The 264,495-nt window shown below is 41.6% G+C and overlaps 4 protein-coding genes and 2 pseudogenes across 9 annotated transcripts; 2 read left to right on the plus strand and 4 right to left on the minus strand.

The window, feature by feature from the left end:
• Window positions 1-19,161: 19,161 nt before the first annotated feature.
• On the minus strand, window positions 19,162-22,527 carry LOC133090183 (UDP-N-acetylglucosamine--peptide N-acetylglucosaminyltransferase 110 kDa subunit-like). The gene has a single exon (XM_061188494.1). The coding sequence runs from the start codon at window positions 22,367-22,369 to the stop codon at window positions 19,229-19,231; it is 3,141 nt and encodes a 1,046-aa protein (XP_061044477.1). The 5' UTR covers window positions 22,370-22,527; the 3' UTR covers window positions 19,162-19,228.
• A 40,101-nt stretch (window positions 22,528-62,628) lies between these two features.
• On the minus strand, window positions 62,629-66,623 carry LOC133090611 (thimet oligopeptidase-like). The gene is given in 12 exon segments (XM_061189003.1): window positions 62,629-62,784; window positions 62,998-63,134; window positions 63,762-63,890; window positions 63,996-64,146; window positions 64,495-64,785; window positions 64,974-65,244; window positions 65,324-65,355; window positions 65,357-65,469; window positions 65,472-65,648; window positions 65,651-65,692; window positions 65,893-66,055; window positions 66,297-66,623. Coding segments are annotated over 12 exon segments (1,989 nt in total).
• Window positions 66,624-66,672: 49 nt separating this feature from the next.
• LOC133090612 (serine/arginine-rich splicing factor 3-like) lies at window positions 66,673-70,673 on the plus strand (annotated as a pseudogene).
• A 6,749-nt stretch (window positions 70,674-77,422) lies between these two features.
• On the plus strand, window positions 77,423-156,519 carry LOC133091089 (transmembrane protein 41B-like). Of its 4 annotated transcripts, none has more exons than XR_009700855.1 (4): window positions 77,423-77,724; window positions 89,667-89,839; window positions 155,904-156,155; window positions 156,411-156,519. XR_009700855.1 is itself a non-coding variant. In XM_061189954.1 (4 exons), the coding sequence occupies exons 2-4, from the start codon at window positions 89,752-89,754 to the stop codon at window positions 140,711-140,713; spliced, it is 243 nt and encodes an 80-aa protein (XP_061045937.1). In that variant the 5' UTR covers window positions 77,423-77,724; window positions 89,667-89,751; the 3' UTR covers window positions 140,714-140,823. The 4 variants fall into 4 exon arrangements, 1 of the variants encoding a protein (XP_061045937.1); XM_061189954.1 differs by lacking the exons at window positions 155,904-156,155; window positions 156,411-156,519 and adding exons at window positions 138,701-138,848; window positions 140,707-140,823; XR_009700857.1 differs by lacking the exons at window positions 155,904-156,155; window positions 156,411-156,519 and adding an exon at window positions 91,864-91,902.
• On the minus strand, window positions 104,895-107,125 carry LOC133090184 (protein numb homolog; annotated as a pseudogene).
• LOC133091088 (centrosomal protein of 78 kDa-like) lies at window positions 155,530-189,533 on the minus strand. Of its 3 annotated transcripts, XM_061189951.1 has the most exons (7): window positions 189,298-189,533; window positions 171,331-171,457; window positions 170,096-170,140; window positions 168,547-168,677; window positions 158,002-158,116; window positions 157,008-157,179; window positions 155,530-156,093 (listed from the first exon to the last, which is right to left on the minus strand). In XM_061189951.1, the coding sequence occupies exons 3-7, from the start codon at window positions 170,113-170,115 to the stop codon at window positions 155,530-155,532; spliced, it is 1,002 nt and encodes a 333-aa protein (XP_061045934.1). In that variant the 5' UTR covers window positions 170,116-170,140; window positions 171,331-171,457; window positions 189,298-189,533. The 3 variants fall into 3 exon arrangements, with proteins under 3 accessions (XP_061045934.1, XP_061045935.1, XP_061045936.1); XM_061189952.1 differs by lacking the exons at window positions 171,331-171,457; window positions 189,298-189,533 and adding an exon at window positions 171,081-171,099; XM_061189953.1 differs by lacking the exons at window positions 168,547-168,677; window positions 170,096-170,140; window positions 171,331-171,457; window positions 189,298-189,533 and adding an exon at window positions 163,584-163,731.
• Window positions 189,534-264,495: the final 74,962 nt, after the last annotated feature.

Raw genomic sequence — 264,495 nt, forward strand, 5'->3', positions numbered from 1 at the left:
CCAAACCAGCTCTACAACAAATGCTAAAGGAACTTCTCTAAGTGGGAAACACAAGAGAAGAAGAGGACCTACAAAAACAAACCCAAAACAATTAAGAAAATGGTCATAGGAACATACATATCGATAATTACCTTAAACGTGAATGGATTAAATGCTCCAACCAAAAGACACAGGCTTGCTGAATGGATACAAAAACAAGACCCATATATATGCTGTCTACAAGAGACCCACTTCAGACCTAGGGACACATATAGACTGAAAGTGAGGGGATGGAAAAAGATATTCCATGCAAATGGAAATCAAAAGAAAGCTGGAGTAGCTATACTCATATCAGATAAAATAGACTTTTAAATAAAGAATGTTACAAGAGACAAGGAAGGACACTACATAATGATCAAGGGATCAATCCAAGAAGAAGATATAACAATTATAAATATATATGCACCCAACATAGGAGCACCTCAATACATAAGGCAACTGCTAACAGCTAAAAATGAGGAAATCGACAGCAACACAATAATAGTGGGGGACTTTAACACCTCACTTACACCAATGGACAGATCATCCAAAATGAAAATAAATAAGGAAACAGAAGCTTTAAATGACACAATAGACCAGATAGATTTAATTGATATTTATAGGACATTCCATCCAAAAACAGCAGATTACACTTTCTTCTCAACTGCACACGGAACATTCTCCAGGATAGACCACATCTTGGGTCACAAATCAAGCCTCAGTAAATTTAAGAAAATTGAAATCATATCAAGCATCTTTTCTGACCACAACCCTATGAGATTAGAAATGAATTACAGGGAAAAGAACGTAAAAAACACAAACACATGGAGGCTAAACAATACGTTACTAAATAACCAAGACATCACTGAAGAAATCAAAGAGGAAATCAAAAAATACCTACAGACAAATGACAATGAAAACACGATGCCCCAAAACCTATGGGATGCTGCAAAAGCAGTTCTAAGAGGGAAGTTTATAGCTATACAAGCCTACCTCAAGAAACAAGAAAAATCTCAAATAAACAATCTAACCTTACACCTAAAGGAACTAGAGAAAGAAGAACAAACAAAACCCAAAGGTAGCAGAAGGAAAGAAATCATAAAGATCAGAGCAGAAATAAATGAAAAAGAAATGAAGGAAACAAGAGCAAAGATCAATAAAACTAAAAGCTGGTTCTTTGAGAAGATAAACAAAATTGATAAGCCATTAGCCAGACTCATCAAGAAAAAGAGGGAGAGGACTCAAATCAGTAAAAGTAGAAATGAAAAAGAAGTTACAACAGACACCACAGAAATACAAAGCATCCTAAGAGACTACTACAGGCAACTCTATGGCAATAAAATGGACAACCTGGAAGAAATGGACAAATTCTTAGAAAAGGTATAACCTTCCAAGACTGAACCAGGAAGAAACAGAAAATATGAACAGACCAATCACAAGTAATGAAATTGAAACTGCGATTAAAAATCTTCCAACAAACCAAAGCCCAGAACCAGATGGCTTCACAGGCGAATTCGATCAAACATTTAGAGAAGAGTTAACACCTATCCCTCTCAAACTCTTCCAAAATATAGCAGAGGGAGGAACACTCCCAAACTCATTCTATGAGGCCACCATCACCCTGATACCAAAGATAAAGATTTATCCCTCAGATAAAGATTTAACAAAAAAAGAAAACTACAGGACAATATCACTGATGAACATAGATGCAAAAATCCTCAACAAAATACTAGCAAACAGAATCCAACAGCACATTAAAAGGATTGTACACCATGATCAAGTGGGGTTTATCCCAGGAATGCAAGGATTCTTCAATATACGCAAATCAATCCGTGTGATACACCATATTAACAAATTGAAGGATAAAAACCATATGATCACCTCAATAGATGCAGAGAAAGCTTTCGACAAAATTCAACACCCATTTATGATAAAAACTCTCCAGAAAGTAGGCATAGAGGGAACCTACCTCAACAGAATAAAAGCCATATATGACAAACCCACAGCCAACATCGTTCTCAATGGTGAAAAACTGAAACCATTTCCTCTAAGATCAGGAACAAGGCAAGCTCGCCCACTCTCACTACTATTATTCAACATAGTTTTGGAGGTTTTAGCCACAGCAATCAGAGAGGAAAAAGAAACAAAAGGAATCCAAATCGGAAAAGAAGTAAAGCTGTCACTGTTTGCAGATAACATGATACTATACACAGAGAAGCCTAAAGATGCTACCAGAAAACTACTAGAGCTAATCAATGAATTTGGTAAAGTAGAAGGATTCAAAATTAAGGTACAGAAATCTCTTGCATTCATATACACTAATGATGAAAAATCTGAAAGAGAAATTAAGGAAACACTCCCATTTACCACTGTAACAAAAAGAATAAAATACCTAGGAATAAACCTACCTAAGGAGACCAAAGACCTGTATGCAGAAAACTACAAGACACTGAAGAAAGAAATTAAGGATGATACAAACAGATGGAGAGATATACCATATTCTTGGATTGGAAGAATCAACATTGTGAAGATGACTATACTACCCAAAGCAATCTACAGATTCAATGCAATCCCTATCAAACTACCAGTGGCATTTTTCCCAGAACTAGAACAAAAAGTTTCACAATTTGTATTGAGACACAAAAGACCCCAAATAGCCAAAGCAATCTTGAGAAAAAAAAAAAAAAACGGAGCTGGCGGAATCAGTGCCCTGACTTCAGACTCTACTACAAAGCTCCAATTAAGACAATAAGTAATTAAGACAATATGGTACTGGCACAGAAATAGAAATATAGATCAATGTAAAAGGATAGCAACCCCAGAGATAAACCCATGCACATATGGTCACCTTATCTTTGATAAAGGAGGCAAGCATATACAATAGAGAAAAGACAGCCTCTTCAATAAGTGGTGCTGGGAAAACTGGACAGCTACATGTAAAAGTATGAAATTAGAACACTCCCTAACACCATACACAAAAATAAACTCAAAATGGATTAAAGACCTAAAATGTAAGGCCAGACACTCTAAAACTCTTAGAGGAAAACATAGGCAGAACAATCAATGAAATAAATCACAGCAAGATCCTTTTGACCCACCTCCTAGAGAAATGGAAATAAAAACAAAAATAAACAAATGGGACCTAATGAAACTTCAAAGCTCTTGCACAGCAAAGGAAACCATAAACAAGACAAAAAGACAACCCTCAGAATGGGAGAAAATATTTGCCAATGAACCAACTGACAAAAGATTAATCTCCAAAATATACAAGCAAGTCATGCAGCTCAATATCAAAAAAACAAACAACCCAATCCAAAATATGGGCAGAAGACCTAAATAGACATTTCTCCAAGAAGATATACAGATTGTCAATAAACACATGAAAGGATGCTCAACATCACTAATCATCAGAGAAATGCAAATCAAAACTGCAATGAGGTATCACCTCACACCAGCCAGAATGGCCATTATCAAATTTTACTTAATTTTTAACTACTACAAAACTATATATTTTTTTAAAAAGGCTTATTCAAGTGTGTCCCATACAAATGTTACTACAGTAGAGGCCAACAACATGCTTACTGGCCTCGCCAGGTTAACTCTCTTGGTACAGCCCTCAGAACAAATGAAGCTCCCTCTTGTTACTTAGAAATGGAATGGTATCCTTAGATCACAAGGCAACTTGTTTAAAAACTATTTTTTACCAATTCCAACAGTTTATCATTGTAATCAAGAAAAATCTTGATAATATGCAAGAAGTAAGAAATCACAGAAATAAATTGGTTGCTGAAGCTCACGTAAGATAATTGTCATTAATCCCCTAATTTTAATTTTTGGCATTCATCAAAACAGGCTTGTTTTTTCATTGAATTTGAATAAATCTGATAAATCTGAACTAATACAATGTTTACTAAAAATATTCTTCCTATCTGTTTTATATATTTGTGATTCTTCATAAGATTCCTTCTGAAAAGAGGGTTCTACTCCTAAAAAAAGTCTTTTAAAAAACTGAAGGTAAAGTGTTATACTCCTTCTTTTTCTACTGACTTTTGTTTCTGAGATTGTTAAGCAAGTCTTCAATTTATTGGACTCATTTAAGATTCTAAAACCATCTTTTCTCTCTTCTCACACACATCCATATTTTTCTCCCTGCTCCCCACTTCTCCCTCTGAGCTTGGTGTTTGTGTAAGACAATAACAGGAACAATCTGATTTGGCAGGATAATAATCAACCAAAATGTGTCTCTTCTGTTTTTCATTTTGCTTGATTACAACATCAAAATGCTAGAATGGGTGAACTATTTTGAAGTCTGGGCTTTGAAAACACCTGTTTAGTGATGTGGATGTGTGAATTTTCCTATTGAACAATAATAGCAGCTTACTCTGTCACTTTCACACTTTGATTACAAAAACAGTGGTCTGGACATATCCTGGCAAAATATATTTGGAGGTTATGGTAGCAGTTGAAATTCTCATGGAAGAATAAAAATGTACATTAGGACAATTTACACTTATTTTATTTGTTATACAATCTTATATAAGCAACGATCAACTCCTCTGTCCTAAGTAACTTTTTAATGTGTTAGGTGAACTTCATCAGCAGCTTCTTGATTGGGTCTCAAGCACTAATCAGGCCCCTCACAAGTACATTGGATGCTTAGACATCTTGCCTCCATCATGAAGAGTAAGTAGGATCATAATGACTAATCACATTAGCATGATTTAAAAATGCAGAGCGTGAATAGCTTTTTTCCCCAAGATTTGTAGTAAAAACATACGCACAATAAGACTGCAATAATTCATTACACCATTGGCTTGTTTATATTATAACATATTTATGTGCCCAGAAGAATGAAACCAGAAAACCACCATTAACAAGCAGAGGAAAGAGATTGTTTTTTTAACTGAATTCAGGATGAACATATAAAAAAAAATATTTCAAAGAAGGGAAACTGCTATCTTGTTATGTCCGCTAAGACATTACAAAACCCAGTCTCACTAAAGGTCTTTTTAGTAACCTATATTTTATACTTCCCACTAAGAACCACTTTCTGCCCATAAAGCCAAACAGTGAGTTCCAGGTGAAGTCACTGCAAATCACAGAAGCATGTCACTAAGGGAACATTCATTCCCGTGAATTTTCATGGGAAAATTCCCATGTTTCCCATGAAAGCAAAAACCCTTACCTTCGGGGGAAGATATTCCATTTACAAATAGCATATTGCCACCCAAATGGATGTAAATTCACTGACTCCCTCTCAGGACTTGGGGTGTCTGCTTTAGGGCTGAATTGGTCTGCTAAATATTAGCTAGGTACTGAGCAAGGTGCCTTAGATGCAACTATGAAAAACGACAAACGGTTCTTGCCATCTACAAGTTTACCATCTAGTGAGGAAAGCACTAGATACTAATTATAGAATCAAGAGTTCTGTCCTGGAGGGTGTAATGACAGTGTTGATACCTGGAAGGTAAGCAGGAGTTCAGGGGAAAGGACATAATGATGCGAAGTATTCCAGGCAAAGTATTCCATTACAAGGAATGTTTAAGGAACTGAGAATAGTTTGTGATCAAATGATTATTGAATATTTGTTGAGTGCATACAGCTGAACTATAGATTACAAGGGAGAAAGTGGTGAAAAACAAAGCTAAAAGGGATTCGGGGGGCCAGATTTATCAATTTAAACATTCAGGGACCAGGGGCCTATCAGTGCAAAAGATAGACATGGTATCTGCCCTCAGGGAGCTAATAGTTTAGTAGGAGAAAAAGATTTTTAAAAATCAACACTAATGTCAAATTGTGATCAATACAATGAAGAAAACAAATGGGTGTGAGGAGAGAGTAACAGGAAGAATCTACTTAAGATGGGCTCAGAGGAGACATCTCTGAGGAGGTGAGATTTGAAGGATGAAAAAGGGTCAGATCATGAAGGGCCTGGTGAACCTTATTAGTGAGTTGTGGGTTTTGTGGTTTTTTTTGAATTTTGGTTTTTTTTTATACAGCAGGTTCTTATTAGTTATCTATTTTATACCTATTAGTGTATATATGTCAATCCCAGCCTCCCAATTCATCCGACCACCCCCTCCCCCTTTCCCCCCTGTGTGTCCATACGTTTGTTCTCTATCTCTGTGTCTATTTTTGCCTTGCAAACTGGTTCATCTGTACCATTTTTCTAGGTTCCACATATATGCGTTAATTTACGATCTTTGCTTTTCTCTTTCTGACATACTTCACTCTGTATGACAGTCTCTAGGTCCATCCACGTCTCTACAAATGACCCAGTTTCATTCCTTTCTATGGCTGAGTAATATCCATTGTATATATGTACCACATCTTCTTTATCCGTTAGTCTGTCGATGGGCATTTAGGTTGCTTCCATGACCCGGCTGTTGTAAATAGTGCTGCAATGAACATTGGGGTGCATGTGTCTTTTTGAATTATGGTTTTCTCTGGGTATATGCCCAGTAGTGGGATTGCTGGGCCATATGGTAATTCTATTTTTAGTTGTTTAAGGAACCTCCATACTGTTCTCCATAGTGGCTGTACCAATTTACATTCCCACCAACAGTGCAAGAGGGTTCCCTTTTCTCCACACCGTCTCCAGCATTTGTTGTTTGTAGATTTTCTGATGATGCCCTTTCTGACTGGTGTGACGTGATAGCTCATTGGAGTTTTGATTTGCATTTCTCTAATAACTAGTGATGTTGAACAGCTTTTCACGTGCCTCTTGGCCATCTGCATGTCTTCTTTGGAGAGATGTCTATTTAGGTCTGGGAGTTGGGGTTTTATCTTGACAGTTATCCATGTTTAAAGGTTTTAAGTAGAGGAGAGATGCAATCAACTTGTATTTTACACAAATCATTCTGGCTGCTATGCAGAGTCTGGAGATGAACAAGGCAGAAGGAAGAGGTAGGGAGATCAGCTGGATGGCTTTTCCAGTGAACTGGGTGAGAAAGAATTTCCTAGTGCCAGAATATTTTAGTAACAGTGCTATTAGGTAGAGGTAATATTAAAATATTTAACAATCAGTTTGGCATGAGCATTAACTCATCAGGATGGATGGTAGCTTCAGCACTGAGCAGGGTCTGCAGACGTCTCTCTGCTGGGCCAGGCTGGATAGACAGGTGGAACCCAGAGGTGAGGCCAACACAACTGGGGCTTAGACTAGCAGCTCTTTGCAACCAGTATGGAAGTATTTCAATATTTCAGCAACAGACGCAACTGTAGTAGTCTGGGAATTTGGTATAGAGAGCCAGGGAAAGATTCAGGAGATGGTTAGGAAAGAGAAGGCTTACATTTGGGTAATGCGTGAGATGAGCAAAAGGGAGGGGTTAGTGATTAGGCTCTGGGTTCTGCTTGGGCAACCAGGTAAACTCATTTATTTATTCAATCATATTTATTCAGCACTTTATGTTTAAGACACCTGAGAGATTTGAAATGTCAAGAGGGCCATTGGATATGTGAGGCAGGAACGCAGGAAAGATGTGGGCTGCAGAAACAAATGTGGGAGTTTTCAGTACATCATTTGAAGCTAAAGAGTGGATGAGGTCCCCAAAGGAGAGACAATAGAACCCAGGATGGAGGCCTGAGCAACTCTGCCATTTAGAGTTTGTCAAGAGGAAAAGGAGCCTTTGATGGCAGAAAGAGTGGCTACTATTGTACAAGGAAAACGAATCCTGTGAGGTTTCAGAAGCTAAGAGCGGAGAGTGTTTCCAGGAGGAGGGAGTGGCCGGCTGTGTTCTAAGCTGTGGAGAGAGTGAGTAAGAAAGAGAGGACTGGAGACTCTCAGGGATTTAGCAGCACAGAGATTGTTGGTGACCTTGATAAGAGCAATTTCAGTGGGCGGTGAGCACAGAGGTCAGACTGTCTAGCACTGGAGGTGAATGAGAGGTGGGGAGGTCGAGATGGTGTGTACAAGACAACTTCTTGCAGTGATGTGGGACTTGGATTTTTTTTTTTTTAAAGGGAAGAGGCTTAAGCAAGTTTAATTGCTAGTAGGAGAAGCAGTAAGGTATTTTAACAGATTCCAGGGGTCAGCAAACTAGGGCTACTGCCCGTTTTTATAAATAAAATTGTATTGGAACCCAGCCACTCCCATTCATTTATGTATTATCTATGACTGTTTTTATGCTGTAACAGCTTACTTACTTTAGTAGTTGTGAAAGACACCCTATGACACAAAACCAAAAATATCTACTCTCTGACCCCCTTACAGAAAAAGTTTGTCAGCCCCTGGGTTAAACTAAAGTATTACATGCCCTTTTAATTTCCACAGAAATGCAAATAAATACATACCATATATAAATGCATACATAATGACATACACTAACAATTTCCCAAGTCAAAAGTGCTACGGAAATTCTCCTTCATTAGTTTACCAATTTATCAATTAAAAAAAAAGACAAAAAGACGTAGCTACTGCTCTTCTGCACATACTACATATCTGTTGTTGACAATATAAATAAACACATTTTATTCACTACAGCACACCTAGTACCTGGCGCTGAGCCTGACATGTGATAGGTGCCCAATAAACACTGGTTGAAGCAAAGAAGAGAAGGAACCAGGTGCTGTACTAGGGAATTGCCTGGGGCAAGGGGTAGGGGAGCTTTTTAGATTTGGGTAAATATCAGAGGATTCCCTGTGTAAATGAACTTAGAACCATCCCAGTGAGGTTTGTGGGGGCTGGAATAGATCACATTCCTCTAGAATTAATCTGGAAAGTGAGGGGGAAATGGCTTGGGGGGATCTGGCTAAAGCTGAAGAGTATCCTTGATGTGAAAACAAAATCACAAAGTGGCAGTTTGTAGTTTGGCAGCAGGAAAGGGCAGTCTGCACAGTTCTTTATTTGTTGTGATGAAACAGAAAGTAGAGATGAGCTGAATTTATGTACAGTTCAAGCCAACTTATTCCTCAGGAGCATGTGTTGCTCTGTTAAAAAGTAGGTTAAAGTAACAAGTCAAAAAATGAAAATTTCCAAAAACATTTTGTTTAACTGAAAACAAGCATATATAAATTGACCAATCTTTTGACATAGGAGCAAGCCTTTTGAGCACAGGGCATCACTCTTGAATAAAGAACATCCATGACATTAACTGAGATTTAAAGTATGGGTGTCTTTAAAGGAGAATGAAAACTTATAGATAAAGGGGAAGCGATCTGAGTGCAGAATTCTTCTAGAGTTTTTCCCACAATCTTTTGCAGCTATATCGCTCACACTTTATGAAGCTTTTGACTTGTTCACTAGAAACAACTCTTTTCTTTGTCTTCATATTTCATCTATTTATGTAATATTTAATGATATCACATCATTAAAATAACAAAATGCAAGTGTCATAAACAGACGTAGGAAACAACTGCTTCACAGGGAGGATACAATTCATATCAGAAGGTAACCTACTAACCTTGTTCTGTGGTGGGAACGCTGGGGTACAAAGGGAATAGGCGGTGATTCTGGTGACTCCAGGAAAGGGAGGCAAGTTAAGAGTGTTTCTCAGGACTTCCCTGGTGGCGCAGTTGTTAAGAATCCGCCTACCAATGCAGGGGACACGGGTTTGAGCCCTAGTCTGGGAAGATCCCACATCCCACATGCCGCAGAGCAACTAAGCCCATGTGCCACAACTACTGAGCCCATGTGCCACAACTACTGAAGCCCGCATGGCTAAAGCCTGGGCTCCACAGCAAGAGAAGCCACCACAATGAGAAGCCCATGCACCACAACGAAGAGTAGCCCCCGCTCTCCACAGCAAGAGAAAGCTCACGCGTAGCAACGAAGACCCCACGCAGCCAAAAATAAATAATAAATAAATAAATTTATTTAAAAAAAAAAAGACTGTTTCTCTGTGAGTGTGGTACAAGCACGTTACAGGGCCCCAGCTGGTGCTCCTTGAGTCACTGACAAGCTGCCAGCATGGCTGGGTCCCCTGAATATTGACTTGGGGCAGCTGTCCCAAGTCATCACACTCTAGGGACTGTGCAGTATTGTGCCCCGGAAAGCATGCATTAAACACTTGCTTTAGCTTCTTCTGGAATCTAGTATGTGGAATAATAGATGACTCCTCTTAACAATGCAACTACCAGAGAATTACAACTGATGAGAGACCAGCCTTATATATCCCATAGCAGATTTAGCTTTGCAAGGCACATTTAACGTTCTCAAACTGCTGAATCTAGAGAGAGACAGTAAAATCTCTGTAAGCATATTCTGGCAGCAAGTCACTGGGTAACTAACAAAGAACACCCAAAATAGCAGGCAAAGATGACTGAACAATATAAAAGTCGAGAATCAAAGCAGTGGTTAATATATTACCATGAACTGAGACTGGGGAGCCCATGTTTTGCAGCAAAGGCCCAGCCAGCTTTCTAATTTATTTTATGCTAAAATTGGGTTGATAAAAAATGACCCTATTCTCTGCTGTCAATACTTTGGAAAAATTTTCCAATAGTTTGGAAATGAGGGAAATAAGATTTCCCTGTGAGAGTTAACTGTAAAACCAAGAATGTCATTGATTACATATAGATATGCAGTCTCTCAAGAGATCGAGTATTTCCAACATGAAACCTGTTCATATTGTTCTATATCAAGGCCTTAATTAATGGTAGAACTTGAAGGGGCCTAAAAGGTTCAAATGTTAGGACTCAGAAAGGTTACATGATATGTTCAAGGTCCTAAGGTCAATTATGAGTTAATCCAGCCTATGACCTAGGTCTCCCAGGTCCTAGTCTAATGTTTTTCTCATTATAACACCCACCTTCTGGTTGGAATTTTCTGATTAGCTGGGGTCACTGTATCCTTAGAGATACGGTTACTATAGCTGAGGAACAAATTACCCTACAAATCAATGAGGTAAAACAACTGTTTATAATGCTTATTGGGTCTGTGGGTCACAATTCAGACAGGGGCTGTGGAGATGACTTGGGGCTAAGATCCCCTGAAGACCCACTCACTCACTCACTCACATGTCTGCTGACTGATGGTGGCTATCGCTGGGACCTCAACACCTACAAGTAGCCTCTTTATGTAGCCTGAGCTTCCTCACAACATGGTGACTGGCTTCCAAGAGTGGGCATCACAAGACAGTCAGGCAGAGGCTATATTGCCATTTATGACCCAGCTGGGAAGTCATGCAACATGACATCCACCCCATCCTCTTTTTGTTGGGGCAGTCATAAAGTTCTACCCCAGTTCAAGGGGAAGGGAATAGACTTCACCTCTTGACGGGAAGTGGCAAGGTCCTGGAACAGCGTGTGGGGTCAGAAATATTGCTGTGGCCACTTATGGAAATTACAATCCGCTACAACTAGAATTAAATGCCTTCTGTACAAGAAAAAATTAGAGGGAGAAAAGAGGCAGCAGAAGAACAACTAACAAATCACACCTGAAGTCTGAGTATGCCTGCTCCCATTTCTCTCCCTCTGGGGAACTTTGCAATCTGTGCTTACTGCAAATTGAATGGGAATAAAGCATGTTAACTCAACATGATTGAAGCTTTTATTTCATTTAACTGTCTAGTTTGGTGTGTTGGAAAGTATGTTTCCAGCTTTTATGCTAGGGATAAGATGTATCCTTCACAATGAGGAAAAGGGGAAAAACTATTTTAATTGAAGAACTTATTTTTTAAAATAGATCATGTACTAGACTATAAAGAAAACATCAACAAATCTCCTAAAGCACAAAGTGCACAGACATTCTCTGACCACAGAACAATAAAACTATAAATTAGGAACATTTAAACAAAAATTTCCCACCCACTTGGAAATTCAAAAATACCCTTCTGTATATCTCTTGGGCATAAAAGGGGAAATATGATTGCAATCATAGAATATTTAGAAAATAAAAATAATGAAAACACTACAAATCAAAGCTCATGGGATACGGCTAAAGCTATATTTTAAGAGGCACATAAATCAGTAACGAATGAATAATGACAATGCCAGCAGCAGCAGCAATGGCTAACACTTTCTATTCTAGGAGCTTTATATGTATGGATTCATTTAATCCTCACAGCAACCTACAGGTAGATGCTATTATTTTCATTCTCATTTTACAGAGGAACAAATTGCGACACAGAAGGGATGAGTGATTTGAGCGAGATCATGCAACTAGCCCCTGTCATTCCAGGCACTGGGGTTACACAGTGACCTAGAAGGCAAAGTCCACGCTCTCTTACATCTGTGAGCTCCTCATTACTGCTGGGCAGGTGTGGGAGTGCCAGCTGCTCACGAGGCCTTCACGGATGCCTTCCTGGATGGGAGGGGCAGAAGTGCCTCGTTACCGCCGGGTGGTGGCAAAAGCCCTGAAGCTCCCCTAGGCCTTCTCTGGCAGTACCCCATCTGGGATGGGGAGAGAGGCCTTGTTACTGCCAGTGGGGGTGGAAGTCCAGGCTCCCCGTGTGGTCTCCACTGGTACTGTGGAGAGGGGAGGGAGGAGAGTGTGTATCATTCATGCCTGGTGGGGATGAAAATCCCAGCTCCCTATGTATCCTTCTCTGCCGCCACCTTGGCAGGTGTGTTGGGGTGCCTTGGTACCGCCTAGCGGAAGGCTGAAGTCTAGTCTCCCCTCTAGGACTTGGCTGGCATGGGTGGGAGTGGGGCCACAGTTTGGTTTTTTTTTTTTTTTTCTGTGGTTTTTGGCTGGAGTAGAGTTGCTTAGATAATTCTAAAAGTTTTCTGTTTCACTAGGCTGACCTATTCCTGGTTCTCTGGCTAAGCAGAGCAGGCTTTGGTTGAAGGTTTTTTTTTTTTTTTGTCTGTGCCTGTTGGTGTTTGCAGGTTGCTAGCTTCTTCAGCTCCAAGTCTGGGATATATGAGGTAAACAAACAAACAAGGTAGGAACTAACCATGTGTCATTCCTCAGGTCTCAAAGTCCCTAGCTGATCTGCCTTCCTCTCTCTACCTTTCAGCCTTCTTATGTTTCTTTTATATGTAATGTCCAAGGGTTTTAGTTTCACTTAGCTGGAGGAATATGGGAAAGTACATCAACTTCATCTTCCCAGAAGAAGTTGTCTCTTATGTTAAGAAAAAAAAAATCTGACAGGATGTGTTCATTCTCAGAGCAGGAGGAGAGTCAGAATGACAGAGAACCACTGATAGTGAGGGGTGGAGGGGAGAAAAAGGGGGTGGGATCCTGTGCACAAGTGGAAAGGATGGCCCTAGATGTGAACATAGATAGTTCATCTGAAGTCACAAGAGGAAAAGATGAGCAACTATTAAAAATGCAGGGAGTTTGGTGGTGAGTGGATGAGGATGTCTCCATGGAATAAGGGAAGCCATCAACTGAGAAAGGGGGCCGGGGTCAGGGAAGGCTGGGGATTTGCAGAGAGAAGCTGCTTTGAAAGGTGGTGGAGAGAACTGACTAGAGAAATACAGAAGGATTTCTCTACAGCCTGAAGCCACATAAATTTAGAAGGAAACCAGTTAGCCTAGTTGCTTGTTTTCCTCCAGAACTAGGTACAGAGTAGGCAGATAAATGTGGGTTTAATCAATAACTGTGCCAGATCAGATGAGAGAAGGAGGAAAAAAAAAAAAAAAAGACATGGAGGGTGTGTATAAAGGAGTGATTATGATGATGAAACACAAAGTCAGTACCATAGCATGGCACAACTACAGAAGGCACTATTTTTATTGTATTTTGCAACACAGAGACCCAGTGTAGACTCTAATATGGAAGAGGAAGAACCTGAGTAAATGGACAGTGAATATTTGGGGGTGATTGAATTGGGAGTCCTAATAGGGCTGGAGAATTGTTAAGGTGGGACTGGTAAATTAGAGGCACCCAAAGATAGGAGATGATGGCCATGGAGACGATATTTGAAATTGAGATTTAGGAGGTGAAATAGATATTGGAAATGAAAGATCTAGGATATGAGAAGGTGTAGCTGGAGTGAGGTGGGGGGTGCTTAGCAAACTGCATGCCCTTAACAAACTTCCCATTGAGAATAACTAAAAACAATGAATAAAATATAGAAATATGTATATTTTTAAATGCATCAGTGACCTGCTAATAAAGTAAGGCCAAAAGGAATTCAAAGCAAGGCCCAAGTGCGATGACCCAGGCACTGATAATGGCCTTTGCACTGAGGACTTTTGACAAATCAGGGGATCTTGAGATCCAGTGTTCACAGCCTTGTGAAATATGGATGATAGTTGACAAAGCCTAGGTCCAGCCCAAAGAGGGCAGCATAAAAGACAATCCTACATAAAGCTCGAAAGGGTATACTAGAAATAAAAGTGCCCCCATTGCAGACAACAAGGACATTTGCTTATGTTAAAATTTGGCGCTGGTAAAGGAGAAGAAAAATCTTTCCTGAAAGTTTCTAAGTACAAGCTAGCCCTCATGTGTGAGTTTTGTTGCCAGAGTTGCACTACCTGGGTGGTCTGGAAAAACTTCAAGCTGAGAATGTAGTTTAAAGTGGCCCTCCTTCAGTAGTACCCATGAGCATCTGGCAGAAACACATGCAAATCCTTTTTAAATGAACTCCCTTCTATCTAGGCTTCAAATAATTCCCATAGAAATATGAATTCACAATTAAAAAAGAAAAGCATCATGAGCGAGACCCAACAAAATAACAAGCAACTCACATCACCCACAAAAAGTCAATCAGGTGTTGGAAATATCAGATAGTATAAAATTTATATACAATTTATAATGATTAGAGAGCAGAAACTAGGGAGTCATCTGCAGGAGATAAGATTTTTACATAGAAAATACAAAAGTATCTATACATAAAAATAGAATTAAGATTTTTTTCAGTAAAATTGTTACTTATAAGGTCAATATTTTAAAAATGCATTTCTATATACCAGCAACAAAAAATTAGAACGTGTAATAAAAAGACAGATGCCATTTACAGTAGTATCAAAAATATTAATTACCTAGGAAGAGATTTAACAAAATATGAGTAAGACCTGTATACAGAAAATCATAAAATGACTGAGAGAAATCAAAGGAAATTTAAATAAATGGAAAGAGATACTATGTTTATGGGTAGGAAGATTCAATATTATAAAGTTGTCATTGCTTTTCAAATTGATCCATAGATTTCTTTTATTACATTTAAAATCCCAACAAAGTATTTATTTTGACTGGTGGGCATTGAGGAATGGATAGTGGAACTTGGCAAGTTGATTCTCAAGTGTATCAGAACGGACACTGAAAATCAGTTGAGAAAGTATGAGCTTTAAATAACTGATGCTGAGACAACTGGTTATTCATGTAGAAAAAAATGTATCTGAACCCCTACCTCACACCACATGCCAAAAATCAATTCTAGGTGTCTAAAAGACTCAAAATTAGGTAGAGTTTTTAAACTTTTTGAAAGTAATAAAAGAAAATGCCCTTTTCAATTAAAGGATGAGAAGAATCTCTGAAGCGAGACAGAAGAGCACAGAGAGTAAAGTAAATTACTATTAAAGTCAACTACATTAAAATGAAGAACTTCTGTTCATCAAGATATACCATAACAGAAGTGAAAAGATGAGCCACACACTGGGAGAGGGTATTTGCTATACCCATATGACAAAGGGTTAGTATCCAGACCATATAAAAACTATAAGCCATTCAGAAAACTACAACCTAATTTATTTTAAATGGGAAAAAGATTTGACTGGGCATATCACTGAAGAGAGAACACAAATGGTAAAATAACATATGAAAATATGTTCAACTTCATTTGTAATCAGGGAAATGCAAATTAAAACCACAGTGGCATATTATTTCAATCTCATCAGCTTGACAAAAATTTTTAAATGTGGAATACCAAGAATTAGAGATGTGGAACCACTGAATTCTTATACAGTGTTTGTGGGAGAGTAAATTTATTTCAACCATTTTGGAAGATAATTTGCATTATCTATTAGGTTGAAGGTATGCATGCCTTTTGACTCAGCAATTCTACTCTCTGATGTTTGGCCTAGAGAAACTCTTGTACACATGTAGTGGGAGGTAGGTACAAGATGTTCATCGTAGCATATTTGTAAGAGCAAAAACTAGAAATAACCAAGATATTCACCAACAGTAGAATGGAGTAAAATTCTGGTGTATTCATATAATTGAATACTATACAGAAATAAACATGAATAAACTGTAGTTATTTGCAACAACATGGATGCATCTCAGGAACATGTTATTAAGTGGAAAAAGTATGTCCCAGAAAGACCCATATGGTAAATTCCAATTATATGAAGTTCAAAAGCATGCAATAATCATATATACATGCATATATATGTATATATACATACACACACACACACACACACACATATATATATATATAGAATGATTAGGAAGGATGGGATTGGAGAGGGACACATAGGGGCTTAAATGTTCTATGTCTTAAATGGGACAGTAGATGCACAAGTGATCATGTCATTGTTACTTTTTTTATCCTTAAACATTTATTTTATAAATTTCTTTTGTATATATCCGATACTTAATAAAATGTCAAGGCTCTTTGGAATTGAGGAGGTAAAAAGAGCTTTATCACAGAATGATTTCATGCTGGAAAGTTAGAAACAACAACAAAGGTCCCCAGTAAAGGTCTGGTTAAATAAATTAAGGTACATCTGTATAACAGAATAGCATCCAGCAATGAAGTGCATACACTGACATGAGATGTTCCTTGTATAGTAGATGAAAGAAGTTACAGAACAGTATGATATGTCATTTACATAAGAAATATAAAAATACACATACATAAGAATATAAAAAGCGTTTAGTGAGTACACCAAAAAGTTAACTGTATTGGAATCTGGGTGTTGACTATTAGAATTATATTTAGGGTTTTTTTTCTTGATTTCTTCTCATTTTTTTCTACCAGAAACATATATTACTATTATACCAAAAAAAGTCAGAGAAAGAGTAGCAAAGAATATCTAAGAAACATCAGAAAGAAGAATGTAAATATAAAATATTTGGAAACGACCTTCACAAAATATATTAACATATTATTTGAAGAAAATGGTTACACTTTTATTAGAGTTAAAAATGAGATTTGAAGATAAATGGATTTATCTATCTATCAAGTTTCTGGCTAAAAGGCAATATAATAAAGATTTAACTTCTTCCCAATTTAATTTACAGGATTAAAATAATCCCAAACAAAATCACAATGAAGTTTTTTTGTGTTTTGTTTTTTGTTTTTAAGGGCAAATCATTCATTTATTGTTTAAAGATTGCAAGACAACATCTGAATTTCTGTAGCACAATGTAAATGTTTTACTTTTTTGATAAAGCAGAGTATAATAGAAAAAACAATTAGTCTCCAGTAATATCTATATCTCTATTCAGAATTAAGTCTTCCACAGACATGTTACCTAGAAACAAAAGCCTGTTACAACAAGCAAAGCTTCAACCAGAGCGGCTACTTTTCGGGCCAGGGAAAGGTTCATCCCTATAGGAGGATGCTGTGCTATGTAAAATGGCTGCAAGGTCACAGCCTTGAGGGCGTTGGAAGTCTATTATCCTATTCCACATTAAGTAGTTTGGTGAACTTCAAACGTCCGTTCATCTGCAACCAAGCTGGCAACCTTTAACTGATTATTCCAAGCAGGTAAAAAATAAATTAAAAGAAATCCCTACACTGATGTTCCTTGATTTACACTGTTAAATCGTTCATTAACATGTAATTCTGGCTAAGAATTACATGAGACTCCTTGCTCAGATTTCGGTTAACAGTACAAATCTTTCAGAAATTCAAGTTCTTATTAATCAATAATTTGTCAGCTAGGATACATTCAGGCATCAGCTGCAACTACAGAATAGGTGCACTGCCTGAGCGCTTTGGAAAGACAGAAGCTAGAACACTACTAGCAGACAAAATATCTGTTCCTAGACAGCATATGTGCAGTACAGCAAGACAAAAACATATATTCATATGTTGGCTTGTTTAAGCCTCAAGCCCTCAATCCTTTGTTGAAATACAATAATTTCATTCCTATGGTTTTCAATACCAAAAACTCAACCTCCAGGAGGGCTAAAGTCTAATTTATACTCCAAGTAACAGTGCAGTTCGCTTCTACTGAGGCTGAATCCATAAACACTTCAAGACCACGTCCAGAAGACAAGTTATTGTATATAACACCCTAGAAGGTCTGAAACATAATAATCATATACATAGCTGGTCCTCCAGAGCTTTTTACCTATAACATGTTTTTTGATGAAAGTTATTTAATGTACTGGAGATAACTGTGACTTACTGATCAAATATTTGAATACTTGTACTTACCTGGGATTTCATTTCTGCTGAAAGAAAAAGGAAGAACAGGACTCACTTTTAAAAAAAAAAACAAACTTTAGAAGTGAAAGTAAAAATCTTATCACACACTATCACTTTTGGAAGCAGCATAGAGGGGCAGTCAACGGTAAAACACTGGTGAAGTAGGTCAAAACTCTAGGCCAAAAATCCATTATTATTATCATCAGTGACAGTACCACAACTGTGCCCTTCATAATTAATAATCACTTCTAAGAATCTTCATTTGGCACCAGATGATGTGTTTAAGAGAAACACTCTGGGAGGTTTTGAATCAGACTTGGTTTTTTGTTAGCCAAGTTACAGGAAAATTTTTCAAGTCGGGGGAAGGGAAGAAGGAAACGGACCAGAAAAAGAATTTAAGCCATAAACCAACAAAGCACTGATAGTTCCAAACATGTCAGACACTAAAATGACTGATATAGGCTCAAGTGGTTTATAAAACCTATAAAAAGACTACACCAGCAAAGTCCCCATTTATCTGTAGAGTTCAGAAACTAAAACAAGGAATATTTTAGCTTAAAACCTTATCTCAAGAGAATCATATACACATCACATGAATAAAAATACCTGAAACCAAACATTTTTAATAGCTCCAATACCCAAAATGTAAAGAAAAAAATTAATTCAGAAGACTGGGCAATCTCTATCTCCCCTCCACACTAACCACCCATCCCATGGAAGACCAAGGGAGATCAGACCTTCCAGACTTAGGCAACACCTGGCTGCTGCAGAATTCTGTGGAGACTCCTTGTGGAACAGCAGTCTCCCATCTCTTGTGTCTCTCCCTGTCATGATCATGCAGGAAGCAAGTCTGGCTGTGCTAGCTGTTATCACTGTCTGTCACCCATCTGCAACATGATATTGCACAGGTAAGTACAAAGTAACGTATCTAGTTCCCTTTCCCCCAGACGGTTGAGGCTCAAGTACAGGGGTAATTCTCCTGTGCACACAGTCATTATTTAGGCCGACTCAGTGACTTCAACAGGCTTCATCATGTGATCAGGTTTGTTGCCAGCTGCATAATGCTCCCACATCTGTAGATAGAGCCGCTCTAGTTCCATTGTGTATTGTTTGGTGTTGAACAGAGGGCTAGCTATTCTCTGCTTCCAGACGTTGCCACGAATTCTCTTCAGGTATTCTAGATCAGTTCCCAGTTTCACAGCTATGTCTTCATACTCTTGTCTATTTTTAGCAATAAGCTCAAGACAGCCTAAACAAGTGAGCTGGGAAGCTGCAACTCGGGAAGCAAGAGTCTCTCCTGGCATAGTCACCATGGGTGTCCCCGACCAAAGGACATCCATCCCTGTGGTGTGTCCATTACAGAGTGGAGTGTCCAGGCAGACATCAGCCAGCTGGCCTCTCCGAACATGTTCCTCTTTAGGAGCAACAGGTGAAAAAATGATACGGTTCTGGGGAAGGCCCATATTTTGCACGTACTGTTGAATATTAGGTTCTCCTACTGCTGGGAAACGCAACAGCCACAGTACGCTATTGGGAACACGCTTCAGAATATTTGCCCACATCTGCAAAGTAGATGGGTCAATTTTATATAACTGATTAAAGTTACAGTACACAATGGCATCTTCCGGTAACCCGTACTGAGAACGTGTGGTTACAATAATGGTACGGGGAACCTCCTCTCCAGTGGCAGCCTTATTGTTGATCTGGGTAGTTGCCAGTCCATTGCTAATACTGAATCCATTAATTGTTATCTGAATTTGTCCTCTGTTAATCATTTCAATAACTGCTTCTGCAATCGTATTCATAGGAATGACAGGCATATTAAGAGCTATATTACTGCTGTCTGTGTTGTCTCCTCCATCAGGACATTTCATCTTGACAATTTTCACATCTGGTAGACTATCAAGAAATGCTTTGAGGTCGATGCCATTCAGCACAATTCGATTGTCATAAATGTGCCCATTGGACTTAAAATCGATGACTGCTTTTTTCTTCAGGTGAGGGAACATATTAGCATGATCACCAATAAAGAAAGTATGGGGCATATAAGCCAGTTTCTCAGAATACTGCTCAGCAACTTCAGCAGGTGACGTTTCCCGATCAGTGATGATATAATCCATGAAAAGCGCGCCACTAGTCCCAGGGTACCCCAGCCACATTGCCTGAATAGGAGCTGGCCTGAGAGCAAAGAGTTCATTTCGAGCACCCCTGGTATAACCATTCATATTTACAAGGATGTGTATACCATCTTGATGGATGCGATCAGCTGCTTTTCCATCGCATGGAATCTGAGACAGATCAACGAAATGATTGGCTTCTGCCATCACCTTCGCTCGGAAGTTTGTGCCATCATCTGGGCTCAGGGCATAACAGAATACCTCAAATTTATCAGGATTGTGCATGCCTGGAATAGACTGCATAAGATGAGAAGTAGGATGGTTCCCAAAGTCAGAACTCACGTATCCTACACGCAGTCGACCATCACTGAGCTTCAGGTCTTTTGGATGTTCATACGGTGGTTTATGAAGGACATTTATGTTATCCAGGCAGAGGTCCCCATGCCTCTCGGCAATAGCCTTCCTGAAGCCATGAGAAAGAGGATATAACATACTATGATGAGGCTGCACAGAAGGCAACCTATTCTTCTCTAACTGGTCAGCCACAATGCTGACCAACTTCTTCATTCGCTCATCATAGTCTGTCCAATCACAGACAATCTGCAGGCAATGAGCCAGATTACAGTAAGCGTCAGGAAAATCAGGTTTAAGCTTCAGAGCAGTGCGATAAGAAGCAATTGCTTCTGGAATATTCCCTGAATCCTTGTGAATGGAAGCCAGATTGCTGTGGGCATCCGCAAATGCAGGGTTAATCTGAATGGCACGAGTGTAACACTGCAAGGCTCCCTGAACATCCTGCATCTCCTTTAGAGTGTTTCCCATATTATAGTAGGCCTCAGCAAAGGTAGGACTGATTCGAATAGCCTCCTTATAATGCATCAGAGCTTCCTGCAGTTTTCCCTGCTGCTGCAATACACTTGCTAAATTTGAATGGGCAGCAGCAAACTCTGGGAAGACTTCTAATGCTTTACGATACAAGCGAACTGCCTCTTCAATGTTTCCCTGTTCTCGTTTGATATTGGCTAGGTTATTCAGAGAGTCTGCATGGGTGGGACACAGCCAGAGAGCTGTATTATAACAATCTTCTGCTTCGGCAACACTGCCCTTCTCTTTGAGAGCGTTGGCTAGGTTGCAGTAAGCGGCCGGGAAATGTGGTTGCAATTCAATAGCTCGCCTGTAGGTGTCTATTGCCAGCTCTATCAGGCCTTGCTCGCAGTATACACAAGCCAGGTTGCCATGTACCACTGCATGATTTGGACTCAACCTTAGGGCACAAAGGTAAGCTGCCACAGCTCGTTCAAAAATCCGTGCCTCTTTCAAGACATTTCCTAAATTGATATAAGCATCCAGAAAATTGGGGTCAAGGGTGACAGCCTTTTCAAAGTGATGAATTGCAAGCCAAATCTCCCCTTGTGCATTGAAAACACAGCCAAGATTACTCCAAGCTACTGCCAAGTTCGGTTGCGTCTCAATTGCTTTCAAATAACATGCCTTGGCTTCTTCCAAGCGACCCAGGGCTTTGAGCAGGTTCCCCAGGTCACTGCAAACACAGTACAGATCAGGATTGTACTGAAGAGCAGAGACGTAAGCTTGTACTGCCCCTTCCATGTCGCCGGCTGCTACCAAAGCGGCTGCCAGGTTAATATAACCATCGATGAAATCTGGTTTGAGACGCAATGCATGCCGGTAATGCTCGATTGCTTCCTGCAACTGCCCGCTTGCCTTGTACACATTCCCCAAATTCGAATAGGCTTCTGCCAGAAGAGGGTTCTTTTTAATCGCCAGAGTACTAAAGTGGGCAGATCCGTCCAGCCTTCGACACCGGAAGTGTATAGATGAAAGTAATAAAAGTACACCAGTATTGTCTGGCTCTTGTCTCCAGAGCTGCATGCAGTGTTTCTCAGCTGCCTCAAAATCTCCCGCCTGATAGTCTCGATGTGTCAACTCTGCTAACCCTTGGAAGGAAAGCATACGTTTCGTTGGTTCTGTGCTGTCGGCCACGTTGCCCACGGAAGACGCCATCTGGAGCTTCTGGAGGGAGTGCGAAAAGAGGGTAATTGAGTCCCGCTGCCACCACTACTGGCAAGAATGTTTCTAGAGGTAGCAAATACAAGGGCAGCAGCCGTACTACTGCTTTGGCAGGCTTAAGCGGCGGCAACAGTTACGTACACTGAACCTTAGGAACTCTGGTTGGCCATCTATCTCTCACGGTCTTGAGAAAATCACAATGAAGTTTTTTTTTAATTGATAAAATGGTTCTAAAGTTTATCTGGAGATGCAAGAGGGAAGAGATGTGGGGACATATGTATATGTATAACTGATTCACTTTGTTATAAAGCAGAAACTAACACACCATAGTAAAGCAATTATACTCTAATAAAGATGTTAAAAAAAATCTAAAGTTTATCTGGAAGAATAAATGGGGCTATTGATAATAGAATTCCGAAAATTAAAATTAAGAGGTTAGACTTGTTCTAATGGATCAATTTTAAAATGAATGATAAAGCGACCACCATTGAACCACTATGATACAGTCAAATAGAAAGCTCTTAAACATCTAGTAGAAAGTGCTCAAACATCTCTTTATATTTTTAGAAACAGTGAATGTTGGAGGAAATAATGGTAATAGAGAAAGTATAAAATAAATAATGTTGGAATAATGGTTAAGGAAGGGTAGTTAATTTTTTACCTTAAAATACGTTCTAAAACAAATTTGACTATTTACCTAAAATAAATTATAGATAAGTTAATGTAAAGAAATTTAAATCATTATTCAGAGGGAGCGCAGAAAATATGTAACAGATTCACGATGGTATAAGTCACTAAATCCAATGACTTTGCAGGACCAACTGATAATCTTGACTACCAACACTCTTTTTCTTCCCTTTGCTTCCTTTGACTTCTATGACACACACTGCCCTGATTTTTCACCTCACTTTGGTTGCTACTTCTCCAATTCCTTTGCAAGATTATCCTCCTTGAAAGCCATTACATGTTTGAGTTCCTCAGGGCCCATTCCTTCTCTACACTGTCTCCCAAGATATTCACATTTATACCCACGGCTCCAATTACCACCTCTACTCAGGTGACTCAAATTTAACTCTCCCCCAGGCAGTTCTTACCTATCAGTATAAGTCAGAATCCCTGAAAGAGAAAGGTGGCACACTCAAATGTACCGTAATTAAGGAGACTGTAGTCAAGAGATCATTTGCGAAGGGTTTGGGGAAAACAACAGAGGACAGTAGTCCAGCATCTCAGGGAGCTTTTACTGCCTAGGCTTAAAGGAGGAGGTTAGGGACTTCCCTGGTGGCTCAGAGGTTAAGAATCCACCTGCCAGTGCAGGGGTTCAAGCCCTGCTCCGGAAAGATCCCACATGCCACGGAGCAACTGAGCCTGTGTGCCACAACTACTCAGCCTGCACTCTAGAGCCCGTGAGCCACAACTACTGAGCCCGCGTGCCGCAACTACTGAAGCCCGCGTGCCGCAACTACTGAAGACCGGGCACCTAGAGCCCGTGCTCTGCAACAAGAGAAGCCACCAAAATGAGAAGCCCACTCACTGCAACGAAGAGTAGCCCCCACTTGCCGCGACTAGAGAAAGCCCGGGCACAGCGAAGATCCAACGCAGCCAAAAATTAATAAATTAATTTTTTAAAAAAAGGAGGAGGTGGAAATGATTACTGGATTAGAGAGAGAAAAAAAGAGGAAGAGGTGGGAGGAAGAAGAGCAGGAGGAGCAGGAGGCAGAGGAGGAGGGTTTGAAGGAGGCAGGGTGGAAAGAGGAGGAGGTGGGGAAGAGGAAGAGATGATGCAGGATGTATATCGTATAGAGTAAATACTCAGCCTTCACGCTTCTTCCTTCGTGTACCTCCTATGGGCTGAACGCAACTAGAAGGCAGAGCACACGGGAGCAGGTGCTGGGGATACATGGAATCTTGACATCCCACACACGTCAATGTCTCCGGGCAGGGATCAGCGTAGAGATGGGTGGAGAGTGGCTCTAGACGGGGAGGCAGAAGATATCTACCTAACAGACACCTCCTGCTTGGCTTCTTCTCTAGGACATCCCAGGGATATTTAAAACTCAGCAGGTCCAAGATTAAACTCATGAACTGCCCACTCCACAACCTCTCAAGAACAAAACTAATGAAAAACAAACTGGTCCTCTTTCAGTGTTTTCTGTGTCATCAAATGGTATCAAGGTCAGGTCTGTCTTCCCATAACTGTGCAGGAATGGATTGGAGTGGGGCAAGAGTAGGTGCAAATAGATCATTGAGGATGCTATTCCCCTAGTCCAGACAGAAATGATGATAGAATGGGCTGAGGAAGTGTTGGTAATGACGAACAGAAGTGGATGGATTGAAGTGGATAGATTGAAGAGATATTTAGAAAGCAAAATTGTTAGGACTTGTTATTAGATTGGATGTTTGGAGGTAAAAGTAATGTGGTTTCAAAGATGACAGCTTCAGTGATTTCCCATAGATCTTAGGAAGGAGACACAACTCCTTAACATGGACTTACTGGCCCTGCGTGGTCAGCATCCCCCACTTCCCACCCTTCAACCTTCCACCTTCACTTATACCAGGCCCCTCTGAGGATGTGGACCATGTTCTACATTCTTTCAGTCCTTCCTGTTTCCTATGCTTGCCCCTGAGCAGGACCTTTGCACCTGCTCTTTCCACTGCCTGTAATGCTCCTAGCCAACTACCTAAGTCCTCTTTATCATTCTTAGCTCAGTCACCACTTCCCCAGGAAAGCTTCCCCTGACTTCCCTAATTAGACCTAACCCTCCTATGAAAGCGCTCCTATACTGGGTCCTTCCCTCTGTAGCCTCTATCCTTTAGTAGCTTACACACACTTGTGTGGCTTTTCAGTGAACGTCTAACATATTCTCAATCCCCCACCAGGATATGAACTCCACGAGGACAGGGGCTGTGTCTTTCTTGTCTCACAATAAATAGTCTTATTGCCTCTCGTAGTGCTTGGCACCTTGTAGTACACACACACACACACACACGCACACACGCACACACACACACTCTTTAATGAATGAATGAATAAAAGTAAAAGCAATGGAATATATCATGCAGAAACACACTGATGGATTTAATAGACTTAAATTATAATCTTCTCTATATTAAACAAGAGTAAGGAGTAAATGATAAGTGATAAACTTAGAGATATATTCATAATATAAGGACAAGAAGACTATGTCTCAGTAGAGTTCTTGCCACATCAACAATACAAATAATACCCAACAGGAATCGACAAAAACAAAACAAACCAAAAAAACCCCCTAGAACAGAAAGTGTTATGACAACTTTTCACTGTAAAAATTGAAACTCCAAATAAAACTGGCCTAAACAATAAGGAAACCCACTGTATCACGTAACCAGAAGGACAGGATGGCTTCCCTCAGGATCATGAGACGGTACCCAACGATCACCGGGGACAGCATGCTTTCTTGTGCACATTCATCAGAGGAGAAATGCAGTCTTTTTGCTAGCAATACAATACAAATCCTGGGCTTCCCTAGTGGTGCAGTGGTTAAGAATCTGCCCGCCATTGCAGGGGACACGGGTTCAAGCCCTGGTCTGGGAAGATCCCACATGCCGCGGAGCAACTAGGCCTGTACGCCACAACTACTGAGCCTGTGCTCTAGAGCCCGCGAGCCACAACTCCTGAAGCCCATGCGCCTAGAGCCCTGTGCTCCGCAACAAGAGAAGCCACCCCAATGAGAAGCCCGTGCACCACAACGAAGAGTAGCCCCCGCTCACCACAGCTAGAGAAAGCCCGTGTGCAGCAACGAAGACCCAACGCAGCCAAAAATAAAATAAATAAAAATAAATAAATTTATCAAAAAAAAATAATAATACAAGTTCTTCTCTTTAGCTTCACTGAGTCACTTTAGGACCAAGCTGGATCAATTCTGCTGTCAGAGGATGCCATGTTCTGATTTTGAACCACTCACTAGCAAGAGAGATTGGATTACCATGTTTGGTTTGTGTTAATCAAGACCCATTCCTGGCACTAGGGTCAATTCTAGAAACCACACTATTGTTGAGGAATCAAATACAAGGTCTACTAATATTGGCCACAATCATGGGGGGAAATGGTCAGCCTTAGGAGTGAGGCAGATGCAAGAAAACAAACATGGCAGTGAGGTAGCATTGTTCAACTTGCAATTTTAAAGTTTGTTTGCATTTTAAAAAACTATTCATTGAGAATGGATTATAAATTGATTTAATCTTTCTGGAGGGCAATTTGGCAAAATACGAAAAAACCTTGGAAACATTTATGACAAATTTTGGAAAGTATACATGTGTGTAGAAATAAGGAGGAAACACAAAAATGTTCTTGTGGTTGTTACTGGCTGGCAATTTTATGGGTGACTTTTTCTTTTAAATGTTTTCCAAATATTCTTTAGCCTAATTTTGTTTATTTAAACACAAAGGACACGAAGGAACCTCTTATTTCAGAATGTGGACCACTTTCAGTCAGGAATATCCTCTGGAAGTTTAAGCAGTAGGCAAAGTAGTTGCAGGGTTTCATTGCTCCCTTAAGGTAATGAAGAGAAAATAGCAAACGATGTGAATCGAAGATTCTGAGTTATGGAATTCTCTGCTTCTAAAGTTCTAGTTTGGCCCAATTGGTCTGTAATCCAGGGGAAAAAAAGAAACAAGGCATAAAACACTGCAGAAAGATATGTAGTTACAACGGAACATTTAGCATAAAGCTTGTTCTTCTAAAATTCAACCTCTAACTCAACTCCATAGGCTCTTGGCTATAGGCCTTAGTGAGTAAACAGTTGAAGCTACATGACCAGACTTAGCTTGATCTACTGTCACTGTTGTTGAGGAGAATAGGTTGGACAGTTTTAAAAACTTGAGCATAGGAAAATATCTGAACTCACTTTTAAGTTAAGAGTCTGAACGTCCGGGATAAAGGAACGTGTGTTAGCGAACTGGGATTTCCAACAGATCTTTAACCGTGAGGATCAGTGACGCTGTTCTTTCTCCAGGTTTAATTTGATAATTTCCCCCATTCTTCTCAGACCACTCTTTGGGTTCTCTTTCTGCCTTTATAGTCACCCTTCTGAGTAACCTTGGGCAAGTCATTTAACCTCTGCTGTAGCCTTTCTGAAAGAGCCTTCCATCGTGGATTTCCCTCTGTCTAATCATCTCTAAAGCTTCCTTGGAGTGAAAGATCAGGAAAATCTATGAATTTAGGATAGCCCTTAGGCTAATGAGGGAGTACTGCATTTTTACACAGTCCTCCTTTTAAGGGCTTAAAAACAGATCTTTCACCTAGATAAGAAGGGAATATGCCAGCATCAGATTCTACGCCATCAGTCTCCCAGCAGTTACAGCAAGCCAACAGCTCAGCCTGTGCCTAAATTGGCCATGAATAGACAAGTAAGGACAGCAGAGAGGCAGGAAGTGGGGTTCGGTTGATTTCCATCTATTAGCAGCAGCTTAAACTGGTACGCTGGGCAGCTCTGTCTCCCATCGGCTACAGCTGCTGAGAGCAGCAGGCTGAGGGCTGACCTCTATCTGTCGGGTGTAAGTCAAACCCTGAATTTGTTTGCAGCAAACTTCAGTGCTCCAGAACGCCAAGTTTAACTTACGCCCAACCACATACAATATTTTTATCAGGAACCGTGATATTCTCCACCTGCGAGGAACTTACATCTGTGGGTTTCCCCCCTCCTAGATTTTTTTTGCTTTCTTTCTCACTGCCTCTCCCTCCTGTCACCCTGTGACCAATTTTGTCCCCCTGCATCTGTGTTATCTTCTGGCTGGGAGGGGTTGTGATGGTCACAGCTGTGCTCCTTCTAGCAATCATGGTCACACCGGCCCTTCTCTGCCTGCCCCAGTTTCCATCTGACCAAGTTGTGCCCATCCCTTGCACTTGCAGTTGTTACCCAGGTTGGCACTGCCTCATGACCACATGTGCCCTTCTGGGCCAGCGTGAGTTTCAGAATGTGTCAGTTGCTAATACAACTGCAGCTGTAGACAGACAGAAATATGTTCAAAACGTGAGTTCTAAACTTCCTACACAGTAACTGTTTCTTAATAGTTTTTGAAGACCAAATAATCTTTTTTGTTTTTTTTTAAGATAGTGTTTAAGTATTCGGACGTTTATTTTCCTAGATTAGAGAATAAACTACTTGAACTTTCATGTAGGCAGCTAACCATCCAAATGTGGCAAAGCTCCCTTCCTTTGTCTTGGGTCTCAATCAGTACATGGATGTTGTTTTGTCTCAATCAGTATGTGTATGTATTTATTTACACTGACATCACAATGTGAAACTTAACCTACTCAGTTCTGCCGTCACACTAAAGCATCGGCACACTTAGGCTTCTATCTATAATGCAGAAACTGCTCTCCATGACCTATTATCATCTCTTCACTGGGGCCCTGTAGTAGCAGAAAAGAAGCCCAGATGATGGAAAATTATTCTAGTAACTCAGGTCCCCATGCCCACAAGCCACATTGCAGTAATTTGAGATGGAAAAGACGTATTAAGTCATCCCACTGATTCTCTGAGGGCATGTGGTGGTTTTTTCCCTCTCCAATATGCTGATCTACGTTTTAGTGCCTTTCCCAAATGCAAATGGCACAAGTGACGGGGCCTCCATCCCTCCTGGGGGACAGGGCAGCACAGTCTATAATAGATCTCTCCATTAGGGCATGAGACTTGCTCAGCCGCCTGAATTATCTTTGTTTTGACTTTCATTTCCATCACTCCTCCTGCCGTCCCCTTGGACCACACGAAATAATTTCTCCCCGTCCCCGCTATTTACACCCTTCAAGTCCTTGCGGCTGATGAGCCAGTCCCTGCTAGTTAGAGCCAGTGGTCATGCTGGGAGACCTGTCTCTTTCATCTTCCCTCTGAAGGCAGTCCCTTCAGGCTGGTAAATCAGATTTGTTGCTCTTTGATGAACGCTCATCAGTTTCTCAATAATTTGCCTCATTTCTTTGTCACTCAGGCTGCTCAGGAAAATCCCCTTTGTTTGTCTCCGTTGTTGCAAAATAAGATGATGGTGGTAGAATCTCTGCTTACAGCAAACAGAGCACATCTCTTCAGCCACCAGGCATCCTCCTGCCCCCAGGACACTGGCGTCACCTAGTCCGTTATCTTTAACTCTTACTTGGGGTGTGGAGCTACTGTGTTAACAGGACTTCGGTGTGTTTGTAGAGACAGGAAGAGTTGATCTGTATTTCACCTGACCAGCTTTCCTTGTTGTATATTTAGTTAATGCCCATTAGCTGTTTAAATCGTAGTTTGCTGCCCATCTCAATTCCCCGTTGGAAAAGCTTCCTTGAACTCCCTCAAGAGAATGCTAACCTCCTTTCCATTAATACTCCCACGTTTCCTGATATTAAAGTGGATGACATCAGTCACCATATCAGACATCTTTGCCAAACGGGGAATTCTGTTGCTATGAGAGGGGCAGGATGGCCCCTTTACCTTGAATGAGCTGAATGTCACCACAAACCAGGAAATTTGGGGAGTGGCTTTTGCAGTGCCAGCATCAACAGTGTTCAACCTGTCCCTTCTCTAACTCCCCAGGTAATGGCTCCCCTGCGTGCTAAAGCACCCCATTTAATAAGGTCTTTCCTAATGTGCTCAATGCTCATATTTATGCAATAATAATAACTAACATAGTGCTTTACAAACTGTTTTCATGTAATTACATCATCCTACTTAATAGTCACAGCCATCCTGTGAGAAAGGAACTATCTTCTTTATTTTACCAGGGAGGAAACTGAGGCTTAGGGATGTTCCATTGCCCAATTTCACAAATATTCAGTTAATTATCCTTTCCATTCCCTTTTTGTTCTCCTTCTGAAATCATTGGAAAAAATGCTCCATGAACAATATGTGAAGAGGCGCTATCTGTATACAGGTTCCTAAAGTCACTGGGATGCTGGCCATTGCATAATATTTTTCTGTACTCTTAGTTGGCAAAAATAGAGTGAATAGACATCATCCACAGTTCAGTATGAGTCCTATGGTTTATCAGTAGGATAACTCAGTTGTTATTCGATGACAGAAAGAGTATATTAAAATTTATAAGACATAGCCTGCTATCTCTTTCTAAACAATAATGTAATGTTATTAGGCATGAGCTAAAAGTGAGCTTATCTCCTCCAATACCAGTTCAGACCCTGAGGGTATCTGTTTTTCCTGCAAAGCTGATAAAATTATATACACCTAAGATAAAAGAAGAAAGAACTATATATGTCAATACATGTTAATAACATGATTTGAAGCAACAAAGGACCTGAATAATACTGACTTTTTTGAGTAATTTAAAAAGCAGAAATATAATTTTCTACCAAATACATGGTCAAGGAAGCACAACATCCTAATATTGTGCTAACAGCTAAGCAAAAGATGATGTTTATTGCATCACTTATTTTCACGGAGTGCTTAGCAATATTTTTAATTTGGCACAAATGTGATTACAGTAGGAGAAAGACCTGTACTGAAGGGTTTTTATGCTTTAAGGGATTGAGGCAACATCCAAATAAAGGTCTCATCAGAGCCAGCATTTTGAACAAAACCCAGATCAAGAAATGTATGCTGTAGGCTTCCCTGGTGGCGCAGTGGTTGAGAATCCGCCTGCCAATGCAGGGGACACGGGTTCGAGCCCTGGTCTGGGTAGATCCCACATGCCGCGGAGCAACTGGGCCCGTGAGCCACAACTACTGAGCCTGCGCGTCTGGAGCCTGTGCTCCACAACAAGAGAGGCCGCGATAGTGAGAGGCCCGCGCACCGCGATGAAGAGTGGCCCCCGCTTGCCACAACTAGAGAAAGCCCTCGCACAGCAACGAAGACCCAACACAGCCATAAATTAAAAAAAAAAAAAAAAAGAAATGTATGCTGTTAAGTGAACTGCTCCTTGCTGTGTCCTGGCCAGAGAAAGCAAAGTGCGTGTGTACACGTAAACTATCAACGCACAGAAACACACAGAAGTCTCCGTCTCTATCAAGATGGAAGGCAGAATTCTTTTTTCTCCATCTCTGTGAAGACAGAAGGCAGAATTATTCCTTCTGCATCAGCTTGTGGGCCCTCACTGTCTCATGTGTAACTAACTTTAAACTGTACTTAGTGGCTGGACTGGATGGTGCCTGTAACTTTCTTGCAACAAATTATTAAGCAAACGCAACCTTGAAGATGCACCCTTGAAGATTCCAGCTGTATTTCATTTTTAAACAGTAAGTTGTTGGTTTTAATAGTCAATAATACTGACTTCTTTGTTCCTTTAACCTAAGATCTCTGAAGCCCTTATGCAAGAACTGATGCTGTTTTGAGCTGATCTAAAAAGGGTGAAAAAATGCTGTAATTAAAAGTTTTTAAAAACACATTTACTTTATATGACTCTCATGAGATTTGAATCTCTTAAAAGTAAAAGACACCTTCTACAGCCAAACCTTGGATAGATACCTAGAAAATACATTACACCTACTACCTACATTACACCTACCTACCTACTATTCCACTATTAGTCTATATGAACCTTTTCCGTGGATTCCAGTGTACCAGTGATTGACAACACAATGCAAAGGGACTGACATTGACTAGACCCAGCTTTGGGAGCTTAGGGAAAGAGGCAGGAGTTTGAGGCCAGACCTAAATCACTGATGTCAACATTAGGCTCATTTTCTTTCCCAACTACCTCCCCCTGACCATGCATGTCATCTCTGCTCCCAAGAACAGATTTTCTCAGGACCATTTTTTTTTTTTTTTTTTTTTAGGAATTTTCCAGCTTACTCTTAAGATAACTCTCAAATACTAAAACATCTATGAAGTCCCTAGATGGGAGTTTTGATTTTTAAACTGTATTGAATATTGTATTTCATCAAATCTAAGACACTATCTATTGTTAAGTTGTATCATTATTTTAAAGTGATACTAAGAAAAAAGATGCTGCCAATTAAACTATCATATACCATTAATTTCAAATTTGATCCAATTTCAGAGATGTTAAAATGTGAAAGAGTATCTTACAAATGAACTTTGGCATTTATTTAAACCTACACATTGCATAAAGAATATTCAGTCACATACCATGAACAGATTTTTAGCGCCTACTACATATTAGGTTATGTACAGAGAAGTTAAAATTAGAATAGATATCTTTGACATTTAACTTGTTTATTTTTTTGGATTGAAATCAAAGCAAAATGTTCATATTTTAATGTTTATGTTTCTATAGAGAATACTCATTTTCTAGACCGAACTTTATGGTCTCAGAGTGGAAGCAGAGGCCATCCATGTGGTCTTGAGTCTCTTTATCTCTTTGTAATGTATCCTCAGAGACAACAGAATTTTAAGTTAGACCCCTTTTTACTTCAAGAAGCATGTCTGGGTTCTTTCATCTTCAAGATTTCAGTTAGTCACTTAGTTTTTTTAAAATTCATCAGGCTTGGAAAATGCAGATTTATTCCCATCTGTGTTTATCATATCTTCTGCTTGGCCAGTTTAATCACCAGATTTTATAGTTAAAGACAGTGAAACTTAGGCCACTTAACCGCTTTGCCCCTCAGCATTCAGGTGGGTTCTTTCTTGTCTACGGAAGTCTGTCCAACACAAAGTACAGTCTCGTTCAAGGCTCTTTTAATCTTACAGATCCAAATATGTTCTTTCAGTTGCCTAAGATATCTATTCTCTTCTACACCTTCTAAAATCAAAGTCCATATTTCCATCTTCTTTTAAATTGTTCTGCCCCATATTGGCAGCTGCTTTCTAGTATCCAAATCTAGAACCATGTAGTTTCCCCTTGGGGAGAGAAAGAAGCAGTCCCTATTAATGCACAAAAGTAATTTGCTACCCAGAATATAAATGTAGAGCCACTAGCCAGCCAAATATGAATTCGTGCTGAGTGGGAGACAGTGAGGGAACTGTCTTACAACTTTGTATCAGTTCCCAGCCTTTCCTCTTTGAGTTTTACCTTGTCTGCTCCTTTTCTTGCTTTAAAATGATTATCTTTCAAGCACAAGAGAGAAATAGAAATAGAAATATTAAAAATATTTAAAACGTGAAATTTTGATGACGTTTTAAAAAAAAGCATATTCAAGGAAATATAGAAACCTGTGATCTTTGGTGGAATTAGTTTACCTAGCTGTGTACTGAAAGGTAATGGTCTTTTGAGCCCCCTCTCTCACACTATCCTGCCCCCTGGGGCCACAGATAAACCTGTTAGCTAGAAAACAAGCTGGTTGAGGCTGAGCAAAGATTTATGTATATCAACCAGGGCAAACTTTTTTCTGAAAAGGTGGGAAAAGCCTCAATAGCTATGAGGAAGGTGGATTCCAGAAGGCATGAATTAGCAATGGTCCTGAAGGGAATCCTGCAAGGGAATTCGGAGAAGATGGTCAGAGAATGAGGGCCGAGCTAGGAAGGGGCAGGATTGATATGTGAGCCATAGTCCTACATTGCGCTTTGGAAATGGCTGCATTTGGCAAAAGACATCCTTATTCTTCAACGAACAGAAACATTTGCCTCCAAGTCATCTGGATTTTTTGCTCCCCTAAATAAATACTTCTGGATTCAATCAGAGTGGGAGACAAACAAATTTAGTTGTTTAGAATCCCACTCATATTTCTGAGCCGTTTTCTTATCAATTGTCATTGTAGTATCTTTCACTTAGTAAGTAACTGAGGTTCTAATTCTTGGTCTTGAAATGTGATACCAGACCCAAGCCATATTCTTTGAAATCATTGGGTTAATGTGTCTTCATCTAGAAATGTGACTCCTCCTAAAACGATTTCCCTTAAAAACTGTGGGACATTTAACCATTCCAATTTTATCTAACAAAGATGATTAAAACACATTTAAGCAAGTGTGTGTGTGTCTGCTACAGACTGAATGTTTGCGTCTTGGCAAAATTCACATGTTGAAATCCTAACCCCCAATGTGATAGTATTAGGGGGTAGGACCTTTGGGAGGTAATTAGGTCATGAGGGTGAAGCTCTCAAGAATGGCCATAGTGCCCTTGTAAAAGGGACCCCAATGAGACTTCTGGGCCCTTTCACACTGTGAGGAAACAGTGAGAAGACGGCTCTCTACAAACCAGGAAGCAGGGCCTCACCAAGACACCAAATCTGCCGGCACCTTGATCTTGGACTTCCCTGCCTCCAGAACTGTGAGAAATAAATGTTTGTTTTTTTAAGCCACCCAGTCTATGGTATTTTTGTTACAGCAGCCTGAACTAAGATAGTTTCCAAATGGACGATGATATTTTCAAAAAAGAATTTTAGATGTCTTTTTGTTTGTATTATATAATAAAGGACGTATCTAAATTCAAAGCTGTTTTTAATCACAAATAAAAATTGTAAATGCAGATTCAAATAACAGTGTAGTTATAAAGTGCTAATATTTTCTTTATATTTCAGTCATTTTTGGTAATATAAACATAAGCGGAATGATTAAGGAAAAATGAAATTATCTCATGGTTTCATTTCCTGTTTTCATTACTCATTAAAACTTTGATAAGTGTGGTGATTGAAATGTACTACGCAATTACAATGTGCCAGAGGTTCCTTTGGACACAACCTACATTAATTGTAAGTTTATTTTTAAATGAAGTATGTGTGCCAGCTGACAGATATGAACTTCTTAGATCAACAACCGTCTTCCTCTGTAGAATTCTTCTGTTCTTCAACTTCTCAGTAGAACACAATAACCAAGATAGCCAGCATTTATTGAGTGCTTACTATGTGCCAGGCACTGTGTTAGGAGCTTTAAAAGTATTATTTTATTGAACTCTTTTGAGAACTCTGTGAGCTAGGTGTGATTATTATCTCTATTTTACACACACGGTACCATATGCTTAGCTGTGTGTTTTCTGTGTGCCTTCTGAGTAGAGGATTTTAAGCAGGGAACTAAACTCTGGTAGTCCTATATAATAATTTTAGCATAATAAGAAATTACTTGAAGGGCCAATTTTATTTTCAGTAATGGGTACACAGACAGTTTGCTGCCACCAATGGGCTTGATGCTATTTAATAAATTTCCCTTATCCTATACATAATTGCGTTCATAATATATTGTTATTTTATTTCTAAGTTTTAAAACGTTTGCAGAAAATTGTGTTTGCGGGTGTGTGTGCACAGGCACATGTGTGGTGTGTAAAGCATTCTTTCTAGTAATATGTGTAAGACCTATTTTTTTCTACATTTAGAAAAATGTAGAGAAGCCCAGATATGAAAATAAAAGCCATTGGTTATGCCAGTGCCCACAGGAACCACTGTTAATATTTTGGTATATATTCTCCCAGTTGCTTTTATCCATGCATATGTAAAGATATATTTAAATTCAATTGTAAACATACTTTATAGCTCGGTTTGGTTTTTCTGATTTTTTAAAATTCTTTTGATAATAGTATATCAAAACATTTTCTTATAATCATTAAAATTTCCTCTACATAATTCTAACATAGAATTCCATTGTATGGTTATACCCTAATTATTGGACCAATTCCTTATTGTTGGACATGTAAGTAGGTGGAAAAACTTTAAATATAAATTCCTAAAGTCTTACTCATGTTATAGGTTTTAGATCTTTAATGATTAAAAAATTATAATAATGTGCTCAATAAAAGCCTTGGACTAAATCTCTATTGATCTGAATTTTAATCTACAATTACAGGGCTAAAGGCAACCTCAGAGGAATTTAGTCCATTTTCCTATTTCTAGATAGGAATATATCACTGTCCCAGATATATCTTTCTAGAAACTATCTTGAATTTAATGAGGGAAGAAGATCCATAACCTTACCCACTGTAGTATTACAGAGACTTGGTGTCAGGAGTACAGGCTTTGAAGGTACATAGACCCTAGGACCAAATACCAGATAAAGGCCTCTGATCTTTGAGTTTATTACTCTCTCTTATTCTCAGTTTCTATGAGGATTCCACTGCAGGGTTTCTGGAAGATTCCATGAGATGATGTACATAGAGTGCCCTGCCCAGTGTAGATGTTGAACACATGCTAGTTCTTTTTACTTATCCTGTCTTTCTCAAATCTGTAAGATTTCCTTGCATTCTTTCTACAATTAAAAAAAGAAAATGCACATACCATATTTATGGCACTAAGTAAACCTGAAGATCACTATTAAGTCCTCTGAACTAGTTTGACTTTTTCTAGAGTCCACTTTCATAATTCTTTAAACATTCAGACCCTCCTAAATTGTGGGACACCAAATTACACAGGATATATTACCATTGGTCTCGCCAGTGATACAGATGGTGGGAAATTCCACCATACTTTATATATTATCTCACAGCCACTATAGAAAGAACTTGCTGAATTCTTTAGAGATTATGATGTTATTAACTCAGGTTCCATTTATAGGCCAGCATGACAAGGACAACTGCTTTCCTGTGTTGCATTTATTTCTTGCTACTGATTCTTCCTCTTGCTTAGAAGCAGTTCCTTCATTGTTTCAAGTTAGTTTCATTAATTTGGATCCGTTTTCCAATGTCAGACTCTTTGCTTTTAATCATATGGTCTTGTCATCTGCATGTGTACTTTATTCTTAAGTTACTGATTACATTTAGAGGCAAATGAGTTAATATGCACCCTCACAGATCAACAAGAAACCATTACACATCTATGCAGTAGTGACATAGAAATAAAGGCTACCTCTTTTGTAAGCAGTTTTTTCTTAATGTGAGTCCAGTAGCACTGAAACTTTCTTCAGCCTTACATATTTGAGTAGATTTTAGTATGTCATCTGTGTGGATTATGAGTTTGTAGGCTTTGGCTCTGAAAGCTGTAATTACCAATGTTTGAAAGACATCTGTGAGGGTGAGGATATGGAGAAGATAAGCCAAAAGCAAGATATATAATTATCACACCCTGTCTTCCTATTGGGAACTCTGGATGTTTTAAGCAATTAGGACCTTTTAGACAGGTCCTTCTCCTATCAGGGTGCAACATCAGGTTGCTCTGAATGTAAGTAATCAATCTTTCAGGCAGGAAGTGTCCTCTCTCACATACACTATCAGCTCATAGGTCCTTCAATGACTAGGGGTGGAAAAGATCCATACTTCTCTATTACTGAGTGAACATATCCCTGACTCTCCTGCTACAAAGGCAATTTTTATAGAGGGAAAAACACTGGGCCTGGAGTCAGGAGAGCTGATTCCCAGCTCTGACTCTCTCATGTGCTGTGACCCTGGCCAAGGCTTCAAGCCTCAATTTTCCCATCTCTAAAATGGAAATAGTATAACTACCTCACAGAATTATTACAAGCAAAAAGGTCATATTTATGAAAGTGCTTTAAAAATACTGTGAAATTTCTATACAATTCAGGATATAGAAAATAAAAAATCATGTAGAGTTGCACCATTTCTTTGGAATGTTAAACATTTGTTTCTGTTTTCATCTATGGTTAAATACTGAACATATATGCTTTCAATATTTATGAATGCATTGAATGCATAGCTCCGCTATGAGTAGCTATGACTTGGAAATATTGGGAGAAATGACAAGATTCCTTGTTATTGATAATTAACAAAGGAACCATTTCTTTCAAAGGTAAGGGTAGCTTAAACCTGACTCACAGTACTTCGCTCTGCCTGATTTTCTTTAAGGAAAACTGCTTAAAAGTTTTCTAAGAATAAGTGAGGTGAGATTGGCCCTTGAGTAAGGAGAGTGGGCAGCTAAAGCCTAAAGCTTCTTTCTCAATAACAAGTTTAAGTGCCTTGTTTATTTCCATGTGATTAAATGACACTTGTATAAATACCTTACTGAGTAATGGTGCTGTGGCAAAACTGAAGTTTATTTAAGACACTGCTCCACCCAAGGTGAGCAATTAAAGCAGGTATGTAAACTAAGTCACCTTTGGCTTCTCTACTCAACCCGATGAGTAAGTAGTACTAGAAAGGAAAAATGGTGTGGGGTATATGGCATGGCTGGAGGTGGGAAGAAATAGGAAGGCAGAAGAAGCCTCCCTGAAAGAAGGAAGGAAGTGTGAAGGGTGGTAGGGAAACTATAACAATTGAAAATTGATTCCGACTATTGATATCAGTCTATCAAGTTAATGCAAATTAAGGTGGCATGAGATTTCTTTAAAAAAAAAAAAAAAAGCCTTTTCCCCATACAGTGTAATCATAACCACCTTATTTTAAATGTAGCCAAGAAGGGCTGTGTTTGCTCATGTGATAGGGTTTCCATACTTCCCACAGCTGGGGAAGTATCAGTGAATATTGATTTAGCACTAATTTATACCTGATGGCCAGGACCAACTAGAACAGAGGAAAACTGGTACAAATTAGTGAGGCCCTGTGGTCCCAGTAAGTGGTCTGGGGCCCAACTGTTGTATATCAATACAAATAACTCTTTCTGGGAAGGAATGGAAAAAATATTTTAAATAGATCTGAATCTGCTCTCAGAAGCTCTAGTGCTATTGGACTAAAGATCTCCTCTAAGAATGTTAGGAATGGGTAAGATCAAGTTACATTCTTAGATTTTTATTATGTTTAGCTTATTAATTTGGGAGGTAAGCAAACTAGAAGCAGAACAGGCTTTAAAACATCTGCCTTTGTTATTATATTATGAATAATAACTGTTAGCTGGTCCATTCCATTTACCTTTTCCTCAATGAAATTCTCTATAAAGAAATATCCATAAACTAGTCTTACATTTTAAATATCGCTGCAGATTATTTGGAACCATAGAATTAGATACCAATCCACTGAAAACTGTTTTCTTTGGGTAATTCCCACGAACTGACGTCAGTTATCAACATCTCTTTGTATTTGGCTAAACACTGAGAAAATATGTGGGGCCTGCAATTAAATTTAGTGAACTTTTATTCATTTCTAATCCACTGTTTCCCAAATTTGCCAAATCATAAACATCACCTGGGGAACTTGTTAAAAATTATACAATCCTACCCCTCCTGCTCCCAGACCTGCTGAATTAGACTCTCTAGGGAATGAGGCTGAAATCTGTATTTTTAGAAGGGCCCCAGGAATGCCTGATGAGATATATGTTTAGAAAACAATTCTATGTCCTTGTCGTATTCCTCATGATGTCAGCGCTCTTCAAACCCTAATATTCCCTTCTGACTACCCCTCTCCTCAGTGACTGCAGGCTTTTTTTCTGTTCCACCCCACCTAAGAAAGAAGGCACATTCCCACCAACCACTGTGGCCCTCAGCAGCAGTGAGTCTCTGCGGCAGTTGCAGTGGACAGCATCTACCATCTTGGGTAGGGAGGTAATGGAGTAAAGGGATGGAGGTGTGGTCTGGAAAAGTCTTTCCAGAGATGCCCCTTGACAACCAGTTGTAGATGACATTGCTACCTCCTCAAATGGCCATGCTCAACTTCCTTTGATCTACATAAATTTTTTCTTTACCTTCACTCTCTTAACGTCCCTTCTTCCTGTAAATGGAGGGGGAAACATTGTCCCGTTTTGTCAAACTTGTGCTCTTGATCAAATCCTCTACTGCCTCATGGAAACTAAATCTATTAATCGTCCTCATTCCAACTTCATTTTTTTCTCTTTTGGCTTCTATTGGCATATCAGTAGACGTTTCTTCCCTATTCTTTTTAAACTAAAGCAACGTATACTTTCTTGGACTCTGATGAACCCCAAGATCCCATTTTACTTCATGCCTTATGTTTACTGTCAAATTTCTCAAAAAGAGAATTCTACATTACTTGCATTCATCTTCTCACCCTTCTCATCAACCCAACTGTACCCTGGCTTCCACAGAGCCACATTTTATGGACACTATTGGTGTGAAGATTTCCAGTGATGAGATCCAATGACTTCGCTTAGCCCTTAAACTTCTTCCCCATCTAACAGCTTTTGACATTGCTGATCACCACATCCTTTTAAAAACTTTATCAATTAGTCATCATTTAACTATAAGAACAGAAACCTATTCAAATGATTGAAACAGCAAGGGGGAGGGTAATATAAGACCAAAGAAACTCTCTCACAGAAAGTATAATAGGGTTACACAAGGATTAGCATCAGGAACTAGGAAGCTATCAGTAACCAATAAAGTTTTAACAAATAATTCTCGGGCACCTGCTATATTCCAGGCACTCCTAGGTGTTCAGTGACCAAGTAGTAAACAGAAGAGACAAGGTCCCTGCCTTGAGAGACTTTATAATCTAGTGGGGAAGGCTTACATAAACAGGTAAACAAATGTGTATTTACACCGTAGAATGAGCACTACAGATGAAACAAACTGACCTAATGATACATTATTATAGGTTATTAATGATAGGCAAGGACTCAGAAAGGATACTCTGAAGATAAGGCATTTAAACTGAGATCTGAAGAATGGGAGGGAGCCACTCAGGGCAACTGAGGATTGGGGCTGTGGAAGGAGTGTTTTAGGCTGAGGATACACCTGTGTGCAGGCCCTGCAGTGGTGTTTTGGGGGAAGTGAAAGGAGGCCACTGTGGCTGGAACTTAAAGGGTGAGAGGGAGAATAGAGGGAGGTAAGGTTGGAGAAGGAGGCAGAAGCCAGAGCAGGCCAGGCCTTTTAAGTATTTAAAGGAATTTGGATCTCATGGCAAACTAATTGGAAAACACTGAACTGAGTTAAGCAGGAAACAACAGGGTCCAATGTATTTCCAGGTTTACCCTGACAGATGAGCAGAAAATAGATGAAAGGAGGCAAGAGTAGAAGGTAGAAGACCAGTTGGCAGCTATAGCAATAGCTCAGGTAAGAGATGATGGCAGTTTGGTTTAATGTAGTAGCAGAGGAGATGGAGGGAAGTGGATGGACTACACATCTATTCACGAGGAGCAAATAAGAGGACCAGCTGATAGGTTAGGGTTGGGGAGGGAAGGAGAGGGAAAAATCAAGAATATTGCCTGGGTTGTCTTGTTTACAATAACTGGGTGAATGGTGATAACATTTACTGAAGTGGGAAAAAGTAAAGACAGAATTTCTTTTTAATAGTGAGGGGAGGAAAGCAGGTTTATAGAAATTGAGAGTTTAGTTCTATTTCAGATACATTAATTTCAGATATTCACGGAGACTTGACATGTCATACAGACAAATGAATATCTGAATACAGATTTTGGAGGAAATGTCTAGGCTAAAGAGATTAATTTGGGAATTTGTTACCATTTTTAGTATTTAAAGCTATGGGAATGACTGAGATTACCAAGAAGGTGAGTTCACAGAGAAGAAAGCAGAGAATAGAGCCCAGTTTTTAGAGGGCATTAGAGGAGGAAAAACCCCTGAAGGTCACTGAACAGCAGTGGTTAGAGAATTAGGAGACAGACCAGCCAATAGAAGAGATTTGGTTTTCAAGAAGTTGAGCCTGACCAACTGTGTTGAAAACTGCTAAAAGTTGGAGTAGGATGAGGTCCAAGGAACATCCATGGGGTCCAGCAATATGGAGGCTGTTGACAACATGGATTAGCAGTTTTCATTGGCATGGTGGGGGTGGAAGTCAGATTCGAGTAGATTGAATAGGAAATCAGAGTTAACCTGTAGACATCTCTCTCAAGAAGATTTGCTGTGACGGGATCAGAGAATTAGTATTACAGATGGAAAGGGATAGCATAAGAATCTTTGTTTTTTTCTAAATGTTAGGATGGAGCCTGTTTATACATATTGGGGATAATCAAGAATTTGATGATGAACAAGAGGAAGGGAATAACCGAAGAAATGAAACCCCTAAGAAGAGGGGAAGGAATTTAAATCATAAGTAGAGGAATGGCTTTTGATAGGAGAGGAGATTTGTAGATTTGATGGTAGGAATATACTGGGGTCGCATCAGGGTAGGCAGGTGTGGGGATGGTTTTAGAAGATTGAAGAAAAGGGATAAGACAGAAAATAGTCGTCATGGGAAAATAAACATACTCTCAGTTTCTCTCTCTCTCTCTCTCAGGTCATCTGTTCTCATTTTGATTTTCTGCAAGTCACTTCATTCGTTTCTTTCAGAAGGCAGGTTTCCTCCACTTTTCTGTTTCTGTGACAGAAGATAGCCACCCCATGCACAGGTTTCTGTGATCACCCAGTTCATGCCCTTAATAGAATAACATTGTATTTCTTAATTCCAAATTCCCAGGGGAGAAAACCTGATTGGTGCAGCTTTGGTCAGTTATCGAACTCAGGTCAAACCAACCATGGTCAGAAGAACAAGGTCAAATTGTACAAACATAGCTGTCAGGCCCAAACCCTCTGTGTGTTGGCAGAGGATTAGTTCTTAGAGAAGGGGACGTGAGCTCCCAGATAGCCCACAGACATCTACCAAACATCCTCTGAGACACCACATTCTTTAATTAAGAAGTTCTTCCCTTCTGCCTTCTGTCCTAGCTTTGTTTTCTTTGGATTATTTGTTTATTTGCTTACTTTTCCTCCTCCACTAATGTATAATTTCTCAAAATTTTGTCCTTGATCCTCTTTTTCTTTATTTCTATATTTTTCTCCCTCGCCAACTTCATTTGTGCCCGTGGCTTCAACTATCATATGTACATGGATAACCCCCCAAACCATACCTATGCTCTTCTCAACTATCATTTAAAAACTGCTCTTAAAAACTCCAAACGATTTTTTTTCTCTTTTTTCCCCTTGTATCAAAATCAGATGATGAATGTTAACTCAACTAGCTACGGTAAACATTTCATAATATAGGTAAGTCAAGTCTTTACGCTGTACACCTTAAACTTATACAGTGCCATATGTCAATTATATCTCAATAAAACAAAGGAAAAAAATGTCTCCACTTGAATATCCTCTGGTTCTCTTATTTATAGATGAGCTCATTATCTTCTCCCAAACCTACTCCTTCTCTTGGCTCCCTATTCCTGTTACAGCCACCACTATCCTCTTAGGCATCCAAGCCTGAAGCTTCAGAGTTGTCTGACCTCCTACTTTCAAGGTCCATCAGCTAAGAAGGAGTATCACCTGCATCTTTTCCTCCCCTCCATGTCCCCTATCATTCTCCTAACTCTCATTACCTAAACTCCCATGGACTATTCTCAAAGTCTACTAAATCATCTTCCAGTTTACAGTCTCCATCCAGGTTGTAAACTATTCTTGCATTAATATTCAAAAAGCCCAGCTCCATTCATGTTCTCCCCACCCGCTCAAGAATCTTCAACAGCTCCTCCGTACATACTCGATAAAGGGCAAGCCTTGCCTGGCAACCTCCATAACATGTCATCAACAGACCAAGACTTATCTTCCATTTACCATCAGTCGAGGCAGACTGCTCGATCATCTCCTAACACATCCTGTATATCCCTAGTGACAAGATTTCCTCTTACTCTTCTTTCCTGAAGCCTTTCCTCAAAAGTGATCTTTCCCTCTCATTACTTCCATTGGCTTTATTTGCATCTCTCTTATGGAAGACCTGTGTTTAGACATGGTTTCTACCTTTATCTGTAGAAATTACCTTTTTACCTCTGAGAGACTACAATTTACCAAAGTGTGAAAACAAGGATCCCTTACAGAGTATACAAGAGCGTCGCACTTTGAAGGCATTTAATAAGTGACTTGATGAGGAGTTACTAAGGCCTGATGCTAGTATTATTGCTATTAAATCCTCATGTAGGCCTATTAAATATATTAATATGAACCTTTTCAATAGGATGCTTGGTAGGACACTGGAAACCTTTTCAATAGGATGCTTGGTAGGACACTGTGCTATAAAAAGTTTAAAATAATTTTAATAACTTCTCTAGTCAAGCGCTGCTGATGAGTTGATTGCACCTTAACAATAGTCACTCAACACACTTATGTGGTAAAAAGTAAAATTCAGTCACAGAGGAGGAAATTAATCGACACATTTCAATCACTCTAAACTCTCACTTAAAAAAAATAGTATTATGATAATCAAGCACAGTCTCTTCATAGGACCACTACTGCTCTCATGTACTGTTGACACCACGTTTGGAACTAAAACAAATGAAATGTCACAGCAAAGAGAGAATATTTGCAGTTTTCTGGTCCCCAAATCTTTATTTAGCCTCTGAATGTGTTGGCTTTGTACAATATAGTCTTTTAGTTAAATGATACAACTCTACTTATGTATCAGCTTAGGGGATGTGCCCCTGGCATCATAGTTGGCAATAGGAATTGCTGTGGAGATGAAAGCTGAAAAATTGGTGGTCCTCATCACTATTTTCTATCCAGGTGGGAATAATTGCATACTTACTCTTTTGATATTTATCAGTTAAAAAACAAGATACCCCCTCTCTCTCTTGCTTCTTCTGAACTTCTTTTAAAAACAAAGCATAAGGACTTCCCTGGTGGCACAGTGGATAAGAATCTGCCTGTCAATGCAGGGGACACGGGTTCGATTCCTGGTCCGGAAGATCCCACGTGCCGCTGAGCAACTAAGCCCGTGCAACACAACTACTGAGCCTGCGCTCTAGAGCCTGTGTGCCACAACTACTGAGCCCACGCGCCGCAACTACTGAAGCCCACACGCCTAGAGCCTGTGCTCCTCAACAAGAGAAGCCACCACAAGGAGAAGCCCGTGCACCGCAATGAGGAATAGACCCTGCTCGCCACAGCTAGAGAAAGCCCGTGCGCAGCAACGAAGACCCAGCGCAGCCAAAAATAAATAAAGTTAAATCTTTTTTTAAAAAAAAAGCATAGGGAAAAGCTCCTTGACATTAGTTTTATCAAGGATTTTATGGTTATGACACCCAAAGCATCACAACAAAAGCAAAAATCAACAAGTGAAACTACATCAAACCAAAAAGCCTTCTGCACAGCAAAAGAAACAATCAACAAAAACGAAAAGACAACCCACAGAATGGGAGAAATATTTGCAAACAACATATTTGATAAGGGGTTCATATCCAAAATATATAAGCAACTCATGCAATAGCAAAAAACCCAAACAATCCAATTAAAAATGGGCAAAGGATCTGAGTAGACATTTTTTCCAAAGAAGATATTCGAACGGTCAACAGGTATATGAAAAGGTGCTCAACATCACTAATCATCAGAGAAATACAAATTAAAACCGAAATGAGATACCACCTCACACTTGTTAGAATGGCTATTATCAAAAAGTTAAGCAATAATAAGTACTGGTGAGGATACAGAGACATGGGAACCCTTGTGCACTGTTGATGGGATTGTAAACTGGTGCAGCCACTATGTAGAACATTACGGAGGTTCCTCAAAAACTTAAAAATAGAACTACCATATGATCCAGCAATCCCACTTCTGGGTATATATCTGAAGGAAATGAAATCAATATCTCAAAGAGATATGTGCATTCCCATGTTCATTGCAGCACTATTTACAGCAGCCAAGATATGAAAATAACCCAAGTGTCCACTGATGGATGAATGGAAAAAAATTGTGGTATATATACACAATGGAATATTATTCAGCCATAAAAAGAATGAAATCCTGCCATTTGTGATGACATGGATGAACCTTGAGGGCATTATGATACGTGAAGTAAGTCAGATGGAGAAAGACAAATACTATATGATCTCACTTACATGTGGAATCGAAAAAAATCCAAACTCATATAAACAGAGAATAGGGGCAGGGGCTGGGGAGTGGGGGAAATGGGTGAGGGTGGTCAATGGTACAAACTTCAAGTTATAAGACGAATAAGTTCCGGGGACGTAATGTACAGCATGGTGACTATAGTTAACAATACTATATTGTATATTTAAAAGCTACTAAGAGAATAGATTTTAAAAGTTCTCATCATAAAAAAGGTTTATAACTATGTGAGGTGATGGATGTGTTAAGTAACCTTATCGTGTTAATCATTTTGCACTAAATACCCATATCAAATCAGTACATTACACACCTTAAACTTACACAATCTTTTATGTCAATTATATCTCAGTAAAGCTGGGTGGGGGGAAAGAAACAAAGTAAAATATTTATTATTTACATGAAATGTTCCTTTCTACTTAATTAAATATATAGATTTTTCCGTTTCCTTACACAGGCCTCTTGAGAATTGCTCCTAACAGAGAGATAGAACTAACTACATATCAGCAGATGTCACTCTCTAAGTGATCCTCCTCAACTGTCCTTCTCTGTCAGTTTCAGTTGGTTATTTTTTTTTCCTGCAAATTTCAACTGCCTTTTCTCCATTACCAATTTCAGTTTCCATTTGCAACATCTGATGAGCCTCCAAGAGCCACTAGGACTAGTATTTTTTTTTTAAACATCTTTATTGGAGTATAATTGCTTTACAACGGTGTGTTAGTTTCTGCTTTATAACAAAGTGAATCAGTTATACATATACATATGTTCCCATATCTCTTCCCTCTTGCGTCACCCTCCCTCCCACCCTCCCTATCCCACCCCTCTTAGGACTAGTATTTTTCACTTTGCCTGTATAAGGATCATAATACAAGATATGCTTTCCTTTTGAATGCTGGCCCCAGTGCGAATATCTGTGTAGTTTACAAAAGCCACATGGAACATTTTTCTACTCTGTGGCTATGTCTTTGCAACAGTGATATACTTCTTATTATCAATTTTTTTTTTCTTATGAAAGGCACAGTTTAGTTCATGGGACAAGCACTGGTTAAAATTTGCTACTCTTTTCAACAACGTTGAGCAAATATTGTCTACCAGGTACCAAGCACTATTGTGGAGATTCAGCAGTAATAAAATAGATAAAAAGTCTTGCCTTCATGGCTCTTACATTCTACACGGACAGAACAAAAAATAATTAAAATATACAACAGGTGGGTGGTGATGTGTGCTCTGGGGAAAAAAAAAGTAAGAGAGTAGGGAACATCTAGGGGGTGCTTGCAATTTTAAAAAAGAGTTTTCAGAAAAGCTTTCATTGTGAAGGTGATGACATCTGAGTGAAGACCTGGAGGAAATGAGGGAGCAAGCCACGTGGGTAACGGGGGTAGGAACTGCTCAGGCAGAGGGAACACCTGGTGCAAAGGTGCACGTAGCCTGTCACAAGCAGTAAGGAGTTTTACTGTAAGCATCTGCCAGGGACAAAAATTCAGGCAAGGCTCTTTTTGTTGCTGCTATAAAGAATCCACCTACAAGAGAGTTTAATCAGCTTAAGATGAACATCAGTGCAGATCTGTTTAGTGTTCTCTCTCAACCGTGACCTCATTTCTGATACTGACAGCCTGGACTGCCTCTTAGATTTGGTTGGGGCTTGGATGCATCCCCTGGCAAACCTGGATGAAACTAGAAGAGGGAGGTTTTGGTAGCTCTGTAGGCCCGTTAGTTATCTCATTCTCTCTTCACATGGGGCTACATATTAATCAGATGTAGCCAATGATTCCAAGTTTTAATGGAACCTAAAGTATAGTCCATTACCATATATGAACCAAGAAGTAAGTGTAATAGTTCTACTTCAGATTAGCTAACGGTGGAATCTTGTTCCACAAACAGCCAAGACACGGGTTACTGAGAACAAAGGTATTTCCCATGCTACCAAATTGCGCTTTCAGTGTTGTCTTCTTCTAGGTAGGTCAACATAGTAAAGAGGTCATTACCAACATTAACATATATAGAATTTCCAGGGATTGTTACACTTATATTCAACAAATAGAGATAATCTGCACGGGACCTAACCATCCCATAGCTAGCACAGTCGGGTAACAATGCTCTTCTCGCCCAGCAATCCACACTTCCTTCTAAGGGGGGTCCCAATTTACTGAGGGGTATGTTTTCCTAAAGCTTCTTTTCATACCCTTGGAGCCCACTCCCAAACTCACTAAGAATAAAATACTGTTAAGAACTCAACAAATGGACATTTGAAAGCCGATACTGGGTTTAGTTGATTTTAGCCCACCTTTGATTTGTTTGGAGACTGAATTCCTTACACATAAAGATCAGTATTTATTTCATGAGAACAAAGGTTTAAGAGGCAACCAAGATATATTTAGTAAAGAGAAGGTGATTGAACCTCCAAATAGGTCATGGTGACTTATCAGCAACTGCAAATAGTATTTTAAGATCATACTAGTTCTCTGTGTGTGTCATTTAGATTTGTTTTGGTTGTCTGATTTAAGTTGGCGTTGGCAGTTTTGAACAAACACAGAAAGACTTTAACATATGGCTAGGTAGGTTGTTTTAGATCCAAATCAGGTATTGATCATTAGGACTGTGGCTTGGTATAAATTTAGAATTACTGTAATCTAAAGTGTTGGGGTCGTTACATACTTATATTTAGGAGTGGCCAGAGATAACATTTCTATTATGAAACCATGCTGTAATCAAATCGACAACTTGGAAATTTACCAGCATTTTTAAAAACTTCACATATTTTAATCCGTCAATTTTTGTTCTTGATATTCTGAAAAAGTCATCAGAAAGAAGCCATTTATCATTCTTTTTCCCCATGAAGGAAAGCAATTTCCTAATGAATGAGGAAATCTTTCATTTTAGATGGAAAAAATAATACAATAGGTCAATTATACTAAATTTAAAAGAGTAAAGTTTTTACTACATTTATATTTAATATATGTTATTCTGGAAAGCAATACATGTGAACACAATGGGGATAATAGTAGTATCGTACCTTGTGGATTATAGGAGGATTGAAGGAATTAACACATAAAACATTCTTAGAACAGTGGCTGACACATGAAATGCTCAGTTAATGTTAGCTGTTGTTCTACTATGTGATAAAGTGAGGAACTGTCACTAGTATTCATGGGTGCAATTCTTGCATTTTACAGAAAAAGTGGTTTCATCCACTTTTTACAGAACCTAGTATGCTTTCTGTTCTGAGGGCACAATGAGCTGAGAGGGATGGCTCCTCTAAGTGAAACTGACCCCTGCATTTAGTGCCTGAAATCAGAGGAAGCTTGTCAGTGTGGGCAGACACCAAGAGTAGACCAATCTGGTCTCCCACTTCTTTTTTATCTCATGGAAACGAATGGAGGGTATCTGATGTGGACCCTTCAATCAATTGTTCCTGCTTAATGTTTAAAACCTTGGTTTACTGTGGGGTAAACTTCGGTTCCTGACAGTCATCCAAAATCTTAGCTTCTCTTCAGTTCCACTGCAGAATAAAAACTAAATTTACCCCAGTGGATTGTTAAATCAAGTCTGGTATTATTTCTCCCAAGAGGCCATCTGCTTCTGGGAAAAGACAACAGGGTGTGCCCTCCATTACACTTCCATTTAACTGACGGTGCAATGATGTACAATTCCTTGTTGACCCCTGCAATTCAGAGTTATTGTCTTGGAACATAAGATTTGATGATCTCTTTTCACTCCATAGGATAACTGTAAAAGTATCCACCCAGTGTTCAATCCAACCCCCAGACATTGCTTCTGATGGCCTTAAATTCTTTTGATTAGTCTACTCACCACAAAAACTCAGATTACTAAAATTAGTGGCGAAGGGATGGATTCTTCTCAAACATCCCACCACCAGAACAGGTGTACTTGCAAAGTCAAGTTTGCCCGACGTATCCTCTGTCTCAAGTGGTACAAACGGCCCTGGAGGGTGGAGCCCTCACAACCTGCTTCCCTGGGCGTGCGCCTCTGTGGGTGTCGGGGTACGCGCAGGACACACACGGACCCACTCTCCCAGGGCAGCCCAATCACGGTCCCCCTCTCACCTCAAAGCCTGTCAACTCTCACGCCCCTCTATGAGCGCACAGCCCCTTTCTCCCTCTTCGCTCCTTCGTATCCCGCCTCCAAAGTAGGACGCCCACTTTCGTTGGCAGGTGCTCCTCTCACTCCTACCCTGAAGCCAATCACTCGCGTGCTGGTGGAGAATGACGGAGACAATGGGAATTCTCGTTGCGGCAGCTGCCGGCCCCGAGCGCCGGGAGGCGGTGCAGGGGGCGGGGTACGGGTTGGGGGGTTAGGTGCCTTATGGAGTGAGGAGCGGGCAGAGGAGGCGGCGGCGGCGGCGTTTGCGGTGGCGCGGCTCCGCGTTCAGCCAGGCACCTCGAGGCCCTTTCCCCCTACCAGGTCCCCAGAAGCAGGAATCCCGGCCCTCCCTGCAGCTGCCGGGCTCTCCTGCGCGTGCAGCCCCGCGAATCTGCGTGATCCCGGCGGCTGCCCCTTTCCCCTGTCAGCGCGATGCCCGGGGCGGCGGCGGCGGCTCCGGGCTCCTCGCGGCCCCGGCCGTAACCGCCACACCGAGCCCCGTCGGGCGGTTGGGGCCGTTGGACGTTTGTTTTCGCAGCCTTCCCCTCCCCCCCTCGCTGAGGCGGCGGGGGTGCGCGCTGCGAAGGGGGAGCCGAGAGACTCCTCCCCCTCCACGATAGCCCCGCCCCTCCCCCTTACACACTCGCACGCACTAGCGCGCCGGCCCGCACACGCTCGCGCGCCTCCCGCTCCGCGCCTCGGTGTTGGCCGGCATCGTCCAGGGCCCGCGGAGCCACCATGTCCACTGCCTCCTCCTCTTCCAGGTCCTCTCAGACTCCTCATCCCCCGCCGCAGAGGATGCGGCGCAGCGCCGCGGGTTCCCCGCCCGCCACCCCCGCCGCCGGGAGCGGGAACGGTGCGGGCGGCGGCGGCGGCGGCGTGAGCTGCGCCCCGGTTGCGGGAGCCGGCCGGCTGCTGCAGCCCATCCGCGCCACGGTGCCCTACCAGCTCCTGCGGGGCAGCCAACACAGTCCCACGCGCCCGCCCGCCGCCGCCGCCGCCGCCGCCGCCTCGCTGGGCAGCCTCCCGGGGCCCGGCGCGGCCCGCGGCCCCAGCCCGCCCAGCCCGCCGCCGCCGCCGACCGCGGCCCCGACCGAGCAGGCGCCGCGGGCCAAGGGCCGCCCGAGACGGTCCCCAGAGAGCCACCGGAGGAGCAACTCACCTGAGCGACGGAGCCCCGGCTCGCCCGTGTGCAGAGGTAGCAAGCCCAACCCTTCCGTCCTCCCGGGCTGCGTCTCCCCGACGGTGCCCTCCGTGGAAACTTCAGCCTCTCCGGGCTTCTCTTTGCTAGTGCATTATCGAAGGTGTGAAAGTGGCTTTGGGAACCTCACCCCCCTGCGGTCGCTGCGGGGCTTGGATGAGCGAACTGCGGAGCAACTTTTATTTGACCCTCCTGCCGCCCCTCAGCTTTTATCTTCCATCACTCGCCTGTATCGAAAGGTTTTTCAGTTTAAGAGCTGATTAGCTCACTCATGTGTTTGCTGTTTGTAGTGGGGGAAGGAGGAGCTGGGCGAAACACTTAAAAAAAACACGCACACAAACTCTCCGGCAGCAGATAAGGTGGTGGTTGTAATCTCTACAGCCTCTTTGCGCTTTCCTACAAAGTTCCTATAACGTGTCTGTGCCTACCGGGATAATTTTTTTTTTCTTTTTTGGGGGTGGGGAGGTGGAGGCACCAATTATGATGTAAGAATATCCTGTTGGGTGTGTAGAGGGGACAGTTTTGGATGTGCAATTGAAGTGTATAGTGTTTGGTTTGGCTTTTTTTGGGGGGGCTCCCTCTTTTCTCTACTTTATATAGTCATATGCATCAGGGCGGTACTGCACTGGAAACAGTTTATGCCCAACTCAAGACTTTCATGGTAAATTTCTAAGGACCTATTTGTGGAGTGTGCTCACTTTTTCCCTTCTATTTTTAAGTACACTTAACAGTTCAGTTGAGCTGTTAAAGGATCTCAAGTTTCGTTTTTCTGAGGTGTCAAAGGTAATGGTGAGCTGGTGGATGCTGTCGGCTTCCCTTAATGTTTTGTGTTTTGGTGTGGTTTGGTTTATGTTTAGGGACACGGTGAATGATCTAGTTTAGTCCTGGGGGAGAAAAGGAAGTTTAGCCAAAACAGGGATGTAAAGCTCATAAAGGAGGGAGGAGTAGCTCATGTTATTAGGTACCACGCTAGGGCTACAGATGCTGCTGCTGCATTGTGGAGAGAACGGATCATACCGAGGGGAAAAATCTCTGCTTGGAAGGGAATCACTGTGGAGCCTGTGCAATGTTTATGTGGTATGTGTAATTTTTTTAACGGAGTTTTCTTTTTTTTTTAATTTTAATTTTAATTTTTTTATTTTTACAAGAGATAAATAGACTGACACCAAGCATTGTACATGGATGACCACAACAAAAGCAACAATGATTGCAATTACCAAACACGAAACACACTCATACTATGTCATAATATTGACATTCAGTCCGGTAATCCTCCACTGTAACAGCTCCTTTACTTTGCAGTGAAAATTGATTTGTATATTCTTTGCCTCTGAGTCCTTGTGGTATTTTTTTTTTTAATTCAAACAGAAAGTCACAAAAATTATACTTATCCTCATCAGTTCACTCAGTCCCATGTAATTAATTTTTTTATCTTGATCTTTTGTTAGCACTTTTATGAGTTCATCAGTTTTTCATTAGAGTTCTGAAAATGCTTATTCATTCAGTTCAGCAGTACAGTCAGTTACCAGAAACCTGTACTTGTCAGAGTCTTTTGCATGAATTCCTTGAAGGTGAAACCCTTTTATAGGAACATATTTGCAAAAGCATCAGAGTACACCCAGAACTGTCTGTAAATGACAAAAGACTTAAAAATGACCACGGTTAAAGATTTGATGAAAGTTCATAATAATGCAATTGACAAGGAAATTTAGTTATTTCTGAGATATACATTTTAAACTAATAACTAGAATTATGACTTATTACACCAAAACACATAAGATTTTTAGAAATTTCATGTAATGTCTGAAACATTTATATTAACATATTTCCATACAAATAACCCAATGAAAGTTTAGTATTAGTTGTTTTGTTTGTTTCTTTTTTTATACTGCAGGTTCTTATTAGTCATCAGTTTTATACACATCAGTGTATACATGTCAATCCCAATCGCCCAATTCAGCACACCACCATCCCCAGCCCACCGCAGTTTTCCCCCCCTTGGTGTCCATATGTCCTCTACATCTGTGTCTCAACTTCTGCCCTGCAAACCGGCTCATCTGTACCATTTTTCTAGGTTCCACATACATGCGTTAATATACAATATTTGTTTTTCTCTTTCTGACTAACTTCACTCTGTATGACAGTCTTTAGGTCCATCCACGTCTCAACAAATGACTCAATTTCGTTCCTTTTTATGGCTGAGTAATATTCCATTGTATATATGTACCACAACTTCTTTATCCATTAGTCTGTCGATGGGCATTTAGGTTGCTTCCATGACCTGGCTATTGTAAATAGTGCTGCAATGAACATTGGGGTGCATGTGTCTTTTTGAATTATGGTTTTCTCTGGGTATATGCCCAGTAGTGGGATTGCTGGATCATATGGTAATTCTATTTTTAGTTTTTTAAGGAACCTCCATACTGTTCTCCATAGTGGCTGTATCAATTTACATTCCCACCAACAGTGCAAGAGGGTTCCCTTTTCTCCACACCCTCTCCAGCATTTGTTGTTTGTAGATTTTCTGATGATGCCCATTCTAACTGGTGTGAGGTGATACCTCATTGTAGTTTTGATTTGCATTTCTCTAATAATTAGTGATGTTGAGCATCTTTTCATGTGCTTCTTGGCCATCTGTATGTCTTCTTTGGAGAAATGTCGATTTAGGTCTTCTGCCGATTTTTGGATTGGGTTGTTTGTTTCTTTAATATTGAGCTGAATGAGCTGTTTATATATTTTGGAGATTAATCTTTTGTCCGTTGATTCGTTTGCAAATATTTTCTCCCATTCTGAGGGTTGTCTTTTCGTCTTGTTTATGGTTTCCTTTGCTGTGCAAAAGCTTTGAAGTTTCATTAGGTCCCATTTGTTTATTTTTGTTTTTATTTCCATTACTCTAGGAGGTGGATCAAAAAAGATCTTGCTGTGATTGATGTCAAAGAGTGTTCTTCCTATGTTTTCCTCTAAGAGTTTTATAGTATCTGGTATTACATTTAGGTCTCGAATCCATTTTGAGTTTATTTTTGTGTATGGTGTTAGGGAGTGTTCTACTTTCATTCTTTTACATGTAGCTGTCCAGTTTTCCCAGCACCACTTATTGAAGAGACTGTCTTTTCTCCATTGTATATCTTTGCCTCCTTTGTCATAGATTAGTTGACTGTAGGTGCGTGGGTTTATCTCTGGGCTTTCTATCTTGTTCCATTGATCTATGTTTCTGTTTTTGTGCCAGTACCATATTGTCTTGATTACTGTAGCTTTGTAGTATAGTCTGAAGTCAGGGAGTCTGATTCCTCCAGCTCCGTTTTTTTCCCTCAAGACTGCTTTGGCTCTTTGGGGTCTTTTGTGTCTCCATACAAATTTTAAGATGATTTGTTCTAGTTCTGTATAAAATGCCATTGGTAATTTGATAGGGATTGCATTGAATCTGTATATTGCATTGGGTAGTATAGTCATTTTCACAATATTAATTCTTCCAATCCAAGAACATGGTATATCTCTCCATCTGTTGGTATCATCTTTAATTTCTTTCATCAGTGTCGTATAGTTTTCTGCATACAGGTCTTTTGTCTCCCTAGGTAGGTTTATTCCTAGGTATTTTATTCTTTTTGTTACAATGGTAAATGGGAGTGTTTCCATAATTTCTCTTTCAGATTTTTCATCATTGGTGTATAGGAATGCAAGAGATTTCTGTGCATTAATTTTGTATCCTGCTACTTTACCAAATTCATTGATTAGCTCTAGTAGTTTTCTGGTGGCATTTTGAGGATTCTCTATGTATACTATCATGTCATCTGCAAACAGTGACAGTTTTACTTCTTCTTTTCCAATTTGTATTCCTTTTATTTCTTTTTCTTCTCTGATTGCCGTGGCTAGGACTTCCAAAACTATGTTGAATAATAGTGGTGAGAGTGGACATCCTTGTCTCGTTCCTGATCTTAGAGGAAATGCTTCCAGTTTTTCACCATTGAGAATTATGTTTGCTGTGGGTTTGTCGTATATGGCCTTTATTATGTTGAGGAGAGTTCCCTCTGTGCCCACTTTCTGGAGAGTTTTTATCATAAATGGGTGTTGAATTTTGTCGAAAGCTTTTTCTGCATCTATTGAGATGATCATATGGTTTTTCTCCTTCAATTTGTTAATATGGTGTATCCCATTGATTGATTTGCATATATTGAAGAATCCTTGCATCCCTGAGATAAATCCCACTTGATCGTGGTGTATGATCCTTTTAATGTGTTGTTGGATTCTGTTTGCTAGTATTTTGTTGAGGATTTTTGCATCTATATTCATCAGTGATATTGGTCTGTAATTTTCTTTTTTTGTAGTATCTTTGTCTGGTTTTGGTATCAGGGTGATGGTGGCCTCATAGAATGAGTTTGGGAGTGTTCCTTCCTCTGCAATTTTTTGGAAGAGTTTGAGAAGGATGGGTGTTAGCTCTTCTCTAAATGTTTGATAGAATTCACCTGTGAAGCCATCTGGTCCTGGACTTTTGTTTGTGGGAAGATGTTTAATCACAGTTTCAATTTCATTCCTTGTGATTGGTGTGTTCATATTTTCTGTTTCTTCCTGGTTCAGTCTTGGAAGGTTATACCTTTCTAAGAATTTGTCCATTTCTTCCAGGTTGTCCATTTTATTGGCATAGAGTTGCTTGTAGTAGTCTCTTAGGATGTTTTGTATTTGTGCGGTGTCTGTTGTAACTTCTCCTTTTTCATTTCTAATTTTATTGATTTGAGTCCTCTCCCTCTTTTTCTTGATGAGTCAGGCTAATGGCTTATCAATTTTGTTTATCTTCTCAAAGAACCAGCTTTTAGTTTTATTGATCTTTGCTATTGTTTTCTTTGTTTCTATTTCATTTATTTCCGCTCTGATCTTTATGATTTCTTTCCTTCTGCTAACTTTGGGTTTTGTTTGTTCTTCTTTCTCTAGTTCCTTTAGGTGTAAGGTTAGATTGTTTCCTTGAGATTTTTCTTGTTTCTTTAGGTAGGCTTGTATAACTATAAACTTCCCTCTTAGAACTGCTTTTGCTGCATCCCATAGGTTTTGGATCGTCGTGTGTTCATTGTCATTTGTCTCTAGGTATTTTTTGATTTCCTCTTTGATTTCTTCAGTGATCTCTTGGTTATTTAGTAACGTATTGTTTAGCCTCCATGTGTTTGTGTTTTTTACGTTTTTTTCCCTGTAATTGATTTCTAATCTCATAGCGTTGTGGTCAGAAAAGATGCTTGATATGATTTCAATTTTCTTAAATTTACTGAGGCTTGATTTGTGACCCACGATGTGATCTATCCTGGAGAATGTTCCGTGTGCACTTGAGAAGAAAGTGTAATCTGCTGTTTTTGGATGGAATGTCCTATAAATATCAATTAAATCTATCTGGTCTATTGTGTCATTTAAAGCTTCTGTTTCCTTATTTATTTTCATTTTGGATGATCTGTCCATTGGTGTAAGTGAGGTGTTAAAGTCCCCCACTATTTTTGTGTTACTGTCGATTTCCTCTTTTACAGCTGTTAGCAGTTGCCTTATGTATTGAGGTGCTCCTATGTTGGGTGCATATATATTTATAATTGTTATATCTTCTTCTTGGATTGATCCCTTGATCATTATGTAGTGTCCTTCCTTGTCTCTTGTAACCTTCTTTATTTAAAAGTCTATTTTATCTGATATGAGTATAGCTACTCCAGCTTTCTTTTGATTTCCGTTTGCATGGAATATCTTTTTCCATCCCCTCACTTTCAGTCTGTATGTGTCCCTAGGTCTGAAGTGGATCTCTTGTAGACAGCATATATATGGGTCTTGTCTTTGTATCCATTCAGCAAGCCTGTGTCTTTTGGTTGGAGCACTTAATCCATTCACGTTTAAGGTAATTATCGCTATGTATGTTCCTATGACCATTTTCTTAATTGTTTTGGGTTTGTTTTTGTAGGTCCTTTTCTTCTCTTGTGTTTCCCACTTAGAGAAGTTCCTTTAGCATTTGTTGTAGAGCTGGTTTGGTGGTGCTGAATTCTCTTAGCTTTTGCTTGTCTGTAAAGCTTTTGATTTCTCCATCAAATCTAAATGAGATCCTTGCCGGGTAGAGTAATCTTGGTTGTAGGTTCTTCCCTTTCATCACTTGAAGTATATCATGCCACTCCCTTCTGGCTTGTAGAGTTTCTGCTGACAAATCAGCTGTTAACCTTATGGGAGTTCCCTTGTATGTTATTTGTCGTTTTTCCCTTGCTGCTTTCATTAATTTTTCTTTGTCTTTAATTTTTGCCAATTTGATTACTGTGTGTCTAGGCGTGTTTCTCCTTGGGTTTATCCTGTATGGGACTCGCTGCGCTTCCTGGACTTGGGTGGCTATTTCCTTTCCCATGTTAGGGAAGTTTTCGACTATAATCTCTTCAAATATTTTCTCAGGTCCTTTCTCTCTCTCTTCTCCTTCTGGGACCCCTATAATGCGAATGTTGTTGTGTTTAATGTTGTCCCAGAGGTCTCTTAGGCTGTCTTCATTTCTTTTCATTCTTTTTTCTTTAGTCTGTTCCACAGCAGTGAATTCCACCATTCTGTCTTCCAGGTCACTTATCCATTCTTCTGCCTCAGTTATTCTGCTATTGATTCCTTCTAGTGTAGTTTTCATTTCAGTTATTGTATTGTTCATCTCTGTTTGTTTGTTCTTTAATTCTTCTAGGTCTTTGTTAAACATTTCTTGCATCTTCTTGATCTTTGCCTCCATTCTTATTCCGAGGTCCTGGATCATCTTCACTATCATTATTCTGAATTCTTTTTCTGGAAGGTTGCCTATCTCCACTTCATTTAGTTGTTTTTCTGGGGTTTTATCTTGTTCCTTCATCTGGTATGTAGCCCTCTGCCTTTTCATCTTGTCTGTCTTTCTGTGAATGTGGTTTTTGTTCCACAGGCTGCAGGATTATAGTTTTTCTTGCTTCTGCTGTCTGCCCTCTCGTGGATGAGGCTATCTAAGAGGCTTGATGGGAGGCTCTGGTGGTGGGTAGAGCTGACTGTTGCTGTGGTGGTCAGAGCTCAGTAAAACTTTAATCCACTTGACTGTTGATGGGTGGGGCTGGGTTCCCTCCCTGTTGGTTGTTTTGCCTGAGGCAACCCAACACTGGAGCCTAGCTGGGCTCTTCGGTGGGGCTAATGACAGACTCTGGGAGGGCTCATGCCAAGGAGTACTTCCCAGAACTTCTGCTGCCAATGTCCTTGTCCCCACGGTGAAACAGAGCCACCCCCCGCCTCTGCCAGAGACCTTCCAACACTAGCAGGTAAGTCTGGTTCAGTCTCCCCCGGGGTCACTGCTCCTTCCCCTGGGTCCCGATGCACGCACTATTCCGTGTGCGCCCTCCAAGAGTGGGGTCTCTGTTTCCCCCAGTCCTGTCGAAGTCCTGCAATCAATTCCCACTAGGCTTCAAAGTCTGATTCTCTATGAATTCCTCCTCCCATTGCCGGACCCCCAGGTTGGGAAGCCTGACGTGGGGCTCAGAACCTTCACTCCAGTGGGCGGACTTCTGTGGTATCAGTGTTCGCCAGTCTGTGAGTCACCCACCCACCAGTTATAGAATTTGATTTTACTCTGATTGCGCCCCTCCTACTGTCTCATTGTGGCTTCTCCTTTGTCTTTCTATGAGAGGGTGTTAGAACACATCCCTGGACCCAGGGCAGTATGAAGTGTATTATGGTTAGACCCGAGGACTCAGCAGGCCCGTAACTTTGGTCTGTTCTCTCCTGTCTACCTTCCTACATCTCCAGCTGTCAAGATTTGACAGTCGAACCAGCAGATGTGATGTGTTCAAAGCATTTGCTTCTGATGTCAGATAAGCTCCTTTCCCACATCTAATTTCTCTGTAAAAGCAGAATTGTCATGTTATTATGTGTATTGTAATAATGCTGCTTAGACTTTTTAGGTTAGAAAACTGGTGGCTTGCCAAAGACCTCCAATATAGAAAATGTCAGTCTCTAGCACTGTCCCATGTGACTTGAGGGGCAAACCTAGATACTACCAGATGGTCACACGCTATCTATTTCATTCCTGCCACAGGATTAGCTGTGTAAGTCGGGAAGTCTGTAGGTTTACAGGTGGGTAGTAAATGCCCTGTTACCTGCTAAAGATGAGTATCTGTGGTTTGCTCTAAGGCAGGGTTTCTCAACCAAGGCATTGACTTTTGGGGCCAGATAAACCTTTGCTGTGGTGTGTGAGTCCTGTGCATCGTAGAGTGTTTAGCAAGGTCCCGACCTCTACTCACTAGGTGCCCGTAACATTCCCTCTCTCTCCTCCCAGTTGTGACAAGCAAAAACACCTTCAGACTTTCCCAGATGTCCCCTGGGAGGCACAATTGCACTCAGTGAGAAGCAATGGACTCAAGGCTACCAATATCTTTGAGGTAGACTTGACGTCCTGTTGTAAAAGACATACTCATTCTCCTATTTTTATTTTGGAAATTAGATGCCACTGTTCATGATCCTTATTCAGATGTCTGTAATTAAGTTTAGTCAGACTACCCACTCACAGGTGGGACACTGAGACAGAGGGAAACAGCTTGTCCAAGTCACATGGCCACATCCCTTGCCTCCTAAGAAAACGTGTCACAAGTGAAAGCAAGCTGGCTCTTGTAATATTGACAAGTCTTTTTTTTTAAACAAATGTGCCAGTTTTAGAGTTGTTCTTTGCCCTCTAACCTTTTGGAGGGCTTACATAGCCTTCAAACTTCTAAAGAAACGAACTGGGGCACTCTTTCCCAAGCAGGAAGCAGTTTCACTGGCAGTGTGTGAGAGGCCTTGGGGACTTGGAGGATGAACACTTGTCGAAACAGGGTTTATCCCGATATGCTAGAGTAAGGCTCAGTGCACCACACCGGTGTTATCAGGTGGTGTTGGTCAAATAAGTAGTACTACAGAGAGAATCTTACTTTAGTCAATTTAAAGTTTTGAGATCTCACTATGTTTTTTAAAACAGGTATTAAATACATGCATTTGGTAAAACAGTACAAAAGGCTGTTTGGTACATAGCAGCCAAAGAACAACAATGTGGCTATTCCGTGCTGAGCTATGCTGTGAGCATTATCAAATAGATACTGGATTCTGAGGCCTTTGTTCAGGAACAAAAAAGAATATAAAATATCTCATTACCACAACTAAGGAGCTGGCCCGTGGCAACTAAGACGCGGCACAATTAACTGACTAACTAACTGACTATTTTTTAAAATCTCATTAATAGGTATTTAATATGATTTTTAAATTTTTATTTATTTATTTTATTTATTTATTTTTGGCTGCGTTGGGTCTTCCTTGCTGCGTGCGTGCTTTCTCCAGTTGTGGTGAGCGGGGGCTACTCTTCGTGGCGGTGCGTGGGCTTCTCATTGCGGTGGCTTCTCTTGTTGCGGAGCACGGGCTCTAGGCGCGCGGGCTTCAGTAGTTGGGGCACGAGGACTCAGTAGTTGTGGCTTTTGGGCTCTAGAGCGCAGGCTCAGTAGTTGTGGCGCACGGGCTTCATTGCTCCGCGGCGTGTGGGAACTTCCCGGACCAGGGCTTGAACCCTTGTCCCCTGCATTGGCAGGCGGATTCTTAACCACTGTGCCACCAGGGAAGCCCAGGCTCCAACCTTTTTAAAAATGTGTTCCTTCCACCTTCATGGAGCAGGCGTAGGGGACGGGGAGGAGTGAGAACTCGATTGGCAGAGGTCCGGTCGCAACCCCGAAGGGGACAGGGGAGGATCTAAGAGGTGGCACTGGGCCACAGTCGACCCCCAGTGACAGCTAACAGCTGCACTGCTGCCCCTTCCTGCCCCAGGACCTGAGCTCAGGTCCCAGGACGGCTGGAGAAACGCACTGTTTTTGGTGAGATGCTCTTACTTACTGTGTGGAGCTGCTCCGGCTGCCCCGGCGACAACACCCCTGCAGGGCCCTGTGCCCGTCCCCCCTGCCCCCTGCCCAGGGCTCGGAGAACAGCAGTCTCTGTGGGGCAACCTGCTTCCAAGTCCTTCAGTGACCACGGAGGACTGGGAATGGGCTGGGCTGCCGGGGAGCCTGGGCATCCAACACCTGAGCTCAGCCCTGGGGGCTCACGTGAGGGCAGGGGCTGGGGGGTGCGGGCGGTGAGCGGAGGGGCCTCCAGCCGGCGTCAGCCTGGGCCCTGGACCCAGGGAAAGGCCTCACCCTCTCAGTCCTGACCTGCCGCTCGGGAACCCTGTGGCCCACCAGCCCGAGGCCTGTGGCGCCCGCCACGGACTGCCTGGCACACGGCTGGGGTGCCAACGCCACACCTGGATTTTGCACGGGGACCATCTGGGGGCTCGGTGCACGGGAAGACGAGCAGCCCCCAGGCCCCGACACGCCCCTTCCATATCCATCGAGAGGTGCCTGATGGAAGGCCGGCTGTGCTCCTTTTCAAGCCCCAGGGAATTCACACGGACAGCCCTCCCAGCCACGGGGTGCCTGCCCACCGGCTCTGGGCCTGCGACCAGCCCAGAACACAGAAGGCACAGAAGTGGGTGCAGGGAGCTGAGCCGGGTCTGCAGAAGGGCAGACATCACAGCCTGGTCCACAAGCGACTGGCCTAGGGCGGGTGAGAACGGGCGGGCAGGCTGAGGGGAGGACAGAGCGTGGCACGGCCTGCCCGCCTGGGCCACGGGGAGAAGGTCGGGGCACCGCCCGCGCCCTCGTTCCGCTGCCTGGCGTCCTTTGTGGGGGCGAAGGGCCGGAGGCAGGGCTCCCGAGGAGCTCAAAGGTCAGGGAAGGACACACGGGACGGTCCAGAGCCACCCTACCGCTCCAGTGGTGCAGCACCCTCTCTGAATTCCTACTGCCACCAAAACACATCCCTAAGGCCTTTGGGAAGAATCGCTAGGACCCAGGAAGGCGGCCCCTTGCTGTGGTCCAGACTTCAGCAGCTGCCGATGACCAGAGGGAGCCAGCCGGCCGGCCGTGAGCAGGAGGACAGGACACGGGGACAGGGACAGCCACAGCCGGGCTTCCCGCAGCTGTGCCCACCACCAGAACCAGCTCCAGCCAATCACAGCCCCCGAGATGCCAAGCAGTGACGGGCGAGAGGCCGGCCGGAAACTGACACCCCCTCACTGGAGAGCCTGCCCGGCCGGGGTGCGGGGCACCATCCCCGTCTGAACTCACCCCACAGCTCAGCCGTCTCCCAGTGACCCAGACGCGTCACCACGGCCCCAGGACTGATCCCCGACCAAGGTCAGAACTCCCCCCAGTGTGACGGCCCCCATGCCACTCCTGTGGTGGAAGGGACAGCAGGCAGAGACCAGGAGTAGAGTCTTTTTATTAATGGCTGCATTTTCAAAGAACCATTTTGTTACCAGGAAAGCTCCCCAGGAAGGGATTGCATTAGTGCAACAAGGGGGAGCCTTGATGCCAGGCTCTCCAGACACTTCCAGGTGGAGACTTTTGGCCTAGGCCAGCCGCCGGGGACTCAGGGGCTGGGAGGACACGCGGCCCCTCCCCCACCCCGACGGGGCGCTAAGGCACCCGGCCAGCCTGGGTGGGCAAAACCCCGTGCCGTCAGTAGGCCGGCGGCTTGCAGCCCTCAACCTGCAGCCCTTTGCTCAGGAGGAAGGCGTCCTGCGTGGGGTCGCAACCCAGGAAGAGCTTCACCATGCCCTTGGCATCCTCGGAGCCCCCTGGCCTCAGAATGCAGCTTCTGTAGTCCATGGCAACCTGACGAGAGGGGGCGGGGCTGCAGGAGGGTAGAGCACCCCCTTCACTGAGGGTGTGGGTGTGGCCACCTCTGCTGTGACTCAACAAAGGGCAGAGGAGCAGGGGGTCCAGGGCAGGGCCCTCAGAGCCTGGCAGGCCCAGGCGGGCGGCACAAGCATCTAGGCCCAGGCCAAGGACCTCCGTGGTGGTCTGCACGGCAGGCTGGCCTCTCACCTTGCCACTCAGGACGCCCTCCTGCTTGAAACGTGTGTGGAACGTGTCCGCAGAGTACACCTCGCTGCACAGGTAGCCATAGGACTGGGCGTCGTAGCTTCCTGCCAGGTGGCCGAAGGTCGCAGGCAGGTGGGTCCCTGGGACACACGTGGAGAGGCTCCTGCCCGGCCCCCTGGCCGCTCCGTGCCCCTTCCCCAGAGCGGGGGCCTCAAAGCAGCCCTGTCTGAGTCCCCTGCCACTAGAGGGAGTATTGGCCCAACACTTCTAGAAAATGGGGACCTTGCGGGCAACTCAGTGGAGGGACACAAATCAATCTTTGCCGACTTTCTGCTGAAGCTCACGAGGGTTCACCCCTGAGCCTCTTACAAGGACAGCTGCCTGAGGCTCCGAGGGATGAGTAAGGGCTCGCCCTCCAGCACGGGGAGAGCGCGGGTGAAAGCGCTCACGAGGGAGTGAACTGCGTCTCCGCACCGACACGCACGGGCAAACCTGTCGATGCGTTCCGTCCGGGTTCTGAAGCCCTCTCCTGCCTCTTCCAGGCTCTCCAGAAAGCACGTGCAGATACGCCCACCCCACCCTCAGACTCCGCGGGCCACAGCTAGAGGGACCAGCCCAGGAACCCAGGCAAGAAGAGGCCAGAGGTCAGCGGGCCTCGGCCAGAGCCCGTCAGTCGGTCCCCCTTCACACACCACCAGAGGATCCTCTTGACCTGGGCAGTAGCCGCCAACCGACCGCTAAGGTGAGCCCAGCGTGCGCTTGGCTACCTGGCGTGGCTGGGACCCCGAGGATCTCCTGGCAGAGGCGGGCATTCTCCTGGGCCGGGTCCGAGGGCGTCTGCGTGTGCAGGGCCTGGTCCACCTTGGCCAGGACGATCTGGCACAGGTTGAAGAGGCCTGGAGGGCGGGAGGAAGGAGACGGGGGGCTTGCACTGTGTCCAGGCCGCGCTTTCCAGCCGGGCGGTCTGGGAGCCCCTTTCCTTTCCCTCGGCCTGGCCGCACCGGGGTTGGCCAGCCGGGACTTCATGAGCTTGTCCAGCAGCTCCTGGGGGACGGCGCTGCTCGTGCCCCACCGAGACTGGCAGCAGCGCCAGGGCTTCACAGGGCGCGGCGCTCCCGGCCCCAGAGCCTTCCCTCTGGTTCTCATCACCGGCTGTCACCAGAGTCGCAGGCAACGTGCCTTTCTTTTCGTTTGTCTCTTTTCCGGCCCTCAGCCACGCAAAGGTGTGAAGCCCTGACACTCGCTGCCACGTGGATGCACCCTGAGAACACGATGCTCAGCGAGAGAAGTCAGACACAGAAGGACACACAGGGTGTGACCCCACGGAGGGGAAACGTCCAGAACAGGTAGATCCACAGAGTCAGAGTGGGTTCCTGGTTGTCAGGGGCAGGGGAGGGGAGGGAATGATAACTAAGGGCGTGAGGGACATTTCTGGGGTGAGGGAAATGTTCGAAAACAGGGCAGTAGTGACAGCTGCACAGCTCAGTAAAGTGTCCCCACGCGCTCCGGTGCAGCCTGTGAGAGCATCGCTCTCAGGACGAAGGGCTGACCGCAGGAAGACTGAACGAGCACTGAGTCCTGGGCCCAGACGTTGAGCTGGGGACCCCCCCGTGGGGAAGTCACTGGGACTTGCTGAGCCTCCACCGAGACTGACAGCAGCCCCAGGGCCTCACAGGGCGCGGCGCTCCAGGCCCTCTCAGAGCCTACCCTCCGGTTCTCATCACCGGCTGTCACCAGAGTCGCAGGCAACGTGCCTTTCTTGTCGTTTGTCTTTTTAAAGGCAACTCTTGACTACATGTATTTAACATGCAGGGAACCAGGCCTGACTCCTTGATCTGCGGCTTCCAGCCTCCAGAGTCTCGAGGACATCCACTTCCGTTGTTTACGCGCCCAGTGCGTGGGGTTTGATGATGGAAACTGACACCGAGGGCATCACCACGTGCGGGGTGACATCAGCGGAAGAATCCCGTGGTGAGGGCCTGCCTGAGGACCACGGGAGAGCCCGGGCCCTCCCCGCCCCCTGCCTGTAGCCCCGCGCCCGCACCCACCTGGGAGCGGAGCTGGTGCATCGCTTGGCCGAACTCATGGAAGTAGGTCTCCAGCTCATCATGCTGCAACAGGGATGGCGGGTTGGGCGTAGGCTTGGTGAAGTTGGCCACCATGGCCGCGATGGCAATCTGGCGCCTCCCATCCTGCTGCAGGCAGCCCGGCTGCAGGCCAAAGCAGGCCATGTGCCCGGACTTCCCTTCCCTGGGGAGGGACGCGGGTGAGGTCCCGCTTCCACAGAGGAGCCCCGGCCCACGGCCGACAGGTTCCCCCACGCATACACCGAGGGTAGAGGTCCAGGTAGAACTTGCCGATGGATGACCTTGCCCGCGGCTGCGTCCCGGACCGTGTAGAGCCTCACGTCTTCGTGACACACGTTGGCGCCCTTCTCCAGGTCGAAGGTCAGCCCCAGCAGCTCCTGGGAGATGCCAGCCGCCCGCGCGTGACCACCTGCATGGGGAGGGACTCATTGAGCAGGTACTGGTCCACGTGGTAGCGCGTCTCCTCCCCCTGGTTCATGTAGTAGCGCAGGTCCTAGACGTTGATGGGCCCGTCAAAGTGCAGGCCCCGCCTCTGGCACTCGGCCTTCTTTAGCTCCAGGATCACGGCCGCTCCTGCTCCCCGAGGGGCTTCAGCTTCTGGGCCAGCTCATCTGCGGGCGGAGGGGAGAGGCTCAGCTATGTCCCTGTGGCAGCCTCCCAGCCGCCACCCACCCCACGCCCCTTGAGGCAGAATGAAGGGTTGGGGAAGGCGACCCCCAAGGGCTGACACAGTGGGGTCTCAGGCAGCACCACGTCCAGTCAAGGTCCGCCTGACCCCTGTCCCCACTGGGACTCGGGGAGGCGGGGTTACCTAGGAAAGTGGCCACCACCTGGCTGGTCTTGGCCATGTTCATCTCCAGCACGGAGTCGGCACGCGTGCTGAACCCCAGCAGGTGAGACTTCTGAGCCTGCAGCCTTACCAGCTCCCCGAGGATCGCGCAGTTCTCCTGGAACCCAGAGACCGGGCCAGGTCTCTGCGGGCGGGCAGGGCTCTCAGGCCACTGGCGGGCACAGCCAATCCCCCTCCCTCCTCCTCCTGGCCCGGACTTCTAGACACTTTGGTGCTGTCCTAACACGTGGTCTTTATGAACACAGGTCCTTTTGGAACCAGAAACGGCGTGAACCGTGATGAGCTCTAAGGCCAAGGGCAGGAAGAAATGTGACCAGGCTCTCCAGGAGCCACCCAGGGGCCTCCCCGGGCTCAACAATACAAACTGGGCTGCCGTGCAGACAGCAGCTCATCCCCGCGGCGCCCGAACACCCAGCCCCTGGACGGCGCGACGCCTGTTGCTGCAGGTGGCCCGGGGCTGGCTGGTGAGGCCCGGCCCCAGGCGTACGCCACCTTCTCTGGGGCCACCTCTCCGGCTCTGCGGTGGGGTTCTCCTGGGAGCCCCCAGTCACCACAGGACCAACGCGGCCTGTCTGCAGCCCAAGAAGGTGGGGACACAGGACTGTCCCCCGTGCCCCCCACATCACCCGCGAGGCCGAGCAAGCACCAGTGGTGTCTGCGGGGAAGATGAAGGGCTCATGCACAGCCCCCATCTACTGAAGATGCTGAACGGGAGAAGCACAGACTGCAGCCACACGCGGTATGGACCAAACGCAAGTGTCCTTGCAAGAACCGATGTCTGAATGTCAAGGCCGTACCCGGGCCACAGTGAGAAGGCCCAGACTCCACGCAAGGCACAGAGAGGGGATGGGGGGAACATCTGCGAATCTGAGCTCATCGGGCATCACCCCAGAAGGAGAGGGAGAGGGAGAGGGAGAGAGCCAGAAGGAGATACGGAGGGAGAGGGAGAGAGAGGGAGGTACAGACGTCTCTCCCTTCCCTGGGGGTTCTCTAGTGCAGCCAAGGCTGAAAACCACTGCATTTCGGGAGATGGGTCCTCGTGGAAAAGTTAAATAGTAGCTCATGGCATTATCGACACATATTAAAAAGGCCCCAAATCTTGGGGAGTCAGGGAGGGGAGCTGGCGGCTGCCTCGTAAACGAGGAGAGATTGGGCGTCAGAGGAGGTGCCTGTGCAGCCCGCAGCCGCCGCCCAGGGCCCCGCAGACTTCATCTCCCAGCTGTGGTCCCGGGCTGGAAGGCAGCGGGGAGGTCAAGCCGTCCAAGCATCAACGTTGACTTCAGGGCTGATCTAAAAGGCGCCTGGTGTTTGTTGAAGCAGAAAAAAGAGACAGAGGGAGAGGAGAGGGAGGGAGCGAAGGAGAGGGGGAGTCGGAGAAGGGGGTAGGGAGAGGGAGAAAGAGAGAGGGTGCCTGCTTCCCTCTCTGTCTCCCTCCCTCCCTCTCCGTGTCCCTCTCTCCCACCTCTCCCTCTCCCTCTGTCTCTCCCTCTCTGGGAGGGAGAGAGGGAGAGGGAGAGGGAGGGAGAGGGAGAAGGAGGGAAAGTGATGGAGGGAGGGAGAGGGAGAGAGGAAGAGACCTCTCTCTCTCTCCCTCTCTCCCCCCCTCCTTCTCCCTTTCCCTCTCCCTCTCCCTCTCCCTCTCTCCCTCTCCCCCTCTCCCTTGTCTCTGCCTCTCCCTCCGTCTCTCCGTCTCTGGGAGGGAGTGAGGGAGATGGAGAGCCGGAGGGAGGGAGGGGAGGGAGAGGGAGGAGAGGGAGGGAGAGAGAGGGATAGAGGGAGGGAGGGAGAGACGTCTCTCCCTCCCTCCCTCTATCCCTCTCTCTCCCTCCCTCTCCTCCCTCTCCCTCCCTCCCTCTCCTCCCTCTTCTCCCTCTCCCTCCAACTCTCCCTCTCCCTCCTTCTCTCCATCTCCCTCACTCCCTCCCAGAGACGGAGAGACGGAGGGAGAGGCAGAGACAAGGGAGAGAGAGAGGGAGAGGGAGAGAGAGGGGGGAGAGAGGGAGAGAGGGAGAGAGAGAGAGTTCTCTTCCTCCCTCCCTCTCCCTCTCTCCTCCTTCTCTCCCTCTCTCCTTCCCTCTCCCTCTCCCTCTCTCCTCCCTCTCTCCCTCTTCCCTCTCCCTCTCTCCCCCTCTCCTCCTTCTCTCCCTCTCTCCCTCTTCCCTCTCTCTCTCTCCCCCTCCCTCTCCCTCTCCCTCTCCCTCTCCCTCTCCCTCTCCCTCTCCCTCTCCCTCTCCCTCTCCCTCTCTCTCTCTCCCTCTCCCTCTCCTCCCTCCCTCTCCCTCTCCCTTTCCCTCCATGTCTCCCTCTCCCTCCATCTCTCCCTCTCCCTCTCCCTCTCCCTCTCCCTCTCTCCCCTCTCCCTCGTCTCTGCCTCTCCCTCCATCTCTCCCTTTCTGGGAGGGAGTGAGGGAGAGGGAGAGACGGAGAGAGAGGAGAGACAGAGGGAGGGAGAGGGAGAGGGAGGGAGGGAGAGGGAGAGAGGAAGGGAAAGGGCGAGGGAGGGAAAGGGAGGGAGGGCGAGACGTCTCTCCCTCTCCCTCTCCCTCCACCTCCCTCTCTCCCTCTCCCTCCCTTCCTCTTCCTCTCCTAGAGGGAGGGAGGGAGAGGGAGAGACAGAGGGAGAGGAGAGGGAGGGAGCGAAGGAGAGGGGGAGTCGGAGAAGGAGGTAGGAGAGGGAGAAGGAGAGAGGGTGCCTGCTTCCCTCTCTGTCTCCCTCCCTCCCTCCCTCTCCGTGTCCCTCTCTCCCCCCTCTCCCTCTCCCTCTGTCTCTCCCTCTCTGGGAGGGAGAGAGGGAGAGGGAGAAGGAGGGAGAGGGAGAAGGAGGGAAAGTGATGGAGGGAAGGAGAGGGTGAGGGGGAGAGGGAGAGAGGGTGAGGGAGAGAGGGAGAGAAGAAGGAGAGAGGGAGAGGGAGAGAGGAAGAGACATCTCTCTCCCTCTCTCCCCCTCCCTTGTCTCTGCCTCTCTCTCCGTCTCTCCCTCTCTGGGAGGGAGTGAGGGAGATGGAGAGACGGAGGGAGAGGGAGAGTTAGAGGGAGAGGGAGAGGGAGGAGAGGGAAGGAGGGAGAGGGAGGAGAGGGAAGGAGGGAGAGGGAGAGAGGGAGGGAGAGAGGGAGAGAGGGAGGGAGGGAGAGACGTCTTTGTCTTTCCTTCCCTCCCTCTATCCCTCTCTCCCTCTCCCCCTCCCTCTTCTGCTCCCTCTCCCTCTCCCTCCACCTCCTTCCCTCTCTGGAGAGGGAAGGAGGTGGAGGGAGAGGGAGAGGGAGAGGGAGGGAGAGAGGGAGAGGGAAAGAGGTAGAGGCAAAGAGGTAGAGGCAGAGCGGAACACGGAAACAAGGACAGGGAAACAGGCACAGGGAGAGAGGCAGGGACAGAGGGAGAGGAGAGGGAAGAGGGAGAGGGAAGAGGGAGAGGAAAGAGGGAGAGGAAAGACGCAGAGGGAGAGAGGGAGAGGGAAGAGGGAGAGGGAAGAGGGAGAGGAAAGAGAGAGAGGGAGAGGGAAGAGGGAGAGAGGGAGAGGAAAGAGAGAGGGAGGGAGAGAGGGAGAGACAGATGGAGAGAGAGGGAGAGGGAAAGAGGTAGAGGGAGAGCGGAACAGGGAAAGAGGGACAGGGAGAGAGGGAGGGAGAGAGGGAGGAGAAAAGAGAGAAAGAACACACCATCTACATTTCTGTCAAATGACACCGGGGATCCTTACACAACCAGGAGAAAATAGCACAGGGAGGCTCTTTCTCAGCTGGAACTGGAACTGCAGACGGGTCCAAACACCACCAGGCTGGCCACACTTGTCCAGCCGCCGCTCCAGCCCCGTCAGCCGTGAGTCCGGTCACCAGGGCTCTGAGTGTCTGCTCCAGGGAGCTGGGGTTCACCCTCTCACCCGGGAGGCCGGGCCAAGACAGCAGGGCCCCGGGCTGGACACATAGGGGGAAAAGCATCCCCACAGGACAGCTTGTGCGAGCAGATTCAGCTGCCAGATTCTAGAGGCCCGGGACCACCCTGTGGCCCGTGAAACCCAGGAGCCACGAGGGTCTTGCATCGTGATTCCTGTCCGTTGGACTGTAAAGTTTATGTAGGGAATCTTGGAAACAGTGGTAACAAGGCTGAATTGGAACGAGCTTTAGGCTATTATGGACCACTCTGAAGTGTGTGGGTTGCTAAAAACCCTCCCAGCTTCGCTCTTGTTGAATGTGAAGATCCCCGAGATGCAGCCGATGCTGTCCGAGAACTAGATGGGAGAACACTATGTGGCTGCCGAGTAAGAGTGGACCTGTCGAATGGGGAAAAGAGAAGTCGAAATCGTGACCGCCTCCTTCTTGGGGTCGTCGCCCTCGAGATGATTATCGGAGGAGGAGTCCTCCACCTCCCACACATCTCCAAGATGGAGAGCCTTCTCCGTCAGCCAGAGCAGGTCCCTTTCTAGATATAGGAGAAGAGAGAGATCACTGTCCCAGGAGAGAAATCACAAGCCGTCCCGATCTTTCTCTAGGTCTCCTAGCCGATCTAGGTCAAATAAATGAAAGGAAATAGAAGACCACTTTGCAAGAGGAGTGGTGTACAGGCAATAACTTCATTTGGCAGGAGTATGTACAGAAAATTCAAGTTTTGTTTGAGACTTCCGAAGCTTGGTGCCCTTTTTAAATGTTTTAGTTGTTCACATTTGTTTGTCTCTTGGGACGGTGACACATAAAGGTGTCAATCTCTCTGGTTTGAAATGGGTCATATGAGGCATGTAATATGAAGAATTGTTACCTTACAATGTTCCCTTAAGCAAAATTGAATTTGCTTTGAATTTTTGGTCTTGCCTAGACTGATAATAAAACTCTAACTCCTGCCCACCTAAAGTGTGATGTTTACTATTATGGAAACAACACTGGCAAACATTGAAAAGACTTTCTGTAGCTGGGATATGGTATGCAGCTGTAGTTAAGCAAGCAGTCTTTAAAAGGTGCTGTGAACACAAGCCAGCAGGTAAAAATGAAAGCCGCACCCTTACCCTAGATTAGAGGCTTAAAAATTCCACTAGTCTTCACACTGGACAAGAGGTTGTCCAGGGAGTTTAGAATCTAAGAAGTTTCAAGGAAGTTAGTTTACCTTTGAGTTAGGTCATAAGTCCCCTCTGTGATTGCTGTACATGAATACATACCTCTTTGTAATATTTTTTGGAAATTTGAGATTATCAAGATACCAATGTCCTGCCAGATTAAGAGTATATTGTAGAGCTGAACTTTGAGTTACTGTGCAATTTTTTTTTTCATGCTGTCATTTGTAATATGTTTTGTGAGAATCCTTGGGATTAAAGTTTTGGTTGCAAAAGAAAAAAAGAAAAGAAAAGAATCCGCCTGCCAATGCAGGGGACACAGGTTCAAGCCCTGGTCCGGGAAGATCCCAGGTGCCGCAGATCAACTAAGCCCGTGGGCCACAACTACTGAGCCTGCGCTCTAGATCCTGGGAGCCAGAACTACTGAGCCCCCGTGCCACAACTACAGAAGCCTGCACGCAACGAAGACCCAATGCAGCAAAAAAAAAAAAAGACGATACTGACCAGGTGATCAAGGGTAAAATCGTTTGTCATAAGTCCCGTTGATGGTGTGTATCCTTGATGTGACCTGAGAATGGCATTTTTATCTCTGTCTGGATCTTCCACCCCAAACCCCACAACTCCAGACCAACCATAAGAAAAACATCAGAAAACAAACAGACAAACAAATTGAGGGACAAAATACCTGACCAGTCCTCCTCAAAACTTTCAAGGTATCAAAACCCAGGGACGTCTGAGAAATGTCACAGCCCAGAGGAGACTGGGACAGAAAAAGGATGTTAGGGGAAAACTAGGGAAATTGTAATCAAGTGTGGACTTTAGTTAATAACAATGTCTCCATCTTGGTTCCTTAGTTGGATAAACATGTCGTACTAACGTACTAACGTGTTGGAAATAGGGGTACTGGGTCAGGGTCCACGGCACTCTGTACACTCTGTACAGATCTTTGCAACTTTTTTGTAACTCTAAGCTATTCTAAAATTAAGCGAGTACTGAACAGAGATAAGAATGTTATTTCCCTGATTTGAACATGCCTGAGTTTCTTTTCATGGTCACATTTTTGCTATCTGGATGTGTCTTGGAATCAGTAGCAAAGGAGAGTTGCCAGCCCCTGGGAAGATGTGGGTGGTTTGCAGGTGGCTTGCTCTGGAGCTGAAGACCACGGTGGGAAGTCTGCAGCCTCGGGCTGCACTTAGAACCATGGGAGGGGATGGGCCAGCTCAGTTAGGGATGGAACCTATAAATAAAACTTTTTTCTTTCCATTATGGCTTATCACAGGATATTGAATATAGTTCCCTGTGCTAGACAGTAGGACGTTGTAGTTTATCCATCCTATATTTAATAGTTTGCATCTGCTAACCCCAAACTCCCAATCCAACCCTCCCTCACTCTTTCTCCCCCTTGGCAACCACAAGTCTGTTCTCTATGTCTGCGAGTCTGTTTTTGTTTCGTAGACGAGTTCTTTTGTGTCGTATTTTAGATTTCATATATAAGTGAGATCATATGATATTTGTCTTTCTCTTCTGACTTTCTTCACTTAGTATGATAATCTCTAGGTCCATCCACGTTGCTGCAAATAGCATTATTTCATTCTTTTTATGGCTGAATAATATTCCATTGTATATATGTACCACATCTTCTTTATCCATTCATCCATCAGTGGACATTTAGGTAGCTTCCATGTCTTGGCTATTGTAAATAGTGCTGCAATGAACATTGGGGTGCATGTATCTTTTCTTTCTTTCTTTCTTCTTCCTTTCTTTCTTCCTTTCTTCCTTTCTCTCTCTCTCTCTTTCTCTCTCTCTCTTTCTCTCTTTCTTTTTTCTTTCTTTCTTCTTTTATCGTCACACGGCATGTGAGATCTTAGTTCCCTGACCAGAGATGGAACCCATGCCCCCTGCACTGGAAGCACAGAGTCTTAACCACTGGACCACCAGGGAAATCCCAGGGGTGTATGTATAGTTTTGAATTAGAGTTTTCTCCGGATCTATGCCCAGGAGTGGAATTGTGGGACCCTATGGCAGCTGTATCTGTTCCTGCACGTCTCACATCAACCACCTGCACTCCAATCCTTGCTCTCAACGTCATCTTCGGGGAACCCAACCTGCGACAGGGACCTTGACAAGAAGAAATGGCTCAGGGAAAAGCTACCTGCACAGGGAGGAGATAGAGGCCATCGCCCCTGGGGTGCGGCGGGGAGAGTGGGCACAGAGATTTGTCATTTCACCCCCGATACTCATCTCAGCCCTCCTGGCTGCCCCACTCTAGGTCACCTCGGGATACAGAGGTGACCCGGTTAGAGTCCCTGCCTGTGCAGGAAGCTGGGGGCACCAGCGGGTCTGAATCATATTAGTGCAGGGCCTCCCCCGCGGCACTGGGGTTATTCGGGGCGGGTCATCCTCTGCTGAGGGCCCCTCCTGGGCACTGTGTGGGGTTTAGCAGCATCCCTGGCCGCACCCATTTGATTCCAGGGGCCCCTCCCCCCCAGTTGTGACAACCACAGATTTTCCCCACACATCACGGAAGAACTGGGTGAGGCGGGGGGCAGGATGGCCCTGGGCGAGGACAGCTGTGTTGAAGCAACCAGCCTGGCCCAGGGCAAGGTCTGCCCCAATCCCGTCAGCGCCTGCATTTAGAACTGCCCCTTTCCTCTCCCACCTCCCCTGCCCTGCAGTGGTCTCCGAGACATCATCCCCATGTAATAAATCACACCTTCTCAGTTTACTGTTTGCTGCCCTCGTTAGAACGTGAGCTCTTTGAGGACAGGGATGCTGTTATGTCCCCAGCACCTAGAAGAGTGTCTGCTGTGTAGTAGATGCTTCATAAATACTTGCTGAATAAAGGAGTTGAATAAAGGGATGAGTGGATGAATGAATGAAGGTTACAATGGAAGGAGGGGGGAGATTCCCTTTCTAGCTCTCGGGGGTTGGGAGATCAAGTGAAAGATCCGTCCTAAATAGGCTGACCAGCCTTCTGGGGTTCCCCGGGACTGAGGGTTTCCCCAGAGTTCCAGCGCTCAAACCTGAGCGGTCCTGGGCAAACTGGGGGCGGGTGTTGGTCACCCTATCTAAACACAGTAACAATTCCAGCTGCAATAGCAATGGCCAATGACCTCTACGGTCTTATTGACCATGCACAGTTCTTTACCTGGCGGGGAAGGGTGGGCCGGGATTGGAATTCTGGTGATCCAGGGCGGGTGAGGGTACACCCCAGGCTTGTGTAGGGGAGTCCAGGAAGGTTCTGGAGGAAGTGACAGTGACACAGGAGGGAGGGAGGAGTCTAAGGAAGAACGTCCCACATGACAACGTGTGCCAATGGCCCTGGGCCCAAGGTCACACCTGACCAGGGCTTGCTTTTTTTTTTTTCTAATTTACTTTTTCCCACATGGATATGCAATTGTCCTAATGCCATTTATTGAAAACTCCTTTATTTCCCCCACTTTCTGTCATATCAAGTTCTCATATATCTGTTTCCGGACCTTTATTCTATACCATAGAGCTATACGTCCCATCCTTGCACCACTAGGGCTGTTTCATCACTATAACTTTATTTTTTATTCATTTATTTTTTTTGGCCGTGCCGTGCGTCATGTGGGATCTTATTTCCCTGACCAGGGATCGAACCCGCGCCCCCTGCAGTGGAAGCTCGGCGTCTTAATCACTGGACCTCCAGGGAAGTCCCCAGGGCTTGCTTTGACATCCGTCGAATGGTGGCAGGTGGGTACGGGGAGCAGCTGTCTGTGAGCCATCCTGTGTAGAAATGCAGGGTGGAGGGGAGGACAGATGGAACGGGAGGGGAAGAAGCGGAGGAGGGAGGGAGGGAGGGAGGGCGGGTGAGAGACAGACAGAGAGTTTCCGGAGACAATAGCTCTGGCCATGTCCTAGGGCATGAAAGCTGAAAATAGCTCCTAGTGCCGGGAGCCTTGGAGCCGGAGCCTGGGAGCCAGGGTGACTGGCTCTCCTCCCTGGTGTGTGTGTGTGGGGGGGGGTGGCTCTGGGCTTCTCAGGCTGGGAGTGGGGTGCACAGAGCAGGGACGGAGCAGGGACCCTTCTCTCTGGGACCTCGTGGGCCATCCTCAGCTCACAAAGCTGAGCCACTCCTGGCCCTACGAGTGGGGGGCTTCTCCCTGTCCCCTGGATCACACCCCCTCACACACAACTTCCCCGTGTATGTTCCCAGCAACCAAGAGAATCTGTTTTTAAAAGATTTGGGGGAGGGGGGTAAACATACAAACAAGAGCAGGATGGATACTTTTTCAGAATGTGAATGGCTCTGTGTAAGCCCACCCCCAGGGTAACCACAGTCCTGACCTCTAACACCCTTGACGAGTCAGCCTTGGTCTGGGCTTGCGGACCCACGGAAGCTTCCTCATCCCCTCCTTCAGATCCCGTCTCTCCCTCGGCGTCTTTGTGAGAAGCACCTGGGGAAGTGGGACTGCTAGGCTGTACTGCTGCTAGAACTCCACCTGGGCTCCACCAGGCTCCAGCCCCCCGCCCTGTGCACCTCTCTGACCCTGAGGCACCTCAACTGGTAGGAGCCGCATCACCTTCCCTCCTGGGACTTGTGACACTTAAGGCAGACACCGAAAGGACAAGCCTTTGGCTCCCTGGCTGGCAAAGAGCAGGTACTCAATTGTCATAAGTGTCCGTATCAGTGAGGGTTCTCCAGACAAACAGAATCCATAGGGTGTGTGTGTGTATATACACACACACGTACATATGTACACGCATACAAAAATATACAGCTGTGTATATATGCAGTATGCATACACACATATACACATATAGTATATACAATACACACATACATATATACACACATATAAAATGCATAGTTTGTATATATACAGTATGTATACACACATATACACATAATATATACAATACACACAGACATATACACTATACATACACACATATAAAATGCATAGTTTGTATATATACAGTATGTACACATACGTATAACACATGCAATAGACACACCTAGGTACATATATATCATACATATATACACACATACAAAGATATTTAGGTGTGTTTATAGACAGTATACATACATACACATATAATATATGCAATACATACACGTACATACATATAGACACACATATACACCTACATATAAAAGCATATAGCATAAAAATAGATATGTACTGTATATATAAATTCATCGTATATATACATACATATATCATATATATAAGATATAGACACATACATATATACAATGTATACACACACATACACACCTATATGTAAATATGCGCATGTACATACACATATAAATACATATGCAAGTGTGTCTATAATAGTATATACATATATACATATAGTACCTAGAAACATATACACATACAGGTATACAACATATATACACACCTATATATAAATATACACTGTATACATACATACATACAGTGTACATATACTGTATATATACACACCCATATATCCATATATGGGTGTGTGTATATATACAGCATGTTCACATTTATAATATGTATACTATATATATACACATACATACATGTATACAATATATACACACAAATATATAGGCTTGTATGTATACTGTATATAGTACTTACACATATACTACAAACGCACGCACATATAAACATATGTGTATACATGTATATAATATGTATACACACATATACAAATTAATAGGCTTGTATATGTTCAGTATTTTTACATATATAGTTTTGTTTTAAGGAGTTGACGCATGTGACCGTGAGGCAGGCAAGTCAGGGCAGGACTCTGGGCTGGAGACACAGGGAAGAGCTGATGTCCCAAGGCCATTGGAGGAACAGTTCCCTCTTTCTACGGAACCTCATTTTTCTCTCGAGTCCTTCAACTCATGGACGAGGCCCACCCACGCCGCGGCATTGACAATCTCCTTTAGGCAAAGTGGACCAATTTCAGTGTTCATCTCTTCTGAAAAATACCTTCCTGGCCACATCTGGAATAATGTTTGTGGTTGCCGGGGCCCCACGCAGTGCGCACATGAGATTAACCATCCCCGTGGCGATGATGACACTTTATTTTCTCCCTTGACCATTGTCACTACTATTCCAATTAAAATGGCAGCGCCATGAGGGCAGGGCATTTCCTTTTTTGCCAGTACTGAGCGTCCAGGGTCTGGTGCCTAGCATAGGCTAAATACACGGCATTTTTGTGAACAGAAGCCGGGATTCCGGCTGTCATATTTAATGAGGAATTATAGTCTTATTATTGGGGCGGGGTGTGTCACGGTACGTCAAGGGCGGGAGTCGAACCCGCCACCCCAGGCCCCGAGGGGTCTCCCCGGGTCCCCACTTCGGGCCGGTGGGGGTGGCCGGAGGCAGCCGAAGACGTGCGTGCGTGCGTGAGAGCGGGCGAGTCCACGGGGCGGGCGGCGCTCGCGCCGTGAGTGAGTGGTTCAGCCCGGCCCCGGGTCACTGTGCACGCCTCACGCCGGCCCGAGTTGGCGGCAGCGCTGGAGGCCCCGGGCCGGTGACCACAAAGAGGGAGCCGGGGCCGGACGGGAGCGCGGCGGCGGCGGCGGCTGAGGCCCAGGCCAGGCCCCCTCCCCTCAGCCTCCCTCCCGCCCGCCCGCCTGCCCCGCCCCCGCCGACGGCGCCCCGCCCCTCCCCCAACCGCCAGACTAGCCTGGTGCGGGGACCGCGCGCGAAGACATGGGGGAGAAGTTGGAGCTGAGGCTGGAGTCGCCCGTGGGGGCCGAGCCCGCCGTCTACCCGTGGCCGTTGCCAGTTTCGTGAGTGCCGCCCGTCCCCTCTTCCTGGACCCCCGCCCCTCTTCCCCCACGGCGCGCGCTGAGCCCACTGAGAAACGGAGCGACTCGAGTCGCCAGACCCTCTTTGGAGCCCCCCTTCCCGCCCCGCCGTGGTTCTCCGCGGCCGTTTCCAGCCCCCGCGCGCAGGGTGGGCAGAGGGGAGCCGGGGCCGGCCGGGGGCGCAGACTCGGCCGCGGGGACCCCGCGCTTCCGAGGGGCGCCCGAGCCGGGCTGCCGTTGGCTCTGTAGGGCTGGGGACCCGGGTCCCCCCGGGCCTGGACTGCCGGCGGGCTTGCCCTTCCGTACTTTATGATCTGACACGTCGGGTTTCTTTTTCCTGACCCGCTTTACCAGACTTTACCTGACCAGCTTTACCAGCGTCCCCTGATAATGTGTTAGATATTCAAGTTTTAGGGCCCGGTCCCAGCCCTATGGAATCAGCAACTCTGGTGGGGCTCAGTGATCTCTGTTATAACAGGCTCTCCAGATGATTTTTTTTTTAATTTCTTTTTTTTAATTTTTATTTTTTATTTATTTATTTATTTATTTATTTATGGCTGTGTTGGGTCTTCGTTTCTGTGCGAGGGCTTTCTCTAGTTGCGGCAAGTGGGGGCCACTCTTCATCGCGGTGCGCGGGCCTCTCACTCTCGCGGCCTCTCTTGTTGCGGAGCACAGGCTCCAGCTGCGCAGGCTCAGCAATTGTGGCTCACGGGCCCAGTTGCTCCGCGGCATGTGGGATCGTCCCAGACCAGGGCTCGAACCCGTGTCCCCTGCATTGGCAGGCAGATTCTCAACCACCAGGGAAGCCCTCCAGATGATTTTTATTCACCTTAAAGTTTGAAAATATCTGCATTGTCAGCTGGCCAAAGCGTCCACCAGCAGGTGAAGGGGAGTGGCGCCTGGAAAAGATAGGGACTGGCCAAGGCAAGTACAGCAGCATTTGCCGTGGTAGTAATGGAGAATGCCTTTTCTCCACTGGTTGGCACAGACTAGTATCTGGGAGCAGTGTCAGGGTTATTTAGGATGCTTTACATTTCAATGTAGAGTGACCGCTGTCCTGGTTTGCCAGGGACTTCCCCTGTGTGAGCACTTAAAATCGCATCCTGGCAAACCCCTTAGCCCTGGGTTTGAAAAACTTAGGGAATAACATGAAATTTAGGGGAAACATGATCTAGGTTTTGGGCAAGTCACAAGTGCTAATTAAAGCTAAGCAAGTATGGACAACATCTAGCCTTCTTTACCCCTTTGCGGGGAGGTAAATCTGATTGGGTGAAAGGACTTATTGTTAAGAGATCTTTGTAGAAACATCCCTTTCTGCTTAGTCCGCTGGTTCTCAGTTCTGGCTAGACATTGGCATCGTCTGAGGAGATTTAAAATGATTTTATTGGTCTAGGATGACCAGCCGTCGGTGTGAGGGTTTTTAAAAAGTGCTTCAGATGATTCTAATGTGCAGCCAAATTTAGGTGCCACTGCTTAAGCTTTTGAACCGCTGCTACATATTTTCACCTCATCTTCCTATGAGAATATCCAACTGTAGTTGAGGTTTGTTTTTTTTTCTTTTTCTTTTTTTCACTGTCTTATTATAAGATTTACTGTCTTAAATAAGATTGAATGTACAGAAAATCCTGCTAGTCCATCTGGTGTAGCTGGATACCCAGAATAATATCGTTAAGATATGTACCATTTAAGTATTGTGACTGGCCTTTTTAAAATTAACATATGCATTAAATTAGTATTGATAGTATAGATCTCTTTCGAAGTTGTCATGTTGGGGAGCTATACCTCTAATCTGCTGCCATTGCTAAATATCTGGACACCTCTTATTAGGAATTGCTTTTAAAAATCTTTAGGGATTAAAACCAAGATTGCTGTATTATTTGTACTGGGACCACAAAGACCTCACAAAGTTCCCCCGCTGTACCTTCTACCCCCATCTCTAACCCTTGGCAACTTCTAATCTGTTCTCCATCTCCACAGTTTTGTTATTTTAAGAATAATATGTAAACATAACCATGAATTACTTAATCTTCGGAGATTGGCTTTTTAAAATTTTTCCCTTGGCATCATTCCCTTGAAGTTCATTTCAATTTTTGCATATGTTAATAATTTGTTCCTTTTTGTTGCTCGGTAGTATTCTGTCATAAGATTTTATCACAATTTGTTTCAACATTCACCCATTGAAAGACATTTGGGTAGTTGCCAGTTTTTGGCTATTATAAATAAAACTGCTATGAACATTTATGTGTAAGTTTCTGTGGGAACTTCATTAAGTTTTTGTTTCTTTTGGATAAATGCTCAAGAGTACAATTACTGCATTGTAGGGTGAATCTACTTTTAGGATTAAAAGAGACTGTCAAGCTGTTTCTCAGAGTGGCTAAACCATTTTATTTTCCCACCAGTGATGTGATATAATTTTTCTACGTACTCGCCAGCTTTTGATGTTGTCACTATACTTTAATTTTAGTTATTCTCTGATATCTCATTATGGTCTTAATTTGCATTTCCCTAATGGCTAAAGATGTTGAACATCTTTTCATGTGCTTCTTTGCCATGTGTATATTCTCTTCCATGAAATGTCTGTTCCTGTCTTCTGCCTATTTTCTAGTTGGATTTTTTTAAGTTGTTTGGAGGGTTCTTTGTATATTATAGATACAAGTCATTTGTCTCATATGGGATTTTCAAATATGTTTTCCCACTGTGTAATTTGAGTTTTCATCCACTTAAAAGGATCTTCTATGAAGCATTTTTAACTCATTTTGATGAGATCCAATTTATCAGTTTTTGCTTTTATTGATCATACTTTCGGTGTCAAGTCTAAGAATTATTCACCTAGTTCTAGATGCCAAAGATTTTCTCCAATTTTTTTTTTCTAAAAATGTCCTGCTTTTACATTTAAGATTATGATCCACTTTGATTTAATTTTTGTGTAAGGTGTGTAAGGTTTAGGTTAAGGTTCGTTTTTTGTTTGTTTGTTTTTGTCGAGGGATGTCCAACTGTTTCAGTACCATTTTTTGAAAAGTCTATTCTTGCTTGATAGCTTTTGCACTGCTGTCAAAAACAAGTTAAATGTATTTATGTCAGTCTATTTCTGGGTTCTCTGTTCCATTCCATTGATCTATGTATCTACCCTCCATCATTACTGCAAAATCTTGAAATTGGGTAGATTAATTCCTCCCATTTTAATCTTCCTTTACAAATTGTTTTAGCTATTCTTCAGCCTCTTCTTACCATATAAATCTTAGAAGAAGCTTGTCTATATCCACAAAAACCTTGAGGGCATTTTAAGAGTAATTGTGTTAAGCCTCTTAACTTGGGGAGAATTGACATGTTTATTATGTTGTGTTTTCTAATCCATGAACAAGGTATGTCTCCCTATTTGTTTGGGACTTTTAAAATTTTCTTCATCAGCATTTTGTAATTTTCAGTATAGAGGTCCTATAAATGTCTTATTGGGCTTATATTTAAGTATTTATTTAGGTCAGTTGTAAATGGCATCACATATTTTTATTTAAGCTTCTACACATTTGTTATATATAATTTGATAAAATTGTGTTGATGTTGTACTCTAAACCATTTACAAACTAATATTATTTCTCAAGCTTTTTGTGGATTCCTTGGTATTTTCTCCATTTAGATTATCATCTCATCTTCAGATGTAGACAGTTTTACTTTTCCTTATTCAATATAATAGGATATATTACTATTCAACATTCAGTAGGATATATTCCTTCCTATTCAACATAGTAGGAATAGTCCTTTTATCTTTTAAATAAACTTTTTAAAAACTTAACTTTTAAATTTATGTATTTATTTATTTTTGCTTTATTTTCTTACTAGAACCTCCAGTAATATATTTAATAAAAGTGGTGAGAGCAGATATCGGTGCCTTGTTTCTGATCTTACAGAGAAAGCATTCAGTCTTTCACAGTTAAATATAATGTCGGTATAGGTTGTTTGTAGATCATCTTTATGAGTTTCAGTATGTTCCTTTTCTATTCCTAGTTTGCTTGGAGTTTTCTTTCTTCTTTTTTTAAAATCATGAATGGGATTGGATTTTGTGAAATGCTTTCTCTGCATTAATGGATAGGATCACATGACTTTTCCCCCTTAATCTATTGGATATGGTGGATTACATTGTTTGATTTTCAAGTATTTAACCAACTTTGCATAACTGGAATAAATACCACTTGGTCATGGTATATTATTCTTTTTATATATTTCTGGATTTAATTTGCTAATATTTGGCTGAGGATTTTTACAGCCAATTTCATAAAAAATATTGGTCTGTAGTTTTCTTCTTTCTATACTATCCCTGTCTGGTTTTGGTATCAAGGTAATACTGGCTTCATAAAATTAATCAGGAACTGTTCCCTCTACTTCTGTTTCTTATCAAGTCATGTAAAATTTGTGTTAATTCTTTAAGTCTTGGGTAAAAGTGAAACATCTAAGCCTGAGTATTTCTTTTGGGAGTTTTTAAATGAAAAATCAGTGTTTCTAGTGGTTACAGGAAAATTGAGATTATCTATTTCATCTTGGCTGAGTTTTGGTAGTTTTGGGTGTAAAAGCTTTGGTCCATTTCATCTACATTTTTGAGTTTATAGTGTAGACTTGTTCATAATAACTTGTCCCTTATTAACCTGCAGGATATGTCATGGTATCCCTGGTTGCATTTCTGATATCTGTGATTTGTGCCATCTCTCTTTTTATCTTTATCAGTCTTGCTACATCTTTATTGATTAGATTGTTTATTTCAAAGAACCAGCCTTTTGTTTCATTGATTTTTCCCCCCTATTTTCCTGTTTTCAGTTTCATGGATTTTTGTTTCATCTTTATTATTTCCTTCTTTCTGCTTGTTTAGTGTTTTTTCCTCTTCCGTTTTTACTATTATAATATAGAAAATTAGATTATTGCTTTGAAATATTTTCTTTCCCAATTTAGTGCTATAAACTTCCCTTTCAGCATTGCTTTCACTTCATTCCACAAACTTTGATCTGTTATATCTCCATTTTCTTTTATTCTATGCATTTAAAATTTTTTCCTTGACTTTTTACCCATGAGTTATTTGGAATTGTGATGTTTAGTTTTCATGTGATTGAAGATTTTCCTGTTGTCTTTCTGTTATTGATTTCTAGTCTGATTCCATTATGGCTAGAGAACATACTCTCTCTGATTTTAATTCGTTTAAATCTGCTAATGTTTTTTTATCACCCAGTATATGGTATATGAGTGAATGTTCCATGGACACTTGAATATGTATTCTGCTTTTATTGAGTGTGTTCTTTAAATGTCAGTTATATCCTGTTGATTGATGATGTTTTCAGTTCTTCCATATCCTTGCTGATTTTTCTCTCTGGTTGTTCTATAAATTGCTGTGTTGAAGTCTCAAATAATAATTGTGGATTTAAAATTTTCTCCTTTTACCTTTTTCAGTGTTGACTTCATGTGTTTTGAAGTTCTGTTGTTTGGTGCACACACATTTAGTATCACTAGGTCATCTAGGTGGATTATTCCTGTTATCTTTATGTAATGACCCTCTTTGCCCCTAATAATTTCCTTTGCTCTGAAATCTACTTTATCTGATATTAATATAGCCATTCCTGCTTTTTCTGATTAATGTTCATATGATATATCTTTTTCATCCTTTTACTTTGAACTACCTATATCATGATGTTTAAAGTAAGCTTCTTATAGACAGTATATAGTTGGATCATGCTTGTGATTTTTTCATCTACTCTTCCAATCTCTGTCTTTGACTTGGTTATTTAGATCATTTACAGTTAATGTAATTATTGCTATGTTAAAGATTAGGTCTACCATTTTAGTTTTTGTTTAGTCTTTTACCTTAGTTTCTCAATCCTGTGTTTCTCTTATTTTGCCTTCTTGTGGGTTACTTAAACATTTTTTAATAAGTCCATTTTAATCTAATTTACTTATAATCATTTGTGTATACTGTTTGTATAGTTTTCTTAGTGGTTGCTTTTGGCATTACACTATACATATGTAACTTATCATAGCCTACTGGAATCAGTGTTTTATTACTTCAAGTGAAGTTTCAAAATTTTACTTCCATTTAGGTCTCTTAATATTCCCCAGTTTTAAAGTATGATTTTCTGTAGTATTTCCTTTATATACATTGAGAACCACATCAGATGGTGTCATAATTTTTGCTTTGACCATCATATAGAATTTAAGAAACTCATGAGGCCAATGATAGTCTCTTATATTTACCCCATTTGTTTTCACCCATTCCATTGTTCCCCTTCTCTTTCTGAAGTTCCCAGTCTTCTGTTATTGTTTTTTTATGTTTTCATAACAGTAGGTGGTATCTGGGCTTTCCAGTGCCATTGGATATGAGTTTCAGGAAACACTGAGCCTGGCTCACTTGATGCTACTGAGTTGGAGGGTTTGTATATGTTGGGCCTGTTGGCACAGCAGATGCTAGCAGATTAGACTAATGTTGATGGGACTAGTGCCACAGGAGGATGCATTCCCATTCAGGCTATGCTGCTGCTACAGTAGATCCAATCCCCCTCTACCCCGAGTGTGGGGCAGTGACCTGCTGCTGTCACTGCTTCTTTATTAGGCTGCTTTTGCCTCAGGTGTGTGGTGGGATCCCTTGGAAGCTGCTGCTGCTGTCAATCACAAGGTTAAATTAATTTTAGAAATACTTCAATATAAATATATAGCCTGGCTTTTGTAGGACCCCTGTATTTGTTTTTTATTGCTTTCATACGAATTACCACAAATTTAGGGACTCAAAACAATGTAAATTTATTACCTTACAAGTCTGACATTGGTCTCAATTGAGTAAAGTAAAAGTGTTGGCAGGATCGACAGATAAATGGATAAAGATGTGGCACATATATACAATGGAATATTACTCAGCCATAAAAAGAAATGAAATTGAGTAATTTGTAGTGAGGTGGATTGACCTAGGGACTGTCATACAGAGTGAAGTAAGTCAGAAAGAGAAAAACAAATACCGTATGCTAACACATATATATGGAATCTAAAAAAAAAGAAAAAATGGTTATGAAGAACATAGGGGCAGGACAGGAATAAAGACTCAGCCATAGAGAATGGACTTGAGGACACAGGGAGGGGGAAGGGTAATCTGGGATGAAGTGAGAGAGTGGCATGGACATATATACACTACCAAATGTAAAATAGATAGCTAGTGGGAAGCAGCCACAAAGCACAGGGAGATCAGCTCTGTGCTTTGTGTCCGCCTAGAGGGGTGGGATAGGGAAGGGAGGGTGGTAGGGAGATGCAAGAGGGAGGAGATATGGGGATATATGCATATGTATAGCTGATTCACTTTGTTATGAAGCAGAAACTAACACACCATTGTAAAGCAATTATACTCCAATAAAGATGGTTAAAAAAAAAAAAAAAGTGTTGGCAGAGCTACATTCTTTTCTGGAGGCTCTTAGGGGTGTTTCTGTTCCCTGGACTTTATCAGCTTCCAGCGGTCACTTGTAGTCCTTGACTCAGAGTCCCCTTTCTCCACCTACAAAACCCAAAACGTTGCATCTCTCTGATTCTGCTTCTATTAGGACATCTCTCTCTTTCTCTTTCTACAGTTGGGAATGGTTTTCTGCTTATACGGACTCATGCAATTAGATTTGTTCCATGAGGTAATCCAGGATAATCTTTCTCTCTCAAGGTCTATAACTTCAGTCATATCTGCAAAGTCCTCTTTACCATGTAAGGTAACATATTAATAGGTTCTAGGGATTAGGGTGAGGGCATTTTTAGGAGCCATTATGCTGCCTACCACACCCTTAACAAGTGACCTTGAGAAAATTACTGAGATTTTTAAAGCCTTACTTTCCTCAAACAAAATGGAAAGAAAGATATCTAGTTAATATCATGAAAGTGAAACAGTATATATGAAATCAACTAATTCAAAAAGTAAGATTTCTTCTTTTTCTTTATGATTTACATGATTCTCAGAGTTCAGGTACTTGAAGAGTTACTTTTTTTTAAACAGAACTAAGGCATTTCAGGGTTCAGGTGCTGTAAGATTGTCTGAATTATCTGAGTAACAATTAGCTAAGCACAGGTGTAAAGCATTTGATTTACTCCCTGGTGTTCTTTATCTTCTCATCCCACTAAATCCATATCCCTTGTCTAGCTCCAGCCAGTAGAGTCAGAGCTTGTTTTACTGTTTAACTAAAGTTCAATTTAAATTCTCTCTACATCTCCAGATTCTCAGCCCTGGTTGCATATTACAATCACCTGGGAAGATTTCAAAAACTACTGATGCCATATTTCCACCTATCATGGATATTTGAGGAGGGACCTGGAATGAAATGCTCTAGCTTATGGTTTGTGGAGCCAAATCATAGTCTACACTGAGCCAAATCATTTGCGATATCACCTCTAAAAAGGAGTTTATCTGTGGTGACTAATGCTCTTCCTTTGTCAGTATGCTTGATTTGTCCCTCTTTGGGGGAAAAAAAGAGGGGGAAAAAAACCCCAGCAGTTTGGCTCCCTGAATTACAACCTGATGCTGTGGAATTAGTGTTGGCTCAGAGCGCACATCTTCGAATACCCATTCTCTCTCCTGCTCCCTTGCATGAACTTATATCCTTGGGCAGTTTTTCATCCACCACCCTCTTTTGCTTCTAATCTTAGCAAGTAAAGTCTCCCCTTAATGAAACAGCATTTCATGAGACTTGCTGGGAGCATAGGTCTGTTCCAGACCTATCATATGTTAGCTAAAGCAGATATAAGTGATGTGTTTTTGGCATTCATCCTTGTGGGTTGGAGAGAGAAGACAGAGTTTTATCCTTTTAGGTGTCATCTGACTGGGCAAATGGGCTCTTTCCCTCTGCTGCCTACCATGTAAAAAACTGAGAGTGTTACCTCTAGAAGGTATCTTCTAGGTATCAAAATAGTTCAGATAAGTCAAATTTCTCAGTAAAAGATGACAAAACTATGGCTTAGGTGGTTAATTTTACATGTCAATTTGTCTGGGCCACCATGCCCAGTTACTTGGTCAAATATTATTCTGGATATTTCTGTGATGGTGTTTTTGTGTTTTTTTAAATTTTGATTTTTATTTATTTACTTATTTATGTTTTTGGCTGCGTTGGGTCTTTGTTGCTGCACGTGGGCTTTCTCTATTTGCAGCAAGCGAGGGCTACTCTTTGTTGCGGTGCGCAGGCTTTTCATTGCAGTGGCTTCTCTTGTTGCGGAGCATGGGCTCTAGGTGCACGGGCTCAGTAGCTGTGGTGCACGGCCTTAGTTGCTCCACGGCATGTGGGATCTTCCCAGACCAGGGCTCGAACCCATGTCCCCTGTATTAACAGGCAGACTCTCAACCACTGCGCTACCAGGGAAGCCCAGGTTACTTTTGAACTGCAATCCCCACACTTGTAAAATGACATTAAAAACCACTCTTTCTGTGGGTTCTTAGAATTAATTAAGCAGGTTATGTGTGTAAAGTATCCTGGCACTTGAATGAGTTGTCAGAACCAAGGGCTGCTGGAGACGATGCTTATGCCCTAGGTAATCTCCCCTTCTACTGGGCGGCAAGTAAACACAAGCACAGTAGTCAGTGCTCTGGAAGAAGTGAGTTCTGGTGCTGCAGAGCACAGAATCTTTTTTTTGTAAATTTAATTTTTATTTTATATTGGAGTATACTTGATTTACAATATTGTGTTAGTTTTAGGTGTACAGCAAAGTTATTTAGTTATACATATATCCATTCTTTTTCAGATTCTTTTCCCGTGCAGGTTATTGCAGGATATGGAGTAGAGTTCCCTGTGCTATGCATTAGGTCCTTGTTGATTACCTATTTTATATATAGTCGTGTGTATATGTTAATCCCAAACTCCTAATTTATCCCTCCCCCCCCCTTCCCCTTTGCAGAGCACAGAATCTTGGAAGGGAGAGTTCAGGCTTCTTGGAGGAGGTGCCATCCTTTCTAAGGATATGTAGAAGCTCCTGGGGTGGCAGGAGGGAACAGTGTGTGTCAAAGTTTGAGAAATGTAAGAAAATGTGGCAAAACTAAGGTACACGAGTGGAACTCAGGTTTTGGGAAAGAAATGAGAGTTGATACTGGGAACCTACTGGGGCCAAACAGAAAAGGGCCTTCTTTGTCCCGTCAGAGGTTTGGATGTTTATCCTGAAGGCTGTGGGAAACGCTAAACAACAGTGAGATGGACTTCTGGTTTAGAGACTCACTCGGACCTCCATGTGGAAAGCACTTGATTGGGTGCAGGGTGAATTGTAATCTAAGGGTCCCACTTAAGTTGTAAAAGGTTGGACTGGATTTCGGAGATCCGAGAGGGAATGGGTGGGGCCTGGTGACCAGTTAGAAAAGGGAGGGCAGCAAGCGTGGGTGACAGTTTACAGCTGCATCTTTTTGTGAGATACAGAGCACAGTAGGAAGGGATTGGGGCTGGGGAGAGGATCTTACTTCATCTTCAGTGCTTTCGAGGGACCTGGTAGACAGGTCTGGGCCCAAGGTACAGATCTGGGCTTTTTGGGAGGACAGGTGTTTGAAGGCACGGGAGAGAGACTTAGGTTACCCACAAGAAGATCCAAAGAATCATAGGTCTGAGAGCTTTTTAAGTGGGTATATTGAGGATGCTTATAAGCTGAAAGAAAGTAGCCAGCAGAGGAAGGGTGTGAAGATCTAGGAGAGGAAATGATTGTTCATTTGTTTTCAAAAAGCTGACTACTTATTGTGTGCCTGGCCCTTTTCTAGGATCTGGGGTTCACACCATGTGTTATCTCTTCTGCAAGGACAGTTCAACTCATCCCCTGGTGAAGAGAAGTCAGATTATTCTTTGCATCCCATTCAGGTGTAGGAACTGTTCTGTCCCTCTGAAGGGACTTTACTTAACCAGAGTAATAAGTTAGAAATCAAAAGAAATTAGAGTTGGAAGGGACCTTAAAGGCCACTGTACTTAATGTTGCCTAATATTTTACCTTGATTGTAAGAAAAATTTATTGCAGAGCCCATTCTCTTCAGAGTTCCTTCACTGAACTTTCTTTATGTTTTTCATCCAGTGGGTCTAGCTTGTAGATTTTGGCCTCCTCCTAAATTTGCTTCTTCATCCACATTACATTTTGCCCGGACTATGGCAGAAGCTCCTGGGTGGTTTCGCGGCCCCTGGACTCAGTTCCTCTAAGTTCATCTGCCTACTCGGGTTGAGTGATCTTCTAACATGAAAAGATACACCTAAAATAATGCTGCTAATGACTTGCCCACACAGAGTTAGTGCATACTAGCCGCCCAGCGTGTGCTCTGCCCAGAGGCCTGTAGTCTGAACTGTGCTCGGCCAAGCCTCCTGGGGCTCTTTGGCCCTGAGGAAGGGGAGCTTTTTGTGATCACTCCCTTTATCTAATCGGTCCTTCAGCAGCGGGGCGCCTTTTTCTAACCAGCGGAGGCACCCTTACTTAGCCAGTGGTAGCCCCAGTCCTCATCACCTGTGGGATACAAGCCATGCTGTCTCCCAGGCTTGCTTCCGCCAACATCTCTATTTTTTGTCCCTTCTCACACTTGGACCCCTGGCCTTTAGTCATCCCCACCTGCAGTATTTACAGTGCCCAGCAGGTGTCAGGCTTGAGTGTCTTTGCACAGGTGCTCCCTGTGCAGTTACTGCACCTCCTACTCCACCTCTGCAGAGCCTCATCTTTCTCGATTGTACTTCAGGGTTATCATGAAGCCGTCACTTAGATATAACTTTTTGCCTCCATAGGAACCTCTGTGCATAAAGGTTATGGTTCTTTATCTCATGTGATTGAAATTTTGAGTTTATACATGTCCCTCCTTAATGAGGCTTTAAGGGCAGGAGTCGTTTCTAATCCTTAGCACAGAGCAGATGCTTTTTTTTCTTTTTAGATGCTTTTTAATGATGATAAAATGTACGGTTTAAATCACTCATTTTACAATAATTTTGCTTTAGGTTGTGACAGAAATAAAGTTTCCAGAAGTTGTGTTCCTGCAAAAAGAAATAAAGATGTGACCTTCCAGTTGTGTAAAGCTCATGAATGCTGTGTAAGTGCGTCGGGTGCAGTAAGGAACCTGGAGCTAAATGGGCTAGTTCTGAGAGAGAGAGACTTAACTACGTTAACAAAGGTAAGCCTTCATTGTGTCCTGCCAACATTTGATAGTTGCTTTTGGGGCAAACTAAACAGGTAAAATTTTAAACTGTTCCTCCCCATTAAAGGGATTGAATAAATAGGCCACTTTGGTGCACCGGTGTCTTGCGAATTGTCCAATTGGAGATGGAGGTTTAGAAAGTGAGTTTCAGTCTCATTTAAGTCTCTTCCCATCAGACTGGTCTCGTGATTTCCTACACACCATGTTACTTCCTGTCTACCTTTTCTTGGTGTTGTTCATGCCTGGATTGTCTCCTGTACCTGCTCAAACCTTGGTCCATTCTCATTTGTACCATGGAAGTTTGTCATGCTGGATGCTGTCAGAACTAATTTTACTTAAGTTTGTGTTAAGCCGCAAAGCACACATTTTGTATATTTTCTGTTTTTTGTGTTTGTTTATATTTTTATGGTTTCTCTTCAAGAAATATTATGAGAAGGGAAATAGGAAGATGTAAAGAGCAAAAAAGTCATCATTCTCTTTAAATTGTTAGAACATGTATCTGCAATCATAATTATAATGCACTGTGGTATGTGTTAAAATAGGAAATATATGTAATGTCCCGTAGGAGCAGCAAAGTCAGTGGTGTTAGTGGGGGTGTGTCATGGAAGTAATCACAAAGCAGGTGACTGTTGGTTGGGGTCCTGAAACATTAGTGTGTGTTCCCTGTGTCCAGTAGTGGTCTGGAGGGGTCAGGAAGCCTGCCTTTCAATTTGAGGGAACAGAGGCTTTGAGGTCCTCTCTTTTATTGCTCCAGTATACTGCATAGCAGCTAATAAAATACTGGGTTTATAGTTGACATTTAAATCGCTGATTGATCATCAAGATTGGGATGTATCATTGGAGATGAAAATAGGAAGAGTCTTATGCTTTTTAGGTTTTTCTTTTTTTTCCTATGTCTCAGAAGGCTCTTTGACGGGAGACTTTTTATTCTCCCATACAATTCCATGAATACTTTTACCCTGGCACTTATTTTAATGGCATTCTCAATTTATAAATGTCTTTGAAACACATATTGTAAACTATTTGAGGGTAATGACCATGGCCATTGGTGGCACATCTTAAATGTGCATCGTGTTAATTTTTGAGTGTCATGTGGTCTACCATCAGTGCTTCCCTCTTTCACCCAGTTTTCTTCCTCATTTCCTTCTCCAAATTTGTCTCATTTTTCTACTTTCCCTTTTGCTTCTCTGTTCTTGCTTTCTCTTTCCCATTGCATCTGTCATTCTTCTTCTCCTTCTCCTTCTGACTTCATTATGGCCAACCGAAGCCTTTTCTAGTATGTTCTCTATCTTCCTTGCCTCTTTATTGCCATCCACAAACTCTTACAGAATATTCTTGGTTGACTCCCTTACTTCCTAGCATACCCATGTACTTCATGATCACTTTAGAACATTGAAAAGGGTTGGAATTTTTAAAAATAAGTAATTATAATCAGTCTTCTTTCACCTCTAGTATAAGACTCTTCTTCCTCAATCTGACCATTCTCAAATCTAGAAGTACTCCAGCTCATTGGTCCTCCTTACCCCCATGTTTAGGCCAAAGAACTTGTGAAACCTTAGCCCTGTTTAATACTTGAATTTATCAAAACATAAGAGAGCTAATTCTGCCTAAGGGCACCAAAGAAGAATAAAGATGCCACAGATAAACGTTTAGTCCAGATTTATAATGGACTCTAAGTGCCTGGTTGAGTGCTAACCATTAACTCACTTGAACAACAGGGAGCTCATGACAGAAACTAACATGTTAGTTGTATAGACACTTCACCATTCCTCAATGTAGCTGATAAACTGCATCCAGTTAGCTTAAATAACATGAATGATGAATTTCCCTGTGTATATAAATTGGGAGTTTGTAAAGTTATCTTTTTCCCTTTGTACAACTACTGACTACCACCTCGCTTGGTCACGGCAATAGAAAATGATGACTAAGAAACACATTGTCGGGGGGGAGGGGCAAGATGGCGGAAGAGTAAGACGCGGAGATCACCTTCCTCCCCACAGATACATGAGAAATACATCTACACGTGGAACTGCTCCTACAGAACACCCACTGAACGCTGGCAGAAGACGTCAGACCTCCCAAAAGGCAAGAAAATCCCCACGTACTTGGGTAGGGCAAAAGAAAAAAGAAATAACAGAGACAAAAGAATAGGGACGGGACCTGCACCAGTGGGAGGGAGCTGTGAAGGAGGAAAGGTTTCCACACACCAGGAAGCCCCTTCGTGGGCAGAGACTGCGGGTAGCAGAGGGGGGAAGCTTCGGAGCCACGGAGGAGAGCGCAGCCACATTGGTGCGGAGGGCAAAGCGGAGATTCCCGCACAGAGGAGCGGTGCCGACCAGCACTCACCAGCCCGAGAGGCTTGTCTGCTCAGCCGCCGGGGCGGGCGGGGCCTGGGAGCTGGGGCTCGGGCTTCGGTGCTAGCCGGGAGGGAGTCCGGGAAAAAGACTGCAGCTGCCAAAGAGGCAAGAGAATTTTTCTTGCCTCTTTGTTTCGCGGCGCGCAAGGAGAGGGGATTCAGAGCGCCGCCTAAACGAGCTCCAGAGACGGGCGTGAGCCGCGGCTATCAGCGCGGATCCCACAGCAACAGGGACGCAGAGGGAAAAACGGAGAGATTCCCGCACAGAGGCTCGGCGCCGAGCAGCACTCACCAGCCCGAGAGGCTTGTCTGCTCACCCGCCGGGGCGGGCGGGGGCTGGGAGCTGAGGCGCGGGCTTCGGTCGGATCCCAGGGAGAGGACTGGGGTTGGCTGCGTGAACACAGCCTGAAGGGTCTAGCGCACCACAACTAGCCGGGAGGGTGCACGAGAAAAAGTCTGCAGCTGCCGAAGAGGCAGGAGACTTTTTCTTGCCTCTTTGTTTCGCGGCGTGCAAGGAGAGGGGATTCAGAGCGCCACTTAAACGAACTCCAGAGACGGGCGCGAGCCGCGGCTATCAGCGCGGACCCCAGAGACGGGCATGAGACGCTAAGGCTGCTGCTGCCGCCACCAAAAAGCCTGTCTGCGAGCACAGGTCACTCTCCACACCGCCCCTCCCGGGAGCCGGTGCAGCCCGCCACGGCCAGGCTCCCGTAATCCGGGGACAACTTCCCCGGGAGAGCGCACGGCGCGCCTCAGGCTGCTGCAACGTCACGCCGGCTTCTGCCGCCGCAGGCTCGCCCCGCCTCCTCCGTACCGCTCCCTCCCCCCGGCCTGACTGAGCCAGAGCCCCCGAATCAGCTGCTCCTTTAACCCCGTTCTGTCTGGGCGGGGAACAGACGCCCTCAGGGGACCTACATGCAGAGGCGGGTCCAAATCCAAAGCTGAACCCCGGGAGCTGTACGAACAAAGAAGAGAAAGGGAAATCTCTCCCAGCAGCCTCAGAAGCAGCGGATTAAAGCTCCACAAACAACTTGATGTGCCTGCATCTGTTGAATACCTGAATAGACAACGAATCATCCCAAATTTAGGAGATGGACTTTGGGAGCAGGATATATTAACTTTTCCCCTTTTCCTTTTTTTTGTGAGTGTAGATGTGTATGCTTCTGGGTGAGATTTTGTCTGTATAGCTTTGCTCTCACCGTTAGTCCTAGGGTTAGGTCCGTCCGTTTTTTTTTTTTTTTTTTTTTTTTTTTGGCTTAAAAAAATTTTTTTTTCCCTAATAAATGTTTTCTTAATAATTTTTTCCTTATTTTCTATTTTTAAAAAAATTTTTAATAAGTTTTTTCATATTCTTTATTTTAAAAAATTAAAAAATTTTTTTTCTTAATAAATTTTTTCTAAATAATTTTTTTCTTATTTTTAGTATAAAAAATTAATAAATCTATTTTTAAAAATTAAAAATTTTTTTTTCTTAATAAATTTACTCTTAATAATTTTTTCTCTTATTTTTTATTATAATTGCTTTATTTTATTTTATTTTATCCTCTTTTTTTTTTCTTCTTTCCATTTTTTCTCCCTTTTATTCTGAGCCGTGTGGATGAAAGGCTCTTGGTGCTCCAGCCAGGCATCAGGGCTGTGCCTCTGAGGTGGGAGAGCCAACTTCAGGACACTGGTCCACAAGAGACCTCCCAGCTCCACGTAATACCAAACGGCGAAAATCTCTCACAGATCTCCATCTCAACATCAAGACCCAGCTTCACTCAACGACCAGCAAGCTACAGTGCTGGACACCCTATGCCAAACAACTAGCAAGAGAGGAACACAGCCCCATCCATTAACAGAGAGGCTGCCTAAAATCATAATAAGGCCACAGACACCCCAAAACACACCACCAGACGTGGACGAACCCACCAGAAAGACAACATCCAGCCTCATCCACCAGAACACAGGCACTAGTTCCCTCCACCAGGAAACCTACACAACCCACTGAACCAACCTTAGCCACTGGGGACAGATACCAAAAACAACGGGAACTACGAACCTGCAGCCTGTGAAAAGGAGACCCCAAACACAGTAAGATAAGCAAAATGAGAAGACAGAAAAACACACAGCAGATGAAGGAGCAGGGTCAAAACACACCAGACCTAACAAATGAAGAGGAAATAGGTAGTCTACCTGAAAAAGAATTCAGAATAATGATAGTAAGGATGATCCAAAGTCTTGGAAATAGAATAGACAAAATGCAAGAAACATTTAACAAGGACGTAGAAGAACTAAAGAGGAACCAAGAAACGATGACAAGCACAATAAATGAAATTAAAAATACTCTAGATGGGATCAATAGCAGAATAACTGAGGCAGAAGAACGGATAAGTGACCTGGAAGATAAAATGGTGGAAATAACTACTGCAGACCAGAATAAAGAAAAAAGAATGAAAAGAACTGAGGACAGTCTCAGAGACCTCTGGGACAACATTAAACGCACCAACATTCGAATTATAGGGGTCCCAGAAGAAGAAGAGAAAAAGAAAGGGACTGAGAAAATATTTGAAGAGATTATAGTTGAAAACTTCCCTAATATGGGAAAGGAAATAGTTAATCAAGTCCTGGAAGCACAGAGAGTCCCATACAGGATAAATCCAAGGAGAAACACACCAAGACACATATTAATCAAACTATCAAAAATTAAATATAAAGAAAACATATTAAAAGCAGCAAGGGAAAAACAACAGATAACACACAAGGGCATCCCCATAAGGTTAACAGCTGATCTTTCAGCAGAAACGCTGCAAGCCAGAAGGGAGTGGCAGGATATACTTAAAGTGATGAAGGAGAAAAACCTACAACCAAGATTACTCTACCCAGCAAGGATCTCATTCAGATTTGATGGAGAAATTAAAACCTTTACAGACAAGCAAAAGCTGAGAGAGTTCAGCACCACCAAACCAGCTTTACAACAAATGCTAAAGGAACTTCTCTAGGCAAGAAACACAAGAGAAGGAAAACACCTACAATAACAAACCCAAAACATTTAATAAAATGGGAATAGGAACATACATATCAATAATTACCTTAAATGTAAATGGATTAAATGCTCCCACCAAAAGACACAGACTGGCTGAATGGATACAAAAACAAGACCCATATATATGCTGTCTACAAGAGACCCACTTCAGACCTAGAGACACATACAGACTGAAAGTGAGGGGATCGAAAAAGATATTCCATGCAAATGGAAATCACAAGAAAGCTGGAGTAGCAATTCTCATATCAGACAAAATAGACTTTAAAATAAAGACAATTACAAGAGACAAAGACGGACACTATATAATGATCAAGGGATCGATCCAAGAGGAAGGTATAACAATTGTAAATATTTATGCACCCAACATAGGAGCACCTCAATACATAAGGCAAATACTAACAGCCATAAAAGGGGAAATCGACAGTAACACAATCATAGTAGGGGACTTTAACACCCCACTTTCACCAATGGACAGATCATCCAAAATGAAAATAAATAAGGAAACACAAGCTTTAAATGATACATTAAACAAGATGGACTTAATTGATATTTATAGGACATTCCACCCAAAAACAACAGAATACACATTTTTCTCAAGTGCTCATGGAACATTCTCCAGGATAGATCATATCTTGGGTCACAAATCAAGCCTTGGTAAATTTAAAAAAATTGAAATCGTATCAAGTATCTTTTCCGACCACAACGCTATGAGACTAGATATCAATTACAGGAAAAGATCTGTAAAAAATACAAACACATGGAGGCTACACAATACACTACTTAATAACGAAGTGATCACTGAAGAAATCAAAGGGGAAATCAAAAAATACCTAGAAACAAATGACAATGGAGACACGACGATCCAAAACCTATGGGATGCAGCAAAAGCAGTTCTAAGAGGGAAGTTTATAGCAATACAAGCCTACATCAAGAAACAGGAAACATCTCGAATAAACAACCTAACCTTGCACCTAAAGCAATTAGAGAAAGAAGAACAAAAAAACCCCAAAGCTAGCAGAAGGAAAGAAAACATAAAGATCAGATCAGAAATAAATGAAAAAGAAATGAAGGAAACAATAGCAAAAATCAATGAAACTAAAAGCTGGTTCTTTGAGAAGATAAACAAAATTGATAAACCATTAGCCAGACTCATCAAGAGAAAAAAGGAGAAGACTCAAATTAATAGAATTAGAAATGAAAAAGGAGAAGTAACCACTGACACTGCAGAAATACAAACGATCATAAGAGATTACTACAAGCAACTCTATGCTAATAAAATGGACAACCTGGAAGAAATGGACAGATTCTTAGAAATGCACAACCTGCCGAGACTGAACCAGGAAGAAATAGAAAATATGAACAGACCAATCACAAGCACTGAAATTGAAACTGTGATTAAAAATCTTCCAACACACAAAAGCCCAGGACCAGATGGCTTCACAGGCGAATTCTATCAAACATTTAGAGAAGAGCTAACACCTATCCTTCTCAAACTCTTCCAAAATATTGCAGAGGGAGGAACACTCCCCAACTCATTCTACGAGGCCACCATCACCCTGATACCAAAACCAGGCAAAGATGTCACAAAGAAAGAAAACTACAGGCCAATATCACTGATGAACATAGATGCAAAAATCCTCAACAAAATACTAGCAAACAGAATCCAACAGCACATTAAAAGGATCATACACCATGATCAAGTGGGGTTTATTCCAGGAATGCAAGGATTCTTCAATATACGCAAATCAATCAACGTGATACATCATATTAACAAATTGAAGGAGAAAACCCATATGATCATCTCAATAGATGCAGAGAAAGCTTTCGACAAAATTCAACACCCATTTATGATAAAAGTCCTGCAGAAAGCAGGCATAGAGGGAACTTTCCTCAACATAATAAAGGCCGTATATGACAAACCCACAGCCAACATTGTCCTCAATGGTGAAAAACTGAAACCATTTCCACTAAGATCAGGAACAAGACAAGGTTGCCCACTCTCACCACTATTATTCAACATAGTTTTGGAAGTGTTAGCCACAGCAATCAGAGATGAAAAAGAAATAAAAGGAATCCAAATCGGAAAAGAAGAAGTAAAGCTGTCACTGTTTGCAGATGACATGATACTATACATAGAGAATCCAAAAGATGCTACCAGAAAACTACTAGAGCTAATCAATGAATTTGGTAAAGTAGCAGGATACAAAATTAATGCACAGAAATCTCTTGCATTCCTGTATACTAATGATGAAAAATCTGAAAGTGAAATTAAGAAAACACTCCCGTTTACCATTGCAACAAAAAGAATAAAATACCTAGGAATAAACCTACCTAAGGAGACAAAAGACCTGTATGCAGAAAATTATAGGACACTGATGAAAGAAATTAAAGATGATACAAATAGATGGAGAGATATACCATGTTCTTGGATTGGAAGAATAAACATTGTGAAAATGACTCTGCTACCCAAAGCAATCTACAGATTCAATGCAATCCCTATCAAACTACCACTGGCATTTTTCACAGAACTAGAACAAAAAATTTCACAATTTGTATGGAAACACAAAAGACCCCGAATAGCCAAAGCAATCTTGAGAACGAAAAATGGAGCTGGAGGAATCAGGCTCCCTGACTTCAGACTATATTACAAAGCTACAGTAATCAAGACAGTTTGGTACTGGCACAAAAACAGAAATATAGATCAATGGAACAGGATAGAAAGCCCAGAGATAAGCCCACGCACATATGGTCACCTTATCTTTGATAAAGGAGGCAAGCATATACAGTGGAGAAAAGACAGCCTCTTCAATAAGTGGTGCTGGGAAAATTGGACAGGTACATGTAAAAGTATGAAATTAGAACACTCCCTAACACCATACACAAAAATAAACTCAAAATGGATTAAAGACCTAAGTGTAAGGCCAGACACTATCAAACTCTTAGAGGAAAACATAGGCAGAACACTGTATGACATAAGTCACAGCAAGATCCTTTTTGACCCAGGTCCTAGAGAAATGGAAATAAAAACACAAATAAACAAATGGGACCTAATGAAACTTAAAAGCTTTTGCACAGCAAAGGCAACCATAAACAAGACCAAAAGACAACCCTCAGAATGGGAGAAAATATTTGCAAATGAAGCAACTGACAAAGGATTAATCTCCAAGATTTACAAGCAGCTCATGCAGCTCAATAACAAAAAAACAAACAACCCAATCCAAAAATGGGCAGAAGACCTAAATAGACATTTCTCCAAAGAAGAGATACAGATTGCCAACAGACACATGAAAGAATGCTCAACATCATTAATCATTAGAGAAATGCAAATCAAAACTACAATGAGGTATCATCTCACACCGGTCAGAATGGCCATCATCAAAAAATCTAGAAACAATAAATGCTGGAGAGGGTGTGGAGAAAAGGGAACACTCTTGCACTGTTGGTGGGAATGTAAATTGATACAGCCACTATGGAGAACAGTATGGAGGTTCCTTAAAAAACTAAAAATAGAACTACCATATGACCCAGCAATCCCACTACTGGGCATATACCCTGAGAAAACCATAATTCAGAAAGAGTCATGTACCAAAATATTCATTGCAGCTCTGTTTACAATAGCCAGGACATGGAAGCAACCTAGGTGTCCATTATCGGATGAATGGATAAAGAAGATGTGGCACATATATACAATGGAATATTACTCAGCCATAAAAAGAAATGAAATGGAGGTGTTTGTAATGAGGTGGATGGAGTTAGAGTCTGTCATACAGAGTGAAGTAAGTCAGAAAGAGAAAAACAAATACAGTATGCTAACACATATATATGGAATCTAAGGGAAAAAAAAAAAAAAGAGGTCATGAAGAACCTAGTGGCAAGATGGGAATAAAGACACAGACCTACTAGAGAATGGACTTGAGGATATGGGGAGGGGGAGGGGTGAGATGTGACAGGGTGAGAGAGTGTCATGGACATATATACACTACCAAATGTAAAATAGATAACTAGTGGGAAGCAGCCGCATAGCACAGGGAGATCAGCTCGGTGCTTTGTGACCAGCTAGAGGGGTGGGATAGGGAGGGTGGGAGGGAGGGAGATGCAAGAGGGAAGAGATATGGCAACATATGTATATGTGTAACTGATTCACTTTGTTGTAAAGCAGAAGCTAGCACACCATTGTAAAGCAATTATACTTCAATAAAGATGTTTAAAAAAAAAAAAAAAAAAAAGAAACACATTGTCTCTGGGCTTCCCTGGTGGCGCAGTGGTTGAGAATCTGCCTGCTAATGCAGGGGACACGGGTTCAAGCCCTGGTCTGGGAAGATCCCACATGCCGCGGAGCAACTGGGCCCGTGAGCCACAACTACTGAGCCTGCGCGTCTGGAGCCTGTGCTCCACAACAAGAGAGGCCGCGATAGTGAGAGGCCCGCGCACCGCGATGAAGAGTGGCCCCCGCTTGCCACAACTAGAGAAAGCCCTCGCACAGAAACGAAGACCCAACGCAGCCAAAAATAAATTAATTAATTAATTAAAAAAAAACAAAAAAACCCCACATTGTCTCAATATCAGTGGACATAATGTCCTAGTATTCTACAAAAATCTCTAAATTCTTAATCTAAGAGATATATCTGCAAATATCTTATATCCTTATCCTTTGTTAATATAAATACCCAATCTATGAACGTCTCAGTTTCCTTACTTAGAATATGAGGTGGATAGATTTGCTAATATCTAGGGACCTTTCCAATTTTAATATTCCCTGGTTATAAGGGCTGAGCCAAATACAGTGGCTCCTTAATCATTAACCTCGCTCATGATGAAAGTTATCAGCAAGATCTACATGTAAGAGATCAAATATTCATATCCATATATATTGTAGCACATTGACTTTTACAAAACTCAAAGTAACACAACATAGTTACATTCATAGACTTAAGGTCACTGTGGTATACTTTACAATTTTTCTTTTCCCTAGGAAGGAAATGTAGATCCCTGGGAAGGGATTTCTTTCTCTGCCTTTTAGTAATGTAAGCCTTTTATTATCTCTTGGATCCTAAAAATGGGTAGGGTTTTGGCAGGTGGAGCTTAGGAGAGACCCATCAGGTGGCAGGGACAACATGAGAAAGGGCAGAAGGAAGAATGGATTTTGAGAAGGACCTGATATCTTACATGATGAGAGCAGCGTTTCACAATCTCTGTCCTGCAGAACACTGGTTTTAGATGATGTTGATGTAGTTACAAGACAGAAGCATTTGGGAAGAGCCGTACTCTACATCCCGACATGAAATTCAAGTTTCACTTTGTTACATTACATACTCTGAAAAGTTTTGGAGGAAGGAATTGATTTCATTTTTTTAATTCAGTCTTACTCACAGTTACTTGAGAAACCTATATTCAGCTGATGGGACTGTATTTTGTGAAAGGCTAATCGGAGAAATGCTGAGATGGAGCTTAAGATATTTCTGTGTTGGGACAGGCATGTGATTATTTTTCTTATAATTCTTTACTGTTTGTCTTAACAATTGTTACTTTGCAGGATTTTTTTTTTTTTTTTACATCTTTATTGGAGTATAATTGCTTTACAGTGTTGTGTTAGTTTCTGCTGTATAACAAAGTGAATCAGCTATATGTATACATATATCCCCAGGTTTCAGTTTTAAGCCTTCTGTTTTTACCTGAGTCATTGGGCCTCTTAGAAAGCTCAACAATTCTGGGGTCTTCATCTCTTATGTAGTTTCCAGAAGCTCCTGGCACTTACCACTATTTCCTCTTGATTCTTTTCCTCCGACTTCAAACTTCTTACGATTATGAGCTGATTGTTTTCTCAGCCTCTAGTGTCAAAACCAGCTACCTCGCTCATCTTCATTGTCTCAGTTACAAGGTGCAATATTTCGCACGTTTATATGTGTCAAAATATAAGTCAGGGATTGATACATAGCATATGCTTAATAACAATTGTATTTCCTTTTTTTCTTTGTTCAAAGGTATCCAAACACTGGCCAAGTTCTTAAATTGAAAGTAGAGGGATCTAATTTATTCAGCTCATCCAACCATCAATATTGAATATTTGTCTTTTTTCTTACACATATTTCTTGTATTCCAGTCGTGACATTCTAGAGCACAGTGAGCACATGTATAACTTATTACTGCATTACTACCTTGGCTATTCCTTGACCAAAATTTACTTCTTACAACTGACAGCCTAATTAACCTACTAGAGTCTTTTTTTAATGTACGCATACAAACAATAAACACCAGTTGCATTGCTAATAACTGAATTTTTACATCTCTATGCACCCATGTATCCAACACCAGGTCAAGATATTATAAAATATTTCTAACACCCTACAAGGTTCTCTGTTACTTCTTTCTGTTCCATACTCCCCCAGGGCAACACCCAAGCTGACCTCTATCACCATATATGACATACATGGAATCACACAGTGTGTATTCTTTGGTATCTGGCCTTTGGTTACATATCATTATATCAGTAGTTTATTCTTTTATTATGTTTTCCTGATTTTTTAAACCTAGACATTCATACAGTGTCAAAGTACCACTGATTTCTTAATATTATTATGCTGACCTCCATCTTCAGAGGCTTTCCACAGTCTTCCATCTGTCTTTCCACCTACTTTCTCTTCCGTCTAATTATGTTTCATTTAACCAACCTCATTCAGCCTTTCCCCCATATTCCCCAACACGTAGCACTCCTGTGTTCAGCCAGTTTTGTTCGCTATTCCATAAGCCCTCTGTGCCATTGCTGACACTGTGCCTGTTCCCTGCCCGGAAGGCCTGTTCCCTACCCTCTATATACTTGTTCAAGACTTAGTTTAAATGCTGCCTGTTCTAAGAAGTCTTCTCACAAGAAGCCAGTGCTTTTTGGAATCCTTCTTTAATGAAATCCCATAGCAAGTGTCATCTGTCCTCCCTGATCTGGTAATTAATTATCCATTGTTCCTATCATATAGTGTTTGTTTTTCTTATGTGCTGTTATTATTTATTGAAGCAGATTATAGTGACTTGAACCAGGAACTGGGTCATTTTCCTCTTCATTTTAGTGCAAGTTTCTGTGATATGAAGTTAAACTCCTTTTCCCTCACTTCCCATTCACCCTCAGCACTTGTTAAACATAAAGTACAAGTGAAACTTATTGGTTAACAGGTTTTTGTGGTCCTTGGTTCTGGTCCCTAGGTCTAAGCTGCACTTCTGTAGTGCTAATTTGACTGATTTCTTATTGTCACATAACTCAGGAATTAACTAAATCATTACAAATTTAGATACATATAAGATATTATAAGAAAACCAGTGGATGTCACAAGTTGAGGCCTGGGGGAGAGTGTTGTATGAGTCCTAGTTTGGTGGGGCTCACACTGCATGATCGCGCCCTCCAGTATTCCATTGTCAGTAAGAAAGAGGTATGCAAATATATGCTTAATATTTAACAGTGTTGATGAAAAAGAGAGGAGAGAAAGGGATGACAGGTACTTTGAGGGCTTTTTGGAATTCATGAACAATTATGATTGGATGGGGAAAAAGAAAAACCGAGGGCTAACCTCCCTCAAGTGAGCTCAGGAAAGAGAGAAGGGCTCATCTGGTATGCAGGCAGAGAGGTTTGACCTACAGAATCTTAGAAAACCTCAACAATCTGAGCAGTGATGGCAAGAGGCAAACTAAAGGGATAACAAAAGTCTGCAAAAGTCTCACACAAAGAGCTTTGGCATTGTGTTCATCATCTAGCTAATCCTAACATGCAGACATTTATGAGAGTAAAGTCAGGTCTTTGCCAGAGTGGGTTCCTTATTTGGGCAACTGGGTCAAATGAAGAAAGGCAAATGTAGGCTGCCAGAGTAAATAAGGAGAGGAAAAACAAAACGAACGAGACCTATCATTCATCAGTGGTTTCCCCCCAATATTCTTAGCCTCCACCTTATCTCCATCTTACTGGTAACACAGGAACTAGACTGAACAATCAGGTAAAAGGTCTCTACAGAAACTGAGGTAATATAGAAAGTAAGAAAATAAAACATAAAATTGTAAATTTTCTTCCTAGGGGTAATTGAGATGATAGTTGAATAATAACATAAGATCAGGTGAAGTCTAAAGACATTTTAGAAAAGCTGGATAAAGTAAGAAAACGTCTGTTCACTGGCATCTGAATGTTAGAGAGACACCAAGACATGTGGGTCAAGTTCTGGAGAGAAGGGAAACACAGACGCAAGCCTGACATTTGGTGCAGCTTTTCTCCTTGGGGCATTTGCTGATTCAAATCTTACAGCCTAGGAGCTGAAAAGCCAAGGAGTTCAAAAGACTCTAACCACAGAAGCCAAACGGCAAGAGCTCAAGCTAAAGGCAACAACTAATGGAATGACAAGCTAAGTGTATCTTTAGTCTCACAGGGCTGTGGAAACCATTACATTTTTTTTTTTCTACCACGAACATTTATTTCTGTTAAAGCAGATTATAAATTCTCATCAGTACAAATATATATAACTTACATTTGATTGTAAGGCCAACGTTCAAAAGTAAAAATGAGATGGGATCTCATGTTGTTACCAGAGGTCAAGTGGCTGCAACTGGCAAATGGAATGTTCTGCTCACCGCGAGGGAGAGGGATGGACACACACACACGCACACGCAGTGCTAATAAAACTAGAACCTCCATCCCCACAAAACTCGTGGGAACAAAACTTACTTAAAGGACAAAGCAAAACCCACCAAGACCTACATGACAAACCAACACAGTAACCTGTGTTCCTGTCTATGGATATTATGTCATTGTCACCTTAGTGTTAAAACAAAGTAAAGGATTAACGTAAGGAAACTGCAGCAATATATAGAAGAAAATACATATTCTCTATTTAGATTGATTCCATTAAAATAATGACATTAGAATTTCTTTATAGGTTTAAAACCAGGACAATACTGCTCGCTCTTTATTTAAAACTACTACCTAGTTGACTATATTGGTCATAAGCATGATTGTTGTTGCAATGTGCTACTTACAGTAAATGATACCAAGTAAGCTAGGGATCCCGTCTGCAACTTCCAGCCCTTCCTCTTTTTACTTCAATAGGCATAATGATAAATCAATCTTATGTACAATTTCTTACAGCTAACCCTTTACCTTTGGCAAGATTACTTACAACTCATACAACTTTTTAATAGTGAGAACTATTTAAAATATTCTAAATGCATAAAAATAAAGATTTTGGCTTTTTGGTATATATTTATAATATTTATTCTTACTCAAAATGGAAGCTCAACTTTACCCCTAAAATATAGCTCTGCTGGGCGGCTCCTGATGTGCCCTCCTGGGAATTCTGGCAGCACAGCCTGCCTCTTGTCCCCAGCCCAAGCACAGGCCACCCTGTTTTTGATCTTTAAGACAGGCCAGTACTGAGAGAGGAGGCAGGTGAATGGCCTGAAAAACAAAGGGAGATCGTTTTGCTTCCCGTTGTGTTTTATATTCCAGTAAATGTGCTTTGAATACAGATTCCTGTTCAGATACTTCTGCCTCTCTGTTGCCAGAGATTTGTGAGGGGCTGAGGGAGGAAGAGGGGGGCAGAGGGTAACATTTCCTTAACTTCTTTAGTCTAACTGCAAGACAGCTCTTCTCTAGGAATGGTTTTCTCCACTTTTTTCAATCAATCACCCCTTCAGCACTCTATGCCTGGACATGCTCCTGGGGACCCTTGGGATTAGTGAAAAGCGTACTGGTTGGGAACACAAAGTCCCCTTTGCTCCTTTGACCTCCACCCTCCGCCCTTGCCTAAGTACAGACAAAATACGTAAACCATAAGGACTGCTTAAAGTTCAATTTCAAAAGTCTTCTGTAAGTCACTGGAGAAAGGGTTGGTGGGGGAGGGGTTAGTACGCTGCTTGGACTTGCTTTCTAATGCGGCCCACTGGGCTTCGAAAGGATCCACTGGGCTTCGAAAGGATCCACTGGGCAGATGCCTGCAGGAACCTCTGTATGCTTGTCTCCTGAGGCCAACCTGCCATCGTCTACACCATTGAAAGCTGCAGAACCGTTGAGGTGCTGAGCAGGAGGCTTAAAGAAGGGGCTGGCAGTAGCACTGCTTGTCTCGTACTGAGGGAATGTCTGCTGCTTGACCAGGTTGGGAGACTGATGGGGTTGGGTAGCCTGAGGGTGGCCTGCAGTGCCAAACACATTGGCAGCCATCTGGGAGGGAGTGATGCCCACCACAGGCACATTAGGGGCTGGATAGGTCATCCCGTTAGCCACAGGATAGGACTGGGCAGGGACAAAGGCTGGCTGCAGGGGTGGGACCACACCCACTGGCACAGGCTGAGAGGTGAGGAATGCATTTCCTTGGAAAGGTGGCGCTGGCTGGGAGATGGCAGTGGGTGGAGGAGGTTGGAGAACTGGCTGCAGAGGGGCAGCTGAGGCCTGGGGCTGCTGAGCCCGGACGCACTTGGACACCTCTTCCAACCAGCGGTCGGCCTCAGAGGGAGTGCGTCTGTGACCAGCCTGGAAGAGACCTGGAGAGACAGCACCAGAAGATTGACCCCACTCGGTCCCCGAATGTGTGGCTGCAATTCCCTTGTTAGCAGCATCAGGGGCATAGGCCCAAGGGTTGGTTTCCCGCACAGGCATTGCTACGGGTGCTAGAGCAGTATGGGCTGGCTTAGCAGCAAGCACATGGAAGGCTGAGTCAGTGCCATTAGCTTGAAAGGCAGGAGACTGGTGCCACCACTGCCACTGGTTTGGTCATTGGGGCGGATGAGAAGGGATCCTCGGAGGGTGTGCTGAAGGCCTTGGTGACCTGTGAGCACAGGAGCTGATACTCTCCGCTTCCCCTTCTGCCTCTGGCACTGCATTTTTCATGGGGAAATCAGTCTTCCTCTGCAGAGTGGAAGGCAGCTCGTTGATGCGCAGGGATAGTTGGCGTTTAAAGGGTGACATCTTCTGGCTAAGAGCAGGAAATCCTCGGAAAGAGCCTTGGCGAGCAAGTTGTTCAATTGGTGCGTGCCGGGCGTGGGATGGCGTGAGGATTGTTCATCTCCAGAGAGGCAGTAGCATCTGAAGCGGGAGAGGTGGGAGAGGATGGGGATGGGGCAGTGTTGCCAGGGGCCACTGATGAACCAACAACTGTCTTATCTGTTTCAGCTTTCTTAGCATCTTGGATTTGTTTCATAATCTCCTCTCTTTCTGCTTGCTCAGTGGCTGTCGTGACACAGAATGATCCTTCTCTTGTGAAAGTGGTCCGACTGGCATCGAAAGTAGCAGTCACTCCACATTCCTTCTCCCGCTTCTGCTTACATTCTAAACAGGCTGCAAAAGCACAGCCCACTGCGTGGCTCAGCCTTTCACCCGTGTCCTTGACAGCCATGAAGCAGTGACAGATCCAGCACCGAGTTGTGCCATCACGACATATGTAAGAGAAGGCCCTATCAAAGTTCCTATCTGGGGCACAGAAAGAAACTTTTTCTATTGTCTGGTCAACTATGAGGTCCTTAGTTTTTTCATCCACAACTCTGAGTCCATCTGCCGATACCCACAGGACTGCTGTAACTGCTTTCTTTCCAGTTTTTCCAAAGAAGCCTTTGAAGAACTTCCTTTCAGCTTTCAATCTTTTTACAGCATCTTCACAGATGTGCATTCCTCTTGATTCATCAACTTCTACATGCCCAAGGTACTTAACTGGGAAGCTACATTTTCCAGTACGAACTCCTTCTTCATCTGTCTGCCACTGATGTGGATGACTGGCCTCTGGAACATAAACATCTTTCTTTCTCCTAAAACTTTGCCGTAGTTTATTCATTTTAATTTTTACAAGCTGGCTCTGAATCTTGACTGTGCCCTTTACAAGCTGTGTGACTTTGGACAAGTTTCGTAACTTCACCAAGCCTCAGTTTCCTCATCCTCCGATTCAAATCCAGCGTCACAGGGTTCATTGGAGTCTTTTCTTCCTTATATCTAAAACTCCCTTCTCCAACAATGAAAAACCTGGCTCCCATTTTCCTCAATACACTCATTCATTTGTTGAGTCCTGTCCTCAGTGAGGTGTCTGAGGATGGCTGGCCCACCAATATTTCAATCTATGGATGTGAATCAAAATCTTGGGTTGCAACAGCAGCTGCACTGGCCTTCTTGCCTGGAAGTTGTTTAAGCCCCAAATCTGCCGCTGCCCCCGGCCAACTCCAGTGCCACTGCCTCTACCTCGGGCGCCAGTAGCCCACCATTACATTTCAAGCCTAACAAATACATGGGTAGTTGGGAATAGGGAGAATCCTAACGCTCATATGGTAATCCCAAAGGGCAACACCCATAGAGGAAGGACAAGACAGAAATAGAGCAACCTTCACACAGACTGAAAAACAGCTTTGAATGAGCTCAAACTGAGAATGGACTAAGGTTTCCAGTCCCTATAGTAACTGTCTGCCATGGGCAAAAGGAAATCTTTTCAAGAGAACAATAACAACATCCAGAATGTGGAGGTATCTTTATAGTTTCCTAAAATAAGTTAAGCCCAATTTTAATATAAAAAATAATTGGACATACCAGGAAAAAGACTAAATGATTAAAAGCTCAAAAAAAAAAAAGAAAAAAAGGACAAGGTAAATAGACACAGGAGGACAAGAGTTAGTAGGCGGTTAAAAAACAAAACAAAACAACTATGATTAAACAAAGAAAATAGACACATGGCAAATAAGCATATGAAAAGATGCTACACATTCCATGTCATCAGGGAATTTTAAATTAGAACAATAATGAGATACCACTACACACCTATTCAAATGGCTAAAATAAAAAAGCTGAAATACCAAAGTTGGTGATGATGCAGAACAACTGGACTTCTCATTTGTTGCTAGCAGGATACTTGGCAGTTTCTTACAGAACTAAACATACTTTTACCATACAGTGATCTAGTAATCATGCTCTTTGGTCTTTACCCATAGGAACTGAAAAGTTATGTCCACATAAAAACCTGCACATGGATGTTTATAACAGTTTCTTTCATAATTGCCAAAACTTGAAATCAACCAAGATGTTTTTCAATAGGTGAATGGATAAACAAACTATGGTATATCCGTACAAAGGAATAGCATTCAGCACTAAAAAGAAAAGGCTATGAAGCCATGAAAAGACATGGAAGAAGCTTAAATGCATATTGCTAAGTGAAAAAAAGCCAATCTGCAAAGGCTACGTGCATATTATATGATTGCAGCTATATGAAATTTAGGAAAAGGCAAAACTGTGGAGACAATCAAAAGATCAGTGGTTGCCAGAGGTTGTGGGGAGGGAGAAAAGGATGGGTGAAGCCCGGAATTTTAAAGGCAGACAAACTCCTGTGTATGGTTCTGTAATGGTGGATACAGGTTATTGCACATTTGTCAAAAATCATATAATGTACAAAACAAAGAGTGAAGTGTAAAGTAAAGCATGGACATTAGTTAGTAATAATGTATCAATATTGGTTCATTAACTATAACAAATATGCTAATGTAAGATGTTAATAATAGGGGAAACTGGGTTCAGAGGTAAGGAAGTATGAGAACTCTGTCCTCTCTGCTTAATTTTTCTGTAAACCAGAAACAGCTCCAAAATAGTCTATTAATTTAAAAAACAAATCTAGACCTGCATACAAAACTTGCACTTAAATCCAACCACAACAGCATTATTCATAAGAGCCCCAAAGTGGAAATAACCCAAATGGCCATTTACTGTGAATGATCAATGAAACACAGTAATATCCACACCATGGAATATTATTCAGCCATAAAAAGAAATCAAGTACTGATACATGCTACAACATAGATGAACCTTGAAAACATGCTAAGTAATTGTATGATTCCATTTGTATGCAATGTCCAGACTAGGCAAATCTGTAGAGACAAAGTATATTAGTGGCTGCCTAGGGTTTGGAGAAGTGGGGGAGTGAGTGACTTATAGTAGATTATTTTTTTTGGGGGGGGGGGATGGAAGTTTTACAATTGATTGTGGTGGTAGATGCATAACACATTAAATTGTACACTTTAAATAATATGGAAAGTAAATTATATCTCAATGAAACTATTATTTAAAATTATGATTTTACAGAAATTCAGTCCTTAACTCTATTATGTGTCTATCTATCTATCTACCTACGTATCTATCAATCTATCTATCTGTGTATCTCTCTCTCTGTCTATCTATCTATCTCTCTCTCTATCTCTCTGTCTGAATGTCTATCTATCTATCTGTCTGTCTGTCTATCTGTCTGTGTATCTATCTATCTCTCTGTCTATCTATCTTATCTATCTCTCTCTCTCTGCCTATCTCTCTCTCTCTATCTCTCTATCTCTCTATCTGTCTATATCTATCTATCTATCTCTCTGTTTATCTCTCTATCTATGTATCTATCTGTCTATCTATCTCTCTATCTATCTATCATCTATCTATCTATGTATCTATCTATATCTACCTGTCTACCCATCTATCCTTATGTATAGAACAGTAACAATGGCTTATAAGTCACTTCCCTACATTATTTTATCCTTCCAAAACTCTTGAGAGGTCAATAGGCCATAGGAAAAGCACTGAGTTCACTGAAACACTTGAAGGTTGAATTAACTGTTTGTGATCACGCAATCAGTAAATGGTGATGCAGGGAATTCCACACACATCTTCTCTGTCCTCCTTTCCTCCTTCCCTCCCTCCTAGTTGCTGACTCTATTCCAGCCACATTATTTACTAATTCTTCCCTGAGGACACTGGCATCCTTCCTCTGGGCCTTGCAGAGGTTATTCCCATGATCTGGAATGCTTTTCCCTCAGATGTCTGACTCATCTGCCTCCCTCTAGACTGTTCAAATTCCAACTTCCCAGTAAGACTTATCCTGTCTACCGTTTAAGTTGAAAGCCTTGCTTCTCTCTGCCCACAATCTCACCTCACCATATACTGCTTAATCTCCATAGCATTTATTCTTGGCGAACCTACCAGATAATGTACATGGGTTTCTGTTCTCCCCTCCAACTGGAAGATAGGCTGCACAGACTCAGGAATTTTGCCGTTATTAAACCTAGTGGAGGCCCAGCAGAACTCTAGGGTCAGCCAGAACTGGGCACAATTATAACTCTTGTGATTTGATATTTTAGTGGGTTAGCTCAGAGCCAAGCCAGTTATTAAAGAGGATCTTTTCTGCTATTTTAAGCAGCATGGTACATTTGAGGTCAACTTAAATTTTCAATAATTACAGAGCAGGTATGAACTCTTCCTTTGTTTCTCCAGACACATGAACCTGGATGCCAAATCCATCCTCTCTGGGTGTAGTGGGAATGTATGAAGATGACTGGCCTAAGTCTCAATTGAATAAAAAGATGCCCCAAAAGACATTTCAACATTTTCAAAAAGTTCAATCATAAAGTGTGGTTCCTTATCACACATCAGGGATTATCTAGCCTCCAGTGTGGTTTTTTTTTTTTTGCAGTAAAAATGTGTCATTTTATATTTTAAATTTGCATTATGAAAATAAGTCTGTACACGAAGTAATACATATTTAATGAATATGAATCATGTAAATTTGGTCATGCTATTTAAAGTTGGCTTTGGCTTTGAAGTATTTTTAAATTCATAGAAAATATTGAACTTCTAATAAAATAAATAAAACATTTTAATAATTGATATTAATAATCAACTTCAAAATTTCTTTGTCTGCATTTTCTGTTCAATTTTAAAAGAGAAGTCACTTTCAGTAGTGTTCCAAAGTGAGTGAGTGCACCTTCTATGATGTGAAAAAAGATCCGATTGCCATTAGCTGTCCTTAAGTGCTGAACATAACTGAGAGAAATTGTAACAAGACACTCTCTGTCACTGGCAGGAAATCCATCTCCGTCCTTTGCGGGGGCAGTCCCGAGCTCATGTTTTAACGGACGCGAATGCAAACCGTGGTTCTCACGTGACTTTCTGAAGAGCCCCCGCAGCAGGCCCAGGTACCTTGAGTGGACTAAGTCTCACTTTATGGCAATGGCATCAGATGGTGGCTACAGAAGGTTGCCGACGTCCCTGTGTGGTCTGACAGGCTCTGCAGACCGGGGGACGAAAGGACCAAGGAACTCTGACCGCCCTCAGGAATCCCAAGTGACCGGAGGGACACCGCGTCAGGGCCCCAGGCAGTGTCGCCCACTGTTCCGGAGGTGGGCGGAGGCTCCGCAGCTTCATTTCGTCCAGTCCCTTGCAGTATTTAAAATTGTTGTCAAGATGCTGCATTAACTCAGGCAAGTCTACAAAGGCGTCCCAAGCAGCAAACATGTCTGTGATGAAATAGTCAATGAAAGAGATTTGGGATTTGGGGATGCTGCTGGTATTTCTGTCAAAAACTGGCATCACCACAGGCAAGTCCTGTCGCTTCTCTTCATCAGTCTGAGAAAAACATTCTTCTGAGATACGTGCGGCCCACTCAATGCACTGCTCCAGGGGTCGGCAGGGATTGGACACATCAGCACACTTAATCAGTCAGGGTGAGTCACCCCAACTCTCCCTCCTCTGGACCTTAGTTCCTCCTGATTGTCACTCGTTACACTGAAAACAGATTTCAGGAGTCAGCACATGCAGCCATAATGTGTGCCTAATTCCACATCCCAGTCACTGGGACACAAAATTTTGGTGTCTTAAGTCTGGCTCCCACATCACCACTCACATAAGTCAGTTCTTCCTCTACAGCTGAGTCAGTGAGTAAAGACACATAAACAGAAGTAGATTAATACGAACAAGGTTTTATTGACATATATATATGTACATAAAGCTGGGAAAGAGAAAGGCCCATTGAGGCAAATGCATAGGGGGAGAGGAAGCATCTGAAAACAGCAGTGGGCATCCTGCCAGTTCCAAGTCTAGGGAAAACTTGGGTCCGCCAAGTTAACAGTCAAGCCAAGGATGGCACAGTGGATGATACAGGCAGCTCTCTTCCATTCTCCTAACTGGAGCTTCTCAAGTCTGGTGTAGTTCTGAAGTGAGCGCATATGCTCCTCACCCTCCAGCGCGCACACACACACACACACACACACACACACACTCTTGCACACCCCTGAGGTGTGGTCCTCCGGCTTGCTGTAGGAAGAGAGGAGGTTAAGTTTCACTTCAAGGGGCTGAGCCGCTTTCCAGTGAGGCAAAGTCCATTCATGGTGACACACAGTTTGCAGAATAAGATCTGCTCTTCATTTGTTGAGTTTCTTCATAGAAGAAAGGAATTCGCTGGTGGCTCCTATGAAGCCCTGGGCAGGTTATGAGGCTGCCAGACTCCTATGAGCACAGGCACAGCTGCCCTGACCAGGAGCCTGCAAACACAATGCTGGCTCGTCTAAGTCAGAGGGGTGTCCTGACTTGGGGACCCCAATGTTCTTACTGAGAGTGGAGGTTCCTCTCTAAATATGAATGGTGCTATCCCCCATGGTACCACCTGGGTTTTGACCAGGGAGGCCTCAGGTGCTTTGTATGAATGTGGCACCAGAAGTGTATCCAGTCACAGCAGGTGTGATGCTGTCCCCCATGCCCTCCCCCCCACCCCGTTCTCTGCACAGATGGGTTCCAAGTCTGATGGCAGTTATTGACACAGGGCCTCCCAGCACCGGTGAGATGTTGTGCCCTCCATCCGCACCACCTGTGTGTTGGCCAGGTGGGTCCCAGTTGTAAGCGGGAATACCAGGTCCTCCAATCATGGGCATGATGTTGTTCCCTCCTAGACGAGCACCACCTAGATTGTGGGCAGGTGGGCCCCTTGTGCTTGGAAATAAGGTAGAACTAGAAGTGTGTTGAAACCCACGGGTGATAACCACACTTGCAACTCCAACAGATGTGGTGTGCTTTGTTAGAAGGTGGAAACTGACATGTCCCTTGACACAGATTTCTTCTCCTTGGTGATGGAACTTTTAAATATAGACTTTCTACGTCCAGATGGGCCCTGTGTGCAGTGACGGAAAGTGGAAACACTAGGGCCTCCCATCGTGGGGATGGTGGTGTCCCTTGCCATCACCGTACCACCTGTATTCAGCCCAGGTAGGCCCCAGGTATTTGGATTTAAGGTGGAATCAGGTATGTTCCCAAATGCTGGAATGGTGCCTGCCCCTCCTACTGCAGCAGCCTTGCCGTGGTCAGGTAGATGGCAGGTTGTCTGGCCCAAAGTAGGAACAGAAGCGGTGCTGGGTGCCCCACTTAGTCCTGCCCCAAAGTTAAGTGGTCTGGATGCCTCTGAGTGAGTGAGGCCTGGGGCTGACACACCGACTCCAAGGCTCCCACAGGCCGTAGGGGCTGCAGGTCCCATGAACAGTGGGCCCGGTGTGGTGTCGGCAAAGAGCGAGCTACTGTCCCCAGTACTGGGCATCCTGGTGGCAAGTCCAAAGCCAGTAGCAATGGACACAGCCGTGGGGAGAATGCCTGGCTTGTCGCCAAAGGCCGGCTGCGTGTTGCTGGTGGTGGCGAATAGGGAAGCTGGCAAAGCTGACTGCATGATGCTGACTCGCGGTGGCTAGGCTGCAGGGGCGACTAGGACTTTATCTTGTGCAGAAGCTGCTGGGTTTCCCAATAGAAAATTATCGTTAGGCCTCTGCCCATCGTTGGCCCCCAATGTGGCCTGAGACGGGAGACCTGGGTCCTAGGAAGCTTGAAGTGTTGGTCTATCTGTTGGCTGGTGTTGCAGGTAAATGAGTCGAGGCATGGGCTGAGGCATTGCTACCACTGGGTGGTGTGTTCCCAGAACTAGGAACAGTCCTGTGAAATGGCTGTTAGTTCTGCCTGGAGACAGGGGCAGACTGGAAAATGACAGCCTGGGAAGGAGGTGTGGTGTCCATAGGTACAGTGTCAGAGCTGCTGCCTGCTGAAGCACCGATGCCGGCCGAAGCCGTAAATGGGGAGCTGGGGAAAACAGGGGCAGAATGGAAAATGACAGCCTGGGAAGGAGGTGTGGTGTCCATAGGTTTGGTGTCAGAGGCGCTGCCTGCTGAAGCACCGATGACGGCCGAAGCCGTAAATGGGGGCTGGGGAAAACAGGACCTGAAGCCATAAATGGGGGTCTGGGGAAAACAGGAGCCGAAGCTGTAAATGGGGGTCTGGGGAAAACAGGACCTGAAGCCATAAATGGGGGGCTGGGGAAAACAGGAGCTGAAGCCGTAAATGGGTGGCTGGAGAAAACAGGAGCACCAGGGAGAGAGGCCCTCTGCTGCCCATCAGAGGTCCCAAATATGGGCTGAGGGTTGGTTTGGGGGCCAAAGGGATGGTTAAAAATTGGGGTGGCGCAGGGGACCATCGGCACAGGTGGGGTGATGGACACTGGTACCCCTGCAAGGTGCCTCTGCTCCACCCTGAAACCTGGGGGAGACCTAAAAATGACAGCTTGGGAAGGGGCAGCAGTGTCCATGTAGACACTAGGCTGCAAGGTCAAACTTCCAGATGCCGTGACCATGCTGGTGGAAGGGACTGCCATAGAAGTCATGGGCTGCCCAGTTAAAATAGGGGGATCGATGGTAGGGGCTGGAAGAGGGGTAGGTAAGTATAAAGGAGGGGTAGAATCTACACAGATGGGTGTTGGGGGTTCTTTTTCATGGGACGGTGGCTGGACCTTCCTTATATTCTTGGGGATCTTTTTCCAGCGACACTGAATGTTTTTCTCCAAGGTGCCTGGGTTTTTGGCAGCAGCTAAGCACGGAAGCTTAGGAGGAGGGGGCAGCTCACCTCGATCCCATGTCAGTGCCTCGTTCCCCGACGGGGGCGACCTCAGCCCTGGCAGTGGCAGAAAAAGCGGCAGGGGAATCTTCCGCTTGCAGGGCCTACTGCTGGTAGATAGCAGGGAAGAGGAGCTTCTTGTTGGGATGTGTGAAGACTCTTCACGCTGCAGCTCTTTCCCAGACATCAGTGAGCCTGGTGATTTGGGCCGGTGGTCTTCACCCAGCACTTCTTTTGTTGGCCTCTCCAGCAGCAGGGGGCAGCATGCGGTTGGGGCAGAGGACACCACGGCATGGGATGGGACCTTCACCTCCCTCTTCTCACCTCCTTCCCAGGCTGTCATTTTCCATTCTGCCCCTGTTTTCCCCAGCCCCCCTCTCCTCAGTGGGAGGTGACTGGATGGTACCGGCTTCCTGACGTTGACTCCCTGCTCAGGACAGAAGGCAGGCGCTGGAGCAGCAGGGTGGTCCCGGTCAGATGTGGCAGCCTCCCAGGAGGGCAAAACCAGCGGGTGACAGCCCACCGGGGCCCGGCGGCGGGGCTGGCAGGGCGGGCAGCGGTGGCGGAGCCAGGTACGAAATTTGCATAGTAAATTGCCCATGTAGGACCGGTTGTGCGCCAAGCGATCCGAGAACAGAGTGTGAAACTGGGAGAGCTTCTCCTTAGCGTCACCTCCTCTCAAGGTCTAGCATGCACTGGACACTGGATGGCTCAGCCTGGCGCTTGTGACATGTCCATTTTACCTGTCACAGAGAAAGGGCGGGCAGGGCAGGGCGTGGGGCGGGGGGCGCATGCAAGCCCAGCCCGTGGAGAAACCCCGGCCCAAGGGCAAAGGGTGGGGCCCCAGAGCCCGACTCCTTCTGGACTTTCTAGTGGCTGGGACTTCTCGCTGTGGGTGGCAGGTGTTTGGCACCGGATGGGCCACCATGCGGAGACTGTTGGGGACTGTGGAAGCCTTCTCCTCCAGAGCTCACCCTGCCTGGGCACCGGCTCTGCAGGCCCCTCAGCCCTGCGTATGTATCGGCCAGCCCTTCCCCCCCAAGGGGCCCAGGGGCCAGAGCCTGTTCAGAGCTGAGTGCAGGAGGCACCCAGAGCTTGCCAGGCTGTGGCCAGCCTCCTCCAGGGACCTCCCCAGCTTCTCTGCGAGGCCTGATGACGGGAGCACCTTCTCCAGGGCTGCTCAGCTGCCAGCATCACCATGAGCCAGGTGGCGAAGGTTTCTGAGCAGGGGATGCAGAGCCCTGACCTGACTGGTTGCTGCACCCCACGATGTCCCTTCCTGGCAGATAGGTTCTTTCTTCACTTCTTTTTTGAAATTTGGTAAAACAACATTTAAACCTTCGACTGTTCTTCAGGTTATACAGATGGTAGTGGCTTAGCTAGGATTCGAAGCAAGCCTGTGTGATTCCAGAGCTCGTGCTCTGGACTGTGGTGCCTCCTTATCATATATGCTTCATGTGTTGCTTTTTCTTTAAGTCCTTATGATACTTAGCCCTAAGTGCCATACCTGTCATGAACACATACACTGCCCTGTAGGAGGTCTTCTTTTGTTCAACTCATGAATTGGTCATCCACCACACTGGGTTCTAGTCTCAGAATGTACAGGTCAGGGAGCACCAGTTGTCAGCATAGCAGCATCCCACATTTCTAATTGAGGCTTGCAGCCCAGATTTTCCCTTTGGTCTAGTTTGAAGGATCCAGATATGTAAAGATTATATTCTAGATAAATCATGGGCTATCCGGAAAGAAATTCACCAGTAAATTATTCCAGTTTCTCTGGCCTTCCTGGAGTATATCCAGTAAGGCATCTCATTCATGTCTGGAAAGCAAATATATCATTTATTGCAACTTCATCGTGGAGTGATGTATTGGTTTAAAGTACGATCAACACAATTTGGTCATTGTGAGTATGCTAGCTGGGTCCACTGTTTACTACACATATGTAACTCTAGCGATTCTTATGCCCAAGAGAGGAGACATACTCTTGGGTGTCTAGGGCAAGGGAAATATGTGTTGTTATTCAGGAGCTGGAAGCTTCAGCATGACAGGAAAGAATTGAAAAATCCTGGTCTACACATCACTTTACCTTGTTTGAAACTTGTTTCTTTGGCTTGCTTCATTGGAGTGTTTTCTTTCTCCTGGGGCTGACATTGTGTGTTATGTATCACGCATGTGACATGTAGAAGTTTCAGAACCCAGAGTCATATAGATGAGTAAAAATTTATTTATATATTTTAGTTTAAAATCTATTGAAAATAACACTGGGCATAATTCATATATTCCAAAATTAGTTTGACCCTCTGCCCATGAGATTCTTTTTATGATATGTGACAGCTAATTTGGACTTCCATCCCCAATAAACTTTGAGGTTTGAGGACACAAAAGGTTTTGCTCAGACCTAAATTCTATCTGAAAAAAAGGGGTAAATATTATAAGCCCTTTCTAACCTCTCCAGGAGCAGAAATGATTTACAGCTGTGGCATTGAACCATAATTCCTTGATCTCATTTGAGAAGAGTTCAGTAAGAAACAATGTCTTGATTTTTGTTTGTTTTGTTTGTTCCCTGTTTTCTTGTCTTGCTTACCAACAATCCATTGTAATTCATGAGTTAGGATGGCAGCAGGCTGAGTGTTCCCTGGAGCTCATTCAATGAACTTTTTTTCCTAAAATGACTTTTGTCTCCTTGTTTTCAGCCCCTCTTCTTTCCTCTGCCCTTTACTATAACCAGAGCTCAGCAAAAGCTGACTGGCTTTGTGCAGACACTACATAGGGTAGTCTTTTCTTAATTATTTTATTCATGGCTCCTCCATTTCATTGTTTGCCTTCTCAAAATGTGTTGAAATCTTTCTGTGGTTGATGACTTCCACAATGTCTTGGCTTTTATTGGTTGCTTAATTTTGGTATTTCTACAGTTTTATTTAAATATGGTTTCAGGAGGAACAGAAAGTAAATGTTTCCTAGACTGCCATCTTGAGCTGAAAATCCCTGTTGATTTTAGCATCCAGTGTTCCCATCGGAAAAAACCCAACCTTGGCATTAATAGATGTAACACTCAAGATTTCAGCTTTTCTTGAGCAATCACTAAGGATTTAATATGTGGTCATTTCTAATGGGAAAATACTAACGATCTCATGGAGTTGATTTGAGGATTAAATTAGATAATGAACATGAAAATGCTTTGTAAGGTTTAAAAATCTATAAAAATGGTTTGTTATTATTTGATTGTTTATGTTCTGTTCTGTTCATTCCACAGAATCATCTTGAGAACACATACTGTTTTTTATGTACCTGGTATATATCTCAATTAGTTTGAAGAATTTCCCAGATACCTGTTAATATGTAGTTCTCCAATTCCAATCTTGCCACGTCCTGTACCAGTGACACAGCACATAGGAATTTTATTTCTCTTTCTTTCTCTGGGTTGTTCAGAACCCAACGAAAGAACAGTGGAATGGCATCAAAGAGATCAGGGTTCTTGACCCAGATTTACCATAAAATAATTGTGTCCTCCTGGGAAAATTATAGTTATTCTAGGCCCCTTTCCTTTTCTTTACTTTGACAGAGCTGCACTAGATGACCCCAAATAACACTGCACTCTTTCTGTCGTAGCTTAGATGTTATTGGTTTTCTGAAACAAATGAAGACAATGGCACATGAAGCTGTGCAACATCTCTGTAACTATGTTTTCTTAGAGTTGCCTCCATTTTACAGATGATAAGATGGCTGAGCACAGAAGTAGATGTTTTGACCAGAGGTTCCAGAGTAAATGGAACTAAACCACAAGTTTCCTTTTTTCCTGACGCTCACTTAGCCAAAACATAGGCTTCTGAATATTAAGCTGTAAAGCATATTATCAGTATAGTTTAAAAGAAGCTGTTCTTCTAAGATTTCCAATTAATAGCAGGAGGTTTTGAAATTCTTAAAAGATCATCTAATTTTGTGAGATTTACAGCTCTATTTTCCTGTCAAGCAAGTTGTATTAGTGCCAGACAATCATCTGAGCTTCTGGATGCTTCTCTGAACCTCTTGAATTTTTCTTCTTGCTCTCTGAAATTCATGCCAGATAAGCCTTTTTGTAGAGAGTATGTACAGACTTGTCTATTTTCATCTAAGAAAGCGATGCAGTGAGTCAGGATGGGGGTTAAGCCCTCATTCTCAGAGTGGTATTGAGCTCCTAGTGAAATATAATCATCATTTCCTCAGAATAGAAAAGCAGTTATCTCAAGTTTTTAATGCCATTAACTATTTATACATTTATGTATAATACATATATTTATTGTACCTATGAGGTGTGTTCTCTTCGGGAAGTACAAAGCTACTTGAGACATAGGTTGTTCATTTTTTTGTTTTCCCACAAATACTGTGACCCTTTGAGCAGGAAGGTCTATATTTTACTAACATCTAGAACAAGCAGCTAACACGGTGTCTAAGATGTAGTCAATAAATATGAAATAGATAAATGAACACATTTTTAAGGAAGGGCCAGGACATGAACAAATAGAAAATTTTCATGTTCAGTCACAAAGCCACAACAGACATAAAAATGATACAGACAACAAGTGCTACGGTCATTCAAAGAATGCATAGAATAGATACAACAAGGATCCCCTCTATGGCACAGGGAACTATACTCAATATTTTGTAATAACTTATAAGGGAAAAGAATCTGAAAACGGAATCACTGTGCTGTACACCTGAAACTGACACGACATTGTAAATCAACTATACTTCAATTAAAAAACAAACAAACAGACAACAACAACAACAAAAAACCAAAGAGGTCATAGAAGTTCTTATGAGATTCCATAAGAGAAGAGAAGCCAAATGAGGACAGGAGAGAAGGCTTTTGAATCAGTTCAGAGGAGAAGTCACAGAGGAACTAGTCTTTGACCTGAACTTGAGATTAAGATTAAGATGAATTAATCTTAATTAATTAAGATTGCAACACAGGGATATTACAGATGAAGGTAATCACATAAACTTACTATACTGAAACTTGCAGAGGTTATGAGTGTTGTTCAAGATCCCAACGCAAGTGCATTGTGGAATCAGAATTTTAAGTGAGGCCTAATGAACTAAAAACAAACACAAAAACAAGCCCTTCCTGTGATAACCACGTTGCCTTTGAAGTCGTTTTTTTTGGTGGGTTGGTAGAAACTGGTTCCAGTGTTTTGCACAACTGTACAGTGTTTCTTGCAGGAATGACTAGTTCTGTCCCCCCGCGGCCCCCCACCCCCGAGTTGATCCTCAAAGTTTCCTTTAGAATGGACTTGCTAAAATGCAGACATGCAAGTATTCATGACGCCTGTGTCCAGTCATTTCTCCTGCCATTGCCTACTTCACTTCTGGATTATATGAACAATTCACTGTCTTCATTTATGCTTTTCCCTCCTCCAAGAATTCCTTTCTCCCTATGGGGCACCTGGGAAACCCACTTCATTCTTCAAAACTCAATTTACATATTATGTCTTTTGTGCACTCTTCTTTTTAGTGTTGTGATCACACGCTCCTTTTTGCTACCCTTGCACTTCTGCATGCCTGATTGTTGCACTCACTACACTGTATTGTGACTGTATTTTTTACATATCTCTGTGTTCTCCTGGGCAACATTCCTTGGGGCCAGGGACTACCTTTTTTCATCTATTGATGCTGCCTTAGCATGTTACTTGTTGTGAAGTAGTTAGTTATAAAAATGAGATTTGAATAAATTAAAAATTGTTATGTACATATTACTTATTATCACTTTACAGATATAACAGGAAAAAATATTAATGTTGGTGCTGAAAGTTCACTTCTAGTAAATGGTGGTGGTACTTGACTCTACTTATAATATTTTTCCCACTATTTTATATCTTTCTACCTGATAGCTCTTCTTTATTTCCATCTATGTTTCTTTATTGCTAAACCAAGAAAAACAGGTATGAGGGTAGGGCTAGGCCATACTTGGCTGGAATAGTAAAGAAATTGTGTGGGGTTTTGGTGAGAAAATCCTGAAGCATACAGGTCTGCATCTTCCCTTTGAGGCATGTGGCGGGGTCTGCTTCTAAAGAGTTTTATTAGCAACTAATCAAGATGCTTTTGCACAAGGCTCCTGATTAGCTGTTGGTATACTAAGAGTGAATCAGAGTTAGCGTAGTTTCTGATTTCTTTTACATTGTCAATGTGGATGATCATTTTTTTACTGCTGGGGGTGGTGGTGGTGGGGAGTGAGGGAATGTTCCTTTCCTGCTCCTGGTGTTTCAGTCCCATCAAGAGAGCTCTTGGGGTCATTTCAGCCCTGCTTCTTTACTGACTCTGCCCCAGGGTGATCAAGTGACTTATATAGAAAGCTTGAAAAGAATTAAGTGAGCATGCTTGCCTTGACTAATTCTGTTCTCTCCCTTGAGAGTGTGAGTGAGTGTCTTCTGTTTCTCTCATTCTGTGTATTAGGAGTTAGTAAATCTGCCCAATTCTGGGGTTCCGTTATGTGATCATTGCGTTCAAACTGGATTCTCAAGCCAGGATTGTCAACAGTAACAGGAATATTCGGCCCTCCATCTTTTCTCTTTTCTCTTATTTCCTAATTTATTCCAAACCAAATGAAATTAAGGCATTGTACTTGCTGGAAGGTAATTAAAAGACCCTAACATTTGGTGCATTACCTGGGAACACTGAGAAATAAAAAGAAAGGAGCAGACATTTTGGAGAGGAAAATGTCCATGTGGAAAATATTTTGGTACTGCCAAGGAAGGTAGTCTAGTGCCTTGGTCTTTAATGTATGGTGGGAAGTTGAGAGCGTTGACTGTTTGAAAATATTTAGGTTTGTGCAGTAAACTGCTGAAGCCTAGAAAAGGTTTAATGCATGCTGTATAAGTGTCCTCCGTGCTTGCTGGGAGACCAATAAACTTGGAGGCTTAACACAATAGAAATTTACTATCTCACAGTTGTAGAGGCCAGAAGTGTGATATCAAGGTGTCAGCAAGGCTGCTCTCCCTACAGATGCTCTAGGGGAGATTCTATCCCTGCCTCTTTCAGCTTCTGGTGGTTGCCAGCTTCCTTGGCTTGAGGCCACATCACTCAGTTTTTGTCTCTGTCTTCACATCACCCCCTTTCTGTGTCTGTATCTTCTTTTTTGTCTGTCTCAAATGTCCCTCTGCCCTTCTTGTATAATAAGGACAATTGTCATTCTATTTAGGACCCATCCAGATAATATAGGATGGAAATCCCATCTCAAGATCCTTAATGACATTTGCAAAACCTTTTTTTTCAAACGAGGTAACAGTCAAGGATTAGGACATGGATATATCCTTTTGGGGGCCACCATCCAACCCACTATACCAGCCGTAAGATACTTTGATTTTGGCTGATGGCTGCAGCTTATGGCGTGGGAGAGTGGCTGTTTCTTTAGAGTCACTTAAGTAAAAGTCTGACATAAAGAAAAGGGGCGTTAGGGAGTTGCAGGTGGCTGAGCAATACCTGGAGCAGGATGAATAAGGCGCCTGGAGGGTCTTTAGTATACAGACACCTTTACCTGGCACTTGACTTGGGAGTGTGCAGGAGTTTACAGGGCAGGAAAGTCTCAGGCAGCCGTCCACCTTGCCTTACTCTTCAGGTACAGTTTTTCCCAAGCAGGCTTGACTGAGACAAAGACTCATTGTAAGGAAAACCTGTTTTGTAGAACTTGTCGGCATTGACACATATGGTCTACCGTAGGCTCAAGTGACTCCCTTTACATGTGGACCCAAGCTGACACTGGATTTGTCAGTTATGTTGGAGAAAGAAATGTTCTCTTAAAGTCAGCCGCCTTTGGTCTATGCAGTTCCATAGCAGGAGGCAGTGAAAATGGCCATGGCGGCATACGACTGTCAAATCTACGCATCAGAACTGGAGGTGTAATGTCACTCGACAGAAGCCATAATCAGTTCAGTACTGCAGTGTGAACCACAAGGTCATCAAGGAGGAAGGATAACTCAAGAGTCCACGTGTGACAGATGCTCAGGGCTGTGCGCTGCACATGGCAAATTCATAGTGACAAATCAACGTCAGGCTTCAAAGATTCCTCCTGGTTCGAAGTTCGCAGGTCAGAAATTTCAAATAAATGGCATAGACTAATGGACATCCTAGTGAGGCTAAAACGAAAGAGACTTTATCTTTCTCTCAAATGCCATTGAGTTTCTGCTATGTTCTTTGGTCAAATTCTGTACTGGATTCTGGGAACAAAAATGTGCCTAGTTTCACTCTTCTAGGAGTGGGGGATTGGCTTGCTTTTGAGATTGTTTTTAAGTTTTGGGGATAGTGCTGTAAAATCAAATTGTATCTTAGTAACTCTTTAGACTCTTTAAAAGCATGGTTCATGAGAGACTTGATAAACTGATAAAACAGCCAAGGCCCTAAGAGACCCATACCCGTGTCAGTGACAGAAGTCCAAGCTACAGATACTGAAGGAGCCCTCAGTCCCATTCAGGCAATTAAAGCCCTGTCACTGAGAATGAACCAAATGTACATTTGGGAGGATTGTTTATGGACATTTAGGACTTTGGATTTTTAACCCACAGTAACAAGGAAACTTGATTTCAAAATTGGGCTTTAATATTTTGGGACCTTAATTCATAAGAGCGTTTAATGTGTGCCCTTTTAATTTCTCTGTGAAGAATTTGATACTGGCAAAGGTGTACTTTCAAATTTGCAACATTTCTATGATTTCTGAATTGTATTACTGGATGCTTTTATGTATTTAACTTTAGTGTGTAATTTAACCTCATCAACTTTCTGTGGTTAGCTGTGCTGTGGATGGCTGGTAGAACAAAAAGTTGTTTCTGATCATTGGATATGAGTAGCCCTGGAGTTAATTTAAATTAATGCAATTTCTCACCCATATCAGAGACTTCTGGGATGAAACTCTAAGTTTTCCACCAGCAGTTCCCAGAGGCCACTCAAATGAGTAGCCCCATAAAAGTGTGAGCAGGACTGTCCTGATAAAGGTCTGTTCTTTTTCCTGAAGGGAGAGCGATAGTCTGTTAATTACAGGCTTAAAGGCATAGTTGAGTGGCTTAAGAGATTGAAAAAAACAGGGAAGCATTAGTGACAGTTTCACTTCTCGTTCCTAATGGTACCTCCATGTGAAGGGAATTTGATTAGTATAACTTTTAACCTCCCTGCTCTTATATTCACTGACACTGGCTGGGTGAGGTGACCTACTTGACTGGCAAAGTTAGGAAGAATAACTGGCCATGCTTTGCTAAGCTCTTCTTTCCTTCATCTTGGGAGTGAGTCTGGTGATAGAGAGACAAAAGTTCTCTGCTCCACTGTGGACATGCCCCTTTCACATGGGTTTGCCTGGAACCAACTTGCTGCAACAAAGTGTGTAAGTCTGGATAATTCTAGAATTCAGTTGACAGACTCACTTGGCTGTCTCATGAAGCCCCTTTTTCCAACATGGGCTCTAATAGTAAAAAGTGACATAATGTGTGGGCTCCAGTGCAAAATGAAAATATAGTGCCTCTTGTTCAAACTGCAAAGAAAAAGTGTTGTTGAAAGTATTTGCACTGGGGTGCATAGTGTCCTCCCCAAATTCATGTTCACCTGGAACCTGTGAATGTGCCCAAGTAAATTCTTTTTTCAGATAGAATCGAGATAAGATGACATCATACTAGATTAGGGTGAGCCCTAAATGGGTTCTATGGGTTGTTCTCTCTTCTCTTTTTCATATATGTCATCTTTTTCAGCAGAAGTGTTTGGCTAATATTGGGAAGTAACACGAGTAAGAAAGGATATGATAAGATTCCTTGGACATTCTTGTTTCTTAAAAAACAACTGCTTTCTTTCTGTGTTAGAAGTAAGTTCAGATTCAAATGGAAAGCATGGCCTCCCGGAGCTGTTAACACCTTCACTTAGTCTTGGATGTGACCAGTAGCACAGAATTCTGGTGGAACTCAGTAAGACTCCAAATGGGTACCAAATAAGCATGTCATGGAAAGCACAGCATAAGCAGGGTGAAAACTAGATGTGAATGGGGCAGCAGGAATGGTGGCAGACACACATATTGCACATGTCTCCTCTGCTCATGCGTACATTTTATTGTCCCATAAATTTTACTTACAAAACGTAAGTTCAAAGATAAAATCATTAAGAATTTCAAGACAGCAATAGCAGAGCATGAAAGCAAGCAAGCGTGGGGCCCTTCTGAGCATGGTTCATGCGGGACTTGATCAACTGGTAAAAGAGCTAAGGCTCTGAGATACCCACACCATGTCAGTGACAGAAGTCCAAGCTAGAGATATTGAAGGAGCCCTCAGTGCCACTCAGGCACTGAAAGCCTGTCACTGAGAATGAACCAAAATGTAAATTTAGGAGGATAATTTATGGACATTTAGGACTTTGGATTTTTAACCCACAATAACAAGAAAACTTCATTTCAAAAGAAAGTGTGAGGTCTTCAAGTTTGCTTTGGTTATTGAGGGTCCTTTGTGGTTACATATCAATTTTGGAGTTGTTTCTTCTATTTCTGCAAAAATAGGGGATTTTGATAGGCATTGCATTAAATCTGTAGATAGCTTTGTGTAATATGGACATTTTAACAATAGTTCATGAACATGAGATGTCTTTCCATTTATTTATGTCTTCCTTAATTTCTTTCAGTAACACTGTAGTTTTCAGTGTACAAGTCTTTCATGTCTTTGGTTAAGCTTATTCCTAAGTATTTTATTCTTTTTGATGCTATTGTAAATGGAATTGTTCTCCTAATTTCTTTTTCGGATTGTTCATTGTTAATGTGCAGAAATGCAAGTGATTCGTATATGTTGATTTCATATTCTGCAAACAAACTTTGCTAAGTTGTTTTATTAGTTCTAATAAATTTTTTTGTGAAATATTTAGCATTTTCTACATCTTTTTCAATAGTTTCCCTTTCAGCCTAAGTGTATCCTTCAATCTAGGGGACATTTTGACCTCCATCTTAGGCTTTCATCTTAATTCTCAACTTATTCAGAGTCTTAGTTGGTTAGTGTTCTCCTTATTGTTTGCCGCTTTGGAGAATCCAACAAAATGTTCTACTCAAGGTGAGACCTCTTTTCTCTTCCACCTCTGAACCTGAATATCACTTATTACTTACTTCATTCTCTTAGAACTTAGCATTCGAAGTTTCAATGGTGATCTTCCTTTTTTTTTTTTTTTAAATTTTATTTTTTTGGCTGTGTTGGGTCTTCGTTCCTGCGCGAGGGCTCTCTCTAGTTGCGGCAAGCAGGGGCCACTCTTCACTGCGGTGCGCGGGCCTCCCACTATCGCGGCCTCTCTTGTTGTGGAGCACAGGCTCCAGACGCGCAGGCTCAGTAGTTGTGGCTCACGGGCTTAGCTGCTCCGCGCCATGTGGGATCTTCCCAGACCAGGGCTCGAACCCGTGTCCCCTGCATTGGCAGGCAGACTCTCAACCACTGCGCCACCAGGGAAGCCCCAATGGTGATCTTTCTTAAAGGAGGTCAGTATGCTCACCGAATTCAAGACCTCTGGTGAGTTGTGTCAAGTGTGTAGGAATCATATTAACTTGTTGGCTGTTAGCACCCCTGGAAACATTTCTAAAGTGGCGTTTGAGCTTGATAATTCAGGTTTATTGGACACCACATTAAAGAGTTTAACAGAATAAGAGTAGGCTGGTCTTTCCTAAAGCAGAGTTTATCCAAGGGTGACCTTGTAGCCACCTGCATCAGGCTTGTCCCCGTTGAGTCATTGAGTGCCCTCAACCCCCCTAAACTGTAAACTCCTTATAGACAAGAATTATGTTTTATAGCTCTTGTTCCCCTTCCCTATACCTAAACATGTCTGGAATAGAAGGTGCCTCTACGAACAGGTGTTGCTTTATTTTAAACTACATTAAGTACATCTATATGTTCATTTCCCTGTGGGAAAGGAGGCTACATTCCACAGGATTCAAATATCAAGCCTTTAAACTTCCTTGAACCCATAGATATATAAATAGTTGCATAACTATCCTCCCTCTATACAACTCTAAGATGATCATATCAAAGTATGGTCATTAATTGTTTTTCATTGCAAACAGATAATAAGCAAAGTGAAAGGAACTTCTTCCACCAAAGTAAAGGCCAAAGTTCAAAAAGTCAAATTAATATGGGATTTGTTACTATTCTAAATAGTAAAGAACACTGACAAGAAATATCACAGTGCTGGTTGCTATTATCATCTTTTCATTTTCCATTACAGTTGTTTGTAGTATCTTCATGGGATTTCACTGAAGTTATCAAGGTTTTTTAATAGTCAAATTAAAAAACGAAATCCCTTGAAATGCCAATACAAAGAAAAATGAGTCAGAACATGAAAAAATGTTTTAGACAAGTTGACAACGTATATTCTTTGCTCATTTCTCTTTTTGAGACAAGTTCCATCTTATTCACACCCACATGTACAACAGACTGAATAAAATACAACCCCATCACTCGATGGTGATAAAAAAAAGAAAGACAAGCTGGTTCCAGAAAATTCCTCTATTTATTCCTAGTGTCTTGTTGCGTCTGGCAAAAAAGAGCATTTTGAAATATTCTGTAAAGTTTTGTATTTTATTTTATAATAATTTGCTTATTTATCTCAATGTAAATATTAAAAACGCATGAGAAATATTTTAACATTTGGCATTTGACTATTCCTATCTATTTCCTTAATGTTTCCTTTGCCTCATATGATGATCTTTTGGGATAGACAGCACATACCACTCTCATACTCCCCAGACTCTACAGCCCCATATACATGCAAAATAGCTCGTGGGGATGTGTTAATGTACACTTGGTTGAGGCAGGAAGGCTGTAGAATACATAGTTTTTACACCTCAACATTTTAAGTGTTTTTGGAAAGTAACCCTAGTTTGAGTGCAAGATCCATCGATTTATCAAATGCATTTCAGGTATACCTAGGTATGTCCAGTCAAATGGTAAGGCTATATTACTGGGAGACTATGTACATGAGCAAGTGAAAAGACATCAGTGAAAGAATATATTATAACCAAGAGTCAGATATAATACGTCAGTCAAATAGAATGTAGATCCCAGAAACATATCCACACATTTAAGGACAATTGATTTTTCAACAGAGCTGCAAAGCCAATTTTGAGGAGAAAGGATAGTCTTCTTGACAAATGGTGCTGGAAGCATATAGCACACGGATATTGTGCATAGATAGCCATATGCAAAAGTATGACCTTTGATCCCTCCTTCACACCATATAAAGAATTAGCTAAATGTAGATCAAAACATAAATCTCTAAAACTTGGACAAAATCTTTTTGACCTTGGGTTAAGCAAAGATTTCCTAGAGATGACACCAAAAACAAGATCCATAAACAAAAAAAAGTGATAAATTGGGTTTCATCTTTGGAAGCCATTATTAATAAAAGAAAAGCCACAGGTTGGAAGAAAATATTTACAAATTATATACCTGAAAAGACTTGTGTCTCTAACACGTATAGAACTCTCAAAACTCAGTAATTAGAAAAATTTTTTTAAATTAACAATATGGGTAAAAATATTTAAGAAGAGATCCTGCCAAGGAGGTGTACGGATGCAAATAAGCACATGAAGTTGCTCAATGTAATGAATTATTATCTAAATGAAAATGAAAGCCCCAGGAGATGCCACTACACACCTATTGAATGGCTAAAATTAGAAAAGTCCAAGCACACCAAGTATTGGTGAGGCAGTGTAGGAACTGGAAGTCTTTTACACTGCTAGTGGGAAGGAAAATGGTACAGTCACTTCAGTCAACAGTTTGGCTGTTTCTTTATAAGTTGAACATACACCTACCGTATGATCCAGCCTTTCTGCACCTAGATATTTATGCAAGAAAAATGAAAGCATATGTTCATACAAAGACTTGTACATGGATCATCATAGCATGTTTATTTTTAATAGAATTGTAACAACCTCGAGCACCCATCAACAGGCAAATGAATAAACATACCGTGGTATACTCATACAGTGAAACACTACTCAGCAAAACAGAGTGATAAACTATTGATACCCACAAAAATATGAGTTACTCTCAAAATAATTACATTGAGTGAAAGAAGCCAGATAAAAGAGTCCTCACTGTGTGAATCCATTTATATAAATTTCTAGAAAACTGCAAACACATCTCTAACAATAGAAAGCGTATCAGTGGTACTTGGGGATGTGGAGGGGTGGAATGTGAGGGAAAAAAAGGGGCTTTATGAATGAGGCATAAAAACACTTGCAAGTGATGGATATGTTCCTTTTCTTGATTGTGTTGGCAGTTCCACAGGTATATGCATATTTCAGAACTTAAATTGTGTTCTTTAAGTATGTGCAGTGTACGGTGTGTCCGTTCTATTTAACAGAGCCATTACAAAAAGGCTAAGAACAGACGTTTGTCTCAACAAATAAATGTAGCAAAGAACAGAAAAGTCAAGTACAGTATGATCTCTGTCAGTTGAATTTTCGTATAGTTTATTTCCCTCAAAAAATATATCCCAGTTCTTAAAAGAGATGGGACTCTTAATAAAAGGTAAAAAAAACCGGAAAAGCCATCAGCAGGGTGAGCTCCAGCTACTTTTCAATTGTGAGACACTAGGTGCACGGTGCAGACATGCTAGGATGTTTGTTCTTCCTGCCCAATATTTTAGAGATATTAAACACCCCCGTTAAATGCCTGCAAGTGATGGCCAGAGTGGAGTTTGGAGAATGATGGCTGTCATCTTTAATATGGTTGTGCCTTTGTAAAGAGTCTCACTCAGAATTTCCAGGGTAATTTTGGAGTCAACTTTTTTTTGTTTTTTGGGTGATATATATGTCTAACTCACCTCAAGAATATATCCACGTAGACTTGAAATTAGGGACCAGCTGGTGTAAATTTGCGTGGTTATCTCCTGACCTAACCTTTTAGCTTCTCTTTGTTCCTTGATTGTAGTTAAGCTTCATCTTGCCTCAGGGCCTTTGTATTTGCTGTTCCCATGTTTTGGAAATATTATTTCCAGAAAAATTGTCCATAAATGATTCCTTTCTATTCTTTGGCACTCATCTCTTAAAGATATTTTTTCCTTGATTGTCCTACTAGCCTAACTTAGTCCCAATTTATCAGATTACCTTACTTCTTTCACAGAATAATAATCAAAACAAATATTATCTTTGATGTCTCTTTGTATTTAGATGAACTTCTTCCCAAAGAACACAAGCCCCACAGTGACAGAGGTTGTTACCTTTCTTATCCCTTATTCTGTGTCTAAGAACTGTGTCTGGCATGTAGTAATCACTCGAGGCCTGTTGACTGTGTAAAGAATATGTGAGTAGATGAACAGATTTGGAGTTATTTGAGGTCGCTCTTAATGATGGCTGGTGTTGGTGATTAAATTAAAACTGTAGGTTTTAGAGTTGGAAGTGATCTTGCTGAGTCTCACAGCTACGGCAAAACTCTCCCTACTGTAGCATCCCTGACAGATGATCAAGTCTGAGCTTGAATAACTGTATATGAAAGACCCTAACCAGGGCAACCTCCTAACTTTCCTCCAAGCAGGTCACAGCCTTCCATGGGAGTTTGCTCCCTATTATTCAGCTGTAATTAGGAGAAAACGGTTTGATTTACCCAGAATCATCTTCTCTCAAGTCTCCTTGTTCTAGTTCCTAGAGAATAGACAGGACAGAGTTTCCTCTAAATTACATCCTTTGGGTTTGCATTCCTGCTTGTAACAAAATAAGCACCGTGCTATGGCAAAATTCCCCTTGATTGTCTGCCACTTGTTGCTACATTGCTTGTTAGTGTTTAGAAATAATTTGTGTTAATGTTCCACATTATAATTGATGGAGTACAGAAATAAAAGAGATCTCGGGGTTATGTCAGAAGCAATCAGACAGATATTTTAACTTACCCTTTTAATGTATTTAATGCTGACACTGTGAGGAATTGAGCAGTATAGTCACCGCGTCATTGCCATTGCTGAAAAGATGTATTTATGGTGAAATTTATGGTAACTTTGAAAGCATTAGCTGATGGGGGAATTGTCAGCTACATCTTAGAGCTCTGAGCACTTCTCAAAAAGTTGTGATACGAAACACCTCTGCCTTTTCTTGTATTTCTGTTATGTTCAACTACTTCACAAAAAGCATTCTTCATATTCCTGAAATAATGATGGGCTTAGTTGAGATTCTTTTGGGTCCTAAGGGAACAACATGTGTGCATAATAGTGTCGAGTTACACAGAGCCTGGATGTTTGGCTCCAGACTGAAAGCCCCATGGAGTCGTTTATTCACATCTGTTCACCAATGTGTATGAATGGGAGAAAACCAAAGTTCTGGTTTGTTCGATCAAGGGGAGCCACACTCCTTTTACTTTTGCTGTGACAAACAAGTAAAGAGGTGTAAAATATCTGAAAAGAGCCTCTTAGGGTTTGGTAGAACGCTTAAGTGGGATGTAGAGAATATACAACAAAAAGAAAAGCAAGTGAGTACTGCTGGCAAACTTTTTCAAGGACAGCTAACAAAATAATAATAGTAGTAACAACAATAGTAAGATTGATTTTAAAAGACTTAAGAGTGGCATGGATTCCTAAGCACTCTACCTGTATTAACTCCACGCCACAGCTCTGTAAAATGGGTGAGGTTATTAAGAGGGGGTTGTTTTTCAAAGAGGAAGTGAAACACAAAGAAGTAACACTCCTGAAGTCCCACCACTAATAAGTGGTGGAGCTGGGGAAAAAAGATCCAGGCAAATTAATTTCAGAGTTAGTGCTCTTAACCAGTAGGTTATGTCCCACAGGTAATATTTGCACATTTTGAAATCACTTTACAAATACTATTTTTACCCCTAAAGTACACAGGGAATACCCAGGGAAATTGGCATTATAATTATTTTTATATCTTTGCCAATAATCTGTTAACTTTTGGCAGTTCAGTATCCTTCCCCAACTTCTTAAAAATTCAGCCTGCAATCCAAAACAATAAGGGCTAGTGAAAATAAATGTCTTGTAAATCCAGTTCAAGAGAGCAACAAAAACTAAGGCCCCCAAGGATGTAAAAGAGAAAGCAAAAGAAAAGAAGAGACAAGAAGCCCAAACCTTATGATTAAGCTGCATGTTGTTAGGTAAAGGGGCATTTAATTAATGCTTCTTTAATACCTTGTGCACAGAGGCATGGCTCTACAGAAGCCAAGGAGTCTCCCTTTCATCACTGATTCATGGTATGCTTCTGGCAGGGTCACTTCCTTCTTTGAGCCTCAAAGCTTTTCATCAAGACAGTGAGGGAATTGGAACAAGGTTAGCTCTCACAAGCCAGCTCTCATGTTCTCTCATGTTACCTGTGAGTCTAGGTAAGTGCCCAATGTCTTTAACATGACAGATTATATTTTTTCTTAACCATTTCTCTTCTCCTGATTTTTACGTAATTTCTAATACATAGTAGAATAGTAGAAAAGAAAAAATACCACACTGAAAAGTAACTGATACACTAACTTTCCATTCTCATTTCACTGCCAATTCAGCCAAAAGCCTTCTGTAGAATTCTGATGCAGACCATGAAAACACACTGTAAGTGTTCCAAAGTCTTTTCCATATTTGGTAGTCCTGTGATTTCCATTGGCAGAACTATCTTGGACTGTCATCTGAAAATCTATCAAAAAGAAATTAAGTAATAGGAATTCATATCAATGATATTGGAGAAAGAAATCCTTGAACTTATCTTACTGTGTGAACCTTCATCCATGTGCAAAATCAACAAGAAAGGTTAAACTTTAAAGGCAACATATTCCCATGAATAGAAGGGAGAACATAACACAAATAATATACAATGCTAACATTATGTACATACACATACATACAAGTGGTCTTGAAATATATTCCCAGATATTAATTAGATTAAAGTTTGGGGCAATAAAGCATTTTTTCTCGTAGAGAACATTATTCTTTAAGGCACATACAGACACACATATCTGCCCTGCTGGCCTCTCACAGTTTCAGCTGATTCCCGTCATGTCCCCAGTTCATTTCCCCATATACTTATTCTCGGATTAGTGATTTTTGAACAGGTGTTCATCTCTTTAGAAATACCTGTGCCATGACCGCAGAGTACTCAGATTTCTTTTTGGCATTTGGTGGCATATGATGGGGAAAGTGACGAGTTGTATGACAGGAGAGGTACAAGGTGAACCTTAGGGTAAGTAAGGCTTTATGCGTAGTTCTTAATCCCAAAAGGAAAAGAGAAGGATAGCAGTGAAAGTCATTGGAATAAAGGACCTCTCAGATGAATCAGCATTAGGATAATTCATTGGTTACCGACTGTCCAGTCATTTTAGGTTATAAAGTATTCCTGAGTGACTGCATCACTTTATGAAAGGATCTACCTAACTATAGCTTTCTTTTGCTGGAGTTAGTTTATATGGCAGTAATATGCATAGAGAATGGCAATTGTGAATTCCTGTCTTCCCCAAATTGAAGACACTCGTTAAGGTACAAGTTTCCCCAAGACTGCAAATGATTTATCCGTACTATACTGACTGAGACTGTGTCTTACCATTCTTGTTTGTTAAAGGAGATAACAAGGCTAACTTTGAGTAGAGTAATAGCAAGATACTTAGAAAATACTTTCAGGTTAAGTTTTGTATACAAAGTTCAGTGTTTACCCACCAAAAGGAAATCAGCTCATTTAGTATTGCAGGAAATGCCTTCATACTTTTTCATTGCCACTAAAGGAATTTAAAACACCTGTTGGATATATTCCCTCCTAGAATGCCATTTGTACACTTATTCCTAATAGGACCTGTTATTTTAAATGCAAACTCATATTAGAAGGCTCAGAATTGATACTCAGTATTTTTAGTGATCACATGGTTTAGGGTTCTCAGATTTGGGCTCAGACTTGCATTTCAAGCATTGCAATCTGGGCTTGTTAAACGATTTCCTTGCAACCAGGAAAAATTGTTTATCTGAATCTAAAGTCCAATTAAAGAAATGTGATAGTGGTGATAGTGGTTGACGAAGCAGACTAGCATAGCAGCTCGGGCAATTATGGACAGGTTACATTTAACCTCTCTGTGCCTCAGTGTCTTCCTCTGAAACTGAGTTTCTTCATCAATGGTGATAAATACTGGTACCAATCTGACAGAGTTATTGTAAGAAATGAAGGAGTTCACAAATTTCCTAAAGGCTTAATGTTTGGCTTGTCATTACTAAATGCTGGTAATTCTTAGTAAAACAATACCTCTATTATTTATTATATCAAAATAATAATGATAAGGGCCTGTTATTTTAGTAGTTCTATTTTTTGGTCATATAGTTTAGACTAACTCATATTGTTTAAATGTGAAAGCAAGAAGAAAAACAGTTTTGTTTTGTTTTTTTAACCTGGTCGAGGAACCCAAATCACCTAATTCAGAAATGTTTCTAACTTGGCATCTGCTTTGAATCTGTCACAGCCAGAGAAAGTTTATTGTCTCAGAAAGTGACAGCCTTGTATTTGTGTAGCATAAAAAAGAAGATACATGCTAGATAAGATACATACCCCTTATCATAGTCATGCCACATAGAGTGCAAAACTATTCCTGCTGGGTTCAAACATTGTGATCCAGAGCCTGCCATTGCCTATTATCAGGAGCAGGAAAGCGTAAGAACCATATGTGTTTGCCCTTAAGTTGGTCTACAACACAGATACTGTCAATCAGCCTCTGATAGTACCCTCCCCGTGGACAACCTTCTGTGCTCTTTTGAGCATGCTCAGATGGAGTCTACCATCAGTCTGGTGGGAGTTCACTTGGCTTCAAGTGTGTCCACATTGAAGGGTGAAATTAACAAATACTAACCAAATTTGTGGCTGTTCAAACTAGGAAAATAGTTAAAGAATCAGGACATGAAGAATCAGGCAAATACTCATTTGGCGTCAACCCAATAAAAAAGCTTCTTGGTGAGAAAAATGTTGCCAAAGATGAAAGCCCAGGATAGTGCTACTTTAGCCTAACCACAGTGTCAAAGCAAATAACACACATACAGACAAACGCAAAAGGAAGCCCTCTTCACACTAATGCCCCAAAGTCCTTTATGGGTCTTCAAATTGAGCAGATTAGGTAGGTTGATGGTTCTCCTTTACGGACTGGGTCCACCTAACAAGACTGCTTACTAACAGAATATCTCTGTTTTGTCATTTAATAGACATCCCAAACTTAATATACCTTGCAATCAAATACACACATAGTCACTCATGCTCTTCCTGTAGACTTTCCAAAACAGAAACGGGCAGCTCCATTCTTCCTGGTGCTCAGTTACAAAATGTGATTCATCTTTGACTTTTTTCTTTCCCTCTCCTTTCACATCCAATACAGAAGCAAAATGTGTCAGCCCTATCTTTGAGATAGAACCAGAATTTGACAATTTCTCGATTTTTCCACTATTACCACTCAGGATTAAGATTTCATTGTCTGTCATCTTAACTATTATCCCTCTGAAACGTGTCCTTAACACAGTGGCCGGAGAACCCTTTGAGAATCTAAGTCAGAAGAATTATGTGACTTCAGTGTCTTCCCCTTCATCATAGTTGAAGCTGAAGTTCTTAAAATGCTGGAAAGTAGCTACATGATTACCCTCCACATTATGTATTTGATCTCATCTCCTCCACCTCTACTCCTTGCTCACTCTTTTCCAAACACCTTATACTCTTTAGTCCTTGATGTTCAACAAGTATAGTAGGCAGACATTTTCACTTGCTGTTCCCTTTACCTGAATTGCTGTTCTCTTTAGTATCTACAGTACTCATCCACTCACTTTTATAGGTCTTTTCTCAAATATCACCGTCTCCATTATGAGGCCTTGCTTGGATTCCCTGTAATAACCTGCAGCCCCACTAATACACCCTACCTCCTTAGAAGCCTCCCTTCTGCTGTAGAATTTGTTGAATGAATGAATGGAGTGAGCTATATTTAATTTCCAAAAAAATAAACCAACCAGAAACACTTGTTTTTTTGTTTTTTTTTTTTTGTTTTAAATTTATTTATTTAATTATTTTTGGCTGCGTTGGGTCTTCGTTACTGCGCACGGGCTTTCTCTAGTTGCGGCGAGCAGGGGCCGCTTCTCGTTGCGGTGTGCAGGCTTCTCATTGCGGTGGCTTCTCTTGTTGCAGAGCACGGGCTCTAGGCGCACGGGGTTCAGTAGTTGTGGCACGTGGGCTCAGTAGTTGTGGCTCACGGGCTCTAGAGCACAGGCTCAGTATTTGTGGCGCACGGGCTTAGTTGCTTCGCGGCATATGGGATCTTCCCGGACCAGGGCTCGAACCCGTGTCCCCTGCATTGGCAAGTGGATTCCCAACCACTGCGCCACCAGGGAAGCCCTAAATACTTGTTGAGAGACGGGTTCAGGGTATAAAGAATAAAAGAAGTGTAAATTCAGGACTTACCATTCACCATCCATTCCCTCAGGGTTCTGCTATGGTGTATCTTTGAATAAAAAGCACAATTTGATAAGACTAATTAATAGCTTAAATTCGTTAGAATCCCAAACCTTTTACAGTAGAAATGTGATAAAAATTGTGTCAGAGATTCTCAACAAAATGTTAGCAAATTGAAGCCAAAAAAGTATAAAAACAATTACATACCATGACCAAACGGGATTTGTGTCAGGTATGTAAGGCTGGTTCAACATTTGAAAATTAATTAATATAATCCATCCAAGACAAAAAAAGGAATTAAAAAAACATATAAATACATGCGGAAGAAGCATTTGACAAAATCCAGTGTGTACTCATGAGAAAAACTCTCAGTAAACTAGGAATAGAGAGGGAGTTTCTTAACTTGATAAATACGATCTACAAAAAAACCAATAGCTAACATCATACTTACTGGAGAGAAACTCAATGCTTTCCCACTAAGATTAAGCACAAGGCAAGGATGTCCTCCTTTATTATAACTTTTCAATATTGTGCTGCAAGTCCTTGCTAATGCAATAAGGCAAGAAAAGGAAATAAAAGTGTACAGATTGAGAAGGAAGACATAAAGCTGTCTTTGTTCACAGATGACATGATCATCTATGTAGAAAATCTTAAAGAGTTGACCCAAAACTCCTGTAACTAATAAGTGATTATAGCAAGGTTGCAGGATCCAAGGTTAATATACAAAAGGCAATTGCTTTCCTATATACCAATAATGAACAAGTGGAATAGGTTAAAAAAAACCCCACACTATTTACATTAGCACTGCCAAAAATGTAATACTTCAGTATAAATCTAATAAAATAAGTACAACCTCTATAGGAGGAAAACTACAAAACCGTGATGAATGAAGTCAAAGAATAACTAAATAAATGGAGAGATATTGCATGTTCATGAATAGGAAGACTCGGTATTATCAAAATGTCAGTTCTTTCTGACTTAATCTATAGAAATTCAGTGCAATCCCAATCAAAATCCCAGCAAGTTATTTTATGGATATTGGCAAACTGATTCTAAAGTCCATAGAAGAGGCAAGAGACCCAGAATAGCTGTCACCTCACTGAAGAAGGACAAAGTTGAAGGAATGACACTACCCAGCTTGAAGACTTATTATGAAGGTGCAGTAATCAAGACAGGGTGGTATTGGTGAAAGAACAAATAGATCAATGGAACAGAATAAAGAGCCCCAAAATAGACCCACATAAATACAGTCAACTGATCTTTGGCAAAAGAACAAAGGCAATACAACGGAGCAAAGATAGTCTTTTCATCAAATAGTGCGGAAACACCTGGATGTCCATAGTAAAAAAAAAAAAAAAAAAAAAAATCTAGACACAGATTTTATATCCTTCATAAAAATTAACCCAAAATGAACCACAGACCTAAATGTAAAACACAAAACTGTAAAACTCCCAGAAGATAACATAGGAGAAAACCTAGATGACCTTGGGTATGGCAGTGACTTTTAAAATATAACACCAAAGGCACAATCCATGAAAGAAAGAATTGATAAGCTAGACTTCATTAAAATAGAAAATTTCTGCTCTGTGAAAATCACTATCAAGATAATGAAAAGAAAAGCCACAGAGTGGGAGAAAACATTTGTAAAAGACGCATCTTGTTAGGATAAAGTGGCAACTTGCAAGCTTCTTACATGTGCAACTGGTGTAATTTATTTTGGTATGTAGTGTGAGGTACAGACTTTAGTTTTCAATGGGTGTGTAGTTTTCTAGGCATCAATTTTTAAGATTATACCTTGACTTTATCACAATCAAACTTCCCAGACATACTTAGAACTATTTGTGGATATTCTTTTCTGTTTAATTTGTATATGTGTTCATTCATGTACTAATGCTACAATGTTTGAATTGTAGTGGCTTTATAATTAAGTTATATAGCTGCCTGCTAATTAACAGATACTCAACTTCTAATAAAGTTTATGACTTGTACCTGAATGCCTCCAGATTATGTTCTTCATTCAGACTCTTTACTATTCACTCAATATAAATTCAGAGCTGATATACATTAAAAACTGAACTAAGGTGGCTAACATGTTTTAGTTTTCATCTATATTCCTAGATTTAAAATATGAGAAAGTAATAGAATGCAACATTTTTAAAAACCTCTAATGACTCACATTTTCTATCTCTAATTAAAACAGAATACCCTGTGGAATATCTTTGCATCATTTACCCGGTTTCATTAATTCTGGCTGCTGAAGTTAATTTAAATTCACTCTGGTAAAATGAGAGCTCAGTATAAGCTTTTAGGATACTCATTGAGACTTACAAATAGTCATCTGCTAGGTGGTAAACAGTAAACAGTCTTGTTTATTGCAAATAATCTTAGCCAATAAATGTTATTTATGCTCCATTTAAGAATAAAGATGTTGTCCTTCCCTGCAGCAGCCATGACGAAAGGCAGAGTTGTCGAAAGGTCGCAAACGGGGGCACTCCATACGACCCCTCCGGGGGACAAGGTAGCGGGGCCGCAGGGTCCCTCGGCGCCAGGCAGCGGAGACCACCTGAAGGAGAAAGCCTGTGCAGAAGCTGGGTCAGCAAGAATGTCGCTTCTTATATTGGTGTCCATTTTCTTATCTGCAACTTTTGTTATGTTTTTGGTATATAAAAATTTTCCTCAGCTTAGTGAGTAAGTATACTGAAAGAAACGGAAAATGTCTAGACATTTATAGAGATGAACGTGCATTGAAAGTTCAACTAATTTAAGGAACAGAACTGGCATAATAATTGTATGTCAGCTCTCATGGCTTGTAGCAAGTTCATATTGACACTGTAATTTAAATACTTCTTTCCAAATATGTCTCTTGATTTTCTATGCAAGGTTCTCCTAGCACTGCTTCTCTAATTAAGGCATCTTTCTAATGACTATGTTGAAAACATAGCCACATTAATAAATTTATTGCATATTATTATTTAAAAAAAAAAAGAATAAAGATGTTAATCTGAGATCACAAAACGATATTTTTGTTAAAGCTAAAAGCAATTCTGCTTTAATTAGTTGCAAATGCAAATATTACCCAACTTCTTTCTCCTTCTTTGATAGTTGTATAGAAATAAAACTAAATATAAGAATGTAAGCCAAACCCACTACAAATGAAACTGCAGTACAGGCCCAGTATCTTCAGTGATTTCTTGATGATTTCTATGCTCAAACCTTCATTCTATCCTCTTTTCCTGAACAGAATTTTTTTTTTTTTTGGTTTTGAGTAACTTTTATTACACAAGGGATTCATATTCTTTATAGAGAAATCATGTAATCAAATAATCCAAAAATAGATTAAAAAGCAGCCATAATTCCACCTCTCAGATATATTATCACTGTATCTATTTTATAGTATAGCTTTCATATATATATTTTTAACATTTTTATTGGAGTATAATTGCTTTACAATGTTGTGTTAGTCTCTGCTGTATAACAGTGCCTCAGCTGTACGTATATATATATCTCCATATCCCCTCCTTTTTGCGTCTCCCTCCCGCCCTCCCTATCCCACCCCTCTAGGTGGTCACAAAGCACCGAGCTGATCTCCCTGTGCTATTTGGCTGCTTCCCACTAGCTATCTATTTTACATTTGGTAGGGTATATATGTCCATGCCACTCTCTCACTTCGTCCCAGCTTACCCTTCCCCCTCCCCATGTCCCTAAACAGAATTTTAAGAAGTTAGCCAAGATAAAATGAGAAACTGATTTAGACTTAGGTCCCAAATTTACAGCTTCAATGATTTAGGAAAATTCCTTGACAGCTATACTGAGCCTCAGTTTTCACATTTGTAAAAGGGTGAGGATTAAAAAAACTGATACTTCTGGAAATGCCTGTCATTCTGATTGGATATTTTTAAAATGTTAACTGAAATCTAAATGTATAAATTATAAAAAGAAGATGACAAAAAGGCCTATTATCATTTTATTAGCCAGATAAACCCTGGTGGTCCACTGATAGGAGAAGGGGCTTCTCTAAGTAGTCTTCTTCATCCTGATTTCTGGACACTCCCTTCTTTAATCTGCTTTTGGAGGCAGCGGGTGACATTTTGGCAAGTTTTATTCAATTTCTTTATGCCTTGATTTTAGGAAAGAAGAATAGTAGCTGGGCTGAGCTCTGCCAGGTCAGATAGAATTTTGGGGTATTCTCTTTCTCTCTCTTGTAGACAGCCACTGTCATTTGGTAAGCCATAAGCCTTCCTTTGCTTTGACTGTGGTTAGTGTGTTTGCTGGATTTCTAAAATATATTTTTAGTGTTTACTTGTTTAGATTGAAAAGATTGGGCTATATTTTTAAAAGTTTATCCCTTCATTTTGGAAGGCCTTTTAAGTTGTGATATTGCATGCAAGAGAGCTAACGGAATTCTGGACTCCATATTTTTGATTTTACCTTTTTTTTTTTTTTTTCTCAGACTTTGAACCAACAATGGCTAAGAATGAAAGGAACTCAGACCCAAATATTTTTTTCCCTTGTAAAGCACAGAGAATATGGGAAAAAATGAAATTGGGAAATTGTTTTGCTCCTCTTCCTCCTCCTTTTTGGTCAGTTACCTTAGTCGTCCACCTCACTTTGTATTTCTAGCCTGGCTTCAGAAAGACCTGAATTTGATGAACTACACACTGTTGGAGTAGTAGATTGCTAGAAGGAACCAAAATCCAGACAACCTTAAATGGCGGCTTCATGGAATATATTCAAGAAGGGTGGTTCAGCCAATTTCCTCACTTCCATTGTGAAAGGAGTTCCCTATTCCTAAGAAAATGGACCTATGTCTGACTGACACAGAAGATGGAGATTTATCCCAGTGCATTTATATATGTATATATATTAAAATTATATTTATATATATATAATGCTTAATGGAAATATCTCAGATGGTCTATTTTGTGTTTTTTCTATAATTTTACTTATAAAATTGTGACCATTTTTTAACTCAAAAGAGGAGAACCTTAAAAATTAATTAAAAAGACATTCTCAGTAGTCTAAGGTTCAGAGTGACTTGGCAGAGAAAATTGCTGAATGGTTAGATAACAGTGCTGGTATGCTTGGCTATTGTAACACTTTACATTTGAGTTTCTCTTCCTTGAAATTACAAGAACTATATGACTCAAGAGAAAGATTGATAATTAGGAATATTCTGCTTGCTTTTTATATAGCCTATTGAAGAACATTTTGATTAATTATTTGGAGGTCATAGGAAGGAACCTTCATGATCTAACTTTTGAACAGGTAGTGTTGCAACACAAAGCTATGACTTAAAATTAAAAAGGAAATTAGAAATGACTTATTTCTTTTGGCATCTCAATCCAGATATCTGTCAGTAAAATGAGTCACTTTTCAGTCAAATGGGTGGTCAGCAATATAATTTTTTATTGGGACGCTGAAAGACACCATTGCCAAACAGAGCATCTGCAGTGTTAACATTTATATTTGAGCATCTTTCGTTTTCCCAAGGGGTGCAGATGAGAAGAAGGAAGGCAGAGAAATGCACTTGAATAAAGCTTTTCAAGATGGATAGAACAGAGAGCATTCCCAGAGGCAGGTCAAGTTCAACCCAAGAACAACTCTCTCAGTGCTTTCACAACTAGTTAAAATACAAGACCAGTAGTAACTCAGCTCTCAAATCAGTGCTGAAATCAAGCAGAAGGTTGTTAATATTGATACGGTTAACATACATCAAATAGGATTACTGAATTTTCTGAATCCAAAAGTTCTCCACAGTGTTGACATTTCCTTACTGAACTCCCAGGATTGTTTGGTTTCAAAGGCTGTTGGGCTCAAGACGCATTTTATTTTAAATAATCCTTCATAAAAAGTTCAGCTTTCAGTCTAATATGATTGAAACCCAGCTTGAGTGTGTTTTATAATGCACTGAACTGGAAAGACTATGGGCATTGAATTATTCAAAACATGGTAGGCAAAGGAGTGATATGCGGGGAGGAGGTGATCAAAGAAATCAGTGAGACTTGATATGTCTTGTTATCTCATTTTATTTACCTTTTAGAACTCTTCCAAATATTAGAGGAAAGAAATCAATATCAATTTTCACCTGTCACGTTCCACACTTCAATTATTAATGAATGTCAAATTTGACCACAGTTTTCTGTACCACCTGCTCTGCAATAATATTTCTGAGCCTTTATTAAAAATGTAAAATTGTCATTGAATTTCCAAATATGATTCTGCAGTGGCTAATTCAGCTTGTTTTATTAATAAGCAAGTTCTGATGAGTAATACTAATTTAATACGCCTGCATGTAAGGTTAAAGTGTAAATTATTCCTGCCGAAGGTGATGAGATATGACTGCGACGTGGTGGTAGGGCACTCACCTTCCTGAACGAACCCTGCGAGCACACAGTTCTTGGGAGAAACCAGTACTTCATATAGTAGCAAATCTGATATTATTTTGCATGTCTCCTGTAGCAGTGGAATGCACACACACACACACACACACACACACATGATCATGGGTGAAAAGACACACATGTGCACCTTAGCTGCTTACATTAATTTCTGAATATAGTTCTCTGGAAAGAAAAAGCTTTACTGATGATTTGTATTTTTATAGTTTATTATTTTATCCATACTAAAACACTTCATGAAATCACTTCCTGTTTTGTTGTCCATGGAATCCTTTCAATTTTGAGATGCTAAATAGAAATCGAAATAATGATTATAGTCCTTGGCCATGAAAGACTAAGTTACAGAGAACCCGGTGACTGGAGGTCAGAGCTGCCACGGAATTATTCCCTGCTCCAGAGACCATTAGAATATCACTGTGTACCCACTTAAGGATAGAATGCTGCTGTTGAGAAACTAGCTATCTTTTATTTATACTAAAAGGAGAGAACAGTAGGGGACCTTGGCTGCGTGAGTGTATGAGACTTTCTCTGTTTTGTACAATAAGCCAAAAACTATACATGAAATAGCCTCGGGCCTTTTGTCTTTTGTACCCAGCTCTTTCCTGTATTGCTCCTGATCAATTACACTTAAATCAACAAGAGTTGCTTGAACATTTTGAGTTATGTTCCCCATACCCTGAAGCATTTTTAAAGGGTTACTGAGATAAAGCTATTTCCAAAAATACTCCCTCCAAATTTTTTCAGGGTGGCATCAATGAAAGTAACTTAGAGGAAAAAAACTCCACCTTGAGTTCCTGGCCTACCACTCTAAGGCCAGGCAAGCATAAACCTTCATAGCAAAACCTAAGTTTGCTCCCAGTTGAGAATTTGGTTTCCATGGTCTTATATAAAAAGTATATGGAGACTTTAATTCCCTATAAGCCCTTTCCAAAGAGTGACTACAGTTCATCATTCGTAAGAGATGATGAAAATTACAATTTTGTTGAATAGGTGGAATATATATTATATATAATATATATATTTATTTTTAATATATATATAAAATATATAAAGTTACTATTCAGAGTCCTAAAACATGGATTTTTCTTACTTACCAAGAATGAACAGTAACTTGATCTCTAAACACAATAAAGCACCTGGTCATAGCAGAATCATAACAAATATTTGATATCAGAATGAATTCACTGTTCAGGTGTAAAGAGGGAATACCTTCAGTTTTCCTCTTTCTTGTACCCCATTACTGCATCCTGGACAGAGGGGATTTTCTTGATTTTAATCTAAAGGAGAAATGTTCACTTTTGTTAAGATGGAAATTGACAACCTCAGTAGGCAGAGGCACTGTTTTTATTTGGCTGAATTCATGTTTCTAGAGATAATTCAAGGTGTAATAGGGTTTTCTCTGCCACTCCAAAATCTGAAAATGATAAGCATCTCACCAGAGTTTCAGGACGGCCCATTACCTATTCTGTGGAAAGGATATTCAAAATACCGTGCTTCATCAATGTCTTCTTTGACTTATTCATCAATGGACAACTACTGAGTTAAGACAGTGTCTTATCCTTGCTTCAAAAAAATAAAAAAACCCCACAAACACAAAAAAACTGTTAACGATGAAAACTTATTATGCCAGGCCTTAGTATGGCCTGATATGAAAATTTAGTTTCAGAGGCTTTTGTGAATATACCAAGGAAAGAGGACCTAGGTGTATCTTATTCCCACAGGCCGCCAATAAATATTTGCTAAACGGAGAAAAAATTAATATATAGTATAGGAGAGAACCTGACAGATCCTTAACATTATTGAGTGATAGCAATGCCCAAACTCATCTGTGATCAAACACTATGAAGTATCCTCCTAAGGATAAACTGATTACAAATAAGAAGTGAAAATTCAATTATGGAGATACTTTCAGTTTCAGCTCTGATATACAAAAAGCTTGGAAGTTGTCACTGTATCTTGTCCTTACAAGATAATGCTGTACAAAATGAAAATCAATGACTTTTCTCAGATGTGATTAATAAAACATGTAACTACGAAAGAATTTTAAAACTGTAATTATGTATGTGTATATATGTGTCTCTGAAAAATCTGTGTCAAAGAAAACTGAGGCTATCAGTAGAAACTCATTTAACTTCTATCTCTTCTTACCTTTATTTCCTCACAAACTTACCAGTATCCATCCAACTCGAAGGATACAAGTGATTTTTATATACTGTGCAAGGTTTTTTTCTAATTCATATGTCCATGTTTCCCCAGTTCTCTAAATTATTATCTACATCTTCAGGATCTCCTTTATCAGTTCCTTCATTTCAACATATAAGATATAAGTCCTTCTCATTCTAAAAAATTCTTTTTTGCTAATTATTTTCTCTTTTCATCCAAACTCCTTCAGAGCAGCCTACTCCCACTGTCTTCACTAGCCCCGCCTGGCCCCCACAGGCAGCCCTACACCCTCAATTTATTGCAATCTGGCTTTCTTGTCCACCACTTCACTGAACTGCTCTAAGGTCACTGGGGACCTAACTGCCCAAATCCAATGGACACTTACATTCTCTGAAGGATGACACTGTCATCTACTTCCTCCTTCTTGAAACTCTATCACCTCTCTCCTTCCCAGAATTCTTTCTCTGCTTATTACTTAAACGTTGTCAGTACTCACAATTCTCTGAAATCTCATCCATTTTCATGATTTTAATGACTGCTAAGTGCTGATGACATTCAAATTTTTATCTTTACATGTCTTCACGTGCATGTCCAGTTATCTACCAGTTTGTCTCCTGAATTCTACAGGTGCTTTAAAATTCAACATGTCCAGAACTAAAGTCTTTTCCCCAATTCAGTTCTTTATCCCCTATTTCCAAACTCAATGATACCACCACCCAACCTTAGTCACACAGATGGGGGTTCAGCCTCCGCCTCCTACTTCTTCCTTACTTCCCAAGGTCAAGTTTTGCTTGTAATTTCCTAAATAAAATTAGAACTTATTTCCTTCCTTCATCTACACCTTATTTCAGACCCCTTTCTATTACCTGGTCTAGAAGTTACCAAATTGCTGTTTGGTGGAACCAGTTGTTAGACACTTCTATTAAAAAAGAACTCTAGAGTCAAATAGCTTTGAGGATGGCTGTGTACCATACGCCTGCTGTGACGATCCAGAATGAACATTAGCCTACAGCAGCCCCGAGAAGCTGTACAGTAAAGAAACCTGATTACCTTTACTTAAGCTAGGTTCTCCCTTCTGCCAGCCTATAAACCTTTCAGTAGGGACAGGAGAGGAGGTGGCAGCGTGAAAGTCCCACTCGAAAATAAAAAACACTGCTCCTCAGAAGAGTGGGGCATAATTGTCTCCAGGCTTCTTCAAATTCCTCATCCATACTGACGTCAGTGGTCTAAAATGCCACCTGAACTTGTCCTTTCCATTCTTCGCTATTTTCTGAGGAAACCAGCTCCATGCACATGGATGGCTAAGACCCGCTCTCCTCCTCCTCGCTGCCTCCTTTAGGGGGCGCTTGCCACTGCCTGGTGACACTGCACTGATGCTCCAGAGCCTGTGCCTGTGGCTCCTTAACACACCCCTCGCACACTCACGGCTCTGGACTTCCGCTGTCCTCTCTGCCTTGAGTGTCCTTGCCCTTCACCGGCTGACTCACCAGTTTTTCACGAGTCCTTTAAGACTTAGCTTAGGGACTGCCTCTTTCGATGACTTTTCTTTGCCTCATAGCTCCCCCTCTTCTTCCACAAACACTGACGAAACGCCCTGAATATGCCCGTCACAGCATGTCACGCGCAGGACGAGACATCTGCTGTGCGTCTTCCCCTCTCACTCCACTGCTAAAGGGCCGACGCTACATCTTGCTCATTGTTTCGCTCCTCTAACACTCAATCCATGACTAACGAACTAACTAGTACTCTAGTAGTCCTCTTGGTAACAATCAGGCAGGAACTTCTAGAAGAAATCTGACACTCTAGCTTTTCTCTGATCTCACCTTTCAGTCTGATTGAACTACAGACTTATCTGTGCATGTTTTACCAGGGAGACATAATTTAATCCAGAGATGTGTCATCACATACTCTTACATACTCTGCCGTTTAAAAATTCTGCTCAGATGGGGAAGGAGACAGGTGTGCTTTCTGACAGCCCCACTGTTTTGCACTTCTACTGCTCACTGCTCACTGGCTGCTCTCTCGGTGCCTTCCTTAAACCCTTCTTCTCTTAACAAGGAAACAGGATAACAAAGTAATTAAGAGCCTGGGTTCTGCCTATCTGTGAAACAGAAACATAACCAAGGACGTAGAGAATAGACTGGTGGTTGCCAAGGGGGAGGGGGTGGGAGAGGGTTGGATTGGGAGTTTAGGATTAGCAGATGCAAACTGGTGTATATACAGGATGGATAAACAAAAAGGTCCTACATGGGACTTCCCTGGTGGTGCAGTGGTTAAGAATATGCTGGCCAATGCAGGGGACACGGGTTCGAGCCCTGGTCTGGGAAGATCCCACATGCTGCGGAGCAACTAAGCCCGTGCGCCACAACTACTGAGCCTGTGCTCTAGAGCCTGCGAGTCACAACTACTGAAGCCCGTGTGCCACAACTACTGAAGTCCATGCACCTAGAGCCCGTGCTCCGCAACAAGAGAAGCCACCACAATGAGAAGCCAGTGCACCGCAAAGAAGAGTAGCCCCCGCTCACCGCAACTAGAGAAAGCCCGCGTGTAGCAACGAAGACCCAATGCAGCCAAAAATAAAAAATTAAATAAATACATTTATTTAAAAAAGTGGATGTATTTAAAGAAAACCAAAAAGGTCCTACTGTATAGCACAGGGAACTATATTCAATATCCTGTGATAAACCATAATGGAAAAGAGTATGAAAAAGAATGTATATAAATGTATAACTGAGTCACTTTCCTGTACAGCAGTAATTAACACTGTAATTCTACTATACGTCAATAAAAAATAAAATTTAAAACAACTGCCATAAAAATAATCACATAAGGGGGACTTCCCTGGTGGTCCAGCGGTTAAGACTTCGCCTTCCAATGGAGGGGGTGAGGGTTCGATCCCTGGTCGGGGAGCTAAGATCCCACATGCCTTGCAGCCAAAAAACCAAAACATAAAACAGAAGCAATACTGTAACAAATTCAATAAAGACTTTAAAAATAGTCGACATCAAAAAAAATCTTTAAGGGCTTCCCTGGTGGCGCAGTGGTTGAGAGTCGGCCTGCCAATGCAGGGGACACGGGTTCGAGCCCTGGCCTGGGAAGATCCCATATGCCGCGGAGCAACTAAGCCCGTGAGCCACAATTGCTGAGCCTGCGCGTCTGGAGCCTGTGCTCCGCAACAAGAGAGGCCGCGATAGTGAGAGGCCCGCGCACCGCGATGAAGAGTGGCCCCCACTTGCCACAACTAGAGAAAGCCCTTGCACAGAAACGGAGACCCAACACAGCCAAAAATAAATAAATAAAAAATAAATAAAGCTACTTATTAATAAATAAATAAATTTATAAAAAAAAAATCTTTAAAAAACAATCACATAAATCAGAAACAAATGAAACATAATAAAGTCCATACATTAAAAAAAAAGAGCATGGGCTCTGGTCACATCCCAGCTTACCACTTACTTATAGCTGTGTAATTCTGGGTAACTCACATAATGTCTCCTCAGACTCCTCATCTATAAAATGGGGATGGTAATAGTTCCCTACCTCATAGTGTTGCTGTAATCCATAAACACAGTTAAGTGCCTTGGTAAATGTTTGATGCTCTCTGGTTATTGTGAATTAAAATATGTCAATGGCTTCTGGCCATATGATTCATAATAGTTTGACATTTAACCAAATGGTAAAACTATTCCATTTATCATTCCCATCTCTTTTTACCCCTTACCCTGTTGTGTTGTTTATGTTTTCTCCCACCACAGAGTGTTAGTTCCAGGAGAGTAAAGGCTTTATTTTGTTCACTGTTGAAAACAATAGCACCCAGAAAAGTACGGTACATATGAAGCCCTCAGTAAACACTAGCTGAATGAATGGTGCAAACTCTCACAAGGAAAAATACACCAAAACTTTCATTATAATAAAAAATTATAGGGAGGATTAACCAAGATGGCGGAGTAGAAGGACGTGCTCTCACTCCCTCTTGCGAGAGCACCAGAATCACAACTGGCTGCTGGACAATCATCGACAGGAAGACACTGGACTTCACCAAGGAGGATACCCCACGTCCAAGGACAGAGGAGAAGCCACAGTGAGACGGTAGGAGGGGCGCAATCAGAGTAAAATCAAATCCCATAACTGCTGGGTGGGTGACTCACAGACTGACGAGCACTTATACCACAGAAGTCCACCCACTGGAGTGAAAGTTCTGAGCCCCACGTCAGGCTTCCCAACCTGGGGGTCCGGCAACGGGAGGAGGAATTCATAGAGAATCAGACTTTGAAGCCTAGTGGGAATTGATTGCAGGACTTCGACAGGACTGGGGGAAACAGAGAACCCACTCTTGGAGGGCGTACACAAAATAGTGTGTGCATCGGGACCCAGGGGAAGGAGCAGTGACCCTGGGGGAGACTGAACCAGACATAACTGCTGGTGTTGGGGGGTCTCCTGCAGAGGCGGGGGCTGGCTCTGTTTCACCGTGGGGACAAGGACACTGGCAGCGGAGGTTCTGGGAAGTACTCCTTGGCGTGAGCCCTCCCAGAGTCTGCCATTAGCCCCACCAAAGAGCCCAGGTAGGCTCCAGTGTTGGGTTGCCTCAGGCAAAACAACCAACAGGGAGGGAACCCAGCCCCACCCAGCAACAGTCAAGTGGATTAAAGTTTTACAGAGCTCTGACCGCCACAGCAACAGTCAGCTCTACCCACCTCCAGAGCCTCCCATCAAGCCTCTTAGATAGCCTCAACCACCAGAGGGCAGACAGCAGAAGCAAGAAAAACTACAGTCCTGCAGCCTGTGGAAAAGAAACCACATTTACAGAAAGATAGACAAGATGAAAAGGCAGAGGGCTATATACCAGATGAAGGAACAAGATAAAACCCCAGAAAAACAACTAAATGAAGTGGAGATAGGCAACCTTCCAGAAAAAGAATTCAGAATAATGATAGTGAAGATGATCCAGGACCTTGGAATAAGAATGGAGGCAAAGATCGAGAAGATGCAAGAAATGATTAACAAAGACCTAGAAGAATTAAAGAACAAACAAACAGAGATGACCAATACAATAACTGAAATGAAAACTACACTAGAAGGAATCAATAGTAGAATAACTGAGGCAGAAGAACGGATAAGTGACCTGGAAGACAGAATGGTGGAATTCACTGCTGCGGAACAGACTAAAGAAAAAAGAATGAAAAGAATTGAAGACAGCCTAAGAGACCTCTGGGACAACATTAAACGCAACAACATTCGCATTATAGGGGTCCCAGAAGGAGAAGAGAGAGAGAAAGGACCAGAGAAAATATTTGAAGAGATTATAGTCGAAAACTTCCCTAACATGGGAAAGGAAATAGCCACCCAAGTCCAGGAAGCGCAGAGAGTCCCATACAGGATAAACCCAAGGAGAAGCACGCCGAGACACATAGTAATCAAAGTGGCAAAAATTAAAGACAAAGAAAAATTATTGAAAGCAGCAAGGGAAAAACGACAAATAACATACAAGGGAACTCCCATAAGGTTAACAGCTGATTTGTCAGCAGAAACTCTACAAGCCAGAAGGGAGTGGCATGATATACTTCAAGTGATGAAAGGGAAGAACCTACAACCAAGATTACTCTACCCAGCAAGGATCTCATTTAGATTTGATGGAGAAATCAAAAGCTTTACAGACAAGCAAAAGCTAAGAGAATTCAGCACCACCAAACCAGCTCTACAACAAATGCTAAAGGAACTTCTCTAAGTGGGAAACACAAGAGAAGAAAAGGACCTACAAAAACAAACCCAAAACAATTAAGAAAATGGTCATAGGAACATACATAGCGATAATTACCTTAAACGTGAATGGATTAAATGCTCCAGCCAAAAGACACAGGCTTGCTGAATGGATACAAAAACAAGACCCATATATATGCTGTCTACAAGAGACCCACTTCAGACCTAGGGACACATACAGACTGAAAGTGAGGGGATGGAAAAAGATATTCCATGCAAATGGAAATCAAAAGAAAGCTGGAGTAGCTATACTCATATCAGATAAAATAGACTTTTAAATAAAGAATGTTACAAGAGACAAGGAAGGACACTACATAATGATCAAGGGATCAATCCAAGAAGAAGATATAACAATTATAAATATATATGCACCCAACATAGGAGCACCTCATTACATAAGGCAATTGCTAACAGCTATAAAAGAGGAAATTGATAGTAACACAATAATAGTGGGGGACTTTAACACCTCACTTACACCAATGGACAGATCATCCAAAATGAAAATAAATAAGGAAACAGAAGCTTTAAATGACACAATAGACCAGATAGATTTAATTGATATTTATAGGACATTCCATCCAAAAACAGCAGATTACACGTTCTTCTCAAGTGCGCACGGAACATTCTCCAGGATAGATCACATCTTGGGTCACAAATCAAGCCTCAGTAAATTTAAGAGAATTGAAATCATATCAAGCATCTTTTCTGACCACAACGCTATGAGATTAGAAATGAATTACAGGGGAAAAAGCATAAAATACACAAACACATGGAGGCTAAACAATACGTTACTAAATAACCAAGAGATTACTGAAGAAATCAAAGAGGAAATCAAAAAATACCTAGAGACAAATGACAATGAACACACGACAACCCAAAACCTATGGGATGCTGCAAAAGCAGTTCTAAGAGGGAAGTTTATAGCTATACAAGCCTACCTAAAGAAACAAGAAAAATCTCAAGTAAACAATCTAACCTTACACCTAAAGAAACTAGAGAAAGAAGAACAAACAAAACCCAAAGTTAGCAGAAGGAAAGAAATCATAAAGATCAGAGCGGAAATAAATGAAATAGAAACAAAGAAAACAATAGCAAAGATCAATAAAACTAAAAGCTGGTTCTTTGAGAAGATAAACAAAATTGATAAGCCATTAGCCAGACTCATCAAGAAAAAGAGGGAGAGGACTCAAATCAATAAAATCAGAAATGAAAAAGGAGAAGTTACAACAGACACCGCAGAAATACAAAGCATCCTAAGAGACTACTACAAGCAACTTTATGCCAATAAAATGGACAACCTGGAAGAAATGGCCAAATTCTTAGAAAGGTATAACCTTCCAAGACTGAACCAGGAAGAAGCAGAAAATATGAACAGACCAATCACAAGTAATGAAATTGAAACTGTGATTAAAAATCTTCCAACAAACAAAAGTCCAGGACCTGATGGCTTCACAGGTGAATTCTATCAAACATTTAGAGAAGAGCTAACACCCATCCTTCTCAAACTCTTCCAAAAAATTGCAGAGGAAGGAACACTCCCAAACTCATTCTATGAGGCCACCATCACCCTGATACCAAAACCAGACAAAGACACTACAAAAAAAGAAAATTACAGACCAATATCACTGATGAATATAGATGCAAAAATCCTCAACAAAATACTAGCAAACAGAATCCAACAACACATTAAAAGGATCATACACCACGATCAAGTGAGATTTATCCCAGGGATGCAAGGATTCTTCAATATATGCAAATCAATCAATGTGATACACCATATTAACAAATTGAAGAATAAAAACCATATGATCATCTCAATAGATGCAGAAAAAGCTTTTGACAAAATTCAACACCCATTTATGATAAAAACTCTCCAGAAAGTAGGCATAGAGGGAACCTACCTCAACATAATAAAGGCCATATATGACAAACCCACAGCAAACATCATTCTCAACGGTGAAAAACTGAAAGCATTTCCTCTAAGATCAGGAACAAGACAAGGATGTCCACTCTCACCACTATTATTCAACATAGTTCTGGAAATCCTAGCCACGGCAATCAGAGAAGAAAAAGAAATAAAAGGAATCGAAATTGGAAAAGAAGAAGTAAAACTGTCACTGTTTGCAGATGACATGATACTATACCTAGAGAATCCTAAAACTGCCACCAGAAAACTGCTAGAGCTAATTAATGAATATGGTAAAGTTGCAGGATACAAAATTAATGCACAGAAATCTCTTGCATTCCTATACACTAATGATGAAAAATCTGAAAGAGAAATTATGGAAACACTCCCATTTACCATTGCAACAAAAAGAATAAAATACCTAGGAATAAACCTACCTAGGGAGACAAAAGACCTGTATGCAGAAAACTATAAGACACTGATGAAAGAAATTAAAGATGATACCAACAGATGGAGAGATATACCATGTTCTTGGATTGGAAGAATCAACATTGTGAAAATGACTATACTACCCAAAGCAATCTACAGATTCAATGCAATCCCTATCAAATTACCAACGGCATTTTTTACGGAGCTAGAAAAAATCATATTAAAATTTGTATGGAGACACAAAAGACCCCGGATAGCCAAAGCAGTCTTGAGGGAAAAAAACGGAGCTGGAGGAATCAGACTCCCTGACTTCAGACTATACTACAAAGCTACAGTAATCAAGACAATATGGTACTGGCACAAAAACAGAAACATAGATCAATGGAACAAGATAGAAAGCCCAGAGATAAACCCACGCACCTATGGTCAACTAATCTATGACAAAGGAGGCAAAGATATACGACGGAGAAAAGACAGTCTCTTCAATAAGTGGTGCTGGGAAAACTGGACAGCTACATGTAAAAGAACGAAATTAGAATACTCCCTAACACCATACACAAAAATAAACTCAAAATGGATTACAGACCTAAATGTAAGACTGGACACTATAAAACTCTTAGAGGAAAACATAGGAAGAACACTCTTTGACATAAATCACAGCAAGATCTTTTTTGATCCACCTCCTAGAGTAATGGAAATAAAAACAAAAATAAACAAATGGGACCTAATGAAACTTCAAAGCTTTTGCACAGCAAAGGAAACCATAAACAAGACGAAAAGACAACCCTCAGAATGGGAGAAAATATTTGCAAACGAATCAACGGACAAAGGATTAATCTCCAAAATATATAAACAGCTCATTCAGCTCAATATTAAAGAAACAAACAAGCCAATCCAAAAATGGGCAGAAGACCTAAATAGACATTTCTCCAAAGAAGACATACAGACGGCCAAGAAGCACATGAAAATATGCTCAACATCACTAATTATTAGAGAAATGCAAATCAAAACTACAATGAGGTATCACCTCACACCAATTAGAATGGGCATCATCAGAAAATCTACAAACAACAAATGCTGGAGAGGGTGTGGAGAAAAGGGAACCCTCTTGCACTGTTGGTGGGAATGTAAATTGATACAGCCACTATGGAGAACAATATGGAGGTTCCTTAAAAAACTGAAAATAGAATTACCATATGACCCAGCAATCCCACTACTGGGCATATACCCAGAGAAAACCGTAATTCAAAAAGACACATGCACCCGAATGTTCATTGCAGCACTATTTACAATAGCCAGGTCATGGAAGCAACCTAAATGCCCATCAACAGACGAATGGATAAAGAAGTTGTGGTACATATATACAATGGAATATTACTCAGCCATAAAAAGGAACGAAATTGAGTCATTTGTTGAGACGTGGATGAATCTAGAGACTGTCATACAGAGTGAAGTAAGTCAGAAAGAGAAAAACAAATATTGTATATTAACGCATGTATGTGGAACCTAGAAAAATGGTACAGATGAGCCGGTTTGCAGGGCAGAAGTTGAGACACAGATGTAGAGAACAGACATATGGACACCAAGGGGGGAAAACTGCGGTGGGGTGGGGATAGTGGTGTGCTGAATTGGGCGATTGGGATTGACATGTATACACTGATGTGTATAAAATTGATGACTAATAAGAACCTGCAGTATAAACAAACAAACAAAACAACTAATACTAAACTTTCATTGGGTTATTTGTATGGAAATATGTTAATATAAATGTTTCAGACATTACATGAAATTTCTAAAAATCTTATATGTTCTGGTATAATGTTATAAGTCATAATCCTAGTTATTACTTTAAAATGTATATCTCAGAAATAACTAATTTTCTTGTCAACTGCATTATTATGAACTTTCATCAAATCTTTAACTGTGGTCATTTTTAAGTCTTTTGTCATTTACAGACAGTTCTGGGTGTACTCTGATGCTTTTGTTAATATGTTCCTATAAAAGGGTTTCATCTTCAGGAAATTCATGGAAAAGACTCTGACAAGTACAGGTTTCTGGTACCTGACTGTACTGCTGAACTGAATGAATAAGCATTTTCAGAACTCTAATGAAAAACTGATGAGCTCATAAAAGTGCTAACAAAAGATCAAGATGAAAAAAAAAAAATTAATTACATGGGACTGAGTGAACTGATGAGGATGAGTATAATTTTTGTGACTTTCTGGTTGAATTTAAAAAAAGAAAAAATCCCACAAGAACTCAGAGGCAAAGAATATACAAATCAATTTTCACTGCAAAGTAAAGGAGCTGTTGCAGTGGAGGATTACTGGACTGAATGTCAATATTATGACATAGTATGAGTGTGTTTCATGTTTGGTAATTGCAATCATTGTTGCTTTTGTTGTGGTCATCCATGTACAATGCTTGGTGTCAGTCTATTTATCTCTTGTAAAAATAAAATACAGTGTGTGTGGAAAAAAAAAAAAATTATAGATAAATCTTTCTCTAATGGCTTCCAGTCAAGTATTTTAAAACACCATATGCTATAATAAAAACATAAGTAATTTATTAAAATTTGAAGGCAAAAACACAATTTTAAAAGATTTTAAAAGATTTAGACCTATGTTAGGTGTGATGGAGTATGGATGCCTTCTTGAAATTCACAATCAGATCCAAGAGTATCACTTTCAGAATGTTCTAGTAGATTGAGTTTACTTTTAGTTGTCTTTGATGAAACAGTCACTATTCTACTCTCTTTCTTAACAAAAATGTGTTTTTTCGAAGACTCACTTCTAATTGGTTCATTAAGCAAAGAATTATTTTGCCCAATTCCTTTGCTTTTCTGCTTTACAGGTGAGTCAGAGCAGGAATGCAGGTCCTTCCCAGGTTGTTTCTTAGCAGAGTATTTTTTGGTATATTCACCTGCTTTGCTCATTTTCTCTGAAGAAGACCTGCTATTTCTAGATAATTCCTCTTCTTTTCTTTGACTTCCAGTTCCAGAAATGACGTCTGCTGAAGGAGAACATGTTCTAGCAATGAAATCTTCAAAAGGCTCCTGCCGCTGCTCTGTGACTGGGACCCCCAGGTTGTCTTTGGAAGTTTCTAAGGCCTCCTGAGTAGAGACTGGGACATGGAAGGAGTCGAGAGGCAAAGGAATCCCAGCATCACCTGTAATTTTCTGAAACTGGAGGGAAAGACAAAAGACAAGACAAAAATTCAGTGATGAACAAAGCCAACCATTAAAAAGTAGAGTTCAAAACTTCAATGTTATTCTGTGATCTTATTATTAACACAGTAATTGATTATTCAGAAGATTTCAGAGCCAGTTTTTTTCTAATTCTATCTTGCCAAGTGATTCTCAACTTAACCTAGCTATATCCAAGGCTATGTCTGCTACATTTTCAGACTTTGGTGATTGGGGTAGCTATTACCCATTTCCTTTCCCTCACTAAAAATGAAACCCTACTCTGTAAGAAAATTAATTTCTTTTCTATCCTCCAGGCACATGTAAACAGTATATAGTTTGTGACCAGACTGTGTTCTCAAGCTGTCAGTTCCCAAGACCAGTCTGAGATTGGCTGAGGTGGGCGAAGGGGGCTCCAAGTAAGGCTAGAGGAAAAGCTGACAGGTTTCCCCTCCCATTCCCATGACCAGGTGAGTCATTATAATATCTTATGTATTAGCTATGTCAAGATTACTTATTTTAAAAATTCTATCAGTACGTGTACCTTCATTAGTGTTCCTTCATTGTAAGCTGACTGCATACAAATAGAAACCTAGATAAAATATGAATAGAATAGACATTTATACAATTTAAAATTTGGAATATTTTCTGTAATGTTTTCTTTCTTCATTAAGGAGAGTTTGCTTTAACTCATAAATTTTCTAAAGAACTTCCAGTTTTCTTATGTACAACAATACAGTATCATGAAATGGGCCCACATTTACTGATCTCAGATTTGGAGAGGACTCCACAGTCTTCTAGCTCCCGAGCATGTGAACTATTAGAGACTGACCATTATTATTTTCTCTCTGACTTGGTCATTTCCTTTTTGCTAATCACTCTTAGAATCATTAAGTGCTGTCCTGTCCACTTACTTGGAGATTTTGCGTTTGTACTGGGGCACTCTGTTTTGATTCTGATTTTTCTTCTTCAAGTGCCTTCTTTTCTTCTTTAGGTGGACTGCTAACAGTAGAATTCATCTGGGGACGACCTAGTAAATGAAAATCTGACTGATCTATAGCAGCCATTGTGGCCAGCTGCCCAAGCCTGGACCAGAGGAGGAAAGGAGAAAAGACAAAGGTTATTATAATCACATAAGAGCAGTTTAGATTTCCCCAGACCTACAATCATGAAATACTTCTAAAATCTTAAAAGCCAACATCCTACTCCAGACTACAAGCCTCTCTCTCCCCCAAATTCTCAGCCCTTTCCAGATTCATCCTCTAGGAGACATCCCACTGTCTCACTAGCAGCTTCAACAAGTACCACGCACCTCGTCCACTGTCTGTCACACCTCCATTCCCACACTTCTTTACCACCTTTCTCCAGTTTCCAAGAATGTGTTTGTTCCTTCCTTCCCAACACCAATTCATTCACTGACAAAACACCACTCCATCAACTATCAATCTCTACTTCCCTCTTTCAGCAAAATTGCTCCCGGTTGAGAACCACTGACCTATATCTTCCCTGAAGATTAATAATAATTTTTATGTCTAAGACAAAAATAACTTTAATTCAAACTTATCAAACAAGCAAAATAAATGAAAGATAGGAAAATTCTTATCCATTCCAGAATATTTTCAATGAAAACTGCCTTCAATTTAGTCTTTACAAAAAACTATACCTACTAATTAGTCTGTCTACAGGTTACTCTTTTATAATGGGCTCCCCACTCTACCAAAGCAGGCTCCCCTATTTGCATTTCTTAAAAAATTTAATTCCTCATTTTAAAACGTCAACTATATTACCTATAATTACACTAAATTTGGCTAAATATGGCCACGTAAGTGATGAAAATTGCTCCAGTTCCTCAGCAAACTACCATTATAGTTGCAAAGAGAAGAACGCCATGAAGAGAAATGAACGAACCCAGCATCTTTAAGGAGATCCAAGAAAGCATGGAACTTCTGAAAAGAATTCTCAGTGCTGCCCAAAACACCTTCATCATCCAGGATCATGCTTGTCAATGAGTGGGCATGAAGGCCTTCAGACAAAGAGAAATTTATATTTCTTAACTGGGCATTTTCATGTTCCAGCTATAAAAGAAGACTGAAAATGTCTGACATGATTTTTTCTCATTGTCATCAAAAGTAGTCTTGTCTAGTTTCAAGGAACAAAACTAAAACACTCAAAATGTAATTAATCTGTAATTAACCTAACTCTCCACCAGTAAAGACAGAGACCATATCACACAATAACCAAAACCCCCAGGCACCCAACAAAGTTTCCTATATAACACTTGGGTGGTATATCAATAAACCAAAGTTATCGTTTTATTAATGATATTTCACAAAAGATCACATTTCTAACTGGTTAAATTCATAATGGAGCCTCATTCCACATTAGAAAATTACCTGCTTTAAGTTTCCCTTAAATTAGAAAGTGAATTATAGAATCTGATTTGAACAAAACATATTACAACTCTGCTGAATGTTAAGAATTAACTTTAGTGAGCAAAATATCTAATGCTTACGTTTAAAAGTCCTAAATCGTACCCAACCCAATTTATTAAATGTACGATCACCAATATTTTCTTTGGCTTCTTGAAAATATTCACTCCCGTGCACTCTTCCCCTTCCGCTCATCACCTATGCACTTAAAACCCCCTATAAGCTCAACTCTAGTATTTCTCAGAAAGGCTGTTATGTTCATGAGGCCCCTTTTGCCTTATATAAGCAGGTGCTCCACATTTATTGAATAAGTGTCCACCAATCCAATGGATGCACTTTGAAAAATTCCTCCCTACGTTCAACCTATGATAAAGTATATTTAGATGGAACTTTTTAGATTATGCCCTGCTTTCATGCACATTACCTAATGTAATTCTGATAGTATATATTTTTATCTTGCATTGCGTTCGTACAAGTTCTCCAATATCTTAAATTTATTTAAATGATTCACTTTCCTAATTCATTGCCAGGAGAGTCTCATCATGTCTTTTATGCTACTGTATATACAGTATATGCACAAAAAGTGCTTTCTTGAATCAAAGAATCATGAACAGAAAATAAGCTAGTGTCATATGAAAGCACACACACACACACACACACACACACACAAAATGAGATTTTCACATTTTTAAAAACATGCTTTCTGGAATATAGATCATATGATCACTAAATACCAGTAAATGCAAAAGTCCATATGATACAACCAATTTGCAACATATTACAGTTTTAAAGTTTACAAACTGTGTATATGGCTTAAAATCAAATCAAAATAAAACGAAAACACTCTCAAAAGTATAAGAAATTGTTTGCCTCATTGACTCATTTATCAGCCTTAAGTCTTATTACTCTTTCCTCCTTTAACTGCTTTAGGCACTCCTCCAGTTTTTCCTAAACAAACAGAGTAAATATTATAACTAATTCGTAGTATAATATCCAAAAGCCTTTCCAGCTATAGGACTCATCAGGATTTAGGGGCAGAGCCAGAAGTGAACTCAGGTTTTAGTCTGCTACTGGTAATATCATACCATGCTAGTGAAATGAATTATCAAAATCTATCAAATTAGCATAGTAAAGATTTATTTAACTTCCACTTTTTCCAACATAAATTTGTGGCAGCCCACCATAAAAGGCATATGCGTATGACATAGCAAGTCAGAAATAAATAGTTAAGACCAAGAAAGAAAACTTCTATTTTTATTTGTGGGTCTCTTTGTAGTAGGAAGTCCTATTAATGAACATGCTTAACATACCTGAATTGCATAATTGCAGATTCAAAAGCATTCTTTTAAAAAGTAATCACTTTTAAAGCAAGTTACAGTCAAGCACTGTTCCTGGAGTTCCCTGGGCATTAAATAATCTAATCATCAAAACCCTAAGAGGGGGCTTCCCTGGTGGCGCAGTGGTTAAGAATCCGCCTGCCAGTGCAGGGGACACGGGTTCGAGCCCTGGTCCGGGAAGATCCCACGTGCCGCGGAGCAACCAAGCCCGTGCGCCACGACTACTGAGCCTACGCTCTAGAGCCCCCGTGTCACAACCACTAAAGCCTGCGCGCCTAGAGCCCGTGCTCCGCAACAAGAGAAACCACCGCAATGAGAAGCCCGCACACCACTACGAAGAGTAGCCCCCGCTCGACGCAACTAGAGAAAGCCCGTGAGCAGTATCAAACACCCAGCGCAGCCAAAAATAAATAAATAAAATTAATTTATTAAAAAAAAAACCCTACGAGGAAAGAACAATCACTAACTCCATGTTATTTTACAGATGAGGGAAACAGAGGCAGAGAAGTAGAGTAGAGCAGCACAGCCGAGGTGACACCACTAGGTAGCAGAGCCACACTGTGGACTCAGGAAGCTGGGTGCCATTCCTGTTCACGGAGGCGGTAGTCTTCCCATTCACCAAGGTCAATCAAATAAAATGAACACTGATAAACTCTCTTAGGAGTTTTAGGAACTAAGACACTTCGGTCCTTGAAGTGGGGACACTGCTTGCAATAGGCAGAATTCTAACAGAGCCCCTAAGACTCCTACTTACTGAAGTACACAAACCTTCCACTTATCCAATCAAACCCTAAATCTGGGTGCTGTAGTGAAGGGATTTTGCAGACGGAATTAAGATTCACAATCAGTTGATTTTTTAAGATAGGGAGATTATTCTAGGTGGATGTGACCTACTCAGGCACCCCATGAAAAGGACTTGAACTCTTCCTGAATTGAAGTACAAAAGGGACAAGAGGGAGACTCTCCATTGCTGGCTCTGAAGAAGTCCAATGCTGCGGCAGGGAAGGCAAGCGAGAGGCCTCTAGGAGCTGAGACCGTCCCCCGACTGACAGCCAGCAAGGAAATGGGGACCTCTGTCCTGCAACTGCAGAATCTGAATTATGCCGACAAGCCGAAGAAGCTTGGAGGCATTCTTTCCCAGAGCCTCTGGATGCTAACACGGCCAGACTGACATCTTGATTTCAGCTCTGTGACCCACACAATCTATGGTGAACATCCAACATTTGGGGCTCAATGTTTACACTTAAATTCATGTTCTTTAACACTCTCAGGAGGGAACCCACATGTTCCAGTGTGTATCTGAGCAGGAAACCCAGTCACGCTGTGCCTGGACTTCTGACCTGCAGAACTGTGAGCTAGTCAAATAGGTATTGTTTTCAGTCAGTGAGAGTGTAGTAAAAGCATTAATATTCTACTCAACCTCCAGGTTCGTGGACAAAATAAATGATTGTCATTGTTTTGGGCCACTGTTTCGGGGTGGTTTCTTATGCAGCGATAAACAATCAGAATACCTATACTTATGAAAACAGTAAGGTATATTTATACATTTTAACTGCTTTGAACAATCACTTAAAGAATGAGGAACTCTATCATATGCCGTCATTGGGAGAGGAACTGGCATCACTTTCTGGAGAGTAGCTTTTGGTACCTAACAACAATCCTACACCAGGAGTTTACCCTAAGGAAATCAAAGATGTGGGCAAAGATTTATCTACCAACACGATGTCATAAGATTGTTTATAACCAAACCCTAGAAGAAAGCTAAGAGCCTCCAAATTGGGATTGGTTTCAATAAAAATAGCTCACCGTATGAAGGAATGCGCTGTGAAGCCACTAAGAAAAGAATGACAAGAGGTCTCAACCAGAGTTTATGAATGGGCTTCAGGAGTTCTACATTCAAAATATATCTGTGCGTTTCTCCTGGGAGATGATGCATAAGCTTAATCAAATTCTCTGAGTAGAAGAGTATTTAGTGACATGGCAAAATATTTTTGATACTTTTTTAAGACAAAAGAGCAGATTAGGTGTGTGTACATGCAGAGGTGGCTTTTATTTCCTTCAATAAGTTGTTCACTGTTTTCAAAGATTTGCTCAATGAACATATATTTTTATATTCAGAACATGTTTAAAAAATTGAGAGTCTGAGAACTTCAAATTCTTTAATATTTCATTACTAAAGCCAGTCAAGTTTTCAATGGGGAAAAAGGGAAAAAAATTGCAAAATTCCTCTACTTTTAATATACTGGTTTAATCAATCTTCTAAAACTGATTTCAAAGAAATTCTAAACAAATAAGCAAACAAACAAAAAACCCTCACCACAATCAGAGGAAAGTAGACTAAAATTCCTGACTGGTTCTAAATAGCACATCAAAGTGCAATTACATGAAATAGTTTCTCCCTCTAATGGAGGGAATTAGAACACAGTGTGAAATTTTTGTGAAAAAGTGTACCCTCCTCCTACAAAGTATTAATAATTCATGTCCCTTACATGGAAATATGGAACCAAAAAAGTTAGAAAGTAAAATTGCTTGATATTCTATTACTTAAGTAAGACTAATGATAAGGCTTTGGAATAATTTTCCTTCCTGTCATCTGCTCTCCTTCCTCCCTTCTGTACACTGGCTAGGGTGATTTTTCTGGGACAAAGCTCCCATCGTATTGGATATCAAATTTTATGTTCAACTTTTCTCCATTTAACATTGAAATCAATCATTTCTCATATAATCAGGGGATTCATAACCTTGATTTTTTTTTGTGGGCTACAAAATGTTCCACTGAGTGGGTTTACTGGTTAACCATTTTACACATTTAAATTCTTTCCAACTTTTCAATATTATAAGACAAAATAACCGTTTTTATGCATGAAGGCTTTTTTCCATATTGAGAATAACATTCTTACAATAAATCCATAAAAATGAGTTTGAGATCAAAGCAAATGAATATTTTTAAGGCTCTGAGGTACCTATCTCCAAACTTCTTTCCAAAAGATTTCTGAGATTTTATACTGCCATCAGCGATGTATCACTTGGTATATAACCTCTACTATAACTGTTGGCTTACTTCCTCACCTAGAGTGCAAGTTATTTGAAGATAGGGGGTGTATTTTATTAAGTGTTTATCCCCAGCACCTGTGCCTAGCACAACGTAGACGGTCAATAAATAATTGCTTAATAAGGAAAATCCCTGCCAATACAAGATGTACGTGTGTGAAAGACAGACTGTGTTTTTCTCTAACTGGATAGATGAAAACTTGTCATCTTCTTTAATGTGCAATTTTTTTGCTTATAATTAGTAATTAAATTTCTCTTTTATATTATATTGTAAAAATTCAGATTCTCTGAGGCAAATGGGCCTGGCACTACCCATTAGCTATATAACCTTGGACAAGTTCTATAACTCTAGGCCTCAACTTCCTCATCTATAAAATGGAGATAAGCTCCCATATCACAGAGCTCTTGTGAGGATTACATGATTTAAAACACATATAAAATTAGAAGACTGCTTGGTACACAGCATATGTTCAATTAATGCTGAATGAATGAACATGTGAACGCAAGCAGTAGTGAAGGGCTTAAAATGAAATAGTCTCATCCCACTCCCACATCCAGCACTCAAGAAGCGACCGATTCTGTACGCAGGTTTTTAATTGTAAAATACGATATGTGTACTGAGAAGTGCACAGGACAAAACTGTCAATGTGACAAATAAAAAGAGAATACTTACATAACCACTACTCGAATCTGAAAGTATTGATACTTGTCAGCATCTCAAAAACCCCCCATATCGTTTTCTCATCACAAGCTCCTTCCCTCTTCCCGGTTAAACACCATCCTCATTTCTCGACAATCATTTCCTTTAACCTGCATGCATCCTTAACAAAAGAGTTTAGTTTTGTCAACATCTAACTTTATGTAGAGGATCATAGTATATGAAGTCTTTTCTATCTTATTTCTTTCACTCAACATTGGTTTAAAAGATTCATCCACATTGCAGCCTGTAGCTCTAGTTCATTCAATTTTATTGCTTGATAGTTTTCCCACTGTATGAATACACATAATTTATTTAATTTTTGACTCTTAATGGACATTTGGGTTGTTTTCAGTTTGTGCTAATGCAAATCATGGACAGGAATCCTGCTGTACCGGTTATTCTGGTGCATTTACACAGGGCAGGGGCGAGGGCTGCTGGGTCACAGGCTATTTATATACCTTCAGTTGATGGAGAGTGCTAAATGCTTTCCAAAGTAGTTGTGTCGATTTATACTCCAGTATAAGCAGGGTAGAAGATTCCCATAGTACTCCAGGTCTACAATACCTGATACTACCAGACTTTATTTATGTATTTGTCAATCTGATTGGCATGTAGTTTCATTGGTTTTGACTCACTTTTCTCTTATTACTTAATGAAGTCGTACACTTTTCTGTGTTCACTGGCTGTTTGGATTTCCTTTTTTATGAGGTTTATGTCAACTATTGTTATTTTTTATTCTTATTTTTTAAATTATTATTTATTTATTTTTGGCTGTGTTGGGTCTTCGTTGCTGCGTGCAGGCTTTCTCTAGTTGCGGCGAGCGGGGGCTACGCTTCATTGCAGTGGCTTCTCTTGTGGAGCACAGGATCTAGGCGCGCAGGCTTCAGTAGCTGTGGCATGTGGGCTCAGTAGTTGTGGCTCACAGGCTCTAGAGCGCAGGCTCCGTAGTTGTGGCGCACGGGCTTCGTTGCTCCGCGGCATGTGGGATCTTCCTGGACCAGGGCTCGAACCCATGTCCCCTGCCTTGGCAGGCAGATTCTTAACCACCAGGGAGGTCCAACTATTGTTATTTTGAATTCTTCTCCATTTCCAAGTAATACTCTTACATGACTATTTTCTGACTAAATTTGAGGCATTATCTGTTGACTTTCTGATTTACTAAGTAAGGGTTTAGTTCCTTTACACTCTTTCCTATGTCCACACTGCTCAGTAAAGTTATGTCATCATTAGTTATTCCACTGCTCATGATCTCTTTGACTTGTAGTGATATACTTAAAAACCTACATTGTTGATCCACTATAAACTCTCTCAGCGTCACGCTTTGTAAAATGAGGACATTCAAACCATCTTCCCTTTTTTCTACCTCCTGTCTACCTTCCAAACCTAGCTTTTATGTTGTCAAAGTTGAAATTTATATTCTGTTCTATGTGCAGTTAAGTCTTCTGTTATTTGAGAGTCAGTAGGGAGTAAGGTTTAAGAGAACAGGCAGAGAGCCTAAACTCAAAGCCTCGATCCAACCCTAAATTCGGTACAGCCTGGGCAAGTTCCTTCCCTGTCTTAGCATCCTTTTCTCAAAAGTGGGAATGATATTAGCACCAACCTCATAAGGCTATTCAGAGGATTAAATGAGTTAATATATGCAAAAACACTTAGAGCATAATATATACTAAGTACATACTAGCACACAATACATTTCAGTACATACCAAGTTAATACTAATACATACTAAGTATAGTTTAGGTTAGTTATTTGTTATTACATGCAAGTTGACAATAAAAGCTGCAAACCAAGACAGTATTGCCATTATTACAATTAAATTAATATTGCCCACTGCAGATGTACTGTGTCTCTGTGTATAGACTACACCTCGTTCCATACTGTGTCAGTGTCACTGCCCTTGTGCAGGGTGACCACATACCCCAAGCCACCGTGGGCTGTTCCAGTTTATACCTGTTGTCCTGATGTTACAGCATTAGAGCGCCTCCTTACACTATTGAAGTGTAAGGAGTTTGGACAAGTTCTGGTTTGGACAACAAATTAGATAGGTGGTCATTACCCCTGTGTGTCACTGAAAACGGGGACATCTATAGTGTCAAGTTTAAGTGGATTCTTCTCTTCCTCACCAATAGTAGGTTAAAAATCAACCATAGTTTAGTTTGCTTCATGTTTATGTCAGTATAGCCTTTTCTCCTCTGGAGTTCAAGTTCCTTCTCCTCTTCCTCTCCCTCCTCCCTTCCAACAGTGCCTAATACCTAGTAAGTACAATATGCCTCAAGGTGTTTCTAAGCTCTCAATCACACAATCAATAGAAGCCTCTCCAATCTAGACTAGCTGCTCTCTGCACTGAATCCCCTATTACCTTCCTTCTTGGTTTATTGCCTCATTTTGCTGGATTATTTCTATAAATAGCTTAAGGTGTAGCACAGGAGGTAAATTTTTCAAATTTCTTTGTGTACAAAATATCTCATTCAGCCTCCACTTATGACTGATAGTTTGGCTGGATACAAAACCCTAGGATGAAAATCATGTGCTGGAAAAATTTGGAGGTATCTTTCTCATGCCTTCCAGCATCCATGGTGCTGATGACAAGTATGATAAAGTCAGATTTTAACTTTTTTTTTTTTAGGTGACCAGTATTTTTCTCTCTGGAATGGATGTATCCTCTCAGTATTTTATTCTATTTTAATTTATTTTTTCAGTATTTTAAAGTTTCACAATGAAGGGTGCCTAGACATGAGTCTATTCTTGTTCATCTTGCTCAAAACTTGAGTAACTATTTTCAATCTGAGGCCTGATGTCTACTTTCAGCTGTGGGGAATTTTGTTGCCCTTTGACAGCTTCCCTCCATTTTTTGTCTGGGTCTGGAGTTTCTAATGGTAACATGTTGGATCTCCCAGATGCAGCCTCTCTAACATATTGCTATCACATTTTCCATTGTGTCGTTCTTTTTTATATACTGAGAAATTTTTAAAATTCCTACTGAATTTATTTCAGCAACCATATTTTCATTTCCAAGACACCTCTCTTGCTTTCTGACCATTCTCTTTTCAATTAACACCCTAGTCTTATTTTATAGTTGCTAGCTCTTTTTAAACCTCTCTCAGGATACTAATTAGGGTTTTTTCTTAAATTATTTTGTTCCCTAAATTGTCCCCGGTCCTACCAGGATATGTTTTCACTCTTTTTCCCCCTCTCTCATGTTGTAAGCTTTACTCAACTATCAGGCAAATGACAGTTATTTTCTATTTAAGAATGAGTGCAGAAAGCTCCCTGAAGTCAACGATTGATTGGGTTCTTATGCAGGAAGAAGTGGGGAGTGACTGTAATAGGATCCCCCCCAAACACTCTTTTCTAGGGTGTAAAAACTCACACTAGCTGCCCTAGTTCTCCCCAGTTTCACTGTTTTCAAAATTAAAATCATCTCATTTCAGGAGCGTGAGGGCGGGGCTGGGAGTCCACTCCTCCAAACACAACCCTTCAATGAGCTCCCCTATTTCAGTCACACTTTTAACTAACTCCACCCTCTCTCCTACATGCGCATCAAAGCATGAAGCTACTTCTGCAGGTGGGGTCAGAATCCTCCTCAGTTGCAGGTGGTCCCTGTGCATATTCTAGGTGATGCTTTTCCTCTGTTCTACTGCTTCAGTTTCACACTCTTCCACGTGTCTTCCGTCTTTCAAAACTATGTTGAAATCTCTTGACTGTTGTTGGCTTATGTACTTAAACACTTTGATACCATCCTTGTAGTGTCTTGTCAAAACGGAGAAGAGCTGCAAGGGTTCTCAGTGCATTCTGAATCTGCTATTCTGTGGTCCCAGTGTTTAAAGTTCTTGGTCTTCCCCAGTCTATCACTGCTTTTAGAAATACAATCTCCTGTTCTACTCATGAAGGAAATGAATACAACACATCTAAAATGACAAGGAATGCGGGTTAGATGCTCTAGGGTCTTGTCGTACTCTGCAATTTACTAAGAAACCACTTATGTGCTACAAATTGTAGGTGCTCATTTATAAAACGAAAGGGGGTAACTCTACATGAACTATAGATTTCTCCTACTGTAACATTTCATAATTTTCTAAGTTTTCTTAAAATTTCTCTATATTATCATTAATTTTAATTAAAAAATAAAAATCTAACTTTCTCTTTTGAAAATCAAAGAGTAATTACCATAGTCCTACAATAATGGGATAATTAGTTCTGAAACCTGTCAAGTTTCATGTTTCATACGAAAAGAGAATCATATTAAATAATTTTTAAAAATTAAACATGGACTTTGTAGCACAAAGACAAGGTTCCCCCAAATGGTATTCCCTTATTTACTAGAAATGTTCAGCTCTGTATTAAAGTTGAAATAAAACAAATATATTATTTTTGAGGTGCAAAAGTTTCTTATGAAAATCAGTTTTTCTTTTCTGTCCATACAAACAAAAGTATGGAATCACATTAGATGTCAGGTTTATTAGGGAATATAATGTAGCTTCTTGAGGTTTTTTATTTTAGGAAAGGAGAATATTAACATCAAAACTTTTTTCAACTTTACTTTTATTTAAAATGAGGCCATATTTTCCTCTTATAAAAAGAGAGTTCAACTAGAACTGTCAATTTTCTCATTTGTAAAACAAGAGCACTGAATCAGCTGACTATATTCATTCAGAACTCAATTTCTTTATCTTATGATCACTAAGGTTCTCCCTAAATCGAATATCCTAAGGTTCTAAGGAAAGGAAACTATATTACTAACGACATGTTTTGATTTTTATTTCTTAGAGTTCAAATGTCCACCATTCACCTTGGTCTAAGCTTAAGGAACCATTCAAGGGGATACAATGCAGATGGGAGGAGAAAACAGAACCCTCACTCAAGCTGTGCAGTGTTGCAATCAGGCTTCCATTTGAAAAATAATCTTCTCTATAGCTTCAAAGTGATAACTTTGTACCTGCAATGCTTCTTGTTTCAAACTGATTTTCTCTGGCTCTTCCTGAACACTTTCTGAGGAATCTTCGACCTCTTCGATTTCTGAGGAGGAAGGACTCTCTACTGTCACAGTCACAGGAAATTCTGATGGACCTGAGTGTCACAAGAAGAAGATAGGAAACCACAGAGTTGTTAAACTGAAGTGCAAAGAAAGAAGACAAGATTGTATAAAAGATAACACAAGCCAGATACCAAATATCCAAATATTAGAGGACATTTAACAAAAGTGATCTGAGGTATCATTATTTATAAATGTCTCTCACTGCTCCTTAGTCTAAAACAGGCAATGACTAAGTAAAAGTACAGTAACTTATTTTTGCTATGTTACTGTACAGACCTCTGTTGTACATGGTTAGGATTAGTAATGGGAATTGCCCATATTATTTTATTAAGTTTCTTTCACAGAAGCCAAGTGAAGAGCCAAGATAAACATTTTTTCTCAGATCAACTTTATACTGCAAATGAAAAATTTATTCTTTACCATCAGACGAAAACAGTCTGGAAGAAAATGTAGTTTTTCGGAGGAAAATACATCAGTAAAGGGACTGATGAATAATCAGAAAGTCAACATATCTAAGCTGTGAATAACAGATGTTAGAATTTTAAAAAATAAATCACATACACAACTAAAACTGACCCATCAAAAATTTCATCTTCTCATCACCCTTAAGCCAAAACTAGGGTAACAGTAATACAATTCTCCTGTCAAGCTTCACTGCCACTGCAATGTTGTTCCATAGGACATTTCCAAACATTTAAAAACTGACCTGGCCACAACCCCATAAAGGTCTACAGATCATACAGAAGTGTGCTGGGATTATATAACTATGCAGAAGACAATTCACTAGCACATCATTTTCACAACAAGCAGCAAACCTGCAGCATAGGAAACTCCCAACAGGAGAACGAGGCGCACACACCTCCCTCTGGGCATGCAAGGGCAGGACTGACACCCAAGGTGCTCTTCTCTCAATCTCAGCAGTGGTGCCTTTCACAGAGCAACTATGCAGTCTCCCAAGACCACTGCGAAGGAGAATCTGATACTGACAGTATTAGCTTGCCATGAGGCAATAAGTGAGGGAATGTGTGTGGCCTTGGTGAGAGAGCAGAGGTTTGGGAGATGTTGCTTTATATTGGCTTTCAGATCAGGAATTTGTACATATAGCCTGCAAACAACATTTCCTGAAAACATATGAACATTCTTGAGTATGACAGCTCCACGTGAGGGGTCAGAAATGGCAGTCAAGTTCGTTTCACTGGGTAACAGCTGATTTGCAGACTGGAGAACAGGCTTCCTTGTTTACAGACATAACCACAAGGCTGCCAGTTGTGTGCGAAATCCACACAACTACACGGTTGCATTGGGAGAGCGACCAGACAAGTTTTACATGGATTTATTTCAGAGAGGGAAATGCTTCTTGTAAGGCTCTGTCAGTTTAAAAAGCAAAAAGAATGACCACCCACCTTTCCCAATTCAACCCCTACATATCATAAATATGATAGCTACATACCTGCACCTGACTACATACATCACGAGTCTGATGAATGGAAAGCCCCTAAAAAGATATCAACAAAACGAAGTTAGATCTTGATGTAAATACATCACCAGTTAAATCCAGTTAATACAACTATTTAGTATTATGTACAGTATCCATACAGAATTGTGTATAAAACTAAATAAGCTCAAAAGAAGGACCTGGAGGCCTCTGCTACAGAGAAAACTGAACAGAATTCAGCCGACTGGCTTGGTGATAACTCTCTGAACTGCTGAGAGGCCCCTTCAGTTCCTATGTTCAGGATAGTTGAGATTTCGGTCTCACTTCTTTAAATGGTGATATTAATCGTTCTCTAATTTACCACTCTGTGTGATGAGGATGGACCTGAGATTAAGTGTCTCACCAAGAAGATAGGAAACCACAGAGTTGTTAAACTCAAGTGCAAAGACTGGGGATTCAACACTATAGTTTATGCAACAGCAATTCACATTACCATTTGCAAAAAATTAGTTGGTTGTCCAATAGGGATTATAAACATCCATTTAACATGAGCTACTGAACAGATACTTTACACAGTAACTCCTTCAAGTACTATTTAAAATCAATTCTCTTTGTTTTCTTAAGCAATTGTTAACCCCCAATTTCGTGAATACTACCAAGTAAGTCACGTGAAAATCATCTAGAGCAATCTATTTCACTTAACAAGCCTAAAGCTATAATTCAACCATTTTATTTACTGTTCTATGACAAAAATTACTATGAACAGCTATCCCCTGGATAAGTAATCAGCTAAAGCTAGTTTGACTCACTAAATCTGATTTACTGAGTTAATAAGCCAGTTGATTTAGAATAGGTCTAATGCAGATTTCTCATCCATTCTGCATTAAACTACTTCCCATGCCTAAAATGTCTTTTTTCCCATTCGTACATATCCAAATTCCTACTTCTGTGCTGTAGGGCTTGGCTCAACTACACCTGCCTTTAGTGAAACTTTTCTCACCTGCACAATTGGAGATAATTTTAGTCTCCTCATGACTGCCACGGGGTTACCTCTGTTGTGACACTTGAGAAACAACTTGAAACTCCCAATTACTTTTTGTTTTTCTTCCTTAGAGGGCTCATTAGGCAGAAGCCATGTGTGAGTTATCTTTTTTCCTCTATAGAAAGCACCAGAGACCGCCCACGTAATGGAAGTTCCAAAATAAAGAATTCTGAATGACTGAAAAAGACAGGGAATGCAAACACATTACCTGTTGCTTTTTGCACGTTCTGCAGTACGCCACGGCAGGAAACCAGACACACCAGGTTCAGGACCATAACATTCTTTACCAGCAGAGTGTTTCCTTCCATTACTTACAGGTTTCTTTGTGGCCAATCCTATGTTTGACAAAGCACGAAACAAGGAATCAAGATGCACCAAAGGTCTACAGAGCAACTCTCAAACGTGTACAGTTTGAAAGGAATCAAACAGGCACTGGACAATGATGCCAAGGCCATTAAAAAAAGGATCGTTTTGTAAAAAGGTTTTACATAAGCCAGCATTTTTTACAAATATAAGTTCTCTACAGTAACAAGTTATTTTAACTAAAACAAAAGTATTGAGATGTGCAGAAATGGAAAAATAAATTTTTAAAAAATCCCAAAGTATGATCCATTTTATGTATCATGCAGAAACACTCAAGTTTATTGAATCTTAGAACACCTTTGGCATTTCTGAATCTCAAGGATAGTGAAACACAGGTACACCCATGACTTCTGCCAAACAGAATCTTCAGAATTAGACCAAAATTTCAATTTAAGATGAATTTTTCTATGTAAAAACAATAAAAGTTATAAGACTGCAAGTTGCTGGGTGGTAGGTGAGTCAATGTTACTCTCCTATAAGCCTGTCAACCTTCACTGCTCCTTTGATTTCATATAGAAAACACACAAAAAAACAAATGAAACTCACTGGATAAAAGAGTGAAATGTGGAGACTTATCCTATATTTCAGTAGGAAAGAGGCAAGTATCTTTATATGAAATATTTGGTTGCAAAAACTAGACCTACGTGTTAATATTCTATTTAGAACAAGCCATATATTAAAATTCACATTTAAATATTTAATTTGAATTTACTGAAAACAAACATCATAGGTTAAAATCGTTATATTTATCCTTCAAATCTATTATATTTCATGTTATTTTATTTATTTTAATAGATCTTTATTGGAGTATAATTGCTTCACAATTCTGCATTAGTTTCTGTTGCACAACAAAGCGAATCAGCCATATGCATACACATGTCCCCATATCCCCTCCCTCTTGAGCCTCCCTCCCACCCTCCCTATCCCACCCCTCTAGGTCATCGCAAAGCACCGAGCTGATCTCCCTGTGCTATGCTGCTGCTTTCTACATTTTAGCAGCATTAGGATGGAGTGTAAAATAGAGTGTATGTGGTAATATAGGATAAATATTTCATAGAGTGTAGCTTATTGATAATCACCACATGATCCTGTGTGATTTAACATGCCTCTTAAAAATATATAGGAACTCAGTTCATTTTGTGCTATTTTATTTTGTTTTTTAACTTAATTACCCTCCAAAAAAAATGTCTGTATGCATGTGGTTTGTATGTGTATACCCTTCCTTTACTTTCAGAAACTAATGCAAATACATTTGTATTAAAAATTTTTTTAATTACACTTTTCGTGTTAGGAGATTAAAAAAAAAATTCTAATAAAAGTTCCCATCTTTTTTAGGCATACATAACTACAATATAAATGTGACACAATTAACATCATTATCTTACCCCTATACTCACCTGGATCTAAGTATATACCCAGCTATTGATTTGGCTTACCTCTATGTCTCCAAATAACTGAGGCAAGTACAAAAAATAGCCCAAGAAATAAAATTACTCTTAAAATACCTCAATGAGCTTGTATACTTCAGTTACATTTCCACTTTGTTTAATCACGCTAAATAAAAAAAAATTTTTTTAATTGTATTCTCATTCCATGATGCCGTATTATATACCACCAGGTACTAATATTACAGAATTCCTAATATGTTTTATATATACATGTTTTATTTATATATATTTCCATTTCTAATATTATAGCAAAAGGCAACTTAGCTATTTTAAGAATGCTTTACATATCATATAAATTTTTAATAACAATACGTAATTAGTGTGATACCACAAATCTTAACTTCTTTGTATGTACTATTTGATTATTAAAATATCACTGTCTTGAAATAACAATTGGCAGACAAATCATAAGCTTTTTTTTTTTACTTCATAAACACTCTTAACAACTTCTATTTAATACACTATTGTCCAAGCAAGTTGATTAATGGAGAATCAAAAACATACATCTTGGGCTTCCCTGGTGGCGCAGTGGTTGAGAATCTGCCTGCCAATGCAGGGGACACGGGTTCGAGCCCTGGTCTGGGAAGATCCCACATGCCGCGAAGCGACTGGGCCCGTGAGCCACAATTACTGAGCCTGCGCGTCTGGAGCCTGTGCTACGCAATGGGAGAGGCCGCGATAGTGAGAGGCCCGCGCACCGTGATGAAGAGTGGCCCCCACTTGCCACAACTGGAGAAAGCCCTCGCACAGAAACGAAGACCCAACACAGCCATACATAAATTAATAAAATAAAAATTAAAAACAAAAAAAAAACAAAAAAACCATACATCTTTAAGTAGAAAAAGAAAAGTTGAATTTATGAAGATGTTTACAATAGTTTATTTTAGGTTATTTCCAATTTTTCACCAATTTAAAAAATGGACCAACTCAATGAAACCTTCTGAATCCAATGTTAAAAAGTATAACTATGAATCATAAAATTGAAATTTAGTATGAAAAGATAAGAATGGCAAATCATATTGAAGCTATGTGGAATTATGTTTATAGACAACAGGAAGAGAAAATAAAAATGTAAACAATGGGAGGAACCAAAATGGCGGAGTAGAAGGACGTGCTCTCACTCCCTCTGTGAGAACACCGGAATCACAACTAGCTGCTGGACGGTATTTGACAGGAAGACACTGGAACACACCAAAAAGGATACCCCGCATCCAAAGCCAAAGGAGAAGCCACAATGAGACGGTAAGAGGGGTGCAATCAGAGTAAAATCAAATCCCATAACTGGTGGGTGGGTGACTCACAGACTGGTGAACACTTATACCACAGAAGTCCACCCACTGGAGTGAAGGTTCTGACCCCACATCGGGCTTCCCAACCTGGGGGTCTGGCAATGGGAGGAGGAATTCATAGAGAATCAGACATTGAAGCCTAGTGGGAATAGATTGCGGGACTTCGACGGGACTGGTGGAAAGAGAGACCCCACTCTTGGAGGGCGCACACAAAATAGTGTGCGCATTGGGACCCAGGGGAAGGAGTGGTGACCCCGGGGGAGACTGGACCAGACCTACCTGCTAGTGTTGGAGGGTCTCCTGCAGAGGCAGGGGGTGGTTCTGTTTCACCGTGGGGATGGTGACGCTAGCAGCGGAAGTTCTGGGAAGTACTCCTTGGCGTGAGCCCTCCCAGAGTCTGTTATTAGCCCCACCAAAGAGCCCAGGTAGGCTCCAGTGTTTCGTTGCCTCAGGCAAAACAACCAACAGGGAGGGAACCCAGCCCCACCCATCAACAGTCAAGTGGATTAAAGTTTTACTGAGCTCTGACCACCACAGCAACAGTCAGCTCTACCCACCATCAGAGCCTCCCATCAAGCCTCTTAGATAGCCTCATCCACGAGAGGGCAGACAGCAGAAGCAAGAACAACTATAATCCTGCAGCCTGTGGAACAAAAACCACATTCACAGAAAGACAGACAAGATGAAAAGGCAGAGGGCTATATACCAGATGAAGGAACAAGATAAAACCCCAGAAAAACAACTAAATGAAGTGGAGATAGGCAACCTTCCAGAAGAAGAATTCAGAATAATGATAGTGAAGATGATCCAGGACCTTGGAATAAGAATGGAGGCAAAGATCGAGAAGATGCAAGAAATGTTTAACAAAGACCTAGAAGAATTAAAGAACAAACAAACAGAAATGAACAATACAATAACTGAAATGAAAACTACACTAGAAGGAATCAATAGCAGAATAACTGAGGCAGAAGAATGGATAAGTGACCTGGAAGACAGAATGGTGAAATTCACTGATGCGGAACACACTAAAGAAAAAAGAATGAAAAGAAATGAAGACAGCCTAAGAGACCTCTGGGACAACATTAAACGCAACAACATTCGCATTATAGGGGTCCCAGAAGGAGAAGAGAGAGAGAAAGGACCAGAGAAAATATGTGAAGAGATTATAGTCGAAAACTTCCCTAACATGGGAAAGGAAATAACCACCCAAGTCCAGGAAGCACAGAGAGTCCCATACAGGATAAACCCAAGGAGAAACATGCCGAGACACATAGTGATCAAATTGGCAAAAATTAAAGACCAAGAAAAATTATTGAAAGCAGCAAGGGAAAAATGACAAATAACATACAAGGGAACTCCCATAAGGTTAACAGCTGATTTCTCAGAAGAAACTCTACAAGCCAGGAGGGAGTGGCATGATATACTTCAAGTGATGAAAGGGAAGAACCTACAACCAAGATTACTCTACCCAGCAAGGATCTCATTCAGATTTGATGGAGAAATCAAAAGCTTTACACACAAGCAAAAGCTAAGAGAATTCAGCACCACCAAACCAGCTCTACAACAAATGCTAAAGGAACTTCTCTAAGTGGGAAACACAAGAGAAGAAAAGGACCTACAAAGACAAACCCAAAACAATTAAGAAAATGGTCACAGGAACATACATATCGATAATTACCTTAAACGTGAATGAATTAAATGCTCCAACCAAAAGACACAGGCTTGCTGAATGGATACAAAAACAAGACCCATATATATGCTGTCTACAAGAGACCCACTTCAGACCTAGGGACACATACAGACTGAAAGTGAGGGGATGGAAAAAGATATTCCATGCAAATGGAAATCAAAAGAAAGCTGGAGTAGCTATACTCATATCAGATAAAATAGACTTTAAAATAAAGAATGTTACAAGAGACAAGGAAGGACACTACATAATGATCAAGGGATCAATCCAAGAAGAAGATATAACAATTATAAATATATATGCACCCAACATAGGAGCACCTCAATACATAAGGCAACTGCTAACAGCTGTAAAAGAGGAAATCGACAGTAACACAATAATAGTGGGGGGCTTTAACACCTCACTTACACCAATGGACAGATCATCCAAAATGAAAATAAATAAGGAAACAGAAGCTTTAAATGACACAATAGACCAGATAGATTTAATTGATATTTATAGGACATTCCATCCAAAAACAGCAGATTACACTTTCTTCTCAAGTGCGCACGGAACATTCTCCAGGATAGATCACATCTTGGGTCACAAATCAAGCCTCAGTAAATTTACGAAAATTGAAATCATATCAAGCATCTTTTCTGACCACAACGCTATGAGATTAGAAATCAATTACAGGGAAAAAAACGTAAAAAACACAAACACATGGAGGCTAAACAATACGTTACTAAATAACCAAGACATCACTGAAGAAATCAGAGAGGAAATCAAAAAATACCTAGAGACAAATGACAATGAACACACGATGATCCAAAACCTATGGGATGCAGCAAAAGCAGTTCTAAGAGGGAAGTTTATAGCTATACAAGCCTACCTAAAGAAACAAGAAATATCTCAAGGAAGCAATCTAACCTTACACCTAAAGGAACTAGAGAAAGAAGAACAAACAAAACCCAAAGTTAGCAGAAGGAAAGAAATCATAAAGATCAGAGCGGAAATAAATGAAATAGAAACAAAGAAAACAATAGCAAAGATCAATAAAACTAAAAGCTGGTTCTTTGAGAAGATAAACAAAATTGATAAGCCATTAGCCAGACTCATCAAGAAAAAGAGGGAGAGGACTCAAATCAATAAAATTAGAAATGAAAAAGAAGAAGTTACCACAGACACCGCAGAAATACAAAACATCCTAAGAGACTACTACAAGCAACTCTATGCCAATAAAATGGACAACCTGGAAGAAATGGACAAATTCTTAGAAAGGTATAACCTTCCAAGACTGAACCAGGAAGAAACAAGAAATATGAACACACCAATCACAAGGAATGAAATTGAAACTATGATTAAATATCTTCCAACAAACAAAAGTCCAGGACCTGATGGCTTCACAGGTGAATTCTATCAAACATTTAGAGGAGAGCTAACACCCATCCTTCTCAAACTCTTCCAAAAAATTGCAGAGGAAGGAACACTCCCAAACTCATTCTATGAGGCCACCATCACCCTGATACCAAAACCAGACAAAGATACTACAAAAAAAGAAAATTACAGACCAATATCACTGATGAATATAGATGCAAAAATCCTCAACAAAATACTAGCAAACAGAATCCAACAACACATTAAAAGGATCATACACCACGATCAAGTGGGATTTACCCCAGGGATGCAAGGATTCTTCAATATACGCAAATCATTCAATGGGATACACCACATTAACAAACTGAAGGATAAAAACCATATGATCATCTCAATAGATGCAGAAAAAGCTTTTGACAAAATTCAACACCCATTTATGATAAAAACTCTCCAGAAAGTGGGCATAGAGGGAACCTACCTCAACATAAGAAAGGCCACATACGACAAACCCATGGCAAACATCATTCTCAATGGTGAAAAACTGGCAGCATTTCCTCTAAGATCAGGAACGAGACAAGGGTGTCCGCTCTCACCACTATTATTCAACATAGTTTTGGAAGTCCTAGCCACGGCAATCAGAGAAGAAAAAGAAATAAAAGGAATACAAATTGGAAAAGAAGAAGTAAAACTGTCACTGTTTGCAGATGACATGATATTATACATAGGGAATCCTAAAGATGCCACCAGAAAACTACTAGAGCTAATCAATGAATTTGGTAAAGTTGCAGGATACAAAATTAGTGCACAGAAATCTCTTGCATTCCTATACACTAATGATGAAAAATCTGAAAGAGCAATTATGGAAACACTCCCATTTACCATTGCAACAAAAAGAATAAAATACCTAGGAGTAAACCTACCTAGGGAGACAAAAGACCTGTATGCAGGAAACTATAAGACACTGATGAAAGAAATTAAAGATGATACCAACAGGTGGAGAGATATATCATATTCTTGGATTGGAAGAATCAATATCGTGAAAATGACTATACTACCCAAAGCAATCTACAGATTCAATGCAATCCCTATCAAATTACCAATGGCATTTTTTACAGAACTAGAACAAATCATCTTAAAATTTGTATGGAGACACAAAAGACCCCGAAGAGCCAAAGCAGTCTTGAGGGAAAAAAACAGAGCTGGAGGAATCAGACTCCCTGACTTCAGACTATACTACAAAGCTACAGTAATCAAGACAATATGGTACTGGCACAAAAACAGAAACATAGATCAATGGAACAAGATAGAAAGCCCAGAGATAAACCCACGCACCTATGGTCAACTAATCTATGACAAAGGAGGCAAAGATACACAATGGAGAAAAGACAGTCTCTTCAATAAGTGGTGCTGGGAAAACTGGACAGCTACATGTAAAAGAATGAAAGTAGAACACTCCCTAGCACCATACACAAAAATAAACTCAGAATGGATTCGAGACCTAAATGTAAGACTGGACACTATAAAACTCTTAGAGGGAAACATAGGAAGAACACTCTTTGACATCAATCACAGCAAGATCTTTTTTGATCCACCTCCTAGAGTAATGGAAATAAAAACAAAAATAAACAAATGGGACCTAATGAAACTTCAAAGCTTTTGCACAGCAAAGGAAACCATAAACAAGATGAAAAGACAACCCTCAGGATGGGAGAAAATATTTGCAAACGAATCAATGGACAAAGGATTAATCTCCAAAATATATAAACAGCTCATTCAGCTCAATATTAAAGAAACAAACACCCCAATCCAAAAATGGGCAGAAGACCTAAATCGACATTTCTCCAAAGAAGACATACAGATGGCCAAGAAGCACATGAAAAGCGGCTCAACATCACTAATTATTAGAGAAATGCAAATCAAAACTACAATGAGGTATCACCTCACACCAGTTAGAATGGGCATCATCAGAAAATCTACAAACAACAAATGCTGGAGAGGGTGTGGAGAAAAGGGAACCCTCTTGCACTGTTGGTGGGAATGTAAATTGATACAGCCACTATGGAGGACAATATGGAGGTTCCTTAAAAAACTAAAAATAGAATTACCATATGATCCAGCAATCCCACTACTGGGCATATACCCAGAGAAAACCGTAATTCAAAAGACACATGCACCCCAATATTCATTGCAGCACTGTTTACAATAGCCAGGTCATGGAAGCAACCTAAATGCCCATCGACAGACTAATGGATAAAGAAGTTGTGGTACATATATACAATGGAATATTACTCAGCCATAAAAAGGAACGAAATTGAGTCATTTGTTGAGACGTGGATGGATCTAGAGACTGTCATACAGAGTGAAGTAAGTCAGAAAGAGAAAAACAAATATCGTATATTAACGCATGTATGTGGAACCTAGAAAAATGGTACAGATGAACCGGGTTGCAGGGCAGAAGTTGAGACACAGACGCAGAGAACAAACGTATGGACACCAAGGGGGGAAAACCGCGGTGGGCTGGGGATGGTGGTGTGCTGAATTGGGCGATTGGGATTGACATGTATACACTGATGTGTATAAAATTGATGACTGATAATTAAAAAAAAAAAAGAATAAAAAAAAAAAAGAAAGCCTGTGGGTGAGATTTTAATTTTTTAAAGTAATATTTATATTACATTAATTAACTTATTTAAAAATACATTGATGTTCTCATCAAAAGGAAAAAAATTTTCTTTTTCTTTAATTTTTGTATCTACATATGGTGATGGATGTTCACTAAACTTATTGTGATAATCATTTCACGATGTATGTAAATCAAATAATTATGCTGTACACTTTAAACTTATACAGTGCTGTATGTCAATTATATCTCAATAAAACTGAAAAGAGGGCTTCCCTGGTGGCACAGTGGTTGAGAATCTGCCTGCCAATGCAGGGGACACGGGTTAGAGCCCTGGTCTGGGAAGATCCCACATGCCGCGGAGCAACTGGGCCCGTGAGCCACAATTACTGAGCCTGCGCGTCTGGAGCCTGTGCTCCGCGACAAGAGAGGCCACGATAATGAGAGGCCCACGCACTGCGATGAAGAGTGGCCCCCACTTGCCGCAACTAGAGAAAGCCCTCGCACAGAAACGAAGACCCAACACAGCCAAAAATAAATAAATAAACCCAAAGTTAAAAAAAAAAAAAACTGAAAAGAAAAAAGTAACAGTACTATTGATGGTTATAAATAAATTTGGAAAAATAATCAATTTTTCTAGTCTTTCCTATAAAATTTATGGAAAAGTTTAAACGTAGAATGCCTAGCAGGACCATCATATAACTGGTGCCCTCTACATAACTGGTTTAACTATCTTGGAAAACAATTTGATTATTTTTATTAAAAGCCAAAAGATGCCTTTACCTTCCTATTCAATAATCTCATTTTGAGAATTATTCATAAAAGGTATTAATCATAAAACACGGAAAGAAAATGCACAAAGCCTTGTACACACAAAGCTTGAAGCAAACTGAATGTTCAATATTGTTTGCTGGGACTTCCCTGGTGGTCCCGTGGTTAAGAATCCACCTTCCAATGCAGGGGACGTGGGTTCGATCCCTGGTCGGGGAACTAAGATCCCACACGCAGCAGGGCAACTAAGTCTGCATGCCGCGACTACTGAGGCTGCGCGCTCTGGAACCCGTGTGCCACACTAGAGAGAAGCCCATGCGCTGCAAAGAAAGATCCCGCGTGCCGCAACTAAAACCCAACGCAGCCAAAAACAAATAAATAAAATAAATAAATAAATAGAATGGTTTCTGTTAAAAAAAAAAAAAGATGGAGCAGTTTGTGTCACGGCTGCAGTCTGGTCATCAGGCGGTCAGCTTTTTTTTTTTTTAAATAATATTGTTTGCTCATTCATTTACTCATTCAGCATTTTTCCCCCCAAGTGCCTACTAGGTTCCAAGCACTAGGGGTAAAACAGGGAAAAAAAGAAAGTCCCTTCCCTCACAGAACTTACATTTCTGTGGGGGAGATAGAAAATAAATAAAGAAGCATAGTACATCCATGTATATAAATACACATGTATAGCATGTTAGATGGAGAAAACTAAAACAGCGAGGGGGCCAGGGAGTACGGAGAGGAGCAGGGATGGCTTCAGGGTGGTGACATCGGGGACTTGAAGGAAGTGAGGAATCAAGCCTGGAAGCTCTGTGGCAGAAGACTGTGCCCCTCAGAAGGGGCAGGTCTTGACGTGGGAGCATGCTCGGCATGACTGCAGAACGGCAAGTAGGTCAGTGCAGCTGGGGCAGCCTGAGCTAGAGGGCGAGTAGCAGGCAAGGGCAGAGCTGGAGAGGACCAAATCTCTTAGAGGAGTTACAGGCCATGAGAAGAAACTGGGTTTTACTCTGAGTGAGACTGGAGGGTTTTGAGCAAGAAGGTGACATAATTATGATCTAGCTTTTAAAAGGATGATGGGGGAGAAAGTGGAAAGCAGTCAGGAAACTACTGAAATAATACAGGCAAGAAACGATGGTGGGTTGGGTCAGCATGGTGATGACAGGGGTGATGAAAGCGGTTGGATTCTGGACAGAATCTGAAGGCAGATCTGACAGGATTAATTAACTACAGTGTAATTGAATGTGATGTGTAAGACAGAGGAATTAAGGAGGACGCCAACATTTGGTCTGAGTAACAGGAAGGATGGAGCTGCCACCTACTGAGATGGGGAACATGTGGGAAGAGCAGGTTTGGGGGTAGAAATTAGAAGTGTGTTCTTGAATGTGTAAGATTTTAGATGCGCTTTATTAAAAAAAATTTTTTTTCCTTTATGGTTTGTTATAGGATATTGAATATAGTTCCCTGTGCTATACAGTTGGACTTTGTTGTTTATCTATTTTACATATAATAGTGTGTATCTGCTAATCCCAAACTCCCAATCCATCCCTCCCCCAACCCCCTCCCTCTTGACAACCACAAGTCTGTTCTCTAAGTCTGTGAGTCTGTTTCTGTTCTGTAGATAAATTCATTTGTGTCATATTTTAGATTCCACATATAAGTGATATCATATAGTATTTGTCTTTCTCTGTCTGACTTACTTCACTCAGTATGATAATCTCTCGGTCCATTGATGTTGCTGAAATGGCATTATTTCAATCTTTTTTACAGCTGAACAGTATTCCAGGTATATATGTACCACATCAGATGCCATTTAGACAGCTGTAGCAGCAAGCTGGTGCCTCGCCCATCCGTGCCCCTCACATGGACCACATCAGTGCACTTAGGACTGCCTGACCACCCAAAGCCAGCACCTCCATTGCTTAGCCAGAGGGCTTTCTCAAACTAAGACAATCTTGAAGAACACAACACAACACACAGAGTGGTGGTTTCCTCCCTAAAAAGAGAAAGGCGCAGGGGCAGAAATTCTGTTTCCTTGCCTCCTGCTTTCTGCCTTTGAATGCCTTTGTTTGAGAATGTGGTGATTGGTGGTGGTGTAATCATGAGGGAAAGTCCAAGGGAACTGAAGTGAGGCCAAACCCTGGCATTGTAGAAATGAGCAAATTTTAGCAGCCACCTATCTTCAGGGTGCCTGCTGTGTGAGCAGAACAAACCCTTCTTATTTAAGCCACTGTAAGTCAGGTCTTCTCTTACTGACAGTTGATTCACTGCTTAGTAATAACACTAGTTAACTTTATCAAGGACTTACTATATACTTAGTAAGTGTTTACTAGTCTAAGCACTTTACATGTATTTCCCCATTTAATCCTTATAATACCTTTACAATTATTATCTCCAGTTTAGATAAGGAAATTGGGCCTGGATAGGTTAAGCCAGAATATGAACCCAGGCAGTCAGATTCCAGAGCCCTTGCCCCTGAGACTCTGCTATACTGCCTTCTAGTATTTGTGGTTATATAATTTGACATAAAACTATAACTATAAACCTTACTGTGGTAAATTATTTTTCACCTACACATAAATATGGACATTAATCAGGTATAAAAAACTTCAAATATAAGAGGTAAAGTTAGATAATATTGTGTATGGTGAAATAATGATTAAAAAACTATTCTCATACTCCTCTCTGCAATTTTGGAGTTAAAATGCTGTAAGAGATACTTAACACTTAATACGTAAGTTTAGTTATCTTCTCATTATACAAATAAAATAGGTAATAAAGGGGGAATCCCAAACTACTATACCAGCCAGTATGCCTCCACGTACAAGTATCCCAAACCAGAAGTGACCAGAAGTGGATGACGTCAGGTGGAATTTGGGAATAGGAGAAAGGTACAGGGGAACATAATGTTGACCTCATATTTCCCCACTCCTGTTTATAACAGAAATTCTCTAAAGAATTGCTAATACTCACAACTTGTACTTCCACCCATCCCACTCTCTCTTGAACCAATTAATCAAACTTTCAACTCAACCACCTGAATAAACTGCTCTTGTCATGGTCCCCAGTGATGCTGTGTGGCTGAACCGCACTGAATCCATTTTGTCAGCCCCGTCTTAGGCCCACAGTCCTACCCCTCCCCTTTTTGCATGACTGAGCTATAGCCCACTCACAGGAATGCACCCAAGTCATGTAAGTTTCCTATCAACTTTTACCCTTGCCTCCATCTGATATGAAACCTGGAAGACTGCCTTTTGCTGACACAGATGGTTAATGATCGTGAGACCCCCAGGGGGAAGAAAAACTCTGGGTTCCTATCAGTGCGGACATGCTTCCCACTTGGTAGTCAGATTCTGTTTTTAGCTTTGGCCCCTTTAAGTCCCCCTGTACCCCTTTTGTTGGCACGGACTGCAGCTGTGTATGCCTCTGGATCCTCATCTGCAGGATTATTTTCCTTTGAAGTATCATTTAGATTTTCCTTTAATGAAGATCAATTGGCAATAAACCATGTGCTTTTGTTTACTTGAAAATGTCTTTATTTTGTCCTTGATCTTATAAATTAGTGTTACTGGGTACACAATTGTGAGATGACAGTTATTGTCTCTCAGCACTTGGAGAGATTATTCTGTCTTCCAGCTCCCCTTGTGTGTTCATAAGTTTGTCGTCAGTCAATTACTGTTCCTTTGTAAGTAAGTTGATACTTATTTGTCTCATGTTATGGGTTGAATTGTATTCCTCAGAAAGATAGGTTAAAGCCCTAATCCCCAGTGCCTAAGAACGTGACCTTATTTTGAAAGAGCGTCATTGTGGACACCATTAGTTAAGATAAGGCTGTACTGGAGAAGGGTGGGCCCTTAATCCAATATAACTGGGTGCCTTATCAGAAGAGGAAGAGAGACACAGACACTCAAAAGGGGAATGCCATGTGATGGGGAGGCAGGCACTGAAGCGCTGCAGATGCAAGCTAAGGAATGCCAAGGACTGCCGCAAATCACCAGAAACTAGGGAGGGGAGGGAAGGGTTCTCCCCTCTCCTTCACAGGGACCAAGGCCCTGCTGACAACCTGGAGTTTGGACTTCCAGCCTCTAGAACTGTGAGACTATATAAATTCCTGTGATGTTAAGCCATTCAGTTTCTGGCACTTTGTTACAGCAGACCTGGGAAACTAATGCAACTGACTTTAAGATGTGTTGCCTTTTATGTTCTCGGTTTCACTACACTGTATCTAGATTGGATTTCTTTTTACTGGTCCTGTTCTTAGTGATTCCTCATCTATAGATTTATGTCTCTTATTGGTTTGGAAAGTCCTCACCCATTATACGAACCCATTATATGAACAGATGCTTACCTCCTTTCTCTAGATTCTCCTTAAGGGACTCTAAGTAGATTTAAAGTAGGAGACTGCCTTTTCTATCCTCCCTGTCTTTATTTATTTGTTTATACATTTATTTATTTCATTTATTTATTTTTGGCTGCGTTGGGTCTTCGTTGCTGCGCATGGGTTTTCTCCAGTTGCGGCGAGCAGGGGCTACTCTTTGTTGTGGTGCGCGGGCTTCTCATTGCGGTGGCTTCTCTTGCTGCAGAGCACAGGCTATAGGCACGCGGGCTTCAGTAGTTGTGGCACGCAGGCTCAGTAGTTGTGGCTCGTGGGCTCTAGAGCGCAGGCTCAATAGTTGTGGCGCACGGGCTTAGTTGCTCCGTGGCCTGTGGGATCTTCCTGGACCATGGGTTGAACCCATGTCCCCTGCCTTGGCAGGCAGATTCTTAACCACTGCGCCACCAGGGAAGTTCCTTTAATTAATTTTTGCGTTTGTGAGGTAGGGGTCCAATTTCATTCTTTTGCATGTGGTTATACAACTGTCCCAGCACCCTTTGTTGAAAAGACTATTATTTTCCCAGTGAATCAACTGTCCATAAATGTGTGGGTTATTTCTGAAGTCTCAATTCTTTTCCATGATATATACGTCTATCATTATTCTGGTACAACACACTATCTTGATTATTGTAGTTTTGTAGTCAGTTTTGAAAGCAGGAAGAATGAGTGTTTTAACTTTTTTTTTTTTTTTTCAAGATTCTTTTGGCTATTCTGAGTCCCTTGCATTGCCATGTGAATTTTAGAATCTGCTTGTCAATTTCTAGAAATAAAAAAAGGCAGCTGGGATTTTTGATAGGATTGCATAGAATGTGCAGAACAAATGGAGAAGTACTGCTTATTTTAACGATATTAAGTCTTCTATTATTTCTTGATGACGATTTAGCTTAATTATAAACCCTGTACCTCGTGTCTTCCTATCCTCTCAGTAAGCCTAATAATTCCTTGCTCCTCCACTGGTCACTTTTCCTACTTCTAACAGTACACTTTAGCAACCGCTTCTTATTCTGCCAACTACACACATTGTCTCTTGAGTGCTTTTCCCTTTACCTCTACCTTTCCTATGTTTCACATCTTAAACTGCCAGCTGTATTTTTACCTTTATGTTGTCAACATTGGTATAATTTATAAACTATGCTTTAACTACAGCAAGATTATAATTTATTAACAGGTTTGGTCTAAAAGTTGAACACCAGAAACCAGCATTTTCTAAGCTTTTATCATAGTAATTATTCAGTTGAATTCTCTCCCAGAACTCCTATCCTTCCATCTGAATCTAGCCTAGCTCTTGGGACTTCCCTTTACTACTGAATTAGATCTAGTGAATCCTGGATAGTGATGCTGTCAGAAACCTCATTTCTACCTCATCTTTAAATTTTGAAAAAAAGCCTATGTGGGAGTTTGACTTTATGAGTCTCTGCATATCTGAAAATGTTTTCATTTTGCTCTCTTAATGATAATTCAGCTAGGAATAGAGGTTTTTTTTAATAAAAAAATTCTTAGAATTTGAAGTTCAAAAAATATTTCCCTCAGAAACTTGAAGGTCATTGTTATCTTCTCATATCTAGTGTTGCTGGTAAGAATTCTAATTGCAGTGTGAGTCTTACTCTTTTACGGGTCACTTTTTTTTTTTTTAATTTATTATTTATTTATTTATTTTTGCCTGCGTCGGGTCTTAGTTGCGGCACTCGGGATCTTTCCTTTAGATGTGCGGGCTTTTTTCTGTGGTGCGCGGGCTTCTCTCTAGTTGTGGTGTGCAGGTTTTCTCTCTCTCTGGTTGTGGTGCATGGGTTCCAGAGCGCGTGGGCTCTGTAGTTTGTGGCATGTGGGCTCTAGCTGAGGCACACCGGCTTAGTTGCTCCACACCATGTGGGATCTTAGTTCCCCGACCAGGGATTGAACCTGCGTCCCCTGCATTGGAAGGCAGATTCTTTACCACTGGACCACCAGGGAGGTCCCTATGGGTCACATTTTTCCTTTGGAAATTCAGGATTTTCTCTTTATCTTTAGAGTTTTAACATTTCACAAAGCTGTTTTTGCTCTCCACTAATGGACATTTTCAGCTCTGGGAAATTTTTTTTTTTTTTTTAATTACCTTTCTCTTCTTTTTTTTTTTTTTTTTTTTTTTTTTACCATATTTGCTTATTTATTTATTCATTTATTTTTATTTTTGGCTGTGTTGGGTCTTCGTTTCTGTGCGAGGGCTTTCTCCAGTTGCGGCAAGTGGGGGCCACTCTTCATCGCGGTGCACGGGCCTCTCACTATCGTGGCCTCTCCTGTTGTGGACCACAGGCTCCAAACGCGCAGGCTCAGTAATTGTGGCTCACGGGCCCAGTTGCTCCGCGGCATGTGGGATCCTCCCAGACCAGGGCTCGAACCCGTGTCCCCTGCATTGGCAGGCAGATTCTCAACCACTGCACCACCAGGGAAGCCCCAGCTCTGGGAAATTTTGTTCCATTATTTTTGGGGTAATTTTCCATCTTTTATTTACTCTCTTTTCTCTTTCTCTTGTAATATTAGTCCTGTTGGATTGACTCTTTATTTTTCTTATATTTTCTCTTGCAATTTCCATCTCTTTGCGTATTTCTTCCATTCTCCTTAAAATTGCACGGACTTTACCTTTCAACACTTCCAGTGAATTTATAATTTTGGCATTTTCCTATTTCTAATTTCAAGACTTACTTTTTGTTCTTGGGTTGTTACTTATCTGAGTACATTATCCTTGTTTCATAGCTGTAATAAAAGTTTGTGAGCATATTTTTAAGTTCTCTGAAGTTTCTTTTTCCTCTGTGGTCACATTTTCTCCTTATCCTCTCCCTCCCTTCCCCAGCCCCAAGTTGGAGACGTCCCTTAAACACCTAACAGTCCCTGGTTGTCCGTTCATATTTAAGATGAAGTAGTTGGATGCTGATGATGCATCTTTAGAACTTGGGAGGGTCTTGCCAACTTGCACAACTTCACTCTAGGGTGAGTGGGTAGGAAACTGGCTATTGTGCCAGAATAAAGAATGTTTTACTCTTAGTCATTAAATGCTCCCCAGAGATGATGAAAAAGCTTGACTTTTAGCCTGGGATAAATGCCTAGCTATTGTATCTGAGGTATAGGGAGGGTTCTGCTGTTCTACATAGAGACCTTTATTTAGTGTCCTTGTTTTCAGCCCTGCTTCTCACTCTTGCTCTGTCTTGTCAGTGTCTCCAAATTTCAATTTCTCTAAATCACTTCTGGCAGGTAGGCCTCCTTCTTCACCTACAGTACCCCCCCCCCACGCCTATTCCACATTATGGTTTCTTCCATTTTGTTTAATCAGACCTCACTCACTTTCTGTGTGTAAAATTAGAAGAAATAAAAAAGACAACTCTTGGTGGCTCCCTTCCCATTTTCTGTTTTGTACGGGTTTGTATCATTTTTCATTCCTTTATTAGCATTTTAATGGGGTTCCAGGAAGAAGAGGCAACGAATGCATGCACTCAGCCAGTTTTAATTAAAAAAAAAAAATCCTAAGTGTAGGTTTAAAAAAAGATATGTGGGGCAGAGTAGGAAATAAGAAAAAAGAACAGTGGAATGACAAAAAAGAAACCAAAAAAATTTCTGAGTCTGTGATATTGACAGTACTCCCGTGCATGAATAACAAGGCTTAGCACCTCACACTCTTCAGATCCCCACATTTCAGGGATGGGAGAGATCTGAGACATCTCGTTCACACCCCCTTTTACAGTTACGAAAAGCAGGACCCAGGAGTAATGGGACTTTCCCAAGGTCACACACGTAGACACCGGGAGAATGGAAACCAGAAAGATAAGATGAGTCCACTTTGCTTTCCCTTCATCTCACCACACCGCTGGGGAGCAGCAGAACGAGCGGATCAGCGGTCAGATAAGAAGGATCGTGAGAAACAGTCAAAGGAAGCTGGCTTATTCCTGAGTGAAGTTGGGTGCCCGAGAAAATGAAACACTTTAGGATGCTTCCTTTGGCAGGACCCAGCGTCCCCCGGCAGCGGTCCTGACAGCGGCGGCCGCGTGCGGACCCTACGGAAGGGGGCGACTGTACAGCAGGCCGGGGGACGCTGGGCGGGATGGGGATGAGGTGACGAATGAAGGGACGAGAACCCTGACGAGGGACGGGAGAGTGACAGTGGGGCCACGAGGGCGTGGACGCTGGCGGTGACTCAACTGCTCTCAGGGGCGTTTAGAGTTACTGATAAAACAATCGCCAGCCGGGAATAAACACGATTCAAATCACTCTTACTTTCTTAGTGCAGCGATAGCTTACCTACGGCCCTACATTAACGGTGCGTGGCTCCGACAAGGAAACCCGTCTGCGCTTCGGTACCAGAAACTGGGGAGCCCGACGCCGGGCCAGCTGCCGCCCGCGAGGACCGGGACGGCCGTCCGCGCCGCCCTCCCTCCCTCCCCGGCCGCCGAGGCGAACCGCGGACAGGCCGCTGGCGGGGTCTCCCGGGCCGTGCGGGCAGCCCGAGGGCCTCCGGGCGGGAAGCCCAACTGTCCGCGGGCGCCAGGCTCCTCGCGGCGGCCCGCCCCGGGCTCTGCGTGACTGGCCCCCTGAAGCAGCGGCGGAGGCGGCGGCCCACTGTTTGCGCCGCACCGCCTCCTACAGCAAGCGGGAGGAGACAGACGCCGCCCGCCCGGCGCCTGCCGTGTGCGCCTGTGCGCCCGCGCCGGCCCGCAGCCCAGAGCCCCCGCCCGCCAGCCCCCGGAAAGTGCCCGAGGCCCGCGCGCGCCCGAGTCGCACTCCCGGGAGGCTTCGGGACGCCGACCGGGCGCGGTCGCGCGGGAGCGGGGCTCGCGCTAACGTCGGCCCGGGGCGGGACTCCGGAATCGCGCAGGGGGCGGGGCGCGGTGACGTCGGGCGCCCGGGCGGAGCTGTGGCTGTGGTGGTGGCGGCGGCGTCGGCGGCGGCGACGGCGCCCGGGCAGCAGCGGCAGCGGCAGCGGCAGCCCTCAGCAGGGTGAGACGGCCGCGGTGGCGGCAGCTCGGGGTCGGGCGGCGCCTGGAGCTTCCCGCCCGTCGCTGGCGCTAGGCCCCTCGGCTCTCCTCCGCCCGCTCCTCCTCACGGCCCTGGCTGGGTCCCGGCAGCGCGCCCCCGGGGAGGGCGGAGCCGTAGGTGAGGCTGGCGGGCGGGGGGCTGGGGGCTGGCGGACGGGGTCTCTGGGCTGCGGGCCGGCGCGGGCGCACACGCGCACACGACAGGCGCCGGGCGGGCGGCGTCTGTCTCCTCCCGCTTGCCGTAGGAGGCGGTGCGGCGCAAACAGTGGGCCGCCGCTTCCGCCGCTGCTTCAGGGGGCCAGTCACGCAGAGCCCGGGGGGGGCCGCCCCGAGGAGCCTGGCGCCCGCGGACAGTTGGGCTTCCCGCCCGGAGGCCCTCGGGCTGCCCGCACGGCCCGGGAGACCCCGCCAGCGGCCTGTCCGCGGTTCGCCTCGGCGGCCGGGGAGGGAGGGAAGGAGGGAGGGAGGGTGGCGCGGACGGCCGTCCCGGTCCTCGCGGGCGGCGCCACCAGGGAGGTCCTTTATAGGTCTTTTAAAAGCATTCTGTCTCTTCTCTTTCTGGTCATACATGTTTTTTCTTTTCTTCCTGCCTTCCTCAGAAAATCTCTACCTACCTAGCTTTAGAGCAGGAAATTATCCGATTGAATTCTAGCTGTTTGTTTAACAAGAAATTCTTTGTAATGGTATAAACAGAAGAATCTTAGTTTGAACGAATAAAAATGACTCATTTATGTTTATTCTGCATCTGGTATTAGTCAGGTTTATGGCTTTTATTTCCTAAAATCGTTCTAGAAATATTTATTATGATTTTGTTCCTTATATTTTTATCTGCATTATATTGTTATTTCCATGGAAGTTTCTGGACTGTTTCCAAATAAATTCCTTAGAAGGGATTGTTTCTGGCACACTGTTACTTCTGATGCCCTTACATTTGTCAAAAAGAAAATGAGGGTTTTTTGGACCTAAACTGAGAAGAATTTTAGTGGAGGGAAGATGAGAGATGTATTTCTTTAACTGCCATTTATGTCTGATCCTGCGAGAGTACAGAATTTTTGATGGGTGTGTCTTCAATTTTGTGGACCCAGGCGTTGCCCACTGCCCAGCTCCTCTGACTATACCTGACCCAGATGCTCAGTTTCTGTCTTTTCTGTATTGATCGTAGGTGGAGGAGTTACTGATGGCCATGGAGAAGGTAAAACAGGAGCTGGAGTCCATGAAGGCGAAGCTGTCCTGCACTCAGCAGTCACTGGCAGAGAAGGAAACTCATTTGACCAACCTTCGGGCCGAGAGAAGAAAACAGAGGAAGTTCTGGAGATGAAGTAGGTTTTATAATATTGTTCTTCAGGCATATGCTTAGTTGAAATACTTGTCCTGATCGCTTTCATCTTCTGGCCCTGTTTGTCACGCCTGACACACTTAGCCTAATTTTAATGCTCACTTGTGTTTCTCACTCCTTAGAACAAATTTGGGACAAATCCTCGTCAAATAGAAACTTTTTTTTGTCTCCCTGTCATTGAATTTTGCAGTCCTCTAGAGTGTATGTATCCGTATGCAATTGTGTCTCTGAAATTCCTAAAACCTTCTGGAAAGTTCTGGCAAGTTGTTGAGCTTTCTGAGGAAGATAACCATTGCTCCTGAGGTCATACGATGGCTAGGCAATTTTTAAAAACATTTTTCATTATAAACATTTCCAAAGGTACACAAAAGTAGAGAATAGTATAGTGAACCTCCTTATACCCATCCCCCATATTTAACCATTAACATTTGCCACACTCTCCAGTCAGTTTTTACAAAATTGTCACTTTTAGCAGAACCTTTCTTTACATCATTTTCGTACTTTCCAGGCATCTTGCAGCTTCCTTGAGATAGTCTGTTGTGAAGGCTGTATGTATCTGCTGTGCAGAATACAGCTGCTGCTTTTTCTGCTCTGTGACTTTGAAAAGTTCTGGTTTCCTTCTCTTCAGAACAAGTATGTCTCTTTTTTAAGTCCCTTAGTACTTTCTCCATCACTCCAATCCCCACCCCTATGTAATTGTCCTGCTCTCATTTTACTGAAACCAAGTCTATGCTGGGACCCCTCAGTTACCTTCATCACCTCAGCAGTTACCTGCGTTCTTGTCGTCTTCTCTTCTGACTCAGAGGAGATACTGTCTCTCCTTCACCAAGCTCGCTTCTTATTTCTATCACAGATTTAAGCTCTGGTTCCGTCCTCTGCAATCTGTCTCCATTCATTTTCTTTCACATAATCTTTGCTCACTTTCTGTTAGTTCCTTCTTCTCTGCAATAAATACGCACTCTCTCTGACCTAAAGTAAACAGTCTTTCTGAGCCCAGCCAGTGCTTGAAGCTAACATCCCCTCTTCTTTTCTGCTACTTTGAACTATCAATAAATGTTGAATATGAGAATTACAAAGTAGCAGAGGATCTTGCCATGACACCTCAGCATGAATTTTCATGGGGCATGATTGTTTTGATATCATGACGGCAGCCCAGGAGTTGAGGAAACAAATATCGGGGTGTCCCCTGTGCTTATGGATTATTAGGACACAGTGGGAGGTTAAGAGAGCCTGATCTTTTAGAAAAGAATTACAGGTGATGTGCTCTCAGAAGTGACAGATACTGGAGCCAGAAATAGGTTGATACGCAGGGAGAACGGGGAGAACTTAGGGTTCTGAGTATCATGATGAGAAAGTTTGCTTCTTACGAGCAGGTTAGTAGAAGCAGTTTAAGACAAGGTTTTATCACTGATGATGAGAACATAGAGGAAGGATGGATATAATATTCGGGAATACAAGGTATCCCGATGTGATACTCCTAAGCACAAACAGGCCCTGCTAAAGCAACGGTATAGGAGTATTGTTTCGTTTTCTCTGTGTACCAATATCTTGACTTGACTTGTCACATCTTTCCCACTCAGTTCAAGTGTCTATAGCAAAACAGTGGTGGATTTGTAAAGGAATTTTCCTTTATTATTAGGACTTTGAAAAGATATGAAAGAATTTTTTAAAGAATGCTTGACTTTAAACCATTAAAAGGGAATTGCGTGTGATTTTTTTTTTGTTTTATTATTGTTATTATTTTTGGAACCACAGTACTAAACTTTCTTATGGACTTCCCTTGCCAACCCAGGTTAGAGATTACATTTCAGAAAAAGACTGTGATTTGCAAAACTGTTTTTGGTAAGATCAAACACTCACACACTAAGGCATGGGATGAGTAATTAAAGTATTCAGAGAATTTATAAGTGGTATAGCAATTTGATGAATAAACATTAAATAAAAGTTCTAGAAATAAGGTGTTAAAACCTGGCTCTGACAGGTGACCTGTCTCTTAAATCACCTTCCTCATTTGCTCAGGAGATACTACTACAGCATCATGCTGTTCTTAGATTTTCTACAAGTTTTTTGTCATGCAGATTTACTGACTTAAAGTTTTTAAAGTAGTCTTTGCTTTAATTTGCACTTAAATTTCTCCTTGTTGTTGTCTCTCATTTTCATATCTTAATAAAATGGTTGTTTAATACCTTTCTTTTAACAAATTAAGCACTTCAGGCCTAATCGTCTATCCAAACATGCTGTTGAGAGTGGTGGCTAATCCCAAACTCCTAATGTATCCCTCCTCCACACTCTTTTCTCCTTTGGTAACCATAAGTTTGTTTTCTATGTCTGTGGGTCTATTTCTGTTTTGTATATAAGTTCATTTGGATCTTTTTTTTTTTTTTTTTAGGTTCCACATATAAGCGATACCATGATATTTGTCTTTCTCTGTCTGGATTACTTCACTTAGTATGATAATCTCTAGGTCCATGCATGTTGCTGCAAATGGCATTATTTCATTCCTTTTTATGGCTGAATAATATTCCATTGTGTGTGTGTGTGTGTGTGTGTGTGTGTGTACACATATATGTATAAATATATAAAATACATCTTCTTTATCCATTCATCTGTTGATGGACATTTAGGTTACTTCCATGTCTTGGCTATTGTAATAGAGCTGCAGTGAACACTGGGTTGCATGTATCTTTTTGAATTATGTTTTTCTCTGGATATATGCCCAGGAGTGGGATTGCTGGATCATATGGTAACTCTATTTTTAGTTTCTTAAGGAACCTCCATACTGTTCTCCATAGTGGGTGCACCAATTTACATTCCCACCATCAGTGTAAGAAGGTTCCCTTTTCTCCATGCCCTCTCCAGCATTTATTGTTGTAGATTTTTTTGATGATGGCCATTCTTACTGATGTGAGGTGATACCTCATTGTTGTTTTGATTTGCATTTCTCTAATAATTAGCAATGTTGAGCATCTTTTCATGTGCCTTTTGGCCATCTATATGTCTTCTTTGGAGAAATGTCTATTTAGATCTTCTGCCCATTTTTTGATTGGGTGGTTTGTTTTTTGATATTGAGCTGTATGAGCTGCTTATATATTTTGGAGATTAATCATTTGTCAGTTGCTTCATTTGCAAATATTTTCTCCCATTCTGAGGGTTGTCTTCTCATCTTGTTTATGGTTTCCTTTGCTGTGCAAAAGCTTTTAAGTTTCATTAGGTCCCATTTGTTTATTTTTCTTTTTATTTCCACTTCTCTAGGAGGTGGGTCAAAAAGGATCTTTCTGTGATTTATGTCATAGAGTGTTCTGCCTCTGTTTTCCTCTAAGAGTTTTATAGTGCCTTGCCTTACATTTAGGTCTTTAGTCCATTTTGAGTTTATTTTTGTGTATGGTATTAGGGAGTGTTCTAATTTCATTCTTTTACATGTACCTGTCCAGTTTTCCCAGCACCACTTATTGAAGAGGCTGTCTTTTCTCCAATGTATATTCTTGCCTCCTTTATCAAAGATAAGGTGACCATATGTGCGTGGGTTTATCTCTGGGCTTTCTATTCTGTTCCACTGATCTATATTTCTGTTTTTGTGCCAGTACCATACTGTCTTGATTACTGTAGCTTTGTAGTATAGACTGAAGTCAGGGAGCCTGATTCCTCCACCTCCATTTTTCTTTCTCAAGATTGCTTTGGCTATTCGGGGTCTTTTGTGTTTCCATGCAAATTGTGAAATTTTTTGTTTTAGTTCTGTGAAAAATGCCATTGGTAGTTTCATAGGGATTGCACTGAATCTGTAGATTGCTTTGGGTAGTATAGTCATTTTCACAATGTTGATTGTGGATTTGTCCATTTCTTCCAGGTTGTCCATTTTATTGGCGTATGGTTGCTTGTAGTAATCTCTCATGATCCTTTGTATTTCTGCAGTGTCAGTTGTTACTTCTTTTTCATTTCTAATTCTATTGATTTGAGTCTTCTCCCTTTTATTCTTGATGAGTCCAGCTAATGGTTTATCAATTTTGTTTATCCTCTCAACGAACCAGCTTTTAGTTTTATTGATCTTTGGTATCGTTTCCTTCATTTCTTTTTCATTTATTTCTGATCTGATCTTTATGATTTCTTTCCTTCTGCTAACTTTGGGGTTTTTTTGTTCTTCTTTCTCTAATTGCTTTAGGTGTAAGGTTAGGTTGTTTATTTGAGATGTTTCTTGTTTCTTGAGGTAGGATTGTATTGCTATAAACTTCCGTCTTAGAACTGCTTTTGCTGCATCCCATAGGTTTTGGGTCATCGTGTTTTCATTGTCATTTGTCTCTAGGTATTTTTTGATTTCCTCTTTGATTTCTTCAGCGATCTCTTGGTTATTTAGTAACGTATTGTTTAGCCTCCATGTGTTTGTGTTTTTTACGGTTTTTCCCCTGTAATTCATTTCTAATCTCATAGCATTGTGGTCAGAAAAGATGCTTGATATGATTTCAATTTTCTTAAATTTACTGAGGCTTGATTTGTGACCCAAGATGTGATCTATCCTGGAGAATGTTCCGTACGCACTTGAGAAGAACGTGTAATCTGCTGTTTTTGGATGGAATGTCCTATAAATATCAATTAAATCTATCTGGTCTATTGTGTCATTTAAAGCTTCTGTTTCCTTATTTATTTTCATTTTGGATGATCTGTCCATTGGTGTAAGTGAGGTGTTAAAGTCCCCCACTATTATTGTGTTACTGTCAATTTCCTCTTTTATAGCTGTTAGCAGTTGCCTTATGTATTGAGGTGCTCCTATGTTGGGTGCATATATATTTATAATTGTTATATCTTCTTCTTGGATTGATCCCTTGATCATTATGTAGTGTCCTTCCTTGTCTCTTGTAACATTCTTTATTTAAAAGTCTATTTTATCTGATATGAGTAATAGCTACTCCAGCTTTCTTTTGATTTCCATTTGCATGGAATATCTTTTTCCATCCCCTCACTTTCAGTCTGTATGTGTCCCTAGGTCTGAAGTGGGTCTCTTGTAGACAGCATATATATGGGTCTTGTTTTTGTATCCATTCAGCAAGCCTGTGTCTTTTGGTTGGAGCATTTAATCCGTTCACGTTTAAGGTAATTATCGCTATGTATGTTCCTATGACCATTTTCTTAATTGTTTTGGGTTTGTTTTTGTAGGTCCTTTTCTTCTCTTGTGTTTCCCACTTAGAGAAGTTCCTTTAGCATTTGTTGTAGAGCTGGTTTGGTGGTGCTGAATTCTCTTAGCTTTTGCTTGTCTGTAAAGCTTTTGATTTCTCCATCCAATCTGAATGAGATCCTTGCCGGGTAGAGTAATCTTGGTTGTAGGTTCTTCCCTTTCATCACTTTAAGTATATCATGCCACTCCCTTCTGGCTTGTAGAGTTTCTTCTGAGAAATCAGCTGTTAACCTTATGGGAGTTCCTTTGTATGTTATTTGTCGTTTTTCCCTTGCTGCTTTCAATAATTTTTTCTTTGTCTTTGATTTTTGCCAATTTGATTACTGTGTGTCTCGGCGTGTTTCTCCTTGGCTTTATCCTGTATGGGACTCGCTGCGCTTCCTGGACTTGGGTGGCTATTTCCTTTCCCACGTTAGGGAAGTTTCCGACTATAATCTCTTCAAATATTTTCTCAGGTCCTTTCTCTCTCTCTTCTCCTTCTGGGACCCCTATAATGCGAATGTTGTTGCGTTTAATGTTGTCCCAGAGGTCTCTTAAGCTATCTTCATTTCTTTTCATTCTTTTTTCTTTAGTCTGTTCCGCAGCAGTAAATTCCACCATTCTGTCTTCCAGGTCACTTATCCATTCTTCTGCCTCAGTTATTCTGTTATTGATTCCTTGTAGTGTAGTTTTTATTTCAGTTATTGTACTGTTCATCTCTGTTTGTTTGTTCTTTAATTCTTCTAGGTCTTTGTTAAACATTTCTTGCATCTTCTCAATCTTTGCCTCCATTCCTTTTCCGAGGTCCTGGATCATCTTCACTATCATTATTCTGAATTCTTTTTCTGTAAGGTTGCCTATCTCCACTTCATTTAGTTGTTTTTCTGGGGTTTTATCTTGTTCTTTCATCTGGTATATGGTCCTCTGCCTTTTCATCTTGTCTGTCTTTCTGTGAATGTGGTTTTTGTTCCACAGGCTGCAGGATTGTAGTTCTTTTTGCTTCTGCTGTTTGCCCTCTGGTGGATGAGGCTATCTTAATAGGCTATATTTAGATCAGTTTTTTAGTTCACAGAAAAGTTGAGCAGAAAGTACAGAGAGTTCCCATATACGCCTTCCTAGACCTCAATTTCCCTTGTTGTTAACGTCTTGCATTGGTGTGATACAGTTGTTAAAATTGATGGGCCAGTATTGACACATTATTAACTAGTCCATAGTTTACAGTTTGGATCACTCTCATGTTATACATATTATGGGTTTTGCCAAATGTCTGATGGCATGTATCTACCATTACAGTATCATACAAAATAGTTTCAGTTCCTGAAAATTCCCCATGCTCCTCCTTTTCATCCCTCCCCCATCTCCCCAATCCCTGATCTTTTTCCTGTAGCCTTTTCAGACTGGCTTCTATCCTTTAGCCTCTGCGTTTAAGGTAATCCCATGTCTTTTTGTGGCCTGAGAGTTTATCTTGTTTTATCTCTGAAAATATTTCACTGAATGGACATACCATGGTTTGTTTATTCCATTACCTATTGAATAACACCTTGGTTGCTTCCAGTTTTTGGCAGTTGTCAGTAAAGCTGCTGTAAACACTCATGTGCAGGTTTCTGTGTGGGCATCAGTTTTCAACTCATTTAGGTAAATGTCTGGGAGTGCGATTGCTAGGTTGTATTGAGCTTTGTAAGAAACTGAAAAAAATACCTTTTGAAGTGGCTGTAAATAATTTGCTTTTAATTGCATGCCTTTTTCTTTCTCTCTTTCCTGTTTTATCTTTTTTCCTCCATTCTGCTACTCACTGCCTATCTGAAGCTGTTGAGTGAACTATTGCATGAGACCAGTCATTTGGGCTTTAAGTGGTTTAAGGTATGAAGAAACTGCTTTTATGTTTGTACTTCTGAGGCTGTGTACCCGTCATTCACTGTCCTCTCCAGCTTCCATCTTCTATTCTTTTATTGTATCTTTTTCTGTCTTCTAACCCTCCTGTTAATTTTGCTTGTATGTATTACTTCTATGCACCAAAGTAATCTACAAATATTTGTTTGAAATATCTTAAATGGCTTTTAATGTCCCTAATGGCTAGGGACATTATACTTATTATCTTGCTCAGGTCCAAAATTTATGTCTCTTGCCTAAATTTAGCCTCTGAGAAGAAATGCCTCCCTCTGATAGAAGAAGGGTAGCTGCATCTCTGAATTTCTCAAGAAGCAACGTAAAATTGTTTGGGAACCATTTCTCTTATTAAAATAAAATACACACCCTTTTAAAGTTTGAGCAGAGAAAAACTCTCAAAGGAAAATGACTCTTGATGCCTTTCTTGTATTCTTACAGGATCCCCTTACATGTCTTTATTCCTAATATGTGCTGCTCTGCACTGAGTCCATGCCCCAAATTTAAAGAAGTTGTCCAGTGATCTAATGAAGGAAGACCTCTTCTAACCTGTGTTGGCAAATGGAAAGAATAAAGTGAATAATTCCGTGGGGGAAAACTCAAGGGCTTTTTTTTTTTTAAATAAATTTATTTATTTTATTTATTTTTATTTTTGGCTCTGTTGGGTCTTCGTTGCTGTGCGCAGGCTTTCTCTAGTTGCGGCGAGCAGGGGCTACCCTTCGTTGCGGTACACGGGCTTCTCATTGCGGTGGCGTCTCGTTGCAAAGCATGGGCTCTAGGTGCACGGGCTTTAGTAGTTGCGGCACACGGGCTCAGTAGTTGTGGCTCGTGGGCTCTAGAGTGCAGGCTCAGTAGTTGTGGCGCACGGGCTTAGTTGCTCCACGGCATGTGGGATCTTCCCGGACCAGGGCTCGAACCCGTGTCCCCTGCATTGGCAGGCGGATTCTTAACCACTGTGCCACCAGGGTAGTCCCTGTGATGGTGTTTTTGGATGAAATTCATATTTAAATTGGTGGTGGACTTTGAGTAAAGCAGATTATCCTCCATAATGTGGGTGGGCCTCATCCAATCAGTTGAAGCTCTTAATAAAACAAAGACTGACCTCCCTGTTGCAAAAAGGAATTCTGCCAGAAGACTTATAGAAATTGAACTGCAACTCTTTCTAGAGTCTCTAGACAGCCTAACCTGCAGATTTTGAATTTACCAAGCCTCTATTATTGTGTGAACCAATTGTTTAAAATCTCTCTCTCTCTTTCTGTATCTTTATATAGATATGGATATAGATCTAGGTATCAATATCGATATCTAGATCTATATCTATCAATATATATGGGCACATTGTATACACATGCTATTGGTTCTGTTTCTCTGGAGAACCTTGACTAATATAGTGGCCCATATAAATAAAAGGATGAACCCAAGTTCACCCAGGTAGAAAGTAGTACAATGAGAACTGGAACTTAAGGCCTCATGACTCATTCAGCTGTGAACACTGACCCAGAACTGGGGTCCGCAAACTCTGGCCCACTGATCAGATCTCGCTTGACTCCTGGTTTTGTACATAACGTTTTGCTTGAACACAGCCGCACCCATTCATTAACGTATTGTGCATGGCTGTTTCTGTGCTACGGCAGCAGATGGGCAGTTGCAACAGAGACATATGGTACACAAAATCCAAAATGTTTACTATCTGACCCTTTACAGAAAAGATCTGCTGACCCTTGCTCTGGGATGCCATCTGATTTCTGATAGCACCGAGGAGAATAATTCATGCGCTTTGGGTTAGATTGTTCATCTCGTGTCCTCCTTGGGTCAAAGATCTCTTAAATGCTCACCCTTGCCATAGCCAACGTGGGGAGCATTGTCTAAGGATGCAGAAATATTTCTTGCCAGGTCTTTCCAATCCACACTGCTCCCTGACTATGGTTCTTAAAACCTATTTTTTAAAAAATTTTTATTGGAGTATAGTTGATTTACAGTGTTGTGTTAGTTTCAGGTGTACAGCAAAATGAATCAGTTATACATATACATATATCCACTTTTATTTTTTTTTAGAGTCTTTTCCAAATAGGCCACTACAGAGTATTGAGTGGAGTTCCCTGTGCTAATAAGAAGAGCAGGTTCTTATTAGTTATCTATTTTATGCATAGTAGTGTGTATATTTCAGTCCCAATCTCCTAATTTAGCCTCCCTGCCACAATCCCCTGGTAACCCTAAGTTTGTTTTCTACATCCGTGCCTCTACTTCTGAAACCTGTCTATTTTAACAAACTACTACTCATTGCTTACTGTCTCTGGCTTCATGTACTTGATAATAAATCTATTTCTTGTTCTATCCTGGATGACATGTTCCAAAGACTGAGATAATATCTTATTCTACATAATTTGCCCTTGATATTGTCTATCTTGGGGTCTTCATCTATGTCCCAAAGAAGACAGTCACACTCTGTCTTCTACTACTACTACTAATACCACATTTTATGGCATGAATTTGACCCAGTGCACTGAACTATCCCTTTAGAAGCTGTATGCAACCTGTCACTGGGTTTTAGCACAGAGGTAGAACTCAGATTAGTGTTCATATTTAAACAAATCTACTTGACCAGAAACTTTTTGTCTCACCATTTATTTTATTACACAAGTAACTTCTGTCTTTGCATCTATGAAGTAAATATTTTTAATTTCCTAAATTATCTGAAAAATTATTTAGACCTTCCATTTCAGTAGGCATTGGAATTGCTGTGTTAGGACTATTTCATTATTTTATTTCCAAATGTTAAATTAGGCTTCAAGCTTTGGCCAAGAGTAGACAGAAAAGGGTTTAAAAAGAAATGAGGAGTGGGAAAGACTTCTGATGCAATGGAGACTTAATAAAGATTTGATTTTGAATCAGTAATTTATGTCATTGCAAAATAACTCCCTGGTAAAATTCCATTCTTTGGTAATCATTAAGTACAGAAATTAACAATCAGAATATGCAGTGCTCTTCTTCATTTTCTCAAAACAAACCTATATCTAGATGAGAGGAGAATTCATTTCATAACCCAGGCTCTGGACTTACGACTCCAAGTCCTGTCTTCTTTCAACCATACCTGCTACATTTCTGTCTAACTTCTTGAGCATGAGGTAATGGCTTCAGCTTTCATCCCCTTCCTCAGTATATAGCTTGGTGACTAAGAATAAGGGATCTAAAACTTGAGAACTTGGGTTCAAATCTTGCCTCTAAAATTTACTTGTTGAGTACTCTTGAGCGTGTTATCTGTTTTTGCCTCAGTTTTCTCATCTATAAAATAGAGATAACATTACTTCTCTCAGGGAGTTGCTGTGAGGGTTAAAAGAGAAAATTCATACAATGCAAGAATTTATCAGTTCTTGGAACACAATAAATACCGAAAAAAAATGTTAGCCATTATCAAGGGCCCCTCATTTTATGGATAATATAGATTAGTTTATATAGGTCTAATATTTACATATACATAAACATTTTGTACCTATATGTGTGTATACGTTCTTCTTAGAAATTGAGCAGTCAACATTCACATCTAAATATGTGCTCTGTGAAATGTAGATCTCCTGTGTACAGACACAGTGCTGTAGTCATCTATTGCTACATAATAAAGAAGTCCAAACTTAGTGGTGAAATAAACAAATTTTAATATGTGCCCAGATTCTGTGGGTCAGCAATTCAAACAATACACAGAGGAGATGGCTTGTCTCTACTCCATGACTGATGTCTGAAACCTCAGCTCATGAGGATTCAAATGGCTGGGGCTGGAATCATCTAGATAATTTTAATTCACACGTCTGGCCCTTGAGATGGGATGACTTGAAGACTGGGCCCAACAAGGACTGTTGACTGGAGTGCCTATAGATGGCTGCCCATGTGGCTTGGACTTCTCATAACGTGGTAGTTAGGATTCAAGATAGAGTATCCCAAGAATGAGTGTCCAGGGTTCAAGCATTCCACAAGAATCATGCAAAATCATGCATGACCTTTTATGACCTAGTCTTAGATGTTACATAGCATCACTTTCATTATATACTATTGCAGGCGTTGGAGATCTTTTTCCATAAAGTGTCAGACAGTCAATATTTTACGCTTTACAAGCCGTACAGTCTCTTTTGCAACTACTTAGCTCTGCTGCTGTGATGTGAAAACAGACACAAACAATACATATACTAAGGAACATGGTTGTGTTCCAATAAAGCTTCATTTATAAAAGCCAGTAGAGGCCTAGATTTGGCCCACCAGCCATAATTTACTGACCCCTGCTCTATTGTTTGAAGGCATGGAAAGCCTGCCCAAATTCAAGGGAAAATGCCCACATCTGGATGCGAAGAACGGCAACGAATCTGAGACCCTGTATTAAAACCACTACATATGGGATATATATAAGAGGATCTGTCTGCATACCTTGTTTCTCCCATGTATGTTGGATATGAGGTATTGGGACATCTTACATCTCTGTAAGCCTGGGTCAAGGTCAAAGTTGGAATCTGAACTTAATGACCTTGATTTCTGGAATAATTGGTAACTCTAATTATGATTTCCTTACACTCCTTACCCCAATAAATATACCACAAAAGATAGATTTCAAGTAAACAATTGCTTTATGGCAGATTTTTATTAAGTCTCCATTGACTGAATTATTCCATTTTGGTTGGAAAGCATGGGTTTTGTTTCTTTCCTAAAGAGATCTGCAACTTTCCAGATGTGGCATTTCATTTTACTGAGAGGATGATGTAGGTTTTTATAAACGGAAAAAGCAGGGCAGGCTGAGTTCACTCAGATCATACTAATGCTTACAGGAATAACCGAAACTGGAACACAGGCTTCCAGGTTTTCCTGTCCTGTGCTCTTTCCGGTAGGTGCCATTGTCTGCTGGGCCTGGCAGTAATAATTTTTGACCTTTACCTCTCTACGCTATCGTGAAGTGGTTTTGGGTTTTGTTAGCTTTCTTATGAGTTTGTACTAAATTGTGTCCATAAAGTAGGCTGAATTCCTCAGGGAAGGATGATAGCTGTTACTGTGTTATTACTTAAAATGTTGTGTTGGTTACCTTTTGTTCTTTTCTTTTCTCCAGCTGTCTCCTGAACTTAAAAGTTATATTATCCTAAATGAAAGATGTGCATCTTGTGGAAAACACTAATTTAAGGGATGAAAATTCCTGATGATTGCTTCAGTCAACCCTTAATACACACTGAGCTTCATTAGTAAATAGACAACTCTCAGACCTTTCCCTTGGAAGAGGTCGCATAATCAGGCTTTGTGTTGATTTTGCATTCTGTTTGTTAGAGACAGAACAAATTAGAATAATTGGCTGGTACAGGGAAAGCACAAAGAACTTTCTTCTATTTTTGTGATGCATCCCATAATAAGGGTTGAAAATGAGACTAGAGGTAAGAATGTGAAACTCAGAAGAGCAAAGGAGAGAGGATATTGTTTCTTTGAAAATATTCTTTCAGTGTTGGCCCAGAAGAAATATGAAGCTGAGGAAATTTTTTTTTTTTTAATGATGATTTTTGTGTTAATGATGTGAATTCCACTATTAGTAAGAATCAGGAAGCAAGCATCCTTTTCCACCAAGGACTTGGGAGCAAATGAAACCATAAATACTCCCTGCTCTTGGAAACCCTTTTGGAGCAGTAATCAGAGAAGGGTAAAGGCAAAGCCTCAGGGCAAAGCTGTTCAGAGCAAAGGGATACGAGAACAAAAGGAAAGTGGATCTTTTTAGAGCTGTCATTTTGAAATTTACCTGCTTCTGATTCAGTGCTGCTTTGCTACCGTGTTGGTCCAGTGGAGATCCTCAAAGCAGGAGCAGCGGTATTTTAAAATAATAAGGTTAGAGCAAGTGACTTTAATCCAGGTCTCTTTAGCTCAAGAGCACAGAGGAGAGTGTGAGGAAAGGGTGAGGCCACAAGGAATTGTTCACTGGGTAAATTTTCCCCAAACTTCCCTAACTGGGAGAAATTGACCACTGGATTATGTGCCTTGAAGGAAAGCAAAACTGTTGAAAGCAAAGAGTGTAGAGCTTGTTTAGAAAGCAAGCTCTATCATTTGGTCACCTTCTGATAATAGCATTGGCTGAGACCTGACCATTTACAATGAAGGCACTTCTGTAGGTAATAAGTTCCAGGAGGGCCAGGACTGAGTATGTCTGTTTCAGCATTTAGCATGGTTTAGCATCTTAGAGCCCGGTACATTATTGGCATATAGTAGACTTAAAAATGAGTATTTGTGGATTGTCTGAATGAGTGGATGTGTGTGATTCATATCCTATTTGCAGGTCCTATGCCCTACAGTGGGTTTTCAGTGTCAGATTGTGAAAGTATTTATGCTGGGGATTGGCATTGTTCCCTATCTAATAGATAAAGATTACACATCAAAGGACTTGACACTGACAGCCCAAAAGCCTCATAGGAATTACTTAACAAAAAAATAAAATTGGATTCTGTATAATTTCTAATTTATAAGCTGGCCAGAACACTGGTATTTCAGCCAGTCCTCTGGTAGTTCCAATGATGTCCGCATGATCACCCAGGCATAATCAGAATGGCTTTAGGATTTGGGAGCCAAAATGTTCCTCAGTATTTACTGCTTTGCTAGTCCATTTAAGAAAATGGACTATTGAAAAAATAGCTTCAGACACAGTATGGCATTTTATGATTTAGCACGAAATCTGCGAAATATAGAGGTAATCTGAAGCCTGCAATGGTAAAGTTCCCTCTGCTATTGAAGTTATTGTCTTTAAACAATGATTCTACATCAGTAATGCTATATATATATATATATATATTTATTTATTTATTTATGATATTCAGGTTAATTTCCTCTTCTCTCTAAGCAAGTAATTGGTTGGTTGGTATGAGAGATGGTGTGGCTTCCAAAGGTGAAAAGTATTATTTTGTTGTAATTTCCGGCTACCTAAGGATGGGAGAGGCCCAGGACACTGCAGTCAGTATATTATGTGGAGCAGGTTATATTGTGGTTTATTTATGAACTTTTACATGTTTATTTTCTGTGCAAGTTTGTGTGCTCCTTTCTGAGTTTTGGTAGATAAGTGTTTTGTAACTTTGGAATACTTGGAGTTATATATATATATATATATAACTTTTATATATATATATTTTAACGTAGTAGTTAAAGCCGTGGAGAGTGTACTAGTCTACGTAGGTTCAAATTCTGGCTTTACCCTATGACTTCCCTGTGGCTTCCTCTGCTCACCTATTAAAAAGGAGTATAATAAGACTGCTGTGGTGAGTTACATACTAAGTGCTATTTAAGCATTTGCTATAATGATTATGTATACTCGAAGGCAAGGAACTTGCCCCTTGGTCGTCTGTGTATTCCTAGTGCTTAAGAATTCCTAGTGCTTTTCTAGTGCATTGTCTTAGGACAGAGATAGCTCAGTATAGTTCTTCTCACTATAAAGTACTGTTACGTTGAAAGTGTTTGCTTGTGTACTAATGATCTATGACATATCTGCTGAGGACAAGGAAAGGAATAGTTTTAAAACTGCAGTGGATAACAAAAGATTGTATGATGTAATGCCTTTATTATGTAATGATAAAACTTAACAAATGATCATGGTAGAAAATTTGAAAAACTCCTAGACAAAATAGAGATCAACAAAATTTGCAGTAACTTTCAGAGTGTAGAGTTGTCCATGAATATTAGTGCTTTCACATTTTCCAGGACTTCAAGTAGACTCTGCTTCTTAAGAGTCTATTCATGAGATTTTATTTTAATGATGTTTTCATCAAGGGGGGGGACACACACAGAAATCTGTTAAAAAAAAAAAAAAAAGACATGTAAATCACTGATGTTCAGATAGCCACATGAAATAAAGTGAGAAAGGTCAACAAGCTGAAAGAATGTGGAGTAGCATCTCCTTAATTGCTTACATAATTCTGATAATTACCTCTTTGTGGATAAAGTAATTAATGGGGAATCTAATTCAAGAAAAATGTATGAACTTCAAGCCTTCTTGAAGCCAAGTATTTCTTTCCACAAAAGGTTACTTTCCACGGCCATGCTTCCTTATCACCTGACAGGGAAAGAGTATTGTATGGCAAAGGATCTTCCCGAAGGAGGGTGCTTCCCACACTGATTGTGATAAATGACTTCGGAATTACTGTTGCTGTATTACCAAAATCTTAAACTAGGATATTTTTGACAAATGCGGTCCTTAGTTAATTTTTAGAGCTACAAACTGTCAGATGGCTCTGAAATAACAATTGTCTGGCTATTCTTCAGGGTGATCACAATACGGTAATGACCTTGAGGTATCACTAAAAAGCAGGAAGGTGTGAGTCTTCCTTTGGTTCCAGAGTGAAATGCGAGTTCGAGTTGGAGTTGGAAAAGAGGCCGACAACCAAGTGATAGAGAAGGAAATGTGAGGTCATTAGTGAAAAACCAGGTTTAAGTTAAGGTGAAAAGGCATGAGGAAATGGTCAACCGTTACAGTATTACAAAGATCATCACGAAGCATATCCATGAATGTGGTTTGTATTGCAATCTGCTGAAAAAGAGACAAATATCCTGGCCTGGCCTTCATGGAGATTATATTTTATTGATTCTGATGATTATTGTCGAAGAGGGCCTCCTATAAATTATAACCATGCAAAGGCAGCAAGATAATTTTTTTTTCTTTATGTATGTGTTTCTCATTCCTACTCACTTCTCTCTTAGGGGAAGAGAAAATCACAAAAAAACAAAAATGTCAAATCTCAGCTATTCATTTGCAAAATAATTTTTTCCCCAAATTCCAATGGAGGCAATAGGTTAACTGTTAAGATTTGTAAGGCTCAAAAAGCTAGATTTTTACAAAGTGTAGCCAAATTTTATTCCATAAATAATAGCTTTGGAAAGAATATGTGATGATGCAAAGTTGGAAAAAGCTGGTTTTTCTTCCGTAAATGACTTCACTGTGTTGGGAGAAGAGGCAGAGAAGAAATCAAAGTAATTAAACATGGGGTGAGTTTTTCTGATAGGGGACTCTAGTGCTTTAAAATAGACTACATAATCCTAGGGATAATCTGAGGGTAGAACAGACCAATGCCTTATTTCCAATCTGGTACCCTGGAAGAAAACAGTGTATTTCCTTTGAGGTCTTGAGAGGTTTTTCTTCTGCTTTGTTTTGTTTTGGGTTCATTTTGTAGTCAACCTTATTAAGGTATCATTTGCATACAATAAAATGCAGACATTTTTAGCTAACGGTTCAGTGACTTTTAATTAATGTATACATTTGTATAACTACCACCCCCATAAAGATAGATAACAATTCTAAAACCCGAGAAAGTTTCCTCCTAGGCTTTTGCAAAAGTATCCCCATCTCCCACCCCAAGGCAACCACTGATCTGGTTTTTATCTTTAGAGATGAATTTTGCCCAGTTTAGGATTTCATGTCAGTTGAATAATACCGTAGGTGCCCTTTTGATCTGGCTTCACTTGCTCAGCATATGGTTTTTGAGATTCATTCATGTTGGGATGTTTTAAACCAGGACTTTAGCCTGGGTGGCTGATTTTGTCTGAAGGCACCTATAGGTACATCTGAGTCTCTGGCATTGTCACTGTCTGTTCTTGGCTCAGTATTTTCAACTTTACTAAGAAGAAGCACAAGGTTGAAGTAAGGAAGATCATTGTCAGTATACTGGAGGTGAAGTGGGTTCTGTTATAGAATATTCTCAGCATAAATTGACCTGCTTGGAATCATTGTGTTGATAATCAACAAGGATACTCTTCCTCCAAAAACCTTGATACTATAAAACTTCTAAAGGACGCTGTCCTAGGACTCTTTTAGTCTTAATTTTTTGGGAAACATTTCTGGAAAATTCAAATGCTCACAACCTGAAAGAAGCAATTATTCACCTGAAGGCTAACTCTGCTAAAGTTGAGTTGTCCGACCTTTACATGCTGATAGAACCCAAATAGCCTTGCTAAACAATGCTCTCTTATTGGATATAAGCATATAGACTATTTAAGATGGACGTGTATATGCAGTAAAGTAAAAAAAACAAAGAATCTTTGAGTTTCCCTTGCAGGTTTTTAAAATTTTTTCATTTAAGTTTCTATAGCATATGCTAATAGTTTAGGGTAACCTCAGGTTAGTTTTAGGTCCACTCTTTACATAAATGTTGAAGTACTCCATACCCACCTTTTTTCTACCTTCTCTTCTTCCATCTTTCCTTTCTAACTTCTTCTAATCCATTATACTTAATCCTGCATTTGTTGAATTGGCAATTAGTGTAGGAAAATTGAAAGCAGTGTGAAATTTTGCTGTTCAGAATGCATGTTGACCAAATTCTATATTGAGAAAAGGTCTGAATTTACCCACAGGAACCCTTTCTCAGCGTCTTTGAATAAAGGCCATAGAAACTGGGCTATAATATCCTGACAGGTATGTAGAATTCATAGCAATAGCCCTCAAAGAGCTTACCTAGCGTAGATGCATATGAATGCATTTAATGATTGCTTTATTGGCAGCAGTGCCAACATACACAGTCTGTTTTGTTTTATATCATTATCATTACCTGCTGTTTACCACTGTATACATTGCTAATGGTGTGGTTTCTATGGCTTGTGAATTTCACGGCCAAATAATATGTAATTTATTGCACACTTTAGTGTAGAAGATGGAGACTCCATAAATTTTTGTGTGCTCTTTGCCCCTTTGGAATGTATTACACTGAGATCAGGCAAAGTAATAAATTTACTTCAAATGTGTGTGATAGCTAAACATCAGTTAGGACTGATGGGCAATATTTCTTCTTCCAGCAACATAACAGTTTTTAAAGACGAAGCCATTGAACGTGGAGTTACTGAACATGGGACTCAGTTCACTGGGATCCCTTCTTAGAAAAATAAAGGAAAACTTGAATTGGATATGTGTGGCTTATTCAAGTAGTAACTAATCAGCTACATCTTCGTGAACTTAATTTGTCACAATCGTTTGGTATTTTATTAACTCTCTTCCCCTTCTTCCCCTGACTCTCATGAGCATGGATTATGAGTATCTTAAAACATACTAGGTCGTCTTCCATCCCTGTTAATCTAACTACAAAAGCACACTTTCCTTATCCAATGTAACTTACTGTCTTTTAGCGTAGCTGTGGTTTTAATTCTCTACAGAGTTAAAACCAGCAAGAGAAACATTTTCAAGGAGCCACCACATTGTAGAGCTTTAGAAAGAAGACTTTAGAATTAAGGGCAAATATATCATTTTATAGCTAAAGCACCTGAGGCCTAAAGTAGGAAGGTAACCATCGAGGTCAGGGAAAGGGGTTGAAGATCAGGTTTCAAGCTGAGAAAGAGTCTACAGGGACTCAATCTGAGCAGTTCAAAAACTGAAAGGAGACCACGAATGTTCTGGGAAGGCTGGCATCTGGCCTCAAGTGTGGGATTTCAGACAGGGAGTGGGCCTGGGGGGAACTGAGCTTCTGCAGTAGGCAGAGAAGTCCACCTCATCTCCAGAAAGTGCCACTGACGTCAGGGAGTTGAGGGGAAAGAGCAATGAATTCCAGTCCACCTGAGAAAGCAGGCCAATCTGATTAACTCTGAATTTAGGCTTATTTCAGATACTTCTTGAGAAAGAACTTGGACAAGCGCAAGTCCCGTGCAGCCTCTTTAAATCCATGCCCAGTATTTTCTGGTGGAGCTGCTTAAACCCTCCAAGTGACTCCAGTGTTTTAATTTCTCTCTATATTTAATTCTGACAGTTCTATGATTGATTATTTAATGGGCAAATAAGTAGGGTCACAAAAGAGTGTGAATGTATTTTACAGGATGAGGATGGGCGGAGTGGAGCAGTCTGGAATAGGACACCAATAAAAAGGGATCTGGGTAAATAAGAACGTCTATTAGAAATGGAGAGGAATTCGCAAGGAAATTAGTGCCTGACACCACGCCCTTCTCTCTGCATGTTTAGAAGCTAGTTTCTAATTTTCTTTTCATAGGAGATGTCCCTGTGATGAATTGTCTTTTACCTCCACACTGTTTATCACATGGACATATTGTGAAGTTTGTGTGAGAGAAAGCAAGGATTAGAATTTGTCTTGCAAGCAGCTATAAACACTTCCTGGAACAACCTAGGGTAGAAGGAAAAGGAAAGGAAGGTGGAAACAAAGGAGAAAGACAGCTAATGATGCTGGAGTCTCTCGCTGGGATTTGTGGTATCGCTTTTTGAAACTAAGTACAGAAAGTCAGAACTTGACTGATTGTTTCTTGATCACGGTTTGTTTTCATTTTTGTTTTTTTCTTGCTGTCCCATCAGTTATTCCAGCCAGTGCTATGTCATTTTCAGTTTCAGTAAGCATGCCTGTCTTGTTTCCATTCGCATTATTCATGCAAATGTTGATTGAACTGATGACCCCGAGTTATCAAGGAAATATTAGATACACCAGTGGATACATTTCTTAATTTTAGAAAAAAATTACTGAGTGAAGGTTAAAATAACTCCTCTTAAATTTGTCATTTAAAAAAAACTTCTCCTAACATACAATACCTCATTGCCTAATAATGCCAGATAAATGAAGAATTCCTATGTATTCATGAATGCAGGCTAGTCTGTATATTTTTTGGCAGGTATGACCGTTACCGAGGGTAACGGCCTAGTTTGCTGGCCGTGTCCTGTCTCCTAGAAAGTTGTAGTTTCTGTTGTCTTTCAGTTGGTCCATTGGATATCAGAGGTGAATTTATAAAACTATACTTCCCTTTACACTTACTTTTGTTTTGTTTTGTTTTACTTGAAGTATAGTTGATTGACAGTGTTGTGTTTCAGGTGTACAGCCAAGTGATTCAGATAAATATATTTCTTTTTCAGATCCTTTTCCATTATAGGTTATTACAAGGTATTGAATATAGTTGCCTGCGCTATACAGTAGGACCTCGTAGTTTTATCTATTTTATATATAGTATACACTTACTTTGTGTGATCCAGGCTGGTCAGACCACATGATTATTTTCACTTCTGATATAATTTTTCAGGTCCAACCTCAAATCTTTGATAAGAAGATATTTTAAAATAAGTTTAGCATGTGTGTGCTCTAAATCCAACAGTAGTTATTAGAGATATGGTTTTGCACTAGGTATTCCTCTCTTTTTTGTTCTTGGCCAACCAATTGAAAATTAGCTTTTATTTTCTGGTTGGTTTGCTAGATGTTTATGACTATAATAAAAGTCTTAAATTTTGTCTCATATCTTAAAACACAATCTGAATTAGCAGTGGATATTGTGCTATACATAGGGGCTGTGATATAAATATAGTTTCCAACTTCAAAAACATATAACCTAGAAGGGAACACACACAGACACATATGCAGCAATTATGGCAACTGCATTTGTTTACTAAGTGAAATAGTACTGAGATGGACAAAGTGCTAGCAAGCCTTGAACAGCCAAATCAGCTTCAAAAATAGATGTGCAGTTCTTTAAAAATATTTTTAACATTTTTCCAGCTACATGTAGAATATAACTTAGCATAAAAATGGTATGGGTTTTATTTTAAGTAATTTAGCATTTTGACATCCTCATAATGAAATTAAATCCAGAAGGAGGTTTCTCTCCATGATCTCTAGAAATGGTCCTTGATCATCCACAATATTTCCCATCATCACAAAGGTGGTACCAAGGGCAGGAAACTCCAACATTATTAAAGTTTCATAAAGCAAAGTCAATTTTAAGAATAGAATGTCTCCAGACTGATAAAGGTCTTGACAGATAATTTCAAGGGAAGCATAAATTATTTTCTGTTTGTCAGAGGGCAAAAATATTTAGGTTGAGTTAATGAATGGTAGAGTTTTTGAGTGGAGAGTGTCCTTAAAATATTATGTAGATCTGTACTGTCAACAGATGCTAGCCATGTGGCATTATTTATATTTAGACAAATTTAAAAATAAGATTAAAAATTCAGTTCCTCAGTTGCATTTGCCATATTTCAAAGATGTTTATTAGCTCCATGTAGCTATTGAATACTGCATTGCATGGTCCAGATATAGAATGTTTCCATTATCACTGAAAAGTCTATTGAGCAATACTAAAATTATACCCAGATATTCACAGAGAAGGCAACCAAGTCTCAAGGAAATAATATAACTTCCCCAAGGTCACACAGCTATGTTTTTAAAGAAAGACAAAATGACACAAAGGAAATAGTAACAGAGGCATTAAAGAAACCCAGTAAGTTTCTGGAGCAGTCAAAGTAGGGTTTAAAAGTGCATACTTAACTGTTAGCAGGGTTGAAGCTCTTGATGGTTGGTAAGATCTACCTGCCTGAATTTGGACATGAGCATTTTATGCAATGAATTAAAAGCAAAAAATCATTTCAGCGAATGGCTGCCAGCTCCATATTTTTAGCCACTGCTGTGCTTCCAGATTATGTTTATCACTTTCATATACAGGGCACCACTGTGAAATGTGATGGTTTATCTGACCCCAGAGAAATCAAGAAATCTTGTGGGGGTTATGGCTATATTTGAAAAGGTTGATTTTTAAATGCATCATGCAGACTGGCCCTGTTTTAAAAGGGATTCCTGCCATCAAATAATCAAAATGTAAACTCTCTTCTCACCTTGCAAAAGTCAAAGATACTCCCTGCATTTTTATTATTTCGTTGAAATCCAAATATTATTTTTCCATTCTCTAACTTATTTTCCTCACAGTGTGATCAACTGTTGCCAAGGAAGGAAGGGTTAGATTTATCAATCAAAGTTTGCTAAAGGCCCCCTAGGTAATTGAACCCTCAGGAGAAACAATTGTCATGTATTCTTTTTCTGTTGTTTCAATATCTTCGTAAAGAGTCATTTCAATATGTTTGGTTCTGTAGCAGAGGTTCTGTGAAGTGCTTATGTTCCTCAGAGGTCCAGAAAGCCTGCGAGTCTGTGGGTAAAGGTGGGTAAGGAGAGAGAGGGAAGGAGGCTAGAGAGAGGCTCAGTGCTGAAATAAGGACAGTGTTCTAAAGCCTCCTGGGGGTGAGGCTGGGGTGCACAAACACCCACGACTAATCCAGACAGAAACTGAATAATCAAGGGGATGAGCACTGTGAAGTCATGTGGTCACCTCTCCCTCTAGAAATAAACATTGCCCTCAGTAAGCCTCCTCCTGCCCCAGAAGAGCATTAGGAAGGTCTGGAGAGGGGGAGTATTGGCAGAAATGGAAAAAGCAGGTTGAAGGGATTAGCCTGGAGCAGAGAGACCAAGAAACGCAAGCCAGTAGATGGAAGGCAGACTTTTCATGGAAGTCTCCAAGCCCAAGTCAAGTTCTGGGACCACCAAGTACAAGTCAAAGAGTGCTCATTTAACCCCTTTGGGCCCCCACGCGAGTGGAGGAAGACTGGACAGAGAGGGAGAAGGGGCCATTGAAGGTACAGTATTTACTATGGGATTTAACTCCTGCAAGGCCTCCCAGTAGCTTCAGATCTGCTCAAGAATCCTTTCATGTCCTGCTGGTTCGCAGTGAGTGGCTCACAGCTTCAAGGCCTCCTCTGCCAGATGGAGAACTATTTCAAACATCCTGCCTCTATTTTGTACTGTAGCAGTGCAGACAGGAAACCTGACCCCATTTTCAGGTTCTAAAGAGAAATTCTAAGTACCTGAAAGACTGAGGAACATGGTGGCTTTTATTTAAGATGTGGAGATAGAGAGCACATACCTGGACTTGGGCCTGCAGCAGCACCAAATTGCACCAAGGGTTCCCTTTATTTTCTCTCCCGTCTGTGTTTCTTCTCCTTTTCCCTCGGCTGGATTAGCCACGGGGACTCCAAGTTCTTCATTCTGTGGTCCTGGTACCAAGATTCTCCTGGGAATTATAAAGTTATTCACCTTCTACATCGAGCACTTCTTATTTTTTCCCCAGCAACGTAAGTCATCCTTAAGAGGAGTCAGGGTGCTAGCTCTTAAATATATTTTAGTCATCCCTTTGTACATTAAATGCTCTTTCTTGGAGACTGCTCCTGACATGGTGTTCACCATGCTCTCAGCTGGCCTCCTGAAGTTCTGCCCTGCCTTCCCCACCAGGTACAGTTCAGGAGCTGCCTACCTCAGGGTGATAGGTTATCTTCTAGTTGCTTTATTCCTTTCCCTTTTACATTTAGAGAATATAATTTGAATACATAAACTTCTCTGTGACCACAGCTTTATTTGCGACCCACAGGTTTTGTTATGGCATATTTTCATTATCATTCAATTAATAAAATTCTGATTCCCATTGCGACTTTATCTTTGACCTACATAATGATCAGAAGTATGTTTTTAATATCCAACTATTTGGTAAAATATTGGTTATATATTTTTTAATTTCTTGCTTATTCGGAGTCTTGTTTTATAACCAGCATATAGTCAGTTTTATAAATGTGCCACGTGCACCTAAAAATTTCTGCGTAATATATATAGTCCATCATTGTTGGTGCAGGGTTTTATGTAAATTTAGGCCAGAGTTTTTAATGATGGTATTCAGATCTTCTATAATCTGCTGATTTGTCGTTGTGGTTCTATGTTACTGATCTAGGTAATTTAGATTTTTCTATTTCGACTTCGTTTTTTGGAATTTCCCTTCATATATTGCATTGAAGTTTAGATTTATAATATACTCCTTGTAAAGTAACAGTGGGTTTTATTATCCTGCCTTATCGCCAGTGATAATTTTTGCTTTCAAATCTGTGTTAACATTAAAAAATCTTCAATTGTATTTATTGTTGTTATGACATAATTTTTGAACCCTTCAATTTTCAGTCTGACTCTTGTCTCTTGTAAGTGGCATAGAATTAGGTTTCTTGTTTGTTTCAATAATCCTTGTCCTTTAATTTGAGTATTTACAGTTAATGTATTTTCTTATAGACCGTTTACTCCTTGTTTACTATTTGTCCCACCTTGTTATGTTCCTTTTGCTCTTCTTTCCTCCTTTTAGATTTCTTCAAATTCCATTTTCCCTTGTATTAGCTTGTTATTTTTACATAAGTAGCAGTTACACATGTACCATGACTTATTAGCTCTTTTACTGCTTCTCAAGCAATGCTGAGATCTTAAATTTCTTTGACTACTTTTTTCCTCTTCCATTTGTTTTTAATGCATTCTAATTTTTGATATATTTTATTATTACTCTTTTGTGCAGTTAGATTTTATTTAGGTTTATCCACTTATTTATCCTTTCTGTTATACATAATTCTTTATAAAGTCCTTATTTTCATCTGTGATAACCTTCCTTCTGCCTGCGGGTCTCCCTTTATAATTTAATTCAGTCGGTTCTGATGAGAACATATTTTCTAAATTTTGTTTGTCTGCAAATTTCCTTATTTCATCTTTCCTTCCAAACAACATTTTCTCTGCCTCTAGAATTCCCAATGGGCAGCTCTTTTCTTTAGCACTTAAAAATGTTATTCCATTATTTTCTAGTTTTGTTGAGTTTTCTAGTTTCTAGTATCCAATCAGTTTCGTTGAGAAGTAAGCTGTAATCTTAATCCTGTTGTTCCTTTGAAAGGAATCTCTCTCTTTTTCCTCGGGCTGCTTTTAAGATGTCATGTTTTTCTTTGTTATTCATGAATTGTACTGTGGTGATCTTAGGTGTGGTTTTCTTTGTATTTATTCTTGTTGCATTTTTTTAGTGCTTATTGAATTTATGGCTCCATATATTCTTTTTAGTTTTAGAGAACTCTCAGCTGTTATTTCTGAAATATTGTTTTCATCCCAATCTCTCTCTCCTTTTTTCTTTGGACTCCAGTTTACACATATGATAAAAATGTTTACTGTGGCCCGTATGTCTCAAATGCGCTTTTGTGTACTTTTTATTCTTTTCGTTTCCCATGCTTTAGTCTTAATATTTTTACTACTCTATCTTCCAGTTCACTTACCTCTGTTTACCTGTGTCCAATCCACTACCAAGTTTTAAATTTCGTATAATTTTTAGTTCTATCAGTTCAACTTCAATCAGTTTCTAGTTTCTAGTTGTCAAGTTAAATTCTCCACCTTGTCATCTGTTTTCTTGAACTTGATAACATTTACCAAAATATGTATGAACTTTAGTGTTTAGGTCATCTATGATTCTGATTCTGTTTTGTTTTTTATTCTAATTCTCCTTTTCTTGGTAGTCTTGGTGGTTCTTCAGTGAATGAATACCAGACTTGGGATATGACAAGTTGTAGAGAATCTGAATGACATTACAGTTGCCCTTTGAACAACCTGGGTTTGAACTGCACAGATCCACTTATACATGGATTTTTTTTCAATAAGTAATACAGTACTACATGATCTGTGGTTGGTTGAATCCTCAGATTCAGAACCACAGATAAGAAGGGCCGACCATAAAGTTATATGTGGATTTTTGACTGCACAGGGAGTCAGCGTCTCTAACCCCTACATTGTTCAAGGGGTCAACTGTATTTTCTTGAGGAGAGAATTTCCTATTCTTAGGTAGGGAGCAGAGGGGAAGATCACCTCAGTCACTGGACCAACTTCATACTCATTTTCCTTCTTTATAAGGTTCAATGTAGATGTTGCATCAACCTTCCTAACACACAGACACACACACACACACACACACACATATGTAGAGACTTTCAATGTCCTAATTCATATCATTAGTTTTCCATTGGGCCAGAAATCTTTCATAGCTTCTGAACCCCAATTTTGTCTCTTCAGCATTATGAGCCAACTAAGTCTTTGCTTTGACTTCAGGTAGTTAGCTTTTGTTTGACTTCTTAGCATCTTGCCTTGTCTACCTATTATACATGGAAAATACTGCAAGGGAACACTGTTGCTGAATCCAGCTCAGTTCTCTGAATCTTTACTCTCTCTGTGATTTTGGTCCTTAAAATTCTAGCTGCCTTGTTATTTCTCAATTCCAACTCTGGTTTCCTTAGTCCTATGACATTGTCCTAAGATCTACTGGCTTTTCTACCTCTTAGGAGTCACATTTGGTTTCTCAGACTTTTGCTCTTCATCAGTAGTTTCTAAATGACTGGGCTAGAAAAGCATGTGCAGAATATTGTTCTCACTTGAGTGAGTTTCTTTCTCTATTTTACTCTTCTAGGTCATGGCTACCTCAGTAGCTTTCTAACGCTCACAGTCAAATGTTGCTTATGATTTATCTGGCCTTTCTAGTATGTTTTCCTAAGGTAAACTGATATAGTTGGAAACAGAAGTTCGTACCCACCATTTAAAAAATTCTGTTTTGTCTTTCTATGAATTCTCTTCTTGTCCCATCTTCTGTCACTTTTTCCTACCAAGAATTCCCATTCTCACAGATAGATTATTTTAAGATTAAAAATTATTATTAAGCTAATATGTTAATTTTGAAAGGAATTAATTTTGCTTTGAACAAGAACACAGATTGGTGAATGGAATATGGAAGATTCCTTAAGACCTTTTTCATCTCTAAGAGTAGTATCCAACCATCGGTACCATAATAAGTTTGTCAACTGTGGAAGAAAGCAGTCTTTATAACATCAACATTATTCAATAATCTCAAAAACTGCTTCACTTTCCTGCTCATGCCACCAATTTCCAAATGTTCAATAGGAGCAGAGAATCATGGGATGGGACATGGAGAAATGGCCTGTCATAGTAACTATAAATATTGGAAGAATGAAATTATAAATAAAGAGGGTTTTCTATGAATATATTTGAAGTGTTTGTTCCTAAAGAACTTCTAGAATAAGACTCAGAAGTTTAACATAGAAACACCTCTTGATAAGTATGAAACTCAGTAAAATTTATCTCATAATAGTTTTTTCTTTTGTGTTATGTGATTGTCAGAGTGACACAAAACTATTTTTATCTGGACTTCACAGATCTTCTTATTTTTACTATGGGATCAGTGACCCTACATGTTTGAAAAGTGGCAAAATAGTTAAAATTGGAACATTTCCCCCAAATCCAGGGCATATGACTTACATTTCTGTAGAAGGCAATATTATATTTCTGTCTAGTTCTGGGGTAAACATTTTCATACCTGCCAATCCAATTTGACTAATGTATTGTTTTTACAGTGCATTAGTGGAAATTAAATGGTAAATTCAGTCAAACAGCCATTTCATACATCAGAAAGGAAAATCAGTCAACACAACTGTCTGACTGAAATGAATGAAGAGAACAATTCAAGGCAAACAACTGTCCCAGTAGACTTGTATAAATACAGCAGTGGTGTCATGTGCAGAATTAATCTTTCCTCACCCTTAACTGGAGAACACTCTGCCAGCCAATTCAGTCACTCAAATGATACTGAATTATAATATTCCAGTTTCATTTACTCTCAGTTACTGGTGACTGCCCTTCCTCCTCCTTCATCTGTCCATCAGTGGAGAATGTCAGAGCAGGAGAAAAGTAATATTGGCATATTGTAATGTACTGTCTTGAATTCCACAGCTTCAAAATTCTTAGGCTAACTCAGTGATCTTAAAAGAGTCTGGTGCAGAAAGGATATGTGAATTAAATCGCAGACCACTGGCTGACCCTTCCAGCACTAACATCCCTTATTCCTGGTTCTAATATATCACAGAATACTCAAGAGGAAGTTTTTGAGTGGTCAGCAGAAATATGGCTCCAAAGCAGGCACATGGAAAAGAAATGTTGTCATCTGTGATCCACTTTAAAGTTGACTTGTCTTTTACTCATAAACCAGATTCAGTGTGAATTCTCTTCTGCTAAATGTTAGAGAATCTGTTGGAGGAGTGTGGCCAATTCTTTTGAATTTTTTTACTCGCTAACATTTTTTTTAACATCTTTATTGGAGCATAATTGCTTTACAATGGTGACTTGGTTTCTGCTTTATAACAAAGTGAATCAGCTATACATATACATATATCCCCATATCTCCTCCCTCTTGCATCTCCCTCCCACCCTCCCTACCCCACCCCTCTAGGTGGTCACAAAGCACCGAGCTGATCTCCCTGTGCTATGTGGCTGCTTCCCACTAGTATCTGTTTTATATTTGGTAGTGTATATATGTCCAAGCCACTCTGTCACTTCATCCTAGCTTACCCTTCCACCTCCCCGTCTCCTCAAGTCCATTCTGTACGTCTGCATCTTTATTCCTGTCCTGCCCCTAGGTTCTTCAGAACAATTTTTTTTTTTTTTTTTTAGGTTCCATGTATATGTGTTAGCATACGGTATTTGTTTTTCTCTTTCTGACTTACTTCACTCTGTATGACAGACTCTAGGTCCATCCACCTCACTGCAAGTAACTCAATTTCATTTCTTTTTATGGATGAGTAATATTCCATTGTATATATGTGCCACATCTTCTTTATCATTCATCTGTCGATGGACACTTAGGTTGCTTCCATGTCCTGGCGATTGTAAATAGTGCTGCAGTGAACATGGTGGTACATGTCTCTTTTCGAATTATGGTTTTTTTAGGGTATATGCCCAGTAGTGGGATTGCTGGGTCGTACGGTAGTTCTAGTTTTCGTTTTTTAAGGAACCTCCATACTGTACTCCATAGTGGCTGTATCAGTGTACATTCCCACCAACAGTGCAAGAGAGTTCCCTTTTCTCCACACCCACTCCAGCATTTATTGTTTATAGATTTTTTGATGATGGCCATACTGACTGGTCACACAAAGAACTTTGGCATGGTGTTCATCATCTAGCTAATCCTAACATGCAGACATTTATGAGAGTAAAGTCAGGTCTTTGCCAGAGTGGGTTGCTTATTTGGGCAACTGGGTCAAATCAAGAAGGGCAAATGTAGGCTGCCAGAGTAAATAAGGAGAGGAAAAACAAAAAGAACGAGACATATCATTCATCAGTGATTTTTCCCCCCAATATTCTTAGCCTCCACCTCTCTCCTTCTTACTGGTAACACAGGAACTAGACTGAACAATCAGGTAAAAGGTCTCTACAGAAACTGAGTTAATATAGAAAATAAAAAAATAAAACATAAAATTGTAAATTTTCTTCCTAGGGATAATTGAAATGATAGTTCAATAATAACGTAAGATCAGGTGAAGTCTAAAGAAATTTTAGAAAGCCTGGATAAAGTAAGAAAACATCTGTTCGCCGGCATCCGAATGTTAGAGAGACACCGAGACATGTGGGCCAAGTTCTGGAGAGAAGGGAAACACAGACGCAAACTTGACATTTGGTGCAGCTTTTCTCCTTGGGGCATTTGCTGATCCAACTCATACAGCCTAGGAGCTGAAAAGCCAAGGAGTTCAAAAGACTCTAACCACAGAAGCCAAACGGCAAGAGCTCAAGCTAAAAGCAACAACTAATGGAATGACAAGCTACACGTATCCTTAGTCTCACGGGGCTGGGGGAACCATTACATTTAAAGCCTAACAAATACAAGGGTAGTTGGGAATAGGGAGAATCCAGACTTTCACATGGTAATCCCAAAGGGCAACACCGGTAGAGGAAGGACAAGACAGAAATAGAGCAACCTTCACACAGACTGAAAAACAGCTTTGAATGAGCTCAAACTGAGAATGGACTAAGGTTTCCAGTCCCTATAGTAACTGTCTGCCATGGGCAAAAGGAAATCTTTTCAAGAGAACGATAACAACATCCAGAATGTGGAGGTATCTTTATAGTTTCCTAAAATAAGTTAAGCCCGATTTTAATATAAAAAATAATTGGACATACCAGGAAAAAGACTAAATGATTAAAAGCTCAAAAAAAAAAAAGAAAAAAAGGACAAGGTAAATAGACACAGGAGGACAAGAGTTAGTAGGCGGTTAAAAAACAAAACAAAACAACTATGATTAAACAAAGAAAATAGACACATGGCAAATAAGCATATGAAAAGATGCTACACATTCCATGTCATCAGGGAATTCTAAATTAGAACAATAGTGAGATACCACTACACACCTATTCAAATGGCTAAAATCCAAATACTGAAATACCAAAGTTGTTGACGATGCAGAACAACTGGACTTCTCATTTGTTGCTAGCAGGGTACTTGGCAGTTTCTTACAGAACTAAACATACTTTTACCATACAGTGATCTAGTAATCATGCTCTTTGGTATTTACCCATAGGAACTGAAAAGTTATGTCCGCATAAAAACCTGTACATGGATGTTTATAACAGTTTCTTTCATAATTGCCAAAACTTGAAATCAACCAAGGTGTTTTTCAATAGGTGAATGGATAAACAAACTATTGTATATCCGTACAAAGGAATAGCATTCAGCACTAAAAAGAAAAGGCTATGAAGCCATGAAAAGACATGGAAGAAGCTTAAATGCATATTGCTAAGTGAAAAAAAGCCTGTCTGCAAAGGCTACGTGCATATTATATGATGGCTATATGAAATTTAGGAAAAGGCAAAAGTGTGGAGACAGTCAAAAGATCAGTGGTTGCCAGAGGTTGTGGGGAGGGAGAAAAGGATGAGTGAAGCCCGGAATTTTAAAGGCAGAGAAACTCCTGTGTATGGTTCTGTAATGGTGGATACAGGTTATTGCACGTTTGTCAAAAATCATGTAATGTACAAAACAAAGAGTGAAGTCTAAAGTAAAGCATTGACATTAGTTAGTAATAATGTATCAATATTGGTTCATTAACTATAACAAATGTATTACGCTAATGTAAGATGTTAATAATAGGGGAAACTGGGTTGAGAGGTAAGGAAGTGTGAGAACTCTGTCCTTTCTGCTTAATTTTTCTGTAAACCAGAAACTGCTCCGAAATAGTCTGTTAATTTAAAAAACAAATCTAGACCTGCATACAAAACTTGCACGTAAATCCAACCACAGCAGCATTATTCATAAGAGCCCCAAAGTGGAAGTAACCCAAATGGCCATTTACTGTGAATGGATAAATGAAACAAACATAGTAATATCCACACCGTGGAATATTATTCAGCCATAAAAAGAAATCAAGCACTGATACATGCTACAACATGCATGAACCTTGAAAACATGCTAAGTAATCGTATGATTCCATTTGTATGCAATGTCCAGTCTAGACAAATCTGTAGAGACAAAGGATATTAGTGGCTGCCTAGGGTTTGGAGAAATGGGGGAGTGAGTGACTTATAATAGATTCTTTTTCTTTTGGGGGGTGGATGAAAGTTCTAAAATTGATTGTGGTGGTAGATGCATAAGACATTAAATTGTACACTTTAAATAATATGGAAAGTAAATTATATATCAATGAAACTATTATTTAAAATTATGATTAATGTATTAAAAAAAGGACAACATATACAATTTAAGCAAAAAGTATCTGTGAAATGCAACCAAAAGAAACTTCTAGAATTAAAAAAGCTGATATTAAGCACTCAGAAGATGGGTTGAACAGTACCTTAGTCAAACAAAAGAAAGGATTACAAATGTCAATTAAAAAATAACTACACTAAAATTTGGAGGGAAAATGATGGAAAACAGAGAAATAAGTACTTAGGACATATAGAGTATATATAAAACACTGTGTCTAGCCAGCCCCAAGTCACACAGCCTAGGGAGGAGACACACAGCCTACCTGAATCACAAGGACTCCTCCAAAGGAAAAATGAGGTTCTGATGCCAGAAGTGGAAGGAATGAATTACAAAGAAAAAGAACAATGGTAAACTATAATCTAGATATCCATCGGTAAATACATAGGTTCCCTGGGGTTGTGATCTGGTACAAACAGTAAAAAAAAAAGATAAGACTCATAGTAGAGGCTGCTAGATTCTGCTGAGGGAAATGTCCAGGGAGGGAAGAGTTGATTTATTTCATTGTTTTTTTAGAGTCCACATATAAGTGACATCATGCACTATTTGTCTTTGTCTTATTTCACTTAGCATAGTGTCCTCCAGTTTTATCCATGTTGACTTAAATGACAGGATTTTCTTCTTTTTTAAGGTTGAATAATATTCCATTGTATATATATACCATATTTCCTTTATCCATTAATCTACTATGGACACTTAGGTTGTTTCCATACCTTGGCTCTTGTGAATAATGCTACAGTGAATGTGGGAGTACAGATATCTCTTCAAATAATGATGATGTTTCCTTTGGATATATACTCAGAAGTGGGAGGGAGGAAGAACTTAGAACACAAATCGACCATGTGTAAAAGATGTAGGAATGAAAAACTCTGAACACCTAGGAAGAGTGTGGAGTATTTGGAAAGGTCATTGTTCAAGGTCATACATAGTTTAAAATTATGACATTTCAGTGAGCCTGTGTGCATGAAGGCTTGCTTATATTTCGGGATTTGAATACAGTGCAAAGAAGTGCTGCTAAATTTTCGATCAACATCAAAAAAAGGGTGGAAATGTTTTTTTCTTTTATTATGAAACTGGAGGAAAGGCAAGCCTAGAATTCTAGGCCCGCTAGAATTTTCCCTGATGATAGTGGTAATTTAGGAGAAGAAGAAGGATCCAAGGCCATGGAACAATTTTGAAAGCAAAATAAGGCTGCTGAGTCTTCACCCAGTGTATGAGATTAAGTTTTAATGGCATATGATGAAGTGGGCATGACACAGCTGGCAGAGCTGGTTGAGTTGTTGAAAATGGCTCTTGAAGCTACAGGTATTGGACAGTAGACGTAGAAAAAGAACAAGGTAAATCCAAAAGAGTGGAAGGACAAAATTAATCAAGAGAAAAGTCAAAAATAGAGAAGAAAAGCAGTAAACTTGGCAAATAAAACCAAAAGCTTGTTCTTTAGAAAGACCAATAAAATAAGCAATATTTGGCAAATATGATAGAGATGGGACTAGCTATAAAACAGAGAGAATTTTTTTTTTTTAATTACGAAAGAATACTATGGTAGCTTGATACCAACACATTTGAAAATCTGGACAAAATGGCTGATTATTGATTAGTTATATGCAGCCATTATTTACTCCTGTTTTGAGTAGAGAATACAAGTAGCTTTATGAAATTAGAAAATATAATCAAAGATATACACCTTAGAAAGACACCAGTTATTTTCTAATGTATTAAAAAATGAGAAGAGTCCTAATACAAAAATCAGATATGGAAAGTTTACCCAAAAAGTAACTAGAAGCACATTTCTTTTAAGATCTTAAGTTCTAAGTAATATTAGCAAATAGATTCCAGCAACATATTTTTAAAAAGTCATTATGATCAAGAGGGATTTATCACCATAAAGCAGATTTTTTCAAGTAGGATAAAGTTGGAATGAGGAAAGAAATGTCCATATCCAATATCAAAACACACTCCAAATTTCAGTAGTTTTAAAAAAATCTAATAAGCTGTAACAACAGTACATCAGTAGATTATTAAAGCAGAATAGGAACCCATGTATATGTGAGAAATAAAATATAGGGTAAATAAAGTACAGGCTGTCTTCACTGTGGAGCTATAAAAATGATCATACAAGCTGAACTGTGCAAAGTTGATCTCAGTGATGGATGGGGAACATATTATTGTTCTATGACCTTAAAATCTTTCTGACAAAAACACTAGAAACTTTCTTGTTTGTTATAAAGTTATAGATAGACTTAAAAAAATTAGTAAATCTTATATTTAGTTAATACAGTGCCACCTAAAACATTAGAAGTATTGAAAATTAACATGTTTTATTCCATTGTAAAAAACTTGTGAGACTTCTAGTTTTGAGTCCAGCAAGGAAGGAGCTTGGAAGTTGCCACTGTGTCCTAACAGGTAAATATCTGGACACACTGAAAAATCAACAATTCTTCTTAGATTCATTAGAGAAGTGAGGTCACAGGAAAAATCACCGTGCCCAAAATTGGAGAGGCAGATGGCAGATACAGAGAATAACAACTTACCGGAGCAGACATCTCTGTGGAAAGCAGTGGTGAGGTAGGAAAACCTGAACTATATTTGAAGGATTGCTGGAGGCTTGTGTGGAAAAGTCTGTGAGGTAAAAACTCCAGGGAAGCCCCTATCCTTTTGCGAGTTTTGTCTCTTGAGCTCTACCAGGTTGTGACTACCAGGTGAAGGTCAAAGGAAAATCCCCTTGGAATTCTGGCAGGGGGAGGGTGAAAGGAGCAATTTTGAAATACACCAGAGCACTCTGCTGTTCTTCATAAGGCCTGCCCTCAGGAGAAACTGTTTTACCAGAGGCCTAACCTATGGGGTTTTGTCAGAGCCTAACTGACCTGGGGGAAGGGAAATATCCTACCGTGACCCCTGCCGGCCATTGTGTTTCACCTAAGGTGAGGGAAAATACTGAGAGGCACTTGTGACATTCATAGCTGAGGAGCACATGCTCATTATAAGACTGAGACCTAATCATAAGACTATGCAATGCTTCTATAACACCACATCTCTAAAGGACTATGTACTGCAGTGAATTTCACCAGTCCATCGTGTCTGGATTTTCAAGGAAGAGAAAAGTGAATCATATAAAATGCTTGATTAAACCGAGAAATGGCAGAAAAAGAGTGGAATGTAAAAAAGGAACAAAGAACACTGGCAATAAATATGAAACAGTAACAAATATGGTAGGTATTAATCCAATGATATCAATAATCATTTTAAATACCAGTGGTATAAATACACCAGTTAAAAGACAGATGGTCACAGAGGATCGATAAACAAGATCCAAATATAAGAAATCTACTTTAAATATGAAGGCACATATAGCTTAAAAGTAAAGGGTTGGGGAAAGCTACATCATGCTAACACTAATTAAAAGAAAGTTTGAGAAGCTGTATCAATCTCAGACAAAGCAGAGTTAAGAGCAAAGAAAATTATCAGACAAAGAGGGACATTCCATAATGATAAAGGGGTCAGTTCTCCAAGAAGACATAACAATTCTTCATGTTTATGTGCCTAACAACAAAGCATCAAAATTCGTGAGACAACAACTGATAGAACTGCAAGGAGAAAGAGATAAGTCCACTATCATAGTTGGAGATTTCTACACCGCTTTATCATAAATGGACAAATCCATCAGGGAGAAAATCAGTACAGACATAGCTGAATTCAGCAACACCATCGACCAAATGGATGTAATAAACATCTACAGACTACTTCAACAACAGCAGAATACACATTGTCTCAAGCTCACATGAAGTACACACGAAGACAAACCACATTCTAGGCCATAAAACACACTCTAACAAATTTAAAACGTCAGAAATCATATAAAGTCTGTTCTCAGACTGCAGCGAGGTCAAACTGGAAGTCAAGAACAAAAACAAAGCTGGAAAATTCCAAAATACTTGAAGATTAAACGGTTCAATTCTAAGCAATACATGGCTCTTGCTGTCTGTATGTGAACTGAATAACATGCACAGTGACCAATCACCTACAGACTTTGAAAGAAGGGACCTGATTGTTCACTGACCATGATACACATCTGTTATATCCCAGGTGATTTGTGGAGTTAAGAACTAGCTGTGAAGTTTGTACTTTATGCCCTTCCTCACAGTTAATATGGCAGTAACTGAAATTTGATGGTTTTGTTGTGGTCCTGGGATTATTTAACTAAATCATGGCAACTGAAATTCATGCATGGGCAAACTGTTCAGAGCGAGGACTGCATGTGTAGCATACGTTGGGTAACATTCCATTGCAAGAAACAAATACCTAGAAGAATGTAAGAGAGGATGAGAAATCATACGCTTGTTATGAGGAAGTCTGTCCCTAAGCAGAACATGAAACTGAGGTATCATAAAGAAAAAGGCAAGTTGATTTGACTTCATAAAAATTAAAGAATTCTGCACAGCAAAAAGGCAACCCAAACATAAAAATAACTGAGAAACTGGGAAACATAATATAAATATTTGACCATGGATTTGGCCAACAGTTCCTTTTCTTCACAATAGTATGAGGAGGGAAAATCTCAGTGAGTCAAACCTCATGAATCAATAGATGAGAGGTTAGACTAAAGTTCTCATATGGTGTGGATTTAATTTTACGGAATGCAACTTACCTTCCAACAGAAAATGTGAGTATTACCAGTCTTATGAAGATCCTTGGCAATGCAAGTAGAGAAACCTTGAGTAACTGTGTGATAGATGAATCTCTTTCCTGATCTGTAAGAGGAGGAGAACAATTAACAGAATGTCTGTTTCTCCAGGGCAGAATTCCAATATTGCCTCTGTACCACTGAGCCTTGTAAAACATTGAAGCAGACAGTCTTTAGCAAATCACTCTTAAACAGTCAAGAGGGAAAGAAATGGAAAGGCTAATGAACTTGCCAATTACCTATGTAGCCCTGACTGCTGAAAACAGCGATGATGGGAAATATGTGATGCCACGTATGTGAAACTTGAAGAGCACAGAGATTCAAATGGAGCAGAGTAGGGAAGAATGCCTCTGATAACCCACCCAAGTTGAATTATTTATAGTCTCAACTGGGAAATGTTGATTAAGAAATGAGAGGAAACAGGCAAGAGCAGCCCCTGAAATTGTGCCTAAATACCTCCAATATTCCTAAGGAATCCCGCGGACAGCTGTGTCAGAGCGGAGCTGACAAAGGGAGTATAGTAAGCGCAGAGGTCATGCCCTTGTCAGCCAGCATACGGAGAGCATTACTGATCCTCAGCAAATCATTACTGATCCTCAGGAAAATGTACTGTGACTGGATCTAAAACCTGACTGGAATTTTCCATAGATGTGTGATATTGGAGATGGGTTTGCAGCTGCACTTGCCAAATCACCTTTGCAAAGCACAGTAGGCCACAGCCAGAGGAGCAAAGGCTGCTCTGCTCTTTCTCAAGCAGAAAAGGATTTTAGAAGTGCCCACTTCTGTCCCACAAAGGATGGGGATAGCAGATTACGAATTAGTGATTAGTACAATATCTGTGATCCCTCGGCTAATTTCCGTCTTGAAGCTGGGATATAAAGACTCAGGTGTTGGGTGATGAGCCACAAGCCCTCTGAACAGGTGCTTAATTAGGACTGGATAGGATGAATTCAGGCCTGGGCATCTGGCATCTGGTTCCAGCCCTTTTTCTGGCAGTTAACCTTTAGACATGTCCCTGACACCTTTGCATCTGTAGCTTTTCGTTGTTGTTGTCTGGTTGTTTAAATATGTAAAATGGTGATAACACTACTTGGTGGCATATTCTATTTTAAAAAACCTTCCATTACTCCATGCACATCAAACAGTAAATGCGTTCTCTTAGTAAACCTGCATAACAATTTTCTGAACTCTTCTGCTCTGGGCAAGATTTATGAATACACCAGGCAAATAAAGTGAAAGGTGAGACAGTACATAGTGTTGTATTCAATTGGGTCTTGATACCTAAGTGTGACTCTTCACCAAGGATTATGCAGTAGTTAAGGACACAGATTAAAGTCGTTTAGAGTGTGTCCTAAAGTCTCACTGGCAGAATTTAAATCCCTACTCTGGAAATTGTAGACCTGAGACAAATTGCTTCCCTCAACTTCATTTCCTGCATCTGAGAAAGATAATAGTATCTACCTTGTAGTAGACTGAATAATACCATTGCCCCCAAATGTCCACATTCTAATCCCCAGAACCTGTGAATATCACCTTAAATGGCAGAAGGGACTCTGCCAGTGGGATGAAAGTAAGGGTTTTGAGATGGGGAGATTCTCCTGGACTACCTGGATGGACCCAAATGTAACCACTGGTATCCTCATAAGAGAGAGGCAGAGGGAGTTTTTACTCCAAAGAGAATGTGATGATGAAGTTGGGGTTGGATTGATGTGGCCAGAAGTCAAGGAGTGCTGGCAAGGAAACAGATTCTCCCTTAGAGCCTCTAGAAGGAGGATGGACGGCCTTGTCAACTCCTGGTTCCAGCCCAGGGAAACTGGTTTTGGACCTCTCTCTTCCAGAACCGTAAGAAAATAAGTGTGTTTTGTTTTAAGCAAGCACATTTGTAGTGATTTGTTAGAACAGCCATAGGAAACTAATGCGTACCTCATAGGAACTATTTCTCCAATTAAAATGTGTGACTGGAAACACACTTGGTGGCATGTCTGACACATGGTAGGTATGCTACTGTAGGTCGTTCTCGGAAACTGAAGCCTTGGTTTTGAGGGATCATCAAAACCAGTACAGTGGTTGCCATGTCTCTCCTTGTTCATCCTGGTGACAAACCTGGTAGAGAGAGCTCCATCCTTTCCCACAGGACGCCCACCCCTAGTACTTAGAGGGAAGAGGTTATGTCTCACTTAAGGCACCTTCCTCTTTTCCTTTCTACTTTTTTTTCCCATTAATCTTCATCCAACTGGCCTTTCTAAATTTTAAAGAAAACAAGACCATTTCTCGATGGATTCAGATACTACCCCAAGTTAATATTCCAACCAAGTTCTTGTTCTTCCGGGTCTCATCACCAGAAATTTCTGAGCCTAAATCCTCTCTAGTTTCTAGGATCACCCATTTTCTCATTTCTCCCTTCTCTAGTTCAGAGTCTTGTCAGTTTAGTCCTTTCCCTAACCACAACTTATAATAAGGTGACACAGCAAAGTGATGAAAGTCTAGACGGTCTGGTTTTAATCCTGGGTTTTTGCCACCTACTTACTGTGTGGCATTAGGCAAGCTATTCAACCTCTCTGGGCCTCAGTTTCCCCCAAAAAAGGTGAATATTACGTACCTATAGGGTTGCCATTATGAGGATTAAGTGAGTTAATATTTGCTAAGCACTTAGAATAGTACTTGTTGTAGTCTAAGCACTACAGTTGTGCTTGTTAATAATAGTAAATGCAATTCCAAGCGTAAAACTTACTCAGCTTTCTGTCATAACTTTGAAAGGTTGGTCTATCTTTTGGCCGGCGTTGCAGGTAAATGAGTCGAGGCACGGGCTGAGGCATTGCTACCACTGGGTGGTGTGTTCCCAGAACTTGGAACAGCGGTGTGAAATGGGTAGTGGTTCTACTTGGAGACGGGGCAGACTGGACAATGACGGCCCGGGAAGGAGGTGCGGTGTCCATAGCTTTGGGGTCAGAGGTGCTGCCTGCTGAATGACCAATGGCAGCCGAAGCCGTAAATGGGGGGCTGGGGAAAACAGGGGCAGAATGGACAACGACGGCCCGGGAAGGAGGTGTGGTGTCCATAGCTTCAGGGTCAGAGGTGCTGCCTGCTGAATGACCAATGGCAGCCGAAGCCGTAAATGGGGGGCTGGGGAAAACAGGGGCAGAATGGACAATGACGGCCCGGGAAGGAGGTGTGGTGTCCATAGCTTCGGGGTCAGAGGTGCTGCCTGCTGAATGACCAATGGCAGCCGAAGCCGTAAATGGGGGGCTGGGGAAAACAGGGGCAGAATGGACAATGCCGGCCTGGGAAGGAGGTGTGGTGTCCATAGCTTCCATATCAGAGCTGCTGCCTGCCTGATCTGAGAAAAGAGAGTGAAAGTGGGAGAGCTTCTCCCTAGCTTCTAACTCTTCTCGAGGTCTAGCACGCATTGGACACTGGACAGCTCAGCCTGGTGCTGTGACATTCCATTGTACGTGTCACAGAGCAAGGGCAGGCGGGGTAGGGGGTGGGGCGGGGGCCACAGGCAAGCCCAGCCCGTGGAGAAACCCGGCCCAAGGGCAAAGAGCCCGAACCCTTCTGGATTTTCTAGCGGCTGGGACTTCTCGCTGTGGGTGGCAGGTGTTTGGCACCGGATGGGCCACCATGCGGAGACTGTTGGGGACTCTGGAAGCCTTCTCCTCCAGAGCTCACCCTGCCTGGCCACCGGCTCTGCAGGCCCCTCAGCCCTGCGTATGTATCGGCCAGCCCTTCCGCACCACGGGGCCCAGAGGCCAGAGCCTGCTCAGAGCTGAGTGCAGGAGGCACCCAGAGCTTGCCAGGGTGTGGGCCACCTCCTCCGGGGACCTCCCCAGCTTGTCTGCGAGCCCTGGAGACAGGAGCACCTTCTCCAGGGCTGCTCAGCTGCCAGCATCACCATGAGCCAGGTGGCGAAGGTTTCTGAGCAGGGGATGCAGAGCCCTGACCCGACTGGGTGCTGCACCCCACGATGTCCCTTCCTGGCAGATAGGTTCTTTCTTCACTTCTTTTTTGAAATTTGGTAAAACAACATTTAAACCTTCGACTGTTCTTCAGGGTATGCAGATGGTAGTGGCTTAGCCGGGATTCCAACCAAGCCTGTGTGATTCCAGAGCTCGTGCTCTGGACTGTGGTGCCTCCTTATCATATATGCTTCATGTGTTGCTTTTTCTTTAAGTCCTTATGATACTTAGCCCTAAGTGCCATACCTGTCATGAACACATACACTGCCCTGTAGGAGATCTTCTTTTGTTCAACGCATGAATTGGTCATCCACCACACTGGGTTCTAGTCTCAGAAGATAGGTCAGGGACCACCAGTTGTCAGCATAGCACCACCCAACATTTCTAATTGAGGCTTGCAGCCCAGATTTTCCCTTTGTCTAGTTGGAAGGATCCAGATATGTAAAGCTTATATTCTAGACAAATCATGGGCTATCCTGAAAGGAATTCATCAGTGAATTATTCCGTATGGATTAGAAGCCAGTTTCTCTGGCCTTCCTGGAGTATATCCAGTAAGGCATCTCATTCATGTCTAGAAAGCAAATATATCATTTATTGCAACTTCAGCATGGAGCGATGTATTGGTTTAAAATAAAGTACAATCAACACAATTTGGTCATTGTGAGTATGCCAGCTGGGTCCACACTTTACTACACATATGTAGCTGTAGAGCTTCTTGTGCCCCAGAGAGGAGACATACTCTTGTGTCTAGGACAAGGGAAACATGTGTTGTTATTCAGGAGCTGGAAGCTACAGCATGACAGGAAAGAATTGAAAAATCCTGGTCTACACATCACTTTACCTTGTTCGAATCTTGTTTCCTTGGCTTGCTTCATTGGAGTGTTTTCTGTCTCCTGGGACTGACATTGTGTGTTATGTATCAGGCATGTAACGTGTAGAAGTTTCAGAACCCAGAATCATATAGATCAGTAAAAATGTATTTCTATATTTTTGTTTAAAATCTATTGAAAATAACACTGGGCATAATTCATATATTCCAAAATTAGTTTGACCCTCTGCTCATGAGATTCTTTTTATGGTATGTCAAAGAAAATTTGGACTTCCATCCCGAATAAACTTTGAGGTTGGAGGACACAAAAGCTTTTGCTCAGACCTAAATTCTGTCTGAAAAAAAAAAAAAGGGTAAATATTATAAGCCCTTTCTAACCTCTCCAGGAGCAGAAATGATTTACAGCTATGGCACTGAACCATAATTTCTTTTTTTAAATAGTAATCTTGTGGTTTTTTTTTTTATATTTATTTTTGGCTGTGTTGGGTCTTCGTTTCTGTGCGAGGGCTTTCTCTAGTTGCGGCAAGCGGGGGCCACTCTTCATCACGGTGCGCGGGCCTCTTCACTATCGCGGCCTCTCTTGTTGCGGAGCACAGGCTCCAGACGCGCAGGCTCAGTAGTTGTGGCTCACAGGCCTAGTTGCTCCGCGGCATGTGGGATCTTCCCAGACCAGGGCTCGAACCCGCCTCCCCCGCACTAGCAGGCAGACTCTCAACCACTGCGCCACCAGGGAAGCCCTGAACCATAATTTCTTGATCTCATTTGAGAGGAGTTCAGTAAGAAACAGTGTCTTGATTTTTGTTTGTTTGTTTGTTCCCTGTTTTCTTGTCTTGCTTACCAACAATCCATTGTAATTCATGAGTTAGGATGGCAGCAGGCTGAGTGTTCCCTGGAGCTCATTAAATGAACTTTTTTTCCTAAAATGACTTTTGTCTCCTTGTTTTCAGCCCCTCTTCTTTCCTCTGCCCTTTACTATAACCAGAGCTCAGCAAAAGCTGACTGGCTTTGTGCAGACCGTACTTAGGGTAGTCTTTTCTTAATTATTTTATTCATGGCTCCTCCATTTCATTGTTTACCTTCTCAAAATGTGTTGAAATCTTTCTGTGGTTGATGACTTCCACAATGTCTTGGCTTTTATTGGTTGATTAATTTTGGTATTTCTACAGTTTTATTAAAATATGGTTTCAGGAGGAACAGAAAGTAAATATGTTTCCTAGCCTGCCATCTTGAGCTGAAAATCCCTGTTGATTTTAGCATCCAGTGTTCCCATGGGAAAAGACCCTACCTTGGCATTAATAGATGTAACACTCAAGATTTCAGCTTTTCTTGAGCAATCACTAAGGATTTAATATGTGGTCATTTCTAATGGGAAAATACTAACTATCTCATGGCGTTGATTTGAGGATTAAATTAGATAATGAACATGAAAATGCTTTGTAAGGTTTAAAAATCTGTAAAAATGTTTTTTGTTATTATTTGATTTGTTGCTATTTCAACTATACCTGACAGTTGTTTATGACCTTGCTTATGTGAGAAAATGCCTTCTGGTTTATTGTTTTGAAAGCCAGATTATATTTTTCAGTACCTCAATGGAAATGGCATCATTTGTGAAGGTTAAGGGTGAAGGCATAAATGTTTCTTGACACCTATCACTTTACAATGTTTTCAGGAACTAACTGACTCATGTATTCCTCTTCCAAATTTTGCTGAGCACCTCCTACCAGCCAGATGCCTTACGTCAGGTGTTGGAAAGCATTTTCTGGATTTTAAATATCTTAGGCTTTGTGGGCCATGTACAGTTTCTGTAGCTTCTCCTCCTCTTTCTTCTTCAACAACCTTTCTGAAGGTGAGAACCATTATTAGCTCACAGTCACACAGATCCAGGCTGAGAACCTGATTTGATTTGTGGCCATTATTTGCCGATTCCTGCTCTGCGTCCTCACTGAGGAGGAGGCACATTTTTGAGTAAATCACTTCTTTGAATCAGCTGTTGGTCTTCTGGGCCTTGTCCTTATTCTCCTACAGTCTCTAATCAACATGGCCTCCAGAGAGATCCTGTTAAAACGTAAGTCAGATCATGTCACTCAAGTCTCTTCAATGGCTTCTTCACAGGAAAAGCAAAGTCCTCAAAGTGCCTCCACAGCCCTAGAAATCTGGGCTTCTGTTTCCTCTCTGTTTCCGTCTCCTCTCCACTTTGCTCGCTCTGCTCACCACACACTGACATCCTTTCTGCTCCTTGGATACTCCAAGCCCACTCTTGCCTCATTGGCTTTCCCTCTGACTGTTCCCTCTGCTTGTACTATTCACTTCCCAGATGTGCACCTTGCTCCCTCCCAGAACCTTAAGTTCCCTCTTAAATTTTATCTTCCCCAGAAAGCCCTCAGTGATCACTTAGTTTCAGATCGCAGCCTCCTCCTACCAGCTAACAGTCTCCATCTCCCTTCCTTGCTTGCTGTTTTTCTCTGGCACTTACCTGATATACTATTCTATCCATTTATTTAATTTTTATTTACATATTTATACTTATGATTTTATATTTGCTTATTTACTTTTGTCTCCCCCCTCAGCTCAAGAGAGGGTATATTCATCTGTGTTATAATCACTGCTGTGTTTCCTGAACATGCCTACAAATCGTACTGAAGAATGGTGCCTGAAATTTGGTAAGAGATCAATAAATTTTCTTGGCTGAATGAAAAAATGTGTTCATAAATTAATGAACAAATCTTCGGGGCTTCTGAATTGAGGACTAATGGGAAGAGGAAGGCAAATGGTTGGGACAGGGTACTGCAAGAAGTAGTATTTGGAGTACTCTGATAGCTATCCTAATAGATAAGATTGTGTTCATTTAAGTAGTTTTAATGAGAGAGCTGGGAACTAGGGACACACAGCATCAAGGTTTTTAGAATGCATTCTGTAGAGTTCTTTTTAAGTGTGTACAAATATCATTGAAAATATATGCATACATATACACCTCTGTTACTTTATTTAGTGCTTTACAAGAGCCCCTCAAGGAAGGGGTAGTAGCAACTATCAGCATCCTTTCTTTACGATGAACTTAATTTATTCAAAGTTACATCATAATTTATTTGTAACTGTGAAACGAGGCTTAGTTATTGAGTAGACCCTCCCCAGAAACCTATGACATTAATAAAACCAACAAAAATTTGTTCAGGGCTTCCCTGGTGGCGCAGTGGTTGAGAGTCTGCCTGCCGGTGCAGGGGACGCGGGTTCGAGCCCTGGTCTGGGAGGATCCCACATGCCGCGGAGCGGCTGGGCCCGTGAGCCACAACTACTGAGCCTGCGCGTCTGGAGCCTGTGCTCCGCAACAAGAGAGGCCGCGACAGTGAGAGGCCCGCGCACCGCGATGAAGAGTGGCCCCCGCTTGCCACAACTAGAGAAAGCCCTCACACAGAAACGAAGACCCAACACAGCCAAAAATAAAAATAAATAAAATAAATAAATAAATTAAAAAAAAAAAAAATTTGTTCAGTTTCCAATGATACATACCCTACAGACTCAATTATGGGCCATCCAGTTTAATGAAGGGAAGAAGTGATTTAACAAATACAGAGCAAACAGAATATTAAGTTTTGTCCTCCATTAATATTAGTAACGGATAAAGTGGGCTCCAGCGCCTTCACGGTAGCTTGAGACCATCATCTCTGTGTCACGGGCAGGGGGATGTTCAGCCAGGATATCTTTCTCTGTCAGTCACTGAGAAAAATTTCCATAATATATAATGATACTTACTGAAACAGATATGGGGCATTTGGGTAATTAGGAATCCGTTAGCATATTTTTCCAGAAGCCTTGACTACAAAATGAAGACAGTGGATTTGGACACTTTCTGCTATGAAGAAGTTGTTTGGATATTCATCTTTATGCTGAATGAAATAAGCTTATTTCATCTCTGCAGCTTCCCATATACCATTTTCCCACCTCTGTTTTGTGTTTGGAAAGACTTTTAGAAATTGAAAATCAAGTTAAAAAGTGAGTGACAACTTAAATGATATATGGAATATTTTGCTGACTTACAAGAGCATGCAGAATTAAATATGACCTAGTTCAAATGTTAATTTTATTTTAATGTGTATGTTGAGGTGGAGTTTTCAAGGTGCCAGAAAACAAGAATTCACCCATCCTGTTTGGAACTGCAGCACACACACACCTTCAGTTACCAGTTCTGTTCATGCCACAGAATCATCTTCAGAAAACATACTGTTTTCTATGTACCTGGTGTATATCTCAATTAGTTTGAAGAATTTCCCAGATACCTCTTAATATGTAGTGCTCCAATTCCAATCTTGCCAAGTCCTGTACCAGTGACCCAGCACACAGGAGTTTTATTTCTCTTTCTTTCTCTGGCTTGTTCAGAACCCAATGAAAGAACAATGGAATGGGATCAAAGAGATCAGGGTTCTTGTCCCAGATTTACCATAAAATAATTGTGACCTCTTGGGAAAATTATGGGTATTCTAGGCCCCTTTCCTTTTCTTTACTTTGACAGAGCTGCACTAGATGACCCCAAATAACATTGCACTCTTTCAGTCGTAGCTTAGATGTGATTGGTTTTCTGAAACAAATGAAGACAATGACACATGAAGCTGTGCAACATCTCTGTAACTATGTTTTCTTAGAGTTGCCTCCATTTTACAGATGATAAGATGACTGTGCATAGAAGTAGATGTTTGGAACCAGCGGTTCCAAAGTAAATGGAACTAAACCACAAGTTTCCTTCCTTCCTGAAGCTCACTTAGCCAAAACATAGGCTTCTGAATATTAAGCTGTAAAGCATATTATCAGTATAGTTTAAAAGAAGCTGTTCTTCTAGGATTTCCAGTTAATAGCAGGAGGTTTTGAAATTCTTAAAAGATCATCTAATTTTGTGAGATTTACAGCTCTATTTTCCTGTCAAGCGAGTTGTATTAGTGCCAGATAATCATCTGAGCTTCTGGATGTTTCTCTGAACCTCTTGAATTTTTCTTCTTGCTCTCTGAAATTCATGCCAGATAAGCCTTTTTATAGAGAGTATGTACACACTTGTCTATTTTCATGTAAGAAAGCGATGCAGTGAGTCAGGATGGGGGTTAAGCCCTCATTCTCAGAGTGGTATTGAGCTCCTGGTGAAATATAATCATCATTTCCTCAGAATAGAAAAGCAGTTATCTCAAGTGTTTAATCCCATTAACTATTTATACATTTACGTATGATACATGTATTTATTGTACCTACGAGGTGTGTTCTGTTTGGGAAGTACAAAGCTCTTTGAGACATAGGTTGTTCATTTTTTTTGTTTTCCCACAAATACTGTGACCTTTTGAGCAGGAAGGTCTATCTTTTACTAACATCTAGAACCAGCAGTTAACACGGTGTCTAAGATGTAGTCAATAAATATGAAATAGATAAATGAACACATGTTTAAGTAAGGGCCAGGACATGAACAAATAGAAAATTTTCATTTTCAGTCACAAAGCAACAACAGACATAAAAATGATACAGACAGCAAGTGCTACGGTCATTCAAAGAAGGCATAGAATAGATACAACAAGGATCTCCTCTATGGCACAGGGAACTCTACTCAATATTTTGTAATAACATCTGTATGGGGCACCTGCTCCACACCAGGCCCTGTGACAGGTGCTTACATACTTTCCCTCTCCCTCATCCTATGGGGAAAGTACCTCTGCTATAGATTTAACATTTGCCTCCCCCAAAATTCGTATGTTGAAATCCTAACCCCCAAGGTGATGGTATCAGGAGGTGTGGCATTTGGGAGGTGATAAGGTCATGAGGGTAGAGCCCTCATGAAGGAAATTAGTGCCCTCATAAAAGAGACCCCACAGAGGTCTCTCGACTTTTCTGCCATGGGAGGTTACAGAGAAAACACACCAACTGTGACCCAGGAAGAGGATACTCACCAGACAGTGAATCTGCTGGCACCCTGATCTTAGACTTCCAGCCTCCAGAACTATGAGAAATACGTTTCTGTTGTTCATAAGCTACCCAGACTCTGGTATGTTGTTATAGCAGCCCAAATGGATTAAGATAACCTCTGTCCTTAGTTTTCAGACCTAGAAACTCAGCTCTGTAGAGGTTACGAGGACCCTAAAGCCACTCAACCAGGCAGAGGCAGATTTGCAATTTAAGTCTCCAAGTCCACATGTAAGTCTATCAGACCCTGTCTCCAGACATGATGTCATGAACAAGAGCTAATGCAGCAGAACAAAGAGTTTACATGCAGCAACACAATTAGCAAACAAAGTAAGACTATAGTAGACGGACTGTTTTTGTCACCCAATAGCCATTCACCACTCTTCCAGCTGAACAGAAGCCAGGCCCCATGGGCACGTTCAGCCCTGCTGTTTTCACTTCCCAGATTTGAGGGGTAGAAAGTTATTATCCCTCCTGGCCATCAGCACCCTGACCTCCACCACCCACCGGGCCAGCTTCAAGAACGGCTGGATCCACCTGTTCAAATGAAACAGGTCTGCTCTCTGTGTTGTTGGCTTCTAATTCAAGCAGCTCTCCCCACGTGATAGCAAAGCTGGCTCCCAGCAGTTGCAAGCATGAATCCTACCAGCCCAGCAGTCCCAACAGATACCTACCTTTTAAGTAAGTACTTTTTCCCCAAAGCTCCAGTTAAAAGAAGTCCTAGGCTGATTCCAATTTGACCTGCTCTGGACAAACGTTCTCTTTAGAAACAAGAAGGCTGCCAGACAAAATACAGGATGCCTGACTCGTTAAAGCTGAACTTCAGATAAACAGGAATTTTTTTAGTAGAAGTATGTTGCATGCAATATTGAAGACACCCTAAAAAGTCGTGGTTTTCATCTGAGGCTCAGCTTTAACTGGGCGCCCTGTGTGGGCTTTGCCGGCTGTGGTCGCTCTGTTGACTCTGGCAACCTAACAGCCAGTCGTGGGCGCCGAGCGGGGTCGGGGGGTGGGGGGGGGACAGTGGGGGACTGTGGCCCGAGCCGGGCTGCACACCCAGCCCACAGCGTGCAAGGAGAGAGGGGCAGCCTCGTTTCCGCTGCAGGAGCTGAGACGCGGAGAAGGGGAGCGCCCCAAAAGGAAACCAGCTGCCCCTCCCAGGAGGGCGGAGATGGCCGTTCACAGCAGCCAGCAACAGCAGAGGAGCCCGAGCACCGGAGCGGCGGCCTCTGAGGACGAGGCGCACATGTTTCTGGTGGGCGAGGGGCCCGCGGGCCGTTCCGTGGGGAAGAGAGGAGCCCGCGGCGGCTCCTCCGCCGCCCGAGCCTGTGTGTTTCCCTAAAAAAGCAGCAGCTGTGCAAACTGAACGGTTCACAGTTGTGATAAATCGCCTTAGGAAAGCACTTCGATTAAAGCCACATCTAACTAGAACGCAAGAAGTCATCCCTGAACAAATCAATTGCGACTGGAATTTGCGGAGCCTTCGAGGGGCAGCTCTGGGCGCGCACCCACCCCGCTGCTGTTTTGCTTTCCTCGCAGGACGAGGGCCGCCCACTGGGTCGCGGGGGCAGCGCGTTGTCTCAGCTGGGGAATAGGCGCTTCCTCAGGACACAGGCGAAACCCAAAGTGTGAAATGAGGCCTTTATTCCATTCCTGTGGGGGATTTCTTAATGACTTAGAGCTCAACTTGGTTTCGGATCTGCCTGGCATTTCCATGCCAGAACCTTCCTGGGGGGGGGGGGGGTCCACCCAGCAGCGGGGTGGCCGGCGCCACAGGGCTGTGCTCTCCTTCCCAAGCCAGTTCATCTCCATCTGTAGCATTTTCAGAGAAACTCACGGATAGGTTTTCTCCAACAACAGGTTCTTTTTCCTTCAGTTTAGAAAGTCATTCGCCTGCACAAAATGAACGGCCTGAAGACATCACTGAGCCTCTTTTTCTCCCAGGGTCAGGGCCAGCACGGCCCCCAGACCACAGGGGCCCAGGGCCTCACAATGGGCTTCAGGCCTTCCCCTCCCCTCTTCCCACAGAAATCACATCCCTTTCTCCAGACTCCCCACTTCAGCTTGATTTCCAGCAGATCTTTACCCTGCCAGTTAGTAATTCAGGACTAATTAGGTGATTGTTTTCATTTATGGTAGCAGTTGGGCGGGGGCGATGAAATGGCTTTGCCCCTATTCTTGTTGGAAAAATAAATTACACCCACTGTCACTTGAGATCTTATTTTTCCCTCCAATCAAGCAAATAAGCAGCGTGGTTCATTTTCCCAGCATTCACTCCTGAACAGACGGCAGTGCCCTGGAACGTGGCTTAGAGCTGTGTGGTCAGTGCAATTGTTTGGGGCTGTTTGTGCCGACAATGAGAGGAGACGCCTGTCTCCCGAAAGAAGGGTGGCCCTTGTCTTGCTTAGGCCAACGAGCGGCCCTGAGCGCTGCCCGCCTGGCTTCTGAGGAAGATGTACACCGCCATCTAGTGGAGATTGGGGCTCGCTGCAGTGTGCTCGTTCTCCCCCTTTTCCTTCTGGCCGGTGAGGACAAGCAATAATGTTTCTTGTCAGTTCCTGAAAATAGGGAGGTCTCTTTATATCACCAGGAGTGTAATGTTTGCCTCAATGTCTGTAATGAAAGTGCAACCCCGTGCTTGCACAGCGTCTGTCTTGTCAGTAGCCCTCTTTCATCCCGATGTTTAGGTCCAAGACAGGATTGTCATTGAGCAATGGGTATCTCTGTGAAGCTGGGTAGTTCTCCCCTGTCCTAAGTAGTGTGGGAGGAGACAGCACCTTCACAGGCACCTTCATCTCTGCAGCCTCGCCATCACTCTTCATCTCGCCCACAGCAAGCCCGATTCCAAAGTGCACAGGATAGAGGCGTTCGAAAGTTGGCTTGTTCAACCAGGGGCATTGCCACTTCCCAGCGGGAGCCAGAAGCACACCCACATTCTAAGACTCTTTTCAGTCTTGGCGTTGAGGGGGTTCCCACTCTGTCTCCTGACTACACACAAGTCAGTGTCTTTTTCCTTTCCGCACATTCTACCTACATGAAGAGCACGTTGATCTCCCCAGTTGTAACACAGGAACCATGATTTTCTTGGGTTTTGTGTACGGAGGGAGAGAATGGGAGAGAGAGCAAACACATCCCAATATGGAAGGGCTTGGGGCCGTGGTTCTCAACCAGGGGCAAGTTTGCACCCAGGAGACATTTGAAAGTGTCTTGGCACACTTTGGATGGTCACAGCTTACGCGAGGCTAAAAGTCCTTCCGTCACAGGACAGGCCCACAGCAAAGAAGCATCCAACCCCACCCAGCAGTCGTGCTGAGGCTGAGAAAGGCTGTTAGGCTCGCAGATACCGCCCTCCAGCAAGCTGGTGAGAACACTGATTGTCCTCAAATGGGCCGCACTGCAGAGGCTGTGGATGGATAATTCATCCTCTCCCAAGTCAGTATTGACCACCGTTTTTCTTCTTTTAGACTCTTCCATTTTAAACATAATTTAGCTGTCTCTTTTTTCTCCCTCTGCTCTGCTGGGAAGAGAAAGGATTGGAAAGGGGGAGGGGAAGGCGACAGAAAAGGAGGATTAGAGGCCTGACCTGTTTCTCCTGGAGAAGCTGGGCACATTCCTTTCTCACACGTGCTTTGGAGCAGGGTACAATTAAAAGCACAATAATTTGCTTGTTATTCAAGTCAGGCATTAGTCCTGGTAATGGTGTGCTTGGTGGAGAGGTGGATTTCCTCGTTAGGAGCTAAGCACAGGATTAGCTGAATTCTCCATGGAGAAATCTTGATTTGTTCAAGGTCTTTCATGTTTTCTACAGAGAAGGGATTATGTCTTCTTAAAGAGGGGCCTTGCTCAAAAAGCTACAAAGTATAAGAAAAGGATTTAGGGCAGAGGGGCCTGTGGTTAAGTAGCTGAGGGGTACAGGGAACTTCAGAGTCAAGGACTATTCAAAGCCATAAAGTTCAAAAAATAATTGGTTTAGCAATACTGCGTCAGTGCGGGGGAGTACGCTGTAAAGGCAATTAAGCATGAGCTAATATTCATTTTACTTTGGCTAATTATTGCATGGATCCAGGAGAGGGAGGGGAAAGAAAACATGCCCCCTCCCTGGCAATCAGGGAGGACGTTGGTTTTGGTTTCTTTGCCTTATAGGCACGCTTATTAGTTGGGGTGCCCAGAATCCAGCCATCACAAGGGCCTAATTAGTTAAAACACAGGAAAATTGTTCTCTCAAGGCAGAACAGTGAATGCTCTGCTGTCCCAGTGACCAAGCAGAAGCCACTATTAGCTTTAACTCCATCGATTATTGTTAGCCAGAGAGGACATGACATACACAGTCCTGACTTCACCCATGTGCCTGCTGAGCCTGGGTCAGGGGCTCTCAACCCAGAGCAACTCTGCACCCCTCCCCCCAGCTCCCCGCCCCCGGGACAATTGACAATTTCAGGAGACATTTCTGCTTGTCACAGCTGGGGAAGGACTACTGGCATCTACTGGGCAGAGGCCAGGGATACTGTAGGAGTATCCTACAATGCCCAGGACAGCCAAGAATTATCGGACACAAAATGTCACCAGTGGCAAAGGTAAGAGGTCCTGGTCTAGACAGAGGCAATTTCCTCTCCTTGAGTAGGTGAAGGTCTTCAGAATCTCCGCTTCCTCAAATACATAATGAACAAGTCATCAGATGACCGTATTTCATGCTAACACACACGCTTTTCTTCCCCCTTTTCTACACTGGGTATTCATTCTCCCAATTCAGGAAATCGAGTGACGCTAAGAAAAACTTGCCCTGGAAGAATGGTCCGCGGGGGCGAACCGAGACCCAAGTCGGTGTCTGCCCTCTCCTTCCCCGATTCACACACATGCACCCAAGAGAGAAGACAGCGAGCTTCTCTGCAATCCCCTGGTTCGGAGTTTTGAGAAGTTTTATTCCCTTTTCTGAGATTACCCACTCCTCCCTGCATGAAGCATGTTCAGCGAAGTCATTTGTCCTGCAGCTTTACAGGAGTTAAGAGGCCGCAGCTGCGAGGTATCCATTTCCTCCCTGGAGAATGAGGACTCCCCCTGAGGGAGGTTAACGCTCAGGACAGGAGCATCCGTGGAGCTGGTTACAGCCAAGGGGCTGTGACTCAGGACTGTCCCAGGCAGGCCATCAACTCTCTGGGAGAGCCTCAAGGATGCACTTAGCCTCCGTTTACAGGAGGTGAGGAGGGCAGAGTGCTGCAGACGGGGAGCGGGGGCGGCCACACCCAGACTAAACCCTACCGGGCACCCTGCAAGAGACAGAAAACCTCTCCCCTCAGGTCCCACCAGCCCTGCTCTCCCCCTCTGCGCACCACCTCCAAACGCGTTTTTCTGCTTTGCCCCCTCCCATTCAATCCGTTCTAGGTACAGCGGTCACGGTGATCCTGGTAAGTCCCAAGTCACATCGTGTCACTGGGAGCTCAAAACCCTTCAGAGGCTCCCATCTGGATTCGAATAAAAGCAGTCTTCTCCCTCTCTCCCCCCTCCCCATCCCTCTCTCTCTCTCTCACACACACACACACACAGTCCCTCCCCTTTCCTCAAGCCCTTCCAGACACACTGGCGCGCTGTCCCTGGCTGTTCCTAGCAGCTCCCTCCCCATAGCCTCCCGCACTTACTCTTCTCTCTGCCTAGAATGTTCTTTCTCTCCGCATCTACAGGGGCTGCTCCCTCCGGTCTGTCCATATGTCCCCTTCTAATTAGGGTAGCCCTCTTTCCCTTTGATGCTTTATTGTTCCTGTAACCTTCATCATCTGGTAACATGCTTAAAACTTCCATGCTTTTATTTGGGGGTCCTTCCCTACCCCACCTCTCCCAGGTTGCAAGGATCTCTGTATAACTTTTTCACAGCTGTCTATCTCGAGGACCAAGTACAGTGCCCGGCTCCAGCAGGCGCGCAGATATTCGTTGAAGAAATTGGGAAATAGACCAGGCTACTTAGCTTCAGAAGCTCTTTCATGGAAGTTCCCATCCCCTCTGTACCAGTTCTCAGCTAGTTGACTGAAGACTAGCACCCTGACAATGAGGCAGCTCTAAACCTGAACGACAAAAATATTTACTGTGTCTCCGAGGGGCACTTGTGTTTGGTTTTTTTTTTTTAATAATTTTTAAAATTAATTTTTAAATTTATTTATTTATTTTTGGCTGTGTTGGGTCTTTCTTGCTACGCGCATGCTTTCTCTAGTTGTGGCGCCCTGGGTCTACTCGTTGGGGTGCGCGGGCTTCTCACTGCGGTGGCTTCTCGTTGCAGAGCACGGGCTCTAGGTGCATGGGCTTCAGTAGTTGTGGCACACGGGCTTCAGTAGTTGTGGCTCGCAGGCTCTAGAGCGCAGGCTCAGTAGTTGTAGCGCGCGGGCTTAGTTGCTTCGCGGCATGTGGGATCTTCCCGGACCAGGGCTCGAACCCGTGTCCCCTGCATTGGCAGGCGGATTCTTAACCACTGCGCCACCAGGGAAGTCCATGTTTGGTTTTTAATTGTAGTGAAATGAACATAAAATTGTATCATCGTATCATTTATGAGTGTAGAGTTTAGAAACGTTCAGGACGTTCACGTTGTGTGGCAGCCAATCTCCAGAACTCTTTTCTTCTGGAAAAACTGGAACTCTCTGCCCTCCAGCAACCCCTACCCCCAGCCCCTGGCGCCCACCGTTCGACTTTCTGTCTGTATGAACTTGACCACTCTAGGTGCCTCATACAAGTGGAATTGACAGCATTTGTCTTTCTGTGACTGGTAGGTTAGCATCATGTCCTCAAGGTTCATCCATGTAGCCTGTGTCAGAACTTCCCCTTTAAGGCTGAATAATATTCTGTTGTGTATACACCCCGTTTTGCTTATCTATTCATCTGTCAGTGGGCAGTTGGGTTGCTTCCACAGTTTAGTAATTGTGAACAATGCTGCTATGAACATAGGTATACAAAGTATCTTGGAAAAGCTGCTTTCAATTATGTTGGGTATATACCCAGAAGTGGAATTGGATCATATGGTAATCCTACTTTTAATTTTGAGGAACCACCATAATATTTTGCACAATGGCTGTACCATTTTCCATTCCCACCAGTAGTGCACAGGGTTCCAATTTCCTACATCCTCATCAACCCTTGTTATTTTTTGTTTTCATAGTCGCCACCCTAATGTGCGTAAGGTGGTATCTCACTGTAGTCTTGATTTGCATTTTCCTAATGATCAGTGATGCTGAGCATCTTTTGATGTGTTTATGGGCCGTTTATGTATCTTCTTAGCAGAAATGTCTAATCAAGTCCTTTGCCCATTTTTTAACCAGGTTGTTTGCTTTGTGGTTGAGTTTTAGGAGTTCTCTGTACACTCTAGATATTAATCCCTTATCAGATATATGATTTCCAAACATCTCCTCTCATTCTATGATTGCCCTTTTCCCCTGTTGATAGCGTGTTGATGCACAGATTTTTAAAACTTTTCGTGAAGTCCAATTTCTCTATTTTCCTTTTGTTGCCTGTGCCTTCGGTGTCATATTCAAGAAATCATTGCCAAAATCTAATGCCATTAAACTATGGGGCACTTGTGTTTTTTAAAAGGACCTTTTAATGACAAGTTCCCCAGTTTGGGGAGTTCAGAGCCCTGAAACCTAACTATAAGTGTTCCCAATGCAGAAAATACATAAGAACCAGAGTGCTTAGTCAACATTTCTGTTGGCAAGCGAGGTCCCAAGGAGCATGTGGAAGCACAGCGGAAGTAACATGGAGGACTTTTAGGAATGCTCTGTGCCACCTTGGTTTCCTCCCTCTTTCTCCATATATCCCTCCCATTTTTCCTTCCTTCCTTCCTTTCAGATAACATGTCTGGGGCAGGATATGGTGAGGAAAATGCTCTTACCTCACTCCCCTCTAACAACACTGACCGCCCCATGAGCCTTGGAGAAACAATTTGCCTAATTTGGAGAGAAAAACTCCATTCAAGCCCTGCTGGGATTCAAGTTCAAATCCGCGTGACCACAACACCCACGTTCATGGACCCACTTGCCTCTATTGCTTTTTTAAGCTATAGGAATGCTGGATGAGGAATGTTGTCTGTTATTAACTAGAAAAACATGATCCCCCTTTGAGCCTTCATGTCATTACCTATAAGATGAAAATGGACAAGCACAGCACGTTTCCAGTGTTACTTTTGAAATTTTCAGTGCTATCTTACATGAGAATAACATGAAGACACAGAAGCAAGCCTGCCTGATTCCCCCTTATGCCTTGATTTCTTGGCCTGCAAAGAGGTCTCCAACACCCTCCTTGGACGATCCAGGGTTCAGCCCAGCACTGAGCTAGACGACCACGGGCTCCCTTCCAGCCCAGTGAGTCTCTGCATGACTGTTTCGGCGTTTTTTTTTCTAGACTCCCATTTCTTAAAAGTTTAAGAGGAGAGCCAATCACAGATCTCCATTTCAGCCGAGGGCTGGCATGCCACGAGGTCACCAATATTTGTTTTATGTACTGCTAAGAGATTAAGTGGCAGTATAATTTCAGAGAAAAGTTACGTTCCCTGGAAGTCAGGAACCCCAGCATCCTGCCCTTAAACACTCGAATGACCTTGAGCAACGAAAGGTCTCCAGACCTTCATGTCTCATCTTCAAATGAGAAGACAAATTGGACTACATCACTGTTTCCTAAAGTGTAGTGTGTACACCGCTGTGGAAATTAAGCAATAGGTAGAAAAAAGTTAGGTGCTTTTATCTTACGTATGTATCTATAAATACTTAAATAGCCTCTCAGCTCTACAGTATCTTAACTATTATTGCTACAGCAAGGCTGAAGTCGGTGACACACACACAAGCAAGACCCAATGCTAGTATACGTGGTGAAGGTATCTCACCTTCAGGAATTGTCCTTTCCACCCAAACCGTCCAGAAGTATTGACACCGATGAAATGGATCGCTAGTGTGGATCCTCATATACCAAATTCCCATGAGCTTTGCTGAGAAGACCTCAGCAGTGCATCAAAGCATCCCTTTGATGCAATGTGAATAAGGTTTAAAAAAGTTATTAATGTGGTTAATAACTAACTGCAGTTTGGGAAATCCCACACTTGATTTCTTGGTTTCTTCCACTTCTAGCTGTCTTTGACGTGTGACGTGCTTAGACGAAAGTCAGTGTGCTCTCTTCAGGTCAGTCTTAATCTATAACCTGTGTTATACATGTGCCTCATTAAGGACAAACTTTCTAGTTCCAGATGGGGAATGTGGAGCAGGCTTTTCTCTCTAAATGAATGGGCCTCTACTCTAAGAACACAGACTTCACGTATATGGGTATAAACACATACATACACCAAAGTCAAGTCACTTTCTATCCCTCTGTTCTCTGTTTAGGCCCTGAAGGTATTGTTTACAGCCCGACACTTGGCCTGCAGGGAAGAATCTCATCCACCTGAGATCTTAGGCACAGTGCCTTCAATCCCCTCCTCTCTTTCTGTTAAATTTCTGCAAAGGCAGGAAGTACCAGAGTGATGCAGAGGTTGGCTGGAAAGTTGAGAAGAGGCCCCAAAGATGTAAGGCTTAGGATGACCCTGAAGAACAGATGGGGTTTGGACGGTCGGCACGGAAGCTAGAGAAAATTCCAGCTGGGCAAGGAAGGAGTGGGCACTATAAATGGGGGACAGGGAAAAGACTGGAACATAGGGTTTGGACTGGGAAGCAGAGAAAGAAGATGCTATAAGGCAGGTTCGAGGGGTGCGTTAGAGAGAGCATGATGGCCCGCTAAATCTTTTAAGCTCCACTCTGTGCCACTCACGTGCTACAAAAGGATTTATTTCAGTGTGAGGTAAGATGTGAGTGCTGCTTTAAGAATTAACTGATCCAGAATGACCTGGGGACCAGGATGCTAGTCTACTGTTATAGGTACTGTTCTCCTGGGGAAAAAAACCAACATAAAATGGTGCATTTAGTCTGCTTGGGCTGCCATAATAGAATACTAGAGACTGGAGGCTTCAACAACAGAAATTGACTTTCTCGCAGTTCTGGAATTCTGCAGTCTAAAATCAAGGTGCCAGCAGAGTTGCTTTCTTCTGAGGCCTCTCTTCCTGGCTTGCAGACAGCTGCCTTCTCACTGAGTCCTCACATGGTCTTACCTGTGTGTGTGCATGGACAGAGAGAGGCCGCTGATGTCTCTATCTTCTTATAAGGACACTAGTCCAGTCTGATTAGGGCCTCACCATTATGACCTTATTTAACCTTAATTACCTCCTTAAAGACCCTATTTCCTAATACAGTCACATTAGAGGTGAGGGCTTTAACACAGGAATTGGCGGGGGCTGGGGGGATACAATTCAGTTCCCGATAAATGGTGTGAACTTGGACCAAAGCACGTGATCACAATGGAAATGCAAGGACAGGACAAGAGGGACTTTGGAAGGATGAAGAGAAGATATTTGTGAAGGGTAGAGAGGACTCAAAGACAGCACTAATGTTACCAACCCAAGCACATGGGGGCTGGAGATGCCTTCCGGAAGAGCCCCCTCGCAGGGCTTTACATGCCATTATCCGCCTCCCCATCACTCTCTCCTGCAGGGTGACTCATGCATTTTCCAGTGTAAGAGCAGCCTGTCTTTTATCAAACGAGAATCGTCAGGACCAAGTATAAAGAGTTCTTAGGATGGTACAATAGACTATAACTAAGGAAAATGGGATGGTATTAAATGAAGGGGATTTAGACTTCAGCAAAAAAAAAAAAAAGACCATAATATTGAGCTCTGTTAGGATAATATTCAGTTTCCCAAAGGAAGAGCTGACACATTCATTCAGCGATCCAAAGCCAGTTTCAAAATTGCACACAGGTGTTTGGCAAACAACTGTCAGAAGCTGTGAAACCTCTTCCTTTTTTCATCTACCTCCCAAGGTACCTGAGATCCAATGTCACCGGCCAGACCATCGTAACGTCCCATCTGACTAGAAGTCATGCTAGCCCTTAATCATTTACATTAAATGTTTGTGCCATCAGAAACCTGAAGATCGTTCACAAGCTGGCTTTGATTGCACTCCCCAGAAGCAGACCCTAAGATGAGGATTCGTGCACGTGTTCCCAGGGAGACTGGCAAGGGGAGGGGGGAAGCAGGACAGAGACGAGATGAAGCCACGCAAAGACACACGCCCAGCAGGTCCTGCAGAGGGTAGTTTCACCACTCTGAAGTGCAAGTCGTGCCTCAGAGCTGCGGCCAAGGAGCTGGGCTTTCCTACGCCCTCGTCTACCTGTCACTGGCTAAGGGCTACACCAGAGTGATTTCCAGGTACCACAGTCAAACTTCAGGCACTTCAGTTTCTCCAGGTGTTCGGACAAACTCCAGTAGCCCAAGTGCAGTTTTCCCAAAAAGAGTCCCAGGTACCTACTGTGGCAGTGAAAGCACATCAAAGGCAGTGGGAACATAAAAACTATAAAAAGGAATTCAAGGGAATCTGGCCAAACACATACACCCTAATTTCACAATTCTACTAAAATATAGGCAAAGGAAAAAGTCATGAATGGGCACAAAGATTTAACTGGGTATGTTTGTTGCCGTGCTGTTTTAAATGGATGTGTCAGCTAGGATGCTTTTGGTTTCAAGTAACAGGAACCTCAACTCAAACTGGGCTCAGTCATACAGGGAGTCTGCCGGTTCACCTACTGAAAGGTTCAGTAGTAGTTCGAGTTTCCACCATGGTTCTACCTGGACTTCTCTGCCAGTTCTCTCAGCTCTGCCTTCCTCCATGTGCAGACTTTGTCCTTTTTTTTTTTTTTTTAATTTATTTACTTATTTATTTTTGGCTGTGTTGGGTCTTCGTTTCTGTGAGGGCTTTCTCTAGTTGCGGCAAGCGGGGGCCACTCTTCATCGCGGTGCGCGGGCCTCTCACTATCGTGGCCTCTCTTGTTGTAGAGCACAGGCTCCAGATGCGCAGGCTCAGTAGTTGTGGCTCACGGGCCTAGTTGCTCCGTGGCATGTGGGATCTTCCCAGACCAGGGCTCGAACCCGTGTCCCCTGCATTAGCAGGCAGATTCTCAACCACTGCGCCACCAGGGAAGCCCCAGACTTTGTTCTTAACTTGGCTTCCACGTGCCTTTTTTTTTTTTAAGGGCTGCAGCTGTTAGAGGAGAGGAATTTTTTCCCCTTTTCCTAGCCATAGAACACACAGAACATAGTACTGAGCTTCATTCCAACGGAATTAACTGAGGTTCCTTGCTTGCTCCTGAACCAATCCCTGTGGCAAAAGGGCATGGGGCCACCTTGGGTTAGTTTACACCAAGCAGGGCTGATTTGGGGCGGGGAGGGAGAAGGGAAATCCTATCCTGACCACGTAGCTGATAGACAGCAGACAAGGGGAAGTTCTAAATAGCCACTAACCTAAAATGACTGTAAATTGGACACTGGTTTTACTATTTATCTTCATTTGGTGGAATACCACACATCCATTTAAAACACGTAACAAAACAAAAAGATGTTCAAAATATACTTTATATAGAAAGAGTAGATTATAAAACTCTTGGAAAGACATACACCCATTCATTAACAGCCATTATCTCTATGTGGTGGCATTTTGTTCGGTTTTAAGATTTTCATGTTAAAATTTTACTTACCCATATTCATATTTTCCAAAATTTTATAATAAAATATTTTTCTTTGTAACAAGAAAAATATCCATTCCACTACCTCCATGCTTTTTAAGGGGCTGCATTTTTCTCATCTGCTTTTCCCATTAAACTTCCAAAATAGGTAGTGTAGCATTTATTCTTTTTTTTAATAAAAGAAACAGGTCCAACAAAATTACATGACATGCCCAAGTTCTCACAGCAAATTATTATAGGAGTTGATGTTAAAAATCAAGGAATCTCGGTTTCTATGGCAATTCTGTTCCAGTTCTCCATGTTCAATGATTCCTTGCCCTGAGCTGATAAGGAATATTCACACTCTTGACACCTTTGCTCCAAACAAAATCAGCGCTGACAAAGGGACTTCTCCACTCGGCACCGAAAAGGTTCAACATTTCCAAGAAATGCCAGTTCCTTTCGTGTCACCCCAAAAGCAGTCTAGTGGACCCAGCCCTGATGAACAGGATTATTAGCAACACACAGTGAATGAGGTTCTCCGGCCAGCCCCCATTAGGGGCGCACGGCTAACTGCTGACTGCTGGGGCCAGTCCTGTTGGAATGGGAAACCTGACTCTACGTCCATGCGTTATTTTGTACTTTGTTAACTGTCAGTGCTGGTGTCACGGAGGATTGATCCAACCATCGGGGCGCGGGGACTTCTCCCAGTTCACAGGCCCAAAGATGCACTGGGCTGTCTTTCCAACCTCTCCATCAATAGCAGTGCCAAGCACTTGGGAAAATAACGCTAAGGGAAAGATCAAAATACCAGATCTATGTCCTTAGTGAACCACGCCACGTGGAATTTAGATAAATAATTGTCACACCCGCACCCTCATTACCAGCACCAAATCTCTCAGAACCACTACAAATCATCTCATTTTATCCTTCATGTATTTTCTATGAAACATCAGCCTCATTCTAAATTTGGGCCATTATTTTAGACTACCCAGGCCATCCGGAACCCTCAATTCTGAAGACAAATGAAAAACATAAGGTCTCTTTAAGGCCTAATGTAAAACTTCAAACTTCTGTGGCTCCAACATCAGCCAACTTCCCGGAGGACATTTGCCTGGTATACGGCTGCACTGTGTACTGTGACATTTTCTTTATCTACGGCGACATCAAGTGCGGGCGGGGCTCATCCTCTTCTGGGCACATGGGAAGATTACATCTTTGCTTCTTTTAACTTTGGGTCCCATGACTAGTTCTGGCCAATTGGTTCTAAGGGGCAGTGATATGTGTCATTTCTGGGCCAAAGCACTCGACAGACAGTGAGACCCTCCACTCGCCTCCCCGTACATCATCGATCACAGAAGTATGTGTTGAGATGGAGGGGCCGCGAGGTCGAAGCAGCCTTTACCATTGAGCCAACCCTTGGAAGAGTCTCCCAGACCCATAGCCAACATCAGGTGACTGAAAAATAAACGTGTGTGGTTTAAAGATACTTAAATCCTGTGTTGATTGTTACAATAACACAACTAGCCTACCTTGGCTAATACACATGCTTACTATGGGGTCAGTCACAGTGCTGGGCACTTCACAAGCATTATCTCACTTACTCTTCAAAAGTAAGATTGATTCTATTAGGATTCCACTTCACTGATGGAGAAACAGAAAGGTTAAGTAACTTATCCAAGATCACACAGCAACTAAGTGATGCAACTGGATTAGACTCCTAAACGTACATTCATAACCACCACATTGCTAAAGGAGCCAAAGGTGAGCTCATAATAATGAGCTGAGTCAGAAGAAGGAGAGAAGCAGGGAGCAAGAGAGCCTTAAGGGCTAGGAGTGAGAAAAATTTGAGGATTAGGGGGAAAGTAGGCACCTTAGAAAAAGGCCTAAGGCATCAACTCCCAAAATAACGTTTGGCAATTTAACTACATCAGAATTATTACAGGTTAAAAACTACAAATATATAAATAAACTAACAGTTAACTGAATTACATTTGTGTAAATGGAACATGTCACAATCAAGATGAGTATAGCTAAGTTTCACCTATTTTCAATGCTGAGAACAATTGCCTGTTTTCCTATCAGGTGGAACACTGAGCCATTTTTCCTCACAAAATACTTTACTTCCAATGACTACTCAGATGCCAGTCTTCATATAAACCCAACAAAAATTTTAGGAGAATAAATTCTATTGACCATTCATTTGTTTAGCATATAACCAGACTTGGCATTCCATTGGACAGTAAATCAAAGAACACAAAGCAATAACATTGAACCAGAGTCATTGTGGCGTGCCTTAGATGCAGACACATATATTGCCAGTTCTAAGAAAATTTTCAAAATGTGATTATAAATAGACATCTCCAGACATTAGTAAAAAAAATGTAAATTCAAAATTTCAAGCAATAAGCATGAAAGATGATTCTTCAGTAAATTAAAATTCATTTTCTAACAATGTTGGAAAACATCTACTTATATATATACACATTTATGCATATAACATTTTATTATGCTTTAAAGAAAGCCAATTGGAAGAATCAATATAAATGTATCATGTCTTAATATTCCCAAAGTTTAACTCCACCTAAATACTGACAATGAAAATATCAATTTTAATTTAACCCATAACTATCGGTTTGCTTTAGAATCTATAGAACTGTTTTAATTTCTTAACTTGTCAGAATCCACCTGCCCTCCACTCCTGCATTTAGTTCCTGGTTTCAATTTCCATCCTTTTCTGCCCTGTAGTCTTCATGTTTTTTCCGTTAGACTCTGGACTAAATATCAGCAGAGGACAGAGACACGCCCCCCCCCCAACTAGAAGAGAGGAGGTGCCATTTACATTCTTTATTGAGATGTGCCTATAAACTCATAAAAAATATCCAAGGAATAAACAAAAACTGAAAGTAGGTTGTCACCCAATGAGACCTTCTCCTCAGATCGTGTCCTCTGAGCACAAGGACTCTAAAAATGATTCCAACCTTCACGTTTCACGGATTGTTGCCTTTTTAAAGCAATTTAAAGCCCCCCAAAAGATGTTTTAGAATGGGAGGAAAGCCAGTTGGAGGAGATACAGGAAAGAACAACTACCCATCTCCCCACTGTCCCACCTCTCCCACACACACGATTGCCACTCCAGTTTGACTTCTCAGGTATCCCAGCACACAGCATGCCAGCACTTATTCTCACCCTTTGGTAAATGCCCTTCCCAGGTTCTTTTTCCTACCAGAACCCCCATATCCGTTCTTCAGAACCCAGTTCAAGTGCCACTTCCACCATAAAGCCCCCATGAAAGTTCAACCCACTGGGATCTTTTCTAAATTTCTATTGTTCCAATCTTCTTTTATTACACACTCAGGATGGGTTGTTTTTGTCAACATTTCCATGTGATTAGTCTTCTTCCCCCACCTAGACAGTAGCTTCACACATTTTTATTTTCCAGAGTATCTAGCATGACATTGATCACTAGCAGAGGCTAAGTTTCAATGTGTTCTTTAGATAACTACGTATAATAATGAAATATTGAAAATGGGATGACAAAAAGTCAGACTTAAGGATTACAGTCCAGTTTCCTCAATATAAGTAAACATCAGTCTTAATTGTGGCAAACCCAACCCCAATGAACTAATTCATCATTTAAGAACCCATAAATAATTAATTTTTAAATATCCTTTGCTTCTAGGAGGGAACAAAAGGTTACAGCCTTGAGCTTTGACACTAACCCACGAACACATTCTGTAGAACAATGTGACCTGAGAAAGGCAGCTCAAAAATCATGCCGCGACTGAATTTCATTATGGCGAGACTAGATGGAAGGCAAGGGCTCCACAGTTGTAGTAATATTGATTTTTTGGAAACCTTGGTTTCAGTAGTACTAGCTTTTGTCCATTAAGCAGCAACCACTGCTAGGCATGTCAGACAAAACTTCTGAGAACCTAACATTAATGCACTTTCATGCAAAATTTTGAAATTCAATTTAGTTATGTTATAGAACAGGAATCACTGAAAACAAGCTGACTCTCCAACAATAGGGGAACAGATGAGTTAAATGTAGGGTATGCTGCTGACGCCTCCCTTCCCGCCTTGGGTGGCAGCCATGCTGCTTGAGCAGAACTTCCCCCACCCCCAATACAAGCCAGTCCAAATCATCTCATCCTCCCACCCTTTGCTAAAACAATTCTATCAGTTGTGGGCAAAAACCCAGCTAATCAGTTTGTGGCATTCCCTGGCTGCAATGACTGGTTTCGTCTAGTCCAATCAAAGTGAAGACAGAGCTTTTGTTTGACAGCTGGGGGAGAAGATCTGTCTGGCAAGTCCAGTCCTATGGACTGAACTGCATCCCCCACCCCCAAATTCACATGAAGCCCTAACCCCCAATGGGATTACGTTGGAAGATATGGCCTTCAGTTGGTAATTAGGTTTATAGGAGGTCATGAGGGTGGGGTGCCCTTAATGGGATTAGTGCCCTTACAAGAACAGACACCAAAGAGCTTGCTTCCTCTCTCTCTCCACCCACAGGCAGCAAGAAAAGGCCATGTGAGGACAAAGAGGAGGCAGCAGTCTGCACCCAAGGAGAGAGCCCTCACCAGATATTGACTCTGCTGGCACCTTGATCTTGGACTTGCAGTCTCTAGAATGATGACAGATAAATTCCCGTGGTTGTGGTATTTGGTTCTGGCAGCCGAAGCTGACCAGGACATCCGGTATGTAGGTGTGAAGCCGGAAACAAGAGGGGCCTTTTATATCCCCTGAAGAAAGCCAGCCTGAGGATGGAGCCTTCTGAAGAAGGGCAGACCTCTTGAGACAAAGAAATGCAAACAATGTCCTGATGACCTCACTCCTAATGCCACCTGAAGTTTGGGCTTCTTTCACTTGCTAATAAAAGCCTCCTAACATGCACAAATTACATAGGCACAAGAATAAGGTTTAAAAGAGAATAAGGAAACATGAAAACCTTGAATTTTCAGGGTAGGGAGGATGGCAGTTTCTCTTTTATTCCAAATCAGTTCACCTTCATTAAGAGCTTACAAAGGGTCAGATATATGCATTATCTCATTTAATCCCCATTTTACAAGGAGGTAACTCTAAGCGCAATTTTAATGTTTGTTCCATAAATTAAAACTTGCACCTTAATAAATGAACTGTTAAAAGATTACTTTATGTGCTCCTAGAAACCATTCTCCTATAGAATAGTAAGAGTATAAAAGTTGGTTGACACTGAAGAATCACTCTACATAATACCTGAAGGGCAGATAGACAATCTCTTATCCAAACAAGTTTACAAAGGAAAGACAGCGCCGGCTGAACCTCACATAAATATCAATTAATCCTGCCCTTTATTACAGTGATACCAATATGGTTCATAGATAAGATGACCACAACACTAGGGACATGGTAAGGATTCAATAAATATTTGTTGAATTTTACAAACAACCATGCGGTTAACCCTCAGTCATGTATTTCATTCCTTTAATAGTGTTTATTCAAATGCTTCTGTTGAGATAGCATTTCCATACTAGTCTGTTCAAACTAAAACTAAGAATTACACTCACCTGAATCCACATCAAACTGGCATCTCATTACTCTATCTGGAAGTCCTTGATATTTTAAAATGCTGTGCTCGATAGCTTCCATACGCCTCTCCAGAACCCCTCTCCAGCCTTTCCACCCTGCGACCCGTATGATGTATACTGACAAGCTTCCAGTTGGGTTTGGCCAACGGAGAGAACAGACAGTAGACAGGAGAACGAGGCTGGAACACTTATCCCTCTGGCTTTCCTTCTGCAGGGCCACCACAGGCTGGCGGTCTCCTGTCATTAGCCACTTCCATACAACCTGGCTCCACAAGTCGGTATCTCCACTGAGGGTAGTGCTAACAGAGCCCCACAAACAACCCACTGTTTCTAGCCCCAGCAGGTGGCACAACTGCCTGTGGTTCTGCTCCACACATAAATAATCCCTTTATCAAACTCACTACAAATTATCCAATTAGGCTATGGCATGTGATTTCTCCAGGACCCTGACTGATACGTAGTGCCCAAGCCAATTTGTAATACAGGTTGAAATCACAAAGTATACAGATGCTCTCTTAGCAAAATAAGACCTACAAGTTATGCAGATGTGGGAGATGTGTCTCATAAGTTGACTTAGTGGCCAAGTATTAAATATTACAGTAGAGATACCTAAATTGTTTTCAGATCTCCATAGAAAATAAAAGAGGGGAAAAAATATTTTAAGCCACCACCCGGTGTCAAGGCCACCTTGACTTCCTTTCTTTCCTCTACCATTCTTGGCATTCTAAGTCTCACCCCAACCCAAAAGTGAAAATAGGTAGGAGGAAGGGCACAGCTGTGATTTATACCCAACTTTGGAGGTCAAAGTATGGAGGAATCTGGGGAAAGCCACAGCTTGGGAAGAGAAGGGAGGTGGGAACTTCAGGAGAAGGGAAAGCATTAAAAGGACCTAGCCCCGAGGTTAGGGGCCATAGGCTATGGGAAAGAGGAAGTATGTCCATGATAGAACACCCAACACTGGCAGAAGGAACCTCTATGATACTAAACCAACACGGATGGTTGTGCAGTTGTGTGCTTCCCACCACACAACTCCAAGGAGCACCGTACACTGTGTTACTCAACGGAAAGGCCATATAAGCAGCAGTCCTGCTGCATCTCACTCAGATCCCAAGTTCCCACGTGGTACCGTGGAGGGATTAGCTAGACCAGATATCATGCCCTACTTTTTAAGCTCAAGCTTCTATCATTTGGATTCCATCACAATAAACATGAAGAACAGACGGAACCTTTGGGGCGTTCTGTGTGTGTGCAACCTCAGCTTACTTCCAATCATCCAAAAGCTCACAAGATTCTTTCACGTGAGCAATAAACAGGGAAAGGGGGCTACTCTAGGACTGGTCAGCAATGTGCCCTCAAAAGCGCTTAAGGTATGTGTGCATATATAATCTGAGTTGTCCACCATCATGAAAACCTGGCACTCCAGCTGCTGCTGGAAAAATTCAAAAGGTCTGGCAATGCTGGGCTCACATTCCCAAAAAGCCACCATCACTGGGGCTGAATAACAGCCATGCCCGTAAACCAGGCCTTCCACCATCTGCCTTACCGACTTATGTTAAATCCTGGCTTCTGGAACCATCTAAGTGGGCCAAGCCTGAAAACTCAGACAAGGAGTTCCTGACCCCCCCTTCTCCAGGGAGAAACAAGACACTGCTTGTCACCAGCAACCTGTACGACTCACTCTAATGAGGAGTCGAAATGCTTGGACCCTTGTGCCCGAGGGAGACAATCTCCTTCATCATAAGAAGTGGCATCAGCTTTACTGTCGTTGATCAGCAAAGAGTAACTACCCAGATTATAGAAAGACTTCCAAGGACAACTGCACTTTCAGTTCCAGAGTCTCTCTCCATCTAGAGACATTTAGGAGAACTCCTTAACTTTTCAAGCGGCATGCTGTTTCAGGTTCTCCTCTGTACTGGGTCAGGGACTGGGTCTCTGGCTATGCCACCCACCCCAATCCCATCCTGGTGAGATGGTGAGAACATGTGCCCTTGCCTGCAGTTCAGCCCCTTTGCTTTGGGAGGTGCAGGTTTGCGCCCCCATTCGCCTGTCTTTGGAGCTTTACATCACACTCCACCGGGCCTCTGATGAGAACAGAGGAGGAAAATACAGGAGCGTTTCACGAAACAAATGGGGAGCCACTCCTTTTTCATCTCTGTCAGTCGTGCCACCGTGACCATGAGGAATAGAAACGAGTGCAGCCCTGAGGAAGCCTCGGCTAACTTCTCAGCCCAACAGCCTGTGGAAGCAGGGAGGAAGTCTTCTGCCCTGAACACTGCCAGCCCTCCATTCCTAATGCACCTAAAACAGTCGGCACTTATCCCACCACGTCAGACTGCTGCGGGCAGAGCCACAAGCCCTTTTAGAGCTGGGACGTCAGTGGTCTCCCAAGTCACCTCGGAAAAGTTCTCTAAACATAGCACATGATTTTCAGGGTGGCTGCCACTTCCAAACTTTCAAGGATTAAAGGGTAAGTGTTAACTTGGAAACCATAGGATTCCATAGCCCTGAAATGGCATAGGATGAATGAGCAAGGAAAACCCTGTGTGTGGATACCCAGGACCTCATAACAAAACCTTTGTCCCTCAGCTGGACGATGAGGTGCCACGTGGTCTGCACAGCAGGGTCCCGGCAGATACCTTGGTCTAGTGGGGATGCCACGGTCAGGGACTCAGAAAACAATGTAACTGAATTAGGTCTTCGTTCATATGACAAATAAAGTATTGTTTTTTATTCAAAAGATAATAACCGAGTTTTACTTCAATAACAAGTATGCTTTCTTTGTTGTTTGTTTACTTGTCTCCTATTAGAATCTTTGTGTACATGAGGTCTGGCATTCATCAGGGGCTTGTTCAGACCTATCTAGGATCTCCTGTGAATAGAAACAAAAAGCTAAGTGTGGCCCGAACAAACCAGAGGGTAATATGTTAGCCAGATACCACTCTCAAAGGATCATTCCAAAGATAAATGCGTTTTTGTGCACAAGGTTCTTTGAGCTCCCAAGAAAAGAGATATGCTGTGCATCTGGTCCTGTTAATAACTTCTTTGGTTTTCATTTGTGCTCGTACCTGCGGTAACACAAGCAGCTATGTAGCCTGCTTCATTCATTCATGCATGCACTTTAACTTTATGTACGAAAGTAAACGCTGGACCCTCTCACTTTTTTCAAAGTCTACATTTAAATAGAAAGCAGGGGGGGCAGGGGACAAATAAAACCTCTTTTCCATCCTTGTTTAAATCTAAGTCTGTAACTCCCTGTAATTAGTCTTTTTCCGGGGATCTAAGGTACAGCATGGTGACTATAGTTAACAGTGTGTTATGTACTTGAAATGTGCAAAAAGAGTAGATCTCATGTGTTCTCACCACAAAAAATGGCAACTATGTGAGGTAACAGATGTTAATTAGCAATTAACATCTGAGTTAGCAATAAAGTCAAGGGCAAGAACCCAGCATTTGGAGGAATCCTTATTCTTTAGCTAACACACATCCTTGCCTCACAACAGAAAAGTTCTCTTTCCCTCATCTACTTCTTTCAAATTGAGAAGGTGGTTTAACGAATCAAATCCTACCTGTTACATAACAAGTATCCTGAAAAGCAAAGTAAGGTATTTGAAAACACATGTGTTGTAAAGTGGTAACAAGTACAGCTTTAGACTCAGGCCGACTTAAGTTCAGTCTGGGGCTTTGTCATGTACTCCCTGCATGATTTAGGGTAATTATGACCCCTCTAGGTTTCAGTTCTCTCACCTGTAAAATGGGGTGATTCATACCTACGTCATGAAGTGTTGAGACGACTGAATGAGATGAAGTCTGGAGACACTTAGCCAAGGACCCGGCATATTGTGAGTGCTGAGTAGCAACTGGTTTTTGTTGGGGAGGGGGTCGTGGTTATTGACAGACCCCATTCTCACCACACTGAACACTAGCTGAGAGGCATCGTGTCCTCTGCCCCTCACCACAGTACCATGCACAGAGTGCAGACGCCATCAACACTTGCTGAACCGAATAGAAAGCACAGTGAGGACAGTAATCAAGTCATTCAGCAACTGTCTGTTAGGCACTTACTGTCTTCCACAGAACACCTTAAACTCTGGAGATAAAGCCGTAACGGCAAACAGGTAAACTCCCTCTCTTCGGAGAGTTTACATCCTACTGGTAGAAGGCAGATAATCAAAGTAAACAAATTACGTAATTTCCGATGCCGATAGAGCAATATGAACTACGAAACATTAAAGAGGATTATGGAGTGGAGAAGAACTTGGAGCGGGGAACAACTCTGTACAGGTACATTAAGGAAACCATCTTCGAAGAAGTGGTATTAACTCTGAGAACTGAACGGTAAAGAGCTAACCACGAGAAGATCTAGAGGCAGAGGATTTCTGGGAAGCAAATATAAAAACCCAAAGTCAGGTACAAGCTTTTAGTATTTGAAGAACAGAAAAGCAGCCTGCATGGTAAGCATGCGAGTGTTTGGCGTGGGGTGGGGGACAGCAGAGCCAAGGACCTCACTACGGACAGCGAGGGTAGTTTGAATTGTTTCCTAGTTATGGTAGGAAGGAAGGCATCAGAAGTTTTCAGTATTTTCTCAGAAAAGATGCCTGCTCGGCACATGATTACGGGATGAAGCAACGAGGCTGTGCGGGCCCCTGCATAATTATTTCATGCTAATACAGCGGGCAAGATTGTCAAAGCAGGTGCTGCTGTGGTTGGTATTCAGAGCTGTTGTATCCAAGGAATGTATTTCCTCAGAAAAATAAAATCAAATCAGGACTTGCTTTTAACTTCAGAGAAGAGAAAATTAGATCAAACCTATCAATTCATTCAATGTCAGAAGGCTATAAAGATTTATGGGCACGGGGAGATCAGCTCGGTGCTTTGTGACAACCTAGAGGGGTAGGATAGGGAGGGTGGGAGGGAGACGCGAGAGGGAGGGGCTATGGGGATGTAAGTATACGTATAGCTGATTCACTTTGTTATACAGCAGAAACTAATACAACATTGTAAAGCAATTATACTCCAATAAAGATGTTTAAAAAAAAAAGATTTATGGAAGTCAGGTAGGGGAATCTTGCTTTGAAGCCCTTCTCAATCAGAAAAGTTTTTAACATCTTACCTCTGCAAGAGACCATTTTTCTCTTTATATTGGAGTTCAAACACCCCATTTACTAGGATTCACACCCTAATCTCCAGGAAGTAAAATTTTATAGTGATTAATCTAAACCTCAAGAACACAGAAAAATGAAAAATTCCTGGGAATGGGCTTGTGCCTTACTAGTGCTGTACCATACCATGTCTCATCAGGAAAACGGAAGCCACTATAGGTATTGCAGACAGGAAATTTAATACAGGAAACAGAAATCTGGAAAGATCCTACAGAGAGAAAAGAGAACAGGTGAACTTAGCCACAGGCCAGTAATTGCAAGAAGCTGTTCCCATCCTAGGACTGGAGGAACAAAAGGAAAATGTTACTCAACGTCCACGATCCCTACACCATTGCCAGAACATTCCATGCTGGTGTTGTTGGGACAACAGCCAGGGTTTCTCTGCAGAAAGTTGAGTCTAAACTTGTCCACAGCAGTCATGGTTGCTACTGGAACCAGAGTCTACAGGTGCTTTGTTGCTGGAATACCCACTGCCTGGGCAGGATGCCTAGAGTCTAGACTTGTCTACCACCACTACCATCTCTGCTGCACCGGAGAAGCACATAAAATATTGTTTCCTTCCTCATGCCTCCTAATCTCCCACCAGTGCCTCCAATTTGTAGAAAGTAACTAGAAGCCATTGGGCAGGGGGATTTTAGAAATGCAGCTGTCAGACTTCTAGCCCACCACGATACACAGGAGAGCATGGAAGAGTGGAAATGGAGCCTGAAGCCAAGAGACTGGTAAGTAGCACTTCTCCTCTTGAGCTTCACTGTTAGAAGTCCTAGTAAACTAAGGCAAATAAAGGTTGCCTGGAGATGTTCTGAGAAGTGTTTGTGACTATAAAGAAGAAAAGGGAGAATCTGAAAACCTAGAGAACGGAAGAGGATAAGCTTGCGAGACAAGCAAGAACTGTAGCGCTTCCTTTGCATCCTCTTTCTTAAGCTACTTTCCTTTACCAATCAATCTATTCAAGAAACCAACCACGCCTCATTCACTCTAAAGTCTAAATGACTGATAAGAGTTTCAAGAACAGCCAGTACAGTAGGCAGGAAAAACTTAGAAACATCAAGGAATAGTAGCACAATGAAAACTGACCTAAAACAGTTTCTCAACCTCAGCACTACTGACATTTTAGGCCAGGGAATTCTTTGTTGTGGGGAGCTGTCTTTTATATTACAGAACATTTAGCAGCAGCCCTGATTGATATCATGCCCAACTTGTGACAATTAAGAATTTCTCTAGACATGGCCAAATGTTTTCAGGGAGCAAGATCTAAAATATCTTACAGAAACTTAAGTGGAGAATTAGAGTGTATGTAGGAATTGCCTAATGAGAGAGGAAGGGAGGGATTTCAGGCAGGAACAAAACATCAAATGCAAAGGTAAGAAAACGTAAAACAGGAATGTGGCTGAAGCATAGGGTGTAAGGAAGGGAATGGAGGGATGAAGCTGGGTGGCAGAAAGTGTTTACTATGCCAGGCTACAAGTTTGAGCTTTAATTTCTAGACAATGGGGAGCCATTGAAGGATCAGGAGCAGGGCAATGATTTATTCAAATTTGCGATTGGAAGCATGTCTTTGGTGGCTGTGTGGATAACAGAATAACGGTAGAGGAGACGAAGAGAAAGGAAGCCAGTTACCTCTTTGTCATCATCCTGACCAGATAATAAGGATCGATATGAAGGCAAGATGAGTGAAACTTAGGAGAGGGAATCAATACAAGTTAGTGATTAAGTGAATGTGAAAAGCAAGGAAAAGGAGTACAAGAATTGCAGATTGAAGGCTCGAAACAGGAAAATGAAGCAGGCTAAGAAATCGGTCTGTGGTTTAGGTTGTGCTTTTCTTTCGGTGACAGGTCCTACTTTGGATATGTAAGTTTGAGTTGTCTGTGGGACATCCAGGCCAAGATGTCTAGTGGGTAATTCTATATATATAAGCCTGTTGCTCAGGAAAGGGATCTGGTCTAGATCTGTTTGAGGGTCTTCAGACTAGACAGCAATTGACACGCCCACGAATTGCACCATGGAGGGAAAGCAGACAGCATGAGCAAAGACCCGAGGACAGACTTCAGGAGAATATTAACATTTGAGAAAGGGAGAGGTCAAGGAAAAACAAACCGTACAATGATTCTGAAACCAGCAAAAGTTTGAGAGGAGGGAGTTCCCTGGCCGTCCAGTGGTTAGGACTCAGTGCTTCCACTGCAGGGGGCACAGGTTTGATCCCTGGTCAGGGAACTAAGATCCCGCATGCTGCACCTAACCCTCCGGTGACAATGGGTCTGGTATGCCTGACCCAAAGGCCGCTGAGGACGGTTATGTAAGAGCAGAAGAAAAAGCCCCTGGAGGGCCACTGACTGGAGCCCAGCACCCCGCATGCTCCCCTTTCTCCCTTGCGCACCCACTCCTATTATTGGGACACCCCTCTTGCTCTTTCCCAAGGAGGCTGGCTTGGGAGGGAGGGCTCGGGCTGGCCTTGGGTTCAAGCTCCGAGTGACAGTCTGGTGGGCAGGCAGGCTCATGACTCAGTTTTGTCTACTAGTGACAGACCAATGTGTCTAGGCCTGTTGGCCCCGCTCCCCCATCTGATTTGGGCGGGGGGGGGGGCGTCAACCTTATCGAGGTATAATTTACATACAGTAAACTGCATCCATCAGGCAACGGGATGAGTTTTGACAGATACTTACACTCATGAAAAACCACCACCACAGTCAAAACACACAACATTCCCACCCCACCCCACAAATTTCCTCGTGCTCCTTTGCAGTCTTTCCCTCCCTCCACCCCCAGGCCACCACTGATCTGCTTTTGATCCCTAAGGGTTCCGCAAGCTGCGCAGCGCGGCCAAAAAAGAAGTTTGAGAGGAAAGGAGTGGTGAACTGTGCAGAGAAACCAAGCAAGGTAAGGACTAAAAATTAGTTCCACCATTGGATACCGTGATCAGCAGCCCCTGGTAACCTTTGTCAGGAAGGTCCAAGGATTTGATAGCACTAGTATTTCCATGACCAGACTGAGCATGTTTTTAGGCTGAGAGAATGGACCCAGAGAAGGAATGAGTAACACTGGTCAGACCTTGAGGAAAAGTGTGGAAATGAAGGGTGCAAACAGTGGTAGGGTCAATCTGAAAGGAGGGCAGGACATCTCTGAGACAGGGGTTTGAAGATGACGTGTTCAAGTGACAGAGAATGTTCATACCTCTGAGAAACAGAAGGCAAGGCCACCTGCTAAGAATTAGATCAAAGGAGGTCCTGCGAGAGGAAGAGCTAGATTGGGCATTCCAGGGGGGGCGTAAACGTTTCTTATAACTATCACAAG

Source organism: Eubalaena glacialis, chromosome 4 (genome assembly GCF_028564815.1).
Source record: "Eubalaena glacialis isolate mEubGla1 chromosome 4, mEubGla1.1.hap2.+ XY, whole genome shotgun sequence".
In the NCBI taxonomy this organism is placed as follows: domain Eukaryota; kingdom Metazoa; phylum Chordata; class Mammalia; order Artiodactyla; family Balaenidae; genus Eubalaena; species Eubalaena glacialis.

What these genes read in the sequence shown, in the direction of transcription:
- LOC133091088 (XM_061189951.1), bottom strand. Translation starts at nt 170,115, where the DNA reads ATGTATGTAGTCAGGTGCAG. An exon ending in TGAAACAAGAAGCATTGCAG is followed by an intron (nt 158,117 to 168,546) that starts GTACAAAGTTAT and finishes CTTTGTCTGAAG; the next exon opens with GCCTTCATGCCCACTCATTG. An exon ending in GATCTCCTTAAAGATGCTGG is followed by an intron (nt 157,180 to 158,001) that starts GTTCGTTCATTT and finishes CCTCTGGTCCAG; the next exon opens with GCTTGGGCAGCTGGCCACAA.
- LOC133091089 (XM_061189954.1), top strand. Translation starts at nt 89,752, where the DNA reads ATGCTGTGTAAGTGCGTCGGGTGCAGTAAGGAACCTGGAGCTAAATGG. An exon ending in ACTTAACTACGTTAACAAAG is followed by an intron (nt 89,840 to 138,700) that starts GTAAGCCTTCAT and finishes CCTTCCCTGCAG; the next exon opens with CAGCCATGACGAAAGGCAGA.
- LOC133090183 (XM_061188494.1), bottom strand. Translation starts at nt 22,369, where the DNA reads ATGGCGTCTTCCGTGGGCAACGTGGCCGACAGCACAGAACCAACGAAA.